The 288,358-nt window shown below is 45.4% G+C and overlaps 1 protein-coding gene and 2 pseudogenes across 2 annotated transcripts; all 3 read right to left on the reverse strand.

Moving 5' to 3' along the window:
• Nucleotides 1–20,461: 20,461 nt before the first annotated feature.
• On the reverse strand, nt 20,462–213,936 carry LOC146863820 (aldo-keto reductase family 1 member A1-A-like). 2 transcript variants are annotated; one of them, XM_085628243.1, is made up of 9 exons: nt 213,844–213,936; nt 151,725–151,857; nt 148,449–148,568; nt 139,356–139,507; nt 123,982–124,177; nt 110,118–110,317; nt 77,157–77,229; nt 39,456–39,542; nt 20,462–21,811 (listed from the first exon to the last, which is right to left on the reverse strand). In XM_085628243.1, the coding sequence occupies exons 2-9, from the start codon at nt 151,806–151,808 to the stop codon at nt 21,746–21,748; spliced, it is 978 nt and encodes a 325-aa protein (XP_085484369.1). In that variant the 5' UTR covers nt 151,809–151,857; nt 213,844–213,936; the 3' UTR covers nt 20,462–21,745. The 2 variants fall into 2 exon arrangements, with proteins under 2 accessions (XP_085484369.1, XP_085484362.1); XM_085628236.1 differs by lacking the exon at nt 213,844–213,936 and adding an exon at nt 196,865–197,125.
• On the reverse strand, nt 47,830–51,034 carry LOC146863821 (elongation factor 2 pseudogene; annotated as a pseudogene).
• On the reverse strand, nt 193,320–194,550 carry LOC146863822 (rRNA-processing protein UTP23 homolog pseudogene; annotated as a pseudogene).
• Nucleotides 213,937–288,358: the final 74,422 nt, after the last annotated feature.

The following is a 288,358-nucleotide window of genomic DNA, read 5'->3' on the forward strand; positions in this document are numbered from 1 at the left end:
TTCTCAATACATCATGTGTATTTTACATCATGTGTTCGTCACAGTATTTGCTTCGCAGTTATATGTATGGTTTTCCATAGACATCTGTACGTTACATCATACCAACAAAGTTCAGCACAACTATCTAGTCAATATTATTAAACCATCAAGGACATAGTCATGAGAAGCATGCATATTGTTTTGATTATGTCAGGACTGTTCTAATTTATCGCATAATATGGGATAAGTACCAAAGAGGAAGTCCCATTATATATAAACATTGTCAGTTAAGCGTTTCCCATTATAACCATTTCATATTCCTACAGTTTTACCAGCTACACGAGTCATAACTATATATTAGTTCATGTACATAACATTTATATATCTTGCATACCTCATGTATATACTGAATATGATCCTTATGTGATGGCGAATTCCTATGATATGGAGTTATGCGATCAATGCTTCTCAAAGCCACATGTTATTCTAAAAGAAAGATTTTCTTACATGTATATGCAGTCATAGTATGTGCCATGATATTTCCAATAACCAAATGCCATAACTGGACTAGAGTATAATCGCGCAGTTCGCCTACTGTTACTTCAATTATTCTAAAGTTAGTTGTCATTTTCACTTTATGTACCATATAATGTATTGCAGATCAACATTATTTATGTGATTTCACCTCTATTTAGCTCCTACGAACTCTAACATCATGACATCAGCACAAATACAATATAAAATTTAATCTGTATCAGTTACATGGAGCACATTCATTCATTTGTCTTCAGAGAACTACTCAGTTCTAACGATGTCCATTAATATTCCCTATTTTATTCTAAGTGAGTGGTTCTGAATATGATAATCAGGAATACCAACATATTTAACTCTTAGGACCGCCCTTTATCCGTTTAAGCACCGTTAATGCACATGCATGGATTGTCGATTTAAATGTAATCTTACAGCAAACCTCTGAAATATCGTTGACATTTTCTATGATAGGAAATTGCTAGACTTTGCTTCGTAATTATTAATAGAGTACAACTAATGGTGAAGACATTTATGACTCATAGTGTCACTCTTTATCTATCCTACCCCGCACTAACGAATATAAAAATTTCGGATTTTATAATGATCTTACGGTAAGGCAGTGGATTAATAGTTAGATTTTTTTATGATCCAAGATTGCTGGACCTGACTTCGCAGTAATAAATATAGACCAGTTGCTAGTCTATTAATCATTTAAATTGATCAACCCATTTTCTACCTGCTCTGTTACCACCCCGAGCCCGTCTCAAACACAGTTCGGGGTGACAACGTGCTTCTCCCTTCCGCACGGTCGTATTCAAAACCTTTGTAGTATGCAAGTTCCTATAGCTAGTTCCTTAGATCACTTACTTTTAGTCGACTGATAGCCAGCGTGTTCACATCGTAGTAGCGGCGAAGCCGTACAAGCATATTTCGCGGTTTCTTATATTACCGCCCCCGGAAGTGCCAAAATCATGTATCCAATTGGATACATCGGTATAGTTAACAGATATCGTAACGGGATAACGTGGCGGCCATCTTAGAGTGACCAAGTGTTCCTATATAACAATATCTATCTTAAAAGTATACGTTCAAAGACTCATCATTCTTTGTAATTTGAGGTAATTACACATCTCGAAATGATATAAGCAATATTAGCTGTTCGAGTTGGATATATATTATGCAAAGTTATGTCCATCGACTGCAACATGCTAACATTCTCACGACTTTTATCAATTGAGCGGCCATCTTTGAGTGGCCGAAAAAAGCTTTACAACTTCCCAGACTGAAAATGACAACAATACGATTTGAGCCGAAATTGTCTTACATAATTCAAGCTATGTTTCACATGATGATTTCCATATAATGTACTGTACATAGACTCGGCCAAATTTGACAGCTGTGTCGGCCACCATTAAATGGCCCATCAGTTTTTCATGACATTGCCAATTGGGTGATAATTGTACAGAATTCTAGTTGCGTGGCAACTAACCTAGTTCATCGTTAGTTGTACTGACATTATAATTATACCAAGGCTAGAAACCATATCATGATTTCCACATAATGTGTCTGTTTATAATCCTTGTATGTGTCCAATATCTATTGGAGATGTTTGTTCCCAAATTATTATATAGTTTCTAAGCCTTGTCCAATTATATAATTCAACTGAGATGTTCAATTATGTGACTGTTTGCCAAGTCCATCCTTGACTACATTGACATTTTAATTAGATTGTCAGCTACATGGACAAGACTATACACATGTCCACAGCTCCTCTCTGGTTAAAGATCATTCCTAAATGGTTACAGGAAATAATGCATTTCATCATTAGCGTTAAGACCAAACTGTACGGTCCTGAGACGGCATATCCATGACGCCTCCCGCTGTCTCAAAATCAGCTCTCTGTTGCCCCCTCGTTCTGGCATTTTAACATGATCGATGCCATAAAACTTGAAACTCTTTTCACTTGGATGTTCACTTTGGATGTGCACAGAGACAGGATATTTATCATTCCCATTTTTATGGCTCTGGCATGTTCTTGTATACGCAGCTTTAAACTGCGTATGCTGCTACCAATATATTTCTTTTGACATGCACATATAATCATGTATATCGTGAATTCCGTGTTGCAGTTAATAAAACAATTTGTGGTATATTCCCTAGAACCATTGCTGATTTTTTTGTTCTTATTAATACCGAATTGGCATATACAACAGTTTCCACAGGTGTAAAATCCGGGTGGTTTGTCTGGTAACCATGTTGGTCTCAAAATAGGGGAGTCCCTGATATAACTCGGGCTCAGTACCTCCTTAAATGTCTTACTTCTACGATATATTACTTTAGGTTTTTTTGATGTTAGCATGCTTATCGAGCCATCCCTTGAGAGATAATGCCAATTTTTCTTTAAGATGTTATATACATGACTATTAAGGGCATTATATTCAGTGATGAAATATATCCCAAATTCACCACTTTCTTTATTGGTTTTTTTCTTTCTTTTAGTTATTAATAGCTCTTTCCTCTTGAGGGACATGGCCCTTTTCTCGGCCTTATTCAGACATGCTTGATTATAGCCTCTCTGTGTGAATCTACTTTTGATTTTCTTGATGTTAGTTTTAAAGTCAGATTCTAGACTGCAATTCCGTCTAGCGCGAACCATTTCTCCAAATGGAATCGCTTCTATGGTAGAGCGTAGGTGTGCACTAGTGGCATGCAGATAACTGTTACATGCAGTCTTTTTCCTATACATGTCACTATGTATGTTGCCATTTAAAGTAAACAATTTCAAATCCAGAAACTCTATGTTGGTTTCAGAGTACTGTATGGTGAGTTTTACATTGAAATTGTTGGTATTCAAGTAACAGTGATATTCATTGAGTTGTTTAGTTGTGCCATGCCATATCATGATATATGAATCATAAGAAATCTGCGATCAAGACAAATAAAGAAGAAAATCTCTACAATTTGTGTCACATGTTCTGATTATATGAGAAGTGTATAGTGCATAGTGCTGAACCACTTGTGTCTACATATGTTGATGTAGGATTTTATCCTACACTTTTGGGAGTAAAGAGGGGAGTACTCTCTGGTTTCGTGCACCACTATTCACTGATTACGTGAACCACTGATATTTGCTGGGTGCGGATTCAATTAGCCTCTACCCTCATCTTTGTGCTTGTATTGTGTTTCTGGGCCGCCAGCACCAGCATATAAGGTTGTGATACTTCACTATGGATTATGATGATAAACGTGAGGAACTTTTAGAAGATCTGTTTAGCGATAGACCATCAAGCAATGCACCACAAAAAGGAAATAGCACAGACAAAAATGAAGGCCTAAACAGTAAATTCATGCGATTAGAGAAACTAAAAAAAGCAGAACTAGCCAAATGGTGGGACGGCGCTACTCTCAAAAAATACATTGAGAACAAGCGCATCCCCAGGGGACTCAGAATTCTTATTTTCCCCAATTTTGAGGATCTGGATCCCGATCTTCTTAAAGATTGGGAAGAAGGGCTATATGAAGCATCCTATAGAATGATGGGGACATTAATAACAAATGCTGAAAGAAAGGTCTCTAAAATTAAAGATGAAATTAAGATATTAGAACTAGAGATCAATGAGAGCAATCTAAAGGAGGCAATACAGAAAAACATGATAATTCTGAAAAAAGAGATAAGTAACTACCAAATGTACCTAAAGGAAAAGAAACATAGTAAGATCCTAAGAGATGAGGGGGATTATAGAAGGGGACGCATTTTCACGTATGCACGAAAATATGATGACTTGCCCCAAAAATCTCAACAGACTGAAGGTAATCTAGGTGAGAAGCCCAATAGTGCTTTTTCCAGCAGCACATCTATCTCTTCCATTGAAACTGACCCAGGGGAAGGAACTAGTAATACATCTAATACAGATCCCCCTTCGTTTTTTTTACAAGAAGTAAGGAGGTACAGATTGGGAAACCGAGCGAGAACACCAAACGAAGAGGCAGGCGGAGGGGTGGCAAGAAACACAAGATCAGGGGTGAAAGCCAGAGAACAAAATGTGGGCAACAAGAAATAGAAACTGACATAAGTTGTATGAATACTCAGAATGAAGTACACACTGAATCAGATACATTGTCAATTGTTAACTTATCCTCAAGAACATTGTCGTCTCAGGAAGAACTTGTCTTGAGTAAAGGACTAAACTACTGCCCCACTAGTAAATGTGATTTTGTAAATCTACACACTGATCTATTTAAATTCTTGCGCAAAATAAAAATTAAAAAGTATTTTGAAGATCATCCCTTTGTCCCTTGTGCTCCTTTAGCAGCAACTAATGATATGTCTGCACCATTCATACCATCTATAGCAGATTTACATACCACACATATACTTGCTACTCTGTATGATGAGGAGGAGGTTGGAGATGTTAGACAGCTAGCTGATCACCTTAACATTGTACAGGATTATTCCACGGATAGTGGCTTACATTGCAGCTCGAAATTTATACCTCCACAGATGAGGAACTCTGCCATTGATGATTTTTACAAGAGTGTAACAAAAGATCTGTATGAACTGGAAGATTCATATTACACTAAACGCAGATGTCTCCATCCTAATAATCTCAGTAAAATCGAGCATGAGACGTTACAATCCTTAAAAAATGATCAGGAATTGGTCATAAAAGAGGCAGACAAAGGCGGTAACATCGTCCTTATGAATCGAACGGATTATCTTCGAGAAATAGAGAGACAGTTGAATGATGTCAACTGCTATGACAAGCTTAAAACGAATCCTCTATCTAAAATAGAAGGAAATATCAATGCACATCTATGGGATTGGCATGAATCGAGCCTTTTGACTGACAAAGAATACCAATTTTTACAGGCACATCATTCTCGGTCACCATGCATTTATGTTTTACCTAAAATCCACAAAGGGGGCCCGTTTCCACCGGGGCGCCCCATCATCAGTGGCAATGGTGGGCCAACGGAAAACATCGCCAAATATGTTGATGGCTTCCTTCAGCCTATTGTAAAGAATCTCCCGTCCTATCTCAGGGATAGCTCTGACCTCTTACGCAAACTTGAGGATTTCAAATGGGATCAAGAAAATCTTTTCTTTGTTACTATGGATGTGGAGAGTCTCTACACTTGTATTCACATGAAGGAAGGAATGAGGGCTCTAAAATACTTTCTGTTTAGAAGGGGGGCGCAACATTTGGAACACACGGACATGCTACTTAACATGGCAGAGATTATTCTAACACAAAATGCCTTTCTGCATAATGGTGAGTGGTTCTTACAGCGACGCGGTACTGCGATGGGCTCCAGATTTGCTCCATCTTATGCGAACCTTTTTATGGGCCTGTATGAGGTGGAGCACGTCTGGGGTCCAGGAGCACAAGCCTGGGTTAACAACGTGATCTTTTATGCACGGTATATAGATGATATTATCATGATATGGCATGGCACAACTAAACAACTCAATGAATATCACTGTTACTTGAATACCAACAATTTCAATGTAAAACTCACCATACAGTACTCTGAAACCAACATAGAGTTTCTGGATTTGAAATTGTTTACTTTAAATGGCAACATACATAGTGACATGTACAGGAAAAAGACTGCATGTTACAGTTATCTGCATGCCACTAGTGCACACCCACGCTCTACCATAGAAGCGATTCCATTTGGAGAAATGGTTCGCGCTAGACGGAATTGCAGTCTAGAATCTGACTTTAAAACTAACATCAAGAAAATTAAAAGTAGATTCACACAGAGAGGCTATAATCAAGCATGTCTGAATAAGGCCGAGAAAAGGGCCATGTCCCTCAAGAGGAAAGAGCTATTAATAACTAAAAGAAAGAAAAAAACTGATAAAGAAAGTGGTGAATTTGGGATATATTTCATCACTGAATATAATGCCCTTAATAGTCATGTATATAACATCTTAAAGAAAAATTGGCATTATCTCTCAAGGGATGGCTCGATAAGCATGCTAACATCAAAAAAACCTAAAGTAATATATCGTAGAAGTAAGACATTTAAGGAGGTACTGAGCCCGAGTTATATCAGGGACTCCCCTATTTTGAGACCAACATGGTTACCAGACAAACCACCCGGATTTTACACCTGTGGAAACTGTTGTATATGCCAATTCGGTATTAATAAGAACAAAAAATTCAGCAATGGTTCTAGGGAATATACCACAAATTGTTTTATTAACTGCAACACGGAATTCACGATATACATGATTATATGTGCATGTCAAAAGAAATATATTGGTAGCAGCATACGCAGTTTAAAGCTGCGTATACAAGAACATGCCAGAGCCATAAAAAATGGGAATGATAAATATCCTGTCTCTGTGCACATCCAAAGTGAACATCCAAGTGAAAAGAGTTTCAAGTTTTATGTCATCGATCATGTTAAAATGCCAGAACGAGGGGGCAACAGAGAGCTGATTTTGAGACAGCGGGAGGCGTCATGGATATGCCGTCTCAGGACCGTACAGTTTGGTCTTAACGCTAATGATGAAATGCATTATTTCCTGTAACCATTTAGGAATGATCTTTAACCAGAGAGGAGCTGTGGACATGTGTATAGTCTTGTCCATGTAGCTGACAATCTAATTAAAATGTCAATGTAGTCAAGGATGGACTTGGCAAACAGTCACATAATTGAACATCTCAGTTGAATTATATAATTGGACAAGGCTTAGAAACTATATAATAATTTGGGAACAAACATCTCCAATAGATATTGGACACATACAAGGATTATAAACAGACACATTATGTGGTAATCATGATATGGTTTCTAGCCTTGGTATAATTATAATGTCAGTACAACTAACGATGAACTAGGTTAGTTGCCACGCAACTAGAATTCTGTACAATTATCACCCAATTGGCAATGTCATGAAAAACTGATGGGCCATTTAATGGTGGCCGACACAGCTGTCAAATTTGGCCGAGTCTATGTACAGTACATTATATGGATATCATCATGTGAAACATAGCTTGAATTATGTAAGACAATTTCGGCTCAAATCGTATTGTTGTCATTTTCAGTCTGGGAAGTTGTAAAGCTTTTTTCGGCCACTCAAAGATGGCCGCTCAATTGATAAAAGTCGTGAGAATGTTAGCATGTTGCAGTCGATGGACATAACTTTGCATAATATATATTCAACTCGAACAGCTAATATTGCTTATATCATTTCGAGATGTGTAATTACCTCAAATTACAAAGAATGATGAGTCTTTGAACGTATACTTTTAAGATAGATATTGTTATATAGGAACACTTGGTCACTCTAAGATGGCCGCCACGTTATCCCGTTACGATATCTGTTAACTATACCGATGTATCCAATTGGATACATGATTTTGGCACTTCCGGGGGCGGTACTATAAGAAACCGCGAAATATGCTTGTACGGCTTCGCCGCTACTACGATGTGAACACGCTGGCTATCAGTCGACTAAAAGTAAGTGATCTAAGGAACTAGCTATAGGAACTTGCATACTACAAAGGTTTTGAATACGACCGTGCGGAAGGGAGAAGCACGTTGTCACCCCGAACTGTGTTTGAGACGGGCTCGGGGTGGTAACAGAGCAGGTAGAAAATGGGTTGATCAATTTAAATGATTAATAGACTAGCAACTGGTCTATATTTATTACTGCGAAGTCAGGTCCAGCAATCTTGGATCATAAAAAAATCTAACTATTAATCCACTGCCTTACCGTAAGATCATTATAAAATCCGAAATTTTTATATTCGTTAGTGCGGGGTAGGATAGATAAAGAGTGACACTATGAGTCATAAATGTCTTCACCATTAGTTGGACTCTATTAATAATTACGAAGCAAAGTCTAGCAATTTCCTATCATAGAAAATGTCAACGATATTTCAGAGGTTTGCTGTAAGATTACATTTAAATCGACAATCCATGCATGTGCATTAACGGTGCTTAAACGGATAAAGGGCGGTCCTAAGAGTTAAATATGTTGGTATTCCTGATTATCATATTCAGAACCACTCACTTAGAATAAAATAGGGAATATTAATGGACATCGTTAGAACTGAGTAGTTCTCTGAAGACAAATGAATGAATGTGCTCCATGTAACTGATACAGATTAAATTTTATATTGTATTTGTGCTGATGTCATGATGTTAGAGTTCGTAGGAGCTAAATAGAGGTGAAATCACATAAATAATGTTGATCTGCAATACATTATATGGTACATAAAGTGAAAATGACAACTAACTTTAGAATAATTGAAGTAACAGTAGGCGAACTGCGCGATTATACTCTAGTCCAGTTATGGCATTTGGTTATTGGAAATATCATGGCACATACTATGACTGCATATACATGTAAGAAAATCTTTCTTTTAGAATAACATGTGGCTTTGAGAAGCATTCATCGCAGAACTCCATATCATAGGAATTCACCATCACATAAGGATCATATTCAGTATATACATGAGGTATGCAAGATATATAAATGTTATGTACATGAACTAATATATAGTTATGACTCGTGTAGCTGGTAAAACTGTAGGAATATGAAATGGTTATAATGGGAAACGCTTAACTGACAATGTTTATATATAATGGGACTTCCTCTTTGGTACTTATCCCATATTATGCGATAAATTAGAACAGTCCTGACATAATCAAAACAATATGCATGCTTCTCATGACTATGTCCTTGATGGTTTAATAATATTGACTAGATAGTTGTGCTGAACTTTGTTGGTATGATGTAACGTACAGATGTCTATGGAAAACCATACATATAACTGCGAAGCAAATACTGTGACGAACACATGATGTAAAATACACATGATGTATTGAGAATAAGGTTTCTTTCTATCATAGCATACCCTGGTCTTCTTGTCTGATTGTCAGTAAATGAACTGAACTGTTAGTGGTGCTTTGACTTTGGATTTTTAATGAAATGATATATATATTTTTATAATATGTTTGGATGAATTATTATAAAATGAGAGATTTGAGATTGTTTTTACATATTTTTTACATATGTTTTTTTGGTAGCCCTGAAGAAGTCTCGTGTGAGACGAAACGCGTTGGCTACAGTTATGTGAATATATGAATCATAAGAAATCTGCGATCAAGACAAATAAAGAAGAAAATCTCTACAATTTGTGTCACATGTTCTGATTATATGTCTTGGATACCTGTTTGCTGGATGTAGAGCTAATACACTTGAACCCTGTATGTTTTTTATCTCCTTCCCCTCTTTCGCTTCTCTTTTCTCCTACAGGTCAGAATCTAAGGGGAAAAATGACTTTCTTTCTAGGTACAGCCGCCACTGACTAGTAGTTTGTAGGCAGCGTTCCTCCCTCCCCCCCTATAGGTGTGATAGGTCTAATGTCACCCCATTCACACTAACACGTTCGTGCACTCACCCCACTCCACCTTCACTTCTGGTCCTGATGAAATGCCAGGGATCTATTAGACCAACATAGGCGTGAAACATGTCGACCTCAGCATAGTTACCTGGGCTCATTGCGCCCCTTTAGGTAACTCCTAAACCTACAGGTTTTTTTATTCTGCCAAGGGTACCTCCCTATTAAAACTTTCCTCCGGTAACCCTTAGGCAGTTTTAATAAGCACGGCACGCACGCATCACTCCCAATATAGGACCCTTACCCACACACCCACATGCACCGATCGGCAGTTCTCTAAAAAGATCTCCGTCAAAGAGACCCTTTGGGGGGACCCGTAGGGCATTGCACCGCCGGCCCGATGAGGAGCACATGCCCGATGATGAAGCATGACATCCCTCGGGGTGTTTGAGGGCAACAAGAGACAATATACGTCTCTCCCCATCCACACTATTAGGGCCCTGACCTCCACCTTTTTGTTCTCCCCTCCTTTAGTGCGTCATTGACTCTCCACAACACTCACTCTGGAACAGTGCCCACCTTTTTGACTTACCTATCATTCTTGTGGAGCACGGGCACTGGACCATTAACAGGCTCCTGGTCCCCCCCCCCCTCTTTTTATTTGACGCAATATGCCCCAAATGACCACCATTATACCAGGGCCACCGTTTATTCCAAGGCATGACACCTTAATGGTACACCAGTATGTCAGTCTTGGCCATTATCATGCAAGGGGGTGCATTATTATGTTAAAAAACAATACAGTTCAAGGTGGAGGATCCAAGGGAAAGAAGTTTAAAGACTACTAAGGATTATTTCCCCTGAGAGATACTAATGAATACAAAGAAATCCTAGGTTCTAAACATGTATCAAAAGTATACATAAATCAAACAATACTCCTTATATAAAGAATGTGTGTAAACAAACATATGAGTTTATGAAATCATCCGAGGGCAGATCCCTTGCTAGGACGTAATCCCATTATTATGTCACAGACGGCTAAAGATAGGCCAGTCATCTCTTAATATTTTAATGATGGATGCCGGTATTCCACAACTAGACCAAGAATACACAAAATATGACGAGGGTGACCATTACTATGCCACTGTTATGCCATAAACTGACTCAATTGTGCCAGAGATGAACACTTATGATGAGGGTGTCGGTGTGTGTGTGTGGGTGGGGTGCGAATACATTTGGTGGTCCTGGACACCAGGTACAGGTTCCAGGGAGAGACGCTGCTTTTTAGGGAGGGACATAATGCCAGACACACACAGAAATGTGCACACATGCGTACATAGAGAGATGTAGGTAAATGAGGCTCCTAATTGTTTCCCTCTGGATCCAGACCCTGCTCTCTTCAGCATCTGGGCCTATCCTGTACCAACCTCACACATTTTACTCTGGCTCCTGCGACCCCACACTTCAGCGTGCCTGTGCTGGCTACTACTCTGGCTACTGCTGGCACTCGTCTTTCCTGGCCAGTTGTTCACACAAATGGTGTGACAAATAGAGCAGGGCCTACTACATAACACTACTCCTTGCAACTTTGCTACATTGAAATTTAAGAAAGGTGGTCGTGGCAGGCCCTGTACGCCGACACAGCTTATGTCAGAGTGTTACTGTGAGGCCCTGTCATTGGATGACTGGCTGCTACGGAAAGGGTCCAGAGGTGAGCAGTGCTGCTTTCTTTGAGATGCGTAGAGCCTCTGAATTTGGTAATGCACTTTTGTACTGTGAGAAGCTGGCCTGGTATATGATGTCCACTTATCTAAGTGGGCACCCTACACCAGTCCAGACAAACCTTATGGTGATTTCAGTGGTCTTAGAAAACCTTAGAAAGCTCTCTAAGTGGTAGCTGTGGAGAGCGGCCTTCAGGCTTAGTCCAGAAGGAGTGTAAAGCAACTTTTTTTTTTTTTTACCAGAATGCAATCTTATAGCATTGATTAAGTGAAAAAAAAAACACACCAAGGGGCATATTATCAAGGGCGGCGTTAAAATTATTGCTGATTTAGTGGCAGAAAACTGCCGCTAAAGCGGCAATAATGGGCTTGATAATATGCCGCAGAGAATTCCAATAGAAGTCCATGTTCACACCAGAACAACTTCTATTGGAATTCTCAGTGGCATATTATCAAGCCCATTATCGCCGCTTTAGCGGCGGTTTTCTGCCACTAAACCGGCGATAATTTTTAACGCCTCCTTGATAATATGGCCCCAAGTATTTATAAAAATATGTATTTATTATATAATACTCTCTAGTACGTTCAAATATCTCCTACATGGAGATAAACTCAATGCACACAATACTTTTGAAAAGAAACACAGTAAATAGCATGGAATACACAGTTGACTCCAGGGGGGAACCAAACCATATACTAAGAAAGTGGTATAAGAACCACGACTCGAGTCAGGACGATGTCGAGAGGACGTAGTAATGCTGGGCCCCTCAGAACCACCCAAGGTAAGTAGATAGGGTTGCCACAGAGAGCGTGTGCAGTGTGGGAACACGACTGCGTGCTCCGTACAAGTCTATGTGCAAGTCTCAGTTGACTTTTTAAAGAACCTTCTCAGTGGACCATGAAGAAACCCCGTGTAAGACAGAAGGTGGGAGAGCCACCCTACCCGTCGATACCCACGTTAGCTACACTAGTGAAGTTGGGTGCATACGTGTAAGTGGTGTTGGAAACCGCAGTCGACCACAATGGAGGACTTCAGTAAAGTGCCGCTTTGAAAGAAGGAAGAAGTGTCCAGTGGAATCCGAGGATAGATTCTTGATGAGAAGTACCTGCAAGCAGAGGGGACAGAGTCTATGTTACTCAGGAGTGACCAGGAGACTTGGAAGACGAATGCCCTCTGATGTCGGGTGTTGCAGGATGGGTGACAATGACCTTGACTTTGCAGCTGTGAGGACCAGGCGACGCTGAGAAGGACCAGGAGCCGCCCCACGAAGGATGTCGAGTGCTAAGGGGTCGGTGTCCAGCGGTAGCACCAAAATGCCTTGACAAATGCAACCAACGCAGGAATCAAAAAAGGAGCAATGTCATCTGGTATGAGGACATATCTGTTTTGACCTGTATTATGCTTCTATGTGTATTTACTCTTTGCAAACACCGCTGACCAATGCATAATGTATCATGACACGACTCAATGTTGTTGTATTGTTATTATTGAAAAGCAATAAAAAAACAAAATGGAGCAACGTCGGGACCAGCAAGGTCCAGGGGTCTAACCAAAAGCAGGGGAGTCAGGGCAGACCCAGAGTAATCAGGGGAGCCCAAAAGAAACAAGTGTGACCCTCAGATGGACCCATAGGCCAGAGTCACTGGAGTGCGAGAGGACCTTAAGATTCTCACCAAAAGATGCAGGCCACGATGCACTCAGTGCGGTGTTGCTGAAAATTCTTGTCACAGGAGATGCTTGAGGTTGGGGCTACTTGGAGCCCGAAGATCTTCTTGGAAGGAAGCCAACAAGCCTTTGCAACTGCAAGTTGGACACTGTGCACAGGGGTTTGGTTATAGCAACCCCCCCACGAGGGATACTGGCCTCAAACTCGGTGATAGTGCAGGGCAGGCCTTAGGAGCTGTGGAAAACCACCACCTGTGTTGCAGAACCTTGCAGAGTCTGGAGGAGCTCAGGATCAGCAGACCGGTCGACTTAGTTGTGGTGCCTGCAAATGCAGAGGAGTGACTCCTTCACTCCAAGGGAGATTCCTTCAAGTGTAATTGATGCTTCACAGGCCTTGGAAGGTTCATGTGGGATGCACAGGCACATAAGATGCAGCAGACTGGAAGGGAGACGAAGTTAGGCCCAAAAGAAGTCCAGAGTTTAAAAGTAGAAGTGGTGTGATCTGAATCTTATCCCACGACTAATCTAGGGACCTAGACCCAGGTAAGCCCTGAAGTACTCTAAGGAAAGGGTTGGGACGATTCAGTAGACCGGGGGGGGGAGGTTACTCCCATGTCCTTTGTCCAGTTTCGTGCCAGAGCGGTAGCCAAAGGCTCCCAGGACTGGTTTGAACTGGACTATGCAGGGGGACACCAAATGTTCACCACATGCAGACTGAGTGGCACTGGCAAGGGCACCCACCCTACCCCAATACACTAAATCCTGTCTGGTAGGTGGTTACACCTCCCTGTGACAGGATGCCTATTATTCTGCCTTCCCCTGTTGGAGCTTGGCTCAGCAGCAGGAGGGCATAATCGTGTCTCTGGTCGACAGCAAGCATTTTGCGCTGTCTGGGTCAAGAAGGCTGGCACCAGGAACACTGAGAGCCTAACGGAGGGCTCTTCCAGTGCTTGGAATAGTACCCCACACTGTTTACGGTGTGGGGATATGATTCCAACATGTTTGATACCAAACTTGATGGGATTTGTTGCAGCCAGTTTCAAGATGGTCATCGCGTGATTATGCTGTGCGCCTCTATATAGTATATGGCTGCTTTACTGACAACCCGTGAGAATGGACTCCGTAGGATGTAGGGGTGTCTTGCTCATGCAGGGGCACCCTCTCACTGAGAACCAAGCACCCTTCCTTCAGGATTGTAAAGGCCTGTTATAGGGGTGACTTATAGGGTATAAGTGCAGTGACCCTAGATATAGGAAACCTATTTCTCTAGTAAGTGGTGCTAGCACCAGCTTACACAGGCTGCAATGGCAGGCCTGTAGTTCCACTTCGAACAGTCTCCAATGGGTGGCATAATGTATGCTTCAGCCCATGGGGGACCTCTGGGGTACCTATGCCCTGGGTACCTTAGTACCATATACTAGGGACTTCTAAGGGTACCCCAGTATCCAATCTGGGATGTACATAAGTACTTATCACAACAATTTAAGGGAGAAAGTAGAAAGGCTGGGGGCCTGGTTATCAGGATCCCAGTCAGACTAGTCAAAAATAGCTTAGCACCAGGCAAAAAGTGGGGATAGCCATGTGGAAGGATCCTACCTTCCTACAGCTAGACTTTAAGAGCTACTTCTAGGGCTCTCGAAAGCTACGGTAACTCCTGAGCTATGTGTTGGATACCCCTGGTTTACATTATGATAAAGAAATTTACCATGTGCAATATGTGTACATAGGGCAAGTAACTTATTTATGATGTCACCCCTTTTCATGACCCTCAAGCTCGCTTGGCATTTACTTGAGCTTAACATTGTAAATATGCAATCTGTACCTTTATTTACCTAATTTTGTCACCTCTTATTTTATTTTTACTCTTTCAATTATCCTGATTGTATTTGTAACTTATTAGTGTGTAAATCTCTTATGTAATGTACTTGGTTCTATTGTAAAGTGCTCTGACACCTGTGGGTAAAGTCAGCGCTATATAAAACTGCATTAAATAAATAAATAGAAGGTGCTAACAGTGTTTACAAATTGGCAGTAATGTACACAGGACAGTCAGATTGTTTACAGCATAGTATAAATATTTACATGGAAGTAATGTTTTGTAGTATGGTGCAAATTGTTACAGCTAGTTAGAAGTGTTAATATTGTGTTACGTATTTTCAGTTTGGTGAAGCTTACTACATGAAGATAAAGGTGTTTGTGATATAATTGTTCACATGGTAACACAAGTATTCACACGTTCTGTAGGGGATGTTGTTAGCAGTTTTGGGTGTTCACAGATCTCAGGTAAACCATCTGAGTTGTGAGTAGCTTATTTTCTCTATTTTGTAGTCATTTTACAAATGCAAGACCACAAGTATTCGAATGCACACAAAATGGTTTGACTGCATGAATAAACACACACACCGAGAGGGGTAATTTAGGATCTGTATATTCTTAGTAGCCTTATCATGTAAGACCTTGGAATATTTGTTGTGGGTGAAACACCCTATTCAAGCAACAACCACAATCCTTGTCATGGTGAACCACAAAAGTGGCTAAGTTACCCTGTGCTTAACCCTCCAGTAGCTTGGAACAATAGCAGTCCGTTTACCATGGAGACAATGTTTTGAGTATGTATGCAGCACGCAAACAGTAATAAAATGAAAATACAACACAAGAAAAGTCCCAAACTAATTTAGAAAGGTAGAAACGTTTAGTAGAGTATATTTTAATTAAAAAACACAAGACCGAAATAACATAAATCCAATCATTAGAACCAAAGATATGCAAGTTCAAATTCTTAGGTTAAAATAGTGCCTAAAAAGATAAAGCACCACTCGTGGCCATCTGGTCATGATAGACCAAGGGAAAGTCACAAGTTCAGGCTGGCCGCGATGGAGCGGGCTGGATACAAGGGCCAAGTTAGTCCAGCTGAAAACGTATCTTCTCAAAGTTTGGTGCAGAGTCTAGTTTGTGGTGGAGGAGGCTGCTACGAGCAGGGAGAGCATCACAGATGATCATCACTGTAGTCCCAAGATTAGGTCGGATGGCGCGTGCTGTCTTCGCTGTAGCGCGAACAGTTGGTTGACGTCTCATCTGGTTCTTGCTGGAGCTTCGCATTGGCAGTCACTGCGGGCTGGCGTTTCCGTCGCGTGAAGTGCAGATTTTCAGTTGCTGATAGTCACTATAGTACAAAGAGTCTGGTACACTGTAGCTTTGCATTGGCGATTGACGTGGGCAGCAGAATCCCAGCAGAAATGGGCGCTTTTGCGACTTAAGGATTTCTCCTTTTCTTTTTAAGAGGAGTGCACTCTGATGCCAGCCAAAGGTCCAGGACCTGGGAAGGCACTTCTTGTGGATCAGGGGCTCACTCTAGCAAAGTTTTGAAATTAGAGGTCAAAATTAAATTAGTATCCTCATATTCATTTGTAGGAGCAGTGCAAGTTCATCCAACAGAATATAGTGTTGGGCAATGACTGGCCTCAATTGAATTTAGAAAAGCTCCTTCCTTCCTATTAACATTTACATTCTGTTTTATATTTGTTTGCGAATTAAATAGAATGTTGCATCGTTTTTGTATTTGATGAATCCCTGTTTCTTTATTTGTCATTCAAATAATCAAAAATGTTTAGGTTCGGGTCTCCTGGGCTGGTTCCAGTATTAACTCAGTGGGGGCCCCACATTCCAATAACAATTAACTGGGGGTTCGCGGGTTCCAGTAATTATTAAGTGGAGGTCCACAGAAGTCAAAATGTTAAGTTCCACTGATCTAGATAGCTCGTCACAGCACTGTCCACAATGAAAATCTGCCTCCTACGACTTTGGCATACTGCTATCCTTCCATCCCATGATTCTTAGCTTCAGGAGATGCACAAAATAGCATCCTATGAACGCATCATCGCCCGGCTGAATGCGAGTGAATGGACAAGATCCTACAAAAGTGGAGTGCATTTATTAGGGACTGCGGATCTGGGCCAGCACAATACGGAGCCTTGGTGATCCAATGCGTACCTCGACCTTGGGGGCCAATCCGGGAAACCCATATTGAGACGTGTCACTTTGTCTGCACTCTGACACTCCGATCTCAGAGACGTCCCTCTGAACGGGAGACGTCCACCTGAGTGGCAAGAGAGCCTTCTTGGACTACCTCCCCCCCACTATATCACCTTCCCTTTTCTTTCCATTTACTTCTCCAACACCACTCCCCTCCCAATTTCTCATAGACGACCCCCTGATTCGCTCAATCTCAACATGGAGCCCAATTGCAGCACACTTTGATTTGATCCTCGTTCGATTCTTAGCGGGACTTTTTGTCCTTTGACTTTGATCAGTGTGGTAACTTGATCATGTGTTTTGGAATGTTAGTTTTATCCTGCTCTACTTTTTGTATGAGACGTAAAACCCAATAAAGAATGTAAAAAACAAAGAAACTACATATCTCCGGTTCTACTAATTGGATTAATTTTGTTGTTCTGATCTCATTTTATTTATCCAAATGTACACAATATTTCTAAATTGGTTTGGGATATTTTTTGTTTTGTGTTCACTTTATTACTGTTTGTGTGCTGTATAAATACCTTACACATGGCTTTTAAGTTAAAACTAACTGCTTTTGTGCTAAGCTACCAAAGGGTTAAGCTCAGGTTAACTTGATGACTTTTGTCGTTCCCCCTGACTTGGATTGTGGTTGTTTCATGAATTCAACCCCTCTCAACCAAAAATGACATTTTTTACAATGGTGGAGAAGAATTTCGGCACGTAAAAAATACAAAATGTAGTTGTGTAACGACAGTTTTTACAAAAGTGCAGGAAAGAATGGCGAAAGTAGGATGCTACATATCATCTTTAAAAACTCTTGTGATTTTGGTACTTTACCTAATTCTTTCATCAGAGATCAACTAGTTGGGTAAACCAACAGTCAAAAAGTGCAGAAGAAGCTACTAGCAAGAAACCTTGATCTAAATGAAGCTGTTGCCATAATTGAAGGGTTGGAGAACACTACCGATTGAGTGTGGGAAACGAGAGGTTATAGGAGTAAGGATTTACATGAAACCAGTGAATTTTTGAAAACAGTTGGACAAGTTAGTAGTGTACAGCTAGAGGTAACCTTAGGCTCTTCGGCTGTTTCTTATGCGGACGATACGCAGATTATCGTCTCTGTGTCAGGATCCCCCACTGACACTATGTAACAGTTCCACGCTTGTCTCCATCAGGTTGGGGAATGGATTACCGCCAATTGTTTAAAACTTAACTCTAGCAAGACGGAGGTCCTACTCTTCGGTGCACACACTAACTTCTGGTCACCTGATATATGGCCCCTGGAATTGGGGCCACTACCGACGCCAGTGACCAAGGTTTGGAACTTGGGTGTCACTTTTGACTGCAAACTTTCATTTGAAAACCATGTCAACCAGGTTACCTCCCTCTCTTTCTATACGTTAAAACTCCTACGAAAAATCCTCCCTTTCATCCCGGTTGAGCTTCGTAAATTAGTGGTCTCAGTGCTTGTCCTCTCCAGGGCCGACTACTGCAACAGGCTCTTTATCAACCTCTGGAAAAAAGGAAAACGAAACTGCAGGTTGTGCAGAATGCAGCGACTAGGCTCTTGCTGAATATCCCAAGACACAGATCCGCGTCAAAGACACTTAAGGACTTACATTGGCTGCCATTAAACAAACGTATTGAGTTTAAGGCTTTATGTATTGTCTTTAAGACCACACTGGGCATAGGACCAGGATTTTTAAAACGGAATTTGATACCCTACATCCCAGCACGTAATCTTCGCTCATCCTCTGCACATGATCTTATTGTTCCCAGGGTAATAAAATGCTCCTGGGGGGGAAGAAGCTTTGTATGGGGCGCAACTAAATTGTGGAACTCTCTACCGATAAAATTGAAACAGGAGACACATCTGTTAGCCTTTAGAAAAGCGTTAAATACTTGGTTATTTATTCATTAAAGTGCCTGCGAACCCTTTAGCCAAAATCTGGTCTCAATGAGTAAGCGCCTTGACACCTTCGGGTGATTGTTTCGCGCTCTATAAATCGCCATTTCATTTCATTTCAATAAATCCTTGGATAAGGATTCACTCAACCGATGCCCCAGATGTAGTCAAGGTAATTTTTGTAGCCATCCAGGATATTTTGTCAAAACTGAGACAAGTAAAAAATTTGGCAAGAACGGCTATTATTCAAGAGTATGCAAATATGTTATGGTACAATATGTAACCTCCACTGAAAATGAGAAAAAATGATTTTCCGAGCTACAGGTAATGGCAGAGTTGATAGTGAGCCACTAGTGTGCCGGAGTGTGAGATCGTGGTGGGTGGAAAGCAGGTGAAGGTGTTGGATGATTCCAGCTCATCTTACACCATAATTGGAGACAGCAACTGGGAAGGCTGATTTGGAGGTGCTACTATTGAATTATTGCCTCCTGACATCAACTCGTCCGTCGGAAATAGTGGTGTCAAGCGAGATGTGAGTCAGTTCTCTGTTAGAGACAGTGGGCAGGGCTTAAATTGCCAAGAAGGTGGAACAACCTAAAGGGGACGTCCCCAAGGTGATATGGAGATAACACTGAACTTAATGTTACGGAAAAAGTGCTCTTATTGGAGGGTACATTGAAAGTTCTAATCTTCCAAGATGTCAAACAAATAATTCCAGTGCTACAACATCCGAACACTACTGCATTGCACTTGAGATGTCCGGTCCAGCAGCAGAGCGTACGAATCAGAAGGACAGAGAACTTGATCAGGGCCGGACTGGGAACCAAAACTGGCCTTGGCAAAGTGCTCGGCCAGCCCCCCCGGATGGTTGGGGGTGCCGCCGAGTTCATTGTCAGTGCTGGTTTTCGGCCGATTTTGTTACAGGGCCGGTTTTGCAGCTATGCTGCAAAAACGGCCCTGTAACAAAAACAGCCCCCAGGGGCCTAAAGCCAGCCCCCACCAGGGGATTGCCCGGTGCCCGCTACAGCCAGTCCGGCCCTGAACTTGATACAGTTTTAAGTAAAATCTGGTATAGATTCACCTTCTACAGGTGGAGAAAAAATGTCTTCTTCACATAGAAATATGCATGTCTTTTTAAAGGACTTTAGACAAAGACATTCATACATCTCCCACGAGTGCATGGTCTCATGATATCTTCCAGTAGGGAATGAGCAAAAAGAAACATTTTACTACAGAACACATTTAAAGTTTCTGTCCTGTTAATAAACACATTGGGTTTGCAGATGTTCTCACAGTTTATTCAAGAAATTCAATTAATACATTTTATAGCAACCACCTGAAACGGCTGAAATCTCCTTTGTTGGGTACGGTGAGAGAAAATCTCTTAGAACATTGTTTGTAAGTGTGGATCCTAGCAATGCTTTATTTAGAAAAAAGGACACCAATAGTCATCATGTGATATGTTATGACGGTGCAAGATGGAGGACAGTGTAAACACAATCTACGTTAGCGTAAGCTCAATTTATGATGCGTTCAATAGGCTGAAAGAAAAACAAATCCCACAGTAGTGTGCTCCCTTACAGGCTCAAAGTTCTGGACTGGACCTGATTTTTTATTTTATTTTAATCCTTACGAACTCTCACTTAGACTGTGATATGCTCTGGGAAAGGCTTTCCCTGACATCCTTTACCTCACTATTTAATCGACATATCCATCAAAGGGATCGATGAACGATCCCAATTTATACAATTGGTTCAGTTTTCTGTCAAATAATTGTGCTTAGAACTATCTTAAGTAAAATGAAGAATCATCTTAGAACTATCCTAGGTGGAAGAAAGGCATATCTTGGGATGATCCTACGTGAAAGAAAGAACTATCTTAAAACTTTCTTAGGTGGAAGAAAGAAATATCTTGGGATGATCCTACGTGAAAGAAAGAACTATCTTAAAACTTTCTTAGGTGGAAGAAAGAAATATCTTGGGATGATCCTACATGGATGAAAGAACTATCTTAAAACTATCCCTGGTGGAACAAAGAACTCTCTTAGAAGTATCCTAGGTGGAATAGAGTGATCTCACATCGTAACTTTCAGTACTCTTAAAAGCGAGCCATAGAATTGCGAGGCTCTCAAGGGGATGTTGAATTTTGCAGACAAAGCCATTTCCTGAAAATGACTGTTTAAGTACTTGCAAGGCTGTTTATTATTTTAGAATGCATTCTTTTTCTTTTTTAATGGTTGAAGGTTTTTGGTCTTCTGTTCTTTACAATGAGAAAAAGCAATGTGCACACTTCCATGGTGCAAGATGTGGCCCACATTTTAATTAAATGCCAAGCCCTGGCAGACTTAAAAAAACAGGCATTTCTCTGGTTGATATTTCTGAGGATCAAAATATAAAGCAGAAGTAGGATTTTATATAAGCAATAATCACTGTTATAAATATAACTACATTTGCATGGTCTTCTGTGAAGAATAAAAAAACAAGTGGAGATTGGTCTGACATCTCTTGCTCTGCTGGACCTATTGCTGAGGAAGTACGTCTTCGTTTCCATCTATTGCCACTTAGTATGGGGCAAGGAACGGGAAGTGGGGGTGGCCCACGTCTCTCCAAAGTTGCTTGCCGTCCACCTGTGTGAAAATGAAAAATGAAGATTATCAGAAGAGGCGTTCTATAATCTTGACACAGTTGTGAAGTGTTATGTATTGCTACAGTTATATAATTGTTTTTTCATTGTAGGATTCCTGCGTAATTAGCAGGAACTCATTTTGTGAAAAGTCAAGAATGGACTCTTAATTCAACTTAAGGCTCAATGTGGAGCAGTGTAGTGTTAGGCTGGGTCTCCTTGGATGAGGAAAGTCATGGCAAATTAGGAAAATCTTGGATGAGCAAGGTAGTAGCCAGAAAAATTGAATTTCCCCACCTGAACCATACTTCTGATAACCCCAAGCACGAGAAGTGAGCAAACCGACCTTCCTTAGGAGAGTTTCCTTCACCCTTTTATCCCTCTATCCATCTATCCTATAGCTTTTCTATCTATTCATCTGCCCATCTCTTCACATTCCCATCCGTCCATTCACCTTTTCATATAAAAAGCACTTCTTTCACAGATCCACACATCAATATATCCATGTATGCAGCCATCCATCTGTCTAGCCTTCATCCTTTCACCTAGTTTTTTTTTCATCTATCAGTTCATTCAGTAATCTATCTATCTTTTTACCCTTCCATCTATTGATCCCTGCAACCCACCTTTTCTCTTTCTTCCTCCATCATTTTCCTGCTTCATTTTACCCTCCCTTCCTCCTCCCATTCTTTATTCTTTCTTCCTATCTACCCATCTTTTCTCTCTCAGCTTGACTTTTACTTTATTACGTTTTCTGTCATACCCACTTGTTCTATTTGTCCCTATGTTTGTCTTTCTCCTGTTCTCATAATCTGTATTTCTCTTTTTGTTTGCTGTTCATGTCAACCCACCTCCCTTGCTCGTCTGTCATGGTATTTCCGGCAGTATAATTGATTGGAACCACAGAGGTTCATAAACAACTCATTAACAATTTATGAGACCCTGTTGACCAGCCTATGGGGCCCAGTGTCAGTACTCCCTTAAGCTGCTTAAGTAGGAGGTTCACTACACCACTGGTAACAAATCTTCACAATAGTCTATTGCAAGTTCACTAAAATGTCAGGAAGCTTCCCTTTTAGCTTGGACTCGGAGGCAAGTGAGGGAGGGCAGCCTAGGTTTACTACTGGAGGGTGGGACCCGGTAAAAAAGATAAAAGCATTACAGCTGGAACCCTCTTGCATCTCTTAGGTTGCAACAGGAGAAATAGTGGGCATTTTAGGTGTTACAACATCTGGCGGGAGTGTGGTGTCTGGTCTGTGTGAGTGAGCTGGAGTCTTTACTGTGAAGGCTATATACTCTGTCAATCGGTTGCATGTGAATCAATGGAAAATGTTTTCCGCAAACTACTGTGCTAAGCCTTTTTTTGGCTATTTGGAGTAGTTCGCACTTAGGCCCCTGTAACTTTTCGTCCACATAAGGTATCTACCCCAAATTTGCGTCCTTCTCTTCCAACATCATGGGAATTTTAAAGGTACCCAGGATTTGTAGTTTCCCCTGGAGGGAACCCACAAATTAGCCGAAATATAGCAAACTTTTGTTGGAAAAATGTGCTGCAGAAGAAAGCGCGTGTTTTTTCCCCTGCAAATTGTATCAACAAAGGGTTTGTGGTGCTGAAATCACCATCTTCCCAGCTTTCAGGGACAGGTAGACTTTTGTCAGAAAACCAAAATTGTTTACACAGTTTTGGCATTTTACTTGGACATAGCCTATTTTTGCTACTTTTTGTGCTTTCAACCTCCTTCCAGTTAGAGGTAGAAATGGGTGTGAAAGCAAAAATGGATCCCAGAGAGCTATATACTTCTGAAAAGTAAACAAAATTCTGAATTCAGCAAGGTGTCATTTGTGTTGATCCTGTAAGTTTTTCTAATAGAAACTAACTGTTGAAAATAAGAAAAACTGAAAATGAGTTGAAAAAAACCTGCCGCTTTGGCCTACCCACACGAGTGCGGTACCATTTTCATCGGGAGACCTGGGGGAACGCTGGGTGGTGGGAAACTTGTGTCAGCCCAGTGATCCCACAACTTTCCCACACAGAAAGTTTTGAAATATTTGATTTTTTTCTGCTAAATTTGAGGTTTGCAAGAGATTCTAGAGAGGAAAACGTATGAAGGGGGGGGGGGTCCATGCAAGCCATATTCCCTTGACAACCCCAGCTGTCTAGTTTTCAGAAATGTGTGGGTTTGGTAGGTTTCCCTAGATGACCACAAAGCCAGGGGCCAAATACCCAGGTGACCAGGTCGTTTTATGATTGGCAATTTGGAAGTCTCCACAGTACGATTTGGGCCATTTCTTTTTGCGGCCACTATGCCTAACCACACAAGTGAGGTACCATTTTAATTGGGAGACCTGGGGGGATGCTGGGTGGTAGAAAATTTGGGGTGGCCTGGTGATCCCACAACATTCCCACACAGAAAACTAGGAAAATTAGATTTTTTTCAGCTAAATTTAAGTTTGCAGGAGATTCTGAGTAGGAAAATGTTGGGAGATCCACGCAAGCCACACCTCCCTTGACTTCCCAGGGTCTCTAGTTTTCAGAAATGTCTGGGTTTGGTAGTTTTCCCTAGATGGCAGCTGAGCCCGGGACCAAAAACGCAGGTGACCCCCTTGAAAAACCAGTCGGTTTGTGATAGGTGAGCACCTGTGTTTTTGGTCTCGGGTTTGCAGACATCTAGAGAAACCTAAAAAACCCAGACATTTCTGAAAACTAGACACCAATGGAAGTCAAAGGAGGGATGTCTTGTGTTGATCCCCAACATTTTCCTTTCAAGAATCCGCTGCAAACCTCAAATTTAGCTAAGCAGTCAAATTGTTTCTTGAATATCTGTTTGGGAAAGTTGTGGGATCACCGCAGCGCACAAATTTCCCACCATTCCGCGTACCCCTCAGTCGCCCAATAAAAATGATACCTTTCTTGTGTGGATGTGCCAAGTGCCTATGACATGGAAGGGCCAAAAACGTGTAGCGATGGAGGGGGGCCCAAAGCGGGTCCAAAAGGACAGTTTGTTTATAGGCTTTTAGGCTGACGCTACTTTGGGCACCCACACAAGTGAGGTATAATTTTTCTTGGGAGACCAAGGGGAATGCTGGGTAATAGGAAATGTGTGCCTGCGCGGGGATCCTACAACTTACCCACACAGAAATGTGAGTAGAATGTGACTTTGTAAGTAAATTTAAGGTTTGCGGGGGATTCTGGGTAAGAAAAAGCTGGGGGATCTATGCAAGCCACACTGCCAGCCAAGAGTTAGTACTTGCACACCACCATCTAAACACACCGCCGGCCAAGTGCCATCCACGCACACCGCAAGCCAAGCGCTATCCACGCACACTGCCGGCCAAGCGCCATCCATGCACACCGCCAGCCAAGTGCCATCCAGGTATGCAGCAAGCGAAATGACATCCATGCTCACAGTCAGCCAAACACTATCCATGCACACCGCCAGCCAAGCGACATCCCCGCAGTCTGCCAGCCAAGCACGGCGGACTGGTAACAGCAACCAGCCCTGGCAGATTGCTGCTCGACCAATCCTGTGAGGGGAGGGGGCATGCTAATAAAAAACACCACTACCGCTTTTGTTACTGTGGGACGATATTGCAGCACTGCTGCAAAACAGACCCCCAGTGACAAAACGGCCCCCATGGCCAGAAAACCGCCCCCTACCCCTCTGGACTATTGGGGAAATGCCCGGTGCCCGCTAATACTACTTCAGCCCTGCAGACAAGCACCATCCATGCACACAGCTTGCTAAGCACTGGCTCACGAACACTTCCAGCCAAGCACCATTCCACGCCACACCACCAGGCAAGCGCCAATCTACACACACTGTTATTAAGCACGAGTCCACCCACACAATTACCCAAGTGCAGGTCCACACACATTGCCAGCAAAATGCCAGCCTGAGGTCAGTACACGCAGACCGTCAGCTAAACTCCAGTTTACACACACACAAACTCTCCCTCATTGGTACAGGTTTTCTGCCCCCGCTTGGGTGCAGATGAGAATACAAATATCACTGAAACAGCCAAAATGTGTGCCTTAAAAAAGGGAGAGACCCTTGCCTATGGAGCTTCCTATTGGCATACCCATAAACATATTTCTGGTGCCTAGTGGGCTTTCTGCCCCCTCATGGGGGGGCAGATAAGGGGCTATTGCCCCGATCTGCTTTCCCGGAAGGTGGGGAGCGGCAGAAAGCCTTTTTTGACGGAGGGTGCAGTAGCTTGCCCATTCTCGGCAGCCAGACTATTGCCCAGGGGAGGGAGAAAGACTGTGGTTAATTTTTATGGGGGGGTGGTGGGGGCATTGGCATACCCATTTTTTGCAGCCTCCACCCCTACGTATAAAAGAAAAACAATCCCTGGCGCCTTGTGGGCTTTCTGCCCCCCAGGGGCAGATCAGGAGCTCTTGCCCCCATCTGCCTCCTGGGGGGGCAGAAAGACTGTGTTGTTTTGGGGGTGGGGGCATTGGCATGCCCATTTTGGGCAGCCACCCCTATATACTTAAAAAAATAAATCCCTGGTGCCTAGTGTGCTTTCTGCTCCCCTGGGTGGGGCAGAACGGGGGCTATTGCCCTCATCTGCCTCCCAGGGGAGGCAGAAAGGCTGTGGATTTTTTTGGGGGGGTGGGGGTGGGGGCATTGACATGCCCGTCTCGGGCAACCCCCACCCCAACATCTGGCAACAACAAAAAATCCCTGGTGGCTAGTGCGCTTTCTGCCCCCCATCTGCCTCCAAGGGGAGGGGGGGCAGAAAGACTGTTTATGCCCAAAATAATGAGGGGAGAAAAAGCCCTTGCCTAAGGTGCTGCTCCCTACTCCTTGTTGCTTAGTGGGTGGATCCCTGCTTGGGGCTCGCCCTCCTGAGGCGATCCCCAAGCAGGGATCTATCTACTAGGGAGATTCTCCCCTTTCTAAAGATGCCTCTCCCGTCTGCCTCGGTGCTCAGGGGGCTGAGATAGCCCCCTGATCACCAAGGCAGTGAAACTGAAACTGAGTTTCAGTTTCTCTGAAATTACGTCTGCTCGACGTGCGAGCTGACCGTCATTTCGGAGATGTGATCAGAACACCCTCAGGAGGTGGGGAACCTCTTCCCCAGCTCCCGAGGGTGTTTGCAAAAAGGAAATCCCTCTGGTGCCCGCACCAGAGGAATTTCCTGTGCCATGTGCTCTAAGTGTAGTGTTCCTTTTCCTTGCATTAAACAGAATAGACCATATGTATATATTTTGTGTTCTATTCCAATGCCAACAACTCTGAAAAGAAATGGAAGTAAAATATATTAACTCCCAGCAGTGGTAGACTGTTAACTACAGGAGGGTACATCTACAGCAGAGAGAAAAGTTACAAAGAGAAAGTTGACTGGAAATGCACCCAATATCAAAGGGCAAATTGTTGGGGATATGCCTGCACTGTCTTCCAAATTTGTAGGTGCTGCATGTGAACCTTAACCTTTGTGCCTGTTTTACAACAAATGGGTCTGGAGTTCTATCTCTAGTGCCCTTTTTTAAAAGTAAACATCTTACAACTGTTGCTTCGTTGTTTAAAATTCAATAAATTACTAATGACACTGAATAATAATTGTACTATGTTGTCGAGTAAACTGTGTTTTCATTTAAATGCACCTTTACATTTTCGATGCATTTCCATTAAAATATTTCCACCAGTTTTCAATGTTTTGGTGTTATGTTATAAATGACATTCCTAAGAAAGGTTTTCCATGACTTTGTTTCCTCCAATATGCTTTCTATGTTTTTGTTTTTCTATGAATTCACCTACTACCCTGTCAATCACATGCTCCTCCAGTGACTTGCAGTGGGAACCGGCTCTTGTTGGCAGCCGGGCCTGACCAGAGTGCAGCTCGCTTGGCTGCTGGGAGTACACGTGGCTGCTGCCCTTGATACGATGTCTCCTTTACAACGGATTTTGTTTACAACAACCTACCTTTACAGCAAATCTTTTGCAATGCATGAACCATTAGAACGCATGCCTTTAACAAATGATGCCTTTACAACGCATGTAAGCAGGAGAAGGTACGTATCTAGTAATAACGTAGTTTCTTTAGGGTACAGGGGTGGGTAGAGGTAAAGGGGATAAGATGTTTTTAGGTTTCAGGGGCAAGTGGCGGTATATGGTTTTTAGGGTTCACAGGCTGCTAGAGGTAGAGGGAGGTAAGTGGTTTTAGGGTTTAGGAGCAGATAGAGATAAAGGGAGGAAAGGGTTTTTTTAGGGTTCAGGGGCAGGTCTTGTCAGTTTAATGTAAGTTCTCGGAACTGTACGTCAAACTTCAAATGTTTTGTTCATTTTCAAAAAGAAAATTTCAAAGGGAGATTTTCTTTTTGAAAATACAAAACTATACCCTCCTCGCCATTTTGCCCTCCTCCCATATCAAGGGGGAGATTGTGCACACTTCAGTGCCCCAAAACGTTTTCTTCTGGCGGTAACAGCAACTCAAAACTGATGTATGTCCACCCATCAAAATTAGGTGGGCAGACATTCTGCCAAATCTCCGATGTTCCCCTACTCCATCAGGCTGTCAGTAGTTTGACCACTGTGGAGACGGAGTAGTGCACGCCGTCATCAAACCATGATCTGCCGGCATTTAAACTGGACGGGTAGAGCATTATGTTGGTGGGAAGGGAATTTCAATCGCCATTGCGACATAGTTCCCTCTCCACCAACATATAAATCAGGTCCTAAGGCATCCTTAGCTTACCAGTTTGTAAATGCATAGTACAATAGTATCAATACGAGTTGGACTTTCCGCCTATCCATGATCTAAATATTCAAATACAATTGAGTCAGTATCTAGATTTTGGCTATTAATGACATTCAATACATGTACACAAATTAATCGAAAAAACAGTGCCGTATAAAAACAAGATAAAAATTATACAGATGTATGAAACTTATGGCCCCTGTTCGTTAAGTGAGTGCTTCGATATATGGCTATCATTAGATAATGCACAGTATTAATGTATTTCTCAGACCTTCTTACGACACAATTTGAAGTATCAAGAAAGGGTCAGTTCAAAAACACTGTATGAAATAATAATATAAGGTTTTAGACCCTTATCACATATTTGCTCATTAAACTTTTTGTTGTTTGGTGGTACATGGGTTAATGTCTTGGCCCAGTGGCCTCATTCTCATACAATATAGTGATTATAGTGAGTATAAATCGTAATAATGTTTACATGGTTTTGTTAAAAAATGTGTGTTAGTGTCATACCCCTGAGTGTAAGTGAATAATGTGCTGGTACAACAATCATTGGTTTGTGTAATCTTCCAGATAGTTACATTTGTTGAAGAGGAAGTTGTAGCAATACTCACATGTGTTCGCAAGATCTAACTAGACCTAAGATCTGATAAATAAATCACCCAATTTGTACATATAGATCCTTGTTTGCATTCAATCCTTTTGGATATGTTGTGTCCAAACTTATAATGTACTTCGATTCCATCTATCTCAGTTTCTTCTCACAGTTTCAATGTCAGCTCTGTCAATACCAAAGAAGGACTATAGAATAGAATCGGGATTGACTACTCTCATTTAATGTGGCCTACCAGCACATCTGAGGTCACCAACAGTCAAGTATACCCGAAATAACAGAAAGCACACTTTCTGACTGAAGTTCTAACTTTCTGGCAAATATGATCTTATTCCATTCAGCTGTTTTTCTATATTGCCTCCCAAAATTTCCTATGGGGATTAACATGGCAAATCAATCATTGGGGGACCATCTCTTTTTTTTCTTGGCCCTCTTTCCAGGAAGGAGATGAAGTGGATGAACATTTTTATGGAAAATTTCATGAAGATTCATCAAATGTCAACAACATTATTTGCGCAACAAAAAAGGTTTTTTCTACGGAAATTCTGACTTAACTAGAACTGTATAAAAGAAAAAAATATATATATATATATATCACCAAAACATGTCCATGCATATAGACACGCACTCCTCCAGCTGGTGATTCAACAAAATCTTTAATTCATAGGAACAGGTATTGTTACTTTGATTATTTCTGTTCTGCTGCCTGACGCATTTCAGAGCTTACAAGCTCTTTCTTCAGAGGCAGTTTGCCTGCACAACCATTCCTCTGCACCCACAGTTCCTTGCGCTTTTTTAAACCTTTTATTCAGCTTCAGGTGTGCCTTTCAATGAATTACCTAGCGCAGTGCATGCCGGAACATGTAGTTAATTCAAATTGTCTTTTAGCCTCCGGTGGCTTTGTGTGTATTCCAAACCATTTCCGGGACCAATTATTTCCCAATTAATGGGAACAGGATTCTTGATATATATATTGGTGGATTACAGTAGGTAGTTTTAGTTAGGACCTAGTTTCCATCCGAAAAGCATTTATTTTACTTGCCTATAACGAATGTTCCAAAAAAGGTGTCAAAGTAGGTCCTGTGTGTCATGGAAGGTTTGGGGGGGGTCATCCGTGCAGTGGGGACCGAGAAATAGGGGCACGAAAAAAGGGTGTGCTTGTAATGTTAATTCCAATAGGAATGCGTTGTTGTACCTACAGTCCGAACCGCTGGACGGAATCACACCAAACTTGCCAGAAAGGTTGATGTTGTTACGCAGATTGTACTTTTTGTTATTTGGTGCAAATCCCTCTAGTTGTTTTTGAGCTATTTAAGCCGAAAATTAAAGATATATCTCTGGCCATGGAAATTTCGTGACAATTTAGCAATAAATCGCAAATTCAGTCACCAACAGTAATGCTCTGATTGGCTAGACGCAACCTGGATAGAAAGTTGTGGCTGCCATTTTACCATCCGGAAATGGTTCCCAGACTGAAAATTTGTGAGAAAGCTAACATAAGGGATCAGGGTGGAGAAACTCTGACCTCATGTTTGAGAAATGGGTATGTTAGTGACAGAAGTTGTGTCCTAAATTGATTTTTTTCATCACACGCGATATTCGCAATGACGCCGTGACCGCCAGCGTGTCCCCCGTGCACCGCCAGCGCATCCCCCGTGTACCATCGCTGGGACGTTGCGACTACCGAAGTCGTTGCGAATATTAGGAAAAATACAAAAACACATATATGTTTGTACACACTCATGGTCACTGTCCCAGACTCATGTTCAAACTCACAAACTCACTCAGACACTTATACATGCATTCACATATCCACTAACACACACATACATCCAGTCGCATATCCACTCAGATACTGATGCACCCACTCACATACCCATTCAGGTACTAATGCACCCACTTCCAGACTTACTCGTAGAGTGACGTACCCATGTAAAGACCCACTCAGAGACTCAAGCACCCAATTACAGACCAACTCACACCCTCACAAATGCTTTCACAGACACACTGAGACATTCATACACCCATTGATAGATCCACTGAGGCACTCATACACCCATTCAGACACCCACTTAGACACTCATGGATTCACTATCCGATCCAGTCAGATAGTCATATACTTACTGACAAATGTACAAAGGCACTCATTCACCTACTCACAGATTGAGTGAGAGACTTACGCAACCAATCACAGACCCATTGTGACACTGATGCACCCACTCATAGATGTACTGAGGCAGTACTCATAGATCCTGTCAAATACTTATACAGTGAATGAGACACTTAGTGACACAGTGATGCATGCATTCATAGATCACACTGAAAAAGTTATGCACTGTGTTATAGAGATATTAAGGGAGTTGTACATGCTATCATACAGTCCTTTAGATAGTTATATGTTTAGTGTGTTGGTCATAATCCATTTTGCAGTTGTAAGTTTTGAAAGTGGTGGTCATCGCGACTTCCAGCATCCGTCAGTTTAAATGGTTGGTTTTATGCACACTCCCTACAAAGATATGACTTTAAACAGTATCTCTGACATACCCATTCACAGAACAATATAACCTTTCATACACCCACTCCAACTTCCACACTACCATTCTCAAAACCATCAACACACCCATACTAGTACTTACACACCCACTCACTGATTCATAGGTCTACACACACATCCACTCAGTCATCCATACAGCCACCCATACACCAACTCACTCACTCATACACCCATCCAGCCACTCACACAGTAAGTCACCCATAGAGCTACTCGCACACCTACTCAGTCACCCATAGAGTCAATCACACAGCCACTTACTCACCTATGCAGTTATACACACATCCACTCACTTATTCACTCACTTATTCATACAGATACTAACACATACTCACCTATACTGTTAGTGGCACAAGCACACACTCACCCATACAGCCACTCTCACAATCACTTACTCACACATACACACATACAGCCACTCATATACTCCAACACCCACCTACACTGCCTTCCACATATGCAGTTACTCACCCATATACCACTGACATCCATTCCCTCACCGACACAGCCATACACACACTCAGTCACCCATACAGCCCCTCACAGTTGCACTCACAAACCCATACAGCCACTGACTCACCCACTCACTCATCCATGCAGGCAGTCACACACCCTCCTCACCCACGTACTCAGACCACCAATCAATCACCCATACAGCCATTCACATACCCACTCACCAACCCATACAGCAATTTAGACACCAACTGACAGGCTGGTACAGACATTCACACAACCTATTAACTCAATCATACATTCACTGAGACACCTAATCACAGTCAGTCATGCACCCACTGAATCATCCATACAGGCACTCATACACCCACTGATTCATCAATACACCTTGATATTTATATATTTAACCCGTTCCCCGCTCATGACGGAACCACTCCGTCATGAGCCACGGGTGCGCTGTGCTCATGACGGAGTGGTTCCGTCATGCTGCGGCCGTTGGCGGCCGCTCCTCCCACGCGGCGCTAATTCCCCGGCTGTGCGGGCGATTAGCGCAGTGGGTGGAGTCATGACGGAACCACGCCGTCATGAGCACAGCTCACCCGTGACTCATGACGGCGTGGTTCCGTCAGGAGCACAGCGGCGCCGTCAACCCCCCAAACCCCCCCAGCGCTGCGGCGGAATTTGCGCCGCAGCGAAGGGGTTAACACTCATTAACTTTTAAAAAACCATTCACAGTCACTGGATGATGTCATCAGTGATGTCATTTGAGATGTAAACAGTGATATCACTTACCATGTCATGAGTGATATAATATGTGAGGTCATAAGCAGTGCATTGAGGGGGCACAAGTTATAGTTAGCTCAGCTAACTATAATTGCTGAATTTCTCTGGTTTTCTACGAGTGAAGTGTCAGCCTTATTTTAACGTCCCTGTAACCTTTGTTTTTTTCCAGTGAATAAATATATATATATATATATATATGTTCACACATACCTACATATATATATATATGTCCTACAGGTGGTCACCAATAGGTAGTTATAGTTAGGACCTAGTTTTCATATGAAAAGTGTTTTTTGACTTGCCTGTATCTTTGGCGCAGTTTAACGAATCTTCAGGAAATTTTCTCAAAAAAGTGTGCTGGTGAGTTTTATTATGAATGTAAAGTTTTGGTGTTCTCTGTCAAGCAGTGGCTGAGGAACAGGAGGGCTACAAAAACGTGTGCTTCACATGTTAACTCCTATAGAAATTTTAGACAAGGCTACAGCACGAACCGTTGGACAGAATTTCACCATATTTGGCAGAAAGATAGATCTTGGTCCAGAAAGTGACCCTTTTGTTATGTAATTCCGTTCAATAAGTTGGGAGATATAAATAAAATCCAAATTTGTATATCGAGGTGCGAGAATAATTAGCGACTATTGCGCGACGAGTCAAAAATATATAATGGAGTTGGTCGTTGGTACACAAGCCGCCCCTTCTCCTTTTGATTACTACAACAGTAGTCCTTGTACTCAGCCCTCATATATGTTTTGAACTTGGTGGGAGGGCAGACAATTCACCTCCCTCTGGTACAGTCATTCTATAAACTGGTGAACAGTGCTTCCACTTGGAAGGTAAACTTGATATCTGACTCACAGGGCCAGCTTCGGTCCTCCAACCGTGGCAGTGCGGAGGGATCCAAACAAGTTCAAGCATATCTTCCTTTGTTGGAATGCAGTCCCATGTCAACGAAACATCCCATTATGAAGCATATCTTCCTTTGTTAGAATGCAGTCCATGTCAACAAAACATCCCATTATGAAGCATATCTTCCTTTGTTAGAATGCAGTCCATGTCAACAAAACATCCCATAGTGAAGCATATCTTCCTTTGTTAGAATGCAGTCCCATGTCAACGAAACATCCCATAGTGTCAAGGCTCCGATGACACTACCAAGGAACGTGTACTTGTTCCAGACAAGTGCAACCAGAGGCTACTGCTGGGGCTTCAGCTCTCTTGTCAGCACTGCCCACGGGATGCTGGCGGCAGGCAGCTGCACATACCTGATGTTCAAGTAATAAGTTACTATGATCCTGGCCGCAGCATTTTCTAAGTATTTGTATCTTGTTGACCCCAAGCTAACTTGTCCCATTTGGCATCATCCAGTAAGGTGACCACAAACTGCTCTTCCCTGTTCCATTGAAGGTGTTGTTGATTCAAACCAGGCCCACGGCATCCTGGCTGCTGGGGGAGAGTTACAAGGAGCAGCAGAGAGATATGCCAGAGGACTAAGGGAGATTACCTCCTAAAATCCTACAATGTCTGACATCACAACCTACATGTTATGTTAATTGGACTTGTAAAGTGCTGGTCCACCATTGGTTTGATGGTGGTGTAAGATTGTAAATAAGAATTGAAATTCATCGATGAAAGAAAAAGAGGCTTCTCTCAGATTTAGATTAACTGTGAAAACTGCCAGGTTTTTGACATACCTCTCCAGGTACTTAGACACACAAAAGCCTTAAAGCCAGCTGGCATGGACTTCTGCATTCAAGCAGATAGGGTGGTGAAACAACAACTAACTAAACCACTTGTTAAAGCCTCGGAGTGATCATAAGTTTGGTTGAGAAACACTGAAGGGACCTAGACAGGTGGCTAACGGTGATCCACTTATGTATAACATTTGCGTGTGAACCTGTCTCTGTTCAAAGGCAGGTTACTATCAGTTCTAACTAACTGTTCTTTTACCTGCACTCACAATGATGGAATTTTCAACTGTTCTTTTAGTTTTCTCCGCACTGCGTTTTAGCCAGTGGGTCTCCATCCTCTCCTAGATACATGTCCTATATTGTTGAAAGACTTGACCAGTTGTGGTGCGAGATGTGGACTAGGAAAGCTTCACAGATGCAGGTAGAGAGTTTCTGAGCTGCGGAAGCTGCCAGGTAACAAAAGTCTAAATGTAATTTGCTTAGATGCAGTCTGTACAGATGGTAAAGTGGAACCCTAAAAATGAAGTTTGAACAAACATGTTTTCAGTTTCCTCTTGAACTGAATTAAGCCTGAAGTGGGCTGCAGAGAGAGAGGGGTAACTCAGTCCAGGGCCTAGGGGCAAAAATGTAGATTCTGTCCCACTTTGTTCTGCAGAAACAGAACTAACACTTGGCATGCCAGCCATAAAGAGTGAAAAGGAAAACACTAGAGTTTTCTGAGTAACTTAGGCGTGACTCTTCAAATGAAGCTATTTCAGTACCTCTGTCTCCAGCGGCGTCTCCGCCACAATGGTGGAAGAGAGTTGCCCTACTAGCTCAGAGCCAGCAGCTGAAAAATAAAACAATATTTGATTATCGTTTTATTTTTCAGCTGCTGGTTGAGCCTGCCTGTAGGGAAGGGTGGAGCCAGGCCATGGCAGATGGGGTGGAATGATGTGCACTTCTGAGTGTGTATGTCGGTTTGGCCGACTGTCTTAGGCCGGCAAAAGACAGAGTGTAGTTACGTTTCTCCAACCCAGCTGTATTGCACAGCTGGGTCGTAAAAACAGTGCAGACTCCCTGTGCCTGAGCGAGCGTTAAACCAGCCCACTCAGACCAATCCCCGCGATGCTCTCATGATTGGTAATAGCATGAGAGCAGCCTGGGGATTGCACAGGGAGTCTCTGATGCTGTCCCAGGGACTGCTGGGAGCCGGAAGCGGAGGAGCACCGAGGCACGAGGCAGCCAGCAGCATCAGGTACATTTTATTTGTTTATTAGTAACCCCCAAGCATTTCCCCCCATGCTCCCCCCGTGCCGAGCCTTCCAGACGCACCGCTTTTTATTTGTGTCGGCCCCCACTGTCTGTCTCCCTTCCCCAGTTTTAAGGAAAGAGGTTCCTTGTGGACAACCCAGAAAGAGTGACAGTCCTAGATCCTGGCCCATCAAAAATCACTTTTTAAAATCAATTATTGAGTAAATTCATTTGGAAAAAATGTGAAAACTTTTTTACTTTTTTTTATAGCGCTGGCTAGACCTGGAGGTATCAGAGCGCTTTACATATTATAAGAAATTGCATCAGAACATTGTTACATAGTTACATCAGTTACAGTTGCAGTTATCAGTATATGCTTGGGAGAAAAGCGTGAGCTAACACAATAATATAAGATATTAGCATGTAGCATATCCAAGACACACGTCATATGGGGAATGGAAGGTAGTGGGGGAAAGGTAAACTGAGGAGAGGATAGCAGACACAGACAGATAGATCTGAAGGGGGAAAGTACTCCAGGGGGAATAAAGCAGTCAATGTAGTCGAAGAGAGAGACAACTTAAACCATGAAGAACCGTTAAAAACAACGTCTGATGTCCGGCTGGGTAGGTGACGGCCGATGGGATGACCCAGAACCAGACTCCGCTATAGCTGTATAGGACAGCTCCACCGGGCATCCGCCATAATTGCTCGGTCTCCGTGGTCAGTATAATGATCACGATTACTTTGAAAAATTTCGAATTCAAACGCGAGAGTCAGATCTGATCCCAGGTGAGAATAGGGGTCCAAGAAGGGGGGTATCTCCAAGGAGAATAAAGCCTAAAAGTCAGCCCCTGGCAGGGGGGCTCCTGGCCAGAGGTCATCATCTGTCGTCCATCTTAAAGAAATCCTTTGTGAGATACATTTAGGGATAAACTGGTTACCAGTTGACAGAATTGGCAGATTCCACTACAGCTTGGTGCCACAAGGAAGGGATTGAAATGAGCTCAGCGTCATTAAAGTACCAATCATTTTTGTGATAACCACCATGCTGTATCAGAGGTGTCATAAAGTGTAGGTAGTATTGTTGTACTGTACCTTGGCATGTACGACGTACTGAATTAGGATGTGTGCAGGGTGACATGTTTTGTGCAAGGTGGAGGGAGGTTGTTATCTGCTGTGTTCCTTTCCCCTTGGTATTCCTCTAACCTCTCCTTTGTTCCTCCTGTTGTTGCCCAGCTGTAGAATTCTTTGCCCTGAACATTCTACCCTGGTCAATTAGAAACCTGAGACAAAATCTTGACAGAAGATGACCTCTGCTATGGGTCTTGGTGTTTGTTGGTATTAATGAAGGACTTTACTGCATTTACTTCTTGGTGTCTGTGATTACGACATTATTCTTCTTCGGACGTGGTCTGGGACGCAAAGCCCGTGCTTTGGTTGCCAAGGCTCCATGGCAGCAGTTATCCTTCCTCTCTTTGGGCCTGAGCAGAGCTCTGCTGAGGGGGGCAGAGGACTATGCCACCATGGGTATAGAGTGGCGACCCAGCAAAAGGGGGGCGATTGACACTGCTCTCAAAATGGCAGCCGAAGGAGAAACGGCATCGTACTATGGCCTGTAATAGCCAGAACATTCTAGTTTTCTCATTCAGTGAGCACAGGCTAGTCTTTTACTGGTGTGTGTGTTCCCAGGTGGTGGGACTGTTTTGAAACATGTATTATGAGGACAGAAAGCTGGGCACCTTCCCACCTGAATTGAGACCAGCCACAATAGGCCTGATCCACAAAGGGTACAACGCCAGAGGAATGTGCCTCTTGCTGGCTGATATCACTGCTCAATGTAGAGACCAGCGGGCTAGCGAAGATCCTGGCGAATCGATTGATACAAGTAGTACATACACTAACAACCCCAGATCCATCAGGATTTATGTCTTACAGAGCAACAAGGCACAAACTCAGGAGATTGTTTGGGTGCCTGGTGCATAGAGGCCGTCTTGGGGAGCCTGCGGTACTGCTCTCCCTGGATGAGAGAAGGTGTTGGATTCTCTGGTATGGCTTTATATGATGGTAATCATGCGTAAGATGGGCTTTGAGCCATTGTTCTTGCAGTGGGTGAGTCTGCTTTATAGGGACATTGTGGCGTGTTTAAGAGTTAATGGATCGTCCTCAGTCGAGTTCAGTCTGGACAGGGACATGAGGCAGGCCCCCCTATTATTCGCTGTGGCCATTGAGCTGCTGACAGTGTGGCTGTGGGGAGACGCATCGGATCCATGACTGGGAAGAGGTCATATTTCACTACACAGATGATATTCTGCTCTACCGGGTGGCCCCGGACCATTGCATTACAAGGGTTTTGCAAATCATGGATGTCTTTGGCATGTTCTCTGGCCTGCGCAGGAATTTGTGAAAATCATTAGCAATTCCGTTAACAAAGCGAAACCTGGGAGTGCCCCCTTAAGTGGGAAGAAGTTGGTGTACATACCTCAGGATTTACATCACCACGGATCAGGTGCTGTTCTAAACAAAACTGTCTAACCAGGATACTCGAGAACTAAGAAGAGGTGCTTAAAGGACTGCAAGAATTGGAAGGCTAGTGGTACCTGCTGGGCATCTTCACGGTGGGTGACAAATGGACGGATAGGGCGATGATTCCATTCTCTGAACTTCAGGACCAATATGAGTTTGCAGGGAGTCAATATCTCAGTTACCAACACTCAAGGTTTCTCATGCGTAGATACACCATTCAGCTGAGTGACACAGAGGAGGAGACACCTCTGGAATACAGGTGCTGGAAGCCCCACTGGATAGGCAGCAATATCCCAAATGTGCAACATGCTCCTTAGGAGCAGCATCCCCGAGCTGGATAAGCAAAGAGATGGGTGGGAACAGGATCTGGGCCGACTGGGGGACTGCTTGTAGGTACCCCTGCGAGGTGGCCCTACGTGCTGGTTTCCGGTTGGTCCAGCTGAAGATGTTCCATAGGACAGTAATAAATACCTGAGGCACTGCAAACAGAGGACCCTCCTATTGCACACAATGTGGGGTTGCCCATGAAGGCAAGACTAGTGGGGTGGAGTAAGCCGTAAGATATGAGGGGTTATAGACTTCCAGATCAATCTTACTCCACAGTTGGTAATGCTTGGGGTCTAGGGGGAGCAGACATTAGACAAATACATACATATTTTCTGCAATGTACCGCTTATGGTGGCAATGCGCGGCATCTGCAGATACTGGGGGGCATCCGAGAGTGGGAATACAACATGGACTGGTGCATGAGGGCTGAGCGATTGATCTATAAGGCCAGGGGATGTCCAAGTAAATTTGATAAAATATGGGGGCCATGGAGTGGGGCTCGTAGTAAGTGAATCATAGCCATGGACCGAGTCAGGGAAGGGGATTTGAGGGGGGCCTCTTTGGGAGGGTGGTTTGTAATGCGTAAAGTATAAGTAATGTTTTCTCTGCTTCGGTTTATTTGTATGTGGATGGATCATGTACATGCAACCACCCTTGTAAGCCTCAACTTTTACATTGCCATTGTTATGACTCAGTAATGTTTGTACTGGAAACAATAAACAGATTTAAAATCAAAAACATTATCCTTCTATGTAACTCTTATGACACTGACCTCTACCTTTGGAACAATGAGCCTCTGTCCCCGGTGGAACTTCATCATGCTCTCCATATCTTCGTCTGAGAGCGTGAAGTCAAAGACCTGAAAACCAAGGGATAAAATCATTAAGGTGGAAAAGGATTTCCAACATTTAAGTTGCTGTTGAAACGGAAATAGGAGGCCTGTTGAGTTCTGATGGATAACATAACAAAATCTACATCACTTTCCTTTGTCCAGTTTTGCCCCTGGTGGAAATCCCTTAAAGTGTCCTACTGCAGAAGATCTGATCATTCGGATTCCTTTATGGTGCACAAGTACTGCTCTAACTCCTTAGATTAATAGTTGAAAGACTGGAATAAAGTTATCACATTTGAACATGATATGTTATCAATTGAATTTCTGAGACCTAAACCTATGAAAATATACATCTGATTCTTGAAGCTGCTGGTTAAAGGCAGTGAGATGATGTCAGAGTCATGGAGTGAGGCGCTGAGAGCCCAATGACTGAGGTATGTTTGAAGTGATCAACATGTAAGGTATTGAGGTGTGACTGACATGTGAGAATGAATATTTAGCATGTTTTTAGCTTTAGATGATTTCTTTTTGCTGCAGGCCATATTGATGAAATTGGGCTATTTGTATTGATTGTACTAACCATACACACTTATTACACTTTACCCTTTCTTCTAAGGGATTCCCCCAGCCAAGTTCCATTCTTGCACCTATCTGATTTGTTTTCTCACTAAGATTGCAAAATTCACCAGCTCCTTGAATTCCAGCTCTACAGTTTATTCTCCTTCAGTGGTGAAGCTGCCCTTCCAAGGCATTGCCTTTTAGTCCTGGTTGATTTAAGTTTTCATCAGCTACATTGGAGCAGGTTTCTGTTCTATTTCTTGCTCCTCGTGCTCTCCTTTAGATACTTGCCCAGTCAGTGGCTTAAAATCAGGTTGTAGTCTCCTCTTTTACCAACCTACGCAATTCTTCTCTATGAAAGGGAACTGTGGACAGCTGGACATCTTCCATGGTGACCCCATTGTTGAAAAAAACTGCTGGCTCTGTCCTGGCAACTCAAATTATAGACTGATTTCTTTGTTACCAACGGCAACAAAACTCACCAAGTCTGTTGATAATGGTCATTATATATATATATATTTTTAATAACTTTATTTAATGAGTTTAGGCAGGCAAATTGACATTGAAACAAGCTCAACCTCGCCCAGGCGAGACCCAACCAACCCTATGCCCCAAGGTCCCAGCTACCACAACCTACATTGAAGGGCAAAGGTTATACCAACACTTCAAAGAAATTTGCCCACGAGTCCTCCCCCCCTCCCTAACCCAACTCCCCCCAACAACCCCCTCCCTCCCCTGTACCGGTGTGCAACCATTCCCTATGGCCGAAAAGACAAGGCATCCCCTAGTCTGTGGCCGGGGAATGTGAGTCGTCAGTGAGTCGGAGTAAGCGGAGGTATTTGGGGCATGTGACTTCATTAAATTCGTGCGCCAGCAGTGCCAGGATGGGGCGCCAGAAAGTGCAGAAGGAATCCGATGAGTGAGTCAGGGTGGCGTGTATGCGTTCCATCCCAATAATGTACCACAGTTTGTGCAGCCACCCGGTGTGATTCGGCCGAGTGTGTGTGCCCCAAAGTGATAGGATATGATGTACCGCCGCGCCCAGTGCCAACCCCATTTGTTTCCCCCGAATAAACTTCAATGGGAAGGTGAGGGCATTTGGCAAACCTAACAGAGTATAAGCAGGGTAGCGAGGAATTTCAGTGTCAAAGTAAGTATCTATATCGTCAAGGACTGTTGTCCAGAACCCTGTCACCTCCCTTCAGTCCCAAAGGATATGCCTCAACGTGCCCTCCTCATCTCAGCCCCTCCAACAGGTAGGGCTTCGATATGGGTCAATCTTATGAAGGCGGGCCGGAGTTAGGTGCCAGTACAGGGCCACTTTGACGGCTGCTTCTCGACTGGCCTTGTTCCGAGCAGTATGATTCGCTCTGTAGTAGATCTGCTGCCACTCCTTTAGTGAGAAGCTTCTGCCCAACTCCACCTCCCACCGTCGCTGCCCAGCCGAACGCTCCGTAGAGGCCGGCGGCCGCAACATAAGATATAGTTCGGAAATCAAATGGCGGTCAGAGTGTTTCGATAACAGCCACCTCTCATAGGTCGTAAGGTGTCTATTCACCAACGGGCGCGTGTCCGGGTGAAGAAGCCAATGACGCAGTTGGAAATATTGGAATTTTTTGGGGCGCTGAATTCCATGCCAGTGAGTCAACTCCACGAAGGGGAGGAACCCATCCACATCAAAGAGGTGTCCTGCAGACTTACAGGCCGACTCCCGCCACTCCGGAAACGCCCCCGCGTCAAGTCCTGGGGGGAAAGCCGGGTTATCGAACAGTGGCGTCAGCGGCGAGGGGAAGGTCGTAAGCTGCCGCTGGGTCGCTACCGCATCCCACGTCCGCACCACGGAGCGCGTAATGGGAGATCGATTGAGGTACCTGGGCCTGTCTGCAGGGTTCAAGAAGGGTATCTTCCACAAGGAGAGACCTGCCATATCTCTGTCTTGAAACAGCCACCTCTTCTCCGACTCAGGTCTACTCCATTCCACCAGATAGCGAAGTTGGCCGCCCTAAAATACGTCAGTAAGTGAGGAATCCCCAACCCACCTTCATCCGGAGGGCGGCAGGCAATCTCTCTACGGACCTGCGGGCGCTTCCCCGCCCAGATGAAACGGAGTATCTCACCCTCCAGAGCGTGAATGTGCCCCATAGGGGGCACTACTGGTAGTGTCTGAAATATGTAAAGGATTTTAGGCTAGATGGACATTTTAACCGCTGCAACCCAGCCGAGCAACTATAGGGGGTGGAGGGCAGAGTAGTTCCGAGCAATGGTTTGGGCGGTGGATGGGGTCAAGATTATCCCCAGGTAAGGGATTTCGGATTGAGAACGCAATGCCCCAAATCCTGCAGCTATGTTATCCGGAGCAGTCGCATTAAGGCCCAGCGGCAGCAACATGGATTTACCCACATTAACTTTAAAGCCCGAGACTTTACCAAAGTCCGTCAGCTCCTGTAGAAACGCTGGGACAGAGCAACTGGGAGTATCAAGAGTTGCCAAGATATCATCGGCGTATAAATTAACCGTGTGACGCTCCCCCCCAAAGGGAATCCCAGAGATGTCAGGGTGATTCCTAATCCGTTGCGCCAGGGGTTCAATATATAACGCAAAGAGCAGGGGTGATAGAGGGCACCCCTGCCGTGTGCCCCTCTGGATGTCAAACGGTCGGGAGCGGACCCCATTGATCCGAATAGTCGCCGTGGGTTGATCGTAGCAGCTCGCGACCCAGGCCCTAAAACGCGTGCCTATGCCAAAATGTGCCAGCGTCTTATCCAAAAAGCCCCAATCCACCCTGTCAAACGCCTTCTCTGCATCAACTGAGATCAGGACAGCATTCAGGTCCATAAAGTGAGCCTTGTCTATTAAATGCATCAAGCGTTTGGTGTTATCGCTACTTTGCCTGCCGGGTATAAATCCCGATTGATCAGGCTCGATTACACACCGGGCAAGCGCGGGCACAACCTGGCAGCCAAGACACCCGTGAAGAGTTTGAGGTCAAGATTGAGAAGAGAGATTGGACGATACGCCGCGCACTGAGTGGGATCCTTCCCAGGTTTGGGGATGACCACCACCTCGGCTTCCAGCATATCCGCAGGGATGGAGCCCGGGCCCTCGAAGGAGTTGAACAGGCGAGTTAAAATCGGTGCCAGTGGCTGACAGAAGGCCTTATAAAAGCCCGCTGAGAACCCATCCGGCCCCAGGGACTTCAGAGGCTTGAGGCGAGATATCACACCTATAACCTCTTCCACCCGAATGGGAGCATCCAATGCCGCTGCGCCAGACGTATTCAGGGCCGTGACCGCTGCCTGGCGAAGATAGGCCTCTCCCAAACCCTCCAACATCAGATCCCTGCTATACAAAGTGGCATAGAATTCACGAAGGGCTTCCGCAATCCGCTCATCCTCCTCCACCCGCTCACTGGACGAAGTATGGAGGGCCATTATTTTAGATCGCTGAGCCCTGGCCTTAAGTTTACTCGCCAGGAGCTTCCCCGTCTTATCACCCCCGATATAGTAGGAATGTTTAAGTCGAAGGGCGGCGTATTCCGCCCTATCTAGGTCTAAGCTGGCCAGCTGTGCCCTGGCCGCTTTCAGCTGTCGCCACATTCTCGTGGCCCCGGTACGACTATGAACTCATTCGAGTTCCACCACCTTGGCCGTCAGCTCTTCTCTCTTCTCCCTGCGCACTTTGCTATCGGCTGCGGAGATAGCTATGAGCTCCCCGCGCACAACTGCTTTAAGGGCCCCCCATAAAGCTGTCAAAGAGATGTCAGGGAAGTCATTAGTCGTCAGATACTCCGTGATGCGTTTATGTACCTGCTGAACAACGTCGTGGCGCTGTAGTAGGGATTCCCGAAGACGCCATTTCCCCACTTGTCGATGTAGAGGACGAAGGTCAAGCGTGACAGACACGGCGTCATGGTCGGAAAGAGCCGCCGGGACAATATCAACGGCCTGGACCAATGCGTTGAGATCGGAGGATCCTAGAAAGTGATCCAGCTGGGAATAAGTGTGGTGTATGTGGGAATAGAAGGAGTAGTGCGTACTATGGGGGTGGGCCGCCCGCCAAAGATCTATCATACCTCTACTCCGCAACCAATCCCGCCCCGTGGCCGAGATAGCTCCTGCACATCCCTGGCGGTCACCAGATCGATCCCTCCCAGGGTCCATGACGAGATTGAGGTCGCCCCCAATTAAAATGTGTTGGTCGTGGTGCCGAAGGATTTCAGACAGGGAGTCAATAAGAAATGGCTCTTGGCAAGCGTTGGGAGCATAGAGGGAACTGACAATAATGGGGGAACCCCCCACCCAGAACCTGTAAGCCAAAGCCTACCCTTCACCTCCGCTAATTTGTCCCCCACTCTGCCCTGAAAATGTTGCGCCAACAATATCCCCAACCCCCCTTTCTTGTCCGGCATGGATGAGTAAAACTGGTGGGGGAATGCACGGGAACGCATTCTGTGCCAATCCTTAGAAAGCAGATGTGTCTCCTGCAACAGACAAATCGAAGCCCCGGAATTCTCTAGGCAGCTCAAAACTGCTCGTCTCTTGATGGGGTTGTTTAACCCCTTCACATTAAGAGTAAGAACCTAGGTTGCCAAGGGAGACATCAAGCCACAAGGATTGTATATCAGCTGAGGGACAACAAATGATGAGGAGAAAGCCGCGACTCAGTAATGCCGCGATAAGTGGGTACACATTCCCGTGCCTGTCCCTGGCTGCACACCGGTACCCCCCCTCACCACCCCTCCAAAGCTCCCTGCCCTCCCCCGCCCCCTCCCCTCCTCAAACTCCCCCCACAAACCGACACCCCCCTCCCCCTTCCAAAACACCCCTCTCTTCCCCACGCCCTCCCCCTCCCGCAATCCCCCCGAAACAGTTCAGAACATTAACAATTGTCCAGTGTCCGCAGGCCAAGGACCAATGGAAAATAAAGAGCAGGGTGATCATGTCGTCTGGGCGACCCGGGCTCCCAGCCCGCCACCCCAACCCCCCACGGGTGACAAAGTACGATGCTAAATAAGGCCCCCCATGGTAAAATTACGGAGAGACCGGCCTAGAAGTGTCTCTTGTGACGGCCGCCAGGGCCGAGGCCCGTTCAATGGTCATCGTGGCAGGGTCCGGCTTCCCGGCCGTCGTCGGTGATTGACGGCGACCCTTTCGCTGCCAGCCCTCCCTGGAAGAGTGCTGTGACTGCTTAGGCGACGAGTCGGGGCTATCCGGAGCGAGGCCAAGCAGATCCGAGACCTCTTGGAACAAGCGGAGTTGGTGCAGCTTACCATCCCATTGGAAGATTAAGCGAAAAGGATGGCCCCACGAGTAGGACACTCCTTTGGCCCTCAGGATGGTGGTCGCGTCCCTGAAGGCCCTCCGCTTCTGGAGAGTGATGGAGGCCAAGTCTTGATAAAGCGCTATTGCATGCCCCTGATACTTAAGTTGTTGTTTGAGGCGAGCCTCCCTTAAAAAGCGTTCCTTCAAGGGGAAGTCTGGCAAGAAAGCAAAGATGTCCGGTGGGGGGGCCGGTGCCTTCCGTCTCAGGCCCACCCTGTGGGCGTGATCGATGCGAATTTCGAAGTCTGGGCCTGCCCCCAGAATGTCCCGAAAGAGGCCCTGGAGGTATGCAGACACATTTGCCCCTTCCACTTGTAAGGGAACCCCCCTCACGCGGATGTTGTTGCGGCGGGATCTGTTTTCAAGGTCCACCGCGTGGGCCTGTAGGTCGACTTGCTGATCCCGAAGCCTTAGAATTTCTTGCTGTAGCTGCTCAACTTCCGCCGATGTAGACTGCTCTCTGTTCTCTATAGCCACCACACGCTCTCCCAGCTCGTCTACGTCGCGACGGATTTCAGGCACCTCCCCCGCCACCTCCTGCTTAAGAGACTGAAAGTCCTCCCGTAGGGTATTAAAAAGAGACTCCAGAAAGGCCCTGGTGATAGGGACCTCGCCCGCCTGCCGGTGGGTAGGCTGCGTCTGGGGAGGGGGGGGTGGATCACCCCCTGTCTCCAGCTGCCGACCCCCTCGCGAGCATATCCCTCACAGAGCGATCTCCCTTTTTCTTCACGTTAGCCATGATGACACGTCTGATGGGATGACAAAGCGGCTGTTCAGGGGGCGTAGGAAGGAAGCCTCAGGTGGGGTCCGCTCTCGGGCTCCGGGAAATGCGGTGCTGTCCACACCAAAGCGGCCCTCGAACTGCAATAGGGAGCGGGTCTACGCGAACCCAGCGGGACCCACCTCCGCCGCTCCCAACTGTAGGCCGGCCAACACCGATCTTCATGCATTAAGGAGGAGAGGCCGTGCGTGCATCCAAACCACAGGGTCGCTTCAAGAAGCTCCAGGAGGGCCCCGGGAACCATCACCCTCACGGCGAGCAAATCGGAGCACCACACCGCTCCACAGGAATGCCCCGAGTGAAATTGATTGGCGTATACCCCTTCAGCATCCCTCAGATGCAGACAGGAGGTTAAAACCACCACCAGGAAAGACACAGGCGCCGCCGTCAAAAGGGTTCACCGGGCACTCCACAACCCGTGACGTCAGTCCTGTAGAGGGGGCCCTCCCGCTCCTCGCGTGGGGAAGTTCAGCTGCCCAATGCCAAGTCCAGCCCCCGGCAACCAGAGACAGGCAGACGCACTAGGACCGGCACCACGGCCTCAATTTTCAAGCCGGCCGCCGAGCGCCGCCTCAGGCACTCCCACGGCAAGCAGGGGGGCCGCGCTCGTCTCCATCCAGCATCCGCCCCAAGCCACCAACAGCCACAACCTCCACCTGCGTAGCTGCCCCTCAGTCGAACCCATGTAGGGTAATCACGCTCTGAGGGTGACTGCCAATTCAAGGGAGGCAGAATAGTCCAGTGGGGGAGGTTTGCTACCCAATGCAGTTGCCAGTCCACAGCCACAAGAGGCAGCCGGTGGGCGCGCGACCGTGAGACAGCGCTCCAGCACCACTAGGCCCAGCGCTGCGGCCTCAATTTTCACGCTGGCCGCCCAACGCCACCTCCGCTCTCCCCAGGGCAATGGGGGGCCGCGCTCACCTCCTTCCGCCTTCAGCGACGATCTCTGCAAGGGGCACACTCTGGAATCCAACTCGCAGCCCCACGCTCCCGCCGAAGTCAGGTCTCAGAGGCAGCGTCAACTCCTGCAACCATCCGCCGCCGGGACCACAAACAGAGGGCCGGCGCCATTTTATCGCCAGTCACCGAGCCCTCCACCTCCAACAGCCACGGACTCCGCTCCCCACGGGCCCGGTAGCCCTCGATACCAAGGGTCGCCGTGCTCCTGCTCTCTGGTAGGGGGGTATCATTAATGTGGGGGGGCTGCAAGCGCATAGTAACCCAGGGCGAGGGGCCCCAGCGGGAAGCCCCCGAGCTCCACGTCTATTCAGGTCGCCATCTTGGCCAATGTCGGTCATTATATTTTTAACACCATCATCTTGATCCTTCTCGATCTAGTTATTGTGCCAGTGTCGTCAAACTAGTTTAGGATCGGACAAGGTGTCCAAGGTTACCGATTTGTCTAAAATGCTGCTACCACTTCCCCACCATCCGTTATCATACAGATATAATTCCTGAACTTCTTGAGCACCCTTTCAGTGCTCATATGACTTCTGCTCGATGCTTTTCAGTTCATATGTCTCTCTGCTGCTTAATCTCATTGACTGCTTTGGCCTTAGAAGCTTTGCATATGTGAATGATACTCAGATTATCCTTAGATCAGATGGGGACCTGCAGTTGCTCAGAGGCACTTTTTTTTCCTTTTTTTTTGAGAATTCAGATCAGATTTATTGGTTAAATGGCACTAACACATTTGATGTTCATGCTGACAACCACACTGCACAAGATCCTGCCTTCCAACTTTCTGCCCCCAACGAGCTCTCCCGCCCCAAAGAAACCAGGAGTCCCTGTACCTGCAAGCCTTTATAGCCAACTGGCATAGCATCTTGAGGGCCAACTGACAGAATTACTGCCTCATAGGCTTCATCCCTCCTCAAGGGTTCCTTCCTAAAAAGCACCTGTGTTTCTTTGAGTCGCAAATAAATATGAACCAAGCGACTTGGTCGTGTGGTTAAGTGGAAATGTTTTAGTTAACGGCACCGCGTGGAGCCCCCAAAAATAATGTGCAACACAGATAAACCTATAAGGCTGAATACGAATGTACTCTGGAGATCAAGTTGCTCTGCTTCAAGTGCAAGGCAAAGAGATGTCACTGCAGTCTAACAATGCGCCAGCTCCCCACGTTACCATGGCTACATCTTCAAGAGTCCAATGACAGTTGGTTTGTTTGGTGCTGGGAGGACCGCTGCTGTTCTACAATTTTTCCAGGAAGTTGTCCAGTGCTGGGATTCCCTCCTTAAGTCCCTTGCGTTTTCGTGTCTCAGCCACAACCTGGGCTGGGCGGGCAGCGGCATCAAACGGGTCACCAGGCAGAATCTGCCAGTGATCAAACACGCACTGGGGGAAAGCTTGACCGCCTGTGTTAGACCTCAAGTCTGCTGTAAAACCAAAAGACTCGTTTACAGGCAGGTACGCCTTGACTACGAAGATTGGGGTGCCCATCACCTGGGATTCCTCAAACACATGGCCACGCTTCCTGTTCAAGACACCGTAGATTCCGCCAACCACTTGCTCGGGACACTGAATTTCCACCAGATAAATGGGTTCCATGAGCCTGGGCTGCGCAGTAAGGACACAGGCGTAGAGGCACCTCCTGGCTGTGGGAATGATCTGGCCGCCACCTCTGTGGATAGCATCAGTGTGCAGGGTCACATCGTGGACATCGAAGCGAACAGCACGCATGTTCTCCTCACACAGAGCACCCTCCTTGGTGGCCCACTGGAATCCGGCCACAACGCTGTCCTTGATTTCGTTCAGGTACTGCACTCCTTTGGTGACGTCGGCGAGGATGTTGGGCCCGGTGCCGTCGGGACCGAAGCACCAGATCTTGCGGGCTTCGGTGACGTCCCACTCGTACTTCTCTGCCAAGTAGCGGGCACGGGTCTTCAGCTCCTGGCGGGCAGCCACGTCCCCCTTGTCGATGTCCTCGGCCAGCCCGTCTGGGAAGGGGCGTGCCTTCATGTACAGGCGGTTGTGCTTGTTGGGTGACTTGGAGAGGCAGAGCACGCTGGACTCTTCGGCCACCGTCTCGCGGTAGGACACCACGGGGCCGGATTTCTTGATGGGGATGCAGGCGTGATCCTCCTCCAGGTCCTTCAGGCAGATCTCCAGATGCAGCTCCCCGGCGCCGGCAATGATGTGCTCCCCGGACTCCTCAATGATGCACTGCACCATAGGGTCAGACTTGGCCAGGCGCTTCAGCCCTTCCACCAACTTGGGCAGGTCCGCAGGGTTCTTGGCCTCCACAGCCACGCGCACGACAGGGCTGACGCTGAACTTCATCACCCTCAGGTTGTGGGCGTGCTCGAAGGTGGTGATGGTGCCAGTCTTCACCAGGTACTGGTCCACGCCGACAAGACCCACGATGTTTCCGCAAGGCACGTCCTCGATGGGCTCCACGTAGCGCCCCATCATAAGAATGGTCCTCTGGATGGGCTTCAGGTACAAGTCTTCCTTCTTGCCGGGGTGTAGTTGGGCCCCATGATTCGGACCTTCAGGCCAGTGGACACCACACCAGAGAAGACTCGTCCGAAAGCATAGAAGCGACCCTTGTCCGTGGTGGGCACCATTTTGGAGATGTACATCATCAGGGGGCCTTTGGGGTCACAGGTCTTGATACCCATTGCAGCCTCGTCGTCGGGGGGGCCCTCGTACAGGAGCTCGCAGCGGTACTTCTGGGCAGTGACCGGGGAGGGCAGGTGGATGGTGATCATCTGGAGCAGGGCATCTCCGGCTGGCAGCCAGCGCCTCATGACCGCCTTCAGCAGCTGCTTGCCGTCCTTGTCCTTGTCTTCACTGTCCAGCTTGATCTCCAGTTTCTCGATGAGTTTGGCGGTCTCGTCTTTCTTGAAGTTCATGATGGCATCAAACACCTTGAAGATGGGGTCCAGCACCAGCTGGCAGAAGGTCCTCGGCAGTTTCTTTCCATCTGCGTTGGTTGCAGTCTTGCTGAACTTGCCGTTTGCAGGGTCAAAATACCTGTCTCCCCAAAGTTTCTTCATCATATCTTCGACCTTCTTGGCACGCTCTGGGGCACCAAGCTGGGCATCACCCTTCGCGGCGAACTTTGTGACATACATCTCTGCAAACTGTTTCAAGGTGAAGGCCCACCCGTGCAGGCCAGAACCGAAGCCGACAGTGCCAAGCACTGGATCAATCATGATGTTGCCCATAGGGCCTGCCTCCCCTTCGCCATAAGTGGAAATGATAACGTTGACGTTCTCCACAATGCGCTGGAAAGTCTGGTACAGCTCCTCAGCTTCCAGTTGCAGCTCGAGCAGAGCACGGTCCATTTTGTTCATCATCAACACTGGTCTAATCCTCTCGGCGATGGCCTGACGCAGGACAGTTTCAGTCTGTACACACACCCCAGACACACAGTCCACGACTACCAAAGCTCCGTCTGTGACACGAAGGGCAGCTGTGACTTCAGAGGAGAAATCAACGTGTCCTGGGGAGTCGATCAGGTTGATGAGAAACCCAGTACCGTCTTTAGACTGCTTGATGAAAGCCAAGTCATTTTCTGACAGGGCATAAAACAGAGAAATGGCGGTTGACTTGATTGTGATGCATCTTTCTTGCTCGTCCTTTCTGGTGTCTGTGAAACGAGTCTCTCCTGCCCTTGCAGAAGCGATGATTCCAGCTTTGCTGACAAGGGAGTCAGTGAGTGTGGATTTCCCATGGTCCACGTGTGCAATCACTGACATGTTTCGGATGTTAGCCTTCTTGTCCATGATGGCCCGGATCTGGTCTACGGTGAAGTTCATCATTTTGGCGGATGACGGTGGATTCTCCACAGATCGGGAACGGAGAAGGAAGGCGGGTTGGACTGCCTGCCTCGCTCGCGGGACAGACAGGCGGAAGAGTGCTCAGAGGCACTTTAACACCTGGTTAGGTGCATTGGCTACTCAGATGAAGTCTAACTCACTCACTCTGAACGACGACAAGCCTGAAGAACTAGTCTTTGGCAGTCCTACCTGGAGGACCGCAGATTGGTGGCTAGAAAGCTTAGGCACCACTCCTCTTCCTTCCCCTGGGAATGATCTTTGGTACGCAGTAGTCATTCGAGGCACCCACATTAACTTCCATTTACTTTCTGTTGATGAAATTTATCTGAAAGATCCTGCCTTTCTTTTTTTTTTTTTTTTTTTTTTTTTTTTTTAATCCGTTTATTACAGTTTATAAAAGTTACAGGTATGGGCCTACAACCACACGGCCGGCCGCTAGAGCATCAGAAGCATATTACATACATACAGCAAAAAGTCTCTCAGCGGTGCACAGTAGGAAAACAGGGGTAATCAATGGTGTAGGCCACATAGCTCCATGCCCACAATACGGTTCCATTTTCTTAAAACAAAACAACATCAACAAACCACAACCGCAAGGCAACCCGCGATCCAAAGTGACAACACGTGCTCCATAAGTGGGGGATCCAAACAGCAGCAAAACTCTGAAGAGGGGGACGGGAGTAGATCAGGGACTGGGGGACCGCGCGCCCGCGGCCGAGAGAGGGGGGCCATCTAGGGAGACGGAGCAGGCGAGGCAGCCGGTAGCAGTGGCGGCTCACAAATACCCCCGCGGTAGGCGTTCCAGGGGCCCCAGAGTTTCATCCACGCCCCAGGCTTACCCCTCGCCACATACACCACCTTTTCACGAAACATACACCAATCCATATGCTCTTTCCAGGCCGACACCGCAGGGGGCCTCTGGGATCCCCACAATTGAGCAATATCACGCTTAGCTATCATGTATCCCAGAGTCACCCACCGCGTCTGGGGGACCGAATAGTCATTAGGTTCCCAGACATTCAGCAAGCATCTCCTCGCTTCAGGCAGCAGCGCGACACGCGTAACCACTCGTAGAACCTCATGCACACCACGCCAGAATCGCTCCACCTTCGGGCACTCCCACAGTATATGCATGAAAGTCGCCAACGCACCACAGCCACGCTTACACATTCCATCACCGGCAAAACCCATACGTAGAAGCCTTGGCCCCGTCACGTAGACCCGGTGAAGGATCTTGAGCTGGACGAAACGAAGGCGAGCCGGGATGGCCACCTCTTTCGGAGAGGCCACCGCAGAAATCCAATCCTCGTCGTCCAGCTCCAGCCCGTCGGCAACCCAAGCCGCGCGGAGACTAGTCAGCAGGCACGATCTATCGTTGATCAATTTTTTGTATATGAGGGAGATCGTGCTGTCCGGGACATGGCCATCTAGCACTCTGTCCTCCAGGGGGGAAGACTCCGGAATGGATGCGACATCCGGGAAGACGGAGCCCAGCGCATGGCGGACCTGTAGGTACCGAAAGTACTCACTGCCCTGCAGCTGAAACTCCGCCTGCAGCATCTCAAAAGTTTTGAATCCCCCCCTCGTCCAGAGATCTCCCACCGTGCTGATTCCGATCGTGTCCCACTTCTCGAAGCCCTTCGACATCCACAGGGAGCCCAACCTCTCAGATGCATACAGCGGAGACGCTCGGGTCAAACGGTCCTTCCACCCCATAGCTGCATTAGCCGCGTGCCAGACACGCACCATGACACGCGTCGGTCCCGTCAAACGGGAGTCGGGCGCGCCAGAGTAGAGCGCTCGATTATAATCGCCACCGGGCAGAAGCATCCTGTCCATCCCAAATGCCGGGTTCAAGGCGGGCCCGTAAAGGCCATGATTAATTGCAGCTAGTTGGGAGGCCCAGTAATACCGTTTGATGTCCGGGAGGGCGACCCCTCCATCGTACCACGGGAGCGTCAATTTAGCCAGAGCAATACGCGGCCTCCCGTCCCAGAACAGGCGCCGCTGGAGGCCCTCCACCTCGCGAAAGTAGCGTGCCGGGACCAAGTCCATGGTATTCTGGAGGGCGTAGAGGAAGCGCGACAGGGACATCATTTTAAATAAGGCCGCTCGGCCGAGCGGCGAGAGCGGCAAACGCCGCCAGCGCACCACGTCCTCCCTCAAACGCTGGAGGGGGGGCAGCAAGTTCCGCTCATAGCGGGCCTCCGGGTCAAGAGTGATATATATACCCAGGTACCGGAAACCCTGGGAGGCAATCTGGATCGGACAGTCCCGTGGCAGGACCGGAGCCTCCCCGGAAAGCACATAGACACAGGATTTCGCCCAGTTGATGACCAGGCCTGAGTTGCGACCGAAGGAGCGCAAAACATCAACCAGGACGATCAGTGATTTGCGCGGGGAGGCGAGATACAAAAGGATATCGTCAGCATAGAGGGACACGCGGTCCTCATGCTCGGGGGTCCAGCGGAGACCACGGATAGAAGGGTGCCACCGCAGCCACTCCGCCAGGGGCTCCATGGCCAGGGCGAACAGGAGAGGCGACAGGGGACAACCCTGTCGCGTGCCCCGCCCCAGCGCGAATGGGGCCGATACTCGCCCATTCACCACCACCTGCGCCAACGGGCCCGAATATAGCAATTTGACCCAGCTGACGAAACCCGGACCGAACCCAAACTTCGCCAGCATCGCCCAGATATATGGCCATTCGAGCGTATCAAACGCCATGGTGGCGTCCAAGGACGCCAAGATGGCCGGCTCCCGCACAAATGGAACACGCGCGAGCACCCCATGTAAGCGCCGCAGATTAAGCGCCGTGTTGCGGTGTGGTATAAAGCCCGATTGGTCTTGGTGGACCAAATCGCCCACCACGCCAACCAACCGGTTGGCCAACACCTTGGCGAGGATTTTGGGCTCCGCGTTCAAAAGCGAAATCGGCCTATAGGATGTGACCCGTTCACGGGGCTTCCCCTCCTTATGGATCACCACAATTGTAGCCAGACGCTGGTCCGGCGGGAGGGAGCCCTGCGAGTGGGCCGCAAGGAACATCGCGCGCAGGTGGGGCGCCAACACATCCGGGCGTAGCTTGTATAGCTCAATGGGAATACCATTGGGGCCCATGGCCTTGCCGGATGCAACCGAGCGAATAGCCGAGGCAATTTCGTCCGAGGTGGGCGGGGCATCCAGCGAATCCCTGTCCTCCACCGTAAGGGAGGGCAGTGCGATGTCCCGAAGCAAGGCATGGGAATCTTCCTCCGAGCAGGGAGAAACCGGGGAGTAAACTTCGCGGAAATAGTCCGCGAAGCAGGAGACAATGGCTTCCGGCTCGGTGACACACACTCCATCCACGCTCTCAATCAAAGGCACCACGCGGCTCGCTCTCTCCCTCTTATCCAACCACGCAATCAGTTTGCCAGCCTTGTCACCCACATCATACAATCGCCCCTGCTGCTCTCTACTGAGGCCCCTGGCCGCCTCCGTGACGAGGGCCCGATAGGCCGCCTGCTTTAAATGCAACACATGCAACTTGGCGTCTGTTACCCCGCTCCCCAGGTCACCCTCCAGTTCTGCAATTTCGGCCTCAACCCTGGTCACCTCCTCCCGCTCGCGCCGCCGGGCATTGGAAATAACGGAGAGGGCCTCCCCTCTAAGAACCACCTTGAAAGCCTCCCACAGGGAGATGGCAGACGGAACCGACCCCACATTCTCATCAAAATAGCGCTGTAAGGATTTGATCTAGTCGGCACGAATGGTGGGGTCGCGCAAATACCATGCATTAATCGGGGCCACCCTGCCATCCCCCCTCGGGAAGACATCGAAATGCAACAACAATGGGGAGTGGTCTGAGATACCCCGTGCCAAATGGCGCACCTCCCCCACCCTCCCTGCATGGGCCGCCGGGACAAGGATGTAATCAAGCCGCGAGAGGCTACCATGGGCCCCCGAGTGGAAGGTGTACTGTAGCAATCCAGGATGCTTTAAGCGCCAGCAGTCCACCAGGCCCAGCGTGTCTAAAAGGCCGGGCAGCCATGCCTGTGCCCGGGGGAGGTCCCTAGGGGGATGGCGATCCACAGACCCGGAGGCAACCGCATTAAAGTCCCCTCCAACCACCAACAGGCCACTCGGAAGGTCCAGAAGGAGGCGCCCCAGGTCTGCAAATGTAGTGGCTTGTAACCCAGGCGGGACGTACACTGATATAAAGATAAACACTCTACCCTCCATTCGTCCCACCAGAACAGTGTAGCGTCCCCTCTCATCATGACGCACCTCGTCAATCTCCAACGGGAGCGAGTTCTTGACCATAATACCCACCCCCCGCGAGCCCGAAGTGAAGCCGGAGTGGGCCGCCAAACGATATCCCCGCCGATTCATTGCATGAAAGGTGTTACCTATAAGGTGCGTCTCCTGCAGGAAGACAACATCTGGTGAAATACGTTTTAAATACTGCAGGACCACACCACGCTTAATCCTATCCCCCAGGCCGTTAACATTCCATGACAACACAGTCAAATCCCTACCCCCCATCATACGTCGAAACAATCGGTCGTCCCCCACCGAGCATCTTAAAAACGACAAAACAGTTGCGGGTTTGCCTTGCGGTGCCAACAAACAACACACCCCCCCCACCCCCCGGTCCCAACAGAACTCCCCCCTCCCTGCACCCCTGCATGAGCCCAGACAGCCCCCCCAAAGTGCAGTGTGCCTGTTGCCCCATAGCTAAATACTAACTAGTCCCCCAGAGGAGGAGGGAAGCCCCCAGCAGACCCCACCCGACCTCCATGGGAGGGGAACATACGAAAGCAATATATGGTAAAGGAACAACATCCAGAGCAAGGCCTATACAGTCACCCCTCAATTCTGATCCGGCGGGCCCTCCCCGCCAGCCGCGCCCCCCCCGCCCCGATCCCCAGGCAAAGTGTCTAACCAGTCCCCAGCCGCCTCGGGCCGGTCGAAGAAGTGCGTACGGCCATCCACCTCCACCCTCAGCTTAGCCGGAAAGAGCATTGAGTACTTGAGGTTTAGGTCCCTTAGGCGACGTTTAACACCAAGAAAGCTCTGTCGCTGCTTCTGGACCGCCGGAGTAAAGTCTGGGTAGAAGTGTACGTCCATGTTGTCCAGCCTGACCGGTCCCTGTTGCCTGGAGGTCTGGAGGATGGCATCTCTGTCCCGAAAATTAAAAATCCGGGCAATAAGAGGCCGCGGCGGGGCACCGGTCTTAGGGCGGCCCCCGGGGACCCGGTGGGCACGCTCCACCGCAAAAAGCTTACTCAGCCCCCGGGGCTGGAGATGGGTCAGGATCAATTCTTCCACGAAGAGATCCGCCGCCTCCGCCTCTCGGCCCTCCGGCACACCAATAATACGGACATTATTCCTCCGGGCCCGACCCTCGGAATCCTCTAGTCGCCGGTCCATCAGGGCGCTCACCTGGCCAAGCCGGCGCACCTCCCTCTGGAGGGCCACCACGTCCGTCGTGAGGCTCGTTGTGGTGTGGGCCAGGGAGTCGACTCGGTCGTTCGTTTTTGACAAGTCTGCCCTCACAAGGCCCACATCCACCAGGACCGAGTCAATTTTTGCGCCAAGGTATCGAAACGCTGGTCCACTGAGGCCTTCATCTCCGCGATGGCGCCCATGACGTCCCGGAGGGTCAGATCTGCCGGATGGGCAGGTGCCTCCGTCGGGCCCACCGGGGATGTCCGCGATGTCTCCGGAGAACCCTTCTGGAGCGTGTAGCGATCCATACTATTGGCCTGGTGCGCCGTGCCACGGCGAGTTGTCTTCATCTTCGCCCGGTCGCCATCTTGTTTGGTGGACATGCTGGCTCTTCCACCGTCGTGCCAAGATCTCCAAACGGGCCGCCACACCAAATCACGGGTGTCAGGGGGGGGGCGGGGGCGACCACCGGGCCGCGGGTCAACCCACCGCCGGCGGGTCAGCCGGGCACCTGGACAAGGCCACACCACCGCACCCCGCTCCGCAGCCCGACCCCGCTTGAAGCAAGGAGGGCGCAAAAGCGAAAGTGAAAGTGCGGGGTACGCGAGCCGCCCAGCCCCGCTCGCCGCTGTTATTCACTTTGTCCCCGGATCGCCCCACTACTCCAATCCGGGGGGCCGGCGAGGAGTAGGCCGCAACCGTCGATCGATGCTCCCACCGGTGTTCGGGGTCCGATTCGAGCCCAAAAAACGGGCGGCGCCTCAGCTCGGGTTCCCCGACACAGTCCCCTCAACAAGGACAGGATATCGCTAGGATTAATTCAGGAGGTCGCGGAGGTCCTCGGGAGCCTCGCACCTACGCGGCCATCTTGGTTGCGCGCTAGGCTCCTCCAGATCCTGCCTTTCTTGCCTAATTCTGCTAGGAAGACTGTCATACTGGGGTTCGCCTTAATGTAATTAGCACCTTTGAAAGGGTAATGTGGAATGAAGTGAGGTTTATGACAAAGGGGGGTTCCAGGGTGGTTGGGAGTTGAGCTGTTGGTGTCTGGTTGTACAAACGCAGGTTTTCCGTACTGCCATTAAACTAGAAGATGAAACTATCACCAAGTATCCAGTGATTTATGAAAAGCGGTTACAACATTGACGACAGGACTGGACAGCCAGACATCTGCGTTCCTGTGTGGCAGTGGCATCTTGTGTTTTGTGGATTGACTAGTGCGGTAGGCCCTTTAGAATTTGTCTTTAATGATTACGGCGGTGCCTCTACCACGGGCTACCGTCACTCTTGTATTTGTATTATGGAGCAGTTTTGTGTTTTTCATCTCCATTAACAGAGGTTTGGCCACGTCAGAGCATCGAATGCTCATTGTGAGCCCCACGTGCTGCTGATTTGTGCTCGTGCGCCCGGAGCATCCATTGCTCATTATGAGCCCCACGTGCTGCCAACTCGTGCCCGTGCACACGCTTCAGCAAGGCCCCCGAGAGTGCCACATTACAACTTCCACCAGCGTTACTTTTGCTGCCCACATTTAATGTGTGTGGCTACGGCACGTAAACACGTACAAACAGCGAATATTACTCACCGTGAGTCTTCTTTGAGGCACTGCCACCCAGCTACCTTCCCGGTCACACCCTTGCAGTGAATCAGGATCATAGATACGGCCTCAGAGAACTAGGAATACTTACACTGCCATTCAGTCGTTTGCTGTGGACCTATCATAGAAAAGGCGGGGCCAGCATCGGACACGCCGATAATATGGCGGTCCTGCCGGCCCCCGACGACCGGGGAGGCGGGCCTGTCGCGCACAACAGTGACGCGACAGGTGCGCCTCCACCCTCACTGGTCAAGGGCTAGGGGTCCTGACCTGGAAGTGAAGTGAATCACTTCCGGGTCACGCAAGTGGCCAGCCCCCAGGACCGGTTTGGGGGCTAGTGGTAGCCATAAAAGGCTGGGGAGCAGAGGACTCTTCCTCTTTGCCTTCCGCGCTCCCCAGCCAGTACTGCAACCTCACTTGTAGGCTGCGATTTCATTTTCCCACCCACCATCCCCTAAAGCAGAGGTTGTGTAATGTATGATGTTTTCTTTTTTTGTTTTAGGTTGTGGTATGTTCAAGTAACTTGTTTTCCCCCTTTTTTAAGGTAAAAAATTGTCGTATTTTTAGTGCGATTCCGTGGTCAGGCGGGAAGATCATGATTGGTGAGCAGTAAATTTAAGATCCTTAGGGGGCGGCGCCATTCTTGAATTGGGTCGCCCAAGGGGGAGGGACAAGTCGTCCCTCCTAGAACTCCAGGGGCAGTTTCAGCCTTTATGGCTGGATGGGTGCGGGGGAGGGGGAAGTTACGCTTTTCCGAGGCTGGTTGGCCACCTTGCACGTGCACAATGGTGCCAGTAAAGGGCGCACAACTGCAAGGGCTCCTGATGGGGATAGTATACAGAGAGTACGTGGGTAACTGGGGGGGAAGTACCCTCACGGTGAAAGGGCCCCCTGCGCATGCGGACTACGGCGGGAGGGTGGGGGGCTTCATTGATAAGGATCTGACACCAGTTATTGACCTTGCCGTAGGCTCAAACATGAATACGCAGGAAATAATTGCCATTATGGATGATGTTATGCTTAGATTCGGATAGGAATAACTTGTATTAGAGTTATGTTAAGGATATATCTGTACATTTCAAATGTAATCAATGTCAATGATATGATTTTCTGCGTAATTTAGTAAATATTGTTATTTTTAAGTGTTAAATTGTTTTTTAATAAATACGGCCGGGGGTTATCTACGACCCCCTTTTCCAACTAAACTCTTGTTCTTGATATTGTGTGGGTCTGGACAAGGGAGGTGGGGGTATGAGTAGTACCAGGCCATATCCCAATTACGTCCCTGAACGTTCAATTAAGGTTGGCCATTTCTATTTTTTTTTTCCATAGGGAAAAGAACTCTTGACACTGCCATTCCCTATTGCAAACACCATGAGTATCAGTTAGTCTGTAGTAATTCCCCCTTCATTTTGAATGCACCAAGGTGAACCACCCATCAATAGTGAAGGCTGGGTGGAAACTTTAGAGAACTATTTGGTGGCATTAAGAGGATCACATTTTTCGCCACTCGGGAAGAGAGCTTTATTAATTGAATGTGTGGGCACTGAGGGCCAACACATGTGTGGGCACTGAGGGCCAACACATTTTCAAATTTTTACTATAGGTCTATGAGGAAAATGGTGATGTAATGGAGGATGTTTACAAAGAAGCAAAGTTGCATCTGCAAACGCGTTTTGCCAAGACTTAGAATATTGTCATGCAACGCCATAAACATTACACTCAGCCGCAGAGGCCCACTGATTCTGCACTAGTGCTGGCTTCAGTTGAGCTGTTTTGTAATTAGATGCGGAATACAGACAATCATAAGGCGGCTCGGCTCATGAAGAGCAGAAGCTTCACAAATGTATACAGGCGGCCTGTGTATACCTCCCACTCCACTCTAGTCTTGACTCGACGAGGCGAGTCTTGCTCCTCGTTGCCCTGGGCTGCTTCACTCTTCCAGCTCTCCCACTTCCCCAGAGTAGGACCCCACTCTGTTTGTAATTCCTTATAAATAACTGCAGGCAGTACAAGGCAGGCTGGGGCATCTGCACTACTGATAGCTACACCCATGACTGCATGTCAGTGCTGCCATACACATTCAGTGTCAAGAGTCAAGCTGGTTTCTATGGTCAATGCTACTGAAGGCCGCGGAGCGGTGAAGTATTCTGAAAAGACAGCGCTGTTGATCTGAAGAGTCATCAACCGCTTGGATCCTCACTGTCTTAAAGCCAGACTGGTAATGCTGCACAGAGCTGCTTTGTGACTGCCTTGCACTGATATTCCCAAGAAAGTGTGTCATTGGTCAGACGTGTGCTGGGTTGCCAGGATGTAGGTTAGATTTCCTAACGGATGCCAGGCTTTGTCCAGTCATCTCGGAAGGTGGTAAATAATTTAATTACCGGGACTTAATTTGATGCGGAAAATCTATAACAATAGCTCAGTAAAATAAGAGGCAGAATCCGTGGTATTAGAGGTTCGGAACGGGCTTTATTCCAGAATCAATTTAAATTGAGGAGCTCCATATTCCATCACCACGAAGGTTCAGGAAGTGAAGAACAACACTTTATTGACAAGTAACCATTTTTATACAATAGGCATTACAGTGAAACAGATGGAGGAGGCGTAACAATTGATAGTAAAGATAAAACATACATGCGTAGCAAAAGTGGGTGTAACTGGGTGTAACTAAAGAACGTCATCAGATATGATGTCATAATAGGGTGGTTCCATGAAAGAATTTCGCAATGTCAGCAGAAATACTTGGCAGAGATGCGCGCGCAGCAGCATGACGTGTGATTGACGTGCAACTAGGGGGTGAAGGGGACTTGACATTTAGCTCTATATGTGGCAACAGAAATCTGGAGGGTCAAGTCAACCTAATCCCGAATCATATCTAACATCCTATGTTTAAAGAACTGTGTTATCCAAAAAGAAAGGTCTCTTAGGATAGAATCTTATTCTATACTGACTATACTGACTGTTAGTGCGTGTACGAGCGTCTAAGTGTCTACACTAGAAGCGAGGACAGAAATCTTCCATAGTAACAGGGCTATGAATTACTTGCATAAAGACAGAGAAGCCGGGCCTTTTGCTCGGTAGCTGGAAGAATGTTTACTTAACTACTAGACAGGAATGCATTGGATAGGGAGCGGAGCAGATAATCACAAGGTGAAATACAGTTTTTGGCAGGCAACAGGCTGGAGTCAGGCACCGTTAGCCGCGCAGAGAGTAGGACAAAGTTCATGGATACAGATGCGAGCTCAGACTGAAGCTTTCAGAGGCAGAAGGCAGAAAAAGCTTGATGGCAGAATCAGGGCCTACTTGCCTGGACTGTAAAATGGCATAAGTGAACCATATAAAGGCGGTGGCCTTTCATACTTAGGAATGGAATATCCAGCCCATTCATGGCGGATCTGAAAGAGGACATGTTGGCAGTGGACGCACATGTGCTTGCGTCTTCATAACTGGAACTGGAGGGAACATACATGTACTTGTGATTTATACATGAAACCGTTGGGGTCCAAGATAGGGGACATAACTGACCAGAAAAATCCATATTTCCACATTCCCTCCTTGTCCCCTACTTGCCCGTCAAGAGATATCAATCTTCATTAATCCATCGATCTGTTCATATAGCATCATTTGTTCTTCTTTCTTCTTCCGTGATTAATGAAATCTTGGTGGTGGAATACACGATGTGGCACACAGACCACAGATCGCTGGTCCACATTGTAGACATAGACAGCAACTGAATAGTATGAGAAAGCCAATACCTAGGAAGGATAGGACCTTCCATCCAAAGGTAGATAATACACTCCAAAACCAACCGGACCAAGTCCAGGTGCCTGGATTCTGGTGTATCTGGCTTACAATCTTATGAAGGCGAGTTATGGCTTTATATACAGATGGCGAATTTTCTGGTATGAAAATGCAACAACTTGATCCGATGACCCTACAAGCTCCGCCCCTATCGGCCAGGATGACGTCAAGGACAAGACGATTTTGAAGCACAACAATCCGCATAGCAGACTGTTCTTCTGTTAAATTGCCTAAGGCGGAGATAGTTTCGTTCACTACTGCTTCAAGGGTTCTGGTTAATCTACGTATCAGCTTACTATTGGTAACTGTACCTATATAGGGAAAGAGACCTTTATTGAAATCTGTATATTTTTCCCATGCTGTCTCAGTGTAATCGACTATTGGGAGGTCTCTCCTTTCTCTATTATGTACTAAATGAGTATTTCTGTGATAATCAGGAGGAGCTAGGAAAACAGGTGGCAAAAGGAATCCGATGTAGCAGGTACCATCCCAATCTAGTGGCAAACGTATGTATGCCGTCTGACCACATATGAAGTAGGAATGGCGAGAAGCTCTAAATGTAGACTTGCCTTGATCACTAAATTCTATTACAGTGGTGCATCTACTATGGCCCATATGTATGGAACCATTCTTTCTTACACATAATTCACCTTTTACTGGAAATACTGACATGACGGGCAAAATTGGAGTAGCTTCGGATTCGACATTCAAGATCATGAGATTGAGCGTAAAATTACCTAATCCATATACTTCATTTTCTAGATCAGTTCCTGTTCTTTTGGGAAGTCCCTCCTTGTTGGGGTGGCAGACTTTGAGTAAAACTAAGTTCAGATTTCCCCATACCCAGTTACTCTGGTAAACTGCAGAATTCGAATCTAGGGAATTAATTAAACTAAACCATGCTCCACAGGAGCCGTTGTGTGTGAACGGGTATGGAAAGAGAGGTAGAATTCTTTTATAGTTCTGATAGGGAGGGAGTCGGCCACATATCCAACAATTTGTAGCATTGCTAACCTGATGGGAATGATGTAACATACTAATAAAAGTGTTATTGCGCAGCGCAAATCTATAAGACAATTCATGCGGAGGTAATTCACTAAAAGAATGTTCAGCAGTAATATTGTAAACATGTCTAGAAATAGGATAATATGTGTGCAACAATATACTTGCAGTAATTATTAAAAGACTTAGGAAAAACAAAATTAATAACGTCACTGTGCAATGACTACGCAGTGATTTACAGTATGCATGTCGTTTCAACTTTATCCTTCTGTTTCTTTCTCTATACAGGTCTAAGGGATACATGTCAGAGACAAATTCGACCGATTCACCTTGAAGAGGACTTAAACAATCAAATTGCCTGACTTGTTAGACCTAAGTTTTAGTTTGTATTGTTCATGGTTATTCAATTCAACCAAAGGAAGTTTAGAGTCACTCGGGGAAGACACACAAGGTGTGTCGTTTACGTCTGACGGTAGTCCATGAAATTTCTTGATATGACTTGAATGTATCCAGCCTTTTCGTCCTTCGATCTTTACGGCTGTCCTCGTCGTTAGCAATACGAGTTGAGGCGACTTCCACCTAGGATCCAGCTGAGACTTCCGATCAAAGTTCCTCACTAGAACTAAATCCCCTGGAATTACGTCATGGGGTTTCACCTCGGTGTTGTCGAGAAAGGCTGCAGCTACCTGTGAACGACAAGATTGTAGTGCAGACATCAAGGAAGCCAAGTAATCTGTCAGCATATTACAGTCAATATCAGTTATTTTGCGTGGTATAGGCGTCCCCCACATATTTGGTGGTCTACCGAAGATCACTTCATAAGGGGATAGCCCTGTTCGAGAGTGTGCTACCATTCTCATGTAAAAAAGTGCAACGGGTAAGGCTACTACCCAATCGACACCTTTCTCTCTGCATATTTTGGACAATCTAATTTTCAGGGTCTGGTTATGTCTTTCCACGAGACCTGCTGCCTCGGGGTGTCGGACACAGTGAAATTTCCACTGATAGCCTAACAAAAGTGAAACGTGTTTCATTAATTCGGATGCGAACGGCTGGTCGTTATCTGAGTAGACAACACGTGGTAAACCGTACCGTGGGAAGAATTCTCGAACTAACTGTTTGGCAGTAGTCGGGGCAGTGTAATCTGAAACCGGGTATGCCTCTGTCCAACGGGAAAGAGCACAGACAACTACGAGAACATATTTGAATCCTCGACATCGTTCCATTTGAATATAATCCATCTGGAGGACTTCAAAAGGGTGATCAGGAGGCTGAAATCCACCCTGTTCTACGGGAATGCTTTTACCTGGGTTAAACTGACAACAGATCATACAGGTACGGACTTTTTGTTTAGCTGCTGCTCGTAAATGTTTGTTGAACCAAATGTGTTGAATGCTGTCTAGCATAGCTTTTTCTCCTAGGTGCGCTGGACTATGTACAGTGTTAATGATAACTTGGACCATTGAATCAGGAAGGAACCACACAGATTTTTCCTTCGTCATCCATCCTTGATCCGTTTGGGTCCCTCCTAACTCAGTCCATTTCTTTATTTCTTCTGGTGTAGCATGTGTCTGTATGTCAATTACGTCAAGAGCGGGATCCTTAACCGTCATGCAATGTGTTGGTGTCGGAACTATTGTCTTTGTCATGTCAGATGTGTGAGTTTGAGCAGTCTGTTTAGCTGTTTTGTCAGCTAGATCATTGCCTTGGGAAATGATATCAGTAACTTTCGTATGAGCTTTACATTTCATAATTGATATTGCAGCGGGTAGATGTATTGCATCTAATAGAGCATGAATGAGGGGTCCGTGCTGAATGTGGGCACCGTGAGAAGTTAAATAACCTCTCTCTCGCCACAGCACGCCGAAGTCATGTACAACTCCGAATGCATAACGTGAATCAGTGTATATGTTGACTTTTTTATTTGTTGCTTGAATACAGGCTTGTGTCAGAGCGATGAGCTCTGCTGCTTGAGCGGACAAGGTATTTATGCGATTTGTTTCAATAACTTCAGTCTCTGTTGTGACTGCATACGCGGCCACTAACTCTCCTGTACTTGTTCTCATACATGACCCATCTACATACAACGTCAGGTCTGGATCTGACAATGGGACGTCTGTCAAGTCTTGTCTAGGTTTCGTCGTGATAGTGATAACTTCAATACAATCATGTGCAAGTGGGTCTGTTCCGTTTACTGGTAACAGTGTGGCAGGATTCAATGTACTACAACGTCTGATTTCTATATGTGGCTGAAACAATGTTAATTCGTAACCAGTGAGTCGTGCTATAGTCAAGTGTTGTGTCTGTGTGCGGTTCAAGAGAACCTCTACTGCATGTGGTACTTGTACTGTCAATTGGTGTCCTAACACTATGGCATCGCTTTGTCTAATTGCTAAAGCTGTTGCTGCCACTGATTTCAGGCATGCAGGCAGAGCCTGAGCTACGGGATCTAATGTACTAGAAAAATAAGCACACGGTTTGTGTGATCCTGCTTGTTCCTGAGTGAGTACTGACAAAGCAGTACCTTCGCGTTCTGTAACAAAGAGTGTAAAATGTTTATAGTAACATGGTGTTGCTAAAACGGGTGCTTGACATAAAGCTTTCTTTAGGCTTTCAAAAGCTTGTGTATGTTCCTGTGTCCAAGGGAGGATAGTCGATGTGGCTGCCTCCTGTGTTGTCAACTGAATGAGTGGTTTTGCTAGAAATGCATACTGAGGGATCCACTGCCTACAATATGAAGTGAGGCCTATAAAAGCCCGCACCTCCTTTTGTGTCTTGGGTATTGGCATGTTAGCAATTAACTGGATGCGATCTGGTGTAAGCTGCCTTCCCTCCTTGGACAGCGAGTGACCAAGGTAAACAACTCGCTGGACACAGAATTGCAGCTTAGAAGGGGACACCTTATGCCCCTTTTCGGCCAAAAATTGTAAAACCGTCAGTGAGGCTTTTTCACATTCAGGTTCGCTTCTAGCGGTGATCAGCAGATCATCGACATATTGAAGCAGGGCAGTGTTGACTGGCATGTGGATACTGTCGAGTTCTCGTTTCAATGCTTGGCTATAAATGCTGGGGCTTTCTGTAAATCCTTGAGGTGCGCGTGTGAATTTAAAGCTTCGTCCATTTAAACTAAATCCGAACAAGTATTGGCTTTCCGGATCTATTGGGACGCTGAAGAAGGCATTCTTGAGATCAATTACAGTAAAGAATGTTGCTTCGGAGTCAATGGCTGTCAGTAATGAAGAAATGTCTGGGACTACGGGGTATTGTGGTACTATGCATTTATTTAATTCGCGCAGATCAATAACCAATCGGTATACTGGCGGGGCTGTTGGATCAGTTCGTTTAAGAATCGGAATTATCGGCGAATTACATACATTGGAGTCGGTTTCCACAACCACTCCTTGGCCAATGAGCTCGTCAATGATTTGCAGTAAAGCCACTACAGCATCTGGTGGTAACTTGTATTGTCGCATTCGTGGAAGTACCACTCCTGCCTTTAGTGTGACTCGATATGGTGTAATGTTCATGCAACCAACATCTGTAGGGCCTTTTGCCCATAAATGTGTCGGTAAAGTCTGTAGTCGGTGATCCATGTCTCGGGACACGTAGTGCCCTTTGAAATCACGTAAAAATAATCTTACTCCTTCTGGAGAACAACATATTATAGCTCCGAGAGCTTTCAAAGTTTTTATGCCTAACAAGTTTTCTGGACATGATTTAGTAAGTAATAAATCTGTAGTTCGTGTCAAGGGACCGATCGTAAGGGGAAGAGGCTGTGATACTTCGTTAACGATAGGTTTTCCTGAAAAGCCAAGGGATGAGAGGGGTGCCCCTGGAACTTCACTATGTTTTATTGTTGTTCGGCTTGCCCCTGTATCGAGTAAGAATTTTCTATCTTGACCTAACAGTTCACTGTGTACATAAGGTCCTTCTTGATCTACAGGGACCTCAATAAGCGGTAAGCCAACTTCCCTCTCTAGGCTGTTTCATGAGTATCGTTGATAATCAGGATAGTCATACTGTGCGGTCTGATACATCTGTCGGGTCGTTGTTTGTGTGGCAGCAATAGGCTGCGGTGGTGGAGCTGGCATAGACTGTTGCGGAGCTGGCATGGACTGTGCATGCTGCGGGGCTCCTTGTTGGTTCTGATCCTGTCTAAGTGGCCGTGGTCTTTCTTTAGTATTACCTATGGCGATATTATGTTTTAAAACTGGACAATCGTGTACATAATGGCCTGGCTGTTTACGATAGTTGCATGTCCCTTTTACAGGACCTGTTGAAACACTGGGCTGTGTCATACCCTTTTTATGACCGTCAACTGGCACTGTCTGGGAAACTAGCATTTTCATTTTCGTGTCTTTCATGCGTCTATGTTCATGTTCTTGTTCTTCTCTAATTCTATTGTGATGGTACTGTAGCATTTGTAACATTTGTGACGGAGTGTTACCTTGCCAGGTACTCTCGAACTTCAATACTCTATTCTTAACTTGGGGCAAGGCATTTTCAACTAACTTTGTCACAAACAGATGTGGATACGACTCGCTACTTGCTTTTATTCCACTATTTATACCAAAACATTTCTCAAATCGGGAATAGAAATCACTAGTGTCTTCATCTGATTTTTGTTTACAGGCTGAGATTGCACCCCAGTCTTCCTTTTTCGTAGTTAATAAACGTGGCAGTACCTGTACTAGTAAACCTGGTAGTGCTTTGATCTTGTCCCCGAGCCCTGAACCTGGGCCTCGAGCTTTTTCTTCGTTTTCTAATGCTGTCCAATCTATCTTCTGGTCTCCCACCTCCCAATCCTTTTCCTTGAGTTTTTCGTAAATGCCCGCAGGCATTAATACCTTCAATATTGTCATAATGTCGGGGTAGGTATATTCTCCCATGAGCAACATGTCTTTAATTTCTCGGTGGAAACCCGCTGGGTCTTTGTCATGACTGGGTACCACTTTCTTCATTTCTAATAGTTCTATTTTGGATATGGGTGTGTATACAAACACACGTTTAAACTCATTGTCATCACCCTTTATCGGGTGCACTTCGCGTAAGGGATTCTGTCTATCCATGTAATACGTCGTTCTTTCCTTGATGGGCAATGAGACATGTTCAGGACATACAAAAAGGATGTACTGTTTTCTGGATTCTAGTATTTCTCTAATTAACTTAGTACCGGAACCTCTCCATTTATTCGTGAGTAATTCAGTCAATATATCAGGTAAGGGACCAGGATCGGAGTGTTGGCTCTTATATAATATAAGGAGTTGTTGAATCATATAGATACCAGCTAAACGCTGTTCATCTGGGGCGAGGTTCAAAAACGTATGTGCTAGTGTATCATCACCATATTTTCCAGGACTATCAACCCAGTGAACGGCTGACCTGGCTAATTCTTGTTCGTCCATAGAATCGAGTATATGATAACCCCTTCGTTCTCGGAGTAATTTGTCAGCGGCTTGGAATGAATGTTCGGGGGACCTTATATTTATTATAGGAGTTTGGAATTTTCTGTTATTATCTGGACGTATCGGACGTATCGGATCAGTAAAGCATCTAGTATTATTGCAAGATCTTCCCCTACCTACATAGGCCATGGTTTCTAACTGTCCTGTGGGCAGTTCTAATTCTTCCTCGTCTTCGGTTTGTTCAGGTTCGTCTACTGCTAATCTTTCTTCGTGTATTCGTTCTATTTCTTTGCGGATCTTTCGGCACATAGCTACTATACATGATCGTTTATCATGTCTCCCCTCTGATATATTCTGACTCCATGTGGTAAGAATTTGCATTTCTTTCGGATTTACCCCTGGTTGATCTTGATTTCTGATCACACAGTTTATGAGGAAACGTAACAGTTCCCCCTGTATTTCCACTTTTTGGTACTCCATGGCTCTGTTAATACTCTCAGGGTCTCGCCCTGACTGAACAAAATGATATATATTTTCTAAATGTGCAGTCATTCCTGGTAGCTTCCCTAAATATATTGCAGCTCGTCGGATACGTAATGATGCCAGCATCATTTCGTCCCCTTTTCCGGGCACAGGATCATATCTACAGTCTATTAGAAGTTCCTTGAGCGTGTTGGGAGTTACTAGTTTGGGCGTACGTTGGTGGGCTACTTCTTGAAAGGAAAGTTTATTTGTTCTGGGTGGCGTAGAAAAAATGCTTGATGTACCTCTGGTAGCACCACCTGGGGTGCTGGATGTGAAAGGATTCGTTGAACGTGATATAGCCACTATAGGTGTGGATACAGATGTCGAAGCAGATGTGCTTGCCTGAACTTGTGTCGGAGTTTGCTGTTGTGGAGGTACAGACGGAAGAGGGTCTTGGCGTTGAACCCCCTCGGCAGGCGGTCTATGTGGCGCAGCATTAGCATACTCGGGAGCTGCGTCGTCCAAATAAGAGGAAAGAAAAACATCTTCTGCGGTTCTGGGATGCCCTTTGGGATGTGCTTTTATCGGAAACAATGGGGGTGGCAAGTCTCTTGGTATCTCCGGAGTAGCCTTAGGTAGTCCTTCGGCCAGAAGAGGATACATACCATTCATAAGGGCATTTCGTTGTCTGTCTACTTGTTCTGATTTGACTCGAGTACCTTCTTCAATTAATATATTTTCTCGAACTTTATTTAAATTCTCCTTACTCTTCTCTTCCTGTCTACGTGCTTTTTCTGTACGTCTATACGATTCTTTACGCCATAATTCAATGGCGTCTTTCTGTGATTGTCTAGCTTTCTTTTTCCATAATTCTTCTTCTACTTTCATAATGCAACCTGCATCCCAGGTCCCAGCTGCGGGCCACCTCTGACTTTCTGGTAATTCCTTGGTGTAGTCTACCCATAGATCAAGAAATAATATGGCGTCTAGGCCATGTTTATGTTACATAAAGTACCCTGGAGTGTCCCTTTTCTAGTTTTGATCTGTCTTAATTTCGAAAAGAGCGGCATTTTGAGAACTGATCTGATCTGATACCTAATTTTGAACACGTTTAATACAACAAAACACAATAAAGAACAGTCATTCACACCACAATATGCAGAACGTATTTAAAACATTTAACATTTAACATTTAATGAACAACAATGATGGCCGTTCACTAAGCATAATACTCGATACTAACTAGATAATTCGGACTTCATATACTAGACATACTTGATATACTGCTAAACTGTACAGATACACTGCTGAAACAGTGCAGACCGGATTTGTGTACCCAAACCCGTCTTGACCGGCACAACCTATGTGCACGTCAGAACGCCTCCCCGATAATGGTACTCACCGGGTAGCTCGGAACGGAAGGCCTCGGAACTGAACTGAACTTGAACCGGACTGGACTTGACTCGGAACTTCGGAAACTTCGGAAAAACTGGTGGGCCTCTGTATACCTCGGATCTTGCTCTCTCAGCTAGGCTCTGGTCGGGATACTTCGCACTTCTCACCGCCTCGTCTGGGTGTTGATCGCAGCCTCAGTTACCCCCGCTCGGCAGGAGGGAGATACAGGAAATCCTGTGGGTACGCGTTGTTGTCCGTCCAGCTGTGACAGGAGACCGGGCCTGCAACGCACCTCCGGCGCGTGAGATGAGAAAGTGTCCCTGTTCGGGCGCCATTTATGTGGTAAATAATTTAATTACCGGGACTTAATTTGATGCGGAAAATCTATAACAATAGCTCAGTAAAATAAGAGGCAGAATCCGTGGTATTAGAGGTTCGGAACGGGCTTTATTCCAGAATCAATTTAAATTGAGGAGCTCCATATTCCATCACCACGAAGGTTCAGGAAGTGAAGAACAACACTTTATTGACAAGTAACCATTTTTATACAATAGGCATTACAGTGAAACAGATGGAGGAGGCGTAACAATTGATAGTAAAGATAAAACATACATGCGTAGCAAAAGTGGGTGTAACTGGGTGTAACTAAAGAACGTCATCAGATATGATGTCATAATAGGGTGGTTCCATGAAAGAATTTCGCAATGTCAGCAGAAATACTTGGCAGAGATGCGCGCGCAGCAGCATGACGTGTGATTGACGTGCAACTAGGGGGTGAAGGGGACTTGACATTTAGCTCTATATGTGGCGACAGAAATCTGGAGGGTCAAGTCAACCTAATCCCGAATCATATCTAACATCCTATGTTTAAAGAACTGTGTTATCCAAAAAGAAAGGTCTCTTAGGATAGAATCTTATTCTATACTGACTATACTGACTGTTAGTGCGTGTACGAGCGTCTAAGTGTCTACACTAGAAGCGAGGACAGAAATCTTCCATAGTAACAGGGCTATGAATTACTTGCATAAAGACAGAGAAGCCGGGCCTTTTGCTCGGTAGCTGGAAGAATGTTTACTTAACTACTAGACAGGAATGCATTGGATAGGGAGCGGAGCAGATAATCACAAGGTGAAATACAGTTTTTGGCAGGCAACAGGCTGGAGTCAGGCACCGTTAGCCGCGCAGAGAGTAGGACAAAGTTCATGGATACAGATGCGAGCTCAGACTGAAGCTTTCAGAGGCAGAAGGCAGAAAAAGCTTGATGGCAGAATCAGGGCCTACTTGCCTGGACTGTAAAATGGCATAAGTGAACCATATAAAGGCGGTGGCCTTTCATACTTAGGAATGGAATATCCAGCCCATTCATGGCGGATCTGAAAGAGGACATGTTGGCGGTGGACGCACATGTGTTTGCGTCTTCATAACTGGAACTGGAGGGAACATACATGTACTTGTGATTTATACATGAAACCGTTGGGGTCCAAGATAGGGGACATAACTGACCAGAAAAATCCATATTTCCACAGTCTGTTGCGGTTCTTCAGTAGTGGTCTCTGGCTTTCATTGGATAGCTCCTTCATGAGTCAAAATGAGGTGATATTTTCCTGATATGATGTGACCATCAAGGACACGAGTGAGCTTTGCAGCTCATCTGTGGAAAGGTTGTGCATGGTATGTTATTTTAACATGCTTTGTGTCGGAATCATTGTGGGGATATCTGGAGCGTGTAGGGTGCTGTGTTGTTAGATCTTGACTATATTGTCCATGATAACGTTGTTTTGAACTGAGCACTTCTTGGAATGGGTGACTGAGGGGCCCATTGCAGAAGTAATTCAGAGCTTGATGACCATGAAAAGTTCCCTGTGTCTTTTGGGGGTTTCAGTGATGAAATTCCTAAGGCAGGCAGCATTGCCCTCTTATGTGAGCTTTCTGCGTGTGGTGTAGTGGTTTCTAGGAGGTAAAGTCATCATGCGGCCACATGCACCCCCTATTCTATTCCTGGCATCTCCTTGTACATTGTTGCTCATGATTCATGCTAAACCAAGGTGTGGGCAGTGTCACTGTTATGGGTTGGCGTTTAGCATCTGCTTTTGTCTGAGGGTTGGCATTGAAGTGCTGTAACAGGGTCTCTGCGTCTGGACTAGGGTCAGATGAGGTTTCTAGAGTTATCAGGGCACCGTCTAAGAAGTTCCTGAATGCTCTGAGCGTCTTGTCATCTAACTTTGATTGGCTCCTTGAAGTTGGGGAGATGTAGGACTAGTCATCAGTGATGATGCCATGCTCACTGCAGTCAACATGCAGCAGGTGCCCAGCTGGGTGGGGCTTGGCCAACATGCATTGGTTACTGAAATCTAATGGGAGGGGACGGAGAGCAGAAGATGGCTGGTGGATAGATCTTGTGGGTGTGGAAGGCTTGTTTTCAAAGATATATAGATGTTTGCCGTGGCTGGGAACTTGTAAGGCTCAGTTTATGAGTTAGTTGGAATAAGGGGTCGTTTTTACTCCACCCAGCAAGTGCCACAGCATTGGGGTCAGATATCTACTGGATTAGCAGAACCTTCTATTTTGACGTTCATCCCTGAAGGAGCCATGACATGTTGGTTCAGTATTTCTCAAAATTAAATCTTCATTTGTTTCGTTCTTTTCAGATTTTTTTCCTGAAATAGTTTTTATGAGGAACTTGCTGAAATTTGTTACAGGAACTCAAATTACCGTAGGACTCAGAATTCCGATCACTAAGCGAATTTCTGTTAGTGCAGGAACTGGAATGTAATATGCTTTTCAGAATCAGAGCCCTAAGAGAGGATTGAGCATTTCCCGTCTATTAGCAGCTACAGCCCTTATGACCTAAAGCCCCAATGAGTGACCAAGCCACTATTCATTTGGGATAGCTGATGCATTTATTTCATTATTGCGCAACAACGTGCCTTACATTGATCATGTGTTTTGATAGCTTCGAGTTCATATATTTATGTATTATTTTGAGTCGATGATGTTTACGAAACGGCAGAAGAGTTGGTGTGAAATATAATTTCCACGCTAATTATCCCACATTATATCGGGGTCACGAGGTATGTTTTTCTCAAAATAAATAGTTTCGAGAGTATATTTTAGCTGTGGCTCCGGGCAGAGCCATACCAAGGTCAGCTGTGCTGTTTGTCTCCTGACAATTCTCCCACTGAGGCACAATGTTTCCTTTTCCTATAGAGGGGCCCACGAACAGGAAGTGCTACATCGAATGTGTGTTGATATTCGTCTGAACACTCATTGCTTCGTCAGGAATGGTGTTAGTTTTGTCTCATGGTGAGCCTGAGACTGCTCCTCTCCACACAGTCCTCATGGCTTTCCACAGCCATGGCAGCTTGGCACAAACGTTCATGGCTTCTCAGTCCTCAAGTCTCCCTCAGTACTGCTGATGAAGAGTGAGAACTTTGTGTCAATAACACAGGGGGAAATGGAGCACAGACTTCCTGGTTTTATGATATTTGTTTTTTCCATTTCTATTTATCCATATTTAAATTGTTTTCATTTTAATGATAGATATCTATGATACTATTTAGTTGCAACTTGTATATCTCCACATTTATTTAAGTAATAAATGTAAATACACTCTTCTTTGTGTTTAGGGTTTTTGTACTCTTTAAAGTCTTATGCAATAAAACAATAAACAATTAGAAACATTAGTGTGAGAAATTGGGTTATTGGTTGAAGGGGGGGGGGGGGGGGGAGGAATACTACTCAAGTAATGTCCACAGTCCCGGTCAGGGTGAACCAGAAAAAGTCACTAACCTGTGCTTAACCCTCTGGTAGTTTGGCACAAAAGCAGTCAGGCTTAACTTAGAGGAAATGTGTAAACTATTTATGCAGCACTTCAAACAGTAATAAAGTGAAAACACAACACAAGAAAGATTCCACTCTAGACTAAAAAAATAGATTACAATTTAATAAATTATTTTGGACCAAAACAACAAAAATCCAAGTAGTAGAACCGGAGATTTTGAGCTTCAAAGGTTTTGAAGGAAAGTAGCGCTTAGAAGCAAGATACACCAATTGCGGTTATCTGGTCATGGTAGACCGGTTCCAAGTCACAAACTCAGACAGACCGCGATGGAGCGAGAGCTGGATACAGGACTGAGAGCAATCAGCTGTTTAAAGTACCTCGTGTCCTGGGAGTCGGGATTCAAAGTCCTTGCAATGGCCTGCACGGCCCAGGTGTCAAGGAGCTGTCAATGGGAGTTTGCGGTGCGAGACCCTGCATCGAGATGCATCATATGGCATTGGTACTGGTGAATCAGCCGTCAGCAGCTGTGATGCAGTCATCGAGGTGCATTACGCTGTGTCGAGGCCGATCAAGTAGCTGGTACTGCGCGGACTTGCGTCGAGATGCACTACCCTAAGTTGAGACATGTTGATCTGGGCCGGTTCTCGGCCTTGAGATGCGTCGTGCTGGATCGGTGCTTGCAGGCTGCTGAATAGAAGCTGCATTTTGCAGTGCTGGGTCGAGGTGCTTTAAGCTGGACCAGTTGTCAGCGTTGAGATGAGTCGGTGCTTTGAAAGCTGCCGAATAGAAGCTTCAATTTGTGGTCCTGAATAGAGTTGTATCAGGGCAGAGAAGCCTTTAGTGTCCCTTTAGCTCATAACAGGAGGCCAGCCAATTAGCCCTTGAAGTCACTTAAGAGGTCCTAGGTTCAAAGTATGGGTTAATTCCTTCTTCTTCGGGCATCAGAGCAGTCCTTCCTGCAGGCAAAGCAGCTGGGCAATATAGCAGCTGGGCAGACCTTCTTGCAGCAGGGCAGCATGGCAGCAGAGCAGCTGGGCAGTCATTCTTGTGAGTCTTCCACAGGTCCAGTAGTGATCTGAAAAGATGAGTCTGAGGGTCCGCTAAATATACCTGGTGCAAGCTTTGAAATGGGTGAAGCTTTTGGAGTCTCCCCCCCCTGCACAGGTGTTTGGAATTTTCTGCCACCCTGCCCTAATCCCAATCTGCCTGCAGTCACAAAGGACTAGTGTGAGGTTCTCTGTGTGTGAGCTGAGGCAGTGTCTTTGAATTGCAAGTGTGGTAGGTGACAGCTCCGCCCCCATACTGCCAGGGATTGCTCACCTGGCCAACACCCAGACTCTCTATTGTGATGCTGTCTGGAAGGTATATCCAAAGGCCAACTGTCAGGTACACATACTCATAAGACCCAGGAACAGGCTGCAGGCCCCAAATGGTTAGGACAGGAAAATGCCAACTTTCAAAAAGTTTTTGTTTTGTTTTGTAAAAGTGGCATTTTCAGAATTGTGACTTAAAATCCGACTTTATCATTAAAGAGGAGTTTAAATTACAATTCCTCAGACACAAAACAAAACTTTCCTACTGTCTCCAAATCAAAAGTTGGAACATATTAAATGTAATAAAGTGACCTAATGTTATCCTATGAGCGAGGTAGGCCTTGCAGGAGTGATCAACAAAAGTAAGAGTTTTTCACTACCAAGACATGTAAAACTTTAAAGTACATGTCTCACTTTTTAAATACAATCCACCCAGCCCTATGGGCTATTTAGGGCCTACCCTAGGAGTGACATACGCATTAAAAGGTAAGGGTTAGGCCTGGCATAAGGTCTATTTTGACCAGAGTGGAATACAGTGCACTCTTGGTAGACAACTAAACACTATTAATCAAAGACACCTAGACTGTGTGTACTCCTGGAAGGGAACCTCGCTCTGTTCGTTAGAAATTGGTACAATAAGAAAACCTGAAGGTTGATTATTACCAGGAACCACAACAATGTGCCTGTGTGCTAAATATTTGTCCAAATTCTCCTAAATTATTAGTACCTATACAACAATTAAACAAAATCTGTTAGGAATGTTAATGCACACAATTTATTGCTGGCAATATGTCTATTACATCAATAAAAGAATGCATATACGTCAAATGTCATATAAATGTTGCTTCATAGTTGTACTTACAGTTTTTACATGACACAAATGAAGATGCAAGATTCTAACATGTACAAAGCGACAGCCTGCAGCCTTTATTCCAACTGGGGAGCCTGTGGCTGTTGCAAAGGAAGGCAGCGAAACTTTGGAAGTTGCTACAATGGACCCTGGAAAAAAATCGGTTGTCTACAGGAACAATGAGAGGAATCTGAAACCGCAGAAATTCCATAAAAAGAAAACTTACGACCAAGCTTTCTCGGGTATTGCCTGAGAATTTGGAACTCCCTGCCCCCTGAAATCAGGACAAACCCTCAACAACAAAGGAAGTTAAAGCGCTGTTGATGAAAAAATTCTTGCCCTAGAACCCCCACGCCCAACAAGCACTCTAAGACTCGCCTGCCTCTCGCTTGTTTATTACCAGACTTTTTATGATTGTAGTTTGATTTGGGTTTTCAGAGAGTTACTTCTTTTTGTACTCTTTCATGTTTATTTTGTTGTTAGATCCCCTAGCATCCTCCTATGTGACATTTGTAATTTGCTACGCTTATTCTCGATTCGCTACTCTCAAGGCCTGCTCTAACATATGTCCCTCACCCTTAGTATATTCTTCAACTGCTTATAATTATGCCTTGTGATGCCGGCCTAAAGTTTTCTTCCCCTGTACTTTTCGACTACCCTGTTGTCTGATCTATATGCCTCCTCTCTATCGCTGGAAGTGCTCTGATACCCTCATGGGTCTTGTTCGCGCTATATAAAACTTTTAAAGTAAATAAATAAACAAAGCACACCTGGCTGTAGTGATGTATCCAATTTTAACCATGGAAAATATTCTGGAAATGGTTTGCATTACCGCATGACCATGTTTCTTGCCACTTAGCAATGGCCACATAGAGTGCCTGGCCTTTTGCTAAAGATTCTAGGTGGTGGTATATATCAACAGTTTTTAGTGCAGTTGGCAAAATCCAACTGCACCCACGTTTTTATTTTGGGTCATCTGTAATTTTACTTATGTTTGAAATATCAAGGAGTCATCAGATGGTTGTATGAGAGATTTTATTTTCCTTGCATGTATGAAAAAGTTCATAAAATGAAGGTGCTTTTTTTGTTGATTGTACCCCAAATCATGCCTCAATATAGTCAATATATTTGTAATATAAAATATTGTTCTCTCACCTGAAAGTTTTCTTTAATCCTTGAGGGATTTGAACTCTTTGGAATGCACACAACCCCTCGCTGCAGCTGCCACCTGTAACAACCAGCAAATAAAGCATATACATTATTAAAGGGAAATTTAAAAAAGTACCTCGGCTCATGTGCATGACATCAAGTAAATGCTAAATAAAAAGTTCACCCCCTAATCTATTAATACAGTAAATGCGTTTCTTCCAAATATTATGTAGGAAAGTCCTGTCCTTTATTAAAGTGACTGTGGTGAGTATTATGCTATCCTGTTTGTCATTTAATTGAATGCAACCAAGATCTACAGGGAACTGAAAATGCACTCAAACTACAATACCCAGCAGGCTTAGGGACGGACTGCTAATAATACCATAGACGCACTTCCTCTTCCTTGATGCATGGAGCAGTATAAACACAATGACACAATGAAAACATAGATGGACACCGGAAAAAAAAGCCATCCATTCCCGATCATCCGAGGAATCCTCAGGATGATTGCTGCACAGTTGATTTTTGAACTGAAAAGCAGCAGAGCAAGTAGCATGCTTCCTAGTGGAACGGAAATACAAAGTATAATCTGAAACGGATGCAGGGATTGGCTAATGAACCTATACCAGCTCTAGATGAATGAGCTCCTGTGAGCAACTGGATTTGTTGGTTGTGGGGGTGTGAGCCCTTCTTAAGCAACAGCCACAATCTCTGGCGGGGTGAACCATAAACAGTAATTAAATTAACTTGTGCTTAACCATTTGTTTGCTTGTCACAAAAGCAGTCAGGCTTCACTTAGATGCAACGTGTAAAGTATTTATTCATAATTCATATAGTATTGAAGTGAAAACACATCACAATAAAATCCCACACCAATTTAGAAAATAGGGTAAATTGTATTAAATTATTTGAGAGCTAACCACAAAATTCCAATCTTTAGAACCGGAGTTATGCATTTTTAAAGTTTAAAGTGTTAAATAGTGCCTAAAAGATCAAAGCGCCAATTGCGGACATCTAGTAATGCGGGACCAGAGCAAAGTTGAAACTTATGACACAATGCGATGGAGTGCGGGTTAGATAAGATAAATGAGGTGAATTGGGCCCGGTCTCCGTTTACCTTTGAACTTAGATGAAACTGTGGAAGAAAATGTATGAGAAGGTAAAGTTCCGCGGGGCAAGGCAGCGGGCTGTGTCTGAGGAGGGGGTATCATTGTTGGGGAGCCACCGGGCGAAGTTGCAGTGCAGATTCCTTCATTCAGACTTAGTTTCTTTTTTGGAAGTTGAAGATCTCCAGTGGGACGAGCCTGCAGGCTGTAGTGGACAAGGCTCTATGAAGCCGGATACCCCTTCTGCGAGGAGCCGCTAAACAGGATTTGCTACTGTGGCGAAGAACTTAGAAAGAGCTGCCGACTGGTGATGCACCTTGGGAAGAGCAGATAGGTCGCGGTCTCCTCTCAGTTCTCAGAACACATTTTGGTTGAAAATTGTGTAAGTAAACAAGTTTTGGATTTGGTCTGTGTGGGCACCTTTAGCATCATTTTCAAGGGTCAAGGACTGAGAGGCAGCACTTGGAGGGTCAGAACTCTCTCAGTCAGGGTCCAGGTACTGATTTAAGATGGGTAGAGCTTTTTCTGTCCCTGAGACTCTGATCAAGAGGCCAGCCAACTAGCCCTTGGAGTCACTTTGGAAGTCCTGGGTTCAAGTAGAGGATCAGGTCTGAAGCAGCAGTACAGACATCCTTGGGCTCAGCTCAGGTTCCATGCAGTAGAGCAGTCCCTTGTGGTGCAGCAAAGCAGTCTTCTTAAGTACACCTCAGACCACAGCAGCAGGCAGTCCTTTGGGAGGCCTTCTGAAGGTCCAGAAAGTGAACTGAAGTGTGGGTCTGAGGGTCTCCTTTTTATACCTGGTGCCCACTTTGAAGTGCAAGAAACTTCTGTCAGGCTTTACAGAGCGATAGCCCATTCTGGGTTAAAACCGAGTCAGCTGTGTGGCAAACAGCACATCCCTGGGACCTGTTACTGGTGTAACTGTCGGAAATCCAATTAACAAATCACCATTACAAGATGGCTGCTGTAGTTATCTTTATTTTGGAAGCTGGAGAGGTCTCGCAAGATTTCATGAGGAGATACTGTGTCGGGCGCTATTTAATGATAAAGATCCTAGGGGGCTGGTGTCTGCTATTCTGGAGTCCGGATCCTGCTTTTCTTGTGGACCTCGTGTTTTTCTGCGTTTGCCTCCAAGTAATGGGTTCCTTGTGGAAAGCTTTTTTCCCTTATTTTTGTATACCAGTGCTTCTGGTCGGCAATTGGGTACGCGCTCTAGTTCTGGGCGACTTATTCCGGCGTTTTTTTCTTGTTCACCGTGTCCTGTTATGCCACTGTGTGCCGTATATTTGTCTGGCATCTCTTGCAAGTACCGCAAGCCTATGTCAGTGTGCCTCCTTTCTGTCGCTGTTTGTGCTGGCACCTTTCCTGCCTGCAGTCTGGAATTGAGCGGCGGCGTCTCCTGCAAATTTTTGCGTGCCTGCATATTTGCACCTCCTTCCGGCAGCTGTTGTGTTGGCACTCTTCCCGCCTACGTTCTGGTCTCGAGCAGCTGAGGCGTTTTCCTGTGCAGGTGTATTTTTCTGGTCCACTAGAGCCATGTTTCTCTCTGTGTGCCGGGAGTCATACACTATGATTTAATTTTTGCAGGGTGTGCATATTGCTGGTCAGCGAAAGTTCTATACACCTGTTCTTTGCTATTGAAAAGAATTGGATTGAGTTTTCTTTGGCCTCCTGAATGGAATTGATTATCTGGGCATCCTATCCTGTCTGAATTCATTGTTCTCAGCTTTCATACTTCTGTGTTAATATCACTGTACATTTCTTCTAAAAGTATCAACACTTAACTCATAATCAGGATTATTAACTATCATATTTTCCTTATCATGTATATTATAAGATTTTGTATTCACTCATTGGATTATTGTATCTATCTTGTTTGTGTTGTTCTGTAACTGTTATGGAACATTGAGATGATAGATACCCTTCAGTTATCATACTAATAAATGCCAGAACTTTGATGAAAACTGTCTTGTTGACACTGTTGAAGTTTGATTAACCCCTTTCATTGCAGGTCTCCATTCCTGGTGTACCTATCCTATGTTCCTTTCCGGGGGACCTATCCTACGTTCCTTCCCCCTGTCGGGCCACTCTCTGTTGCATTAATACCAGTGTCAGAGCTGCCGGAAAGGTGGCATCTATATGGGTACTGCTCCTGAAGAGCTCTACTAATGACAACTTTTGGAGTTTCCCCCCCACAGAAGTGCCTGGAATTTCCTGTCTTTCTGCCCTGGTCTCAGTCGTTCTGCAGGCCCAATAGACGAGCGTGTAGTTGTTTGTGTGTGTGTGTGTAAGGCAGAGTCTGTTGAAGTGCAAGTGGGGCTGCTCACATCTCCGCCTCACCTCCTGCCTGAGTTGGCCCATTCAGACACACTTAGTCCCTCTATTGTGTGCCTGTCTGGGGGGAATATACAAAGGCCAACTGTCACTCACACCTAGCCATGTGAACCAGGAACAGGCTGCAGGCACCAAATGGTTAAGACAAGAAAATGCCATCTTTCAAAGGTGGTATTTTCACAATTGTGACTTAAAACTGGACTTTATCATTGAATTACAATTCCTCACTCACAAAATATGACTTTCCTAGCTGCTCCCATTCAAAAGTTATCACTTATTAATTTTAATAAAGTATCCAACATTATCCTATGGAAGACGTAGGCCTCACAGTAGTGAAAAGTGAATTTGTGAGTTTTTCACTACAAGGATATGTAAAATTTTAAAGTACATGTATTTTTTTAAAAATTACAGTGAACCCTAACCTATGGGCAGTCTAGGGCCTTCTTTAGGGGTGACATATGTAATAAAAAAAGGGGGGTTAAAAACTTGGCAGTTGGGTTATTTTCACAAGTCGATTTGGCAGTTTAAAACTGCTGGCAGGCTGCAATGGCCGGCCTGAAACATGTTTTAGAGGGCTACTTATATAGTATACCACTTTACTTGGGAACTATAAGTACATTGAATATGCCAATCCCTTTCCATGTATTAGGGAGTGAGCACAAGCACTTTTGCACTGGTTAGCATCGGTAAAGTGCACAGAGATCTAAGGTCAACAAATTTGAATGCAGAAAAATAGGGGTGAAGGCAAACAGATTGTGGGGAGGCCACCCTAGGGCTGACAGGTCTAACAGCTCCAAAAATGTAAACATAGATTCCTGCTTGGGACATCACCCACTTAACCCATCTAGCTGGAATTGCTAAAGAGACAGGAGAATGTGGTTTGATTATGGAAATAAGAAGCAGATCACAAGATGTTCTGAGAAAATCCATTCTGGACTCCTATTCTTTTTAACATTGTAACACACAAAGTTTTGTGTGATCCAGAAAAGCAGGAAGCAAACACCTGGCGAACGAAAAGATCCAATGTTTTAACATAAGAAAATCTCTTAAATTATATCACTCATACTATTGTCAGTTTTTTTTTTTTTTTTTTTGAAACCGTTTATTACAAATCTCAAGAATATACAGGTATGGGCCTACAACCTTCCGGCCGGCCGCTAAGATGACAGGAGCATATGACATACGTTCATAAAACACTTGGTGTTGCAGAGGAGCATATTCAGGAGGTATCAATGCCGTAAGCCATATCAGTCAGACCCCACAATACGGTTTCATTTTATACAAACAACAAGAAAAAACCACACCCACAAGGCAACCCGCAATTGACAGTAGCAGCACGTGCTCCCCGAATGGGGGACCCCAAGTAGCCACAGGAGTCTAAAGAGGGGAATGGGAACAGAGCAAGGACTGGGGGAACCCTGTGCCCGGGGCTGGGGGAAGGAGTCAGCTAAGGGGACGGGGCTGGTGAGGCAGCAGGCAGCAGTGGTGGGGCGCAGATACCCCCACGATAGGCGTTCCAGGGGCCCCATACTTTCACCCATGTCCCAGGCTTACCCCTCGCCACATACACCACCTTTTCTCGAAACATGCACCAGTCCATGTGTTCTTTCCAGGCCGACACCGCCGGGGGGTTCTGGGATCCCCACAGTTGAGAAATATCACGCTTAGCTACCATATATCCCAGAGTCACCCACCACAGCTGCGGAGCCGAGTAGTCAGTTGGTTCCCACACATTCAACAGGCACCTCCTCGCTTCAGGCAGCAGCGCGACACGCGTAACCACTCGCAGGACCTCGTGCACACCACGCCAAAATCGCTCCACCTTCGGACATTCCCACAAAATATGCAGAAAGGTCGCCAAAGCACCACACCCACGCTTACACAGCCCATCATCAGCATAGCCCATACGCAGAAGCCTTGGCCCCGTCATGTAGACCCGGTGGAGTATCTTAAGCTGGACGAAGCGAAGGCGAGCCGGTATGGCCACCTCCTTCGGAGACTATTGTCAGTTTTGCTGATAAAGCTTGTAAAGTGAAGGAAGCTTTATACAACCAAACATAAACATTCTCAGACTCGAATCAATTAAGGAAGAATATTTATGAGTAGGAGGAATCATCATCTTAATCCAGCAGAGCAATCTGCATATCAAAGAATGTTCTCCTAAAGGGTTTCCTTCAGTGCACTGGTGATGTAAAGAAACTGCTAACCTATAAGTATTTACTGTTCTCTGTAACACTTCACTGAAGTTGCAAGATATCCTGAGAAATTTGCTATGGAAGCCACATTTGTCGAAAAAGGGATCTGTATTTGATTCCATGCACCAGCATGCGCAAGGATTCTTGATCTGTAAACCTTAGAGGCTCTTGAAGCCCAGGCTTTCCTGATGAATGCAAAATTATCTGACAAAGGTCCTGTGACAGACCAGCTGTGCTGATAGCTTCCAAGCCATGAGTTGAAGGCTGCCTATAACTGACCTGGTGAGTGGCGTAGGAGCTGTGGAAAATTGAGGAGGAGGGATGGAGCACCTATTGAAATTTGTAGTAGATCTAAAAAACTAGATCTGCAATGGCCAAAAGAAGTTATTAGGACTACAGAACTCCGTTCTCTCCTGATTTTTGGAGAGGTTACACAAGAGCACTGGGAAGTGGAGAAAGTATGAGGTAGATCCCAAATGACGAAGAAAGGCTCCTGATGCCAGAGCCAGTGAGTCCAGTCCAGTCTCTAGCTGAAAAATTGGAGGAACTTGGGTTTTCAGTATAGATGCGGAGAGGTATATTGAGAAGGGACCCCATGTATCCTGAAGGTACTGGAATACTGGCATGTGTAGTTGCCAGTCGTGCAAGAATACCATTCTGCTTCTGAATTTAGATAGCAATGGAGGTATTCTGTTCTTACTGACATGTGATGCTGGAAGCATTATTTCGAAAATTGCTTTCTAAATTTGTTAGAATGAGGGGCAGAGTACCTTTTAACTGGTTGATATACCTCACCGCTGTGAAGCTGTCCTTTCTGATTATAACCAAGCAACGACCATGGTTTTTGTGAAACGTTCATTTGCAAAAGACCCTGCAAGATATTCCTAATCATTTAGGTGCATGGAGGACACCTTCCTTGACCATGCACTGCAGTCGACGAAATAGCCGCATCGAGCACCCCACCCGGATGTACATGCATTGGATTTTAATAGAAGATCTAGGCTTGTATTGAAAAATGGCCTGCCGTTCTAATCCAACCACCAGGTTGCCTTCTATCTAGTCTCATGATCTATAGGAATTATGGGGCATATTATCAAGAAACGGCGTTAAAATTATATTGATAATATGCTCTTGAGAATTCCCATAGAAGCCCATGTTCTGGTGTCAACATGGGCTTCTATTGGAATTCTCTGCGGCGTATTATCAAGCCCATTATCGCCGCTTTAGCGACAGTTTTCTGCCACTAAAGCGGTGATAATTTTAACGCCGTGCTTGATAATATGCCCCTAGGTCTCTATAACCTATTCCCTTTGTTAGGTGTCAAATTTTCAGTCTCTGTAGGGCTCAATAGTGAAGTGGGCCTGGGAATACCGCCTGAATTGATGATGCTTGTAGACCCATGTTTTATGATTAATGCTGAAGGGATATGGAAGAAGGAGCTAAGAGAAGAGCTCACTCTTTTCCTGATAATCACTAGTTTTGCATCTGGAAGTTGAAGACTGGAGGGTAATGAGTTCACTAGAAACCAAGAAAGTCTTTGAATTGCAGAGGAGAGAATAAAGACTTTTCTTGATTTATGACAACCCACAAATTCTCCAAGAGGGTAATTGTTGTTTGTAACTGTGACATGATGACATTCTTATCTTAGGACATGATCAATATGTTGTCCAAATAAAGGATAAAACTAATACCCTGTGATCTGAGGTGTGTGATTATTGGTTTGAGCTGCTTGTTGAAACACCAGCCTGCATAATAGAGACTAAAAGGTAGTGTGATGAATTTGGAAAACCTCCTTTCCCATTGAAATTGAAGTTATTTCTGACATGAAAGAAAGATTAGAACTGAAAGATAAGCACCTTTTAGATCTAATCGCACCATCCAATCAAGGGGTTGCAGGCAGTCTCAAAGACAAGAGATTGTTTCCATCTTGACTGTAAAAGACAAATTGATTGAACTGTCTGAGATTTATTGCTGGTCTTACCGTTTTGTTCTTTTTTTCGAACCAGAAATATGTTGTTCAAAAACCTGACTGTTTGAAAACAGTTGGTTGTAACGATTGTTATAGCAAGAGGTCTTCTATTTCTTGATTGATCAAGATCGAAACTGTTTGATTAACTGAAGAATGTGTGGATAAGAAACCTGAAACGTTGTAGGGTAGAACTGTACCTGATGACTTTGTACAGTCTGAAGAACCCATGAATCAGTGGTTATTTGAATCCAAGTCTCAGAAACATTGCTATCTGATTTCCTCCCTGCCCCCTCGCATAAGCAACTGGAATTGGTTGCACACTTACCGTTGTCATTGCCATATCTGGTTTGGTCTCCAGAATGTACTCTGCCACGTCTTCGTCTTTGTGGATAAAATGTTGATCTTTGGTAAAAACGCCCAGATTGGCCTTGTAGGTTGAAGACTGGAGCCTGTTGTTGAATTCCCAGTCCTTGAGAAAACCTGTTGTCCAAACACCTTCCTCACAGAAAGTTGGGCTGTGCCGACGGAGATTTAGGTTATTCGCGTATTTAAAGATTTCTGTGATAAAGCTCTCCCCAAACAAAAGGCTGTTGAGTACCGGACCCCCCTCTGTAGATGCTGACTCAGTGAGCTTGAGTCCAATTTTATGAGCAAGCCTTCGAGTCGCTCTAGAGAAATTGCTGAATGGGCATTGCCAGTTGAATGCAATTTGACAATGCATTTTTGTCTCAGTGATCAGAGCTCCCTCTTTGGCCTGCTCTGCCATCTCAAAGATATTTGTTATTGGACCCATTGCATCCAAGAGTGGAGGCAGGTCACCGCCTTCATTCTTCCCGCCGCCATCACCACATACTGCCAGGTCAGGGCCACGGCGGGTTCCGCCAGTCCCTCCTTCCAGTGCTTTTGTATCGCTGCGCTCACCGCCGCGTGTAGGAGGTAACTCCCTTCGGGGAGACCAAACTGTTCTTGTAATACCTCAAAGGGGGCGAGCGCCCCGTCAACAAATAGGTCTCCCACCATCTGCAGCCCCAGCTCCTCCCACTCCGCCAGCGGGGACCAGTCACCGCCGTGCGGTAACGCTGTCAGCACTCCCAATGGGATCTCCGGCGCATAGGGCCGTGTGATTTTCCCTCTCTTCATGCTCCTGTGCCAGCACTGTCGGAGGGTTCTCTCCTCTATGGAGAGGTCTCTCACGTCTAGCTTCTGTTGCAGGACTATGTAAGACAAAATGTGTCTCTGGATACCAGTCTCCCTCTCATGCTCCGGGCCTCGAAATGCTCTTGCAATATTTTGCGTGAGGACCTGTAACTGTGCTGCCAGGTAGTATAATTCAAAGTCAGGGGCCGCTAAGCCACCATCGAGTTTAGGTCTCACCAGAGTGGCCAACGCCACCCGCCGCCGCCCCCCCCCCCATAGGAAGCCCACAATCATCGTCCTCAACTCTGCAAAAATCCGCTGGGGAATCCAGATTGGCAGGGTGCGGAAGTAGTAAAGCAGCCGCGGCAAGGCCACCATCTTCAAAAGTGCCACCCGGCCCAGCACCGACAGCGGTAGAGCGGCCCAAAAGGCCATACATCCCTTCAGGGCCCTCACACTACGCCCTATATTACCTTCTAGCAGGTCCCCGACGCTGCGGTAGATCCGGACTCCCAAGTAGGTGAAGCACGTGGCCTCCCAAACCACCTCCATCGTAAGCGGGGGGTACGGTACTTCCGCCCGTAGTGGGAAGACACAAGTTTTGTTCCAATTCACCTTGAGGCCTGAGACTCTTTTTGGGTTGTGTAGTGGATGAAGAATACTTACTGCCACAAGAAGGCTGAGTCCCAAAAAATATCTTTAACACTATTGTCAATGTATTTGACAGTTGCTTCAATTGAAGCATTAATTGCTGATTTTACTGGGGAGTTTATAAATTATTTTAGATGAGCTTTAAAGACTTCCTCACTTACAATAATTTCTTCCTTAGCCTGCATTTGCTCAGCCATTATATTAATTGGTAATTGCCAGTGATAATAAACATTTATAACATCTGTAAAAATCTGAAATAAAATCAGTGCAAATACACTGTTCATGAGTCGTAAAGCTTATTGATATACACGCTGAAAATCCCCATGCAGGAGCTAGAGCTTGTTTTATTCAAATTCAGAGTGGGCAAGTTCTTTGCTGACAGGAGAAGAAAAACGAAAACAAAAGGAGCAAAATGAGTTCCAAGCTCTAACTGGACATCCTCAGAGCCTCAGGGCATTCAGGAACTAAGAGGCACACTTGAGTATATGTGTGAACACTTGCATCTAAATACAGCGGCTCTCAGGGGACTCGATTCCTTAAAAAGCGCGTTGCGAATTGCAGAGGTTAATTCCATCATAAACCAGGGGCAGCTCCTCCGCTAAGGTGGAAGCACGTTCCCCCACTGCTCTGTGAGCAGTTGAAAAGGAAAAATAAAATGATATTAACGCAATTTATCATTTTATTTTTTCAGCTAGTTAGGGGCTGGGCGGGGCTGGACGTCACAGGAACAGGGGGAGGAGTGGTGGCACACTTTAAGTGCACATGACTGTTTGGTCAGCCGTCATGGGCCAAACAGACACGCACACTTTGCATGTTCTCCACATACTGTATTGCACAGCCTGGGTGGAGAACATGCCCAGGCTCATAGTCCCCGTCTGAGTCTCGAACCATGGCACTCAGACCAATCACAACACTGCTGTAACTTGGCGTTGTTATTGGCCACGGGAGTCTGGGAGCCAGGGGTCTTCCTGGTTCCTGCTTTCTTCCTGCTCCTGGAGTGAGGAAAAGGACCGAGAGGCGGCGGCCGGCGTGCAGATGAGTGGTAATTTTTTGCATTTCCCCCACACTCTCACCCCTCTGCCCCGCCACCCCCGTTAAGTAGCAGGCACCACTGTGATAAACTGAAAATAATTGCAAGGAAATAAATTCCCCTGACGAAGGTACCGAAGTCATATAAATATACAAAGCGGCCCCAGAGGAGCTTGTTGCAACTTCAAAGTGACACTTCTTGGGCTTAAATTGAAAGTGTGTTGAATTTACGAGCAACATAAAACTAAACAGCTCAAAATAACATTGAAAAAACTCAAGCTAGTGTATTTTATAACAAAGTAGTTAAATTAAAGTTGTAGGATTTGTAGGGTTTGATGGACTATTAGCAGTAAGAAAGACGAAGTGCAGGATGGCTTGAGGTCTATATATAAAGCACTAAATATGCGGCTGTGGGATCAGCGTTAGTAGTCCAGCACCTAAGCCTGCTGGGTTTTGTAGTTTCTGTAGTACATTCCTCAGTTTCACGTATTTCTTTGATACAACTTTCTGCTGCTAAATGGAAACAAAGACCGCATAATCTGAGTCTCCGGTCTTGACATAAAATCGCAATGCATCTAAACTATTGCTTAGGGCCCGATTTAGAGTTCAGCGGGCGGGTTATGCCGTCACCAACATGACGGATATTCCGTCCACCATATTACAAACGGCATTGGATATAATGCACTTGTAATACAGCGAACAGGATATCCGTCACATTAGTGATGGAGTAACCCGTCCCCCGAACTCTAAACCAGGCGGCAAACTGTCAATGCAGTTTAATACTATATAGATACCTACACTCTAACTGCAGATATGAACATCGAAGCGGACCATCCTAATATGGTCATACATAAACTGGAATTTGCAATATTGGATATTGACCTATTTTATAAGACGAATGCTAACTGATGTTATGATGCTATTGCGAGACCTGCCCTGTGGTTATTTTAAGCTTCACTACAGATATCTTCACTTGTCTGACAGACCTCATGTCATCAGTATTAAAAAAAACAGAGATAAGGTGCAGTCCCTTCAGCCTCTGTTAAGTCTTGAAACTGCCTACAGCATTTCGTGTCATCACTTCTGCTTACAAGAGGCTGTCAGGACATGCCATTATTGTCGACAAAATGCGGCGGGTGAGTGTCTTGCCAATTCCAATGTGGCATCTCTCTAGGTGCAGTCAGAATGCATTGCTCAATGCCCCAGACGTTAGCAGCTTAGCAGCACAAGAGCTGACATCCAAAGCACCTTCACTGCCCTCCTCTGCTCCTCTTCTGGGCTTGCACAATTTGTTTTGTTCCAATTCCCATAGATCACCAGGGCTTGCTCAGTTGGTAGGGACAGACATGTGACTGGCACCGATGGCAGATTTGGCCTTTATGGAACTAGAGCTGCAGCGACTGCTCGGCGAATATAAGATGGAAAGTTGGCAGCCCCTCTCAGGCCGTCTAATGGAGTAGTTGTAGAAGTTTCTTGGTCTTCTGCTCCCTAAAAATGACACAAGCTCTCCTGGTTCCACTAGGAAAGGTAGGTCCACATCAGCTGCCGGCTCCCTAAGTGATTGTACCTCATCTCCGATTTAAGGAGTGACCAAACAAACAAACCTGGTGCTTTTAAAAGATTAATGTATTGATAGCAAAATGGAACCCGCAGGCTTGCTCCTTTTTTCTGAACTCTGTTCCCGTTCCATCATGGCTGCCATGCTACCCGACCCCATCATAATTGTAGCACTCATTCCGCTCTCTTCTATTCTAGAATTGCTTTTTATACCCACTCGCTTTACTTTGGGTCCTGTATTGTTCCTGCTCACCAAAACCCTTGTGATATCCTGATTCTGTTCTGGCTACAGCAGTATCCCCCTTCTTACCACCTCTGTCACGGGTGTAGTGATATCATTCAGTCATGACCTATGGTATTACCTCTCCCTTTTAAAACTATTTTATTGGTTTTGATAGCTAGCATAGCACGTCATATCTTTTCGCAGGTATTGTTACATTCCATGAAGTGATCTTTCTTATGTTATGCTCACACTAGTACATTGTGGTACATCTCGGTCCCAGGTTATCGCCTCTTGATCACTGGAGGATACAAAAAAGGCAACTTGTTGACATCCAGTGTTGATTCCAGAGCTGAGCCACAACTATAACTGTTAGACCTTTACTGAACAACTAGTGTGCTAGTAGGCTGGGATGCAGCTGCTTACAAATAGCTGGAGAGCTACCGGTAGCTCACAAGCTACTCATTGGAGATGCCTGCTTTAAGACTTCAATCGCTGCACCGCAAGGTTGGGAGTTGCTGGTAGGCCCACTGGTATGCCTAAATCATTTATTGGCACTTCAGACCCTGGCAACTTGTGAGTTCTCTTCTTTACAGGTTGGTACCCAGTGACCCACACAATTAGGTGAACAGAGGTCTGCAGCAATTTCAGGACCTGGACATAATGCAGTTTGTGGAGCATGCTACATAACTGCCCTCCTTAGTATAGAATGGTCCTTGCATTAGAATCACTCCTAGCATAGATCTGTCAGAATTATGTTTAATGGGAAGCTGTTTGAGGAGATATGTCTCATGGTGCAATGTGTGGCAGTAGATAAACCACGGTCATTATTTGTATATCCACTACTGGTATTAGAAACAGTATACTTGGTTGTTCAGTTACATGAGAATCGGAAACCAAAGTGACTCTTCACTGATGTGATGGTGCGGTGAGCCATTGAGTGGTAGTGGTTGGCTGGCAGCGAACTCTGTCGTCTTCCCCCTCTCTCTGGTCTCCATAGAACTTAAGGAAATAGTGGTGTGGTGATAATCCAGACTCTGCCACATATTCTCATGGTTCTCCAGGGACAACGTAAATATGGGGTAACCAGTGGAATGGTGGCTGCTGTGGTGATGCCTCCGACCGTCACCACGGAGTACAGCAGATCGGGTCTGGGCTCAGCAGGATCTCAATTTGACAAAAGACACTGCCAAGAAAGGTGGCTGCACCCCACTACTTCAAGAGAATGTGGAGCAGCCTGCCCAGTGAGGTATGTGGAGCTAGAGAGAGGGGAGGGAATGTGTCCAAATCCCAAGTATTATTTTAATGTAATGAAAGTGAGAAGGAGCTGGAGAAGAGGTTGGAGAAAGCAGGTTTATTTATATATAAATGATGCCAGTCCAGAAAACGCCAACTTGAAAAACCATTAAGAAATACATTTTGCCTAAATAAAAACAGTGCTTTGTGGACCAGTCACCTGATTCTTGGGGCAAAAGTGCGGCCTTTTCAAGTTGAAGAAAGATCTTCTCTCGCTCGCAAGCTCAACACTTTTGCCTCAAGCAGAACCTCGTCTGATAGTCATATCCCCTCAACCTCCCCAAGCTATTCCTTTCGCCCACATCTTCACTCTAAACTTGTTACTTGTTAGTCTGCTGCTTGCAACCTCTATGTTCTGGTAAGAACCAGGGAACAAACATGGACATATAAAGTTCTTTTTCCATTGACCTTTAATGCAACATCGATTGAATTTATTTTCAGTGGGACAGTTTTACTTTTTGTATCACTGTTGAACCCCTTTTTCCGAATTTTTCTCATTACTTAAGATTGGTATCAACCTTTACCATGCAATGTGTATCCTTGCGTGTTCTACTTCTTATTGTTTGCGACAAAGCACCTTACATTCCTTCATAATATATTCACATCCATTGATATTTCCCTGGCTGTCTCCTTATCACACAGTTCCACTACATGCTTACCTGACCACTAAAGAACTAACTTAGCAACTGGCGCTTTCCCCTTTTCATCTGAAATGGTGAATATTGGATAATTATGAAATAAGAACTTCTATCCATCTCTCTATCACAGCCACCACCTAACGCTCATCCATGCCGTTCACCAGTGCCGACTGAATACTATACTTAATGACTCAATTGATCGGCTCAACCAATCCTTTGGATTGCGGATGAAATAATGATTTGCAAAACCACTGAAATACACCCTCTTCCCAAAAACCTGACATCTCTTGACAACATAAATGTACCCCATTATCAGTTATCAAATACAGTCATCAAAAGTGATAGTTTCAAACACTTTCTTAAAAAGCATAGTCTTCAGCGACCTTCTGAAAATATGGAGATCTTAGATTCCTTCCACAGTATTTTTCAGGAATGTTATTCCAAACCTCCTGGGACAATGTACTGCCCACTGCCTACACTTTATTATTGCAGTTACCACATTTGGGTTAATACTGGGGTTGGATCTCTGGGATGAAGTTACCTGAAATGGACCGTATAGATTGTGGTCCTGCATCTGACATAACCCAATGGGTCCAGCATAACGTGTTTAAGTCAATGGAGTTTCTGAAGCGTTCCGATAACATGATCCATTTGTTTCAATCCCAAGTTGGATGTGGCTGCATGGGGGTGGATAGAGTCAGTGCCAGGCAGAGACACAAGACCAGTGAAGAATGCATGAGCATTGTGAGTCTAGCCAAGATGACTGGGCTCACAAGATTTGATCTTTGCAAAGTATCTAAAAATGGCAGAGTTTTAGCTAAAAGTTGCAACTCTGAAGCAGTGGAGCAACTCTGACACTAGAGACCAGTGCACCTGGTCAACTTAACCACAGAGAGGAAATGAGACTGGCCAACAAAATGCAATACCAGATCTTCCACTTGAAATATCCTAGTATAATTTGTTGGCCGCATCACATAAAAACAACTGAAGCCACGTGAGGTCCATCCCAGTAATTCACAAGCTTCTGCAACCCCAAGCAACTGACGAGTATTCTGTGGAATTACATGTAGTGGATAAACCCCACAGTTCTCATGAGTGACCTTTAAATCACATTGTCAGTAGCTGTTCAAACTTCAGAACGCCACTTCAACCGGCCAAACAGAACAAAGATCTTACCTGTGCATCACCTAAAACATAGATTGTTCTTCCTGAATGGTGACATCACAGCTAATATTTTTTAAATAAACAGGAGACTAGAGATCAAACAGTAATTTGACAGCTCATTGGCATCAACTGACTCATTGTTTTAGGGAAACCGTGGGTTCGTCCTCCGTGCCGGTTGGACATCTGATCCCCCCCGGGTCCCTTCTCCATGGGGCTGTCTCTGGCTCCAGTTCTGAATCCATCCCCAGTGCCGAGATCCATGCCAGTATCTTGAATGTTGGTGCTGATGCAGGCTCCCTCGACACTGTAGGAAGAGGTACCTATTGTAGTTTCCATCTCCCAAACAGTGCCAGTTTGACCTTGACCGAGGACACTCCCAAACTCTGTCAAGGTACTACTTCCGCCACCTGAGGCTTCACAAGAGACACCACATACTCTGCATTCTCTGGCACAGATTCAGATAACTACTACGAAGCAGGTGATGAGATTAGCCAGCCATACCATGAAGAGAACTTATACGAGGAGTTGCAAGAGAATTGTGGCCTTAACACCTTCACTGAGTCTAGGATCCTCTCACCCCTGGTTTGGCCACTGAGAAGAGTACTTTCTACCATAGTCATGCGTAAGGCAGCCAAAGTCCTTGACCTCCAGCTCCCCACGTTGGAGTTCAAGATCAGGGATCTTATGGAGGTTCTTCAGCTGGAGCAAACCTCCACTGAGCCTCTCTTGCCTTTTAACGAGGTCCTTATGGACACTTTGTTGGGGCATGGGCCAAATCTTGCTGTGGGCTCTGGTCACCTGGCAGATTGCACAATGCCACCACCTGACCTCAGGGGACCCAGCATTTTTATTGCAGCGCCACTCCCCTGAAAGCTTGGTGGTGCAGGCATATACTAGCAAAACCAACCCAACACGATCCTGACTACTCCCCCGCACCCCCCAATAGGGAGTCAAAAGGGGTGTAGACATTCGGAAAAAGGGTCTTCTCGTCTTCCAGCTTGACGCTTCTCAGCTGTCTGTTATGGTGCTATTCCCACCCCCTTTGGGATTCGGTGGCTCTAGTCTTTCCAGGTGTTGCCGAAGAATTTTGGCCTGTCCTTCCCCAGGTTGTAGAGGACAACCGCGACAAAGCCAAGTTAACAATTTGTTGTGGCATGGACACCACCAAATCCTTAGAATGGGCCATTGCCACCAGTGTTGTAATTTGCTGCCGCGCTTGGCTGCTGTCCACCAGTTTTTAGGCGATGTCCATTCTTTCCTGATGGACATGCCAATCGACCGTTCCTTGGCCGTATTTGTCTCACCTCCCCAGCCTCATCAGTCCAAACCCTCCTTTCATGATTTTTGCAGAGGTACCCCATACTGCCAACCAATCCAGCTTCCAAAAGGGGCCCAGCAGGTTTGCAGTCGAGGCCATGGTGCCCATCAACCCGTGGTCAAGGTCAACGGGCTGCCTGCCTAGCCACCTCCTGCAGCCCCACCTGCCAAACCCCTTTGGCGTACACTTAGTGGAGCAAAGCCACGCGGTGAAAGGCAAGATCAACAAATTCTTGCTGGATTGGCCAGCCCTAACATCAGACAGGCGTGTCCTGCAATTGATTGGTGGAGATATGACCTACCTTTAATTTTCTCACTGCTGAACCTTCCACCCCCTCGCCAATGACTAACGGAGGACCATATCTCCATTTTGTATCAGAAAGTGAAAGTTTTTTTGGCCAAAGGGGCTATCTAGAGGGTGCCCGTGTCAGAAGTAGGGCATGGTTGATATTCCCACTACTTTCTGGTGTCTAAGAAAGACTGAGACTTTTGTCCTATTTTAGAACTACACCCTCTCAATGCCTTGCTCCGGAAGGAGAAATTCAGAATGCTCACACTGGCTCACACTTGTTTGCCCTCCATGGAGACTGGATGGTGGTGTTGCATCTGCAGGATGCCTATTTCTACATTCCCGTCCGGCAGGCCAATCAGTTCTTCTTGTGGATCGTGGTGGTACAGGAACAGTTTCAGTTTGCTATGGCCTCACCATTTCACCTCAAGCGTTCACGAAAGTGATGGCAGTTGTGGCAACACACCTTCCGAGGTCAGGGGTACCAGTCTTCCCTTACCTCGACAACTGGCGGATGAAGGTAGTCGTCAACCACCTCCAGACTACAGCGCACCTCCTGTTGGCCTTGAAGTTCACAATCAATGTGCCAAAGACACGCCTGCCTGCTTCTCAGACGCTCCGATTCATCTGAGCCACTCTTGACACAGTTCTGTTTGTGCCCCCCATACCCCAGGAAAGAGAGCCCCGGACATTCAGGCTATGATCCCTATCTTTCAGCCTCGTTGATGGATTTCAATGAGATTAACTGTGAAGCTCCAGGCACTGATGGCCTCCTGCGCATTCTGCCTAGAGTGTAACTTTGGACTCCTGTTTGCCTTTCTGCTTGTACCATTCCTGCCCGAGTTCTGAAGAACCCTCATTGTTTAGGTCCCCAGTAGTTGTGTTTTTAAAAAAAATGTTTTACAATATTTCTTTTTCCTCCTACTCCCTATGTCACGCCACAGTGGGACCTTAACTTGGTCCTTACATTTCTCATGTGCACTCCCTTTGATCTGCTTCACTGCTGCTCCTTGCGGCTTCTCTACCTCAAGACCGCGTTCCTCGGTGCCATACCATTGGTGCAGGGTATGAGGGAGCTTCGAGCTCTCTGTGTCAACCCAGCACAGATCTCCTTCTCAGATGAGCTGGTGTTGCAGACGCAGGTATCCTTTTTGCTTAAAGTTGTGATGACATTCGACGTCTGAGAGAACATAAGCTTGCCGGCGTTTTATGCTCCGCCTCACTCTCTAAGGAGGAGGAGAGACTCAATTGCTTGACTCTAAGAGAATGCTGAGCTCCTATCTTGATCATACCAAAGAACACTGGCTGGACGATCAGCTCCCTGCTGAGCTCTCTAGAGCAGAAAAGGCATGAATGCGCAGAAGAGGGCCATCTCCCGCTGGATTGTGCCCTGTATTAAGAGCTGCTATGCATTGGCCAAAAAGCAGCTTCTGGAAGGACTGCATGCTCATTCTACCTGGGGCAAAACTGCTACCACTGCCTTGGCATGCTGAGTCCCTGTTCTGGACATTTGCCAGGTGACTAGGTGGACATTCCTCAATAAGTTCATGAAGTACTGGTCTCTGGACAGTCTGGGCCACAAAGAGGGGCATTTTGCCTCCTTGGTCCTGCAGGACCTTCTGGTTTCAGACCGTCCACAGACCCACCTCCAAGTAGGAACTGCTTTGGCATCAATTCAAAAGTTAAGGAATCTAAAGCTAGAATCTCAATCAGACAAGTTACTTACTTTCTGTAACGCTGTTTTTGGTACAAGCTCTATCTAGCCACAGATTCCTCACCGACCCTCTCTTCGTGGTTAGACTTTGTCCATTAACAAGATACCAAGTCTAAGAATCCGAACACTGGTCACATCAATTTGCTTTTGGGTCTCTGCATCTAGAGGCATGAACACTCATCAATACAACTGACGTCTTTATAGGCTCCACAAGTAATTTTTGGAGCATCACCTACCAGCACACAGAGGTACTGCAGAAATGTTTCCTGATCCAGTCTAACACCTTGGGAAGTATATTCAGGTGAGGAATTTGCAGCTAGACTTAGTCTATACTAGAGAGAGTTTTACCCAATGTAAGTAACATTTTCATCAGGGTTCACCCCAGCAGGGCTTGAAGTGTGTCTCTTCATCCACCAGGGGCAGAGTGGCATATGACAGATCTTCTGTAACTTTCAAAAAGTGCATTTTGAGCTTTTTGTGGAAGGTAAGTAAGTTAGGGATGTTTCTATTTGATTCCAGAGTTTGAGTGCTGGGCACAATAAGGCCTGTCTGGTAGTTTTTTAGCTGCTGGAATCTTTTGGATTAGTTTTGTTTTCTCTTAGGCGTCCAAGTGAGTACAGTTTCTTTTAGGTATGAAGAAAGCACTTTGAACAGTTTTGTGTGACACAAGGCCAAGTTTGAAGGTGATATGTGCTTCTAATGTGATTAAGTGGAATTGTTTAAGAATTGGTCTAACATGGTCCAATGTCATGGTGTTTGCTATCAACCAAGCTGCTCTGTGGGGGTGTGATAGATGATTTATGGAGATTGCTAAGGATGGATTTCCTGCTGTCCGTATGCGAGATAACTAGTGCTAGTACCATGGGTTTAAAGTCTTCTGGCGTAATGGAGGTCTTTGGTTTCTTCCGAAGGTGCAGATGGTTCATTGCAGCTTTCGAAAAATATTTGTATGTGATTGGTGAAGTATAGAGAAGTATCGAGTGGAACCTGAACAGTTTTTACTATTGGTGAGGCATCAGGTGCTTTAGTCTGGGGGATTAATTTATTCAACCTCCTTTGTATTGATGAGAGAGAGGACTGTTTGAATATAAAGTATGAGATCGGTCTTGTGTGAGTTCAATTCCAGTGAGAAGGGAGATGTCCAATCAATGATCTGTTGAAGAGAGTTTTTCAGTTTGCTTATGTTTCAGGAGTTAGACACCCTAATGTAGAGTTTGGTATCCTCAGTGTAGTGATGTAGTGATAGGTTTTTCACTTGTAACATTTGTGACTGTGGCTCCATGCAGACGTTAAAGATTTGGGGATGACTGGCAATCCTTGCGGGACACTACACTTTAGATAATTCAATGGTGATTTGAATGGATCAAGTTTAATGAATGAAGTTGGGCTGGCAGGCAGCCCAGGATCGCATATGACATTCTCACTCTTCCGATGTCGCGCGGCGGTCTTGGCGCCCCAGACTTTAAACTCTACGCTTCAGGCCAGTTTTCTTAAGTTTTGGCTTCATCCCACTCCTTTCCAGCTGCATGTGGTGGTAGAGGCCGATCTTGCTGCCCCGTGGCTTCTTACCAACTTGTTCGCCCCAGCCAAACTCCTACGCACTGAGATTGACACGGTCGAGACCCTGCGCTGGGCCTGGGAGGGACCCCGCCGCTTCTCCGGTGCTAATATGCTTTGGGCGAATACGATGCCAATCGCTCACCATCCGGCTTTCCCTCCTCTCCAGACCTCTGGAATGGTTAAACACGACACTCGTTTAAGGTTGTCTACAGTGGCGGATCTCTACCCGGGGAACAATTTCTTCTCTCTCGCTGAAGATTCTGGTCCTATGGACACCTTACTCTATTATCAACTCAGGGGGATCTGCAGAGAGCTACATCCCACATTTCCCCAACCCCACCCCCCCTCTTTGGCCACTCTTGAATTCCTGTATTCGTCTACCTCCCCTCGGAAGTTGGTGACTAAAATTTACACCTTTACTCTGGCAGCCTCCTCCATCTCCACTGACCGGGCACGTGTGGCATGGGGTGTGGACCTTGGTGTGGAAATCTCCCAAGCTGATTGGCTTTACTGTTGCAATCAGATTAAGCGACTGTCCCCAAATTACCGACTGCGCCTCATTCATTTGAAATATCTGCATAGGCTCTACCGTACTCCCGTTCAACTGCACAAGTTGGGATTCGTCCCCAGTGATAGATGCCTGCGCTGCTCTGCTCCTGCGGTGGACTTCTACCATCTTGCTTGGCTGTGCCCCAAGGTCTCCGCTTATTGGCGTGAGGTCTGTGCTCCTATTTCTGAGATCACTTCATCGCCGGTCTGGCCCGACCCCCGCTCTGCCTCCTAGGCTTTGTTAAATTCTGCCCAGACGCCTCCCGCCTCTTGATTGCCATGCTGCTTGTCCTTGCGTGGCGTAGGGTCTCCATGTGCTGGGGCCGCAAACCTGCGCTTAAGTTTGCCCATTGGCTCATGGATGCATTGCGCTGCCAGACTCTACTGTCCGAATTCTGGGACCTTATCCCAGCTAGATCCCATTCACTTGACATATGGGGCCCTCTTGTGTCTTACCTCCTAGGTCGTAACTCCCAGAGTCCAGCGACTTCTCCCGCGCACCCCGCTGGCGCTCTGCCCGCGGCAGCCGCTGGTGTAGGTAAGTGATTAGCTCACCCCCTGTCCCTACTCGCTCCAGCTTGGCTCATCCCCTACCCGCATATTGGGTGCCTTTCACCAACACTTGCTCACTGTCCTGGTGCGCCTACATTATATCTGTCATGTTGTTGCTCTCCGACGATATGTACTGTTGGTCAACCTCGTCATATTCGATTGTATTCATGTATATGGTGCTCTGATTTGATGTAAGTATGTAACCTATCTATGCAATTTTGTCAATAAAGGTTTTTAAAAGCCTGTGGTAAATAATTTAATTACCGGGACTTAATTTGATACGGAAACATAATAAAACAGCTCAGTAAATAAGAGGCAGAATCCGTGGTATTAGAGGTTCGGAATGGGCTTTATTCCAATGATCGATTATAATCGGTTGCTCCAAGTTCCATCACCACGGAGGTTCAGGAAGTGAAGTACATACATTATTGACAAGAAATGACTTTTATAGAACATACATTACAATGAAATAGATGCGGTAGGCGTAACAATTGATAAGGAAAATGACGATTCACATGCGTAACCGAAAATAGGCGTAATGAGGAGTGAAAAGGAACATAATTGGTTATGATGTCATATATAGGTGGATCTATAAGATTATACTTGGCATAGATGCGTGCGCAGCAGCATGACGTGTGATTGACGTGCAACTAGGGGGTGAGGGGGACTTGACATTTAGCTCTACATGTGGAGACAAGAAGTCTGGGGGGTCAAGTCAACCTAATCCCAAATCATATCTAACATCCTATGTTTAAAGAACTATGTTATCCACAAAGGAAGGACTCTTGGACAAAATCTATTCTATACTGACTGTGTGTGCGTGCACAAGCGTCTAAGTGTCTACACTAGATGCGAGGGCAGGAATCTTCCATAGTAACAGGGCTATGAATTACTCGCATAAAGACAGAGAAGCCGAGCCTTTGCTCGGTAGCTGGAAGAATGTTTACTTAAACTACTAGACAGGAATGCATCGGGCAGGGAACGGAGCAGATAATTTCGAAGGTGAAATACAGTTTTTGGCAGAGAATAGGCTGATGTCAGGCTTCGTGAGCCGCGCAGAGAATGAGACAAAGTTCATGGTCACAGATGCAGGCTCAGACTGGAGCTTTCAGAGGCAGAAGGCAAGAAGAGTTTGATGACAGAATCAGGGCCTACTTGCCTGGACTGTAAAATGGCATAAGTGAACCATATAAAGCCGGTGGCCTTTCATACTTAGGAATGGAATATCCGGCCTATTCATGGCGGATCTGACAAAGGACATGTTGACGGTGGACGCACATGTGTTTGCGTCTTCAGAACTAGAACTGGAGGGAACATACATGTACTTGTGATACATTCATGAAACCGTTGGGGTCCAAGATAGGGGACATAACTGATCAGAAAAATCCATATTTCCACATTCCCTCCTTGTCCCCTACTTGCCCGTTAAGAGATATCAATCTTCATCAATCCATTAATCTGTTCATATAACATCATTTGTTCTTCTTTCTTCTTCCGTGATGAATGAAATCTTGGTGGTGGAATACACGATGTGGCACACAGACCACAGATCGCTGGTCCACATTGTAGACATAGACAGCAACTGAATAGTATGAGAAGGCCAATACCTAGGAAAGATAGGACCTTCCATCCAAAGGTAGATAATACACTCCAAAACCAACCGGACCAAGTCCAGGTGCCTGGGTTCTGGTGTATCTGGCTTACAATCTTATGAAGGCGAGTTATGGCCTTATATACAGATGGCGAATTTTCTGGTATGAAAATGCAACAGCTTGATCCGATGACCCTACAAGCTCCGCCCCTATCAGCCAGGATGACGTCAAGGACAAGACGATTTTGAAGCACAACAATCCGCATAGCAGACTGCTCTTCTGTTAAATTGCCTAAAGCGGAAATAGTTTCATTCACTACTGCTTCAAGGGTTCTAGTTAATCTACGTATCAGCTTACTATTAGTAACAGTACCTATATAGGGAAAGAGACCTTTATTGTGTATTTTTCCCATGCCGTTTCAGTGTAATCGACTATTGGGAGATCTCTCCTTACTCTATTATTTACTAAATGAGTGTTTCTGTAATAATCAGGGGGAGCTAGAAAAACAGGTGGCAAAAGGAATCCAATGTAGCAAGTACCATCCCAGTCTAGAGGCAAATGTACATATGCCGTCAGACCACATATGAAATAGGAATGGCGGGAAGCTCTAAATGTGGACTTGCCTTGATCACTAAATTCTACTACAGTGGTGCATTTACTATGGCCCATATGTATGGAACCATTTTTCCTTACACATAGTTCACCCTTTACTGGAAAAATTGACATAGCGGGCAAAATTGGAGTAGCTTCGGATTCGACATTTAGGATCATAAGATTAAGTGTAAAATTACCTAATCCATACACTTCATTTTCCAGATCAGTTCCTGTTCTCTGGGGAAGTCCCTCCTTGTTGGGGTAGCAGACCTTAAGTAAAATTAAGTTCAAATTTCCCCATACCCAGTTATCTTGATAAACTGCAGAATTCGAATCTAGAGAATTAATTAAACTAAACCATGCTCCACAGGAGCCGTTGTGTGTGAACGGGTATGGAAAGAGAGGTAAAATTCCTTTATAATTCTGATAGGGAGGGAGTCGGCCACATATCCAACAATTTGTAGCATTGCTAACCTGATGGGAATGATGTAACATACTAATAAAAGTGTTATTGCGCAGCGCAAATCTATAAGACAACTCAAGCGGAGGTAATTCACTAAAAGAATGTTCAGCAGTAACATTGTAAACATGTCTAGAAATAGGATAATATATGTGCAACAATATACTTGCAGTAATTATTAAAAGACTCAAGAAAAACAAAATTAATAACGTCATTATGCAATGGCTACGCAGTGATTTACAGTACGCCTGTCGTTTCAATATTTTTCGCGATTTTCCATGATTCAGGTCTAAGGGATACATGTCGGAGACAGATTCAACCGCTTCACCTTGGAGAGGACTTAAACAATCAAATCGTCCGACGGTTTAGGCCTGAGTTTCAGTTTATAAAGTTCCTGACTGTTGGCCTCAGTCAAAGATAGTTTTGAGTCAATGGGTGAAGACACACGAGGTGGGCTATTCACATCCGAAGGAAGTCCATGAAATTTCTTGATATGACTTGAATGCACCCATCCTTTTCTGCCTTCGATCTTCACGGCTGTCCTTGTGGTGAGCAGGACCAATTTGGGTGTCCTCCACCTGGGCTCCAGCTGAGTCTTTCGGTCGAAATTCCTCACAAGAACAAGGTCCCCGGGAACTACGTCAAGGGGTTTCACCTCAGTGTTGTCGGGAAAGGCTGCAGCTACCTGTGAACGACAAGATTGTAGTGCAGACATCAAGGAAGCCAAGTAATCTGTCAGCATATTACAGTCAATATCAGTTATTTTTCGTGGCATAGGCGTCCCCCACATATTTGGTGGTCTGCCGAAGATCACTTCATACGGGGATAGCCCTGTTCGAGAGTGTGCTACCATTCTCGTGTAAAAGAGTGCAACTGGTGGTGCTACTACCCAGTCGACCCCTTTCTCCCTGCATATTTTGGACAATCTAATTTTCAGGGTCTGATTATGTCTTTCTACGAGACCTGCTGCCTCAGGGTGTCGGACACAGTGGAATTTCCACTGATAACCTAACAAAAGTGAAACATGTTTCATTAATTCGGATGAGAACGGCTGGCCGTTATCTGAGTGAACAACACGTGGTAAACCGTATCGTGGGAAGAATTCTCGAACCAACTGTTTGGCAGTAGTCGGGGCAGTGTAATCTGAAACCGGGTATGCCTCCGTCCAACGGGAAAGAGCACACACAACTACGAGAACATATTTGAATCCTCGACATCGTTCCATCTGGATATAATCCATCTGGAGGACTTCAAAAGGGTGATCAGGAGGATGAAATCCACCCTGTTCTACGGGAACGCTTTTTCCTGGGTTGAACTGGCAACAGATCATACAGGTACGGACCTTTTGTTTGGCTGCTGCTCGTAAATGTTTATTGAACCAAATGTGTTGAATGCTGTCTAGCATAGCTTTTTCTCCTAGATGTGCTGGACTATGTATAGTGTTAATTATAACTTGGACCATTGAATCAGGAAGGAACCACACAGACTTTTCCTTCATCATCCATCCTTGATCCGTTTGGATCCCTCCTAATTCGGTCCATTTCTTTATTTCATCTGGTGTAGCATGTGTCTGGATGTCAATTACGTCAAAAGTAGGATCTTTAACTGTCATACAATGTGTCGGGACTATTGTCTTTGTCATGTCGGATGTTTGTGTTTGAGCAGTCTGTTTAGCTGTTCTGTCGGCTAGATCATTGCCTTGAGAAATGATATCAGTGACTTTCGTATGAGCTTTACATTTCATAATTGATATTGCAGTCGGTAGATGTATCGCATCTAATAGGGCATGAATGAGGGGTCCGTGCTGAATGTGGGCACCGTGGGAAGTTAAATAACCTCTCTCTCGCCACAGCACGCCGAAGTCATGTACAACTCCGAATGCATAACGTGAATCAGTGTATATGTTGACTTTTTTATTTGTGGCTTGAATACAGGCTTGTGTCAGAGCGATGAGCTCTGCGGCTTGAGCTGACAAAGTATTTATACGATTGGTTTCAATGACTTCAGTATCTGTTGTGACTGCGTAAGCAGCCACTAACTCTCCTGTATTTGTTCTCATACATGAACCATCTACATACAATGTCAGGTCTGGGTCTGACAATGGGACATCGGTTAAGTCTTGTCTGGGTTTCGTCGTTATTGTAATAACTTCAATACAGTCATGGGCTAGTGGGTCTGTTCCGATTACTGGCAAAAGTGTGGCAGGATTCAATGTGTTACAACGTCTGATTTCTATATGTGGCTGGAACAATGTAAGTTCGTACCCTGTAAGTCGCGCTATAGTCAAGTGTTGTGTCTGCGTTCTATTCACAAGAACCTCTACTGCGTGTGGTACTTGAACTGTCAATGGATGTCCTAACACTATGGCATCGCTTTGTCTGATTGCTAAAGCTGTCGCTGCCACTGATTTCAGGCATGCAGGCAAAGCCTGAGCTACGGGATCTAATGTACTAGAGAAATAAGCACATGGTTTGTGTGCTCCTGCTTGTTCCTGTGTGAGTACTGACAAGGCAGTACCTTCGCGTTCTGTAACAAAGAGTGTAAACTGTTTTCTGTAACATGGCGTTGCTAAAACAGGTGCTTGACATAAAGCTTTCTTTAGGCTTTCAAAAGCTTGTGTATGTTCCTGAGTCCAAGGGAGGACAGTCGATGTGGCTGCCTCCTGTGTTGTCAACTGAATGAGCGATTTTGCTAGAAATGCATACTGAGGGATCCACTGCCTACAGTATGAAGTGAGGCCTATGAAGGCTCGTACTTCCTTTTGTGTCTTGGGTATTGGCATGTTAGCTATTAACTGAATGCGGTCGGGTGTAAGCTGCCTTCCCTCCTTGGACAGCGAGTGTCCAAGATAAACGACTCGCTGGACACAGAATTGCAGCTTAGAAGGGGACACCTTGTGACCCTTTTCAGCTAGAAATTGTAAAACTGTCAGTGATGCTTTCTCACATTCGGGTTCGCTTCTAGCGGTGATCAACAGATCATCGACATATTGAAGCAAGGCAGTGTTAACTGGCATGTGGATACTGTCAAGTTCTCGCTTCAGTGCTTGGCTATAGATGCTGGGGCTTTCTGTAAATCCTTGAGGTGCGCGTGAGAATTTAAAGCTACGTCCATTTAAACTAAATCCGAACAAATATTGGCTTTCCGGATCTATTGGGACGCTGAAAAAGGCATTTTTAAGATCAATTACAGTAAAGAATGTTGCTTCGGAATCAATGGCTGCCAATAATGACGAGATATCAGGGACCACAGGGAATTGTGGCACAATGCACTTGTTTAATTCGCGCAGATCAATAACCAATCGATATACTGGCGGGGCCTTCGGATCTGTTCGTTTAAGAATCGGAATTATTGGTGAATTACATACATTGGAGTCTGTTTCCACAACTACTCCTTGGGCAATGAGCTCGTCAATGATTTGCAGCAAAGCCACTACAGCATCTGGTGGTAACTTGTATTGTCGCATTCGTGGTAGTACCACTCCTGCCTTTAATGTGACTCGATATGGTGTAATATTCATGCGACCAACATCAGTAGGGCCTTGTGCCCATAGATGTGTAGGTAAAGTCTGCAGTCGGGGATCCATGTCTCTAGATACATAGTGACCTTTAAAATCACGTAAAAACAATCTTACTCCTTCCGGAGAACAACATATTATAGCCCCTAGAGCTTTCAGTGTTTTTATTCCTAACAAATTTTCTGGACATGATTTAGTAAGCAATAAATCTGTAGTTCGGGTCAAAGGTCCTATCGTAAGTGGAAGAGGTTGTGACACTTCATTAACAATAGGTTTTCCTGAAAAACCAAGGGAAATATTCTGTGAGCCTGAGAGGGGTGCCCCTGGAACTTCACTACGTTTTATGGTTGTTCGACTTGCCCCGGTATCGAGTAAAAATTTTCTGTCTTGGCCTAATAATTCACTATGTACATAAGGTCCTTCTTGGTCTACCGGGATCTCGATAAGGGGTAAGTCAACTTCCCTCTCTAGGCTGGTTCATGCGTATCGTTGATAATCAGGATAGTCGTACTGTGCGGTCTGGTACAGTTGTCGTGTCGTGGTTTGTGTGGCAGCAACAGGCAGCGCTGGTGCAGCTGGCACAAACTGTACAGACTGTGGTGGAGCTGGCATGGACTGTGCATGTTGCGGGGCTCCTTGTTCATTCTGATCCTGTCTAGGTGGCCGTGGTCTTTCTTTTGTATTACCTATGGCGATATTATGTTTCAAAACTGGACAATCGTGTACGTAATGACCTGGCTTTTTACAATAATTGCATGTCCCTTTTACAGGTCCTGCTGAATCACCGGAATGTGTCATACCCTTTTTATGTCCTTCAGCTGGAACTGTCTGAGAAACTAGCATTTTCATTTTCGTGTCTTTCATGCGTCTGTGTTCATGTTCTTGTTCCTCTCTAATTCTATTGTGATGATACTGTAACATTTGTAACATTTGTGATGGGGTGTTACCTTGCCAAGTACTCTCGAATTTTAATACTCTGTTCTTCACTTGAGGCAGGGCATTTTCCACTAATTTTGTCACAAACAGATGTGGGTATGATTCGCTACTTGCTTTTATGCCACTATTTATACCAAAACATTTTTCAAATCGGGCATAGTAATCACTAGTGTCTTCATCTTGCTTTTGTTTACAGGCTGAAATTGTACCCCAATCTTCCTTTTTCGTAGTTAATAAACGTGGCAGTACCTGTACTAGTAGACCTGGTAGTGCTTTAGTTTTATCCCCAAGCCCTGCTCCTGCAGTTCGGGCCTTCTCTTCTGCTTCTAAAGCTGACCATTCTATCTTTTGGTCTCCTACCTCCCACTCTTTTTCCCTGAGTTTTTCGTAAATGCCAGCAGGCATCAATACCTTTAATATTGTCATAATGTCGGGATAGGTATACTCTCCCATGAGTAACATGTCTTTAATTTCTCGGTGGAAACCCGCTGGGTCTTTGTCATGACTGGGTACCACTTTCTTCATTTCTAACAATTCTATTTTCGATATGGGCGTGTATACAAATACGCGTTTAAACTCATTGTCCTCGCCCTTTATTGGATGTACTTCTCGTAAAGGATTCTGTCTGTCCATGTAATACGTGGTTCTTTCCTTAATGGGTAGTGGAACATGTTCTGAACATACAAAAAGAATGTATTGCTTTCTTGATTCCAGTATTTCTTTAATTAATTTAGTACCTGAACCTCTCCATCTATTCATGAGTAATTCAGTCAATGTATCAGGTAAGGAACCAGGGTCCGAATGTTGACTCTGATATAGTATAAGGAGTTGTTGAATCATATAAATCCCAGCTACACGCTGTTCATCTGGGGTGAGATTCAAAAACGTGCGTGCTACTGTATCATCACTGTACTTTCCGGGGCTGTCAACCCAATGGACAGCTGACCTGGCTAATTCTTGTTCATCCATAGAATCGAGAAAATGATAACCCCTTCGTTCTCGGAGTAATTTGTCAGCGGCTTGGAACGAATGCTCGTTAGACCTTATATGGACTATGGGTGTTGGGAAACTCCTGTTATTATCTGGACATATCGGACGTATCGGGTCAATAAGGCATCTATTATTATCACAAGATCTTCCTCTACCTACATAGGCTATAGTGTCTGACTGTCCTGTGGGCAGTCCTGATCCTTCTTCCTCGCTTTGTTCGAACTGGTCTACCGCTAATCTTTCTTCGTGTAGGCGTTCGATTTCTTTTCGGATCTTTCGGCACATGGCTATTATACAATTCTGCTTATCATGTCTTCCTTCTGATATATTCTGACTCCATCTGGTAAGAATTTGCATTGCTTCCGGGTCTACCCCTGGTCGGTCTTGATTTCTGATCACACAATTTATGAGAAAACGTAACAGTTCCCCCTGTATCTCCACTTTCTGATATTCCATAGCTCTGTTAATACATTCAGAATCTCGCCCTGTTTGTACAAAATGGTATATATTATCTAGATGCGCAGTCATTCCTGGTAACTTCCCTAAATACACCGCGGCTCGTCTGATACGTAATGATGCCAGGGTCATTTCGTCCTCTTTGCCGGGCACAGGGTCATATCTACAATCTACAAGAAGTTCCTTAAGCGTACGGGCATTTATGAGTTTGGGGGTACGTGAATGTGCTGACTCTTGAAAAGTAAGTTTATTTATTCTGGGTGGCGTAGAAAAAATGTTGGTAGCACCTCCCGTAGCCCCGTCTGGGGTGTCGGGCGTGAAAGGATTTGTTGAACGCGATACAGCAACTATAAGTGTGGACACAGCTATAGAAGTATCTGCAGGGACAGATGTAGAAACAGATGTGCTTGCCAGAACTCGTTGCTGTAGAGATACGGGTACTGGATCTTGGCGGTGAACCTCCCTGGCAGGCGGTCTATGTGGGGCGGAATTTGCATACTCGGGAGCTGCGTCATCTAAATATGAGGAAAGAAAAACATCTTCTGCGGTTCTAGGATGCCCCTTAGGATGTACCTTTATTGGGAACAATGGGGTTGGCAAGTCTTTTGGTATCCCTGGAGTAGCCTTAGGTAATCCTTCGGCCAGAAGGGGATACATACCATTCATAAGGGCATTTCTTTGTCTGTCTACTTGTTCTGATTTTACTCGGATACCTTCTTCAATTAATAGATTTTCTCGAACTTTATTTGAACTCTCTTTATTCTTCTCTTCCTGTCGGAGTGCTTTTTCTGTACGTCTATGAGATTCTTTACGCCATAACTCAACGGCATCTTTCTGTGACTGTCTGACTTTCCTTTTCCATAACTCTTCCTCTACTTTCATGATGCACTCTGCATCCCAGGTTCCCGCTGTGGGCCACCTCTGACTTTCTGGTAATTCCTTGGTGTAGTCTACCCATAAATCAAGAAATAATATAGCATCTAAGCCATGTTTATGATACATGAAGTACCCTGGAGTGTCCCTAGGAGGAATAGGAACGGCTTCTTCGAGTACCCCTTTTCTTGTTGTGATCTGTCTTAGTTTCGAAAAGAGCGGCATATTGAGAACTGATCTGATACTCAATTTTGAACAAACTTAATACAGTAAACACGATAATGAACAGTCATTCATACCACAATATGCAGAACGTACTTAAAACATTTAACATTTACCTGAACAATGAACAATGATGACGATCTAAGGAGAACTTAAATCACTAAACATAATACTCGACATTAACTGAATCATTCTGAATTATATACTTGATATACTGCTAAACAGTACAGATACACTGCTGAAACAGTGCAGACCGGATTTGTGTACCCAAACCCGTCTTGACCGGCACAACCTATGTGCACGTCAGAAAGCCTCCCCAGTAATGGTACTCACCGGGTAGCTCGGAAACGGAAGGCCTCGGAAACTGAACTGAACTTGAACCGGACTGGACTCGACTCGAACACTGCGGAGACTGGACTTGGCTTGGGACTTCGGAAACTGGTGGGCCTCCGTATACCTCGGATCTTGCTCTCTCAGCTAGGCTCTGGTTGGGATACTTCGCACTTCTCACCGCCTCGTCTGGGTGTTGATCGCAGCCTCAGTCGCCCCCGCTTGACCGGAGGGAGATACAGGAAATCCTGCTGGTACGCGTAATTGTCCGTCCAGCTGTGGCAGGAGACCGGGCCTGCAACTCACCGCCGGCGCGTGAGATGAGAAAGTGTCCCTGTTCGGGCGCCATTCATGTGGTAAATAATTTAATTACCGGGACTTAATTTGATACGGAAACATAATAAAACAGCTCAGTAAATAAGAGGCAGAATCCGTGGTATTAGAGGTTCGGAATGGGCTTTATTCCAATGATCGATTATAATCGGTTGCTCCAAGTTCCATCACCACGGAGGTTCAGGAAGTGAAGTACATACATTATTGACAAGAAATGACTTTTATAGAACATACATTACAATGAAATAGATGCGGTAGGCGTAACAATTGATAAGGAAAATGACGATTCACATGCGTAACCGAAAATAGGCGTAATGAGGAGTGAAAAGGAACATAATTGGTTATGATGTCATATATAGGTGGATCTATAAGATTATACTTGGCATAGATGCGTGCGCAGCAGCATGACGTGTGATTGACGTGCAACTAGGGGGTGAGGGGGACTTGACATTTAGCTCTACATGTGGAGACAAGAAGTCTGGGGGGTCAAGTCAACCTAATCCCAAATCATATCTAACATCCTATGTTTAAAGAACTATGTTATCCACAAAGGAAGGACTCTTGGACAAAATCTATTCTATACTGACTGTGTGTGCGTGCACAAGCGTCTAAGTGTCTACACTAGATGCGAGGGCAGGAATCTTCCATAGTAACAGGGCTATGAATTACTCGCATAAAGACAGAGAAGCCGAGCCTTTGCTCGGTAGCTGGAAGAATGTTTACTTAAACTACTAGACAGGAATGCATCGGGCAGGGAACAGAGCAGATAATTTCGAAGGTGAAATACAGTTTTTGGCAGAGAATAGGCTGATGTCAGGCTTCGTGAGCCGCGCAGAGAATGAGACAAAGTTCATGGTCACAGATGCAGGCTCAGACTGGAGCTTTCAGAGGCAGAAGGCAAGAAGAGTTTGATGACAGAATCAGGGCCTACTTGCCTGGACTGTAAAATGGCATAAGTGAACCATATAAAGCCGGTGGCCTTTCATACTTAGGAATGGAATATCCGGCCTATTCATGGCGGATCTGACAAAGGACATGTTGACGGTGGACGCACATGTGTTTGCGTCTTCAGAACTAGAACTGGAGGGAACATACATGTACTTGTGATACATTCATGAAACCGTTGGGGTCCAAGATAGGGGACATAACTGATCAGAAAAATCCATATTTCCACAAGCCGGGAAAATAAAAGTTTAATGAATGAAGTTCAGGCTGTCTGGGAGGAGTTGGATCATTTAAGTGCTGTGCCTTCAGTGCCCACTCTGGTGAGAAGATTAATCTCATCAGACTTAAATGGATAAACACGTGAGTCGACTCAACATGATTTGAGCCTGTAGCCTTAACGTTGCACCCAGATGCAGCTAGTTGATAAATGGAATTGTCTTACCGTAGAATCACTTGTGCCGCAGACTTGCCATACTTTTTGGCAATTCCTAGGAGTTCTGGGTCTTCCAAGAGTTGGGTATCACCCGGCTTGGCCCAGGGTCGATTTGCAGAACCCAGTGGACTGTAGGCGGTGAGAACGATCCTCCTTTGTCGGCAGTGTTCAAGTAGCTCCTTCTGGTTCAGGTATGGATGGCACTCCACCTGACAGGGCAAAATGAAAATGTGAAGCATGGGCGAGCAATGAAAATCCAGATGAATGCGATATGCCTTACCGCCTTTGATCCTCCAGGAATGACAACTTTACATTTTTTAGAACTTTATTTTGGTTTTGGCATAAACAATACATATATTGACTCAAATAGTCTCCTAATGTATCCACAAATCATTGATATATATGTGCATGCTATCCAGTCCCATCGTATAGACATTTCGTTGATTGCATTTGGCATACTTCAAATCAAATATTGTTCCAATATTCTAAGCACTTCAAAACATTATACTTCAAATCCTCTCATCCCTGTACTGCCATAGAAGCTCCCACATATCCCTGGGCCAAGACTTGCTTGGTAGTAACACTGCATCTACTTTGATTGAGTATTACACAGAACTAAATCGCAGACAACTGGGGGGCATATTTACAAGGGAATGGCAGGTCGTGGCATTAAGCACAAAATAAAAACGCTACTCTCTGCCATTCCGAAATCACTGGGATGCACCGTATTTAGAAAGATACAGTGCATCCCTGTGTTGCCCTTTCACTGTTGCTAAATTAAGCTGCCTAGCGCCAACGCAGGCACCCATTCACCATAGTGCAAGAGTGCCTGCGTTGAGTGAATTATTGTTTATGTGCAGGAAGGTATCCCTTCCTGCACATAAACAATCTCAAATGGCGATTTTTTTAAATAATTGTTATTATTCGTCAATAAACACATACATTGCCGGCCCCTGAAGTCCCAGAGGTACCGGCCCAAGCATTGCACCAATCATGACATTGACATTTTTATCGTAATAGGATACTTGAAATGCATTTCAGATGAAAACAAACCCCCCTACCTCTCCCCCCCCACCTCCCGGATCCCCCCCCCGACCGCACCGTACTGTATCCAACAAACGACAACTTGAATGAGCATAAGCCGGACAGATCCAACCCCAGTCCCTGCGCGCGCCCCCCCCTCCTCGGGGGAACTAGATGGACACCTCCTCCCGCTCCTCCGGAACCGGCTCCAGGGGGAGACCCCTATAGTCTGCCCAACGCTTCCATATCTTGTAATGTTTACGGGGGCACCCCCTAGCTGCAAATATCGGGAGCTCCAGGCCCATACTAAAGTCCAAACCCCTCTTCCACACATTCAGCGAGGGAGCCACCGGAGCCTTCCATGCCCGGGCGATATCCCTCTTGGCCAGTGTAAGGCCCAGCAGCAGTAAATGTCTCTTGTATACGTTGCCACCAATATCCTCCATAACGTGCAGGAGTGTCAGCTTGGGGTCTGCGGGAAGATCCCAACCCAGCACCTCGGATAAACAAGCCAACACCCCTCTCCAAAACCGGGACAATGACCCACAGAGCCACACTGTGTGGAAGAAGGAGCCCTCCTCCCGTCCACAGCGGAGACACTACGGAGAGATAATCCGGCCCGCTCGCCACAGCCTCCTCCGGGTAAAATAAGCCCTATGCAGGTATTTAAATTGTATGAGTCGTAGTCGGATAGCTATGGCCGCCCCCCGAGGCGAGGCCAGCGCATCCGTCCAGTCCGTCTCGTCGAGGGGCCCAACATCGTCCTCCCATTTCCCCTTGAGCTGCAGGAGCGAAGGGGCGCTGTGGATAACGAGCGTTCGATATATCTTGGAGATTTTCTTCTCTTGGAGGTCACCCATAAAGAGCTTCACCTCCACTGGGCTAAAGTCAGCTATGGAGTCTAAGCCCGCCAGGCTGGGGGAGAGTGCGTGACGAAACTGTAGGTACCTATAGAACTGGCATGCTGAATTCTTGTTGAAGATCCTGAAAGGACTTCAGAGCGCACCCCCGCACCACATCGCCTATGGTGGAGATGCCCATCCGATCCCACCCCTAAAACCCTGACAGGGCCGCCATCTGTGGTAGTCGCCCATTGTGCCACAGAGGGGTCTCCCGCGTGATCACGTTCCACCACTCAATGCGTGTCAGCGCCTGGCGCCAAATCTGAAAGACTACCTGCGTCACCGGTGGCAAACGCGCCTGATGCACGGCGGAGTAAAGCAGAGTATGAAGTGTGTGTGGGGCCATGAGCCGCCGCTGCACAGCGTATGCCGGGTCCCCCCCTTCCCCATACCACCACTCGTTCAGAACTAGCAGGTGGGAGGCATGATAATATGAGAGCAGATACGACGTTGCCAGACCCCCGGCATATGTCGAGAGGAAGCACGTCCGTAGGGCCACTCGCGCCACCCCACCCTCCCACAGGAACTGACCCAGGGTCGAGTTCACCCGACGGAACCAGTCCGGTGGAATCACATATGGATGATTCTGCACCTGGTACAGAAGGGGAGGAGGACGCCCCCACCACCCTGACCGAAGCCGTAATCTCCGTATTAAGAAGCCGCACATAGGACAGGAACCGCGGCACAAAGTTCAAGCGCTTCAGCTGCAGGAACATGTAGCGCCAGCTAAGGGAATCAAACGCCCTATCCATATCCGCCAACTACAGGGCTGCCGTGACCCCCAACCGCTGCACTTCAGCGATCGCCACATGGGCCCGCCGGATATTATGTCGCGTGGCACGTGAGGGCATGAACCCCGCCTGGTCCGGATGGACCAACGAGGCAATGTATGGTGGGAGACGATTGGCCAAGGCTTTCGCCAGAATTTTGGTCTCCACATTGAGGAGGGAGATTGGACGATACGAGGCGTGCTCCTCCGGGGGCCTGCCCGGCTTGTGGAACACTACAATCTCAGCATGCCTCCAGTCCCAGGGTAACAATCCACACTCTCGGGCCTCCTCCACCACCGCCGTATAATGCGGACCTAGTTGTAGGAAATACTTCTTAAAAAACTCACTCGGGAACCCATTCGGGCCTGGGGCCTTGCCCGGGTTCAGACCACCCAGCGCCTCCCCTAATTCTTCCACTGTTAGCGGAAGATCCAATGCCGTCCTTGCCGTCTCTGATAACGCCGTGACAGGGTGATCACTCAGGAATCGCTCCACGGCCGCTTCCGTGAGGCTTTCGCCGGGACTATATAGACCTGCATATTATGTAGCGACAAATGGCGATTTTGAACTTCTATGTGTGCTGCATTGTGCACATAAACAATCATTCAAGGCATTTTGCTGATTCTATGTGTGCTGCACAATGCAGCACACATAGAAACTGCAAAAACAAGGAGAAATTAAACATTTCTCCTCGTTTTTCCATGTTAAGACCAGGTTTTCCCTGGTCTTAATTTTGGCACTTCCTCCTGTTTACGTCACCCTTGTAAATAGGGGGCGTCGTCAAAATCGATGGGTGTTATGGTGAAACACCCACGCAACACCCATTGCCCATCCCTTTCACACTAAGTTTAGCGTGAAAGGGTGCCTTAATTACAAAGTGGCGTTAAGCCACGTTAAGTGGTTTTACACCGCCTTGTAAATAAGGCGAAACCCCTATCGCCACAGGTACGTCTTTTAAAAATGGCTTTCCTCTGGCGATAGGGGCTTGTAAATAGGCCCTTGGATCCCTTCCCTTGCACATAGCCACCTTATTTTACCCTTATATTTACCCAAAAGGATTTTTGGGGCATATTATCAAGAAAGGGCGTTAAAATTATCGTTGCTTTAGCGGCAGAAAATTGCTGCTAAAGCGGCGATAATGCCCCGGTTACTTACCGGTAATCTTCATTACTCCGTGTCCTTGTCTTCCTCGCCACAGTATTAACCAATGAGCTTTCGGCTCCCACAGAAACTCCAAATGCAAATTTCACATTCTTGTCTCCCTCTCCCTCCAATATGGCCCCCAGTTACGACAGCCAATCCCATAAAGGGATACAGAAAGCTCCAAAATGACCTGAGAAACCAAGCCGCAAGCATGAAGCCAAGAAGAGGGCCGGGAGGGAAAGGGAAACTATACTGTGGCGAGGAAGACAAGGACTCGGAGTAATGAAGATTACCGGTAAGTAACCGGGGCATTACCTCCTCGTCCGTCTTCCTTGCCACAGTATTAACCAATGAGCCGATACCAAAGCATATCAGCTTCATGTAACCAGTAAAGTCAGAAACAAAGCAAAACTTTATTACAACAACAGGAAAGAGACACATAGAATCTCCAACCTAAGGAACCCCAGAACCCAGCACAGAAGAGGCAAAGGCAACCGAAGCACCACCACCAACCTGAAGACGGTAGTGCGACATGAAGGTATGAGGGGAAGACCAAGTGGCAGCACAGCAAATAACCTCCATGGACACCCCCTTGAAAGCGGCCCAGGAGACAGCAACCGAACGAGTGGAACGCCCCTGAACCGGAAGAGACGGAACTAAGGAAGAAGAACCGTAAGCCAACAGAATAACGTCCTTAATCCAACGACTGAGAGTGGACAGGGAAGGACGCAAACCCCTACGGGACAAACCAAAATTCACAAATAAATTGTCCACCTTGCAAAAAGAAGTCCGATCCAGGTAAATCAACAAGGCGCGCCGAACATCCAGAAGATGCAGCAACGACTCATCCCCAGAGGAAGGATCAGGACAAAGAACTGGCAGAACCACCTCAGCAGAACTATGAAAAAAGGAATTCACCTTCGTAACAAAAGTGGGGTGAGGGCGCAGTACAACACGATCCTCCAGAACACACAAAAAAGGAGCAGACCTCAGGAAAGCTCCCAACTCCCCAATCCTCCTGGCAGAAGCAATAGCCACAAGAAAGACGACCTTAAGAGTCAAGAACTTCAGGTCAACCGACTCCAAAGGCTCAAAAGGAACCAACTGCAGCGCACGCAGAACCAGCGGAAGATCCCAAGGAGGAGAAGATAGAACAGGACGGGGACGCTGAAAAGCCAGAGATTTCAAAAGCCTGGACACCAAAGGCGACACAGAAACCAAAGGAAGAGCATGAAAGGCCCTAATGGCAGCCCACTGTGTACGAAGAGTAGAGATGGCCAAACCCAAAGCAAAACCCTCATGCAAAAAATCAAGAATGCGTGCAGGATCCAAGTCAGACACAGACAAACCGCGCTGAACGCACCAAGCAGCAAAGTTGTCCCAGTGTTTCGCATAGGAACGCAAAGTAGACGGGCGCCGGGACCGCTGAATAACATCAGCAACTACCACAGAACACCCACCCCGAATCAGGGAGTCCCTCTCAAGAGCCAGGCCCGCAGACCCAATGACCGGAACACCGGAAGAGGAAGCGGAGGCCCCATCAGAGGAAAAGGATCGAAGGGCAACAACCATCCCGTGCCCACCGCCAACTCCAACAAGAGAGGAAACCATGGGTGGCGACGCCAACCCGGCACAACCAGAAGAACAAGGGTCCCCTCCCTCTTGATCTTCTGCAACACAGCGGGGATCAGGGGAACAGGAGGGAATGCATACAACAGGTCCCTCGGTCACCGGAAGGACAGAGCATCTATCCTCCACGCCTCCAGACACGGCGTAATCGTGCAAAAGCAACGGATTTTCGCATTGGACCGGGAAGAAAACAGGTCCACAATCGGAGACCCAAACCTCCTCCTCAAAACCTGGAACATCAGGCGCGTCAGGGACAAGGACCCTATGGACGGAAATACCCAGCTCAGGCAATCTGCAACCACATTCTCCCGACCAGGGAGGTAAACAGCCGACAGAGACTCCAGGTGCATCTCCGCCCAAGAACAAATCCGGTAACTGAGGGCACTGAGGGAAGGAACCCGGAAGCCCCCCTGATGATTGATATACGCCATGACTACCTGATTGTCCGTCCTGACCTGAACATGATGACCCAAGAGAAGGTCAGAGAACGCCAACAGACCCAAATGGATAGCCTTCAGCTCTCTGTAATTCAATGAACAAGACACCACAGTCTGATCCCAAACACCCTGAGTCGAAGAGTCCCCAAGAGTAGCACCCCAGCCCAAAAGGCTGGCATCGGTAGTGAGGACCCGAGAAGGAACCACCAGAAAAGGACAACCCTGTGATAGATGAACCACGTCCAACCACCATCCCAGGGCCACCCGAACACCCACTGACACAGGAATCAAGAGATCGAGATCTTGAGAACAGGGGTCCCAATGCAACAAAATGTGGGACACCATGGGATACATGTGGAGGCGAGCCCAAGGAACCACTGACAGGGAAGCTGACATTAGACCCTGAACCCTCAACCAAAGTCTCACAGGCTGGGAATGACCCGACAGCAGGGACCGAACAGCAGACTGTAGAGTGGCCATCCGAGAAGGGGGCAGGAACACCGATTCCAACAGAGTCCTGAAACGAGCCCAATGAAAGTCAGATCCTGCGAAGGAACCAGGGAGGACTTCCCCACATTCACCAGGAAGCCATGTAATTCCAGGACCTGGCAAACACTCCGGACATGGACCACCGCCTTAGAAAGAGAAGAAGCAGAAATCAATAAATCGTCCAGGTAGGGAAATACCTGAATGCCCTCCCCATGTAAATGACCAATGACAGGCGCCAGAACCTTCGTAAACACCCTGGGTGCAGAGCAGAGACCAAAAGGCAATACCTGAAACTGGTAGTGCCGACCCAGGACACAGAACCTCAGAAAACGCTGACTGGCGGGGTGCACCGGCACATGGAGATAGGCGTCCTGCAGATCCACCGATGCCAGAAAGTCCACCCGAGAAATCAGAGGGAGGATCACCCTCAGAGACACCATCTTGAAAGTCTGAGGAGGAATGAACCCATTCAGCCACTTCAAGTCCAGGACAGGCCGGAGATCCCCCGTGCGCTTGGACACAAGGAACAGGATGGTGTACACTCCCACCCCCTGCTGATTCACCGGAACCGGAATCACAGCACCTTTTGCCAGAAGAGAGTCTATACCGGCCAAAAGCGCTGCCTTCTTGAGAGCCAACCTGGGGCAAGGAGTGAACCTGAAATAGTCTGGTGGATCCTGGCTGAACCCAAGGCGAAAACCCTCGGAAACCACCCGAAGGACCCACTGATCCGACACAGTCAACCTCCAGGACGGCAGGAAGAATCGCAGCCGACCCCCAACAGGAACCCTCCCCGGAGAAACAGAGTCACGATTTAGAGGGAGCAGCATCGGAGGAGCGAACGTTGGAGAACCGGGACTTATCTGTGGAAGGGGCACCCCGGCCATGCCCCCGACCACGAAAGGGCTGGTGAACACGGCCCCTACGAGAAGGACCAAAGGCACGGGTAGCACCAAAAGACCGGAAACGACCAGCCCGATCCGGAGCCGTCTTCTTCACCATATGCTCCAAAGGAGGACCAAAAAGTTTAACTCCAGTAAAAGGAATCTTCATAAGCAAAGATTTCTGGGCAGCATCAGCCTTCCAGGAGCGCAGCCACAACTGGCGCCGAGCCGCCACAGAAGAACCAGCCGCAGGAGCAGCCGCACCCAAGGCATCAAAAGAGACGTCCGAAAGGAGACAAACCTGTTGCTCCATCATGGCCAACGTAGAGGAGATATACTCGCCCTGGTCCAACAGCTCAGCCAAGGACTGAAAATCCTTCAGCAAGGATTGAATGGCATAAGAAGAATAAGTGGCAGCCCGGATGGAAAAATTAGCAGCAGAAAAAGTGCGCTTCACCGCCCCATCCACCTTCCTATCCACAGGATCTGCAGGAGAGGAATCCTCAGAAACCACTGACCCATGAGATGACATCGCCGCCATCAAGGAATCAACCTTCACCGACGACGGATACTTGGCAGCAAAATCCTGCAAAGGGTAACGCTTAGCCAAGTATCGTGGGAAAGCACCCCTGTCAACATCCCTCCATTCAGTCTCCAACACTTTCACAACAGAAGAATGTAAGGGGAGATTCTCAGGATCGGGACGCTGATATTGCGCAAAAAAATCCTCCTCCATCGGAACAACCGAATCAGGAAACAGCAAGTTGGCGCGAATGTGCCCCAGCCCATCCTTAAGGTCAGCACCCTGTACAAAGCGACCCTTAACCTCCACATCATCTTCAGCGTCAGAACCACCCAGGGAGGCAGGATCAGATCTGACCTTCTTAGAAGGAGGCGCAGCCATCTTGCCATGTAAAGCAGAAGCCACAGCTGAGTCTATCATTCGCTGTATCACAGCTAAGGAAGGTAACTCATCCCGAGACCCAGAAGCGACTTCCCCAAGGCCAGAAGCCACCACGTCATCAGCAACCTCCATAACCGCAGGAAAACGAAAGGCAGGAAGTGAACAAGCATACAGCACAGAATCGAAGAAAGCTGCGCTTTAAATGGCTATCAAGAACCAGGAAAAAACAACATGACATGTCCCCAACAAGTACATAAGGAACCATAAGCACGCCCCCCCCCTTTCACCGAGAAAGAAAACCGCAGCCGAGGAGACGCTGCAAAGGACTGCCGCCTCAGAAGAAACGAAACCAAGTCCCAAACGGTAAGACGGTAAAATCAACTCCCCGCGCTGGAAGCGCGATCATAAATAATAAAAGCGCCGACCGCATGAAGTCCGCTGAGCAGGACTTGCGGTCGGCAATCATCTGATTAACTCGCCGGTAAAGTCCGACTTTACAGCAGGACACCTCAGCGTGGAAACAGAGAGGAGGCGGGTCCCAAAACGAACCCGACCTCAGCCATGCCGGTACCGCAATAGCAGGAACCGGAGCAGCACGCAGGACCGAGGGTCCAATGTAAAACAAAGTACCCCCCAATACCAAACGTATACAGGGCACAAGAGTCCGCTAAAGCAGGACCGCCGCCCCACACTTACCTGACAAGCAGGAACAAAGCACTCGGAGTAGTGCAGAAACAAAAAAACAGGTCATTTTGGAGCTTTCTGTATCCCTTTATGGGATTGGCTGTCGTAACTGGGGGCCATATTGGAGGGAGAGGGAGACTAGAATGTAAAATTTGCATTTGGAGTTTCTGTGGGAGCCGAAGGCTCATTGGTTAATACTGTGGCGAGGAAGACGGACGAGGAGGTAATGGGCTTGATAATATGCCGCAGAGAATTCCAATAGAAGCCCATGTTCTGGTGAACATGGGCTTCATAATATGCCGCAGAGAATTCCCATAGAAGCCCATGTTCTGGTGAACATGGGCATCTATTGGAATTCTCTGCGGCATATTATCAAGCCCATTATCGCCGCTTTAGCAGCAGTTTTCTGCCGCTAAAGCAACGATAATTTTAACGCTGTTCTTGATAATATGCCCCTTTGTTTTTCATACTGTTACCCAGATCCTGAGGTTCACTGTGTCACCCCATTAGAAATTAATGCCCTTCTTTTACCCAGCAGGAGAGCCAATGCAGTGTGTTTCCTACATGTCCTTCGGACATCCTTAACATAGCCCAGCAGAGCAATGAGTGGATGGCTTTCATGAATCCTCTTGTCGAGACCCCACATGATTTGTGCCCAATATTCTCCAACGCCAGATGCTAAAACCCTGCATTGGGAGCAATACACCTCACAGACTCGGTGCCAGGCGCTAGCCTGAATTTGACAATATTCTCCGATGTGTAGTACACTGTGTATACATTTAGAATGTACGCGTCTGTGTTTTCCATTGGGAGATACTTCTTGAATCTGTTGACAGCAGAATGTCCTGAGGTCATCTGATATGTCCTGATTCAGATCTCGGGATCAAGTTTGTCCAGTGGGGTCATGGGGTTCTTGTTTCATATTCTGATAGTGTGATACATTTATTGTTAATGAATTAGTTTCCTAGGGTGAGTAGTTGCCACATCTTGAACCTTCCTATTGCTAGAGATTTGCACCTTACTTTAGTACGGGTATTTTTTGCTTAGTGGTAAATACAGTGAGTATAGGGGACGACATTTATGACTTTTTGCTGTAGGGCAGCGCTGCAGGCCTTTCTGCGGCGCTGCCCTGCGGCAAAAGAAAAGGGCAGGAATGCGCCGTATCTACCAGACACTGCGCATTCTTGTCCTTTTCCCCTGCGCTGGCGCACAATGGGCTGCCATGCACCAACACAGACACCTTTGAACCATGGAGCTTACTCAAAGGCCAGTAATCTTGGGGTCTGTTTTAAGACCAGGATCCTTTGTATTGGACGCGAACCATTAGGCACCAGAGGATCCTGGGTACTTAAATTGGCAGTAGACACTATATGAGCCTGACATTTGATAATAAACGGTCTTTGCCAGCAAAATGGGATTTGTTCGTATATATTCACCGGACATTTAACCAAATGGATCATGATCAGTGGTACTAAAATTTGGTTTCCAATGTATACATTCGATCTTGATGCAATTGAAACTCTAGTCTGGAAGGAAAAACTTGATCTGGAGGACTGGGTACACCTTGAGGGTACAGAATTAGAGCTCTCATCTAGATTGGCCTGGAGCTGCGCACTGGCTGGGAATTAAATTGCCTTATTGAGGGCTACTTTGCTGTCCCTAATGAAAATAGAACATATTACCTCGGCCATTTACACTGAAGCGACTAAGATATAAGAGGTTTAATATGTTGGGATTGTTGGGACAGAGGGAGACATTATGTAAACAGACACTTATCAAGGGCCAACTTAAAAACACTGTACATAGAAATATTAACATTTATTCCAGATACGCGAATATATCCTTGCTACAGAACCGAGGCGTCTATGCTACGTTTTCTCGCCGAAGAATTGACGCAGGTAAGATTTGACCATTCTTGGTGTTAGGGTTGACTCTCAAGTCTGTGTATAGATCTTTGTTGAATGGACATATTACTGCTCCTGGACATTACCGGTGCCTGGGCTGGTATCGACGGGGATAGAAGAACCAGGAGGTGGTGCAGGCAAGGAGGGTGGGTGGGGGGGGGGGGAGTTGGGGGGCTCCATCCACTGCATTAGTGTGGACTGCCCTTTCCTGAAAGACTTTAACAAGAAGCCCATCTTTCTGCTTTTGGAAAAGTGTGGTATGAATGTTAGTGGAATTTGGCAGAGGAGCTTCGACATACTATCTAAACCTGGGACACAGGGTTTGTCCCTAAGCAGTTCAATATTTATTTTATTACCTTTCACGCATGTAGAAGCGCTGCGGGCTAAAATGAGTGCCTTATTAAAGTAATGCGAAAGGCAGATATTTTGGTGGGGATGGATGTAGGATCACAATGTTACCAAAACTAAAACATTCATAAAGAATTATGAGTATGAAAAACTGTGGCATGATGATATATTTTAGATAAGTTCAGAACTGTAATATTATATTGTGAAAATCTATCTATCTATCTATCTATCTATCTATCTATCTATCTATCTATCTATCTATCTATCTATCTATCTATCTGTCTATCTGTCTGTCTATCTGTCTGTCTATCTGTCTATCTATCTATCTATCTATCTATCTATCTATCTGTCTATCTGTCTATCTATCTATCTATCTATCTATCTGTCTATCTGTCTATCTGTCTGTCTGTCTGTCTGTCTGTCTGTCTGTCTGTCTGTCTATCTGTCTGTCTATCTGTCTATCTGTCTATCTGTCTGTCTATCTGTCTGTCTATCTGTCTGTCTATCTGTCTATCTATCTATCTATCTATCTATCTATCTATCTATCTATCTATCTATCTATCTATCTATCTATCTGTCTATCTATCTTTCTGTGTATATGGTTGTAGTGTCTATTTAGACTGTTCGACACTAATAACAAAGGCATACCGCTTCAGCTGCAAGTATTTTTGTGCCACCAATTGTAGATACAAAGTAGGGTGCACCTGAAAAACTGAAAATGTTGGGATCTCTGAAAATGGAAGTAACATATATTATAGTGATAGGTGGATACCATGGCATAAAACACAAATAAATGAGGGGCAGGGATTACAGGGAAGGAAATAAGGTAACATGGGTGGGGAGAGGTGGAACAGGGAATTACATTTTTTGCCTCAAGACAGGAAATGAGGGAACTACTGTAAAGGTCTTGCAATGGCGGGACTCCTGTTAGTGGAGCTGAAGGCGCTCCTTAAGGCAGCCTCGACACTGCACTGAGCGGAAGAAGCGCACACGCCCCTATGGCCCCCCTTACTAGACTGACAGCTCTCTTCACAGCCTCCTTTGGTATGATGGGCCTGAAAACAGCACGAAAGAGACCCTGAATTATACGGAAGCGTAGGGGCATTTCTGAGACTGACAACCTGGCAGCACTAGCCCCCACTATGTTCAGATGGAGCGCTATAGAAAAGATCTTTCCCGTGAATAATTGTGTCTTACTCCTGCCTTAGATGTGTATTACTCCTGAATTTGTGTGTCTGGTTGACAAACCGTTTTCTGTAAGTAGTTGAGCCATACTTCGTCTTGGGTGTGAATTTACCCTGAATTTCCAGATAATATGTGAAAATCATTTTTGGGGAGCAGTTTGTCTTAGCCGAGATTTATTTGTGACTTACTCGTGTTTTCCCAGAGCAAGACCTGCTCAGGCACAAACATATAGATCCGTGAATAAACCTAGAATAGCCACCTCTTACTTCTGGAAATTAGTAAATAAATCTTAAGGACTGAGATTTGCATATTTTAGGACTGTTGTTGAACTATTCTTCTGTGTATCCGTGAAGCCAAGCTAAGTGTAACCTTTGCTAAGACTCTTGTACCACCAGTACTTGGTAAACTCGTAAAGGCTCATCCTGGGTCAGTGTACTTTGCATTTCTTGTTTACAGTGGCTACATTCACCCAACACAAATTATTTTCTTGTGATGGGTTCTAAGATGTTCTGGCCCAGGTTTCTGCCTGTTATAGTTGAATTCCACTGACCTTACTTTAAAATATTGAAATTTTGGGGTGAACTGCTTCCCTAAACAATTTCTGAAGCAGGAAATCCCTGTTGCCAGAGCATCCGGTTTTCTACTGGCTGCGATTACTTAAGACGGCGGCCAATCAGGAATGCAACAGGAGACCAACATCCTCTAGGAATGTCCATCATCCAGCAGGCTACTTTTGTGAGCTAAAGGTGAAGAATTAGAGTAGGTGATTGATTGTGCTTCTGTAGCTAACCCAAACATTTCTTAGAATACCATCCCAGTCCAGTCACGCCCGGCCCCGGGTCTATCACTTCTGTTACATAAGTAGCTCAGACTCTGTCTCTTCAAGAAACCAGGTGGTCCTTCAGCTGCCAGACCATCCCAGAAGAGTTCCCCTTGCCAGACAGCCCACCTACCAACAGCAGGGTGATAGTCCTTGGTGCCCCAGTCAATAAGTGTATGTGGATTCATTTTTACTGACTTGTCCCACATACATTTCCCCACTGGCATCAAGCTCTTTCTTCCGCCCGCCATGATCCGCTGGGGTGTCCTGGTTTAAACTTGAATGTCCTGTTAACTATGGGGCTGTGTTGTGGAGCATGCGTATCACTTGGAGCCACCGGCTGAGATCCTGCGCGAGTGCAATCTCTGTTCCACCTTCTCGGCCTGCCTCCAGAGGTGTTCTGTCAGGGACAGGATACTTTTCAGGTTTTACCTACCAGACGATTTAACTGACTGGAGAGAGCTCATGTCATCACACGGCACATCACACAATATACATTCATAACTACAGAAACATATGAACTGCCTCTTTCAGCCACTGGCAACAGTGGTTCACCTGAGATGTTGCTGTGCCCTTGGTTTCTAAACTGATTTGAACCTTAAACCTAGGGCTTTCCTGACTCATTAGGTAGTTGCTACAGAAGTCATTGGATGCTTACCACTTGTAGACACCACTGAACTGAACAACTGTCTGTAGAGTATCAGGAAGTGTTCGCTTCAAACTACTTTCCGGTCTGCAAGAGACAGCTCACCTGGTTGACCACCGGCTTGTGCTTTGCCACCTCCAGGATCTGATCGATTTGTTTTGAATTAAAGTTGGACAGCCCAATGGCTCTGACCAGGCCGAGGTCCACCAGATGCTCCATAGCTTTCCAAGTGTCGATGAAGTGAGTGTCGGCATACTGCATGCTTCCATCTTCGTTCTTTGGCATTAACTCCTCTCCCCGTCTGCGGGATACAAGAAAGAGTGAACATATAGGGTCACAAGTTCCATAACTCTCACATGGCTCTCTCAAGAAGTTTTGCTGTGAAGACCACCATCAAGCTGCTTGTTGACGCCAGTGTGGATCTGGTGGACTTACACTGTGGGCTGAAGGAGGGAAGCGGGCTGCATCCTCAGCCGGTGGGGCTGGCTAGCTGAGAGACTGGCTTCCTTGTGTTCACCAGTTCACTGCTGGTCTGGTCCACTCCACAGAGTGGATCGTGCAGCAGGCATGCCGCTGCTGACTGCGAGGCAACGGAGACTGACAGCCATCGGATAGCAGGGTAAAGCTGCTGCGTCTACAGTGATCGCGCAAGCATACGCTGTAGAAGCAGCACTTTCAGAAGCAGTGGTTATTCTATCTAGAACTGTACGCTGCTTCTAAAGCTGTGCTGCTGCGTCTACAATGCATGTCTGCGCGTGCGCTGTAGAAGCTGTTTCATTGCCACCCTTTTCTCTTATTTTAATTACAGGCAGTGGGACATACACACAGAGCCATCAAAAAGAGGAGTGTGGAGGGGCAATCAAGTGCCCTCTGCTCATTCAGCAACATTTATAGGTTTATGATTGAAATGAAGTCTGCGATTATCATTTGTAATGAGGCAATTTACATAGCATAGCAAAAGGACTGATGGCACCTGGCAAACACAGAAGACGCATTCAAAGGGCCCTGCTTTAAGTTTTCTCTTGCAAAACATTCGGACAAGCCTGCATACAAGTTGCACTCATACATGATGGCTCTTGATTTCTGGTGGACTTGCAATTCACCGTTCAGTAGTGTTGGTCCTTCAAATACCAGTCCCCGCCCCTTGCCTCGCGTAGAGGCAGAGAAAAATACAGAGAGAGGGAGAGAAATGCAAAGATTAGGAGGTAATGTGGAAACAGGTATGACAATATTGTTTTAACCTACTGGAGCAATGTGTGAACTGGTATCTTGGCATGATCTGACACGATGTAGAGGTCTGTTGTCTTCTGAGTTCTAGGCCTGTCACCTGGACCAGCCCTGGATCCTTAGCACCTTCTCCTATGGATCATGTGCCTTACTGGCCTGCTGTACCCTATTGCATCATGGGCTTTCCAGACTGGATCTGTCTTAGTGTGCCAGGTACCTTACAGACCTGCTCCATCAGAGTGTATCATATGCCTCACAGACCTGCTGTTCTCCAGTGCAGACCTGTTACATCACCGTGTATTATGAGCTTTAAAGATGTCTCACTGTATCATGCTCTCAGTCCTCTCTATCCCATAATGTAGAATGGGCTTTGCAGACCTGCTCTATTACCCTGTATCATGCGCATTCGAGGTTTTGTTATATCATGGGCGTTACACACTTCCTGTACCCCGGCACGGTGTACCCAGATCACAGCCTGCACTATTCCAATGCATCCTGGCCTGTCTGCCCTGCTGTATCCCAGTGCATAGTGGGCCTTACACACCTCTTATATTCCTAGTGTTTGAAGGGCCTCACAGACCTAAAGTATATGCCAAAGGCACCCTGGGACTTACAGGCCTACCCAACTGAATGTGGGGCATTACATGTTTACTGCAGTGTACAACTGCTCTGATTGGCCTACCCTACCTCGCTAAATCACTGGCCAGTCATACTTACTGTATCACGGTGTAAGGCGGGCCAAAAACATCTCTATTCTAGGGTATCATGGGCTTTACAAAACCTGCCCTATCAGTGTAAGACAGGCTTACATACCTGGCCTATCGGTGGAAGACGGCATTACATACCTGCCCTATCAGTGTAAGAGGGGCTTACATACCTGCTCTGTCAGAGTGTAAGATGAGCCTTACATACCTGCTCAATCACAGTGTAAGATGGGTCTTGCATACCTGCACTATCAGTGTAAAATGGAGCTTATATACCTGCTCTATCAGAGTGTAAGACACGACTTACATACCTGCTCTGTCAGAGTGTAAGATGAGGCTTACATACCTGCTTTTTCACTGTGTAAAACGGACCTTACATACCTGCTCTATCACAGTCTAAGACGGGCCTTACATACCTGCACTGTCAGTGTAAGATGGAGCTTACATACCTGCTCTGTCACAGTGTAAGATGAGCCTTACATACCTGCTCTTTCACAGTGTAAGACGAGCCTTACATACCTGCTATATCACTGTGTAAGACAAACCTTACATACCTGCTGTCACAATGTAAGACAAGCCTTACATACCTGCCCTATCACAGTGTAAGACGAGCCTAACATGTAAGAAAGTGCCCTCCTTTAGCATGGTTGCCCCCACTTTTTTTGAACTGCCTATGTGCTTTGACTGAGTGTGCCCTGGATTCCTGCCAAACAGGTACCTAGGACCTATGTTCTTTCCCTAAATTGCATTGCAAACAAAACCCAATTGGCATCTCTGGCCACGGGTCAGCCCCTGGTAAATGGTACCACAGGTACCCAGGGCACTGTGGCCAGAGAAGACCTCTAAGGGCTTCAGCACTCATTGTGCCACCGTTAGAGGCCCTGTACCTTTACACACACACACACACACACACACACACACTGCCTTCACAGGCTGCGTATTTTGGTGCAGAACAAAGTGAAGAGTCAACATGGCACACATCCCTGCGTGCCATGCCAACAACTCACTGCCCTGACATAGAACAGTCACCCCTCTAGCTGGGTGCCCTACGCCAGTGGTGAGGGTACAGGTGCATGAGCCCTGTACCCCTACAGTGTTTAAGTCTATTCTTAGACATTATAAGTGCAGTGCTGCCATTAAGAGTATATGGTGCTGGGAGTTTGTCATTACGAACTCCACAGCACCATAATGGCTACACTGAAAACTGGGAAGTTTGGTATCAAACTTCTCAGCACATTAAACCCACACTGATGCCAGTGTGGGATTTAATGAAAAATGCACACAGAGGGCATCTTAGAGATGCCCCCTGAAAACTAACCCACCACTAGTGTCCAGGCTGAGGGGCTGCTTTCAGCTGCGACCACCAGACATGTTTTTGGACTCCTGGGCTGGGAACCTGCTGCTCTCGGGGGCCTGAAACAATGCACATCCTGGGATGAGGTGCCAAGCCTCCTCCCCCAGGATGGGCAGGGTTAACAAAGGGGAAGCATCAAAGGCTTGCTGCCTTTCGGAGCTTCCCTAAGCCCTTTACTGCTTCCAGCAACTGCCCCCCACTGGTTCTGACCCCCTCTTTGGGTGGGAGAATTGGTGGGAAAACGAAGTGAGGAAGGGAGGTGTGCCCACCTTTGCCATCCCCACCCCTTAGGTGGGGGAGGGGAGGTGAAGCACAACTCTCAGTCCCTGCCTTCTTGCAGATGGGGGGGATCCAGCCAACCAGAGTGAGGCATATGCCCCCCTACCACTGGAGGGTGGAATAATAGGGGGTGTACACACCCCATGGAAGGGACCCATTGGTCCTAACCCTTACCTACCTGTAACGCCCCTACATTTAGTATTTAGGGGAAACCCTGAACCTTGCCTCTTCAGACAAGAACCGACCAAGAAGAAAAGAAGAAGAAGGACTGAAGCTAAGAAGAGGAGGACGCCCACTGACTTGGCTCCAGCCCTATGAGCCTGTTCCAACCTCGAACCTGCAGAAGCAAAATCCTGGTGTGTCCTGCAACCAGCAACCTCAAGAACCCCGAGGACCTGCCCTGCCTTCCACAGAAAAGACTCTGGCCAAATCTGCGAGTCTGCACCACTCTGCACCTGATGCCCACAGCCAGAGTTCGAGTGGCCCAACACCACGAGGAGGTCTCCTGACCTGAGATCTGGTGGTCTCTGACCTGCCTCGAATCTCCACGCGAAGCCTGCAGCCTCTTTCTGGAGGATCCCCCCGACCGCGACAGGAGCTGGTAAGAAAACTCGATGCCTAAAGACACCGCAGCACCCGAAGTCTCACGGCCTTGGGTGGCCCAACCGACAGTGTCCCAGCCTCCCCAGGCATCCCAACTTACCTCTCCAACCAGTGGTCACCTCAAGAAGATCTTCATCCCCGAGCCTGCAGTCTTTGTTGAAACCGGAGAATCCCTATTGAAATCAACAGGGCACCAGACGCCAAAATAGCACCCTGCACCCAGCCGCCCCTGTGCCGCTGCAGGTGTACTTTGGGTGCTAACTCGGATCCCTCTTTGCCCTGAGCCCGACACCAGGAGCTTTACTCCCACAACCTTGTGGCCTGTCCATGAGCAGCAACCAACTGGAGGCCCCCTATCCCCGATTGGATAATATTGGGCCTCAGCACTTTGCACCCGGCCACCCTAGTGCCGCTGAGGGTGTAACAAAAGTCATCATCGACCCTGGGGGAACCCTGGTTCGAACCCCAGAATACCAGCACCCACAACAAAGTACTTACCTGTTAACCAATAACTCTATTTTCCTCCATAGGATAACATTGACTGCTTTTTCCTAAAAATTGTTCTTACTGTGGAGTTGGTTTGTTTGGAACAATAACAAAACTACTAATGTACTGAGAGTGATTAACCTACCTTTTGTCTAAGAGATGTCTCAGTGTCATATCGCGGCATATTACAACGATTAGCAGAAGTAATCTGAAGAGTAATCCAATAAGTAAAGTGTAAAGCAATTTACAAAGTAACTGAAAAGTAATCTTAAAACTGTAATTTACCTGTAATTCAATAAACTGCTTTCGAACCTGCATTCAATTGTAAAAAATTGCATAAGAATTTTGCAAGGCATTTATTTCACTTACCTGCACCAGGCTTTGCTTGGTTCTAGAAATAAAATAACTAAATAATATTTTTATACTAACAAAATTGGTCTGAGTTCAGTCTTTGAGTGTGTGACATCGTTTTCTAATTAAGAGTGTACAACAAATGCTTAACACTACCCTCTGATAAAGCCTTACTGCTCGCCTACACTACCACAAATAGAGAGTAAGGTGCTATCTACTTTTACCTCTGCCAACCTTTGGGGTGCCACTGGACTCTGTGCACACTATACTTCATTTTGGTATAGTATATACAGAGCCAGCTTCCTACATTACATACCTGCTCTATCACAGTGCCAGATGGGCCTTACATACCTGCTCTGTCACAGTGTAAGACGGGCATTACAATCTGCTCTATCACTGTGTAAGACGAACCTTACATACTGTTAGAAAAGGTAGACGGACCGGGAGGGCCGGCCGGGGTCAGGAGGAGAGGTCTCCGGGGAGAACCGTCTCCAGCGATCGTACAGACAAGTAACTTCTCCCCCACAGACAGATACCACACACGGATAAGGTTCAGTGTTCTTTATAAGCACTTCTTAAGGTACGGTTGAATGGTACAAGGAGGTCTGGACTCAGGGGTCCCCTCGATTCGAGTCTCGCAAGGTAGGAAAGGGGGTAGCGGGACAGTCTGTTTACCAGTCAGGTAGTTCGGATGAGATGATGAGCTCACAATCCTCGAGCTTGGTGTTTAGGTGGTACGGGCCGCGGCAGCGCCAGCAGGTCCCGGTGATGATGATCGTTACAACGGGCCGCGGCAGCGCCAGCAGGTCCCAGGAAGATGGACAATGTACGGTCCGCGGCAGCGCCAGCAGGTCCCGGTGAAGATGGTTGTTACAACGGGCCGCGGCAGCGCCAGCAGGTCCCAGGAAGATGGTCGATGTACGGTCCGCGGCAGCGCCAGCAGGTCCCGGTGAAGATGGAGGTTGCAGAAGGCCGCGGCAGCGCCAGCAGGCAGGACGATGGGTCACAAGAGCGGGCTACGGCAGCGCCAGTAGACCGTCAAGGCTGAGTTCACTCGGTGTCTCTCGACTCCAGGATACAACTGCCTTCCTGCTCCGGAGCTGCCCCAGTTATAGGGCTGGTGCCCTTTGATGTCCGGACCCTCGCACTTGGAGGTCGGAGGGTCCGGGATGAAGGTGTCCAGACACCCAGCAGGGGGTGGAGCCAGTGCCTGGGGGAGCTGGGGGCGATCGGCACCTGGCGAGGGGGAGCCTTTGACACCTCGTTCTCCCATTGACCTGCCAAGTGATCCGCTCACCTCCTGGGTGGATGGTGGTGCCGGGATGTCGGGGCCGGCCAGGCCCGGGGTTGGGGTCGGGGTGAGGCCACGCGGCCGCGTGGTGCAGGGCCCAAGATGGAGGCTTGACCCGGCCGGGGAAGCCGGTGGGGCTGGACCCCGTGATGAGTAGTGGTCCGAGGGCAGAAGATCCGTCGGGAGACGGGGTACAGGTGCTTGTCGCGGGGGTATGCCTGGTGGGCCGGAGCTCGGGCCCTGTCGTGCGGGGAGGGAGCAAGCCCTCTGTGTGGCCTGTCCAACATGCGTCCCCCCCAGCTGAAGGCGGGGAGAGTCACCCATCTCCTTGGGGACTCTCTTCGTCGAGGCGGAAAAAGCGGGACAGGCCATCCGCGTTGGCGTGGTCTTGGCCTGGTCGGTGCTCCACGGTGAAGTCCATTCCCTGCAGGGAAATGGACCAGCGCAAGAGTTTTGGGTTCTCCCCCCGCATCTGCATCAGCCATTGCAGGGGTCGATGGTCGGTTTGTACCCGGAAGTGGGTACCGAAGAGATAGGGTCGGAGCTTTTTGAGGGCCCACATTACTGCAAAGGCCTCCCTCTCGATGGTGCTCCAACGCTGTTCTCGGGCCAGGAGACGCCGACTGATGAAGGCCACCGGCTGGTCATGACCTTCGGGGTTCAACTGAGAGAGGACGGCCCCGATGCCGTGGTCGGAGGCGTCGGTCTGCACCACAAATTCCCGACTGTAATCGGGGGCCTGGAGCACAGGGGCGGTGCACAGGGCGGCCTTCAGCTTCTCGAAGGCCGCTTGACAATCAGGAGTCCAGTCAACCCGCTTCGGTTGGTTCTTGGACGTGAGACCCGTGAGGGGCCCCACGATGCTGCCGTAGTCCTTCACGAACCGCCTGTAGTAGCCGGTGAGCCCCAAGAAGGCTCGGACCTCGGTCTGGGTGACGGGGGGCTGCCAGGACTGGATGGCCGCAATCTTAAGTTGTAGGGGGGCCACCAGCCCGCTCCCCACTTGGTGCCCAAGGTAGGTCACAGACCCTTGGCCAATTTGGCACTTGCCGGCCTTAATGGTGAGGCCGGCCCGCTGGAGGGCTTGTAGGACCTCTTGGAGGTGACGGAGGTGGTCGGACCAGTGGCGGCTGTATACAGCGATATCGTCCAGGTAGGCAGCACTGAACTCTTCGAGCCCCGCCAAGACCTGGTTCACAAGGCGTTGAAACGTGGCGGGGGCATTCTTCATGCCAAAGGGCATGACCTTGAATTGATAGTGGCCATCGGGGGTAGAGAAGGCTGACCGCTCCTGAGCCCTGGGTGTGAGGCCGATCTGCCAGTAGCCCGCTGTTAGGTCGAAGATACTAAGGTAGCGGGCGGCTCCCAGCCGGTCGATCAGCTCGTCTGCTCGGGGGATGGGATGAGCGTCGGTCCGGGTGACAGCGTTCAAGCCTCGGTAGTCGACGCAGAATCTCAGTTCAGGTGCGGTGCCGGGGGCAGCGGCTTTGGGAACCAATACAACCGGACTGGCCCAGGGACTGTCCGAGGGCTCGATGACCCCGATCGTGAGCATCTTGGCCACTTCCTCTTGGATGCAGGCCCGTACCCGATCTGGTACGCGGTAGGCCCGGTGTCGGACAGGGGGACTGTCCCCGGTGTCTACGTCGTGCAAACACCAAGGGGTGACCCCGGGGGTGAGGGAGAACAGGGCAGCGAACTGCAGCAGGAGGTTCCGGCAGTCCTGGCGTTGCTCCGAAGTGAGGGCGTCAGAGAGCCGGACCCCGTCCACGGAGCCGTCATTCTCCTGAGTCTTCAGAAGATCCGGGAGGGGTTCGGAGTCTTCCTCTGCCCCACTGTCCGTAGCCATCAGGAGGCTGAGTTCTGAGCGCACAAAGTGTGGTTTGAGTCGGTTGGTGTGGAGGACCCGCAGGGGGTTCCGGGAGGTCCCCATGTCGATGAGGTAAGTGACGGGGCTTTTGCGCTCGACCACTTTGAAGGGCCCCGTCCACTTATCTTGCAAGGCACATGGTTCGGTGGGGGACATCACCCATACCTGCTGACCAGGCTCGAATTCAACGGAGGAGGCGTTGTGATCATACCACCTCTTCATGTCCTCCTGGCTGGCCTCGAGGTTCGCCTTGGCCATCTCCCTGAAGCGCCGGGTCTGGTTTCGTAGGGCCAGGATGTATTTGAAGACGTCTGGAGGGGTTGTTAGGGGGGCCATCTCCCAACCTTCCTTGACTAGGCTGAGGGGCCCTCGCACAGGGTGCCCGTACAGGAGTTCGAAAGGGCTAAAGCCGAGGGACTTCTGGGGAACTTCCCGGTAGGCGAAGAGGAGGCACGGGAGTAGTACATCCCACTGGCGACGGAGGGGCTCTTCCAATCCCCCAATCATCCCCTTGAGAGTGCGGTTAAAACGCTCCACTAGTCCGTTCCCTTGGGGGTGATAGGGGGTCGTGAATCTGTAGGTGACCCCGCATTGTTGCCAGAGGGACTTCATGTATTTGGATATGAAATTTGTGCCTCGGTCGCTGACGACTTCTCTGGGGAAGCCTACCCGGGAGAAGATCCCCATTAGGGCCCGGCCAACCACCGGAGCTGTCACGGTCCGGAGGGGCACCGCCTCGGGGTAGCGGGTGGCATGGTCCACTAGCACTAAGATGAACCTGTGTCCTTGTGCCGTGCGGGGGTCCAGAGGCCCCACAATGTCTATCCCCACCCTCTCGAACGGGGTGGTGACCACAGGGAAGGGTTGCAGAGGGGCTTTCAGCTTCCGACCACTCTTCCCGCTGGCTTGGCATGTGGGGCAAGATCGGCAGTGGTTCAGGACGTCATTCCTCATTTTTGGCCAGAAAAAGTGAGTCACTAGGCGACTGTACGTTTTGTCCTGGCCCAGGTGTCAAGCCAGGGGGACATCGTGGGCTAAGTTGAGCAGAAAGTCTCTGAAGCGGAGAGGTACCACCAGAACTCGACCGGCCCCCAGCTCGGCGATTCTTTGCTCGCTGTAGAGCAGGTCGTTATCCCAGTAGACCCAGTGAGTTCCGGTGGCGTCCCCTGCGTTTTGGGCGCTGGCTTGTTGGCGGAGTCCCTCGAGGGAGGGACAGGTCTTTTGCTCCTGGCGGAACTGTTCTTGGGTGGGCCCCCCTTCCTGACGCCACTGAGCCAGATCCGGAAGGTCCTGGGGTTGCGCGTCCTCTTCGGTCGTCGGGTCCGGGAGGCCGGCCTCGCCGTTGCCTTCTACTGGGGCGACCGGGGGCGGAGGTGCTGGCCATTCGGGTTCTTCTGATCGGGGGGCGGCACGGGCGGCCATGGACCGGGTGGTTATGCAGGCCCAGTCCGGGAGGCCCAGCATCCCCAGGTGCTCTCTTCTCTCGACGGTGGCCCACGGGGAACTCTCGAGATCATTCCCCAGGAGGCAGTCCACGGGGGCATCGTCCCGGACCGTCACTTTCAGCAGGCCGGAGACCCCTCCCCATTCGAATGGGACGCAGGACATTTTACACATACTCTCAGAGTTGTCTGCCGAGCGGACGGGGCAGAGAATGTTCGGCAGGATCTGCTCGGGCTTCACCAGGTGACAGCGGACGGCCGTCACACTGGCGCCTGTGTCACGCAAGGCCTCGGCTCGCTGTCCATTAATGGTCACCCACTGACCGTATTTCCTGGTGTTAGCGGGTAGGGGAGCCCGCGGGACCATGTCTCTTCCCCCTAAGCACGCCAGGACCATGGCGGCCGGTTCCCACCCTTGCTGGGCCGGCTCATACTCTTCGGGTTCCTCCGATAATCGCTCTTCCCCCAGGGCGGCGGCCGCTACCTGGCGGGGCTTGGGTGTTTGGTTTAGCGGGCAGCTCGGGTCATTGGCGTAGTGGCCTAGTCGCTGGCACCGGTGGCACGTGACGTTGGCTCGGAACCCGGGCCGCAACGGGGGGTTGCCCCGGCCGGCCGGAGGCGGGGTGCTGGCCACGGGTGTTGCTGGCAAGGCGTCTCTCCCTCGACCCTGGCCCCCTCCTCCTCCCCGAGGACGGTGCTGGCCTTGGCTGCTTCTGTTCTGGTCGTGTGGCCCTTTCCGGCCCACTCGGGTGCTTTCCCATCGGTCAGCTTCGGCGGCGAGCTGCCGGGGGTCAGTCAGCTTACTGTCGAGGAGGTGCTGCCTGAGCTCGACGAAACAGTTGTTTGACAGGTGCTCCCATACCATAAGGTTGAAGAGTTGTTCGTAGGTGGTGACCTGACTCCCCTTGATCCAACCCTCGAAGGCACGGCTGAAATAGTTCACGTATTCTACCCAAGTTGTACCTGGGATCCGGGTGCAATCTCTGAACCTCTGGCGGTACATCTCGGGTGTGAGGCCGTAGCGGGTGAGGAGGGCAGCCTTCATGTGGTCGTAGGACGACATTTGGTGATCTGGGAGCTGCAGTAGGGCATCGCGACCCTCGTTGATAAACCTCCCCCAAAGCCCGGCTCCCCAATCACTCCGGTCGATCCGGTGGGAGGTCATGGCGATCTCATAGGCTTTAAACCATTGCTGTATGTCGTCTTCTCGGACATATTCGCGGACAACATCCTTGGGGATATGGACTTTTTTCTCAATTGGCCCCGGGGTGTGTGGTCGCTCAGGCACCCCCAGTTCCTTATTCTGTTTTCGCAGTTCTATCTCCGCTAGTCGGCGCTCGTGCTCGAGCGTTATTTTTTTCTCCTCCAGCTCTCTCTGTCTCTGCTTCTCTTCTCGTTCATCTCGGAGCCGCATGTGCTCGAGGTTGAGTTTCTGTTCAGCTAACTTGAGTTCCCCATCCATCTTGAGTCGTGCCATCTCCAACTCGTGTAATCTGATTCTGTCTCTTTCTCGGATCTCCTCCTGTGAGAGGCCCGTTCCCCGCTCCTCGGGAGCCGTGGCGTTCCCCTCTGGTGTGATGCTGTTTTGATCTGGTGTGACGCTGCTTTGGTCGGAGGATCCTGCGACCCCAGTTTCTGTCCATGACTCAAGGGCGCGCTTTAGATCATCCTTGGTACTTAGGCCGGTGGTAGCAATGCCAAGTTCTATGCAAAATTGTCTCAGTTCGCGGTGGTTGTATTCTTCTAATTTCTCCATTTGGAATTTCTCGGCGGGGCTGCTATCTTTGGTCGACATCGTGTTTTTTTCGTGGGGTGAGCTACTCTCTGTACGATTACGCGTTGATTCGGATCGCGCCGCTGGCCACCAATGTTAGAAAAGGTAGACGGACCGGGAGGGCCGGCCGGGGTCAGGAGGAGAGGTCTCCGGGGAGAACCGTCTCCAGCGATCGTACAGACAAGTAACTTCTCCCCCACAGACAGATACCACACACGGATAAGGTTCAGTGTTCTTTATAAGCACTTCTTAAGGTACGGTTGAATGGTACAAGGAGGTCTGGACTCAGGGGTCCCCTCGATTCGAGTCTCGCAAGGTAGGAAAGGGGGTAGCGGGACAGTCTGTTTACCAGTCAGGTAGTTCGGATGAGATGATGAGCTCACAATCCTCGAGCTTGGTGTTTAGGTGGTACGGGCCGCGGCAGCGCCAGCAGGTCCCGGTGATGATGATCGTTACAACGGGCCGCGGCAGCGCCAGCAGGTCCCAGGAAGATGGACGATGTACGGTCCGCGGCAGCGCCAGCAGGTCCCGGTGAAGATGGTTGTTACAACGGGCCGCGGCAGCGCCAGCAGGTCCCAGGAAGATGGTCGATGTACGGTCCGCGGCAGCAGGTCCCGGTGAAGATGGTTGTTACAACGGGCCGCGGCAGCGCCAGCAGGTCCCAGGAAGATGGTCGATGTACGGTCCGCGGCAGCGCCAGCAGGTCCCGGTGAGGATGGAGGTTGCAGAAGGCCGCGGCAGCGCCAGCAGGCAGGACGATGGGTCACAAGAGCGGGCTACGGCAGCGCCAGTAGACCGTCAAGGCTGAGTTCACTCGGTGTCTCTCGACTCCAGGATACAACTGCCTTCCTGCTCCGGAGCTGCCCCAGTTATAGGGCTGGTGCCCTTTGATGTCCGGACCCTCGCACTTGGAGGTCGGAGGGTCCGGGATGAAGGTGTCCAGACACCCAGCAGGGGGTGGAGCCAGTGCCTGGGGGAGCTGGGGGCGATCGGCACCTGGCGAGGGGGAGCCTTTGACACCTCGTTCTCCCATTGACCTGCCAAGTGATCCGCTCACCTCCTGGGTGGATGGTGGTGCCGGGATGTCGGGGCCGGCCAGGCCCGGGGTTGGGGTCGGGGTGAGGCCACGCGGCCGCGTGGTGCAGGGCCCAAGATGGAGGCTTGACCCGGCCGGGGAAGCCGGTGGGGCTGGACCCCGTGATGAGTAGTGGTCCGAGGGCAGAAGATCCGTCGGGAGACGGGGTACAGGTGCTTGTCGCGGGGGTATGCCTGGTGGGCCGGAGCTCGGGCCCTGTCGTGCGGGGAGGGAGCAAGCCCTCTGTGTGGCCTGTCCAACACATACCTGCTCTGCCACAGTGTAAGACGGGCCTTACATACCTGCTCTATCGCAGTGTAAGACGGGCCTTACACACAGTGGCAGCCGCCACAAACAAAGGGTGGTTCGGTGGAAGGGCAGAATGCGGAAGGAGGAGCACGCAGAGGGGGGGTTGTTAGAATATATAAAAATAAAAGAACTTACCTGAAGCTGCAGGTCGCCTGCTGCGTCGTGCTTCCTCTTCTCTTCCTGGTCCCGGTAGCCCCTGAGACAGACTCCCATCCAATCCCCGCGCTGCTCTCCTTCAAGGACAGCAGTGCGGAGATTGGCCTGAAAAGACGCTCCGCTCAGGCCAGGGAGTCTGTGGGGGGTTTCTCTAGCCAGCTGTTTAATGTAGCCGGGCTGGAGAAACTTAAGTGTGCATGTGTGTTTGGTCGGCCTGAGAAGGCTGGACAAACACATATGCGCACTTAGGGAGTAAACATAGCACTCCTCCTCCCGTGCCCCACCCTGCGTCTATCTGCACAAGCTGTCTCGGAGCCAGAAAATGAAAAATAAAACAATGCTAGAACATTGTTTTATTTTTCTTATGCTGGCTCTGAGCCAGGCAGTGGGGTGACGCTCCTCCGCCATTGTGGAAGAGCCACCACTGCTTACATACCCGCTCCATCACAGTGTAAGATGAACCTAACATACCTGCCCTATCAATGTATGATGAACCTTCCATACCTGCCCTATCAATGTAAGATGAACCTTACATACCTGCCCTATCAGTGTAAGACAGGATTACATATCTGCTTTAGTTCAGTATATGGTGGGCCGTACAAACCTGCTCTATCTCATCGTATGAAGAGGTTTACATACCTGTTCTATCTCGGTGTATGCTGGGCATTATACACCTGCCCTATGACAGTGTAAGACGGGCCTTACATACCTGCTCTGTCACAGTGTAAGATGAACCTTACATACCTGCTCTATTGCAGTGTAAGACAAGCCTTACATACCTGCTCTGTCACAGTGTAAGACGGGCCTTACATACCTGCTCTATTGCAGTGTAAGACAAGCCTTACATACCTGCTCTGTCACAGTGTAAGACGGGTCTTACATACCTGCTCTATTGCAGTGTAAGACAAGCCTTACATACCTGCTCTATCACAGTGTAAGACGGACTTTACATACCTGCTCTATCACAGTGGATCACATGCTTCACAGACTCGCTCTGTACCATATGATCATGCGTACTATTGGTCTTCCAGTCATCCTGGCGGATCCTGAAGGTATCTACGGTACAAGGCAATCAAACTACTTGTCAGTAGCACTGCTGGTCCAGTGAAGGCTTCAATGTGTACACGTCAGACCTTCCAGTATTTATATTGATCTGTAGGAAATCTATGTCCTCTCACTTCATCTGAAGGGATGCCATGTGCTTGGCCACTTCCAACAAAGAGGATATGTTGGTCTGGCGCTGCTTATCCAGCTTGGATCCCTGCAAGCCTGTCTTTGGGAATAATAAGAGATATCCCCACAGGGACAGCCCCCTCGGTACAAGCCATGCATACCCACAGCGGTGACTCCAAAAGCCAGGAAAGGCTTGCCTAGTCCAAAGAAAGCCGGTTGGCAGAAGGATGGTCCCCTGTGGCACAGAGCCCCACAGCCGTGCAGCAGCGACAGAGAGTGCCTTTTTTTTAGAATATTTGCTATGACTGTCTGTAAAAATATCAAACTGCTGCAACTCTATGCTGTGAGCCAATCTGGAGCCCTAAGTGCCTCTCAACCCCTCCACCAAATAATGCCCCACCAAGTTGTGCTGCAGCCTTGGAGTAATGCAGCATGTTTGAGATAGCATGGAAATGAAATGTGGAAGCCAGCTGAGTAAAAGCATAAAATAGATGAAGCGCTGCAGCGGAGGGACTGACACCACCCAGCAAAGCAAAGAAAGAGTCAAGGAAGGAAGACTATTTAAGAGACCCTTTTTACTTTAATCCTTGAATGGTGACCTCTAGACGGTATGGATGACAAAAAGTTCCCTTTTTTCTCTAAAGAGAAGGCTGGAATGGCACTGATGATGTTGAAAGTTAAGGCAATAGTTGGAAAAAAGCCAAAAGAAAGAACTGCAGGTAGAAAGATGGGGAAAGTCCCAAGTGAGCAAAGAAAGTCACAATTGAGCCCAAGATCCCAAAAAGGAGGAAATGAAGTAGAAAAGAAACTCTATATTATAAGGTTTCAGTATGAGTCACATAAGTGAATTCCAGTCCTTTAAGGCCTCAAGACCTATTCATGCTACAAATGTGGATTAGTGGCAGCACCCTCAGATTAAGGAGGAAGGTGACTGGTGTAAGGCGGTGTCAAACCCAACACCCCGTAGATGCTCAGCAGCAGAGGCGCTAGACCAGAATGAACCTATGGGAGCCCTATGGAGAACTGGAAAATGATCATCATATGTGAAGGGAGCACTTGAATGAACTGACTCTGCGGGAGAAGGACACTTGCATCTCATGGACCGAATTCAGACAACGTGTGGAGACTATGGGAAGGAGAGGCCCAAGGCAGACCGGGTCGAAGGTCACTGAGACATCAAGGAGCCCTAGTCGGCAGCTACCACCAGCAGCAAGCAGGCGTACGGCTTCGTCCACCACATTAATGGTTACCATCCTGGTCACCAACTATACGGCCATAGAAAATCTATAGGCAATTGGAAGTTAAAGTTCATGAGCAGTGAGAAGTCTTGAGGCAGTTCAAGTGATATGATAGAGTTGTTGAATTTTGTGACATGTGATACTTACTTGAAGGCAAGAGGCCAGTGCATGAGATACAGGTCCAGGTACTGCAGTTGGAGCTTCTGCAGGGAGACTCGACAGGATGGCTCAACATCCTCTGGGTGATGTTTGGTGTTCCACAACTTGGACACAATAAACACATCCTCTCGCTTCAATGACTGCAAGTGATAAAGATGCACAGACGCTATTAGGGAACAGTAGGAGACAATGTGATCAACCTTTCCAGACGTGGGAGAAGAAGAAAGATCACAATTAACTATCTTAATTATCTCTAACTTGTTTACGTCATGATGTAACAGAAATGCATCAAATGGTCGAAGCACTACTGAAATCAGTTTTACAATTCATGCTTCAACTCACCTTTGTTTAGAAACCCCCTGTGATATTGGTCTCACCATGAAACCATTGGAATCAAATATGCTTGGATCAGTCTACAATTATATTTTACATGATAGTTTATTGTCTTCATTAAATAACTGAGCAGAGTCTGACTGACTAGTTCATAATAATGTGTCTTAATCTTTACTTATATGTACAGTCTGAAAAAATTGGATATTTAGCAAACCAAGAAAAAGCATGCATGAAACTTTCAACCGATCACAAAATCCATTGAGTTCAAATGTGCAAAAGAAGATTTATTTTTCTTTCTACACAGAGAAAACTCCAACATCTCCATGACATATTTGCATTACTGTCTTGGAATGTTTATTTAAAACATAATAAATATTATAAAACTCACAAATTATCATGTTTGAAATTACTTCACCACCAATACATTACTATATAGTCAAGACCTGATCAGAGTTTCTAGTCCTAATATTGGTTCTCCTGGCTATGAACCCTCCCTCCTTCTGAGCATGAATACATTATGCAGAGTCTGCTATATAACGCAGCGAAGGATGAGGTGGAAGAGGTTAGCGGAGTGAGCTGAAGGTCCTAGGTGCTCTTATCTGAGGTCATTTAATGATGAAGGTGGACAGTGTGGTAACAAATCATGTAGAGATGTGTGGTATCCCAGGCACTGGCCTTTGGAGCAGGGAGTCTCCGTTGCATTCAGTCAGTCCAGGATTTCTTTTGGATGTGGACATTTCTTGCACTATTGCACAATATGGAGCTGCAGTTTTCTATAGATGACCGGCAGATATGAGGAGCTGAAGCTATGGATGCTTTGAATCGGGCTTGGTCAACTAGACGTAGAACTCGCTTTTCATGTGATCCTCCCTAACAAGTTTCAAGTTCCTGGAGTGATCTGTCTTGTGTCAGACATAATGTAGATAATAAACTCCTGCTTACAGGCCTTATTGTTGAAAAACAAACAAGTATTTGCCAAACATGTCAGAGAGATCCTCGCCTACATGGTGAGGATATCTAAGTGTGGCGACCAGGTTACGTCGGGAAGGTGGAGGTGATGGCCAACTCTCAATACTGAAAATGACTCCCTTAGTGTTGTCGGGGCAGTTTAGGTTTTTAGGCATCATGTAATGTACACAGACTTAAGTTTAAAAAAAAAAAAGCTTTTATCATTATCTGCAGCAGAATATTACACTGCTATTAGAACAAGCACTGGCAATGTCAATAGGTCTGACTTTAAAGCAATGTTGTATGGTAATGTGAAGCATTACAAGTAAATTGCATGTGTTTGTATTTGTATTTGTGTGGAAGCAAAGAACTGTAGGATAACATTGGTGTAGGCTGAAAGGTCCGGTGACAGTTGCACTTCTGGTCTACTGGTCTACGGGGCTAAGGGGATTGCCTACGCAGGTGACACCCAGCTGCTGTTCACCTGGAAAAGGAGGAGGACTCTGTTTTCCTTTGTTCAGCGCTGCTTGTCTTCGGTTTTTGAGTGTCTTGCTGCCGCGCATATCAAATATAACGAAGACAAGTCAGAGATTCTCCTCTACGGTAAATTCCCCCCTGGCTTCAGAGATTCGATCTGGCCTCCTGGGTTCCCCTTACCAACTTCCAATGGAAAATCCGAGAAGAACCTGGGAGAGTGGTTTGAGGATAGCCTTTCCTTTTCCACCCAGGTAAAGAAACTCTCAGGCAGCTGCTTTGGCCTCCTTAAAACATTAAGGAGCGTTCTTCCTCTTCTCCCTAGGCCTGCTAAAGAGTCAGTCATTCGTGCCTTGATCCTTTCCCGCTTGGATTACGCCACCGCCTTGTACGTGGGCATCCCGGGATTTTCTTTGACTAGACTCGAGGTCATCCAGAATGCGGCCGCCAGGCTTCTTCTCAAATCTCCTAGAGAAGTAGCGTGCGCGAATATTTTTGCTCACTCCACTGGCTTCCCGTGGCTAATCGGGTAAAATTCAAATCCCTTGTTATCGCCCATCGTGCCCTCCATGGTCATGGCCCCGCCTATTTGCAGAAGCGGTTTTCCTTCTATGTCCCATTGAGACAACTACATTCATCAGCACTTCTTTTAGTGAAAGTGCCCCGCTTCATTCGCAACAAGATGGGCGGCTGCTCCCTGGTCGTGAAGGCTGCCCAGGCATGGAATGCCCTTCCGTTTCCACTGCGCAACACCCAAGACCCGTTGGCCTTTAAGAAACTTTTAAAAACCTATCTCTTCCCCTCGTGACAGCTCGGTGACTCCTCTTGGACTCGCGCCGGAACACTGCTCCGAGTATCTATGCGAGTTATAAGAGTATATAACATAACATAACATAAAGTCAAATGTATTCTAGTAGCGAGGCCTCCATTGATGTGGTACAAGCAGGTCGAAAAGTCTAATTTCATTGATAACTTTTGTTGAAATATTATTTTATCTTGTATGTGGGAGTGACTAGGCCTCGCCACCAGCGGCGTAGTAGGGGGGGCGGTGGGGCCGGTCTGCCCCAGGTGGCACTATTTTGAGGGCGGCAGCTGCACAGCACTGGCCCGTGGCAGCGGCCTTTATAATTTATTTGGGTACACTGACTGACGCTACGGTCAGTCAGTGTACCCAAATAAACTATAAAGGCCGCCGCAACGGGTCAGTGCTGCGCGGCTGCTGTTTGAAGTGCAGGGGCTGCGCACCTGCTTGCCTAAAGCAAGAAATGCTGCCTGCAGCGCACACGCACCACCACCTAGCTTAGTGGTGGTGCGGTGCATGACGTTCCTTCGCGTTTGTGGTTGTCTGTGGATCCCGTGTCCGTGACGTCCGTCCCAGGGCCGTGAATCTTGTAGTGCGTGAGCGCTACCAATGACGGCCCTGGGCATCATTTTTGGCCAGCCCTCACGCCTGAGAACGTAGCGTTGTAGCAGTGACGCGTCATGGCCCGTGAGGGACTTTCACTTCTTGCCGCGCACGGGATGTTAACTTCACTTCAACTGTTGTCTAGTTACTCCTGTAGGAAATGTGTGGTAGTGTTTGGGGTGAATGAGCACTTGACATCCAAAGGAGCTAGTTCTCTTTTGTGAATAATGGCTGGTTAGATACAAAGCCTGAGGTGTGCGTGTGCCCAGGATGAAGGCGGTTTGGTATCACATTTTATAGGTGAAAGCTGTTTGGTGCCATGAAAAGGAACGGTTCGGTTTCCAGAGCAGCGGGTTTTCAAGTTGGAGTTTTTGTTTTTCCAGAAACAGTGTCCTTTTATAGTCGATAATGGGACAACATTTGGTGCCTGCGTCTGTTTGATACCGGATTGGAGGTTATTGTCTTCCAGGAGTGTATGGCTAGAGTTGTCTGTGGTAGGAGTCTGCGACCTTTCACACCCCGGAGTTGGAGCTGCTACACCTCTCAAAAAAGGCAGAGGAGGTTGTTCTCTTCCAGGACAGACTTCCAGAAGTGTGCTATTGTGACAACCAGCCCCAAGATCTCCAACCCAACCCTGGTGTGTGTCATGTTACCTATTGCTTCAATATTATGGAACTTGCTTGTAGCCATTGTGGCTTTTGGAGCAAAAGCTTCCGACTATAGTCTGTCCATCTTAATGCTACATGACTCTATGGTCTTGCTGTGCATGGTGTCACCTCCATCTTGGCCTGTGGCGCCAGATGTCTGAACCAATGCCAGGACAAAGATATGAAGTATCAGTCACCTTGTTATCAGCCAGCAACACCTGCTGTAAAGTGATATTTGGCTGCAGGTGTGTCAGGTTTAACTTATGCAATACCCTCTGCGTCAGCAGGCATCGAGCCAATGGCTAGCTCACAACCTGAAAATCTGCCATCGGGGACGGACTGGATTTATAGGAATTCTGCAGGTTTCACTCTTTATCCTGAGGCTCATAAGAGTTAACTGAGCTGAGGTGGTCTGGGTCCACAAAGGCATTCAATTGGCGGCTGCCTCCTCCTTTCTCCTTGTGTGATGAGTTAGTAGTTAGCGGGCAAAAATGGGCAGGTTCCTCACCCCGGTGTTAAGATCCATCTTTGAAATTAGAATTGCCTCCAATGGGAAAGAAGGAGGGCACATCCACCCTTCTACCAAAGCTGTCTCGACTAAAAAAAGGGGAAAATGACTGACCAGTCATCCCATCAACCAAGAAGCCTGACCCAATGGTGGACACTCTGGCAGCAAATGGAGGCGTGGGGCGGCTTCACATGCTCATGCCATATTGCTGCCTGGAAGAAGTGCGGAGGCCAGCTCTGACATACCAGTCTATTGCACAATTACCGTCCTATCAACTTCATAGCCGAGGCTGAGACTCTTCTCTTCAACGCTAAATGCCTATCTTAACTGGATCAGGGTGGAGGCAGATTTGAGGTGGTGACACCGGTGCCACTGCACTGGGCGCTGACTTAAGGGAGTGCTGTGTTTTCAAATACGTTGTGAATGTAAAAGTACCTGCTGCAGTTTCTTTGCCTCCAGTGATTTCCAGGCAACAATAAAAATGTCAAGATAACTCTGGTGATTAATGTGCCTGCTGGAGGGAGGTTGGAGCTTTGTCTACAGGCAGTTTTGACTCATAAGGTAGCTCAGAGGGTTAATATGCCTGCTATAAGCAATATGCACTATGCAGATCACAGAAGTGCATAGAATGTAAATAGTTCAGTAGGTTACTGATTTTGTCACAGAGATCCTTTTGTTACTTGCAGATTATAAAATAAAGTCCTAATATAGAAACATTACCTATTAACCACCATCAAAAGCAGCATGCCAGACTGCAAGGCATAGATTAGAACATTATGTTTTCGTATCCAGTCTTTTACTATTCTTATGTTGCAAAAAGGGTTCATTTGGGTAGCAATCAATTCTTATTAGTAAAGAACCCCCAACCATGGTGCTACGTTGTAAAGTTTGTGCTTCTCCAGACCAAGCACTCATAAACTATCCTGCCTTCCAGTTTGGATGACACGTGACTCCTACACCTGGTTGTCCGCTGTCTTATGTAACATTTCCTATGCATTGATTCACACATCAGTATGATTCATTGTGTAATATGTATGTGATGTAAAATGCTTTGATACCTTACACTAGCATGAGTGGCGCTATAAAGCAAAAATGCATGTGCGAGAGAGTGGTTAAGGAGACTTGAGGGGCACTGTTAAGGATTGTAATGAGGGAATCCGTAGCAAAGGAGATCATGGGGGTGGGAAGGGGGGGAGGGGGCGTCAACAAACTCTGTCGCACTGGGTGCCACCAGCATCAAAGCCGGCCCTGGAGGAATAGTCTTATTTTCATGTTTGTGATGAGACAACAGGACGACAAAAATGCATTTAACTTGTGACACCATTTTAGTCAGGCAGTTTTTCTGCCTCAAACTATTATACACAATATCTTAAGGGTATATTAAGCCGATACAAACTAAGTGCAGGAGTAGAAAAGTACTCTTTAGTTATGGAAAGATATGCATTTCATGATGATAATGTTGTTATTCACCACGTCTTATAATTAGTCTAGATTTGCTTTAGCCTTTCATTCAACTATTTGATAAATATTTATGCTTCATGGAGAAACAAGATACGCACCCTTTTGTTTGGCCGCTCTATTTGTCTTACAGAACCTCTTCTTTGATAAGACACATCCATGGAGTTTAAAAAGAGTTCAGACTTTGTTTGGTGATAGTGGGGCAATCAGTTTTTGCATACGACCCACAACCTTTATCTTGCACCAATTAGGTGTTGCGTTGAACGTGCAACTATTTATCTGAGAGCCTAATATCGGTGCAAGTATAGAAGTATCTCACCAACCAACAAGATGGTCAGGGTGACTTTTTTAGTGAGGTCTTGTAAATTTAACCAAATCAGCACACCCTAAAACCAGTTCTCTACAATCGCAGCTTATGCCTAGAGGAGTAGGTGTTCGTGCCACAGAAGCTGGGCACGTGATGTGGTAGGTGGCTTGATTATGACCAGAGGACAGAGGTCCTCCACCAGCTGTGATGTCATAAGTGAGATGTCATGGACGGGGCAGCTAGGGGACAGGGGTCATGCACAAGCTGTGATGTTATGAGTGAGATGTCACAAACAGAGTAGGTAGAACTGATGTAAGTTTCAGGTTTCCTTCTGCTTTTCCTTCAGCGGCGTAGCTGGGTGGGGGTGGTCCCTGGACCGTGTCATGTATGTGCATGCAACTTGCATGATCGAGGTAACTATTAGCGGCGATACTACGTGTCTCTCGGACCTCTTTCAACTGCTCGCCGTTCATTTTTCCCCAGCAAGCCCCCCCCACTCCCCGCCCCCCCCCTCCCCAGGGCAGCAATCTGAGGGATAGCACCAGGCGCCACAAGCTCTAGCTATGCCATTGCTCACCAGCAACCTAACTTTTGATGGTTTTCTCCGTTATGGGATGTTTGCTTTGCTTATTTAAAAGCATTATGTTTTATCCACTTTCCACGTCCAGATAAATGCCTGCCTCCAGCATACGGTCTTTAAAATGACTTTAATTGGTTTGCCTTCTGAAGGGTTTGGTCCTACTTGGGGTCATATATGGCAGAGCACTCTTGTTTTTGGATGCAGCTGTGAGTTGCTTACACAGTCCACATTTTGAGGTCTGGGCTGTGGTACAGGTTTAGCTGTCTCCCCAGAGTGGTTGTAAATAATAAACAGTACACATATTACACAAACAGGTGGCTCTTTGTCACAATCTCCATTTACTACGGTGGTCGGTATTATGCAGAGTGGAAAAGAAGATACAAACGTACATACCCACACACCACGATGTACCGCCATTACAACATATACACATGAAGTAGCACCGAACAGTTGGCTTAACCAATGCTTTTTTGACAATGTAAGTGTAACTTTTGGATGGGAAAGATCAATCGTAACCTTTGAGAATATTAAAGAAAATAATATAAAAGCTCGTGGAAATTCATTATCTTTCCAATAGAAACAGCCATGTCCCGCCCTGCCCTAATATTGTGTTTAGGACTGCAGTAACTCTAGTGTACTTACTTGCAGGTTTTCTGTAGTTGTAAATCCCATCTGCCTGTTCAGATGTCCACAAGCAGAGATTCTCTAAATTATGATCTGCCCTTTGGGCCAGTAGATGGCACAGTGTTCTTGGCTCCACTGAACTAGTTGCACAAAAGGTTTCGTGAATTGTATTCTTGCATCTCGCTGCAGTGCAATTCTCTTTAAAGTCTTGTCACCCCCCAGGATCGGCTTCCCCTCTCTAAAGAACATGTGTGACTCTTCCCTGGCTCTGACCAGGTCTCATACAGCAGCTCCACTGCCTCAAACGGGTCACACTGGCAAATGATGTGGTTTTGGTTCCTCTGGTCACCGTTGTTGTGAAAAAAAGCCCTGCCAGTGTTGAGATATGTTGAGCTTTTCTGGCAGATTATGTACCTTTCCCTCCATCTTTGAGGCTGCCGGAAGTGCTCCATGAAGGTTCGGCTTACGCACCAGCCTTTGCAGGGCTTGGATGAACCACACCCCTAGAAGAGGATGACTGCTGTCCCCTCTCCGAGCTCTGGGAGACTATTGGTTGCCAGCAAATTACAGGCAGGCAGGAGCCCAGGGTTTGACCTGTACCATTGAAGATGGTCAGCTTCCATGTTTTTGAACCCTGAGCAGAGTTCTGCTCTGCCCTCACTCCCTGCAGCTAACCAGGCGTTGAGGCAACAGAAGCCTGCTGGAACCACAAGAGCTGCTGGCTCCTGAAAGACCAAGCCGTGGAATGCCCAGGGATAGCCCACTACACTGGAGGAACCTCAGTGGATGGTGAAGGTGCACTGTGAAGGTGAGGCAGCTAAATGTTTGAAGGCTGCATGGGAATAGGGGCAGCTTTCTAGAGAGCCCTTGGAACTTTCTATTCACAATGAGAAGCGAGAGAAGAGGAATCCTAGGTACGTTCTACCAAATATGATCACAAACACGTAAGGGCAGCTGGGATAAACTTACCAGAAAGGACAGTCATGGGGGAATCCAAAGATTTTAGAGTAGAATCATCACCCACTTAAAAGTGGCATGCTCCATCATTGGCACCTACCCACACCCGGGTATGATGGTACCACCAGGGTGGACTCAACCAAAAAAAGGTTGGGAGATCTTATATAAATCATAGCTGGATATGTGGCAGTAATCCAGTAGGTAAGAGTACCCTTGAAACAGGACACTGGTGCTAGACTGAGGCTAGCTGCCCACATTACCACATGAACATTGTTTTCAGCTGCCTCCCTAGATACCCGTAGTAGGGCGCTTTGCAGTCAAGAAGTCGGTGTAATATCTGATGTCCCTATTCAACTGGCCTGGAGTAGAAGTTTTGAAGGACCCACCTGACTGGCCACAAGAGCCATACATCAGTCAATGTGTCTCCTTGTACTCTATCTGCCTTTCTCTCTTTCGCTCAGGCTCAAAGTCTGATGGTCTAAAATAAGTGCTGATACCCAACAGTGAGAGCCCATGCCCACCGCTTTGAAACCAAAATGCAAACTGAATACTGTCCTTTACTCCTATACCATCTGTCGCATTGACCTAGTTATCTTCACCTATAGCAAGCACTACCTATTATCCAACTAAAACAACCAGAGATCACACTCTGGTCTGTGATGGAATCGTCAAGACCATGGCACGGAGGTACCAGAACTCCACCCACACTGCAGGGCGTACTAATGCAAGACCATGTACTGTACAAATGTCTATAACATAAAATAACACAGCATAGAGACGTATGGATCCCACCAATCTGCAATAGTTCACCAGCTTCAGATTGACAGATGCACTATTTACCTTCGATGGTCCCACACTCTCCACCAAGGCGTCCCCCACTTCTTGCTCGTTACCGTAGGCAAATGCGCAGTCAATGTGGCGATAACCGACTTCCAAAGCATGGAGCACTGCAGCTTTCACCTGGAATGCACAGAGGAGGTGGTAAGCTGTGGAATGCAACTCTGCTCCAGGTAAATTGTCTTCAGATTGTGTGTCTTGGTTTTATAACTTGTTTGGATGGATGTTTCCACAAGAGAGCTTGACTTGTGCCAAATTACAGTTAAAGTTCGTTCACACTCATGGATTCCTCGATAGTGAATTAAAATCTCACAGGACGCATCTGCTGCAATCTGTGGACCATGAAATCCCAAGAAAGCCAACTGGGACACCTTTCAGAGGCTGGTATACTGAGCGCCATTACATTAGGGAATGAGACCATCTGTCTTACATTCTTCTTTATAGAGGACAAAACGCTACATAAAGAAGCTGTTGCAGGGCCATTGACAGTGTGTCACTCTTTCCGGTTCTGGGTGCTCTTCTAAGGTGACCTTTATTAATCCCACCAATGGATGCACTCATAGATGGCTTCCTTCTGATCTGGTTGTCTATAAGCCTCTTAAGCAATGGAAGGAAAGGGAAAGGATGAGAACCATGAGGACATAAAAGGCCTGCATCAATGTGAGGGTGTGGGAGGGAAAAGGCATGCAGATAGGAAGCACAATGCGTCAAGGATCTTGATGTGACGCGGTTTAAAGTGACAGTGCCACAGAGATGCAGGGATCAAGAGACATGGGGCAAAACAGATATGAGGGTGCAGAATGCAGGAGGGAAAGGTTTGAGACATTAGGGTGAATGAGGGTTCAGGGAAGGATACATAAGTTCTGTAACTTTCCCCCTGCTGCCTGTAGACTCCTTCAAACTATAGACCCCACCACCTGTGGTTCCCGTGCCCAGGAACCTCAGCCCACCACACACAGATCTGCTGCGGCTCTCCAGTTACCAACCCATGGCTCCTACAACTACTCCTTGGGAGTCAGATTGAAGCCCACATTTGCTGCATTCTCTTCCTGACACCGGTGACCTGCAGAGCGCTCCACTCACGATATTACCATGTAACGTCAGTGGAAGGCACCTCCATGCCAGGCCCACAGCCTGAGACTCGGCCCCTCTGTAACTGCCACCGCAGTGATGCCCACTGTTCTGACAATTTCGGATGCAGCGAGCCTTCAAGTGCCACTGGTCACTTTATCCCTTGTCCTTGCCGTCCCTCCGTATGCTTTCCAACCGTGACTGGCAGTGACCTGTGTTCGTCTCTGACCTTGACAAACCTGTTACTACAATCTCTATGTCCCAGTTTCTGACCAAACCTGACATGCAACATCCAGTGGCAGACGGTCTACGCACAGTCTAGCCACCCTCTTCCATTCATCACCACTACTACTGGACAACCAGGAATACTGACAAATTTCACGCCAGCCTCCAAGGGATCATCTTCTGCAGTGATTCTTGAAACTATGGTCATATGACCACTCTGCTTATCTACAACTACCCTACTTCAGTGACTATTAAACATAGGCTCACCATCAGGAGCCAGAACTGACCCTTATCTTTTTCCACCGATCCACAGCATATCCTATGGTGAAACCTCACACTCGCCACGTTCGTATTTAGAGACTTTTGGATTGCACAGGAGAGCTCTTCCTGGGTTCCTGCTAATGATATCAAATCCTACCGACTACGCGGAACATGGGCATCTTCCTCTATAATACCACTTGCCTCTTCAACTCTAAAACCCCCGAGTGACCTGCTGTGTGTACCAAGGGTCATCCCTATCCCTGGTCAACTGTGTGGTACCATGGGGTAAGCATTGTAGAGTGGTGTTGGGGCAGTTGTGCTGTGGTAATGCCAGTGTTGTTCTGTGGATTTTCTAATGAAGGCGGTACTATTCTGGTGCTGGAAGTGAGAGTGCCATACTGGCTGGCAATGCAACAGTGCAGAAGGGTTGCTGTACAGTGTTAGGGTGGTAGCGTAGACCTGGGGTTGTAGTGCAGTGCTGAAGAGTTAAACCAGTGTTCATATGGTTGTGTGGTGGAGCGAGTTGACTGGGTGGCAGTGCAGTGGTGTTGAGTGGTAGTATTGCGGTGGTGTTTGATAGGAAGTCCAAAGGAGCTGATAGGGCAGTAACTTTAGTGGTGGTAGTGCTGGGGTGATAGGTGGCAATAGAGTGCTATAAGGCGATAGTGACGGTTAGAGTGTTGTGCTAGAGTAGTAGTTGTGTGGGATGGTAATGCTGGTGGAAACCATACAGTAGTGTGTTGGCAGTGCGAGAGTGCCATTGCTGCACGGTATGCAGAAGGCCATGGTCAATGCTGTAGTTGGTGGTGCTCTCTTGGGTAACTTACACAATTGAATTGTGTGGTGTTGAGATTGACATTGAGATGTGATTGTGCTGTTGGATAGCAGTATGGTGCTTTGTGGGGAATGGTAGAATTTATATGATATTACAGATAATGTTGTGGTGATAGAGCTGTGTTGACAGCTGGTAGTGGGGGTGATAGCGCAGTGAAGGCAGTGCGTGTCGGAAGTAGATAATGGTTGCTATGTCCCTCCAGTACACTGTCCATGTCGAGGTCAGGCATGTGAACTACTAATATAGTAGCCAAAGCATCACAACAACCAGTACCTGCGCCTGACCTCTACATGGTCGCTGCAGTTGGTAGGGATGTCTGTCAATGGACACACACATGTTGCAAAATCCAATGCCAGCAGAGACCAAGGATGCATCCGAGGACAAACTCCAGATGGACCACCAAAGGCAACCAAACTGATTGACTTTATGAAAATAAGTCTAAGATCTACACCATATTTTTTTGCTTTTTAACCTTTTTTAGCCCACCCTTCTGCTGACAGATTGCAGTCTTCTCTTGTGTGTATTAAAAGAAAATAAATGGCAATTATCCACTTACACTATCCTAAAACACAGTCACACCCTCAATGAGGTCCTCGAAATGCTGTATCTTCTAGCGCAAAGTTAATCAATCTACGATCTTTGACATTGGACTCCACCAATAGGTGCTGACCCGACCTGTGAGATTTGTTCTATAAACAAATGTTTGACCAATGAAACGCTGTGTTACAGATGCCCTTGTTGGTCTTCCCACGCACATCATAGGCTCCCTTTCGCAGAGCCACCTCAATGGGCAGCGTTGAGGTCCACAGGAATCCGACCATGTACAGACCGTGGATTTATGCACTTAGCGATAAGTCAGCAGGGTTTAGTATCTGCAGCCATCCTACCTGTCCCGCTGGACTCTGCCAGGTGCCAAGCCCAAGCATGGGCATCTTCTGACCCGTAGACAGCGTCACTGTCCTCCTGGCCATTGTCGTGTGTGGGGCTGGGTCTCAGGGAGATGCTTCAAAAACTATTGGCCTGGAAAAACCAGAAGAGATGGAGTCCTCCTGTTGAGTCATTCTGCGCCATGCATCATTTTAGCAGTTTCTCTGTTACTCTGCCAAGCTGGACTTCACTAACAAGCATTATCAAAGCCAACGTGTCTTGGTTCTAAAAGGCAGAACTATTGGTTACAACAATGCGTTTTTGTATTGGCATTAACTAATGCCAAACTAGCTGCCAGTGCGTCATAAGACAAACAAAATACATACCCACCGATTCCCATGCGGATGTCTGGCCAGCCAGCTTAGGATAGGTTTTCCATTGAAGCATTTGGGCATTTTCATTCTGCCGTTTTAACACAGCTATTGCCGTTTTAGAACGAAAAATTAAACGTAAAAAAAGGTTAAAAGTAAAAAAAAAGGAAATAAGCTGCTTTGTAGCACTCTGCAGCTACCAGACCCTTGTCAAAAATAAAATAAATAAAATCATTTAAATTAAATAAACAAAAATATATATTAAAGACGTAGAGTGGGTGAGAGAGGAGTAAATCGAGAACGCACAGGGTGGTGGGGAAAAAAGTGACAACTGGAAATAGGACTGAGAGCACTAGAAAGTGTAGTGTAAAGAGAGAGTACTGGGCACTCGGAGGTTAGGCGGACAAGAGGGAAAAGAAATGCCACTGGAGTGCTGGAAGGCAAATAAAAAACAAGGAAGTTCCCCCAAGTCAGCAGTGGAAAAATACAACTCATCCAATCTGAATATTGCGAAACCAAGATGCCCCCGGCAGGAAAAACACAAGAATATGGAAGAAAGCCAGTAACGCAAGCAGGGATCTCAGGCAGACAGCAAAGACATCCAATCATGAGCAAGGGGCGGACCCCAAGCCCACTCTAAGTATATGTTATGTTTTGGAAACAGTAGGTCTGCCGAGCCCTAAAACAGAAAAGCAATGGGTCTTGCTTTAGTAAGATGCTTTGCTTTTGGCAGTTATAGGTCACAAAGGTAAAAATAAAAAATAAAACATTTAGCCATTTAAAAGTGGTGGCCATATGTTTGCAATAAAAATGTTCAATTTAAAAATTGTAACGATCACATATAATTTTGGCATCACAGTCTGGGTGCTTCCTAGCACGAGGGTGTACTTGGAACAGGTATAGAGAACCACTGTTTGTTTTAAAGCATAGCACAGAAAATATGATTCACATTAACACAAAGAGAAGGCACTATTGGCTTTCAATTACTTAAACCTCAAGACACCATTTAAGAACTAAGGGGCATATTATCAAGAAACTGCGTTAACATTATCGCCGCTTTAGCGGCAGAAAACTGACGCTAAAGCGGCGATAATGGGCTTGATAATATGCCCTGGAGAATTCCAATATAAGCCCATGTTCTAGTGTCAACATGGGCTTCTATTGGAATTCTCTGCGTCATATTATCAAGGCCATTATCGCTGCTTTAGCGGCAGTTTTCTGCTGCTAAAGCGGCTATAATTTTAACGCCGTGCTTGTTAATATGCCCCAAAAGGTGGACATAAAAGTAAGCATAAAGAATGGAAAGGAAAGCACATTGGCAAAGTACAGAACTGACCCACTAGCCCTGGCATTGGAATGTGCAAAAAAGTTTGTGACTCGAACAGTCACTGCTGACTTTAAGTTCGTGCACTGATAGTTACGGATTCACATGCATGCGGATGCAATGAACCAGATTTGCAAAATGTCTACTCTGCGAAGCAAACTAAAGAGCGATGATGGATTCACCCCAGATCTGTGACTGGGGGTGAGTGTCTGAAAAGTTTCAGCCCTCCGTCCATCATCTCCTTGTGCTTTCTCTGCTATCAACACCATCTCTGCTTCATAAACACGTATTTACCATATAGAGTGAGCTGCTGCCGCAGGTAGAGAGAAGGATTACTCACACCACAACTAAACCCTTTATCAGCATGTTGCAAAATGACAACATTGTCACTAATCTATGAAGCGTCCATCTGAAAAACCATTTCTAAATTGGTATAGTATATTAACTGGTTTAGTAAATCATTACTGGGCGAAATCAGCTAGTTGACCCAATGCCTACACACACTTAACCACCTGTAACCTCAATGGCCTTGTGATGCATTAAACAGTACCTTTTCTTGTAAGTCATTATCAAATGAAATTTCAAAGTCCAAGTCCTTTGTCTCCCCAGACAAGCCTGCCTCACGGACGTGCTGTGCACTTAATTGTCAACACCAGCGCTTAATACAGTCTCCCACATGATGGCGCTGTTTTATCTAATTTAGGGATGAACACAACAACAGTTGCACATTAATCAAATATACTGTATAATCCCTGATACCTGCTGCTCAAGCCATTGATATAGCTTTGTGGGCCTGGAATAGTCTGAGCTGTCACACTTGTAAGAGTGTGATGGCTAGTAGTTGTGTTGGTTTTGCCATTGGCAACACAGGCAGGGGCAATGGGTGGTAAAAGCTGCAGTGGCCTCCTGATGATGTCCCTGGCACTTATAAATATTATTTTATTTTTACAAATTTAGCACTGATCATATGTCCCCTGTGCTGATAGCCCTCCATTGGCTATGATGAAGGATTGACCTCTAGATGCTCTGCTTTGTACACAAGACTCTGGGCCCCCTGTAGCTCACCTAATTAAAGGTACATAATGAATTACCAATTGGCTACCCAACATAGACTGTGAACTCTCTTCTCCAACCCATGAACAGACCTGTGGAGGTCTGCATTGTGTTCATCCATAACCTTTCTGCCTCCTATCTAGGGGATGCTCATCTTTTATGGTTATTACGGTATCCTTTTAAGTAGCACTCTGCCCTGGGGCAGCGTCCCCTGGATGCACTGCTAAATTCTCACTAGGTAAGTAATCAATACTTGATACGGATTCATTAGGATCGTTCAAACTACAGGATTTGTCTAATGAGCTGATTTATTGATCCACACTTGGACACGCTTTTGTTCAGAAAGCGATATCTTGCTGCACGCCCAAAAATCTTACAAATCACCCTATTGCAGATATTATCATAGCTATACCGGAGTGCATGAACCATCCAAAGTCAATATTTTGGTATCCTCCCAGTCTATTGACTTCTGGGAAACAGGATAAAAACTAACAAGTTTGGTGTCACTGGTCCCGGATGATTATCATCCTTTGCAAGAAGTGGATCTTTACAAGATCTTGTTCATTTACAAGTGTCAACATTATCCTGAAAGATATTTAGGGTCTGGAAAATGCTAAAAACAGGTTTGAAGTGAAGTGTTTATCTCTGTGGGTAGAAGGCGACCCAAATACTACCATTAGAAGGAACGTCCTTTTGCCCTGGACTCAGGGTAAATGAGATTGATGTTGATAATTCAATGCACAGGTGTTGCTTAGATCCTTTTTATATGCACCGAAAAGCCACAATTAAAGTGACTTTGTGGTAAGAAACCAAACCTAAATACCACTGAAATTCATCAGTTGTGGTTAGGTACAGTAACCATAGCTCACACACTTGTCAAACACTGCTTCTGACCTTGCATATGACAACATTCAAAACATGCTAAGTGACATCAGTGATTACATCACTGATGACATTTAAAATTACATCATTGATATCTTACAACATGTCAAGTTCCGTGTAAATCTGTTTAGCCATTTTTTTTCCAAGCATCCTCTAAGAGGTAAAATGATAAATGTCATTTTTAGGAAACTCCCGCCCCTTCCCCTTTTTTCAAACACCTGCTTGACATATCTGCATGCTACTTGCCATGGAGAACCCAACTTGGATGTACTTGTTTTGGTAAATGTTTGTGCGATTTGTTGAACAACACCAAAGTCAATAGAGCAAACCACGCCTTTTCAGTGGAAACACCGGACTAGCCATCATTAGACAGGTGCAATAGACTCTCATCTCAAATATGTGTTTATTAATTAGCTATAACTTTAGTGCAGTTTCCTGAATTTGCATTAAATTTGTCCAACATAAAACAGGTTTATCTTACTCTTAGAATTGTCAGATTTGTGAAGATTCATCAAAGGGCTTCAGTTAAAATGAGTGGGGGTAACAAAGTGATCATTTACTACTAACTGGTACCTATTCATGAATATGTATGCAATTTGGCAAACCTTCAGTGTGTTTAGTTTTCTGTTGGTGTGATAAGTTTTATGCATATAAATCAAGGGGGCAGAGTTATATGGGATGGGTCAAAAAAGTGCACAGAGCGAGAATACATAACAGACGACTGTGCAATATGGTCCGATATTGCCAATGAGGAGTTCTGGTAACATCATATACCACTATACTATGTTTAGCTTGAAAATGCTCTTTTTTTCAGTGCAGCTACCAATGGGCACTTGTTGGAATTAGAATCTCTCGTTTTCTTTATCTTTCTTGAGTTAATTGTTTTAAAAAACAATATTGAGAGCTTATGGAGCTATAGGTTTCTGCGACAGCAGAATTTACTGTGTAATTATAGATTTATAGCATTTGCCAAATAATTTGCCACATAATTTCCATAGTTAATAAAAAATGTGTTTCTACACTAAGACCACATTTTCAGCAAGTGTTCTATCTCTTCTGAATCACCCAATTTCACCTCCGAAATCTCTTGATGAAGATTTAATTCCATATTAACAAACAGTTCTTCATCTTGATTTAAACCAAATGGCTTATTTGATCCTAGCCGGATTATAAAGCGCAATTCCAGCTGTATCAATTTCTTCTACCTGTTCCCTCCACATTCATTCTTTTCAATTATGTCAGTGCCATCAAATGTTATGTCTTTTCAATTGTTTGGATGTGTCGTGTTAAAATCTTTGTGGAACAATGGATCACTGAAACAATATCCTTTGAATGGTGTCTGTTTACTGCAAAAGGAAAAGGATATTTAGTTGAGAGCCATCCCTTGTGAGGTTTGCACCAACCGTGTAACAAAGGCTGAGTGCTACTATCTATTTGGACTGAACCAAGAGAAAACATAATAACAGACTACAGCAGCCCACAACCTAAGAGAGTGTTGCGAGGAAATAACTTCACCCAGCAGGAAAAGAGGAAAGAGATCTAACCAAATGGTTGACAAAGAGAGAAGATAAGTGGCGTTGAACTCCTGAGAGGTAAGACTCATCAACATATGCTGCTACAATGAGTTTAAATTGTTACGAACTACTGAGTTTATTGTAAAATGGGAAAAGAAAGTTCATACATTTCCAATGGGTCGTGCTTGAGGTGTCCGAGAAACAGTATTTAATCAGCAACAGGAACACTTGGGGCCATACATATGAACACATTTTCTCATAGACACAGAATGGGTAAAACCCTTTGATACATCTGGCCCTTGGTAATTAGCATTAGATAACTGGTATAAGTGTCCATTATGTATACATTTGGCTTCAAAGAAAAATAAAGGTGCTTGTGAGTGGAACATATGGCTGTGGAACTGCAATGAATAGTATACTGTGCCATAAGGAAAACACATGAATGCCTCGTGAAGCATTCAGAGTAAATAAGAAAATAGGATGATAAAGACAGTGTGGAACACGATCTGAATTGTGGTTGAATGGAATGTATGAACACGAGGGTGGGGTTAACGACTGCACTCCTGGAAAAACTCATTCATGTACACTGCTATAAATGGTTTGAAATGTTATGAACTGAGGAATATAAAGTTAAACAAAAAAATCAAAGTTTAAAATATTCTCGCTGGATCTGGGCTTGACGCAACACCTATTTAACAGAAATTCATTAGCAATGAGAATGGCACTTTACAATCCATGCTTGAAGACTGGTGAAACCAGCAATTGTGGACACATATGGTTGCAAATGCAGTGCTCGGGAGGTAAATTAATAATGGTGATACAAGACTGAATAAACCTGCATTAAGAAAAGAGAAGTAAAAGCGCTCAAAAAGCATGTATACTACTTAAAATAATTTAAAATATTATGAACTGTGGAATTCAAAGTTAAATAAAAAAGTCAAAATAAATATTTTCGCTGGGTCTGGGCTTGATGGGATACTTATTCAGAAATTAATTAGCCATCAGAATAGAACTTCATAATTAATTCTCGCTGATTGGTAAATGAAGCTATCGTGGACACATTTGGTTGCCAACAAAATGCAGCACTCGAGTTCAATTAATAACGGTGATACAAACCTACATTGTGAAAAGGGAAGTACAGGAGCATTCAAAACACTTTTATATGAGAAAAGACTAAACATTCACAAAGAACAGTAGAAACTATTGCAAAAACTCTGAAAGAGAAAGGAGAGGTTGGGGAGGCATAGCAGCATCATTTACTCTCCCTCAGGTATAAGTGTGATTTGAGAAATTATGGAAGCACGGGAGATACAAAGAACAGTCGCGGCAGATGAACTCTGCTGTGAAGCAAACATAATGGTACCCGTTTAAACATACAAGGGGAGTCACACAAGATAGAACCAAAACGGAAATTACAAGAATTGCAAGGATTACCAAAAAAGAAATCAATACATGGTGGGAAATCAAAATACTTAAAAGCAAGGAGAGGTCCAAGGGGACTAAGAATTGCATTGATGCCCAACCATTATGACACAAGCACAGAATTATTGTAGGAATAGGGAGATTACACATTGAAAGCTTCAGCTGAGCTGTTGGAAATTTTATTTAACATTGAACAAAAAGTTTTATTTCCTATCGGATGATCTGAAAGACCTTACGCAAAAGTGTGAAGAATGTACCAACATGAGTAGCAATTAAAGTTAAGAAAACAAAGAACATTCTTAAGAGATAAAGAAGACTATGAAGGGAAAATGTGTATATTTGCGAGACGATTCAGAACAGCAAAAGAAAGGGCACATTGGATAAAATAACAGTGAGAGCAAGATACAGTAGACTCCATGAGCACTTCTGATTTGGATTTTGAAGGGGAGAAATTAACACAACAAAGACATGAGCATCTTAAAAAGTGCACTTTTTACAACAAAATTAGACTGTTCTTTCAGGACCAACAGCAGCGGGTAGAGAAACAAAATGAGGAAGACCAAGAGTAAAACGAAAATCAGGAGGGGGAGCAAGTACAAAAGAGTCACAAGTGGGGAAAGAGAACTCGGGGAAAACAGGGGCACATATTTGATGATTGTAATACATTCATCTCAATACCTGCTAGGTATAACAGAGATGATAGTACCATGGACGTGCTTACATGTCTGCCCTAAAGTGCATTGTAATTATACTGAAATAAAAATATTGATACGTAAGAAAATTTAAATAATCAAAAATATATACTGAGAGAAATAGGACATAGAACAAGACAATTAGAAAATACTGAAAAGAAAAGTAATCTTAAAATGGATGACATTGAAATATAACACACTTCAAATTCATTGGAAATGGATGAAGAGGAACAGATGAAACAACAACAGTCTTATTACATAGGGCTGGTATGGAAATGATGGAAGCAGGGGAATGTAAATGTAAACTCAAATCAAAATACAGACCAACATTGGAAGCAGTAAGGTAGACCTATTTTATGAACTAGTGTGTCGAGAAGTGGTAAACGGAGAAATACAAACAGAAAGGTAATCTAACAAAAGAAGAAAAATATCCTTGGAGAACTTACAAAAAAATGGAGGATACTGACATACAAATAGTTCTACGTTTAACCATTTTTTTATCTCTACGATAGCAGCGTACATTGAGGAGGCGGTAAAACAACTCCATGATCAAGAATGTTCTGAGAGAGTAACACAAAACCAACAAGATCTGGAAGACTGGCGTGGAAAAACGTTACAAAGACGAAGATTTAATTAGGAAGATTAATTTATATTCTAAATAGAAAATGCAATTACTCCAATAATGTATTTTCTTCCAAAGATTCATAATAATCCTTGTATTCGTCAACGAAGACCGATTGTCACAGCCAATGAATCTCTGTTGGAAAATACGCCCATCATCTCTGTTGGACAATCTCCCATCTTCATTGATCATTTTAAGCACCTCTGGTGAGATTTGTTATTTGAGAGACACAATGGACTTATTGCTTCAGTTTCAACATACCCTTTGGAATATATATTACAAGTTAATTACAATTGATGTAGTGACATGAATATTAATCTTGTAAAGCGCGAACTTTGCCCAGAGGCGTCAAGGCGCCACATTATACGTTTCATCCTACATGAAATAGGATTAGCTGTCTGTGGATAGTTATTGAATCATAAAGACATAGAATATCGGTAGTATAACAAAATGCTACTTTAAAGGGTAGAGATATGTCTGAGATATAACATCTTTGTTTTCAATTGGGAAATATTACGCCAAAAGCAGGGAACTGCCATGGGAGTTTCTTTTTCATCAAGTTTTTTCCAACTTAACAATGGAATAGTGGGAATAAGAAATAGACTGGGCAAAAACTGAAGAAGATTTGAAAAAAAGAATCAAGTGGGTCAGATGTATTGATTATCTGTTTATAATCTGGGATAACACAGAAGAAGATTTTGTGAAATTTTTTCTGAAATAAAATTCTAATCAATACAACTTGGACTTCACATATACAATTAGTGACAAAGAAGTGGTGTTTTTTGGACACTTAGATATTTGTACAAGAGGAAAGGATACAGACTTCTTCACATCATAAAAGTGCGGCAGCCAACAGTCTCCTACATGTAAGTAGCTTCCATCAATAGAGCCTGATCAGGAGTATCCCATATGGAGACTTTTTAAGAGTAAAATAAAACTGCTCCACAGAAGAGCAGTTAAGACAAGCATTGGCATAGCCAATAGGTCTCGCCTTTGGGACCTTATAAGTGTTTAGCCATGCAACAGTTGCATAACTAAATACTTATAAGGTCCCAAAAGTGTGACCTATTGGCTATGCCAAGCGGGCCGTGAAAGTGATCGCGATCAAACATCAAAGCTTCCGTGTGGCCGCGAAAGTGAAAGTAATCGCGGCAAGCGGGGCGCGCGCGCCCGCGCACATGCACTGTAGCTCTAGGCTGGCCTGGTAGCACTTTTTGGAGCCCTCTCAATAAGTCTCGCCAGACCAGTGCATGCGCTGGGTCAGGCGAGACCTAAAAAAGGAATCAACAAACATATCAGATATTTCTACAGAGAGGCGATTCGGACACAATAACTGAAAGAGGATTAATCAGAGCTGAAGGCCAAAGAAGAGAAGATCTTCTCATTACAAAACGGATGAAAAAGAAAGAGACCTCAAAAGATACCTATATAAGAATGATAACCATGTACACAATGGAAGCCAATTTGGCTAGCAAGATAATGAGGCAACCTTGCAAAATTCTAAAGTGTGATCCAATAATATGATAATCTAAACGGTTTTCAAAAAATGCAGAACTTGTAAAGTATGTGAAATAAGCCTAGAAACAAAGCAATTTACTCTGAGAAATGGAGAATGTCAAACAATTGACAAGAACATTTCACGTAAAATCAGATATGCAATATATGTTTTAAAGTGTTCAAGCCATCTACTCTGTGAGATTTATCAAATGTCATTTGTAGAAATGAATTTTGGAACATACTAGAGCCATCACAAAGAAAGACAGAAATTATCCAGTTGCCTGGTATTTTAAAATAGTACATCAAAACAACTGAAAACACTCAACATTTTATGGAATCAACATCATTGGAAAGAATGAACATGGAGGCAACAGTGAAAAAGAAATTGAGACATTTGAAATCACGCTACAGAATCACACTAGGATCAATGACACCGTTTGGTTTGAATCAGGATGAAGAATTGTTTGTTCATTTAGAACAAAATCATTAACCAGAGATTTCTGAGGTCAAATTTAGTGATTCCGATTAGATGAAGAAAAAAACTTGCCCAAAATAGGCTTTTAAAAGAGAACAGTAATAAATGTCATGGAATAAACTGACAGGAGGAAAAACAATGTCCACTGGAGGGCTTGATTGAACAACACAAGATGTAGTATTGCAGTACTGATTACATAACAAACCTTTTCATGTTGCTAGATATAAGGACTGATGAAAGACTAAATTAGATAAATACCAAGAAAATATTATAACATGAGAGATAAAAATTGTATGCAGCTAGGAATTCTGCCCTCATTATAACTTTTAACAAAACACAAAAACATTATGAATTATCAGTACTTTGCACATTCAAAGCATTTAACACTACGTGTTCCACAATGCAATGGGTGAGAGGAGTGTCTAGAACAGTGTTTCCCAAACTGTGGTCCGCGGACCCCCAGGGGTCCCTGACACATTCCTAGGGGGTCCGCAGGCAGCAGTTTTGAAAGCACTGCAAAGTATCTTGTTTAAATAGCAGTTTTCAAAGAACAATAAAAGTGTCAAGAAAACACCAGTGATTAATGTCCCTGCTGGAGAAAGATGAGAGTTTTGTCCAGTGGCAGCTTTGACTTATCTAATGTAGCACAGAGGGTTAATATGCCTGCTGCAAAGAACGTGTACCATGTATTTTAAAAAACAGTATTTTATATGCATATTTGTTACTGTGCAGTTCATAAGTGACAATCGTAATCTAGCACAGTGACCTATAAACTGTCATCAAAGAGCTGCTTGCAAACTGCAAGGTACAAGTTAGTGACATGTTTTTCCCAGTCTTTCATTATCCTGATGCTGCTAAAAAGGTTAATCTGGGTAGAAATACATTTTTATTGTTAAAGTCAATGCTAACCACTGTGTTATGTTCTGAATCCTGAGTTTGGGCTTCTCCAGACCAAGCACTCTTTAAAAATGCCTACCAGTATGAATGACATGTGAATTCTACACCTTGTAGTCCTCTTTGCTTTATGTAACATTTTCTATACACTGATTTACACGTATGATTCACTGTCTCTATGTGTGTGTGATGTAAAGTGCTCTGACATCCTACAATGGTATGAGAGATGCTATAAAAAATGATATACAGGTGACAGAGGGGCTATGGAGAGATGAGAGACACTGTTGGAGGGTGATAGTGGGGGAATCATTGAAGACCTCCCAGAAAGATTGTCGTATTCTGGTGCATAGTAAGGTCCTAATTTACTATTCTTTAAAAGCTAATACAATTCAATATATAATGATAAATGTGTTGTAGACTGCACCATTGTTTCCTAAATGTTTTGGGGGGGAGAGCCTCCCAAAGACCCCTTTGTAGTGGTCAGGCTCACTCACTGCACTTGGTGTGCACAGTATGGGGACTGGTCTGAAATCATTTGCTAGGGCTGCTTGGATTTCCAGTCTGGCCCTGGCAGGAGCCTCATACTGCGAAATAAAACCAACCATTGAAAAGTTAGTCACGGAGATGCAGCACCAACCTTCCCATTAACTTTTTTTGTTTTCTTGCAAATTCTTTCAATATAAAATACAACAGAAGTGGCGGAGAGTGTCGTTAGCCTCCTTGGCTTAACAACACACTCCGCCACTTCAGAAACGCAAGGCTGCACCATATTTACAAGAATATGATGCAGCCCTGCGTTTCCCCTGCGCTGGCACTACACTTAACAGGGGAAGATTGTTTATGTACAGGAAGGTCCCCTTTCCTGCACATAAAAAAATCTTGAAATATCGTTTTGTCACTTCTATGTGTGCTGCTTAATGCAGCACATATGGAAGTTACAAAATGTCATTTTTTTTTTTTAAAGATTGTTGATGTGCAGAAAGCGTCACCTTCCTGAACAAAATCAATCCAAGGCGTTTTGCAAAAACGAGGAGAAATGAAGCATTTCTCCTTGTTTCGCCAATTTAAAACCTAGTTTTCCCTGGTCTTGATTTTGGCACTGCCTCCCATTTACGCTGCCCTTGTAAATAGGGGGCTGCATCAAAATCAATGGGTGTTGCAGGGGAAACGCCCACCGCAACACCCACTGCCCACCCATTTCACGCTAAGCATTGGGTGAAAGGGGGTCTTATTTACAAGCCAGCGTTAAGCCACGTTAAGTGGCTTAACGCTGCCTTGTAAATAAGGCGAAGCCCCTATCGCCATGGGAACGTCTTAAAAAGTGATGTTCCCATGGTTATAGAGGCTTGTAAATATGCACCTAAAATCATTAGTAATTTGAGTAATTGTTTTGTGTGCACACGTGTGTTCATTTTTTTCGAATTACTGTTTTAATGTTTGAAATGTATATCCTACAAATTGCTTGGGGGTCCCCGGCTTCCAGTGGTGAGTCAATGGGGGTCCTCAGGAGTCAAAAGTTTGGGAACCACTGGTCTAGAATGAGGACATGAGTGAAAAAGGACTGTTTTGAATCCAACCCTAATAGTGTCAAAGATCGAGAGTTCGAAATACAGCCTTTGCTTTCTGTACAGTCCATGAATAATACATCTTTGAAATGATCTCCTTTGAGTGGCAGCCATCTCCTGCAAAGGAAAAGGCTATTCATTAATTTTGGAGTGGTCCCCAGTGAGGACTGCACCAGCCCTGTAACACACACTGAGCACTGGTGACTATTTGGAGAATGTATGACGTTACAACGCCATCCATTACCCCGCAATAGGTTACAACGCAGACGTTACATCGTCTGCGTTGTTACCATGCATGGCTTTACATCGCAAGTCGTTTCTACGACTTGCGCTAGATGGCGCGCTGGACTTAGGAATAGTACAAATTACTATTCCTACTCCAGTTAGTGCAACAGCAGGGAATGTGTTGTATTTGAAATCCAACACATTCCCTGGTGTTGCGTGCCATCTAGTGCAAGTCGTTGAAACGATTTGCGATGTAATGCCATGTGTGGTAACAACGCGGACGATGTAACATCCGCGTTGTAACGTACCCGCGTGGTACTAACGCTGTTTCCCCTATTGGGACCGCGATGAGATGGAAAATCTATGTACATATATATATTCACTGAAAAAACCATAGGTTTCACACACGTTATAGTTAGGAATTAGCATTTAAAAAACCATAGAAATTCAGTGAAAAAACCATAGGTTTCACACATGTTATAGTTAGCTGGACATTTTACTCGTAAAAAACCAATGAAATTGCCCCGTTATAGTTAGTTCAGCTAACTATAACTCGCGCGCCCGCAATGCACTGCTGATGACGTCACATATTACATCACTCATGACATGGTCAGTGACATCACTCATGACATCACTGATGACATCTCAAATGACATCACTGATGACATCATCCAGTGAATGTGTGTTTTTCTGAAAATTAAATATGCTTTATATATGTATTTCTCAAGGTCAATGGAAGAATAAATGGGTATATAAGTGTCTAAATGGATGCTTTGTTTTTGAAAAATTTATTGTGTAATTGACTGATTAAGTGTATCTTAGTGAATACATGGCTTAGTGAGTAATGTTTAAATGTGTAAATATCTGTATCAGTCTCTCACTTTGTGTATAAGTGGTTGCATGGGTTGGTTAGTAGCTACATGGGTGTCTATATAGGTTATTAGTTGTTTTTTTGAGTATCAGTCTGAGTGTCTGTATGGTTCGGTGGGGGGTATTATGTAGTGCATAGGTGCATGAATGAATAATTCACTCTTTGTGTGTGTTGAACACAGCATGTGTGCAGGACTGTATGGGTGGATGAGTGTGTGTATGGGTGTGTTAGTGAGTGAATGACTGTCTCAATAGTGTCTTTATGAGTAACTACATATGTTTAAAACTAGTATATGTGACTATTGGTGTATATATGTGAGTATATGTGAGAGCTTGAAAGAGTTCCTGTATGAATAAGTATGTGTTTCTATAAGTGATTGTTTAAAAGACTAAGTATGTGTAAGTTTCCGTAGAAGTAAGTGTGGTGGTGTGTGTATAACTGTATATGCAGGTGAATGTATGTTTGATTCTTTATTAGCATGAGTGACTATGTGTGTGAGTAACTCTATGGATGAGTGGCATTATGTAACAGGATGTATAGGTGTATGAGTACATATGATGAGTGAGTACATGTATGAGTGACTGTATAGGACTGTTGGTGAATGAGTGTATGTGTATGTGGATCTTAGAATTACTGAAGAGGTTGTTGTAACTGGTATTGGTATGTCCATTGTTTTGAAAATTTTAGTCTCTATTTTTGAATGTGTGTATCAAAGCTTATATTAAGGTGAGAGGAGGTCTGCCACTCTATCACAAGGATGATGTCATCAGTGATGTCATCAGTGATGTCATTTGAGATGTCATCAGTGATGTCATGAGTGATGTCACTGACCATGTCATGAGTGATGTAATATGTGACGTCATCAGCAGTGCATTGCGGACGCGCGAGTTATAGTTAGCTGAACTAACTATAACGGGGCAATTTCATTGGTTTTTTACGAGTAAAATGTCCAGCTAACTATAACATGTGTGAAACCTATGGTTTTTTCACTGAATTTCTATGGTTTTTTAAATGCTAATTCCTAACTATAACGTGTGTGAAACCTATGGTTTTTTCAGTGAATTTCTAAGGTTTTTTAAATGCTAATTCCTAACTATAACGTGTGTGAAACCCATGGTTTTTTCAGTGAATTTGCAAGGTTTTTTAAATGCTAATTCCTAACTATAACGTGTGTGAAACCCATGGTTTTTTCAGTGAATTTGCAAGGTTTTTTAAATGCTAATTTTTTTTTTTTTTTTTCATTTTTTTCAAACATATTTTTAATTTAATTTTCTTTCCTTTTATAAAGACTATGCTTAAATTTTTAAAATCCTTAAATATTTTTTTTTAATATATTTTTTAAAATAAACATGTAAAATGTATTTCCAGATTTTTTTTTTTTTTTTTTTTTTTTTTTTTAGTACGCGTACCGTAAGCTCACGGTAAGCGTACGGTTTACGCAACGTCCGTAATCTATCTACGCTGCTTGCGTATAGTTACGCACTTTGCGTAGCCGCGCGTACTGCGCGTGGGACGCGTGCGCGCTTACGCCACACGCGCACGTTACGTGGAAGTGCTGGGGAGTGACTGTTATGCGCATGCGCGTGTCTTTTTTACGCGCACGCGTACTTTTTGCCGTAAGCGTACCGTAAGCGTACCGTAAGCGTACGGTAGGTCATGTGATCATGAAACACAACTTTTGATTGGTTGAAACTACTTTCAGTTCTAGAACTCTCCTACACCACACCCATTCCCCTCATTTCTGCTTGTGATCCCTTGGGAGAAGGAGCTGGTTTGTCTTTGGGATACGATGGCAGAACAGCAGAGCTCTTCTGAGAGTGAGGCTAGCACCAGCAGCACTGTCTTGAGGCAGAGATCGAGGAAACAAAAGCCTTCTTATGTTTGGGATTATTTTACTTTTCCAGAAGGCCAGCAAAAGGTGAATGCACCCTTAGTTACTTGCTGTCTGTGTAAGCGTGTACTTTCTAGAGGTAATCCTGACAGGAAGTATTCCTTTGGGAATCACACCATGAAGAGGCACCTCCAGGATGTACACGGAAGGACACATGGTCATCTTTTTGGAGGTAACTCTTCAGAAAGACGAGCCAGTACATCCACAGCAGCTCAGCCTGGACCATCATCTGCAGGGCTGACTCCTTCCTCTGCAGGTCAGGTGAGCCCTTCATCTGTGGGGGGAGCATCTCCTTCTGCTGGCCCTCTGGAAATTAACCCTCGGTTTGCGAGGGTTGAAGTACGGTGCGCCACTTGTCACGATCTAATTACTTATAGGGAGACCAGTGTTTCCCTAGTGAACAGTAAAATAGATCAGCACACTTGTCGTACCGTCTAATATTCCCAATCTTTCTTTCCTCTGTCCCTGCATGAACACAACGGCTCTTTTAAGAGCCAACCTTACCTTTCATCTATTTTTTACATATGTTTTTTAAAACCTTTTTTTTTTTTTTTTTTACCGTACGCGTACGGTGCGCGTACCTTTTTTTTATTTTTTAAAAAAAACACTAAAAATCAATTATTACATTACAAGGTCCTTGAGAGACTACAATTATTATTATTGACTTACCATACTCACTCAAAAAAATATTTATTCATTTGTTTTTTTTAAAAATTGTTTTAAAAATGGTTGTAGTTTTCGAAAATTTTCTATATCGATCTGAAAAAAATGAAAAAAGTATTAATATTTTTTTAACAATTTATAATACAGTATACATATTTACATTTTTTTCCAAAAAATATTTTTGCCTTATTTTTGCTGTTTTCAGAATATATTGCATTTCACTATAAATTGTGAAAGCAATTGCATTCATCATTTTACAGCGGGCAAAAAAAAATAACAATCTCAAAGATTGTATTAAAAAAGCCCAGAATCTCTTCTCACTTAAACTTATCATTACAGAAATGCATATTATTCTAAAAAAATATCATCTAAAAACAATACTTATTTCTTTAAAATACCGTCTGATATGTTTGTTTCAGAAGTATAATCACAATATTATATCTCAAATAACTCCAAAATACATCTGATTTCATTTCCTTTAGGCCAAATAGTATTTTTTTTTTTTTTTTGGAATAAATTTCCAAGGGAAATCCATTAAAATTCTAAAGTTTAATCTGTCCAGATCTCACCGATTCTCTGTAACATTTTGGTTCACGAAAATTTTTTGAATAATTTATTTAGTCCACAATAGAATTGCTTACTTTTCCACATGGCCAAATAGTAATTTTTTAAATCATTTTTGAAAAAATTTCCAATGGCAGTCCAATAGCATTCCAAAATTTAAAATGTGCAGAAGTTACCGATTATCTCTAAATTATTGGTTTTTCAAAATTGCATTAAAAATTAAAAAAGTCCACATTACAATTGGTTATCTTTCCTTTAGGCCAAATGATAATTTTAAAAATATTTTTTCTAAAAAATTGCAATGGTAATCCAGTAAAATGGTAAAATTATTTTGTCCAGATCTTGCCAAGTCTCTCTAAAATTTAGGTTTCAGGAAGATTAGATAGGAATTTGCTAAATCAAAAGGCAAACGTTGTTTGAAAATCAATTGGGAATCATTACACAGTGTCCAGCCTTTTTCACATTTTAGATAAACTGTGTAATGTCCAGAAGTAACAGTAGGTCCATCATGGAAAATTATTGCAACAGTTACAAAAGTTTTTCCTGAAATTGATAATTGCTGTCCTGTAAACTTCTTTATTAAAGTATCCAATTTTGAACCATCAGCTCTACATCGTTGCATCATTAAAATTACATACTGTCCGTATTCCCTTAAAATTAATGTTGAAAACATGTCAGAATTACACTCACCACATTTCATGCTATGATTAGCATCTTTAACTAATTTTGCAAAAGTGACTGTTTTACTCTCTGGCAATGTCAAATAAATAAACCTTTCATTATCAACAATAGAGCCACATATATTATAACAATTATCACAACTATGTTCCCATTTATAAGAGAGACCAAAAAAAATGTCAATGGGAACTCCTTCTTCTTCCACTACCTGAAGAAAATACATCAAAAATTCGTGTGCATCTTGCTGTTCATTTTGAGAAAACTGTGTTCGTCCTGAACATACATCTAAAAGTTTTCTAATATCAGTAGCACTTTCTATTTGAGTTTTATCTTTACTCAGCTTTTGAAAAAGGAGACTCAGCTCTGAACAGAATCTTTTTCCCTGATTTACTATTATCTGCTCTTGCAAACTTTCCAGATAAAATGCAACATTCAGCACTACATTAGCGTAGCAGTTGACACCAGAGCTATTTTCAAAATGACATCCTACAACCTGTTCTTCATTGTCCTTTTTCTTTTTGCTTGCAATTACATCACTCCTCTTTTTTTTCCTCTTCTCTATATCTTCATTAGAGATATTCTCATTTCTCCTTTTACGAGAAACTACACGTTTCTCCAACACAGGATACTGACCTAAATGAGGAGCATAGCTTCTTCTTAATCTATTATACTCCTTTACACAGTTTGTATCAGCACTAACTTTTGAGTCATCAAAGTCTATCATGAATAAACCTGATAATGTTTTCACTCGTGACAAAGCTACATATGCCATACCTTCTTTGAACACAGTTGAACCAATGTTCACAAATGCACAATCTACAGTCAATCCTTGAGACTTGTGGATAGTTACAGCATATGCTAGAGAAAACGGAAACTGCTTCCTACGTACATATAAGTCTTTCACAAGCATAAAACGAACTGTACAACGACAAATATCTTTAACTTCATCTATCTGATCAAATTTTATCTGTAAACATTCAATTCCTTCTTTTTTCTGATAATTAATAAAACCCACAACTCTTCCCATCGCTCCATTCACTAAGCCTTTCTCAACATCCAAATTTCTCCTTAAAAATACTCTACAGTTCATGCAAACATATAGATTTTTTTCTAATCCTGCTGTTTTGGAGATGTTCTTCTCTAGTGAGTCCAATTTATTTTTCAGTTTGCCTGTTACTGTGACAGTAATTCTTCCATCCTCAATTTTGTCCACTGCTTCCAATTTCCTGATCTCTTCCTTTTCCAATTTCAAAAGCTCCTCATTAAATATTGAGCATTCACGTAGAGTTGGCATTAAGCAGATGACACTTTTGTTTTCTGCAATATTCTTGTATATTTTCTCTGCAACTATTTCTTCCTTTGGAAATAAATTATGTAGCAGCCGACTCTGTAATGCTTTTTTCCCAACTTCTGTGAGTAGTCCAATTCTGATATCTTTCAGAATACTTCCATATTCTTCATCGTTTGCTTGCCTCATATTAGTTGTAAGTTCCTTGTACTCAAAGAAGGACCAAATATTTGTATTTCCAATGCTTCCCAATGACTTCTTCGTGTCTTCATGTGTCACAGTATTAAACACTGGTTGTCCTTTAACTGGAGTAAGTTGCAAAAGATCCCCAAAAACTATGACGTGTTTTCCACCAAATAACACGTCATAGTCTGTCTTCAAAATTTGCTGCATTCTTAAATGCACAAAGGCAAGCATTAAGTTTGATACCATGCTCACCTCATCAATAATGAGAACTTGCATCTTCTTCAATACTCTTGAAACTTCCAAGGATGCTTCTCCAGTTAGCTTGTTGAATTGTATTTTGTTCTCATGCTCCACTGGTAACATTAGCAAACGATGTAAGGTGATTCCTTTTATGTTATATGCTGCTAACCCAGTTGGAGCAGTAACCACACAAGACAAAGTAGAATCCGTTTTTTGCTTTAGGTAGCTTCTGATGACTTTAATTAGGAAACTTTTTCCAGTGCCAGCTTGTCCGCTTACATACATCCTGATTGGATGAAATGATGTGCATGAGCACTCTTTTTTTACATGTAGAAATCCGTGATCAATTTTGTTTTTGATCTCTTCATAAATTTGTTGCTGCTCTTGATTCAGTTGTCTTTCCAAATTTTCTAAGTCTATAAATTCTTCTTGAGCTTGATTCATAGCCGTTTCCACTTCATTCATGGCTATTGATGCTTCATTTTCAACGATTGGTTGTCCTAGGGGATCTTGACTGTGTGTTCCTGAACTTTGGCTGTCCTGAGAACTGTCTCTAGCTATTTCTGCTGCAATTGTAGTTTCCTGTTCAATTTCTTCATTTAACATTTGCAGATAAGTTGTGAATGTATTGCATTGTATGCTGTCTTTGCAAGCATTAAATGAATCCTCATAGCTTTGAAATTCTCCCAGTAGTTCATCCTCTGTACGCCATGGTTTAAACAACTGTAAAAGAGCCAAGTAGTAAAATTCTTTCTTGTCGGTAGTGTCGCAACTCAGCTTCCGGTGATTTATCAAACTTCCTTTGGTTTGCTTCACCAAACATCCTTCCTCACCAATGACTTTATATTTTCAATTGTTGATGTCTTCTGCAGCTTTCCGTGAATAAATGTAGTTCTGCAACACTTCATAGAGACACATGTTCTCCAGATGATGACTTCTCTTGGGATAATATGTGTCCAACATGTTTGTTTTCAATATATCTGTACTTTCTGGGTCATTCTCAGCCAAATATTCAATTTCTCCAACAGATTTCAGTACCCGATTTCTCATTGCTGCAAGGCCTAAACTTGCCCAAATTATTCTTCTTGACTTCGAGTAGAGACTTGCAGAAGATAACCTATCTGAACATTCGTAGGATCCAATTTCTCGATGCGATAACATCTTCAAACTGAAACTGTACAGCTTCTTACTGACAGTCTTCTCGTGAGAAATCTCTTCCCACATTTCCTTCAATTCTGTTTTTTCTGATTTCGTAATGTAAGACGTTACATATCGTGCAACAGCAATGGAATTGTCAGCTACATACTGTATATCCATGTTAGCGTTCCACATGGATAAAATGACTGGGTTGTAGTCATTTATATTTTTTGATTCTTCTTTTCTTTTAAGGTTGTAGGTATTCTTAGGTGATTTTCTTGTGATAGTATGTCTCACAGCTGACATAAAACTGTTGACTCTTCCATTTGAAAGAACAGGTCTAGGAAATCCAAATCGACATTTAGTGTAGTATTTTTCTTTGCTCTTGTATTTCCGTCGACAGTATTTTCCACACCGATGACTTTGGAAACGTAGAACTTGCTCCTTTAACTTGTTCTCTTCTGTGCTTTTTGGTATACCACATGTTGCATATTCTTCAATGTAAGATAACACTGCTTCATCAGTATCTGTTCCAAACTTTGGGGCATCCTTGATCCACAGCAGCATATGAATATGAGGAGCACCTCTTGCCTGGTACTCTTTTCTCCAAAAGAAATCCACTACTTCTCCAAGGGGTGGATTTTTTTTATTGCAGATGAAGGACATCATAGCCTCAAATCTATGATTGAAATATCTGCAAACATTAACCGGATCCAATGAGCACAGTTCTCCTGCTGTCTTGTATTCGATGTTTTTAATGTTTGAATTGGCCTCTCGTAGAAAATCCAGTAAATCATCCCAAGCGTACTCGGCACAGCTTAGGGTAAGGAACCATGTTGGTGTTCCTAAATTGCGTAACATGCATTTTAGTTCACCATGGCGTCGGTACCAATATTCATTTGTCCCACGCTGACAAGCCATCAGATTGATCAGTTGTGTTTCCAAATGATCATCTCGGTGCTGCACTTTCTCCATAAAATCCTTAGCAGACACATTTTGTAAATGTACTCCACTTTTTAAAATGTGATTTACTGCATAAGACAGTGCAGACAAGTCGCTTTCAAATAAAAGATGGAACAAATAAGGAATACTTTGTCGAAATCTGGGATCTTCAGCATATAGTCTTGTAGTCCGATACTCTGAAGCTGGAATCTGTTCTGGACGTTCATCGTATCGTCCTCCTTTTCCTTTAGGAAACAGCTGGGGAAAACATCGAGCTTCCAAGCTCTCCTCCCATACACTCACGGGATTTCCTTTTGCTTTCTTCATCTGAAAGAGATCAATATTGTCTCCCATAACTTCTTTCGAATGGAGAGGATGTATGCTAAAATGTTCATAAATTTCTTCTTCCTTTGACTTGTCCACTTTTTCAATTTGTCCAGTTGGTGTTTCAGTGTGTTCTTGAAAATCTTCTTCTTCTTCTTCTTCTTCTATATAAATTGATTCATACCATTTGTTATTTTTTTTCAAATACAAATTTGCTCTTTGTACTTTCCGCACATCTACCAGCTCCTGCCAAATCTTCTTATTCTTTGTAGGTACACCATTAACCAGAATAATTAATGGTTCAGTTTCCAAAGTATCCGCATCAATAGTTTCCATATTTTTTTTCAAATCCAAGGGCAAATACACCACTCTACCTTTTAAACCTCTCAGTAAATCTGAAGGAGGTAATTTACCAGTTTTGGGCTCCATACGTACTATGGTCTGGAACGGATGAACACATTGAATGAGTATAGACTCATATGTATTTAATTCAGAAAGTTCAGCAGGAATAGCATCCAATTCTAAATTATTATGTACAGCTCTGGTCGGCATTCTATTTTCCTCTAACTTGTTGTAACAGTATTTACAAATACGCTGATCTTCACCCAATTCAAAACAATTTTCAAGAAATATATATGTGGCAAAATCCATCCACTTATAATTATCTTCATTTTCACTCTTTCTGTAGAGATCAACATTCCTAGTTTGTTTTCTATAATGAGTTCTGCGGCAACAAATACAAGTAACATTTGGTCTTTCATTAGAGACTATTGCAAATTTTGTTATGTGATCATTAAATGTGTTACTTACAGAGGGTTCTACATTCTCTTCCACTTCTGCCTCATTTACTGTGTCCTTCTCTGCACTGTTTTGTTCAGGACCAAAGTAACAAAACTGAATTTCATCAACAACCTTCTCTACATCTGATACTGTTCCTCGGAACAGAGCCCTATTCAATTCATTTAACTTTATTGCTGGACTTTTGGCAAAATACAACCGTCTCACAAACTTTCTCATTTCAGTATGATGAACAGCCAGCATCCTAAAATGATGGAAAACACTATTGCACACTTTTCTAGATAGACAAGCAAGAGAATGACCCTGCAAACCAGTATTCTCTCTCACTCTGCATGGATCCAGACTTTGAAGCACCTTAATCTTTTGTTTTACACTTTTTTTACTATATTCTCTTAGAAACTCTCGAAATCTGTCAATAGATTCCTGACGCACAGTGCAAATACTACTACAATTCCAAGTGTACACTGGGGCTTTAGGACGTCTCCCCATTGCCTCATCTGCCATCACTTGTACCTCATCTCTTGGAACCATTATCTCCTTCTCCATTATGCAACCATTTTTTACTTCGTATGAACGACCTCTGGTGTCAACTGCATGCAGCAAACTATTACTTTGAAAATAGCTCTCTTCATTAAAAAAAGGTTCACTACTTGAACTATGCATCCACTTTCCTAAAAACACTTTACAAAAGTTTGTTCTGTTCACTACTCTTTTGCTTTTGCTTTGTGATTTCAGTACATTAACCATTTTATCTAATGTACGCATCCTATTCAAAATTAATATGAATAGTTTCCTTTTTAATTCTAATGCTTTTGCTGCAATGGCTTCAATTTCTTTTTTTCTCTTGTAATATTTTGCCTTTTGCTTATATTACTTTACATCCTTTATCAAATTGGACATAACTCTTCTCTGAAACATTTTTCTACGTATCTCTTTAAACGCTGTTTTTCTGTTTATGTTAAACTTTTCAATTGCAGAAGGTAAAACTACAACTAAACATTAACTAAATTCTCAATTTTTTGCTGTTCTCTATGTTTTGTTACATTTTTCCGAGGACAGACATTTTGTACATTTTTCTTTGTTTTGAATATTTTGTTAAGAAATTGTTTTTTCTGCTTACCAGAAGATTTTTTCTTTTTCCCAACATGAGCATCTTCTACTAACTTTGGTCCTCCAGTTGTCTTCAAATATAGTTTTTTTTTTAGCGTTTTTTGAACTCGAGATTTTGTAGGCATCTTAAATTTTGTTCACTGTTCTTCAGCAATACCTGAAAAAAACTAAAAAAAAAATCCTTTATTGTATTTAAATATATTACTACATTTGTTTTCACAATAGTCACAAAACAAAATTTCTTTGCCAATTTGAATGCACACAAACTGCTCTTTTTTTTGGGCAAGTGAAAATCTCTTTTACAAACTGTCACATTATGAAACCACTTTTCAGATTTTTTAAAAAGCTCATGTCCACAGTGCTACACTCCAGCAAGGGCAACCAGCCTTAGTGAAGCTCAATGTATTTGCATTACAGACTGAAACCTGAAAACCCCACTCGCTTGTAAATACTTTGCATGACTATACACGGCAAGCACATGGGTGTGTGCTAAGACTCTGCTTCTTCCCCCAAAAATTCGCTCCCCCTTTCCATCTAATGCAACTGTGAAATCACCAGAGCAAGACGCAATAAATCTCTGCCTATAATTCCTCTATGCACACAGAGTCATGTTTTCACATTAGTCCCAAAACGAAATTTCTTTGCCATTTTGAAAGCACACTTACTGCTCTTTTTTTTTTGGGCCGAGTGAAAATCACTTTTACAGACTGACACATTATGAAACCTTTTTTAAAAATTTATTTAATTGCACATGTCCAAGCTGTTTTTTTTTCAGACAACCACCATGTGTATTCTCTGTGTCTGCCTACACTCCAGCAAGGGCAACCAGCCTTAGTGATGCTGAATGTATTTGCATTACAGACTTAAACCTGAAAACCTCACTGGCTTCTAAATACTGTGCATGACTATACATGGCAAGCACATGGGTGTGTGCTAAGCCTCTGCTTCTTCCCCAAAAAATTCGCTCCCCCTTTCCATCTAATGCAACTGTGAAATCACCAGAGCAAGATGCAATAAATCTCTGCCTATAATTCCTCTATGCACACAGAGTCATGTTTTCACATTAGTCCCAAAACGAAATTTCTTTGCCATTTTGAAAGCACACTTACTGCTCTTTTTTTTTCGGGCCGAGTGAAAATCACTTTTACAGACTGACACATTATGAAACCTTTTTTAAAAATTTATTTAATTGCACATGTCCAAGCTGTTTTTTTTTCAGACCACCACCATGTGTATTCTCTGTGTCTGCCTACACTCCAGCAAGGGCAACCAGCCTTAGTGATGCTGAATGTATTTGCATTACAGACTTAAACCTGAAAACCCCACTGGCTTCTAAATACTGTGCATGACTATACACGGCAAGCACATGGGTGTGTGCTAAGCCTCTGCTTCTTCCCCCAAAAATTCGCTCCCCCTTTCCATCTAATGCAACTGTGAAATCACCAGAGCAAGACGCAATAAATCTCTGCCTATAATTCCTCTATGCACACAGAGTCATGTTTTCACATTAGTCCCAAAACGAAATTTCTTTGCCAATTTGAAAGCACACTTACTGCTCTTTTTTTTTCGGGCCAAGTGAAAATCTCTTTTTACAATTTGAAATCACTTTTACAGACTGACACATTATGAAACCACTTTTTTTTCTTTTATTTAAATGCACATGTCCAAGCTGTTTTTTCAGACCACCACCATGTGCATTCTCTGTGACTGCCTACACTCCACCAAGGGCAACCAGCCTTAGTGATGCTGAATGTATTTGCATTACAGACTTAAACCTGAAAACCCCACTGGCTTCTAAATACTGTGCATGACTATACATGGCAAGCACATGGGTGTGTGCTAAGCCTCTGCTTCTTCCCCCAAAAATTCGCTCCCCCTTTCCATCTAATGCAACTGTGAAATCACCACAGCAAGACGCAATAAATCTCTGCCTATAATTCCTCTATGCACACAGAGTCATGTTTTCACATTAGTCCCAAAACGAAATTTCTTTGCCAATTTGAAAGCACACTTACTGCTCTTTTTTTTTAGGGCCAAGTGAAAATCTCTTTTTACAATTTGAAATCACTTTTACAGACTGACACATTATGAAACCACTATTTTTGATTTATTTAATTGCACATGTACAAACTGTTTTTTTTTCAGACCACCACCATGTGCATTCTCTGTGACTGCCTACACTCCACCAAGGGCAACCAGCCTTAGTGATGCTGAATGTATTTGCATTACAGACTTAAACCTGAAAACCCCACTGGCTTCTAAATACTGTGCATGACTATACATGGCAAGCACATGGGTGTGTGCTAAGCCTCTGCTTCTTCCCCAAAAAATTCGCTCCCCCTTTCCATCTAATGCAACTGTGAAATCACCAGAGCAAGACGCAATAAATCTCTGCCTATAATTCCTCTATGCACACAGAGTCATGTTTTCACATTAGTCCTAAAACGAAATTTCTTTGCCAATTTTAAAGCACACTTACTGCTCTTTTTTTTTCGGGCCAAGTGAAAATCTCTTTTTACAATTTGAAATCACTTTTACAGACTGACACATTATGAAACCACTTTTTTTTCTTTTATTTAAATGCACATGTCCAAGCTGTTTTTTCAGACCACCACCATGTGCATTCTCTGTGACTGCCTACACTCCACCAAGGGCAACCAGCCTTAGTGATGCTGAATGTATTTGCATTACAGACTTAAACCTGAAAACCCCACTGGCTTCTAAATACTGTGCATGACTATACATGGCAAGCACATGAGTGTGTGCTAAGCCTCTGCTTCTTCCCCCAAAAATTCGCTCCCCCTTTCCATCTAATGCAACTGTGAAATCACCAGAGCAAGACGCAATAAATCTCTGCCTATAATTCCTCTATGCACACAGAGTCATGTTTTCACATTAGTCCCAAAACGAAATTTCTTTGCCAATTTGAAAGCACACTTACTGCTCTTTTTTTTTAGGGCCAAGTGAAAATCTCTTTTTACAATTTGAAATCACTTTTACAGACTGACACATTATGAAACCACTATTTTTGATTTATTTAATTGCACATGTACAAACTGTTTTTTTTTCAGACCACCACCATGTGCATTCTCTGTGACTGCCTACACTCCACCAAGGGCAACCAGCCTTAGTGATGCTGAATGTATTTGCATTACAGACTTAAACCTGAAAACCCCACTGGCTTCTAAATACTGTGCATGACTATACATGGCAAGCACATGGGTGTGTGCTAAGCCTCTGCTTCTTCCCCCAAAAATTCGCTCCCCCTTTCCATCTAATGCAACTGTGAAATCACCAGAGCAAGACGCAATAAATCTCTGCCTATAATTCCTCTATGCACACAGAGTCATGTTTTCACATTAGTCCTAAAACGAAATTTCTTTGCCAATTTGAAAGCACACTTACTGCTCTTTTTTTTTAGGGCCAAGTGAAAATCTCTTTTTACAATTTGAAATCACTTTTACAGACTGACACATTATGAAACCACTATTTTTGATTTATTTAATTGCACATGTACAAACTGTTTTTTTTTCAGACCACCACCATGTGCATTCTCTGTGACTGCCTACACTCCACCAAGGGCAACCAGCCTTAGTGATGCTGAATGTATTTGCATTACAGACTTAAACCTGAAAACCCCACTGGCTTCTAAATACTGTGCATGACTATACATGGCAAGCACATGGGTGTGTGCTAAGCCTCTGCTTCTTCCCCCAAAAATTCGCTCCCCCTTTCCATCTAATGCAACTGTGAAATCACCAGAGCAAGACGCAATAAATCTCTGCCTATAATTCTTCTATGCACACAGAGTCATGTTTTCACATTAGTCCCAAAACGAAATTTCTTTGCCAATTTGAAAGCACACTTACTGCTCTTTTTTTTTCGTGCCAAATGAAAATCTCTTTTTACAATTTGAAATCACTTTTACAGACTGACACATTATGAAACCACTATTTTTGATTTATTTAATTGCACGTGTCCAAGCTGTTTTTTTTTCAGACCACCACCATGTGTATTCTCTGTGTCTGCCTACACTCCAGCAAGGGCAACCAGCCTTAGTGATGCTGAATGTATTTGCATTACAGACTTAAACCTGAAAACCCCACTGGCTTCTTAATACTGTGCATGACTATACACGGCAAGCACATGGGTGTGTGCTAAGCCTCTGCTTCTTCCCCAAAAAATTCGCTCCCCCTTTCCATCTAATGCAACTGTGAAATCACCAGAGCAAGACGCAATAAATCTCTGCCTATAATTCTTCTATGCACACAGAGTCATGTTTTCACATTAGTCCCAAAACGAAATTTCTTTGCCAATTTGAAAGCACACTTACTGCTCTTTTTTTTTTCGGGGCAAGTGTAAATCACTTTTACACACTGACACATTATGAAACCACCATGTGTAACTACAACAAAAACAATTCCCATTTCTATTATTCATTTCTTAAGTTACCACATACATACCCTCTCAAACTGTAAACTCACCTTTAAAATTAGTTAGTTGTGAAAGAAATGTGACACTCAAACAGCAGATTATCAGAGCCAGGATCTCTGTTGTGTTCACCTCTCTCCTCTCAGCAGAACCAGATAATGGCAAACTTTCCCTCTATTTTTCCACACATATACATGTAAGTTTCAAATCTCAGTGCTTCCCCCTTTTTTTCACATGTAATCACACATTTCTATTGGTTGAAAACGAACCCTTTTCCAAAAGTACCCTGCCCCCAACTTGACTTCTGCCTAGTACCCTTCCCCCAACTTGACTTCTGCCTGCTACCATAGCAACAGCTCATGGAACACTGCTGTGTGCAGTTAGGTCAGAAGTTCGACACACAATGTTTCAATTCCACAGAGCAAGAGTGCTTGACTTTTCAAACCTAACAGCAAATCCATAGTACTGTTCTTTGGTTACACATTTTTTTGTACCAATACAAAACATGCTTCTATTAATTTTCACATACAGCCTAGTTTTTATTCTAGAATGGTATGAAACAGCCAATCAGTTCTTTTTGTTTTTAAAAAAATATGTATGCCTCCATTTCCAAACTGTCTTTCTTTTCATATTGCCATTCTACTGAAAGACACCTCCTGAGTGCATCCAGATCTCCTTTGAAGATGTTCACAGTGTGGATTGTAGGGCACAGCTATGTCTTCTGGAGTGAAAAGTTTGCAGAGAAAACAGATATGGTGAGAGACCTTGCTTTGCCAAATGTAGACATTAAATGGATTGGTCAGAGAGGGTGGCACCAATTGATGCCATTGGTGAAATCCTTCATGCAAATCCAACACCCTGACCTCATAATAGTGAACTGTGGTGGCAATGACCTAGGCACTTTGACTGGGGTAGGTCTGGAAATGCTTATGAAGGACACCTTTGCACAACTGTTTTCACTTTTCCCTAAAACTGCCTTTGTGTTTTCCAACATATGCCAAAGGCAAAAATGGAACTGGTCCAATCATTTCTGTCCGCAGATTGACAAAGCAAGAAAGCACGTCAACAAATCTGTTTCTGCTTTCCTCCGTGACTATGGTATGGGTGCCATTTACCACAACAACTTGCGTTATGACATGCAAGACATTTATAGAGGAGATGGTGTGCACTTCAATGATGAAGGGAACAGAGTCTTCCTCTTGAACCTTAGACTCTGCATCGGTACTTACTTGTAGGTACCACTAAAAAAATGACTTCATAAACACAACAGCTCTTTTTAGAGCTCCCTAATTTCTAAACTCTTAAATCTGCTTTTCATTTATTTTTTTTTTTTACCGTATGCTTACCGTAAGCTTACCGTACGCGTACCCCGTGATTTTTTTTAAAATCAATAAATGTTTTTTTTTGTACTTTTCTGTCCTTCTTTGACCCCCTTACAAATGTTAGGGGGTCTGTAACTCTCCTCATTGCCCCCTTTCCTTGTTTTCACTCTTTTTTTTCAGAGTGAAATACACAAAATGGCGGCCGCCGCTTCCTGGTTTCGGCCGATTCGAATGTTTACTAAGATCTAACAGCCAATCAGAATCGCGCTCGCGCACGCCGCCGTACGCTTACCGTAAGCGTACGGTAAGCGTACCGTAAGCGGGCTCAGATATATATATTGATTTAAAGGCTATTTTCTCAGAATCTACTGAACAGATTTACACCAAACCTACAAAAGGCACTTCCTTGACCTAGGGACTACCTCTCTGCCAAATTTTGAGTAATTCTGTTCAGCCGTTCGGGCTGTAGCTCGTTCTAAAGGTCCTATGGAAAAATGCATGGGAAAAACGCGTTTTGGGACCCCCCTTTTATCTCAGCCCCCGCTTGACGGATCCCCCCGAGACTTTCAGGGTAGGAGCGGAGCGTCCCACCTATTTTGAGAAATTCGCGAGGATTCGTCGACCGGCGCCAAAGTTATTCAAAATAGAATGTTGAGGTTTTCCTATGGAAACGTGGTCCTAACTATAACTACCTACTGGCAACCGCCAGTAGGTAATATATATGTATATATGCATATTTGTTTGGGTGTTTTTATTGCACAAAATGCGGTGGTATAAAACCAATATCACATTCATGTTTCATGTTTCCTGTGATATACGGGTTTCATCATCATAATGACAGCCCTAAAATAACTCTTCAGAGCTCTGCCATTGTCAGGTATAATAGGATTATACAGCAAAGTTATCTAAATTCATTTTTTAGAAACAGATTTTTATTACCTTTTCAGTTAAGCAATACAATCAAACAATAATGTGAAATCTTTCTCATCTTACTATTCCCAATATATTTGAGAAATTATGCTCTCCCCTTAATGATCTCACCAGAGAAAGTTATCTAAATTCATGCAGCAAAATTGTCAAAATTATGTGGAAAATTGGCAGTGCTATTTTCATCCGTTTGATCTAGGAACAAAATATTTATGACCTATGCAAATTATATGGCAAATGCTATTAATCCAGAATTGTGTGGTTAATTCTGCTGTGACATAATTTAATTTATGAAAGATAAAGAAAATTGAGAGACTCTAATTCCAATTAGTGCCGATTGTTAGCTGAGGTCTGACTAACACATTGGTTTTCAAGCTAAACCGGGCCTTCGTGGTTTGTGATGCTACCAGAACCTCTCAATGTCAATACTGGGTCATATTGCGGTTATCAGTTATATGTCAGTCATATTAGCTTTATTTCGATAAAAACATATCTTAAAAGCTGTGAAACACAGGTTAAAAATCTACATTATACAAGGTACAAAACATTTTATCAAATATTAAAAATATTAAAAATACCCTAAGTGACTGAGTAACATAATTCATCAGAGGATCCTTATGATGAGATAACTAGCAATAGCACTAAGGATAATATTTACAAGATAAAAATATATGAGAAATACATTCAAAAGGTGCAAATAGCTCTTAGCGGCAACAATATTTAAGGATTAGCTTTCAGGGTTCTCAGTCTGATCTTCCATGCCCAGCTCAAGAATGTAACCATGCCGCACGCGTGTAGGGCTCGTGCATCAGATCTTAGGATGCGCAATGCCACGAGGTGGCTGCGAGTACCCAACTCCCTGCAGAGCGGTTTAAGCCAACGTTTCCTTGGTGCATTATAGGCCTGGCACACGAACATGACATGAGCTATTGTCTCAAGGTTTGCTTCGCAATTCGGGCAAGAGGCTAATGTCTGGTGGGGAGCCTTCCATCGAGCGGTCATTGCACGGGTGAGGAGTGAACCAACCCTGAACTCAAAATACAGAGCTCTGTCATAAGGTTTTTGTATGACATCTAGGTATGGTTCATAATAGGGTGGTATATTTATGCTGCATAAACTCCTCAGATAGCCTACCTAGTTTGCAATCTATAAAACCCTTATTGCGGACCCAGGACCAATAAACTATCTTGAGTTCTGCCTTTGGTGGAGAAGTTTTATTTATCCACGCCTCTTTAAGGCCAAGATCGTACAGCAATGTTTTTAGGTCCTTAAGCCATTTGATTTTATACCAGCCATCCATGTTCATTATTTCACTTAACCCCGCTGCATACTTTGCTAATTCTGGGGTCTGCCACAAACGAGCCCACAGCAAAAGGGGGCGGAGTCTAGCCAGATCTCTAAATGAATGACACCCTAGATCTTGCAGTAGGGGCCTAGTGGGGGTCCTCGGGGGCAGCATCATGAGATCTTTTAAAAATTTGTTTTCTGACCTCACAATTTGATCTAGGTTAGAAAATCCACAGATTTCAGCATCATAAAGGGCTGAACTCACTCCTCTAGCCTTATATATATCAATTGCGGGAGCTATAGGCCTACTTGTTGAGGTGTGATGCTCTTTAAGTATTGCCCCCGCTACCCTTTTGTGGTTCAAAAGCATTTTTTGTATGTGGGTACTCCAAAGCATGGAGTCAGAAATACGGATACCCGGGTAATCGAACGGGGTGACCCTCTCTAGCGGGACAGAATTTAAAACAGGTGGAATTCTAAGATTCTTAGGAGGATTCAACACCAAGTACTTGGTTTTCTCAGAATTGATGATCAATCCTCTATTAGTACAAAATGACTGGAAACTGTCCAACAAACCCTGCAAGCCCCTCGGGGTCTTGGAGATAAGGAGGGTGTCATCGGCGAACAGGAGGGTAGGAATTTTTTCGTCTGCCAGGGCTGGTGCGTCAGATGGTATTTGCTGCAGATGCTCCACCACCCCATTCACATACAAGGAGACTAGGGTGGGAGCTAAAACACAGCCCTGGCGGACACCCCTGTTCACCGGTATTCTAACCGTCTTCTGCCCCTTGGAGCCCCATCTAACCTGGGCATAATTTCCTTCGTGGAGACGCACCAGCAGATTTAAAATATAGTTGGGAACCCCCTGGTCAGCTAGGACCTTCCACAGGCGCCCTCGAGGGACTAGGTCAAAGGCAGTCTTCAAGTCTATAAATGCGAGATAAAGACTGCCTTTGCCTATCTTGACCATCTTCCAGTAACAGGCGCGGTGCGTCCATTGGTGCGTTGGGGCGTTGCCCACCCACCCCCGCACCTGCCCGCGCCCGCAGCTCCCTCCTCGGTATCTCTGAACTTAGTTTACTTAAGTTCAGAGACGCCGAGGGTGGGGAGAACTGACAATGCATGTCAGTCAGCATGACGTTGGACCGTGGGCGGTCCGGCGTCATGTTGACTGACATGCATTGTCAGACAAGCCAGGGAAAGGCAGCAAGTGCGCATGAGTGGGCATGGAGAGTAATTTTTAGCCCGTGCCCAGTCATGCGTACTTGTGTTTTTACTGCCTTGCGCATGCCCATTAGGAGCCACTCGGTCTCCTAATGGGCAGGCGGCGGGCGTAGCGCAAGCTGTGCCCTCAGCCAATCCTGGCGCTGCAGCAGCGCCAGGATTGGCTGAGGGGTTGCCACTCCAGTGCTGGCGTGGTGTTCCGGTTTGAAGAGGTCATAGGCGCCAACAAGGACCAGGAGCAGAGGCGGTCAGGTAAGTTTTTGTTTTAATTTTATTCAGTTCTCCCGCTGCTGGTGGTAGGGTTGGGGTGGTGTTTAGGGTTAGGTGGTAGGGTTGGGGTGGTGTTTAGGGTTGAAATTTGCTAGGATTCCCGGAGTCTAGGGCTCAGGGCCTGATTCAGGTTCATGCATAATGGTGTTGGGAAGGTTTTAGGGTGGTTTTGCAAAATCCCATCCAGATTTGGCTGATTTTGTGGGTTTGCGGGGGGCTTGTGTTTGGGTGAAAAGTCGCACCCCTTCCAGTGTATGGATTTGTGTAATTCTTGCTGAGATTCTTGGGAATGGCTGGAACTAGTGTCCCAGTGAGTTTGAAGATGATCGAAGTAGTGGAAGTGCGAGAAAAGAGCATTTTTTGTGAAGGCCCGGATTGCAATGTTATCCAATGGGCGGTGTTGGGGTGCGTGGAGAAGTGTTTGTTAGGGGGTTCCACTGGATCGACAGGAACAGGGCTGCTGTGAGTGGCAGGGAGATGGAATTGATGGGTGTGCAGGAAGTTTGGGAGGAATCGATCGATGGGAAGGGTGTTTTTTGGCAAAGTCGAGGAAGGGAAAGAGCTGCCATAAGAGCCCATGTTAAATGTGAGTTTTGCATGTTTTTGGGGTTCGATTGTAGGGTGTTGCAGGTGGTTCCGAGTGGATTTGCTTAGCTGGGATCAGAGTTGGGAAGGTCTAATTTTGATTGCAAGTGTTTTGAAGAAAATCCATGAAGGGGAAGGTGTGTTTTGGGCCTAGTTTCAGAGTGCGTTTTGACGCAACTTTAGGCCTTTGGGAGCTGGCGGTAATGCACATGTTTGGGATGTTAATTTAGGGTGTTCTAGGTTTTTGGGAATGGGTTTAGGGGTGTGGGAGCAATGGTGGGAAGGTCTAGTTTGTGTGAAAAAGAGCAGTTTGGTTGTAGTTGAAGGGGAAAGGGTAATTTGGCCCTGTTTTCTAGGTGTATTTTGTGCCATTGGCGAAGATTGCCTGTACTGGGTAATTGCAGGTGTGCGGGATATGAATAAGCTAGAGCGATAGAAATAAACAGATAGCGGTTGGAGAGAGAGAGGTGAGGAGAGGTAGAGGCGAGGATAAACGGAAGCGTGTGCACCACACCAGGCTTGGCAGCTTTATCTCCCACCTTTGCGCCGAAGTGGTAAGCTAGCGTCCAGGTTATGTTACGGGGCACTCCTCCAGCACTTTTACGCCCCGCCATTCTCAAATGTCACCAGCCGCCCATGTCCAGTAAAGGAGAATTAACCTGAACACCTGCTCAATTGTCCCTGTACCTGCCCTAAAGCCTGCTTGGTAGTTGGAGAGGATCCTATTTTCTTCTGCCCATTCCAGGATTCTCTCCAACACCACCCTCCCAATGACCTTTTGCACAGAATCAATTAGGCTTATTGGGCGATAGTTAGCAGGGTCGTCCCTAGCGCCCTTTTTGTAAATAGGGACCACCTCTGCTCCTTTCCAGGAGTCTGGTATCGGAGAGCCGGTGTCAATGGCATTAATAAGAATGGTAATAAGTTTCGCCCATTTAACGGGATCTGCCCGAAGAAGATCTCTGGGAATGCCATCTGGGCCTGCTGCCTTAGCTGGAACTATATGCCGAATGGCGGTTTCCACTTCCAATTCAGAAAAGGGATAGCTGTTTAAGTCCCCTGTGGCTATTCTGGGATCTATTAATGTGTCTTTCAATGAAAGATCCTCAGAGACAGAATAAAGTTTCAGAAAGTGGTCAGTTATATATTCGCATTCATTCTCTGTCTCTTTGTGCACTTTTTTACCCATCACATTGAACTCTGTCCCTCTGTGGTTTATCTGCATAAAACTTAACATACCAACAGAAAATAAGACGTGCTAAAAGTTATCCAAATGACATGCACATTCATGAATTCGTAAAAGAAGTACATTACATTTTGTTCCCGCGCCCCCAACCCCCTTTGGACCGGGCTCTCTTGATGAATCCACACAAATTAGAAATTTGAAAGAGTCGGCTGAACACGCTAGATGTCTGCCAAATGTCATACAAATTCAGGGAACAGCACTAAAGTGATAAACAAATCAATGCACATATATATGCCACAGGCGCCATAGAGCCCGTGTAGTTATGGTGAGGTCAGTGTTTCCACTGAAATGCCCTTGTTTGTTTTCTTAACAACTTTGGTGTTTGATAAATTTGCAAAAAGGCTTTCCCGAAAAAGTGCATCCATGGTGGGTTCTTCATGGCACGTTGCATGCAGATCTGTCAAGGGGAGGGGGGGGGGGGAGAGAGGGGGGGGGAGCAGGGCTCCCAATAGCATGTTATTTAAAGTGCTTTAGCCATGAATGCTCATACACGTATGTATTACTCTATGGCAGATGTCCAGCTGCAGTTTACTACCACAGCACCTGCCAAGTCAGCATGAAGGAGGGAAGCCGTTTCCAGCCTCCCAGATCGCATGCTATAATGACTTTACATCGGGAGACAACTCTTGTAATACACACCAGGAGGGCTTCCTTTCCACGCCGCACTGCGCTCTATGCAGCTTGCTTATATGTACCGCATGTTATAATCTATTATCCCTTTGGATCTTGCTCTAATTTTGATGCAAATGTTCTGACGTTTGTTGAGATACATATGTGCAGGAAGAGCAGTGATTTTCCAGCCACAGTTATCACGCGCACGATGACGCAATGCTCCAGTCCAAACTCTTAAAACTGTTCAAATGGAATTAACCCGGGGACGTCGGCCTAGTTAATGATTGCCGCTGTGCCAACCTTCACCCTCTCTGGCGTGGGCACCGTGAGATCAACCATAACATTCACCCACTTACACATGAGTGAGCGCCTGCGGACCGTCGAGCAGTTTTAATTAACCACCAATCTATCGATTAACGCCAGGTGAGGATGAAGGCAGATAAAAAATGAATTCCCTGAACACACCTGAGCCCGCGAAAAGACTTGTTTTCAATAATCCAAAAACCTCTGCGTGGGAGAGTAAGGCTTATGATTGGAGTACATATCTCACTTTCAGGAGGTTCACAAACATGAATCAAAATGTAAGCAAACACAGGTGTAAGCGTCGTGAATATGGGCAGAAGTGCATCCCACGCGCTGTACTTTCTATTTCCTCCATCAGGAAACTCTTTTCCTTTTGGGAAGTCCCTTCTCCTTGAAATAAGGGGGTGTGTTAATGCTTTGCGCGGCTAATCTGCATATGGCATTTCTTTTGCTTTAAGGGATTGCGGGGAAGTTGGCAGGGAACCACTCTTGGGGACGTTAAACGATGCCTAAAAATGTTAATCTTTTAGGATGTTCGTCACCTATACACTAAACTTAGTACCACGCAAACTCCACAGTAATGCAAGATTTTACACAGCAGTAAGTAATCAGTGGCGCCCCCCCCCCCCCCCCCCCCCCCGCAATGGCGGAGGAGCGTTGATCCACTGTCAGGCTCAGAGCCAGCAAATGGAAAATTAAACGATGTTCTATTTCACATTTGCCGGCTCTTAGCCAGCGGTGTTGGGAGGGGCGGGCGAGGCATGGGAGGGGGGAGGAGGAGATCTAGTGCACTCCACTCCCTAAGTGCTCATGTTTGTTTGGCCGACCGTCTCAGGCAAATAAAAGTTGTGCAACACTTTTTCTAGTTTTTTAAAAGTACATGTTCTCATAATTTCGCAGGATGTGTAAATAAGAGAGGGTTAAATGAAAACATGCCCAAATGTCAAACATGGTGCCCAGCTTCAGGGGAACAAAATCTCATCAGTAAAGCAGCTTAAGTCTTTAAATCTCATACAATTTACATTCACCCATAAAACTACCAATTGTCAGAGAGGTGCACTCAGACGAGGACACCCAGCTCATTGTACCGAGGGAATCAGGTGCACATACCGATGAGTTTCAAGCCGGAAACTCTTTTTTATTGTAATTCAAGTACAGAAACAAGAGACAGTCGCATTCATATCGATCGACATGTATTTACAATGAACATGTCGTACCTCTATCAGGACATTCCTCTTCTTTTTAATATACTACCTTGTTTATCCCTCTGCCCTTTTGTATGGCTCTACCCAGTCGCTGTCATATTTCGCCCTTATATATCTCCAGGCAGGGGGTTGCTGTTGACCGGTAGGGAGAGCGCCCCTCTGCTCTCCTTGGGGGTGACTCTTGGTCCTATATGTGTGGGTGGATTACAGCCGAGCAAATCAAGCTGGGCTGGTCCCGCGGGGCAGGGTCAGGAACGGATGACATATTTAATCCCCTTTTACAATTTGGCAGATGAGCCAAAAACAATGAAGTGGAATTGGTTTCAAGAGGCACAAGCTTTGGATCAAATACTCCCATGAAACACCCTTTTCATGCTCTCACAGGTAATAGCAGCACCTGCATATTTTTTTTTTACTGTAGCAACAACGCTGGCAATTTCGGTGAAGAACACCAAATAAATATATTTTTTTTAAATACATGCGCTACAATAGCAGTTTTGTTTTCCATTTTCAATGTTTCTATTCCAGTCTACTTTACTGTACGATGAATAGGAATACTGTTCGTTGATAACAAAAATAATGTTCTTTTTACAATAAGCCTATATCTTTCTTTTTAGGTCGAGCTTGGGCAGCGCATGCGCTGCTCTGCGAGCCATGCTGTATTGTAGTATGTACTTGAAGCCCCGCCCACTGTCCGCCCATATTGGTCATTGGCTTGTGTCATTGTCCTTTGTAAATGCTGGCTTCTGATTCGTTTATTAGGTGTGTTAGTCCCTCCTTAGTACCGCCTTGTCTTCATACGTAAGCTACCATAAGGTACGGGCTTTTTAGGTCTCGACCTTGCTATCACGTAAGCGATCGCAAAGCGAGACTATAGAAAGCGGGTTTGAAAAGTGCTCCCAAAAAGCGGATGGCATGGCTAGCACGCGCACAATCACGCGCATCGTGCCGCCATGCAATCCGCCTTTTGGAAGCACTTCAAAGGGTCCGCTCTCCCGCCCCCAAGCGCGCGCGCGCCATGCTCCGCCGGGCTTGTCTTGTTTTTCTTTTTTTTTTTTTACTTTATGCGTGAGGCGCGCATGCGGCCAATGCTTTGTACTGCGCTCCATCACTGTTCCATTTGTTATTTCGGCTATTATGAATGCTACATATTGTGGGTGCATTTTTTCTTTTAAGCTCATTTTTATAGCTTTCCTTGTGTGCGCCTCCACGCTAATTAGAAACACATGGCCCCACAAGCTGCTGCCTTCCCGCAATGGCTAACGCTTGTTGCCCCAACGCTTTCACTTTAAGAACGGGCTGCGCCCACACAGCACTCGCGGGACATGAGCTTCGACGGCCACTTCTTCTAGATTTTGAAGGAGGGAAACATGAATAACCCAATACCAATGTTTTCACTTATACTGTGTTTGTACCGTGGTTGCCAGTTGGGGAGAGGCACGGAGTGATCCATTGTTAGAAATGCCTTTGAAACTCTCCGGCAGGGGAATCCCCAGCATCCACCCCAGCAGCATTGGCAGCTAGCAGCCCAGTCGTGGATTCCCAACGTTGCACTCTGCCTGGCCCGGCTACACCCATCCCGCCGCAGTCCTGCAACTCACGGCCCCTGCCCTGAGGTTGGGAAAGCCTCTGCAGTTGGAGCGACCAGAGGAGCAGCGAGGGGCGCGAGCGGAGGTGCTGCTGCCTCGTCTCACCGATCTGTGACTTGAGCCACTGGTTACTTCCTGGCTCTTACTCAGAGTTGGTTATCTGACATAATATAACGTCAGGCTACACGTCCAGCGTGCACCATCTGCAAAGGGGAGATTTGTCCGTTATGTGGGAAATGGTTCTTAAATTCTGGCTCGCATCCAACTATAAAATATAAAAAAAAATAGCAGCTTCCCGTTTCAAATCTCCGGAATTCACAAACCAATATAATGGTTTGAAAAGCTTTGTCAGATACACACCGACTGCTTAAAATGTCCGTCATCAACTATAGCAGGACTGGTTTAATAACGCAATTGATGCGGTGGGCTCCACCTCCACCACCTGACTGACTGACATAGCAGCCCAGGTACCTCTGAGCTAATAAGTTAGTTTCCCAAACCTCAATGGATAGACGTCGGCAGGATGAAATGCGGAGTTGCAGTTTGAGCCTGTGGCTGCAGGTAGCAGTCAGATTTCATCAGAGATTGATCAATTCACAATGTTTCCTCAAATACTATGTTGACATCGATTAACTCGATTTTCTGCAGAACATTTGAATGTTGTGCGTTTTAAAAAAAAAAAAAAAACTTTTTAAACAACAATCGTGGTCCACCATAATGATTTCTGTATCTTTAACCATAGCAGGAGTTATCGCAATTGAAGAACACCTTAATATTAATATGTGTTTCCTTGCGTGTATTGTTAAACGGGATCGAATTCTGTTGTGCATTTATTTACATTTTCTTTTTATTTTTACTGTGGTTGTTTTTAAATCAGAAATAAGTAGCATTTAAATATAAATGCATATAAACAATTAACCTCTGCTCTGCTTATCAAGCTCGGCAAACGGAGCCTCAGGAGTTACTGATTGCTAATCTCCCGACCCCCGGGGAATAGGGCGGGGAAGGGCATCAGGGAGGGGCTCGCATGGGTGTGTACATTGATCGCACTGTTAGATTGCACGATCAATGTCTTTATCCACACTGGCGGGGGGACTGCATTTGAGCACACGGCCCGGGCTACAAGAGCAACACAGGCCCAGCTGGTACCAAGCTAAACTCAAAGGGCGAGTCTAAGAAATGGGGCTTTAAATGCCCCCCTCCCCCAGCCCTCCACCTTCTCCAAACTAGCGACCAACAAACTTCCAGCAGTCTCACCCTCAATTTGCGTTTATATGGATCGCTGCTGTGTCTGTCTGGATGGACACTGTACCCAATATAATAGATTGTAATAGTTGTTTAGTTGAAACTAGCCTTATCCAATCAGAGCAGTTGTTGGGATAGCAGTTTAGCACATGCCGTAGAACTGACAACGACTTGATCCTATGAGGTTCAGGGGGTTTGTTCCACTGTAGACAGTGCGCGCCAAGCTGTCTCAGGAACAAGCATTTGCAATGAATAAGGTCTCGCATTTACGCCAAGCTGTCTCAGGAACAAGCATTTGCAATGCATAAGGTCTCGCATTTACGTGAGTTAAAGCTCTTTCCATTGTAAATGACAATGTCTTTTCTTTTTGTTTTAAAATCCAAAACCAAAATAAAAGCATTAGCCCTTTACAATGCCAATAGCTCAATCTTGCGTAACTGCGAGACCTATTGCATTGCAAATGCTTGTTACTTTGGTTGTTACACGGTAGGTCTTATTTAGTCTGTAAGCATTATTTTCTTAAATGCGTTTCACCTACTGCAGACACGACATGCTTTCCTACAACATTAGCACACCATGCGTGCTTTGACTTTACAAGCAGCCCAGACAATGGCGGTCGAGGTCTCGCATTTTCAATAATTTGAGCTATTGGCATTGTAAATGATAATGCCCTTTATTTATGTTTTAATTATAAAAACACATAAATAAAAGGCGTTTTCATTTACAATGCCAATAGCTGAAACTCTCGCAAATGCGAGACCTATTGCATTGCAAATGACTGTGTTTTTCAAGAAACTGGGAAGTGGTAGAAACCGCAAACTGACAGCGTGCGCAAACTGTCACACGCGCATGACTCATATGTACTAAGATAGTTTATACCGCTGCCTTCTGAAAAGGGCAAATCATGAATTCACCAGAGAAAAGGGGCATGTAAAGCTACTTGCACTTCTTGTATTTTTGTTTTTTAAACGCATAGTTTTTTAAGGTACAAGTTATTATTTTGTGTAGTGTTGCCTATCTTTTCCAGGGCGGGTGATTTGTTTTTCTAGCCAATAGCGGGACTTATTGGGCAGGGCAGGCAACCAGCAATGCCTTTTAGCCTGTCAATCAGCATAAACTAGTCTTCCAATTGCCTCTCCTTGCCTTCGCTTAGCCAGTCCTTCATATGTTGAAATCAGCGAAAGCCAAGCAGAAGCCCTTGGATTATTGTCGTGGGGTGGAAGGTAAGGGCTGTTTTCCTGAACCTCTTCGGAGGCGAGAGGATTGGCATTTACGCTTCACTCGTGTGGAGTAGATAGAAGCTGTTTACCGTACGGCAATGACTACTAGAAGGCGGAATCTGCCCTTCGTCTCTAGACCCTCTTCTCACCCCGAAAAGCTGTGTCCATGAATCCGGCAGACTGGCCCTTCACCAGTGACACCCCCAGAAAGGTCCTGCTTCCGTGACCCCCCCATAAAAAATTTCAGTGCTTCGCCTGACTTCGGTCTCGCATTTGCGAGAGTTTAAGCTATTTGCATTGTAAATGACAATGCCATTGCAACAAACTTTATTTCGGTCTGTAAGACCTTAAAAACTGAACAATACAAGTAATACATAAAACAGCCAATATACAGGCATGCATAAAAGCAAAGTTCAGTTAAAAACTCTATTAAAATCCAAAGATTTGTGTGGATTTATGGATTCTGCTAATCAGCAAACACCGATTCCCCCTTAGCAGATTAGCAGCTTCAAGTTTTAATAGTTCAGTAATTTCAAAATTCACAATATATCAAGTTGGAAACCGGTTGGAAATACATTTTTGGAAAATTAAAATAACAAAAGTAACAGAATAATATCTAGAAAAAGATTATTTTAAAATTACAAAGCTGAGTTTAGCAAAGACCTCCGATGGTGCCACATTGAGTTCAGGAAACGGGAAACTGCAAAAACGATGAGTGGATGGGAGTCCGTTCGCAGTAGTCTAAATGCCTCCGCAAACTGCCTAAACCCCAGATTCCTGCAAAGCGGAACTAGCCATCACCGTGTATTGATATTTTAAGAGCCAAAACATAAATAAAAAGCATTGTCATTTACAATACCGATAGCTCAAACTCTCGTAAATGGGAGACCTAATGCATTGCAAATGCTTGTTCTTTACAGTTTACACTTTTACAGTGGTGTTCGATAATTGTTTGGGTACAGGACTTCCAGTAGATTTAGAGTGTTTCCGTTTCCAGCAGGTGATGTTGCAGCGGGTTTTGGTGGCGTGGGTCCATTTTAGGTCGAGCCTGGACAGCGCATTCGCTGCTCTGTGAAGCATGCTGTATTGAGGTAGAGACTTGAAGCTCCGCCCACTCTCTGCCCACATTTTTCATTGGCTTGTGTCATTGTCCACTGTTAACTGTGGCTGTTCATTGGCCAAAAGGCTTAGTAGTCCCGCCTTGGTGCGGCCTTGTCTCATTTTGTAACCTCCCATGGTGACACCCCCACGTGTGTTGCAGCTCGGTAAGCTTTAGCTACAGCCTCCGAGCACTATTTTCTCAAATAGCATTGCCCAGGCTGCTGTTGCAGCAGAACACGCTCTCTCATAACGCGTTTTTAAAATTTTTATAACACGCACTTGCAATGCAATAGGTCTCACATTTGCGAGAGTTTGAGCTATTGGCATTGTAAATGACAATGACTTTATTTATCTGTTTTAAAAACAACACATAAATAAAAGGCATTGTCATTTACAATGCCAATAGCTCAAACTCTCATAAATGCGAGACCTATTGCATTGCAAATGCTTGTTCTTTTTCTTCAGGCAGCTAAAAGGATGAGGGCCACTTCTCCTCTTACGTTTATGACCTCTGCGGGCCGAGTCTTTTTATATCCCCTCTTGTTGTTTGAGAATGTCAATGCTTTGATGCTGGGGTACTGGGACGAGCTGGGTTACCTTCATTGACTGGACAAACGCAAAGGACTTTGGAGAGGATTTGTCCAGCACCATAGTGTTCTGGATGATGAAGAGGAGGGGAACCCAGGCCTTTTCTTTCCTTTTTCAGCCAACTCTTGATCCTGTGTTGCAATGAAGCAATGATGCGGGTGCCTCCTGCAATCGTAGACAAGAGGCATGCTTATCCGTCAACTGGACTCTCAAAATAAATACAGTGACATCGCTGTGCAATTACTTTTGCACCATACAACTCCATTAGAACACCGCCGGTGGTACAGAGGGTAACCTCGCCCAGTAGGTGTTTGGTAAGCTGTTCTTTGATCTGGATCTGGCCACGCAGCGCTGTCTGGCAGAAGGTCCCATCCAGTAACACCTGGAAAGGCTCCCTCAGCCCAAAGTTAGGCTTGTAGGAGGACAAAGTTTTCTTGGCGCGTCCCTGCCGCCAAGTCTTCATGTCGCAGGACTCCAAATTCTAGTTGCTCATAAAGCACAGGGGTGACACGGCAGTGGAAGCAGCACAGTACACTGTTTCCGGAGTAAACACAAAAGAAGGACAACCCATTCACATTGTTTAATTAATTGTACTGCCCACAGTGCGACTTGTGCTTTGTGTCTGAAGACTGGATTGTTAAACATTTTACACAGTTTAGCATTAAATAGAAAAGATTCAACACACAGTGTAGTGCAGTGTGTTTGTGTTGCACATAAGACAAAAAATTGTTAAGGTGGGGGGGGCAAAAATATGTCCTTTTCTACTCCCATTGAGAATTTTGTTTGCTGCTACTACACACACAGAGGAACAGATTTGCGCCAGACGTGGCATACAAGTAGCACTTTACTCAGGAACTGTGCTTTTTGGGGGTTGGTGTGAATCCATGGGTAATTCTTGATATATTCTCATTTGAAAGCAGACTTGAAAGGGTTAACACTCCTACATCTTGACCGCCTAAAAATGGAATTTCTAAAATTGTGATTTCTGTCAAATACATAAAAAAAATTTGAGAAACATGTTTGGTTGATGAAGTGAGGGGGGGGGTCAATTTTTTTCCAGAGAGCTATTGGAGGGACCTGACCCAGGAGAGTGCTTGGGGCCACTCAGAAGTGTGTACTGGTGGCGTATCTTACTGCTCCATATTTACAGGGGCAGGAAAAGCCACCCTGCATTCTACAGCAAGCATTGAAAGAGGAAAATGCCTGTAGTGATTGGTTTTTGTGCATGAAGGTGCCCTTTTCTGCACAAAAACAATCTCCCCATGACGCAGGCATCCTTGCACCATGGGTGCCTGCGCCGGCGCATGGCAGCAGTTTGTGCCCCAGCGCAGGGGGAAGCACAGAGATGCGACATATTATTGTAAATATGTCGCATCCCTGTGCTTTGAAAGTGACTCAGTGCGGCGCAACCAAATGGCTTGCGGAATGCACGGAGTCACTTTCATTGTAAATCTGCCCCAGAGTACTTACCTGTTCCACGTTTTCTGCGCTCCGATGTAAATTCTTAAGGCCTCTTCTGATTGCTGGAAATGTTGCTTATCTCTATCGTCAGCTTCTGGATACACCTAAGATTTGTTTCTTTGTTGAACACTTTTTGCTCGGGGGTTTTACGTACAGATCGTTAATACTGTCTTTTTTTTTACAACCTTGTATTTTAACGATATTTTATCTCTTAACACGACTGATTTGTTTTATATTTAATCTATCATGTTGATGTATTTAGGCAATCTATTTATATTGCTTTTTTATCTGCTTCCACTTTATGATGTACACTTGTATGATTTAAAAAAAAAATCGAATACAAGTTTATTGATTGATTGACTAGCACGCTTCACTTCTAGGCACTACCTCATGCCCGTACGCGTGAGGATTTACAGTTTATCTACATATGCCAGCACGTCTATTCTTGAATTTCTTACATCCATGTGTATGTGCAGCTAAGTGCCATCCGCGACACAGTTTGAGCATTTGTGGACATAAGAGCAGGACTAGGGTCGCCTTCTCACTCATCACATTAAGGACACCGTTTCCAGTCCTGGATGGTTCACCTACAATTGATTCCTATGGGGTTTGTTGTTCTAAATAGGTTAATGGAAGCAAAGCAAGACTACAATACCCAGAATGCACTAGGGTTGTCACAGACAAGCCCAAGTCTGAAAACAGTATTTATATAATGACATGGAGTGAGGTGCCCACCCTGCAGCTTGAACCAAAAGCCATCCCAGTAGGGCCACACTACTCTAACACAGTTTTTGTTCATTCATACATTAGAAGATAATGTTTTTTGCCTCAAATTCACGTTGGGGGGCATCAAAAAACAACAATAAGGTACAACTCTGGTCCTTGAGCACAACATGAGTGCCAGCTCCGGGGTCATGTTTCTTTCTTTGCCTCCATTAGACTTCCACCTGGAGATTTCTAAGACCAGGGTCGGACAGAGAACAGGAGCAAACCCGTTGTAATGCCGGCCTCGGAGGGCTCCAGAGGAGTGAGTCCGAGCCGCGCAGGATTCCGCTCACAAGCAAAACAGCATTCGACACAGCAGGGGTGTCCCGCGACTACAGCTCCCAGAATGCATTCGGCTGATAATGAATGCCAGGGCTAGAACCTGGTGTACCTGGTCATAGCGAGTGAATAGGTAAGCTTAAACGTGGAAGCGTTCCTGCGGAACCTAAAGTCCCTTAACCTAAAATGTACGGGCTAGAGTGAGCCTATTTCTACACAGAAGACACCGCACAGGCCCTGCCGTGAACCCGGTGCCGGAGACGGCCTCTTACCTGCAGGAACAGCACAGCCTCTGCCCGGATCTTGCCGCTCGATGGAGTCCGCCTCCGTCTGCACGCGCAGCGGCGGGCACGGCTCAGGTCAGCCCGGAGTTAGGTATTATCCAAACAGGTAAATAATTATGTGTTGAAATTAAACTGAGCGCCTCCTCTGGGAACACAAATCCGCGTATTCAGAGACTGCGTCGCCCCTCCGTGCCAGCTGCCACATCAGCAACCCTCGGTGCCAATCACTGCAGAGCCGCCCCCCCCCCCCCCCCCCGCCCCCTTCACCTGGCTCAGCACGTGAAACCTTTATGTGCAAACCCTTTCATTATTGCAGCTCTCTGCACCTTTACATTTTTCTGTCTCTGTTTGCCCCCAGTTATTTTTTGGCATTTTATTTGTTGAAAGGTTTATGTTAAAAGGTGTGGGTAACTCACTTTTGGGCGCAGGATTTTAGTGCTGTAAGTAGACCTTTATCAAAGAACCATGCTCATCACAAAATGATAGCCTAGTTCCACAAACAACCAACTAAAGAGCTTTAACTTCTAGTAATTTAAGACGTAGTAGGAAACATTCTGCCTTTTTGGGATTGACCATAACGGCAGCAGCACTTCCATTGAGAGTAAGTGATTTATAGATATGCCAGAAGCATCCTTCTGCTTACACTTAACAAAGTTCCACTGTGGCCTTCCAGCATGAATGAAAAGAAAACACGAAGCATCCCCCAGAGTTGTATCAGCAAAACAAAAGAAGTCCACAGCAGCCTCCTTACACAGAGCTCACCCCTAAACACCCCCCCCCCCCTTCAACACACCCGAGCCCCAAAGCCCACCAGCAAACAGACCAGCTCCCCCCTCCTGCTCCATTCCGGCAATGCAGGCGGAGCCCAAGAGGTCACTCAGGTCAGTGGTGTGTCCTGCCTCCCAGCCCCAGTTGTGTTACCGCGAGCAGCGGCATTCACCCTGGATCCAGGCCACCTCTACCTGGCTCAGTGTGGCGGCCATCGAGGCCCACTTCATGCTACGTGACATAGGGAGGCTCCAAGTGTCCAGCGTAGCCTGCACTAGGCTGAGGCGAAGGGGCACTGCCCACCTCAAGCATCGCTGCAGCAGTGGCACCCGTTGTTGCATTGTGTATCATCTGCTCTTCCTCCTAGGGCCACCTGGAGTATTCAGCTTGCCTCATAGTGAGGCGGCCGCGCAGTAGACTGCTCACCATGTAGGTCATGGAGTGACTGAGTGTAGGTACTTCTTTATTCGCTATGATACACAGTGAGCAAGGCTGGGGGTCCATTCAGGGAACAGAAAATTTTCTAGCATTCGCAACATGAATTTTTGATTTTATTAAGGACGCGGAGGGCAGGATTATGCTTCTCAATATTTATTACTCCCAAAATAGCAGCCAATGAAAAAAACAGTAAACACATCATAACACTACATATCCCATGGGGCTTTGAACCACGCCTCCTATAAAGCCACCAATAGTCTCTCGGTATCATGTACAAAATAGAGAGGCACCATCCTTTCCTCCTTCTTTGCGAACACCCCGTCCATCAAATAAGAACTATGTCCATAAAATGAATGAGAAAACAGTTCCAAAGACTCAACGGAGAGTTACTCAGTCCAGAATGCCACAACCTAATGGACAAAAATCCTCGCCTCCGTGTCCTTAATAGAATCTAAAATTCTTGTCTCAAATGCTAGAGCATTTCCTATTCTATGGCAGGACCAGCGGCTCCGATTATGCCGGTTCAAATCTCACCAACAATAACAGAAGAAACAAGTACAATAGGTTCATTATAAAACATCTTAAACATAGATTCAGATGACAATCAACAGCACAAAGAATATCTTCTAATCCAGACCCAAGAGCAAAAGCCTTAAACACTATAGCTCGTCTAGCTGAATGAGCACCATACATGGAAATATCAATCCCAGCTTCCGACATGACCCAACGAACCAATGGGACAAGGCCGCTGCTGCAACTGGACAAAAACGTTTCTGTATAGCCAGTAACAAAAGACTTAGAGGATCAGCCCTATGTGCCAAAGTACCTTCTTCATAAACATTTAGACATTTTATAACATAACTTTGCATTGTTGGGAAAAGCAGGAAAATTAATGGACCGGGATATAGTCTTTGTCCTCCTTGAACAAAGAAACGAAACACCTTCAGGAGAAAATAACCTACTTGCAAGGTCCAGAGCCCTCACATCCGACACTTGTCGGCATGAAATCAAGCATAATAGTTAGCTTGGCATAACGTTGTTTCAATGGTAAATCAGAATTATAAGGCCATGACTCCAATAATGATAAATCACATCCCATAACAGAGTGTATCTAGGTCTCGGAGGGCAAGCCACCCTAATACCTTTTAATAACTTACATACCATAGGATGAATACCAACTGGCTTGCCATCAATGAGATTGTGTCCAGCGGACAAAGCTGACCTTAAGTCATTTATTGACATGGAGCATAATAATGATTCAGCACATTCAGAAAGGGTATTCAAGATATCTTTATTTAATTTCTTTTTATTGAAGAAAAGACTTACAGGCACATGCATCAAATGAAAAACCGGTCGCAAACGGGCAGATTCTCAGAATCTGCCCCTTTGCGACCGGTATTTTTGCATTTGGGATGCATCATCCCAAATGCAAAAATCGCAATTTAAGTAATCTCTAAATTGCGATTACTTAAATTGCAATTGCATTTAAGGAATACCAAATTGAGATTAAAGTAAAATAAATTAGCGATTTCGCTAATAGGGTGCGCAAATTACCATGAAGTTGCACTTCATGGTAATTTGCAAAACCTTTGAAAAATAGCACTTTTGTGTATTTTTCAAAGTTTCATGTTGCGCACAAACATGCCCTTAGGGCATGTGTGTACGCAACATATGTGCACATGTCAATTCCAGGGGTGCAACAGGTTGTCCTTTTTGACACCCTTGCACCCTGAAATTGCATGCGCAATTTGCGAGTACCTATTGCAATTTCCCATTCATTCCTATGGGTGAGTCACAAATAAGGAATGTGTAGTAATCGCTATTATTATAGCGATTCCTACATGCATAGGATTTTGCGAGTCCTTAATTGCGAATCCTTCATATTCGCAATTAAGGACTCGAAAAATCCTAGCTTGATGATGTGCCAGAAAATATCCCAAATCAAGCAAAGTGGGGACTTATGTCCCTGCAGAAAAAACATCAAAAGGAGCCCACAGTCCATGATGCATGACGTAACAGCTGAGGAAAAACATACATATCAAATCCAGTTCAAGCAAAACACTATCAGGCTGTTCACAATCACTTTATACCGCAATAGAAAGGGACAGGGCTCGCAAGATGTCTTGTAACTCGAATCCAACGGGATCCACCTCCCGTTGAAGGCATCAAACCACCCGTCGCTTCCATGCAGAAGAATATTGTCTGCGGGTGGAAGGAGCACAAGCCTGCTGTATAAATTCGGCAGCTGCTGACGAAAGGCCTGCAACCTGGACATGTCTCCCGATACCTTCCAGGCAATGAGAGTCAACTGGTTTTGAAGAATCAGAGGGCGGATCCCACTGGCTCCAAGACAAGATGCCTGAAGAAAGGCAGAATAATGGAAAGGGCTATTGAGAGTTCCAGAAGCATTCGGCAACCAAGACTGTGTTTTGTACAGAGGAGTAATTAGAACAAGGGTTCCCAATTGACTGCTGACCAGAGCCGCAACCCTCGGAATCATGGTGAAGGGCAGGAAGGCCTAATTCACCGGACCTGTCCATGTCTTTACAGGAAAAAACTCTGGGAATCCAGAAAAGGAAAGGAGGATAAACAATGGATTATGCTGCATGAGGCTGCCACACATAAAGACGGCAGGACATTTTGGTCCTTAGTCAATCAGTCTCTCTGCCATCAAAAGCAATCTCTCGTTCCTAACATCTCTCCTGCTACCTGGATTTCGTATCTTGGAGCACTGTATGTGGATAGTACCATCGCTTCTACTACTAAAGATATATCACATACACAATCCCCTCAAGCTCAAGTCCTCGCTGCAGGTCAATTTACTACCATACTGGAAGTGGAAGGAGTCCTTAAATCCATACGCTGCAAAGACACCAGAAGCCCTAAGGCATTCCCGTGCTTGTCTTTAAACAGGTACAGCCTCCAAGGGCTATGTTGTTGCCGCTCTATAAGCATTGTTCTTCAGCAAACGTAATCTTTGGCGCCTGGCAGGGCTCGATGCCGGTTCAAATCTATGAAAAAGGATCTAAAGAATCTCCAGAAAATAAATGATAGGCTAATTGCCCTTTTGGATGTGGGAGGAAAATGTTGTTCAAACTTCCTGTTGAAAGCGTTGCTGCTATGGATGATGATAACACACTGGGCATAGCCAGCCACAGAGGAACTCCAACATTCCCAGGGAGACCTCCTCTGACAGAAAGTTCAAGATGCTCCAGTATGAGGAAGCTAGGCTTGCCCTCAGAACCAAGCAATTGGCCTTAGATAGGGAAGCCTTCGAGCTCCAAAGAGCTTCAAAGAAGGAGGGGTTAGATGCCCCTGGTGGCTGCAACAGTGTCCCTAGAGGCAGAGATTACATGCCAGATCATAGGAGCCTGTCCAAGGTTGTTCCTCCCTACCAGAGTGGGGATGATATCCACAAATGGATAACTGCTAAGGAGAGGGCCTGTAAAGTTCAACAGGTCCCCCAGAAACAGTGGGCAGCAATCTTGTGGCTCTCCTTTTCAGACAAAGGGAGAGACAAGCTCCTCACTGTTAGAGAAGAGGATGCTAATGATTATGAATCCCTGAAGAGTGCATTAATAGATGGGTTTGGCTTACCCACTGAACAGTACAGGTTCAAGTTCAGAGACACCCAGAAAGCACAGATTTAGGATTGGGTGGACTTTGTAGATTGTGCTACCAAGGCTCTGGAGGGTTGGATAGTTGGCAGTAGAGTCACTGACTTTAAAGGATTGTATAATTTGATTATGAGAGAGCAGATCCTTAATAATTGTCAAAACCAACTCTTACACCAGTACCTGGTGGACTCTGATCTGACCTCTCCCCAAGAATTGGGAAAGAAGGCAGACAAATGGGTCAGAAACAGGGTTAGGCCCAAGAACCAAGGTGGTGACCAGAAGAAAGATTCCACTAAGCCCAAAGAGAAAGGTGGGGATGATAAAACAGAAAAGTCCTCTGAAGGGTCCCAAAATCCTTCCTCTTCCACTAAGAAACCATATTGCCATGTGTGCAAGCAACCTGGACACTGGAAAACTGACTCCAGCTGTCCCAAGAATGGCAATAAAGAGAATGTTCCTCCCAAAGCAGCTCCAACACCTCCTGTTACTACCAGTAGCAATCCCCCAGGTGGTGGGAGTGCACCCAAAAACTTAGTTGGGTTTTCTTGGGGAACTCAGGGGGACTCTGGCCTAACCAGGTCCCCTACACAAGCAACTCTAGTCTGTGATGGTGGCATGGGGTTTGCCAACTTTACCATGAGTCCCAATATTTTGGGCGGGTACAGACAAGAGCCCATGATCAATGGTCAGAAGGCTGTGGCCTACAGGGACACAGGGGCTAGTGTCACCATGGTGACAAAGAGACTAGTGCCCCTAGAACAGCTTTTACCTGAGTTTAGCTACCAGGTGACCAATATTGATGGAATTAGGACAGACCATCCCATGGCAGTAGTAAATCTCAGCTGGGGAGGGGTCACTGGCCCAAAGAGAGTGGCAGTGTCCCCAACCTTGCCTGTGGATTGTCTACTGGGGAATGATCTGGAAATCTCAGCCTGGGCTGAGGTAGACCACAATGCCCATTTAAGAATGTTAGGCATCCCTGAGAGAGTGGATGAGAACCCGAGGGCCTCCCCTCCACCCAGGAGAAATTAAGGGGAGTGAAGCCTGAAACTATGGATCACTCCACACAAACAGAGAGCATAGGGGGTGAGGAACAGTCCTCCCCCCACCAGACTAAAGGTAAGGGTCAGCTTTCTAAGGGAACTGCCCCTGCCCCTTGTGAAGTAACTGCCCCAGAAGTGGTCAGGCCTGTCCTGGCCACAACTCTGATGGCAGAGGATCCTTCCAAGGTGGCACCCAGTCTGGAGCAGGTATCCTGCCCCTCTCTACCCTGCCTCAGTCAGTCCAGGGCTGCAGAGGACAGGGAGGTCAGTGGACCCTTAATGGGCCCCTGTCCAGAGGAACCCCCTCATCAGCAGATTAGGGACACCCAGCAGAGTAATTCTAGCCAGGTGATTATTCCTCTACAAACTGAGGGATCCCCCTTACCCCTAGGTACAGGTACCCCCCAGATGGACTCTGTTGGGCACAGGGAAACCTGGGGCATAGTTGCCCCAAACATTCCAGTGCCCTCCACTATTCCAACCAGAGGGACCCAACCCCCAGCTGTAGGCAGCCAGAGGTTGACCCTTAGGGCCAGATATGACACAGTCATGGACAGAAAGGCTTCCATGGTGACCAGTGTGCTGAGGAAGTTGAGACCACCCCAAATAGGGCCTCACTTCCAGACTCAGACACCCCACCAGCCTACTTCTGTACCAGAAAACAATACAGGTAATTTCCCTAGACGTTGGAGAAACTCCAAAACCCCTTGGGGTAGGATTTCCCAAGTGGACCATGAGACAGGGAGCAACCATGCTAGTGCAGGTTCTTCCTTATATGGCCACTCAGGAAATAAAGGCTTAACTGGGCAAGGTTAGCCTTATCTCCTTTCGTTTGGGGGGGGGGGGGTTATGTAGGAAGGTGGAATCTGACTATATGGTTGCCCCCACTTTTTCCTGGTGTTTGAATGGTTTTTGACTAGTCTGGCTGGGATCCTGCTATCCAGGACCCCAGCCTATCTGCTTACTCCCTTAAATGATAGGTGTGCATATTAGATGCACTAGTGATTGGATACTGTGGTGCCTTGTGAGCCCCTAGTATATGGTACCTTAGGTACTTAGGGCATTGGTACTTCACAGGCCTACCAGGGGCTGCAGCATGTATTATGCCACCCCTGGGAAGCATTCACAATCTGACACCACAGGCCTGCTACTGCAGCCTGTGTGAGGTAGTGTTAGCACTCCTCACTGAGGTATAGGTTCCTATATCTCACCATACACACACATATAAACCTATCAGTCACCCCTATGGTAGGCCCTATCAATCCCAAGGGCAGGGTGCTTGGTTTACTATGTGAGGGGGTGCCTCTGCCTGAGCAGGGCCCCTCTGCAGCTGGCAGAGTCTATTCTCTGCTGCTGTTTGTGGATGCGGTTAAACCATATACTCTTAAGTGCATTATAACCTCGCGGTAAATGCTAACTTTGGAATGACTGCATCAAAACATGTCGTGTTTGGTGTCAAACAACTTGGAATCCTACCCCCACACCAGTAACTGGTGTGGGAGTAGGATCCCACCCTTCTAGAGGGGACGACATGTACACACTGTACTACACGGTAGAAATCTTCAAGAGCCCTGGCATCACAAAATGGATGCCACCAGCACAGACACCGGGCTGCCCTCCTGCTGCTGACCGAAACTCGCAGTGGAGGGAGCCCAACAAAAGGTTTCCTGTCCCAGGGAGGTGTCACCACCTCCCAGACAGGAGTTAGTGTATTGGGGCTGGGTGGGTGCACTCTTAGAGTGCTTTGAAGTCCTGCACTGGGGGAGCAGTAGGCTCCTCTGTGCATATGCCAGCTCAAACCGGTTCAGGGGCTGCCTGCCCCTGTCCTGGCGCGAAACTGGACAAAGGGAAGTGGGTGTAACCACCCACTACCCTGGCCCTCCTAGAGGAGTGGCCCTAGAGCTAGTCCCTCCCATCTTTTCACTATAAGATACCAAAGCTTGCCAATGCAGATTAGATTACACCTGGACGATGCTCTACGAAGAAGAATCCTGGCCCTTCAACGTTCTACTATCTCTAGAAGACCGAAGGATCTCCCTTGGAGTCAAGGAGTGACTCCCCTGCTTGGCAGGCACCAAAACTACTGAACTACGGTTGCAAACTTTACCGCTCCCGCCGGAGCCCGAAGTCCCTGCGTCCCCTGAAGCAGATTTCCTGACCTCTCGTTGGCCATTTTGAGTCCCCAGCGAAGCTGTGGCATCTGGACCCCACGAGTGACGAGGAACAGCAATACCAGGGAACGGTGCACTGATTTCAAGTGCAAGCCCTAAACTACGTCCAATGAAATTGTGCTTTGGACCACTTATTGTCCAAGTCCTGAGCAGGTCTGGTGCCGAATTTCAGTAGCCTACCCTGTCCCGAGTGACCGTGGGCTGTTGTTAACCTTTTCCTGCAAAGGCGTCTTTGCGGTTGTTGCCCGTTGGCTAGCAGCCCTCCAGAAGATTTCCACATCCACTTCAAGGGCTCGCCTGGTTGCTCTGGGCCTGCCCTCACTTACCCTTGCTGGGTAAGTCCATCGGACCTTGCTGGTCTGATCCATCGACAATCTTCCATCCACACGAGACTTGCAGTTGCCAAGGTTTGTTGTCTCCAATCCATGTACTGACACCGCCAACAGCTGCAAACGTTGTGGGACCTCCAGAATCCAGCTGCTGGTCTTCATCGATCCCTCCTGGTCCACGTGAGTGAAGAGACAAAATGACATCAGCGACCTGAAGAGACGCGACAGCTGTGGTCATCTATCCTGCTGGCCACCAGTCACTGGCAAGTGACTTTGAACTCTGTCCCCTTAATTTCTAGGTCTCCTGCAACTCCAATCCATCGTCGGATTCCAGCGGACACTTCTCTCGACGACACAAGCAGCAAGACTGCCCCGATCTCCTTTGAAAACAGCATCGCGACCCGACACCAAAGGACACCTATGCACCCGGATTCCCTGGGTGAGGTAACTCTGGCATTACGGTGCCCAAGTGTACATTGGCTATCGAAGTACTTACCCTGTAAGTTGTTTGCTTGTTGTCCACTCCGAAGTGCCCTAGAACTGTAAATTACAAACCGCGACATTTTGCCATTGAAACCAATGAGAATCCCGCGTGTGTGTTTAGACACTGCACGCGTCTCCTGTGGGCTGATTGCTTACCTGCTAACACTGCAGAAGTGAAGCCCCAGCGATTCCCAAGGCCCTAGCCTCGTACTTTTGCAAGTCGAGTTTGTTAACCCACTATTTTAGTATATGGTCTGGTACGCCCCTAGGGCTACAGCCAGATTTATGCTTAATTTATTGAGAACTGTTGATCTTTTGAATGTTTACCTGACTCTAATCTCATAAAGAGATTAGTAGAGTATATTTAGAAATAAATACATATATATTTGATATATATACCTGTGTGGTGTCTTTTCATTTGGTAATTCAAGAGATTATAAGGTAAAACAAGCTGCTTTACATTCCTCAGAGACTTAGCCTTCAGGCTGCTCTCCACAGCTACCACTAGGATAGCTTTCTTTAAAAGGTTGTCTTTAAACCTATCTACCAAGAGTCGAATTGGACTGGTGCAAGGTGGCCACTATAACTAGTGACCAGCATATGCCAGGCCAACTTCTCACACATATTAAAATAAATCCATTTATTATTTATTTATTTATATGTGTTTGCAAATTAAGTAAAATGTGTAATTTGTGTATTTGTTTGAATTTTGTTTTTTTTAGCTTTTGTGTATTGTTTTGTGGTTCAAACCATGGACAATGCTTAGGCTGGGGCCCTCGGCTAGCAGTCATGACTCAGTTGGGGGTCCCTGGATACCAATAATGATTCGGGGGGGGGGGGGGGGGGGTCAGTGTCCCCAGGTTCTAGTAATGATTAATTGGGAGTCCCCAGAAGTCAATAGGTTGAGAACCACTGCCTTAAACAATCCATGTCATTTGAGACTAAAAGACACTTGATGAGATACAGATAGGTTCTGATTCCACTCCGAGCCAATTGGTACGGAAGAACTGACAGTGGTTCCGAGCGAGCATGCGCACTTCGCACAACTGCAGCGGAGACTGCGTCACATGTTGCGTGCAACTGCCCTAAACTCCTGGGGGCAGATTTATGAGCCCCTTGCGCCACTTTTGCGTCACTTTTAACATGGGAAAAGTGACGCAAAAGTGGCGCAAGGGGCTCATAAATCTGCCCCCTGGTGTTGAGGATATTCTGGCTGAAACCCCTTTCAGCGCCTTGAGCTTTCAAACCTGTAATGCAGCGGTGGAAATGGTCAAGACATTGAGGACACATTGCATTTAAACTGTCCGCCTTGGAAAGGGCTCAGCCATGGATTTTTCTGTAAGGTTCTCCTTTTTTTCACCTTGTTTAATGAGGTAACACATGTATGACGAGCTCATTTTAATGGCTGTGGGGCAGTTCAAGGTAGTTACGAAGCACTGGTGTATTTTAAAAGTTGATTTTACTAATTGGTTTTATGTCCTACACATTTTACTCCACTTTTATTTTATAGGAATTATAACAATTTAAATTAATGATACAATAAAAATAATCTGTAATCTAATCTCGAATCTGCAGCAGTAGTGGAGTTTACAAGGGGATCAGAAGGAAGGCATAAAACAGACAATGTAGCTAAAGCAAAGTCTGATCATCCACTCCACAAGCCACAGGAGCAGACAAGCATTGGCAAAGCTTCTGCGAGAGCTATTGGTTTAGTTTACTTTAGCTCTGTTGTGCAGCACTGTGGTTGTACAGTATGTTTAAAGTGTTATTCTAAATTGCTATGAAACATAAATTATTCTTTTGTTATTAATTAACACATGAGGGATGGTATGAGCTTTGAATTAAAATGTGAAATGGTAGGCAAGAATCAACACAAACATTGGCTGTCTTAGAAACGTATTATGATATAGTAACACTGCACTTTTTTTGTGGGTGGGCGGTGCTTAATATAGAGAAAGAGATGGCTAATGGTAGGTAATAAGTAAGGTGGATAATTGGTAGTGTGTTAGTAAATATACATCGTGTTTAGTGGAGAGGGCTGTTCAATGTTAATTTGGTTTAGATGGATGGAAATGGTGCAAATTAATTAACATACAGATGTAAAAAAGATGAATGAAATTTCCACTGTAACATTGCAAGTGAGGAGAGGTGGGAATCACATTTTCTTATCTCAAAAGAAACGGAATACGACAAAGTGTGTGTATAACAGGCAAGCCGTTCGGCCATTGTGTGATAACATGCTCTTAAGTTGAGAATCAGTGCTACTTGTTTTTAAAAGCAATGCAAAAGTGTGTGCTTGAAGCTTGATGTTTGGCTCAGTAAAGTTTATAAGAAAACTTAGGTTGTGGGTGATCTAAAGCTGTCTAACTTTACAAATGAAAGGCCGCATTGTCCATGGTGGGGTAAAGGTAAATTTAAAGCTGAAAGTAAATGTTGCCCTCTATCTATGCTTTTTGGACCCTCCTACGCTGAAATAAGTGAAGGGTAACATTTTCTGATGTGCCTTGTACACATCCTATGTTTTTTCTGTCACAACTATTGCTTAAAACTATCTAACAAAAGAATTGAAAGGTAGCATTGTTCGTGGAGAGTAAAACTTAGTGGTTGAGGTGCAGGGTTAAATATTGTTTCAAGCTGTCTAACATACCAAATGAAAAGCAGCGTTGTCCTTGGTGGAATTCAGGTAAATTGAAAACTGAATGTAAATGTTGCCCTCTTGTTTGCTCTTTGGACACCCATACGCTTAAATAGGTGAAGGGTAACATTTTCCCATGTACCTTGCACAAGTCCTGTGTTTTTGCAGTCACAACTATTGTTTAAAACTAGCAAAATAATTGAAAGGCAGCATTTTTTGAGGGAAATAAAACTTAGTTTGTGGTTGAGGTACAATCGCAAATATTGTTTACACCCATCGCTGCGAGGCCCCCCCCCCCCCCCCGTGCTGGCTATTTGGGGTAGTTCACGCTTAGGTCCTGTAACTTTTTGACCACATAAGGTATCCACGGCAAATTTGCGTTCATTTCTTCCAACATCATGGGGATTTTAAAGGTACCCAGGGTTTGCTGATTCCCCTGGAGGGAAACCCAGAAATTAGCCAAAATAAAGCAAACATATTTTTTTGTGTAAAAATGGGGAAAAAGTGCTACAAATAAAAGCATCTGGTTTAATCCCTGCAAATGGGATCAACATACGGTTTGTGGTACTGAAATCACCATCTTCCCAGATTTCAGGGACTGACAGACTTTTGTCAGAAAACCAAACTTTTTTACACAGTTTTAGCATTTTAATGGGACATAGCCTATTTTTGCTATTTTTTTGTGCTTTCAAGCTTCTTTCATTTAATTGTAGAAACGGTTATGAAAGCAATAATGCATCCTGGAAAGCTATGCATTTCAGAAAATTAGACAAAATTCTGAATTCAGCAAGGGGTTCTTTGTGTAGATCCTTTAATGTTTTTTTATATAAACTAACAGTTGAAAATAGAAGAAATTGAAAATGAGTTGAAAAACAACAGCCATTCGTGCCAACGTTTTCACCTGTAACTTCTTCTAAGTATGACAAATGTTTGGAAGTGATATACTGTTATATCCGCTGGACCTTTGTGGTGTGGGGATATATAGCACTTGTAGGTTCACCAAGAACCCGACGAACCCAGAGCCAATAACTGAGCAGCGTCTTGCAATGGTTTTTTATTGTATACCGGATATATAGCAATTCATTTGGGAAAAAATAAACAGTGAAAAATCGGTATGAAAGACACCTATGTATTTATGAAATTGAAACAAAATATAGAGTTTAGAAACAGTAGATATTTGCACATCTCTGAAATTATGAATACCCATACTAGCATGAGAATTATAGGACATTTTTCAATGTGACTTATTTTTTACACATTGTCTTTCATTTGGAAGGCAGAAATGCATCAGAAGTCATGATCTACCACAGGGACAGGAGTTTTTTTTGTTTAAATTTGGTGACCAGAAATTTTACAAGAAAGTCCGTTTGAAGATCCTGCAGGCTGCCCTCAGGAACTGGGTATTTGTCCGGAGGGCTCTGGGTATCCCATATTACCATGCTAATGCTCCAGTCTGGGACTCCCCGGGCACCCCGGAGTGCCTTCAGGACCAGTTGTCCCAACCTTTAAAAACAGCCGGAGTGAGGAGATGGGGAGATCTTTGGGGCAACTTGGGCCTTTTGGACTGGGATTTCTTAGCTTCACTCACAAATGGATCTCTGACAAGATTTAAGTTTTACCAACTCTTCGCATGGTGGTCAAGACAGACGGTACAGCGACCGAGTGATCTCGAGATACTTGAATCTGTCTCCAGGGGAGGAGGGTGGAAACGTGAGGTTTCATTTTGGTATAAGGCTTTACTGGGGGCAACTGAAATGTTAAACAGTGAGTTGGCTAGTCTCTGGGGTAATCCGATATCAGATAGTCCTGAAGTGATAAGTAAGATCTGGATGGACTCTTTTTCTCTGTCTCAGAGTTTAATAAAACCAGCTAGTCTAAGGAGAAATCATTTGTTCACGGTCTATCGGGTGTATTGGACCCCCGCTAGATTGTCCAGGGTCACACGTGTGAGTTATTGCTGCCTGCGCTGCAAACTCTTGTTAGCCGATGACATACATATATTTTTAGAATGTCCAAAGATTCTCGAATATTGGCAAGAGATTTTTGACTTCCTGCAGAAGGTTTTAACAATTACCATTATATGTTCCCCTAGGGTAGTCTTTTTTGGCTTACCTCCTGGTTATAACGTGAACAATTATTCCACACAATTTATATTCTATGTGATGGTTATAGCCAGGAGAGAGATTTGCAAAGAATGGAAGTCAACTGTCCCTCCCAGGTTTACTGACTGCTTACGAACTATTATAGAAGTTAGCAAGATGGATATGGCGTGCCATAACGAGAATTCAGACAACGTGTGGTCGGCTTTGGTGGCCTGGTTGTCGACATAACGGTCCGATGATTACGCCAGAGGTTTGTCATGATCCGGTCCTCCCCAGCCTGAGATATTCTATCGTAGGACAGGGGAGTGGGACAAGGAAACAGCCTACCTCTGGGCGACCTTTAATGCCACACATTGAGTCCAGGGCGGTTCCAACAGACAATGTGAAAGGCATATGGGGTTTCCATCTAGAGTATAGATTGGCGGCATATATGAGGACACAAAAAAAAAAAAAAAAAAAAAAGTCAATAGGTAATAACAGTTGCTCTACAGTTCTGTGTTACCCTAAGTCTCCCAATAAAAATGGTACCTCACTTGTGTGGGTAGATCTAGTGCCGGCGACAGGAAACCGCCCAAAACGCAATGTGGACATACCACATTTTTATAGTGAAAACTGACCCTTTTCTTCAAAGTGCCTAGCTGTGGATTTTTAACCCTAGCTCTGCGGCACCTAGGGAAACCTAGCAAACCTATACATTTTTTTAAACCTAGACACCCAAGGGAATCCTGAATGGGGTGACTTGTCTGGCTCTCAACAGGTTCCGTTACCCAGAATCCCTTGCAAACCTCAAACTTTGTTAAAAAAAACAATTTTCCTCACATTTCTGTGATGGAAAGTTCTCGAATCTGCGTGGATCCACAAAATTCCACCCACTCCGCCTTCCCCAAAGTCTTCCTATAAAAAAGGTACCTCACTTGAGTGGGTAGGCCTAGTGCCCGCGACAGGAAACAGCCCAAAAAGCAATGTGGACACACCACATTTTTACATTAAAAACTGGCCCTTTTTATTCAAAGTTCCTAGCTGTGGATTTTGAACCCTAGCTCTGCCGGCACCTAGGGAAACCTATCACACCTATACATTTAACTAGACACCCTGGGGAATCCAGGATGGGGTGACTTGTCTGGCTCTCAACAGGTTCCGTTACCCAGAATCCCTTGCAAACCTCAAACTTTGTTAAAAAAAACAATTTTCCTCACATTTCTGTGATGGAAAGTTCTCGAATCTGCGTGGATCCACAAAATTCCCCCACCCCGCATTCCCCAAAATCTTCCAAGAAAAATGGTACCTCACTTATGTGGGTAGGTCTAGTGCCCGCAACAGGACATGACCCAAAACGCAACGTCAGCACACCACATTTTTACAGTAAAAACGGACCCCTTTTTTGCAAAATACCTGGCTGTAGATTTTGAACCCAAGCTCTGCCGGCACCCAGGGAAGCCTAGCAAACCTTTACATTTTTGAAAACTTGACACCCAGGGGAATCTATGATGGGATGACTTGTCTGGCTCTCAACAGGTTATGTTACCCAGAATCCCTTGCAATCCTCAAACTGTCCAAAAAACAAAACATTTTCCTCACATTTCTGTGATGGAAAGTTATAGAATCTGCGTGGATCCACAACATTTCACCCACCCTGCATTTCCCAAAGACTCCTGATAAAAATGGTACCTCACTCGTGTGGGTGGACCAAGTGTCCACGGAAGGGAAGGGCCCAAATGGTATTGTGGAGACATCACAATTACCTATCTCAAAATGACCTGGTTTTGCAAGTGGGGTCACCTGGGGTTTTGACCCCGGGCTCGGTGGCCATCTAGGGAAACCTACCAAACCCACACATTTCTGAAAACTAGACACCCGGGTGAGTCTAGGGAGATATGGCTTGCATGGACCCCCAATGTTTTCCTACCCAGAATCCCATGCAAACCTCAAACTTAGCTGAAAAAAATCCCTTTTTTTCTCAAATTTCTGTGTGGGAAAGTTGTGGGATCACGGGGCAGACCGAAATTTCCTACCACCCAGAGTTCCCCCAGGTCTTCCAATAAAAATGGTACCTCACTCATGTGGGTGGCCCAAGTACCTGCAACAGGCAAGGGCCCAAAACGTATTGAGAAGAATTAAAAATTACCCATCACAAAACGACCAGGTTTTGCAAGGGGGGCACCTGGGTTTTTGGCCCCAGGCTAGGGTTAGGGTAACTTACCAAACCCATACATTTCTGAAAACTGCACACTTGGGGGAGTCCAAGGAGGTATGGCTTGCATGGATCCCCAATGTTTTCCTACCTAAAATCCCCTGCAAACGTCAAATTTAGCTGAAAAAACCCACATTTTCCACATTTTTTTGTGTGGAATCACACAAATGTCCTACCTCACAGCATTCCCTCAGTCTCTGGCAGCCCACGGAGGAGCGCCAGTGCTTCCCCCGTGGGTGCGTGCTAGGACGGCCGGGAGCCGTCCAACGCAGACGCTTACTGTGACGTCGGATGGCTCCCGGCCGTCCGACGCATGGAAAGGGTTAAAGCTGTCTAACATAAAAAATGAAAGGCAGCATTGTCCGAGGTGGAATAAAGGTAAATAAACAAGCCCTGACATGCAAGGTCCCTTTCAATTGAGATAGCAAAATGTCACCCCCCCACTGCTTTCAATTGCAATGTTAAGGTGGGTGGGGGACTAGATTATTATGTTTTTTACATGTCCACATTAGCTAATATGCACTATAGTCACAAGAAGTTGTGGCACTGCTTAGACTTGAACGGGGTTCCCCAGCTTCAAAGGCCACAGCTCTGCACATGACAAGTCCTGTACAAAAAAGATGAGTAAGAAATTTCCCTGCAACATTGCTAGTGAAGAGAGTGTTGGAAGCACATTTTTGTATCTCAAATGAATGGAATGAGACAGAGTGTGTGCATAACAGGCAAGCAGTCCCCTTAATGTAATAGCATGAGTGCTTGAGCTAAGAATAAACAAACACTCATGTGGAAGGCCCCCTCAAAGTCACACCTTAAACACATAAACTCAAGTAAATTAACATTGTTTAAAAAAACACAGTAAGGATGTGGCTGAGATGAAGTTGCAAACAGTGTTAAAAGCTAAATAAACAAGGGTGGGAGCACAGCAATAGGACGGAGGGAGAAGGAACAAACAAACACAGACAGACAACGGGTTGGAGCAGACGACAGAGCCAGTTGGGAAAGATGCACTCTGTAGAGTGGCTCAACAAAAAGAAAAAATGGGTCCCAAAAGTACGAGCAGTGTAGGGGCACGATTACTTGTGCCATGCTCTAGGGCAGAGTTCTTCAATCTGTGGGGCGCGCCCCCCCAGGGGAGCACGACACCATCTCGGGGGGCGGGGGGGGGCGCGCACTCCACTCTAAGATCTTACCTTTGTTGGTGTTTTACTGTCCCGCATCGCAAGTCAAGTCACAGTAACAGAGGGTTGGATGGGAGGGGGAGGGTAAATGGATAAGGCAGGACGTGCGCTTTTGTCATGTAAAGAGCTAACAGTTAACCTTCCCAGGAGGGGGCTAATTTGTAGAGTTGAAATGCTTCAGCTGCAGTGGGAGGCAGGGGCTCCTCTGCTAAAACCGAAAGCAAACGAACAGGACGAAAGCAAATGAACAGACAGTCCTGTTCCTTCGCATTGGATTTCATAGCAGAGGAGACTCCCTGCCTCCCACTGCAGCTATGACTGCCTGTTCCTTTCTTTCAGTTTTAGCAGAGGAAACATCCTGCCTCCCACTGCAGCTGAAGCGTTTCAGCCCTACGAGTTTAACCCCGTCCTGGGAGGGTTAGCTCTTAGCAGAAAGGAGACAAAGTTTCTTTTAAATTTACACAGGCAGGCGCCTGCAACGCCCACAGGACTTCAAGTTACCAAAAAAACAATGCCAGCCAGCCATGTGTTTTTTAAACAGCCTGCAAATTGCTTGTCTTGACACTAAATATGCTTATACATAAAGAAGTATGTATACATTTGTAATGTGACTTTTCTGTCTTTGTTCCATTTTATTATCAGTCATTGATCATCCGGGCAGCCCTAGAACACAATTAAAAGTGCATTCTATTTATATTTGCTATTTGAAGTAGGCACAGAGAAGTGCTGACAATACAGCTCTAGGTGACTGTTTATTTTTGTACTGCCTGGGACATCAAAATAATGAGCTGGCAACCCTAATCATAAAACTGGAAGTTTGTTGCAAGATCAGCACATTTATTTCCTCCACCCTGATCCCTGGTTAATGCCATAACAGCAATAGTTTAACATATCTGAAACCCTACGCTGCCGTCAATAACCTGCTGAGTTACTTCAAGTGTCTGGGAATGCACCCTGCATTCAGACAACTCGCTCCTCATTCTCACCCTTCACTTTCACGCTCACACTGCACTCACAGCGATCACAATGCCCTCACACTGATCCCGATGCACTCACACCATTCACCCGCTCACCCTGAATTCACAGTGATCACTCCACACTCACAATGCACTTGTGCTGTTCACCCTGTACCTCATCCTGCAGTCACACGAGCACACTACCCAACCCGCACTCGTGTGTCACTTCACTCACCTGTCTCCCTAACTGCTTACGCTGCAATCTCACTCAAATAAGCGCATCTCTAACCATACATTCATTCGTCTCACTCTGCACTTACATCCGCACTGAAATTCATATGGTCACCTCACTCACCCTGCAGTCACTCCTCTTACCCTACTTACCCTGGCTCACCGAGCCATCACATGGGTACTCCTCCTGCCACCCACACAGCGCAGAGGGTTAATGTGCCCGCTACAAAGAACATGTACCAAGCAGATCACTGAACTAAGTGTGAGTAAACAATGAGCAGTGCTATAAAAAAACGAAATATTTGCCAGAAAGGTGCTACAGAGAGATGGGGTGCATTGTTGGTGAGTGGTAGTGAGGAAATTCATGGAGAAGGAGGAAATGGGGGAGGGGTGCCAAAACAGACCGTTGCACTGTGTGCGACCAGTGCTAGGGCCAGCCCTGGATGGGAGTGTTAGCCCCCACCCGAAGTTTTGGTCTAGTTGCGCCCCTGTACACAAGTATGGGCATGTCGTGCCCCATCAAGGTTTTCGTCTTAAATTACAAAAGGACATATTTACATGCACTGCAGTCCAGCCTTTCAGGGGCCCCCCTGATAGAGGCAGCTCTGTTTTTGCCCTGGTGGCCTGGAATAATTCCTAAACTGATTCTTGTGAATACTGTTTTGTTTCATTTCTTTTTAATGTGATTGATGTGAGAGAATCTATTACTATTTGCAGAGAAATGTTTTCGTTTCATGCAACAACCATAAAAAAGTTTATTTTAGATCAAAACGGGTCTTCACATATGAGAAATTGGAGCATATCCCAGATATTATTCGCTGTAAAATTAGTGGGCTGCTGTTTTGTTACAACAGTGAAAACACTCATCACTATCTCTGAATATGAGATGTAAACACTTTTAGAATTTCGACCATAGTGCCTTTGCACCGTTAGTAGCCTGGATAAAGAGGGTATGGCAGAGCTGAAAGTAAATCATTTAAACTCAAAGCTGTACTAAAAAGGAGCCCCCAAAATAGTTTTGGCCCAGGGCACCCAAAATCCTTAACATGTCCCTGCCACCACAAAGTCTGTCGGACAACATTGCTCTGAAGTAAAACAGGCAACATAATTAATTTATTATCAGTTCTATTTTTTTTAAACATAAGCCCGACATGTCCTAAACCCCCACTGCTTCAAGCAAGCAACTTATGGTACCACTAAGGAGTTCTCAATTAGGTGTTCGCTCAGCGCCCTCTCTGTGGACTTTCACCTGTCTCTTCGGATCCATAACTGGTTGGTGGTCAATTATACCATTATAATGCTGCCTAAAACATTTGTTAATGGTTTCTAGAGAAGAATTGTTTCTCGTGTACCAACTGTGAGCTAGGGGGTGCTCGAAAAATCTGCTAACACTGTCTCCCCTACAGTCACTGTTTTGGCTGAAAATGTCTGTAGAATATTCAGCTTTGAGAGAAACTGCTATCAAAACTCTCTTGCCTTTCAGCTCATCCTATTTATGTGAGATCGGGTTCTCAGCACTTGCGGTATTAAAGACTAAGTACCGTTCAAGACTGGATGTGGAGCACAACCTGAGGATGGCTGTAGCAAAAATCCATCCACAGATTGACCGTCTATGTGGCTAAGAACCGGCACACCCGTCACATTTATGTTGGCAGTGTTATTATTAATCTATGTCATGTGTAAAACAAAGCATCCTAATAAAAACAATGTGCGCACATTTATCTTGGAAAATTGTGTTTTGAGCTGTGTAATAAGCCTCTGTCATTTCACACACCCACTCACAAACCTACAGTTTACTAAACACTCTTATTGTGTTGAACATTATTTGCCGGATATGGCCCGTGATATGCGTGTGGCGGTCGATTATGTAGTGTACCAGATTCTGGAAATTTCTGTCAGGTGGTGGCGAGGCCCAACATCTAAAAAAATTCAGCTGGGGGGACTCAGCCTACAAAAGTTTGAAGACCTCTGCTCTAGGGGATGGTCACATGCAAGAAGAGGGAAGAGCTGCCTGCAGAACTGACCAGCAGGAAGCAAGACTAAAGGTAAGTAATGGGAGGGCTTCAAGCCCATTGACAGCAGACAAAATATTTCGAAGAGACAGCGCATGCACTGTCTACATGGGACCTTAAAGATGAGAACAAAACCTGTGAAGTTGAGCATTCTCTGGAGAGGCTATCAGGTGTACAGGTGGTCTCTCAATTCTTGGACGAAGAGTTTTGAAAATGACAGGGTACAGAGAACTTTGAAAGAAGGGAATGCTCTGCTTAACCTGTCTGACTGGATATTGCTGAAACGCATGATGTGAGAAGCCTTTTAGGAAAACAGATGTATTTTCCACCAGGGCACCAACTGTAGTGCAAATATTCACAAAGAGAAGGATCGAGTCTACCTTTGTCGGTTGATATGTACCACTGTCACAGTGTTGTGTGTGTGAACCAATGCGTGATGTGCTTTGAGATGTTGTTGAAATGACAATGGGCTCAAAGAATTGCAATAAGTTTCCTCTAATTTAAGGAGTGATGACAGAAGAATCCAGCAGCCTTGCCACGAATGAGCTTCCAGGGTTACTTCCCATCAGTAGGCCTAGCTAAGGAGGAATACCCTTTGCTAGAGACTGATGGTTAGCCACCACCAAAGCTGAAATTGGTATCAATTCTTGTATCAATAAGTTGAGGCAGTGGTGGCCCAATAGTATGAGCGTTGGGGTCGTCACTGATAATTAAGCCTAGGCAAAGCACTACGCTACGCTCGCGTAGTTTGCAAAGTTTGCGCTACTTCGCACTACGTGAATTGCACGTAGCACAGTGCAAACATGCGTAGCTTAGCGTTGCGTAGCGCAGCGGTCATTTTTTGCTTGCTCGCAGTCCTCAACATCAAGTTGGCGACCGCGAGCAAGCAAAATGACATCCCGGCGAGACTTTTTCCTTGTTCGCCATGAGCAACATCAAGTTGCTGATCGCGAGCATGGAAAATAAATATCCCGGCGAGATTCTCAACGTGGGGAGGTCAGGTTTCTCATTGTGAGTGGTCGCGTATGCTCGCGACCGCTCGCGATGAGAAACTACCAGTCTGCATTGAGAAAGCTGCCGCTTGAGTAAAAATCTACTCGAGCAGCAGAAAACTACAGCTTGCACTGTGCAAGATGCCGTTTTCAATGATTGCACAGTGCCGGATGCTTGTCCGCACTGTGCAATCATTGAAAACGGCATCTTGCACAGTGCGAACAGGGTACCACGCAGTTCGCGAAGCTCAACGCGTAGCTCGCGTAGTGTGAAGTGCACTTTGCGTAGCTTCGCGTAGTGCTACTTCGCGAACTACGCCCAGGTTACTGATAATCAAACTTGGGCTCTTTAAATGTAAGCCCTGAAGTGCCCAGGACTGACTATCATTGACACCTCACATCTCAAAAGTAGGGTGGGATCAGGAATTCTCAGTGACCCCTCCCCACTCAGGGGCGAGTTAGGGAAGATCCTTATGCTATGGTTAGACAATAGGAGTAGGTGGTGGGAATCTGCTGTTTTTATACCCTCCCAGATGCTTCAGGCTCCCTCTTGAGCCAATATGAATTTCACTCCCACCACCCGCTGCTCCTGCCTTGACCGCTGCAGCCCTGTAAACACTTTATGAATGGTTGGTTTGGTGTATGCATGTATGCATATACTTGTAAATTTGTGCTGAAAATGGGTGTCTCCCAATATGTCTGCCTGTTCTTGTGAATGGATGGGTGTGAGTGTACGTCTGTGCTTATTACTGGATGAGTGTAAGTATGTGCACAAGTGTGTGCTTGTGAACTAATGGGTGTGAGTGTCTGCTTGTGGATGATTGAAAGTGCCAGCCACCACTGAGTTGAGGTCCTGAGAATTAACTTGGCTTCTTGCAGTGAAGGAGATGAGAGGAACTAGGCTGCGCAGACTGTGCAAGGCGAATGCAGAATGGCTACGGAAGATTGGAAGGGGATGAAAGTAGGCTATGCAGACTGTGCGAGGTGGATGTAGAATCGTTACGGAAGATCAGAGAGGATGAAAGTAAGTTACGTAGACTGTGCAAAGTGTGCAAATTGGATATAGAATCACTACGGAAGATCAGAAGATGATGAAAGTAGGCTGTGCAGAGTGTGCAAGGCAGATGTAGAATCGCTACAGAAGATCAGAAGAGGATGAAGGTAGGCTGCGCAGACTGTGCGAGGTGGATGTAGAATCACTACGGAAGATTGGAAAGGGATGAAAGTAGGCTATGCAGAGTGTGCTCAGGGCCACGCAAAGTGTCCTTTCGTGGCTTGATAAATTGCAATTTGGAGTTGCGTCACTCATGCGTGATGCAAAAGCGACTCAACCCCTTTAATAAATAGGTCCATGTACAACCCAATAGAAACCCTGTTCATGTATTTTATAGAAACACACTGAATCATTTGCATCATACATGAAAACAAGCATTGGCAATAACATCTGTTTTGAATTTCACACAGTGGGAATGTTTCTTCCAAGCTTCACTAGCCGTGAAGTCAGATCTAGCAGAAGCAGCAACAGCTCAAGCAGTGCACAGTGTCGCTGCTGTGAAGCATGCTGCTGCTGTGTCAGGCCAGTTCCGCTGCTGTGCCTGCCATAACACATTATATTGTCCTTCTTTTCTGGACCAACTTAATTCCTATTGCTCGCCGTAAATGATTCGTTGGAACCTACAAGCGCCAAGGGTGGCAGGTGGAGGTTTGCTCCTTAGAGCCTCTGATGGCAGTTTAACTTAAAGGGGACACAACAAGTGTCTCTCTGCCGCAGCCTCAGTTAGGAATGGCATGGGGAGCAAAACAACTATGGATTTATTCCCAGATCTCTGTACTGGGGTGAATGTATGACATTGCTCTGCATTCTGTCCATCAATTGTTCTTTTTGCATTTCTCACCCCAAGTGGGATGGGTATGTCCAGACATGGGTCCCGTGCTCTCCACGCCACTGGAATCAAGCTAGCCTGGCTGATATGAGGTGATACCCTGAAACCAGTCCCAGGATGCTTGTCTCCAGTCCAGGCAGGGCAGTTCGGGCTGGACTGTTCCCATGGGGCACAGTGCCAAGACTGATTTGCATTCGGCTGGGTTTAAACTGGAATGGCATAGGTGTTAAATGGTAGCGGCAGTTTCAGTCGATAACCTTTCAAGTATTGCCCGGCGGTAATCGCCTCTCATACCACTCGATAATTTACCAATGAAAGAGGCAGGCGCCGGAGACTGGAAGGCAGGAAACAAAGTTTTATTCAGTCGGAGCAGAACACATCAGATCAGACAGCAAGGTATCGTCACGAGGTGCTCTAACCGCATCTCTGAGACCTGGTCTCTTATACACCGGTTTATTGCTTTATTACACATAGTACATTCTTGAGATTCTCTTGATGCATGAAAGAACATCCCCTGAAGCCCCGGCTCAGATCCGATCCCACACATAGTTACAGTAGAGGTTCCCACCTTACCCGCAGTAGGAGATGGCTATCGCGCAGCAGGGAATTCCGCCAATTCCTGGGGGTGTGTGCGACCGGCCGGGTCTCAGGGGGTAGGGCTTTGATCCACTGTAATCCCTTTGATGTGGGGTGTTTCCCTTACAGTAGGGGCAATAAACTGCATCCGCAGGGCTAGGTGGTGGCCTGGGACCAGTTCGGACAATGGGGCGCAGAGGAAGGGGGTTATCAAAGGAGCGGCATGACCATGTATGGGATGTCGGTCGGATGTGGTTCCGTAGCAGGGTCGCGCAGAAGGAGAGGGTTTATGGCCCGTGTATGAGAGAGCGGGGGCGGCCGGCGCGCGGGGGGATGCTTGCAGTGCCAGGGGAAAGCGCCGGCGATCGAGAATGAGCGGGGAGAGAGTGGGGTGCCAAAAATGGCGGCCGTGCATTCGCTGTGCGTGGCGCTGGGGAGAGGCAAGATGGCGCAGATAATGTTCAGTTTGCAAGCTAAATTTCCACAGTCCTCCCTTTTAACATATCTCGCCAGCTTGCCTGGCTGATATTTTATACATTACTTAAGGCCCAGACATTGTGGATCGAAAATAGTCAGTATAGTCGTGTACAGGGCTGGTGTTGTATGAATGTTACTATACAAAGTTACATTTTCTTAACTTCTCAGTGTACAGTCGGAAGTGATTGATGCAACATCATGAAAACTTGATAAGAAGATAGTTAATATAAAAAGGTGGTTGGGAGAGGATTTTCAACTTTGACATAGGTTCTTCTTTCCAGTGTCCTTTTTTATAAAGAGCCATCACTGGTAAGCTCTTATTGTTGTTCTTCTTTCGTTGGCACTGTTGAGCACCGGCGGTGGAGCTAAGGTCCAGCTCAAATCCAATTTCTCACGGTGCAGGGTGTGATCATTCATTGTTCTCCGATCACAGCCCTGTTCCTTAACACAGTTCACCATAGGTACTTTGAGACAGGGTACCTGCTTTTTGTTCTTCTGTGGGTAGGTCAGATTCATAATCCATATAAAAGAGGGTGAGAGAGAGAAGGGTGTGACGTGCTTCGGGACGCCGAGGGAAGAGGGGGTGGAGTGGGATCAGATAAAAATGTGGACCAAGGGGAGCAGAATCTTCCAGCACTGGGCCCATCAATCGGGCCCGACGGGTTGAGACTTCAGGCACGCTGGTCGGTGAGCAGGGGGCCTCGATGTAGCCCTTCGCGCTTATCATCCTGAAAAGGGTGTCTCGTCTCACGCCCTTTTTGCTTCGTAGCTTCCCCCTTGGTCGATGTCATAGATGTTCCATGGTCTGCAGCCAGGCTGTGCGTCACGTCCGACCCCTCTCTTCCGATGGCCGCAGGTTATCTTTGAATGGGTACAAGAAACAAAAGTCTTAGAGAGTTGGCAGGGAAGGCATTTACATACTTCATCCTCTCTCCCAACCACCGAGTAGTTGCGGACATGTTTTTATCGGTTGCTGCATGATTGGTGTCTTTTAACTCTGATGTTAGTGTGTGCGTTACTAATCTATTAATTATTGTTGTTGTGCAAGTTTCTGTGGGTGTCCCTGTCCATCGTCTGGCCCTCTAGGTGCCGATTCCTGCACCCGATACTGGTTGCAGGAAGCCTGACATCTGTCAACCTTCTAGTCTATTAAAAAGTCGAACCGGCTTCTCCGGTAGAGACTCGTTCATCTCAACACAAGTTTTGTTATTACATATTTCCTTCCGAGGACTGCTAAGTCTATAAAAAGTAAGTGCGAGGTACTACTGTCACGTGTTCACGAGTATCCATTTCGGGGAGGAACATAAGCTAAGCATTATTTTTGCGGGCGACAATAGATAACCCTTTATCAGTTTAGGCGATGCATTATTAGTGAATGAGGTCATCTGCTGTTTCGTTCGAAATACTCTGAGGCGGCTAGTATAGGGCTGGGGTTATCTTGGGAGAACGGGGTGTTTTAGACATTCTATTCCGGGATAATTGGGCGGGGGTAATGGTGTTGTTAAAGCTCTGAAAGACGGAAACCACTGACATATAGTCCCCGTGATGAGGGCCAAATTGGGAGACATCAGTCGTCTTACCTGTCCTTTCTTTTCTCAGCCAATTAAGCTCAATATTTGTAGAAAGGAGAGGTAGTAACGTGGCAAAGTACGGTCGTTTTGTTTCAGTCAATTTGTTCGAACACCACCGTGCTCCAGGCCAATTATACACTTACCGAGGAGGTATGTGTCGTTAATTTATTTAAACAGAAAAGAGGGTAAGAAGGCTTTTTAGTGAGGGAGGGAGAGAGAGAGGGAGAGAGGGAGAGAGGGAGAGAGGGAGAGAGGGAGAGAGAGAGAGAGAGAGAGAGAGAGAGAGAGAGAGAGAGAGAGAGAGAGAGAGAGAGAGAGAGAGAGAGAGAGAGAGAGAGAGAGAGAGAGAGAGAGAGAGAGAGAGAGAGAGAGAGAGAGAGAGAGAGAGAGAGAGAGAGAGAGAGAGAGAGAGAGAGAGAGAGAGAGAGAGATGCGTCAAGTAGGCTATTTGGCATACATACGATACAAAACGAGAGAGACATGGGTAAGATAATAGGCCACTTGGTGCACACACAACATGGAGTAGCATGGGTCTGTTCCATGTAAGAAAACACAAGCGGGGAAAAGACATAAATTCGGTGATCACGTACACACAAATGCCGGATAGGGTGTGACAGTACATGCATCAAGCGCAGAAACTTAAGATGGAGACTCAGGGCTACGTTGAGCATCGGGACCTCTCCTTTCCTGTCCTCCTTTCCTATGCATGCTGCGTACTTTCAGTATTTTGTAGTTTATCCTAGGGGGTGTCGGACCCTGTATTCTCCTCCCTTTGATCGATGGTGAGCATTTCAATCATACAGTGACGCTCTCTCCAAGTGACCTAAGCATGAGATGCACACACATTCATACCGTGTAATTATAGCACACACGCACAATCATGCCATACAGTTTCTTATGTTCTCAATGGTGGTCTGCACTTCACGCACTATCTCACAACGTTTGTCTAAATTCTCCCTGATATTGAACTCGGTGTGGTCCATGTCCACTTCATTCTTCAGTCGGAGCTTCGTTGTGACCTATAGAGGGGAAAAAGAGGGGAGGGGATGTGCAGTATTCAAAGTACCCCAGCGCGCGCAGACACGAAAAAGTTCTACTTACCACGTACCAAGCTAGTCGCAGGAATGGGTGATACCACAGACCTATTATTCTCTTTGTCCGAGACAAAGATGCTCTAATTTATTTCATTTCCTAAATTCGGGTTCTCTTGTCATACATGCATTTCTCAATCGGTCGTGTATTAAGGTGCAAGATGCCATACCTTGCGTTCGGCATATACCCTGAGCTATGGTTGACCATTGTTTAACAACTCTTGGAAAAGATAGATGTGATGGGTACAAATTCCGTTAATCAAAAAGATTCAGGCAAATGGGGACTGCATTATCTGTTTTCTATTGCTTGGGAGTAACAATCATTTATTCAAATGAAGAAATCTTTATCAACCGATGAGATAACTCCCGATCCAACGGACACCGACAGGGATCCTTCAGACTTTTATTCAATATCGGAAGGAATGGAAGACGCGAGATGGTCAGACGACTCTGAACTGGACATGGAAACTAACACTGGCTCAGATACGGAGAGCGACCAAGACGCGCGAATAGCAGAATCCCGGGAAAATAAAAGAGCTACCATACGGAAGAAGAGGGCCCAGGGACTAACTTGGGATTATTCCCCTGCTACCGCACTGGGGTCTCAAGAACAAGCCACCGGCTCTCAACCGACGCAGCGGTGCTCTCCAAATCAACAGGATGCTACGCTCTCCACGGTGATGGATACAGTCCTCCTGGCTATCGCCTCTCATCGAGAAGAGACATCAAGGGATGGACGCAAAGCACAACTTGCTTTGCATAAGGTCCAGGGCGTAGTGCGTAAACTGTCAAGATCTGTTACTGCGTTTAACACCCGAATGACAGAAATGGAAGACCGTATAGTTACTAATGAGGTAGAGGCTGCAGCTACACAGAAACAAGTGGGATTACACGAAGCAGAATTGAGTGATGTAAGATGGAAGCTCGAGGACATGGAGAATCGCTCACGACGTAACAACCTACGCGTTCTCGGAATACCTGAAAATATTGAAGGTACTGATATTCGAGCCTTCATCATTCAACTCTTCAAAGATACACTTCCTGAGCTTTCTTCATGGAATTGGGAGAATGAGGTGCAACGGGTCCATAGAACTCCAATCACTATGCGACCCACGCGGAAGCAAGACAATTATCCACGGGCAGTTCTTGTGTTTTTTGGAAACTTTCTTCTTCGACAAGCCATCTCGGATAGAGCCAGGCCAGAAGCTCGACGGACTAGGGACTCCATTTCCTATTTTGTAAGACCGGACTTTTGCCACACGACGGTGGAGAGGAGATGGCGTCTGCGACAACTTATTAAACCCTTTATGGAGAAGAAAGCCTTAGTTTATCTTAATAACCCTGCTAAGTTGAAAGTTATATACAATGGCCAGACCAAATTTTTTACTTCGGAAGTAAAAGCCAAAGAGTTTTTAGACAGTATCACTTAATGGTCTATCAGTGATATTGAGAATGGGAAGAAACCTGTTATACTGAAACACTGATATATACAGAATAGAGAATCGAGAATTTTGGAAATAAGAGCTGACGAAAAGGGAGAGAATTGAGAGTGGATTGGACATCATTCGGAGTTTATAAAGATAGATTGATAGAATGATAGAATGATATAAAGATATGTAAGAATTACTAGTCTTTATATGCTTCTATAAGCCTCTCTATATCTTCCTTATTATTTTTTTTGGGCTTTCTTTTTCCCTTCTTTTTTTTTTTTTTTTTTTTTTTTTTTTGGGTGGCTTGGGAGCATCTCTCCATCAGTAAAGACTCTTATAGAGTCTAATTGCCTCACATCATGGGTGGGGGAGGGTGGAGGGTCGGGTGCAGGGGTCTGCTGGGAGGGGGGGTGGGAGGGGATACTGGGGGGGAAAAATGTAGAAAAGAGCTTGATCTGTAGTATAGGAACCTTTAAAGTCTTTTTTGTTATTATAATCTTCGTAAGTGACTGGAGTTTTACATCAACTATTTTGATTGATCGGAACGGAGTAAATATCGAATGCAAAGTTGGCTGGTGGTGGCGCAAATTATTTAGCATTGATGGTATCGGTCTAATGGGGAATAGTTTTGAATGGGGAGAGTAAAACTGCATTGTTGGAATGTAGCGGGTCTCAATGATGGGAGAAAGCGGGCCCAACTGTTTCAACTGCTACGTCAGGACCCAGCTGACATTCTGTGTATTCAGGAGACTCACATAGCTGGATGCGATAAAAATTTGTTAAAATTTCCTGGATATAACCTGATGGCAGCAACATCTCAAACATCTAAAACGCGTGGGGTTGCTATTTTGGCAAAACCCGGTTTGGGGAGTCCTAGACGTCGACTCGTCGACAAATATGGTAGGTGGGTTGTGGTTCAACTGGAATTGGATATAACCATTTGCTCACTTTACGGTTCTAATCTGGATGACCCACAACTCTTTATTGAACTTGAACTAGAATTGGCTTCTTGGGCTGGTCCACTTATCCTGTGTGGTGATTTTAACATAAATATAGAAAAATTAGTAAACAATAGACTCCCACGGAACTACAGTGGCCGGAAACCTAAAGTCTATAGGGCAATATCTTGTCTGATGGATAGTCATGATTTAAGGGATACTTGGGACACTCTGAGGCAGAATGATAATGGCTTTACCTATTACTCCTATCCCCATAATAAGTATGCTCGATTAGATTATATTATGACATCAATACATAGGACAGCCTTAATTGATATAATTAAAGATCCCAAAACTATTTCTGATCACAATGCACTTACATTAATTTTTGAATTGGATAGTTTTAATAGATCTAATATCCAATGGTCGTTTGACCGGAAGCTTTTTTTGAACCCAGATTATATCAACTATATTACATCAGTTTCTCAATCTTTTTTTGACTGTAATCAATATAGTGCATCCAGATTTAGTGTATGGGACTGTTTTAAGGCAGTTATCAGAGGAGAGACTATAGCGTATGTTGCTAAATGTAAGAAAACTCAGGACAATATTAATAAGCAACATAAGGCGGCACTTATCAACTTGGAAATAGTACACGCCAAACAAATCCAGCAAGGAACATCAACTTCTGACATACTACAAAAATTATTGATTTTAAAAACCGAAATTAATAGCTCGTTAACGCAAAAAGCAGCGGAAATATATCAAGCCAATAGAAACAGAATTTATGAAGCAGGGGAAAAAGTAGGGAGGCAACTAGCTCTCAAAACTAGACAAAAAGAGACATACAACAAAATAAAGAATATTGAATATGAGGGCCAACAGTATACCTCCCCTCAAGATATAGTAGATGTCTTTCGAAAATACTACCAAAAACTATATCAAAATGATAACGAGCATCTATCTACAAGAGATACGAAAACCTTTCTTAGCGAGTGGTTGCCGGAATCAGAGCTATCTAGAGTACTTGATCAAGGAGATAGAGAAGAACTAGATAAAGAAATCACAATGGTAGAGTTAGAAATTGCTTTGTCGGATCTAGCTAATGGGAAAGCGGCTGGTCCTGACAAGATCCCTTTAGAGTTATATAAGGTGCTGGGCAAACAGATACTCCCCTATTTACTAGACCTGTTTCTAGGAATACAATATCACTCAGCTACACCAGAGTCTTGGAAACATACTAACATAGCAATATTTCCAAAAAAGGGGAAACCCCCCCAGCTTCCATCTTCATATCGACCTATCTCACTTATAAACTCTGACTCAAAGCTATATTCCAAGATACTCGCAAACCGAATGAGGGGGATCATTGAACATCTTGTATCCCCATGGCAACACGGTTTTATCCCGGGGAGAGGAACAACTGACCATACCCGTAGAGTCATTGCCTTATTTGACATCATGGGCGTCATGGGGGGAGAGATGTCAATGGTCCTACTCGATGCCGAAAAGGCATTTGATCGAGTGTCTTGGCGGTTCCTATGGGAAATAATGGAATACAATAACTTCGGCCCAGGCTTTATCAAAGCTTTAAAAGCTCTGTATGTCAGCCCTAGAGCTAAACTATTTATTGATGGCTTTGAGTCAGAGTTTATAGAGGTAAAAAGAGGCACTAGGCAGGGCTGTCCTTGTTCCCCGATATTATTTGCCCTAGTGATTAATCCTTTAATTGTAAAGCTCCTTAACTCCTCCCAAATACAACCAGTTATGGTGGGCTCATACTCTACAAAAATATTGGCATATGCCGATGACATTGCTGTGCTTACAACGAATCCAGACGAAGCAGTAGCAGAAATAGAACAAATAACCCAGGATTTTGGTGTTTATTCCGGCTACTCACTTAATAGAGACAAAACCATGGTGTTATGTACAAATAATACTATATTTGAAAGTCCGTACAAAGTTAGAAATGCAACTTATCTTGGTGTAATTATCTCTCCTGAGGTAAAAGAGATTAACCGGCTTAACTATGATCCTTTGATTAAGGTAGTAAAAACAGATCTGAAGAGGGTAGATAATCTACATCTCTCAATAATCGGGAGAGCGAATTATATTAAAATGAGTATATTTCCCAGAATACTTTATCTGTTCCGGGCTATTCCATTGATTGCCGACGGTAGTATTATCAAAATTTTTGACTCCACGATATCTAAATTTATATGGAACTATGGTAAAATAAGGAGAGCATTACCATTATTAACTCTCTCCGTACATAGAGGTGGCCTTGGTATCCCGAACCTGACATTTTATCTCTGGGCGACATTACTCCAACAAATGGGCCCTCTCTTTAAAGTTAAACCGGCCAATCTACCTAACATACACTCCTATATTCCCTCTATTTTTGAACTGGGATTGGGTGAAAAATGTCAAGGGCTATTTTTGAGACAACTGGAAGCGTCTTATTACAAAAAGACCAAGTTTAAGGTGATTGGAGACGCATGGAAAACCTGGAAACTTGCCTCAAAACAATTAGGTATACCCAAAATAACAAGATATACATCTTTGTGGCATAGCAAGATCATTTCATCATCTATGATAGATAATGTCTCTAGGAGATGGGAGAATTTAGGCATATATACACTTGGTCATCTTCTTGGACAAAATTTTATTCCATCTTTTGAGGGACTACAGCAGAGATTTGATATTCCATCTACAGATTATTTAAAATATTTTCAAGTCTTTACTAATATACGGAAATCAAAACTTAATATTAACTTAGATAGTTTTCCTTTTTTTTCTATTATTGAGAAACGAGCCACTAGGATAGGCACTTTATATGATATATTCTCTCAATCCTCTAAAGACGATTTAGATCGTGTGGAGAGATCCTGGGCACAAAAACTTGGAAACCCAGATGTAGATATTGACTACTCCCTAACTCTCTACACAACATTATTTTTAGCGCCCAATCTCAAAGCACAATATTTTAAAACTATTTACAACCTTTATTTTACCCCGGCCAAACTTTTTACCTGGGGAATGCGACTAGATGATTGCTGCCCTAGATGTAGACAGGGACAGGCAAATTTAATTCACATGTTTGCTGAATGTCCAAAATTGGATAATTTGCAAACATTGATTGGAGGATTTTGGACTCAAATATTCGGGCGGATTCTTAGATCCTCCGCTACCCTATTTCTTTTAGGTTTTGACGAATCTTTGGGGTACAGCTTGGAGGAACAGAGGATTGTCTTCCTGGGCACAGCCGTTTTTCGTATCATTTTGGCTGCTTGTTGGAAAGATCCCAATGTACCTACTTTTCAGATGTGGCTTAGCCGATTTCTTGCCATTTATAAGCAGGAGACAGCTATATATAGTACAAGAGGCAGGAAAACTAGACTCCGGGGTACCCAGATCTGGGCCCCAATTTCCAACTGGTATTCCAATGTATGATCACCCCCCTGTAGAGAGAAGGGTTGATATGATTGGATGATGTAAAACATGTAGAGATTTACTTTGCATTTTCTATATTTTATATTAATTGTGCATTCGTATTGTGCTGTAATGATTTTGTTTTTCTTATCTGATGTACTTCTTGTTGTATTAAGAATATATATATTTTGTTTGTTTGAATGAAACAGATCAAGCTCAATAAAAACAAATTTAAAAAAAAAAAAAAAGAAATCTTTATCAACCTATGTGATTAGTCATGGCACTGATTCCGTAATTCTTTCAAGAGACCCTTTATTTAAAACAATGTCAGCATACAAGATACGGGCCTACAACCGTTCAGGCCGGCCACGTGGTGGGAGGCGTCGAGTGTCATGAGCAACGCTACTACGGCATAAAATCGGTTCCCTTCCCGCCCCTCCCCGACCATCATGTGTGGAAGCATCGCATATATATATATATATATATATATATATATATATATATATATATATATATATATATATATATATCTTTTTAACACAAATGTCACGTGACTGGGACGCCACAAGGGTTTGTAGGCCTCTCCTACATCGGCGCCATCTTGGGGCGAGGTCGGGCCAGAGTACAGTCTAAGTCTTTCCATGAATTAGCTGTTGGACCAGAATCCCTTTCAGTAGTTCGAGAACTTTCGTTAGCGTCAACTTTGCGTCAGCATGGCGTCACTGCGACCTCGTAGCAATGCCATGGTTCGTTCTTGGGGCGGGGCAGCAGGCGGGTTCTTCCGCCGACGCTTCGAACCAGTCTTTCTCACTGCACCAAGCGGAGGCAAGGTGGCTGCTGTCCGGGGCAAAGAGCAGTGGCAGCGGTTTGTCCTTACCGGAAGTCCGCGGGAGTCGAGTGTCAAATGACTCCAGCCGATTCTGCAAGGCTGAGGGGAGCATCTTGTCAAGGGTGGGGCCCATGCCCAAGCAGACAAGCTTTCGAGTCCAGAATTGTCTCACGGTGGGCTTTAGGCCTGGATCCGGAGGAGCCGACCGCCGGAGTTCAAGGGCAGCAGTAGCAGCAGCTCTTCGGTACAGCCACCGGAGAGGAGCCAACAGCAGTAACAACGGCAGTTCGGATGGTACTGCCACCGGGGTGATTCCAGTAGCAGCGACGACAGCAGTTTGGATGGTATCACCACCGGGGTGGGTCCCCGATTACTTGGCTGCGGGGGCCCACTCCCCGCGTCGGGAGCTAGTGGCGATCCTGGTGAACCCGTGCTTGGGCTGTTGTCCGGTGGTCGCGTGCAGCGGCAGGGTGCAGCTCAGCTGGCCGGTGAGTCAAAGACTGTTGGGTGCAGCTTAGCTGGCCGGCGAGTCAAAGACGGTTGGGGTGCCCTCATCTGCTGGCGAGCCTCCACCTGGGGAGGTGGGGGAGGCCCGTCCGCGTCGCTTCCCCCCGTCAGGGCATCAGCCCTTATTAAAGAAAGAAGAAGAGAAAACGGAAAGGCCCGCACAGTGTGGCGGGCTCCGCCTTGGGGTTGCCAGAACTTCGGCGCTTCGTATAGCCTCCGGCCTATTCGCACAGTTGTCCGCCACTGATGTCAATGGATTTTTGCATGGCTTTTATAGCCCAAAGCCGACTAAAAGAACCGCCCAAAACAGGCCAATGTTGCAATTTCGAGGAAGGAGAGGCGAGGACGGTGTCACGTGGACGTTAAGGCTTTGGGATGGAGGTTGCAGCAGACTGTCATGTAAATAGTTGTTTTAAAACGTGTTTTAACCTGGTTACCCTGTTGGTGTGTTCGTTATATCTTATAAGTTATTAAAATGTTATAACTATACTACTTCGTTGGAGTGTTTGTACCTATTTGCAATTTGATGACGAGCACAAGGAGGTTACTGTGCAATCGGAAAAATAACATAGACCAATTGTGCGCGATCTAGCCCTAGTTTGGTGACGTCGATGGTGGGTGTCAGCAGGCTTCAGTTTGTGCGAGATTTTGTCATGCTTATTGGGCGGGGTGGGCAGTAGGGCAGACAGGTTTAGGTAGGCGAGAGTAATGGAGTCGGGCTACCTCGTGGCCGTTTCGACCGTGAGCTTGGCTCCTTCCCTTGGTTTCATACGTCCCACAAGGGGCTAACTCCTAGCGTTACTTTAGTTTTTGTAAGGTCAAAAAGGATCCTACCAGTGCCTTTACTATCTTGTCGATTCCTGTTCGTTCATCCTTCGCTAGCCGATTCATTCTGGTGGACTCTTTCTTTCTCATCTCTGGGTCGTCTAACGTTATAGCCGACATTGTGTTCAGCACAGGAGGCTCGGCCGGCGCGGAGGCCGTGAGGACCGAGGCCCCTGTACTGCTTTCGCTCGTGTTCGGGGGTTGTGGGTGTTGCACTACTGACTGGGAGGGTGCATATGGAGGGGGCATGTAAATGATCGGGGGACCTAACAGTAATTCGTCATTCGTTCGCTGCTTGGAGGACAACTCAGGGTAGAGCAAAGAAGGGGTCCTAACAGCGTACTGTCCTGATGTTTCGGGCTCCTGTCTTAGTTTAGTTTCCCTCCTCTCCTTTATTTCTTCTTCTAACTTTCTAGCGGCAAGGTGAGCTGCCTTTCGTAATTCCTTTTCTGCTTTTACTTCTTCCCTCTTTTTCCGTTGCGTTGCTTCTTTGCGCCACATGCCAATACTGTCAAGCATAGTAGGCGTGGTCTTATTGCTACGCAGGGCTATTTCTAGCACTTCTATCTTATGGTCGTCGAAGGATCCCATCAGTGGCCACTGACTCTCGGGGTCCTTCTTTGTATATTTATGCCATAGCTTAGTATAAGCTACGGCGACTAGTCCATATTTAGTGAACATGTCCTTATTAGGGGTGCCCTCCAGTGGAGCCGGATGGTTCACCTCTAATAAGCGGTCCGGGCAGAACCAACTACCAATCAGTGGGGAGAAGATAGGCATGACGGGTTTCAACGGGGACAAAAGTCAGCACTACCTATCTTTTCACTGCTTGCAAAGACTAGACAGAATATCTCTATTCTTCGTTATTTTTAAGCAGAGAATACCTCCAAAGAACCAATATCGAACAACTAGTGTTCGGACAATCAATCAATCAATCAATCAATGGGAGATAAAGATAGGCATGACGGGTTTCAACGGGGACAAAAGTCAGCATTACCTACCCTTCACTATTTGCAAAGACTAGACAGAATATTTCTATTCTACGTTATTTGCAAACAGAGAATATCTCAAAGAGCACTATTCTTCAAAACAATCAATGTTCGGACAATCAATCAGTGGGGAGATAAAGATAGGCACGACGGGTTTCAACGGGGACAAAAGTCTGCGTTACCTACCCTTCACTATCTGCAAAGGGAGAGAGAGAGAGTATTTCTACTCCTCCCCGTTTGTAGACAGCGAATATCTCAAAGAGAACAATCAATGAGCACAATCAATGAGCAATACTAGTATTCAAAAAGCTTCGGACAATCAATCAATTATTTCGCAATTTGTCGTGTATCACGACCTTACCCGGACCGCGTGGACAGTTTCTCGTCTTCCGCCTCCAGCGCCCGATCGTCCTCTACTCTCCGTATTTGCCGCGGCACTCCTGATGGTTCCCAGTCAGGACCGTAGATCACTCGAGAGAGGTCTGCTCGGAACCAGTGAAGTTCGGATGATCGGCTGCCAGACGAGGGTCTATTGGGCAGGAGCTCTCCCGATCGTTGCAGTCGTTCACTTTGTCGTCGGGACCTCTCCCACTGGATCCACGTGTCGCTGATGGGCCCCACGTTTGGGACGCCAATTGTTAAATGGTAGCGGCAGTTTCAGTCGATAACCTTTCAAGTATTGCCCGGCGGTAATCGCCTCTCATACCACTCGATAATTTACCAATGAAAGAGGCAGGCGCCGGAGACTGGAAGGCAGGAAACAAAGTTTTATTCCGTCGGAGCAGAACACATCAGATCAGACAGCAAGGTATCGTCACGAGGTGCTCTAACCGCATCTCTGAGACCTGGTCTCTTATACACCGGTTTATTGCTTTATTACACATAGTACATTCTTGAGATTCTCTTGATGCATGAAAGAACATCCCCTGAAGCCCCGGCTCAGATCCGATCCCACACATAGTTACAGTAGAGGTTCCCACCTTACCCGCAGTAGGAGATGGCTATCGCGCAGCAGGGAATTCCGCCAATTCCTGGGGGTGTGTGCGACCGGCCGGGTCTCAGGGGGTAGGGGCTTTGATCCACTGTAATCCCTTTGATGTGGGGTGTTTCCCTTACAGTAGGGGCAATAAACTGCATCCGCAGGGCTAGGTGGTGGCCTGGGACCAGTTCGGACAATGGGGCGCAGAGGAAGGGGGTTATCAAAGGAGCGGCATGACCATGTATGGGATGTCGGTCGGATGTGGTTCCGTAGCAGGGTCGCGCAGAAGGAGAGGGTTTATGGCCCGTGTATGAGAGAGCGGGGGCGGCCGGCGCGCGGGGGGATGCATGCAGCGCCAGGGGAAAGCGCCGGCGATCGAGAATGAGCGGGGAGAGAGTGGGGTGCCAAAAATGGCGGCCGTGCATTCGCTGTGCGTGGCGCTGGGGAGAGGCAAGATGGCGCAGATAATGTTCAGTTTGCAAGCTAAATTTCCACATAGGGAGCAAAGAAATGATGGATTTAGGCCCAGATCCTTGTACTGAGGTGAACGTTTGACATTGGTCAGCATTCTGTCCATCAATTTTTCTTTTCGAAGCCTCAGTTAGGGCATGCATCAATAATAGTACGGTAGGGCTTGAGCTGCTCTGCACCCACGATTGTAGAGTGGTGGCACAGATTTGTGGGGCTCCCGCAATGCTCTGCATGCGCAGAAAGGCTCTGTGCCATCACCTATGCTGCTGGTACATGCTTTCATCTTCGTGAGAGAGAAATGCAGTGTCTCTGCGGCTACGGGAGCCGGAGCAGTGCACTCCGTCTCCACCATCTAGGGCCAGCTGAAGGATTTTTGCTAACTTAGATCAAGGGACAGTTCACTACTTGTTAGGGGTAATATGACATCTTCTGCAGGTGGCTGTATATACAAGGGCACAATTCGAGGGTACACACGTGTAGACAGTGTCTACCCACTATTTTCACTATTGGACGCTCGTATACCCTGTAGTGAGGTTCAGCCACATAGAAATATGCTAAACTTGTCCCTGTGTCATTTTCTGACACTGGGACACATTCAGCAGCACCTGCACATTGTCTATTTTGGCTCCTAGCAAAAGCATGCAGACGGGGAGGGGCTTATCAGATTCCAGCTGGGCCCATAACAAAGACTGAAGTTAAATGGCCATCAGGCCTCCTTTTGGTGGAGTATCCTGGCTGGGAGCCATCGGGAGCCTCACATGCAAATGCAATGGAAGGAAAACAAAGGATCAATTCTTATCACTTCATAGGTCCTAACTACAGGCGTGCCTTTGACTTTGTTCAGTCCCTGTATACAAGACATATGCATGCATTGCAAGCATGTCAGTTAGGTTGACCAGTCTCAATATTTACAAAAACAACAATTTAGATACCACTATTTTGTTTTATTTCTTTTATAGCTCTATAGCGCTACCCATCCCAATGCAGGGTTCCAGAGTGCTTTACATCACACATATACATTGACAATAAATCATATGTGCGTAAATCGATGTGCAGTATGTGTTACATAAGACAGTGAGGGTTACAAGGTGCAGGAGTCGCATGTTCTTGATAACATTCTGTGCTATATTAGAAGGATTACACATTACGGACTGACAAGTAACAAATGGATATATGTGTTAAAAGCAGAAACCCACGTACCCAGCTACATAAAATAACAATCTGCCATCTGCGTGTTACATAATGTGCTTTGCAGGAGACATATTAACCATCTTATTCAAAACTAGGACTCGACAAAACACAGATCTCTCCAGCAAATACATTAACCTCCAGAGTTATTTTGCCATTATTATTATTCTTCCCTGAAATTTAGCTGCCACACAAAAATCTCTGCAGCAGGTGCCTTAACCCCATAAGATATTTTCAAATGCAGACTTTGCAACCAATTAATCAGAACCAATTTACTGCCACGTTTCCCCTTGTTGCCAATTTCTTTGTGGCAGGGTCGTAAAAAATAAATGTTACACTTGAGGCCCAGATTTTGATTCAGTGCAGCATCACTTTTTTGGCACAACCCTGATACAAAATCGTATTTTTAAAATATTGTAATGCACTCAGATTTACTGCTAAACATATTTGTGAGGTCTTAAGAGCTAGCGTCACTTCTTGTGATTTGACTTCTCATGGGCTGTGATGCCACTTCCTGTGATGCCATGCAATATGATGTCACGCACCATGATGTCACTTGCATACCTCCTAACTTGGTTAGTCCCCCCACTTCTGTTTTTTAAGACTCTTGCCATGGGTATATATACAGACACACATACACCTAACATTATATCACTTAAAACAATTTTCAAAAATGACTTACCTACTTGGTAAAGTACTGCACGCTAAAATACCAAAAACTAGCCCTTGTGGCACTTCCCTGGATTGTAAAGACTTGTGTGGTACTTACTTGCATGGTAACAACTGCATAAGTTACCCACATCTCTCCCACACACTCTCCATGTCAAACTTCCTCGCAGTGCCTTCTCTCACAAATCTTCACCCAGTACCTAATTTGAGCTGGTGGCTGCTGGTGCGGTTGTACCTACACTCATTTTCGGGGACTGGCACTTACTTTTCCACTTCAGACATCTGTGATAGCAAGAGACGAAAAAACATGCGAAACAGAAAAACAATCACAAAGGGAGAAAGCAAAAAATCTGCAAGAGTGAGATAAAGGTACAGGGGATGTCTGGCAATGGATTAAAGTGGCTTGAGGTGGATTCAGGACTACGCAGCCTTGGTAGTCAGCGTGCCATAATTCAATTCCACTGGTCACGGGCTTCTGAGTAGAGGTTTGGGCACCATCACTCCTTCTCTTACAGGTTAAGCACCGCCCTCACCTTTCATACACCCCTTTACCTCCAAAAACTTCCTTGTACCGCACTTCTCTTGCACTTTCTTTTGCTCCTTCCTCTGATGTCCCATTTTCTCTCTTGCCCAGTCCTGTCTTTTTCACATTGAGGGTCATATTTACAAGCACCTATTGCCACTGGAATGTCAGTTTTTGTGACGCTCCAGTGGCATAGTGTGATTTCCCATATAAACAAGGTGGCGCGAAGCCAAGCAACGCAGCTTAACGCCACCTTGTAAATATACCGCTTTCCGCCGCAGTCCTCCAAAGGGGCGTGCAATAGGTGTTCCACTGCGACACCCATTGGTTTTTGATGCTGCCCAGATTTACCAGGCTGGGGCAGCGCCAAAAACTAAGACCAGGGAATACCTGGATTTAGACTGGTGATATGAGGAGAAATTAATAATTTCTCCTTGTTTTTTGCTCTTTCCATGTGCGTTGGATTCTGCAGTACACTTAGAGAGAGCAAATAGCGATGAATGGTTGTTAATAGGCAGGAAGGTGTTCCTTCCTGCACATAAACAATTGCCCCTGCAGTGAAGGCACCTTGTAACATGGCTCAAGGGTGCCTGTACTAGTGCTAGGCAGTTTTTTTCCCGTGCCAGCACTAAGGGAAACACATTGGTGCACTGTATTCTTGTGAATACGGTGCAGGAGGGGCAGGGTGGAGGTTAGTAAACTCCGGCTCAGGGCTTACCGGAGTAATGTAAATAAATAAAACGAATTTCATTGCGCACGATGAAACGCCAAATGCGTTTCAGCGCGCGCAATGAAATTCGTAGTATTTATTTATTTATTCACATTAATCCAGTCAGCCCTGAGCCGGAGTTTACTACCTCCAACCCTGCCCCTCCCCCACCCCGCGGCACTCCCTCCACAAGCCGCTACTGCTGACACCTCGCACTCTCACAAACACACATGAGCAGGTGCACTCTTGCTAACAATAGATGTGTTCCTTACAGCTCCCCTCCCTAGTGCAAGTGTACAACGATCATTTAGAAAACTTGCACTGTTGAAAAGAAAGCTGTATATGACAGAGCAGCCAAAAAGACTAGAGTTGTTTGTAGTGCAAACCCTGTGCAGGATCATGTAGATGTAAACCAACGCATTGATGATTTCAAGACAAATTGTGACCTTTAGTTCTCATTCAGTTGTGCAGAAGAAGCAAAATAAAGTTTAGTGATCCTTACAAAACTGCTAAACTTTGTGTTGATTATTTAGTTTTAACCCCTTGAGTGCCCCGCCCTTTCCCCCTCCTGTGCCAGACCTTTCATTAGCGGGCGGGGTCCATGACGAGATACTCTCGTCATGGGCACAGCGCAACCGCGCTCCATGACGAGACTATCTCGTCATGGGCATAGAAGAGGCCAGTGCTTTATTTATAAAACAAGCATTAAAAATGCAACAGGTCTCGGCTTTATAAAAGTTAAAGCAATTCTGTTTGTAATTAGGTGGCTTTTTAGCTTTGGTTTTATTAGTGTTTTTTCAAACTTTCATGTACATAACAGAGTAGAAGAGAGTAGTAGAGAGTAGTAGAGAGTGAGTAGTAGAGAGTAGTAGAGAGAGTAGTAGTGAGTAGAGAGAGTGAGTAGTAGAGAGTAGTAGAGAGTAGTAGAGAGTAGAGAGTGAGTAGTAGAGAGTAGTAGAGGGTAGTAGAGAGTAGTAGAGAGTGAGTAGTAGAGAGTAGTAGAGAGTAGTGGAGAGTAGTATAGAGTAGTAGAAAGTAGTAGAGGGTAGTAGAGAGTAGTAGAGAGTGAGTAGTAGAGAGTAGTACAGTGAGTACTAGTGAGTAGTAGAGAGTAGTAGTGAGTAGAAAGTAGGAGAGTAGTAGAGAGAGAGTAGGAGAGAGCGACTAGTGTAGAGAGAGTAGTAGAGAGCGTAGTAGAGTGTGGAGTAAAGAGTGTAGTAGAGTAGTAGAGAGAGAGCGTATTAGAGAATAGGAGAGTGAGTAGTTGAGAGTAGTAGAGAGAGTAGTAGAGAGGAGTAGAGAGTAGTGAGTAGTAGAGAGTTTTGCTGCAGATATCCCTCTGAAGCCACGTGTTGTGTGTGCGTACGGTACACGCTAATTCACAATAAACACGCCAGAAGCTGCCGTGCACGAACCTCGTATTTAGTATAACGTTTGGAAGTTACGAGCTCCGAGCGGAGTGAGTTACCTCTGCACTGAAGTTGTTGTGTGTACCCGCCTGCGATTTTGATACCCTCCGAGGGTGCAGAGGGACAATCTACTGAAATAAGTGAAAATTCAAAGTAAGAACGAAACATTTGGAAGTAATTCGGCGCAGTCTGTAGGCATGAATGAACGAGGGCCCGGCGTCCTTTCAACAAAGCGCAGACACACACACATCTGCCCAAGTGTCACTTGACAACGAACAGAGGCTTTCTGCAATAATGGTAAATATTTTTCTCTGTGAATGTGGTTCAACACAGTACTGTGTGGCTGGTAAACAACAAACAATACCCCTTTAAGACATCTGCTAAAACCAGAAATCAGTAGCCTAAGAAATACAGTAAAAGAACATTCATTTTGTGGCCTCTTTGCTGTATCCTTTTGAATGGCTCCCACAGAACGAACAACTCGATGGTTGGGAGAACCAGTCCCACATTGTTGCTGCCTGGATGATAATTTGCTGACAAAAACTTATTTTTTTGTAAAAACAGGCCAATGTTTTGCTCAATAAGAAACAACATTCTTCAGTACAGAGAAGAGGAACACCATAAGAGTAATTTCGAGCTGTGAAAACAACTGACTTTAATCTACTACAGCAATGAGAGAGGTGGAAGGCGTGTGCACAACATGGACTGAAAAGAACGCGCACCAATTCTTACTCAGTTCCCAAGCCCCGCCTCTTTTATAATATCAAAAATGAAGCGAGTAAGCAAGCAGTCGGTTTCTATTTAGAAGTGCAGCCTCCACGTCCTCCGTGGGAGAAATCCCCCTCTGTCTGTTCCCAAAAAGGTGCTGTTGGTGCCCTGCGTGATAGTATTCCACCCCCTCCACCTCCATCCCACGCGAACGCAGCATCAGTGAGCGCCAACTGCCAGTGTTGTGTTCTTACCTTAGTAAAAACAGGGGAAGAGAACAGCTGACGAACCGCAACCAGAGACGCTGTGCAAGCAGACAGCATGGGCACTGGGTCAGCCCACTTCACCCATTGGCTGACTTCATTGTGAGTGACTGCATTCTATCCTTTCGTAAGCAGCACATCTGAACACTAAGAATTTCCCTTCAGTGCCAGGGACTCTGTGAGCTTTTTGAATCCAAAAATGTTTTTCCTTTTAGCCAATTTGTTTTTATTTTGGTGAGGGCTCAGAAGCAGCTCCATCAATATAGTTTTACAAAAGAAATTACAACATAAGCGTAAATGCCTTTTGGCTTTGTCAATGCTTGTTTGTAAGTGTACCAACTGTCTCTCTTTGCGACAAGTGCCCGGTTCTTTCTCTGGTATGCGATATTAACCTCACTAACTTAGTTTATTATCGGCCTATCCCGGGCACTCCACAGTGATCAAATGTACCTTGCTCATAACCGCTGTCCTTGCTCTCATAGTAAGCGTCCACACGTCTTTCTGCAATAATGGTAAACATTTTTGTGAATGTGGTTCAACACAGTACTGTGTGGCTGGTAAACAACAAATAATACCCCTTTAAGACATCTGCTTAAACCAGAAATCAGTAGCCTAAGAAATACAGTGAAAGAACATTCATTTTGTGGCCTCTTAGCTGTATCCCTTTGGATGGCTCCCACAGAACGAACAACTCGATGGTTGGGAGAACCAGAGACGCTGTGCAATATGATGCCAATGCTCAGGGGGCTGGCAGAGGGGGGAGAGAGCGAAAGGAAGAGGCAAAGAAGGGGAGGGAGAGACTGCGCCGGAGCTTGTCTTTATGGAGCCATGTGTTTAAACACATGGCCCCATAAGGATAAGAAAGCTTTTGCGACAGGAGGAAGTCAGACGAGCCCGTCCAAGTGGGCCGTCTGAAAAATGGAAATGTCTAGTCACAAAGTGCTCTTTCCCAATGGCTGGCCACCATTTAGCATAAACGGTGACACCAGCCAATGGGAAAGAGGGGCAGGGCTTGAAGCCCTTTACAGAATTCCCTCAGTATCATTAATTCTCGCTGAGCGAGTTGCGCATGTGCGCAGCCACGCTAGCCGAGACCTTAGAAACCATAGATGCCGGGTACTTCGTCAGCAGTTCACTGCATCGTGCATCGTGCACCGCGCATTGCCCCTGCCTTAGCTCCCAGTGAGACACCAAGACAGCTACTGTCCACCACACTCCTACTAGCGTGATAATTCAGACTATTCAAGGCCCCCAAAGCTATAAGAATGGTTTGGGCAGCAGGTGTTAGTAATTTCTTATGTATATTTATTTAATAAACACATGTTGTTGTGCTCGTCTCAAAATTTGACAAACAGCGCCACCATGTGGCAGACTGTGATAGAGGCTGGTGTTGACAAGTGCATTGTAATCATTTCTTTATGTATAGATTCTCCATGGGTTGTTGGTTGGCACATGGGACCGTGGTTCATTGTGTCACTTTAACTTCGTTGCTTATGCTGTCATGAAGGAACTGAGCTTGATTGCTTAAATTGCTGGGGGATTTGAAGTAAAAATTACTGTGAGTTGGGGTACTCTGGGATTTTATGGTGGTTGCTCACAACTATCACTGAGACACTGAATCCGTGAAACAAACACAATATGTGAGACATGATTTTCACATATTTTATTAGTTACGTTTGACTATGTGCGCTCTGCAAAAAAAAAAAAAAAAGATTCCCTGATAATACCAGCGGATCAAGTTTCATGGTTTTTCACTCTTGGATTTATGTGTTTCACGATGTCTCAAATAATTTGTTTTTTTGGGGGGTCCTTTGCACACTTATCCCCCCTTTTTAAAAAAATAATCCAACACATATATAAGCCCCATCGCCCTATAATACAAAGTCACAACAGTGTTTGCAGAAATAATTGTTGCTGGGTCGTTTTTACTCCTTCCAGGTCTGGCTTTAGGACGGTGCGAACGGTGGGACTGCACTGAGCGATGACTTCGGGGGGGAGGAGGGGCGCTGTATTTATACAATAATTTGAGAAATAAAAGCACCGGCTGCAGTGTTCTTTGTGGGTTCAGCTTTCAGGCATCAATAAGAATGTCAAGATAACTCTTGTGATTAATGTTCCTGCAAGAGAGAGAAATCGGGGTTTTGTCTAGTGGTAGTTTTGACTCGCCATAAAGTAGTGCAAAGAGTTAATATACCAGCAGCAAAGTACAGCTCTGTATTTTATGTGGATAGCTGGGTGGATTAGTAAAGCCAGCCTTTACCAGTGCTTTAATATACATGAAATGCATGTGAGAGAGGGGCTATGGAGAGATGAAGGGCACTTTTGCCGGGTGGTAGTGAGGGCAGAAGAGGAGGAGGTCGTGGGAGTGTGAGGCCGCCAAAAAAGATTTCCGTACCAGGCGCCACCAGTGCTAAAGCCGGCCCTGGCTCCTTCCACCATCTTTCTCTCCTTCTCGGTATTTCTTCCGCTACTGTTTCTTCACTGACGGTCTTGTAGTTAGAAATTACAGTTTGAGTGTTTTCACTATGTGTGTTTCGATTACCCCCTTTGGGTTTTCACTATGCGTTATTTCTGGGTTTCCCCTCTTTTCTCACTATGACTTTCTCTCCTATGCTGGACGTGTGGCCTATTCCAAATTGGTTTATATATTTTTTATATATATGTTTTATTTTATTAAAAACTCCTTTTTGTTCAAGATAAATTTTGCTCAAAGCGTTTTGGTCTGTTGTTATTTTTCTTTACAAACTCTTGTTTGTTTCAAACTGTCGTATGAAAGCAGATTTTTTTTTTTAAACATATTGTATTTGCGAGTCATTTGGAACACAAATGAGTATGGTCTTAACAATTTCATTTTATGTTAAAAAACTGCTTTCTAAAGGCTGAATTTAATGAGGAGTTTTAAGATTGTATTTTATGTTCTTTTTTTGAATAGTTTTATATATGTGTATCGAGATTTGTCATATGTATGTTCTTTATGGTTACAGCCCTGATGAAGCCTTTTTAAGGTGAAGCAAGTTTGCTGCACTGTTTGAAAACCATAATAAATAAAGTGCTACATCCACAACAAAGATCTACGAGTTATATCTAATATTGATTGCATTTGCACTTAAACATGTCTGTGCCTCTCTAATTTGTGTAAAAACATTGTGGTACGAGCTAAGAAGCTTACAACTGATAAAAGGTAAAAAAAAAATACACACACCGTCAAACAAATACATCAATATATAAAACTTTACTTACCTTTCACTCCAGTTGCTGCACTGCTCCACTCCCGATCCTCTACTCCAGGGCTGGTGCACATTGTGCAGGCTCCCAGATGCCAATACTGACACTACCCTCATGCTGGGAATAATATTCCCAGCACTAAAGAAGTGCTAGGATTGGTCTGAGTGGCCTGCTTTGCTGCTAAGACAGTGCCTGGGAGCCTGTGGCTTTTTTCCACCCAGCTGTACAACACAGCTGGGTGGACAAATGCTAAGTTCGCATAACGGTTTGGCCGGCCTAAGATGGCTGTCTAAACAGTCATGCGCACTTAGTAGTGCCTATCACCCCTCCTCCCCACTGTTGTCACAGATTGCATGGTCCCACCCTGCCCTATAAAGTGGCACACTGGAAAAATGCAAGTAAGAAGAAAAATAAAATGATAATAAAATTGGTTTAGAGATCATTTTATTAGGTCGAGCCTGGGTGCGAGCATGCGCTGTCTGCAAGACTTGCTGTATTCACTAAAAAGAGTTAAGTCTCTCTACTGTTTCCCATAGGTTGACTATGCCGTTGCTCTACTTTACTGCCTTCTAATTGGTTGCCGACCTGATACGTCACTTCCGTTTTGTTGCTGTGGAGCACCTCTCAACTACACACTAATTCCCCTTTATTTAATTGCCTTCCGCTGTGATGCAGGTACTACTTCTTCAACCCTCCTTTCATTTCCCCTGCCTTCTTCACCTGTCTCTGCTTGCTGAAACGGGGGAGATCCCTGTGTGTCAGTAATGCCGGCTGCTGTGCTTTATGTTTCATGAATCCATGAGGCGGGCACTGTGTTAATAAAAGTAATGCGCACGCCCGCTTCCTCCGACTTCAGAACCACTGTTTGGCTTTGGTGGTGACCCCGCTCCCGAGCCAGTTTTCCAAACTTAACTGTATTTCTGTGAGAGACAGCAGCGCCCCATTTCTGTGCGCAATAGAGGTATCACCAGTTCTACCAATGCAACGACCCCGTCCACGACCCCATTACTCCTTGAGACAGAGAGAATACAGATGTATATGTCTTTTCTGTGCCGCTTGCTCTCCCGGTGTTTCCACAGCCGTAACACCAGGAAACCACAGCAACTATGACATAAAGAGCGGACTGCAAACAATAAATTCCCCACACCCCTCTTCTCAAGCACACAGCTGCAACTTTTCAAAAGGAGAGCGCCGTCTTTAGGAGGTTATATAACGCAAGAGTTCAAGAAAAATGCTCACTTCGTGTTGCAGTACATTGACTCAAATGCATCAAAACATAAAGTGACGATTTGCAGACCACTGACCGTGGCCTCTTGGTTGGCGGAAATGACAAACACACAGAGATTCTCTTGTGATTGGTGGAAGTTCATAAGGTGCTGGTGAATGGTGAAATAAATTGATAGCGGAAGTTGTCGTTGTTGGAGAGTGGTCACTTCCTGTTTATGTTTTGACTCGCCCCTGTCATTAGGTTGCAATCTAGGGCTCCTATTGCGGTGATCTATCGGGCTAATACCGAGGAACAGAAGTTATTTCTCCAAACACCAGTCACAATCTGCGACAAATGTGAGTGTGAGTATGACTTAGGATGAAAGTCCTGTTGACACCATGGCAAAGATATTTCTTCAACTACCGGGGTCGGGAGTATCGTTACCGAGCTATTATTTGTTATGGTGTGGATTGAAAAAAACCACCAACACACTAATATTTCCTATAGAATGGTTTGAAAAAAAGTACCCGTGTAATAATTTAGTTTTGCAATAATATGAAAGCTAGAACAGAACCCCCACTAATTACTTTATTTTCATCAGGTGATTGTAAAACAAACTCCAAGCATGGCTAGTTTATAAGCACCAAGTCAACACTCTATTGTTGAGGCAGACCCTCCCAAACAATCTCTTTTCATACCACCTACCTTCCGCCCTCCACCTTTTGTACCCACTATCCCTACCACCACGCCTATTACCCGCCTGATGCATGCCCAAAGCTCTACACGATCCTCCCCGGGATCCATATGTGAAGGTTTATTACTTGTCCTGAATGCTATTTCATCCCGGAATACATCAGTTATTCTAATAGGAGGCAACCCCCCGAGACACGGTTGCACATTGGAGCAAAATGTGCCACCCTTGGCCAGTGTTTCCCCCATGTGAGCGCTGCCAGTTGTCCGGGCGCTCAACTTAAGAATAATTTCACCTCTCAGTTTGGGCCCGATCCTACCCAACCCACCACCCCCAATAACCATGTCCCAAGGATGCAACTCCTCAGCTATGGATGCCGCATCCTTTAGTGCCAGGCACCGCTACCCTCACCACACCAGATGTGTAGGAATGCCCAAGGGATCCTTGGGAGACCCAGCCTGTTATCCTTATCTTAAATCATCCTGGATATCCCCGTTCCCCCCTTTAACTTTCCAATTCTACTCTAGTCTGCCCCTGACCAAGGGTGCCGAAATGCGACCCTATCCACCCCCCACTCCTGTGTGCTGCCCCACTCATGCGCGTCTTCCCCTACCTCATCGCTTTTGCTTAGGACCCCAAACCCTGTGTTCGCTGATCATCTTTCCCTTGTTCAGGTTAACCTTTCTGCCTTCCAGTAAGGTTTTCCATTGCACTTACTTTACACAGGAGCCATGTGAACAGCCCCTACCATATCCTTCCGGTTCCGATTCATTTTGATGTATGCTTTTTCTATCCATCACCTTCAGTTTGATGTGCTTCCGTTCCAGCAACCTACTCGCCGAACCAATCCTTGGCTACTTCCATATTTAATTCAAGGGTTGAGGTTATGATTGTTTTCTTGACAAAACGCTTTAATAGCTGCATAGTTTCCCGTGTGAATGAGTAACTAGCAGTTCTAGTACACATTTTTCACTTTCTGGGGCTTGGCGTCCTGGCTTTTTAATAAGATAAACACGACTACTAGTCCCAGAATGCAACAAGAATTTGCAATGCAATAGGTCTTGCATTTGCGAGAGTTTAACCTATTGGCATTGTAAATGACAATGCCTTTTATTTATCTGTTTTGATAATGAACACATAAATAAAAGGGATTGCCATCTACAATGCCAATAACTGAAACTCTTGTAAATGTGAGACCTATTTAATTTTAAAGAAGCGGCCGACATTGTCCCTGGCTGCTTGGAGAGGGAAAGCACGCTTGGCACGCTGAATGCTCCAGGAAAGCATGTTGTGCCTGCAGTAGGAGAAACTCACCAAAGAAAATAGTGCTTACAGACATAGCGTGTAACAACAGAAGTAAAAAGGCCAGTCCTCAAGGGAGGTTGCAAATGAAGACAAGGTCGTACTAAGGAGGGACTAACAAGCCTATTAATGAATCAGAAGCCAGCATTTACAAAGCACAATGGCACAAGCCAATGAAAAATATGGGCGTAGCTTCACCGCCATACTGCAATACAGCATGCCTCGCAGAGCAGCGCATGCGGTGCCCAGGCTCGACCTAATAAAAAAACTGAACTGTAGCAGTTAACTACGAATGGATTTGAAAATTTTTGGCAGATCTGCTAATTCCTCATTTTTACCTTAGTGAAAACTGCAGAAAGGGTATAATCAACACTCACTATAATCTATTTTTGCCTACATAGAACAAAAATTTCTAAACATATTAAGCTTGATGCTAAGATAAATGTCCTCTATGATTGTCTTTAAATTATGCAGGGAATGCACAGAAATCCTAAAGTTTTTGCAGAATTCTTCATTTTTACATGTTTTTTTTTCTTTTACCTAGTTAATGGTTTTATGGTATTGAATGTTTCTCTTTTGAATTCCCTTTCTCTTTCATTGTACACTACAGACCCACTCTGGTTCACACAAAGCTTGGCATCCTTTCCAATTACCCACTACACAGCTTCTTCCCACTTTGTTACTTTCCGGCACAGCTTTCTATTTACTACACAACTCATTCATGTATTTCCCGCTTTCAGTCCGTATCTCTTGTTTTGTTCATCCTGTTAATCTCTACCACACCTGACATGCTTAGTGTTTCTCTCTTTACCCAGAGTAATTTTTCTCTTTCTTTCTCTCCCTTTCACTAACTACTCCCTTTCTCCCTGCCTTTGTGAATTTAACTCTTTCTTACTTCCTCTCTGCACCTCTTTCGTCTTCTCATTCCATGCAAGTATCCCTCTCTCAAATCAATACCTGCGTACCTTCCCTACCTGATTTCGTCTCTACTGTATTTCTAACTAGTCTATCTTTTTCCTCTTTCTTCAAATCTCTAATTTTCCTGCCGAATTCTTCTTTCACTTTCCCATTTGATAAATACCTATCTCTCTTCTTATCCCTTTTCTTCATATTTCTCTGTAAATAATCCTGTTTACTCTCTAACCTTTTCTTGCCCCCTCCTTCTCTCTTCTCTTTTACCAGTTTATTTTCTGTTCTTCTTTCGATTCCGTCATTTATAAAAATATAGTAACCTTTTTGGGTGTATTCTACCAGCTAATAAGACATTTGCAGATGTAAACGGGTGATAGTATTACCCAATCTCTCTAATATTCCTTTTCCCCTGCCGCATTCTTCTCTAACCATCCCTTTCTCCTGCAAAACTCAAGCACACTTCTCTCTAACCCCTCTTTCGCGCTCTCTGTCTCTCACACACATATCCTGCTGTGGTATCACACTCTCTCCTGTCATGCATTATCCCCGACCCCTTACAACAACTCCTTCCCTAGTTTTTAAATCCTTTTTTTGATTAGTGTAATTTATTTACCACCTCCGCTCCCTCGTAACCCGTTTCCTATTTTCTAGTTCTCCTGCACCGCAAGGGCATACGGCAATAGCGCTAGGAAAATATAATCACTTCACTGCAAAGAAAAAACATTGTCATTTACAACGGCAATAGCTCTAACTTTCACAAATGCAGGACCGATTGCTTTATAAATGCTTGTTTTTCATATGTTTACATCTGCTGCCACCTAGTGTGGCGACGCTCGTCCGCCATAATGAAGGAGCCGTTCCAGTTAGAAACTTTTCATTTTGTTCGCCAACACGTTTCGTCCTGTATTTAGCCTGTGAGGCTGTTTTTTTTTTTTAAAGCTGAAGAAATCAAAGTATGCTCTTTTAGGTTTATGCATCATTTGAAACCCCAAAAGGATCACACCTAATGTGGTAGCCAAATTTCTGTCTTGGGGTCATGCTCAAAGTGCAGGGAAAAAAGGAAAAAAACCTTCCTTTCCTACTCTTCATCCCACCCTGAATTTGATCACATGTTTTACCAAATAAAAAGAACATCTCTTCCTGAGGGTTTAAGGGCTGCCAGAATCACAATAAATGGCTCTCTACTTTCTCTTCCTTTTCTCCTATTTTTTAAACACTAGCCCTCACAGGTTCCTGCAGCTTCCTTTCATGGTGGCAGATCTGGCTGTATGTACAAACACATGTCTCAGGGAACCATCAAATAGTGGAAAAGGAGAGAAGTGGGAAGACTGGTTTCAGAAAGGCGGTAGACACAGTAGGGGACAGTATTACCAGCGAGTTGCATTATGGGTTAAGGCACCATCTGCATAGATCCCTGTGTATCCAGCGAGCCTCCGGCTGCAAGACAACTAAGATGGCTAATGCACCTGCAACAGGGCTGTGTAATTCACGGGTCACACTTTTGATTAAGAATAAAGTAGCCTAGAGGGTTAATGTGCTTACCCTAGATCACTGTTGGAAGCACAGGTCACTAGTATTTTTGCTAGTAAGGCTTTTCAGTGAGTTCATGTGCCTTTGTTGGGTTTCCCTTCGTGTCCTAATTTTCTGTGAGATCATAAATATGGTAAGTAGTTTTAAAATAAAAACTCCTACCTCTTTTGGTCATAGAATGTTGGCAGGTATGCACATTCCTGCAGTGGATATATTAGTCTACAGACCCACTGACATATTGAGCCAGTCCTGCCTTTTTAGCAATCCATCCTTTCCGTTCTTGACCTGTTACTGTTGTGCAAACCCATGACGAGCAAGCCAGGATTGGCTGTTGTTAGACCTGGCATCATTGGCATGAGTCTCTCCTCCATTTTTTTCTGTTTGCCTCCTCCGTTTACGATGTTTTTGCTGGATTATTGCTTTGGGCACTGTGCCACTGCTGATCAGTGCCACAGTGCAAGTGCTCCCTATGTTAAATTGTTACGTTGATTGGTGTTACCATGATTGGCTTGGTTGACTTACTGTTCAGACCCTAGTCTAGTGCACTGCGCGTGCCAAGGGCGTGTAAGTTAACTGCTGCTGGTGGGCTTGCAGCACTGGTTGTGCCACCCACAGAAGCAGCGTGCAAAATGTGTCTCAGGCCTGCCACCGCGGCGCCTGCGTGCAGTCCCTGACTGCCATGTCGACTTGGTAAGGAAACCTACCTACCAGTCTCTAAACCTTCCCTTTGCCACATTTCAGACACCTCTATGGTAGGCCCTAGGGCAGGGTGCATTGTTGGTAAAAGGTAGGTCATGCCCTGATGTGTGTGGCATGACCTAATAGTGAATTACAGCCATTTTCGTTTTTCACTATTGAAGGGCTACCTGCCTCCAATAGGCCAGACTGGGCAGACAGATTATTAACTCCATTATGATCTATCTGACTCAGGGAGCATGGTAGCAAGTCGAGTTTAGTATCCCTGAACTCAGAATTTAATAACACACCCTTTAGGATGGATGGTTTTTAAATTCTATGTTTGAAAATAGCACTTTTAGAAAGTGGCTATTTTCTTGTCCAACTATCTACCGGTCTCTGCTGGTTTGGTGTGTGTGTCAGGGGCTGGGTGGCTCCAGAGGTCTGAGTGAGTCAGTGTGGGGTGAATGGGGCGTTTACACGTAGAGTGAGGGAAGAGTAGCCTGCCCTGCCTGACACAATACTGGCCCCGCCTCCTGCTGGGCGACTGATAGCCCTGCTCCTACCAGTGACAATACTGGCTCCGCCTCCTGCTGGGCGGCTGAGGACTCTGCCCTGCTCAGTGAATAGGCCAGGTGCCTCTGCCTGGCAACACCCACAACAAACCTGAGATGGTGGGAATCGCCCTGCTTGGACAAAGGGAACACAGGGAAAAAGGGGTATAAGAGAAGGACCCCTGAACCAAGAACTCAGATCACTTCTGACAAGGAAACCTGTACCAAGGACAAGAAGCCTGCTGATCTAAGGACTTGCCTCCCCTTGCTGCCAGAGTGCTGTTTTGCTGTGGAGGAACCTGAAAGCTGCTTCTTTATTTTTGCCAAGGAACAAGGAGAGAGGAACTTGGTGTGTACTCTCTGAACACTTGCTAGGAAATCTCCAAGGACTGGAAGAGTGCCAGTCTCCTGTTGAAGTCACAGGGCCAAAGGACTTCACCATCTACTGAATTGCTGAATTGCTGGAAAGTGTTGTTTCCAGTACACAAGGGAAAATCTGCAGTCTCGACGCCAGCAGCAACGCCAGTGAGCAGTGGGTAGCGGCCCCGGCTCCAAGTGACCCCGTCTCGACGCCGGTATCGACGCCAGTGAGGAGTGAGTATCGGCTCTGCCTCCAAGCGACCCCGTCCCGACGCCGCTGCTGATCGCATCGACTCGACGCCCGTCTCGACGCCGTGAGCGCTGCTCCGGCCCGACATCCCTCGACGCCGCTGCGGATTGACCCGACTCCGAGGCACGATCGACGCCGACCTCGACGCCGACATCTCGACGCCGTGGATCATCGTTTTCTTCGTTTCTCAAGGTACTGTACTTGTGGGGTCTGTTGCGACTCCAGGCTCGACGTAGCGCTCCTCGCGGTCGACGCCGAACCTTGGGAATCTTGTAGACTCGACGTCGTGTGACTCCCGTGGGGGTTACATTGTTGCCAAAGAACTGTGCTCAGAAGAATACTTTGCTAAAGAACTATTTGCCAAGAAGAAACCTTACTTGAACTATTATTTTTCCTTCCAAAGAGTATTTATTAAGACTGTGGTATATTTTTGTCGTTATTTGGTCTTGTGCTAAACCTTATATAAAGATCCTATTTTTATAATAACTTCGGTGTCGTGTCCATCTGTAGTGTATTCACTTTATTACTGTATGTGGTCATAAATGCTTAACACACTGCCTCTGAGATAAGCCTGTCTGCTCTGCCAAGCTACCAAGGGGGTAGCAGGGGTTATCTGAGTGTGTAATCCCCTTTCCCTGACTAGAGTTGGTAGGTCCCTATTTGTCAGAAGTGTATACCTCTGCCAACTAGAGACCGCCGGTTCTAACAGCTGTTGACGTCACACTGCTGTGGTAAACCAGAGGCATCCAAAATGGATCCCACTGGTTTCAGTACTCACACTCAAACTCACACAGAGTAGTAGTACTGCTACACAGGAGCTACTCGCATACTACACATATACACTCCAAATGCACCCAGGATGTCAGCGCTATGTTCTGGATTTTCAACTATCAGTAGAACTTTACAAGAGGTTCCAGAAGGTCCCACTCTCACTGGTTGCATGGCATTACCACGCCTTACTTCACCACACACGTCTTTACATCACCGATTATACAACGCATTCCACTACCACGCATACTTTTACAAGGCTTACTCTTTTTGAAAAATCCTGTCACAGTCTAACACTGCCACCAACTGTTCAAAAAATTATACATTCATTCTTACTATATTTAATGAATTGCATTTGTCGTTTACAGGTTTGGCACAATTTAAAAATTTTAGATTTTAGGGGAGTGTAGAACCAAGAAAAGCCCACCTCAAGGAGGAGTGGGGGCTTGGCGGTGCAGGAATCACCCGAGTCTACTCTTACCCTCCTTATGTAATAAAGTGGACCCGGAAACCTTCGTCTGCAGAGAGAACCACCTTTATTACAATAGCCCGGGCTATGGAACAGAGTCCCAAGCTAGTCAGAGACAAAACCCAGGAGGCTGCTGCTTTACTCCACAGCGAACAAGCCTTATATACATTTTTACTCCACTCTTTTGGCATTCAGTCCATTGTTCAATCAGGGCGGTGTTTGCAGTTGATAACCTGATCAAGGCGATGTTTGTAGTTGACAACCTGATCAAGGCGATGTTTGTAGTTGATGACCTGATCAAGGCGGTGTTTGTAGTTGATGACCTGATCAAGGCTTGGCATTCAGACCATTGTTCAATCAGCTTGATCAAGGCTCGGCATTCAGATCATTGTTCAATCAGCTTGATCAAGGCTCGGTCAGTCAGACCATTGTCCAGATAACCCGATCAAGGTGTCAAGGATGTTTACCAAGCAGGAAGCAGAAGATGAAAAACAAGCTTGTTTACACAGGGTGTCAGTGTCTCATGGCTTTCTGTTGATGAATTGGCTAACTGCAAAGAACAGGGGACATGGGTATGCGATAGTTTTGAGCGTCAGCAGAAATAGAGGCTGTACGCAGGGTTTTGTCACGAGATGGCAAGGAAATGGAGGAATGTAAGGAAATTAATAGAACCTAGTAAAAACTCATTTTCTTCAGGAGACCCCCCTAAATACCCTTTTTTAATTCCCCTCAAATGTGTGGTTTTTCCTGCGTTGTAAAGACTTGCGTGCTAACAGTCTTTACAATGTAAACAAGCATTGAAAATGCAATAGGTCTCGCCTTTGATTAAGTTAAAGCCATTTGATTTGCTAATGATATTGTATAGCAAAGCAAATGGCTTTAACTTAACAAAAGGCAAGACCTATTGCATTTTTAATGCTTGTTTATTCTTTGTTGACTTGTGCTCTTCTTGCTTGAGGCATTACTAAGTGCTGTTCACTTTCAATAAACTCAAACTTTAAAACGAGATGAGAGTGGAAGCAGGCAGAGCTGTGGAGATGGACGAGAGGAGAGCAGAAGCAGGCAGAGCTGTGGAGATGGGCGAGAGGAGAGCGGAAGCAGGCAGAGCTGTGGAGAGAGGGGCGAGAGGAGAGCGGAAGCAGGTAGAGCTGTGGAGATGGGCGAGAGGAGAGTGGAAGCAGGGAGAGCTGTGGAGAGAGGGGTGAGGGGAGAGTGGAAGCAGGGAGAGCTGTGGAGAGAGGGGCGAGAGGAGAACGGAAGCAGGTAGAGCTGTGGAGATGGGCGAGAGGAGAGTGGAAGCAGGGAGAGCTGTGGAGAGAGGGGTGAGAGGAGAGTGGAAGCATGGAGAGCTGTGGAGAGACGGGTGAGAGTAGAGTGGAAGCAGGAAGAGCTGTGGAGAGAGGAACAAAGGAGGAAATGCTGAGCAGGAACACCTGTAGAGTGGGACCATAGCTGCGAGGGAGAGCTGAGAAGGCAGAGAAGAGTGGGATGATAAAGGTCAGGGAGAGCAGGAAGAGCTGTGGACAGAGGGACTATCATCCGAACCACTGTAATAGTGCAATTCTGTGGTTTTGGTGTTTCCCATATAAATATGGATGTGCCGCATTTGCACCAAAATCTATCATCTACAGCATAATCAGCCGATTTTAATAAAAAAATAGCTTTTAGCTCAAGTGGATGTAAAGTTGCTAAAAACGCAGTGACCGGTGTTGCACAGCGGAATGCCATTCGCAAAGCCTAACCGCCAGCATTCTATTGCTTAGTGCTGTGTTTGGGTGCCATACTGACAATGAGGTGAAACATCATGTGTAAAACTGACAAACCAAAATAAATAAAGAAACAAAGAAACAAACAAAGTCTTCTAGGCTGAGACCAGGGCTTGGTAGGCCTTTGGTCCCATGGGTTGGTAGGAGGCCCTGAGATCCAACCACAATTGAAAAAACAAACAAACAGTTGAGTAGGTGAGGGGAGGAGGGGGCTGGCTGACAAAGACATTAGGAGACAAACAGATGGAGGCGTGCACAAAGAGTGGACTTCTGAGGGAGAGAGAGGAGAGCCAAACAGATGGACAGAAAGGCTGAGTTGAGGCGAGATTCCAAAATGGAGGAGGGTGACGTCGAAACATAATTAGAGTTGATCAGATGATGGCAGACTCGATTAGTCCGATATTATGATTGGCAACTTCTGTCACGCGTTGGCTTTCAAGGGGGAACAAAGGCCAGGAAGGGCAAGGAAGCCGCAGGGGAGACACCCGGGGAGAAAAGCAGAGAAACAAAGGGGGTGTGGCGCACTTGCCAACCGGAGGGGCTCCGTGCGAAATCTGTCCGCAGAGGCAGTGACAGATTGCCTTGCTGTCGAGCACGGGGCCCTTCTGTCACCTAATACACACAAAACCAGGACTCCATAAAAGAGGACGGGACGAGGGGACGGGAGGAACGAGGCCGTCTGGTTGACGCGCACAAAGCGAACATCGGCATGGCGACCGGTAGGGTGACCGGAGGGCGGGTGAGGAGAAGGGGAAGGGCCGGGGGTTCCACACAACCAGGGAACGTATACAGATCAGTAACAGGGATATGGGAGGCTAATGTAGACAGACAGCGATGGGGGGACTTTAAGGCGCACAGGAACAGGCACACACACATGCGCACCTGTAATGGTAGGGAAAGTGAAAGCGGGGGATGCGCGCGCTGTGTAACGCCAGCCTCCGGGGACAGGAGATGTGCACGCATACGGAGTGCACATCTCCTGTCCGCATGCGTACACATCTCCTGTCCGCACGTGCCATCTCCTGTCTCCCTTCGGCACAGAAAGCAGCAACAATAGATCTCGCCAAGGCGAGCAGTGCGCATGCACTGCGTCGCTAGGCGAGACCTAAAAATGAGTGGAAAATGTAATACGAAGTAAAAACTGCGGAGTAAAGGCGGTTTCCCCTCTCACTCACAGATTTAAAGGTATGGGCAAATATAAAAGGTCATAAAAATTATATGCTGCTTCCTCCACCTTATGTGCTAAACGCAAGGCAGTTAGAGTACTTCTCTGTCCGCTCTGAGATTGTGTGGCGCGCCCTACAGGTCACAGGACAGGGCCTGGTCCTTACATGGCCAGGGATAGGCCCAGGCCTCTGTGCGCAGGCTAAGTTAGCATGAAGCCAGGGCCAAAATAAAGTCCGGATATCAGATACACATGCAGTCAGGGCAGGGTTATACTCCTGTATACCAGCAGTCCGTCCCAGCAGAAACCAGTCTTAGCAGCAGACAGACCACCTGATTCAAAATAGTCAACAACTCACATACAAATAACACTGATTTCTTTCTATAGTTTTTCTACAATTATACAACCTCAGCTCGTATGCTACCCTTGAACAGCCTCCACCCTTTATATTCTTAAACCCTGGTGCAAGGGAATATAACCTTGATTTTCAATTATTCCATTTCCTTTCTTTCTTGTGATTAACCCCCACCACTTCTTGCCTCCACCTCTGCATGCTTCCTCTCTGAGTATGGCTACCAGTGGCGGCTCCTCAGCTATGGCATGGGAGCGTCGCCCCACTGATTTTGAGTAGTGCAACATAAAGGAAACATAAAATGATGATAACTTTAAGTTATTATCATTTTATGGTTCTGTGCTGCTTTGCGGGAGGGCGGGTGGGTTTTCGCTGCTCTGCTCTCGGAGCAGGGCAGGGGAGTAGTGGTGTGCCCAATCCTAAGTGGACATGACTGTTTGGCCGGCCCTCTCGGGCTGCCTAAAACAGTCATGTGCACTTTCCCTCTTTCCATGCAGGCTGCATTACAGCCTACGTGGAGAACAAGCCCAGACCCCCATTCCCTGCCTGAGCGTCGAACCAAGATGCTCAGACCAATCGCAACGCTACAATGCTGTGTTGTGATTGGTCAGAGGAGCCTGGGTGCTTGCCAATCACAACTCTGTATTGAAAAGTTGTGATTGGTCAGGGGGCATGACTGTTCTTCCTGTTCCTCGAGTCAAGACGAGGGGAGCAGGAGCAGAGACGTGGGACCCGGAGGCAAGGTCTGTTTATTTTATTTTTTTATATTGCGCAGAATTCCCCCCGTGTGCCCTCCATCTCCCCTCCCGCGCCTGTCGCCACCCCGAGCCATGCCGGCCACCACTGTGGCCTACTCCAAGTCTATCTCATGCTGTCTTCCCTAATCTCCTTTTCTGTTTTTCTGCAACTTATCTACACCTCGTGATCAGATTGCAAACATATTCCTGCATCCTAACAATACCTAATTTCCTCCAGCCCATCCACTCACCCCAGCCCACTGTGTGCAGAACTCACATGAATGATGACACCTAACCCCTATTCACCCAATCTGCCACTAGGAAACTAGAGCGGATGCAGGGAGCATAAAACTAATCGCAGGAACCAACCTTTGAATCCAGGGTGACGCGCCATTCACTGTAAAGCGATTCAGTGCCTTGTCAGGGGCAGTAAGCGCTATAAAACCAATTACAGTACAATACAATGTGGCATGCATGTGGCCTGTTGAATGTAAGCGATACCTACCGGCCCATGTGTTTTATTTGAAGGTTCTGTGTACTCTTTCTTACTGATAATGTTACTTGTTGTTTACATGTTATTTGTGACACCTCCAGCCAGGTCTGGCTCTGTGAGCTAACACATCTTCCATGCTTCAAATGCTAAAATAGAAAACTACAAGTCCCAACAAGCATTTGCAATGCAATAGGTCTCGCATTCACGCGAGTTTGAGCTATTGGCATTGTAATTGACAATTACTTTTATTTATGTTTAGGTTTTTAAAACATAAATAAAAGGCCTTGTCATTTACAATGCCAATAGCTCTAAATCTCGCAATTGCGAGACCTATTTCATTGCAAATGCGTGTTACAAAATGTGACGTTTACTGAACACATTTTAAACATTCTGCCTCCACCAAATGACGCTGCAGGACGCCCGGGATATAACGTATGATGTCTGCAGAGATAAAGACATGTGGTTTGTGTGATATGCAACTCAACCCAAGCCTAGCTGAATACAGTGTGGTTTATCAGAGCCATATATTTTAGCGTGCGCGGTTCTGCTGCAGTCCGTAATTTGAAGCGGAGGGATGTGCCACTCAAAAATGAACGCAGATGGAAACAAACGTATACACTGCCGAAGAGCGACACAGACAAAATCGCAAACACTCTGGTACTATGTAAAGCTGAAACCAAAGGCATGCGCCTCGCCACAAAGAGAATGCCCATATGCCGTTCACGGCAAAACTACAAAGAATGCAGAACCCCAGGCTCGACAAGCGGCTCACATCTCCTCGCCTATGCAAAAAAAAAAAAAAAAAAAAAAAAAAAAACACAGTAAGAAGAGCAAGTTGGGCGCGAAGAGACTTACTCAAGTTCGGCAGAAAGGATCGGCGATAAGTTTGATGATGTCTGAAAATTAAAAGACTGCATGTCATGGCTCAATACGTGTTTTAGTTTTTTTAAATCTTAATTTATACTTGTTTTCCATCCAATATAAATATGCCAAAGCTGGTTTAAGATAGTGAGTCGATAACATAGGCTTCAATTTAAGAAACAAATATTTTATCAAAGTGATGACACCCTACTATACATAGATACTAGTAGCCACTGGGGAATACAAGTCCCTGCAGTTGTTTAACAAAGGGGGATTTCTTCTTCAGCGGCTGTGTTGTGAAAAGCTAAATGCAGTTTCTCAAATTGAAGGTATCCAATGTCTGGAGTTGGACGACCCAATATCTTGTACTGTGTGGAGGGAGCACCATTATTTTTTGGGAAAAGCAAAGACCAGCAAGACAGCTAAAGCTATCTTTAGGCCAGATATAAAAAGCAATCATAAGAGTGAACAGTTATTTTCTCTTTTAGCCTGCAATTGTACTTTCGTTGATGACATTTCTAGAAAAAAAACACTCACTTCATTGCACAGTGTGTTTTGCCATTCTATGAGAAACAAAATACAGTTTTTGCTTTTTTTTCAGACAGCCCTCAAATAAGAAATATTCTATATTTTTAAAAGAGCAACAATTTGGTCCCAGGGTGACAGGTGTGGTAAGATGAAGGCAAACTCTTTAAGCTTTCTCTGAGTTTTAAGTAGATTTCGTATTTCACAACTAACTCAAGCCACATCTAGGAGTATTTTTGGGCTAAAAGATGCTGATGGATTTACCCCCTTATCCCTAACAGAAAACATCCTGGTGAGTCTAAAACCCGGACCAGCTCGTCTGTAAGCAGATATTGCTTCTAGTTGAAATAGTCCAACCATATGTCCTCATTTTCCAAAGTAGTTTTTAGGTCTCGCCTTGCTATCGCGTAAGCGATCGCAAAGCAAGACTATTGTAAGGGGCTCCCAAAAGTGCTCCGAAAAGCGGATTGCATGGCGAGCACGCGCACGATCACGCGCATCGTGCCGCCATGCAATCTGTTTGGCATCGCACTTCAAAGTGTCCGCTCCCCCGCCTGGAATGCGCTCCCCCGCCCCCGCCAAGCGCGCGCGCCACACTCCGCCAGGCTTGTCTTGTTTGACTTCAGTCTTTGTATTTACTTGGACGGTGCCCTTTCACACGTTACCATGCTTAGTCATACCCATCCTCACACTTCTGCAGCTGGGCAGGCAATACCAGCATCACTTTAAAAGTCTGCATTAATTGCACGTGGATGAGTAAAGGGGATTTATGTTTTCACAAGGCTTCAAACTGCTGGAAAAAGTCTATATTCATTAGTAGTTATCTCTCAGAACCAGGTAAAGCAAAGTTTATGTGCATGTGTCCGTGAAAAATACAAAATGCTGTTTAGTGCCATTCGTGGCACATTCGGTGTCGTGATCACCAACAGAGATCATGCGATCCACTTCTGGTGGATAAAAAAAGATACTGGAGGCTCGTTCAAGTAAAACAATAGATCCTTTAATTAAAAGGACCCACAAACGACTCAACCACCGATCAGTCCCAAGAACGGCAGGCAACTGACCAATGCCTCGTGTTCTAGAACTAAACCAACACTTTGTCATTGTGGTTCCACAGAGGAATGCACATGACACAACTTGAGAAATGTAAGCAGTACAAATAGCAAAGCACAATGAAGTTGAATAAGAAATAGTAAATGGCACATGCTACACTAGGCTCCTCCCTATGTGTATTGCTGCTACTGTTTATAGCAGTGCATTGATGCACTTTGCAGTCTCCAAAGGGGCAGGTGATGGAAGGAAACTGACCATTGCCCTGTGCCAGGCCTTTGTGTAGTGCTGAGAATGCACATCTTGTTACTCTATGAAGATTGCTTCCAGAATATGGACTTCTACACTTGTTTTTATATATGTAACTTTTATTGAATGTGAGCATTTTTGTAGTACTTGCCTATCTCTTATTGCGGCCCCTTTGCATTTTCTGTACAGTCAGGTGAATAAATAATGCTATTGTAATTTATAGATTGGATAAGGGTATGGGTTGGAGTGCATTTATTAGTGTTGGATTTTAGTGTTTTGAATAGGCTGGTGAGTGTGCTCCAGACCTGTTGCAGCAGTGTGCACATGTTTCGTATGCATGTGATTGTAGATGTAAGAAATATGAACATAGGGTAGTTAGCTAAATGTATTTGCCTGGCAGGATTATGGCATATGTCAGCCTGGTGCTGATGTTGGAAAAGGCCACATTTTTATTTCTGGTTTGATTTTGCAATAGTTGTTGATACTTCTACTCGTTGGGTGTATATTCTAAAGCTTGCTTGTTTGCACCTGTTGGGCTCTTTTTTTCTTTGAAATATATTATGGAAAGAGGAAATTATCAGATGTGGCACCATTCACAATCTGAGGTTTCACCTTCGATTGTTTGACCTGAATTTCTACAGAAGTTTGGTTTTCCATTTAGTGGGATCGCTCATCATCCGGGCAGATGAGTGAAGCAGGTGTCATCTTGCTGATCACAGGTGGCAACTGCACCCAGATGTGGTATAAGGTTCTTTTCTCAGTGGAGCTGGCCCTTGGTAGACCTTTTTTCAACCTCTGAAAACAATGTTTGCTCAGTGTTTTGTATTCTGGAATCTACCTTTTGAAGGTCTCTAGGAAACGTTCTCCTTTCAGTGGGACATTGGCCTCCTTCCTGTGCGCCGTCTCGCCTGTGATCCCATGAGTGCTGAGGAAAGTCAAGACGAGACTGAGCACAGGCCTGGGATGTGTGCCCAGGGTACGGTACTCCAAACTCCTGATTCTGAGCATATGCTCACTACTTCAGCTGTTTTTTGGGAGGGGCTGCTGTCCCAGAAGCAGAGCAGAGTTTTAAACCGAAACATCCACAACCTACACCCTATTATCTGGAAATTTGAGCAGAACAAAGCTATAGCTTTTGCTTTTCCATCAGAAGTGGTTGTAATTTTGGCTGACCCGCCGCTAAGTCCGTTAATTCAAGTCATTGGGCGATATTTCTCACCTGGGTTGAAGAGGGAGAAGTCGACCACCTGTAAGTGAAACTGACATTCTTGTGTGCGGCCCAGTAAGGCAATGATGTGGGCACAGCTAAGGATTAGTTATCAGCCCTTTCGTCCTTTCTTCGTTTGCCCCATCATGTCTCCCTATTAAAGTCATCCGTTGTGATGCATTTCTTAATATGGCTTTCACATAAATTCCCTTCTGCTTCATTCATTGTGCAGCAGTATTACCTAAATTTTCTCTTAACTTTCTAGATGCATGCTCACCTCCATCCTCTTCACAGCTGTAGTCCCAGTCTCTTGCCCGTGGTAACTTTGTTTACGATTGCCTTCACTTCTGCCTGTTTCATCAAACTGCAGCCCTTGTCATTTCAGTATAATATGCCACCTTTTTAGGTCGAGCCTGGCCAACGCATGCACTGCTCTGCAAGGCATGCTGTATTCAGGTATGGACTTGAAGCTCCGTGTTCTGCTCGATTTTCCCGGTCTTCTTGCATTAACAGGTGATTGAATGTGACTTCAGTCTCTTACCATTCAAGCCTAAGGGTTAGAGTAGTGGATGGAGCCTATTTACTAGGCACTTCGACGTGATTCTGTGCTCTTCCCCATAGATCAGGGCTTGCACATATAGCCTAGGGGATAGATTCGTTAGTATTAGGGATAACCTGTCCTGTAGTGAGGGTATTTCATGGAGCCGTGCTGAATTCAGGCCTGGTAGGCCTCAAACGGGAGAGACTCCATCTTTCTTTCTGCTCCGGCAGCTTGGGATGCTTCTAGGTCAAATGTGGTGTTTTAGTTATGAGGTGTTATTCGCTTGGAGAGAACCGGTTCAGGCCGGCCCTTATCGAAGGATTGTATTTTTCTTCATGCCGAAGACACTACATCAGGCCGGCCGGCTGGGAACGTGTCCTTGGTACTGGGAGGTACAAGAATTTGGTGGGCGGCAGGTTACGGGACGGAATTTTCCATGAGGAAATGCACCTCTATATTAGTGAAAGTCTGAGGCAGTAACAGGTTCAGTCCGTAGGCGGCATCTAGCCGTTAGCAGTAAAGCTACTACTTATTCCAGGGAAGACAGACGCCATCTTGAAGGCGGAGAAGAACTGAGAGACAGATGCTTTCCTAACAGAATAACCAGAGAGGAGAGAGTAGCCGATAAGGAAGAGGTCCCAGTGACTCGGAGAAGGGTGATTCCAGGCGAGCCGAGGCACAGACGAGAAGGGAGCCTAGATGACCACTGAGTGCAGGCTACATACTACTAAGGTGATGTCGACCCTTTCTTATTAGAGTGTACAACTTAATCTTTCACTTTTCTTTGCAGGTTATGTGTTATATCGTAATGTTATGTGATTGTATGTGCAATGAGTAATAAAGTATCCAGTTTGTAGTGAACCAACATGTGCTGTGTGTTCTTGTATAAGAGGGTAGCCTATTCTTCTAGTCAGCTGCGGCTACATGAACAGATGTTAACCCTGATCAGGTAAGTGGTAACTGAATAAGGGAAAGAGGAGCCCCTCAAACCTGAGAACAGGCTATGCCCGAACTGGCAATCCTTGTGTGATCTGATGAATAGTGAGACTGATTCCCTTTTTGTATGTTATGGTGATCATAGGATGAACTGTCGTATGAGACTGCCGTCTAGGTAGAGAGGTCTGGATTCGTAGGGGATCGCGAGGCCGCCAATTGTGCTGAGACTGCCGTCTGGGTAGAGAGGTCTGGGTTCGTATGGGACCGCGAGGCCGCCACTTGTGATACTGTCGTATGGGCAGAGAGGTCTGGATTCGTAGGGGATCGCGAGGCCGCCGATTGTGCTGATACTGTCGTATGGGCAGAGAGGTCTGGGTTCGTATGGGACCGCGAGGCCGCCACTTGTGATACTGTCGTATGGGCAGAGAGGTCTGGATTCGTAGGGGATCGCGAGGCCGCCGATTGTGCTGATACTGTCGTATGGGCAGAGAGGTCTGGGTTCGTATGGGACCGCGAGGCCGCCACTTGTGATACTGTCGTATAGGGCAGAGAGGTCTGGATTCGTAGGGGATCGCGAGGCCGCCGATTGTGCTGATACTGTCGTATGGGCAGAGAGGTCTGGGTTCGTATGGGACCGCGAGGCCGCCACTTGTGATACTGTCGTATAGGGCAGAGAGGTCTGGATTCGTAGGGGATCGCGAGGCCGCCGATTGTGCTGATACTGTCGGATGGGCAGAGAGGTCTGGGTTCGTATGGGACCGCGAGGCCGCCACTTGTGATACTGTCGTATGGGCAGAGAGGTCTGGGTTCGTATGGGACCGCGAGGCCGCCACTTATGAGATCTTGGTATGCATAGTAGGAATCCCCTGTCCTTAGGTGATAGATATATGTGGTTGTGTAGGATTGTAAATAGGTTCTAGGGAGGGGGTAACGTTCTGGCTGGGTTAGTGAGGCTCTGATGAGCGGGTTCTATCTGATCCGAAAACCCAAGCAGAACATTTGGCGTCACGAACCGTTTACGAAACCTGTGTGCGTTGTGGTTGTATTGTGTTTGTCTTCGGCGTGTGCGTGGTTTTGTTTCTATATTATTTGTATATACCTGCGTGTAGTTTTCTTTTCTCTTTCTTCTTTTTCTTTTTCTCCTTTTCTTTCTTTTCAAAGATGTTTTCTAGAAAGTCGAAATCTACTTTTAAGTTGCCCATTGATATTCCCGGCTGGGATTCAACGCCTTATGAAGCCTTAGCCCGTGAGTGGGCTGATTCTACTGGTTTGAGTGAGAATTGGAATTCTTTTTTGGAGCTGGCGGAGCCGGCTAATGTGATTACTTGCTTACAGAAGGCGCCGGTATCTAAGGGTGATGAGCTTCCCGTTTTAGGGCGCAGAGGTTGGATTGTTCTGTCTGCGTACAGGATTCTCCATGAGAGGTTGTTGAAGTTGCAGGACTTGCATAAGGATTTGGAAGCGAACTTTGTTGAAATTCAGAATGCTCATACTTTGTTGCGGTGTCAAAATAAGTTGCTTGCTGACAAACTTGAGACGTACCAAACTATTGCCGAGAGAGCGGCTGTGCGAATTGCTCGTTATAAATACAATAATTGGCGTGGTCGAGTTTCGACGCGGAAGGTGCGTCTGGTCGTGGCGAAAGGCGGACTGGATTGGAATCCTGATGAATGGGATGGTAATATCTGGAACTCGAGTGATTCTCCTTCCTCGGGTGAGGAGTCTGCCAAGCGCGAATCCTCTCGCTCCGGCCGTGCTTGTAAATCTGCTTCTTGCGCCTCTGATGGTGCACCCCGTGATTGCGCTCGTCCTTCGAGCGGGGTCGATGCTTCTTCCACTGATTGTTCCTCTACGTGTACTGGTCGAGCTCCTTGTGATGCTCATCCCGCGGTCTCGGCGCATCCAGTTTTTCGACGGAAGGTGCAGCAGGCTCCCGGTGCTCCGAATGGTATTGCTTTAGACTCTTTGGAGGATTTTACTCAACAAGAAATTAGTGATATTTTGCAGCGATTTCGGCAGCGAGTTGGTGAGCCCTTGCTCACATGGATGGTGCGCCTTTATGAACTGGGCGCTGCTGGCATTATGTTGGATGCTGGCGATTGTTTGAAGTTTTGTTCCTTGAGTTCGGATTCTACTGTACAGGATCATTTTCGTAACTTTAATGGTGGTGGTCAAATTTCTTTGCTTCAATTGGCGACTGAGGGTTGTAATCAAAAATATCCTACTGAGTCTGACTGGCCTGTGAATGACAAACCGTGGTATACTTTGCGCGATGCTGCGCAACGTCTCAAAGAGGAGGTGATGAAAACGGCAATTTTTCTGAATACTGCTGACCGGTTGCTTGATGCTTTCTTGACATCTTCTGTGCGGAATCGTATTATTCGTTCTTCCCCTGTTGCTTATAAGCAGGTCATGTTGACTTTATTGATTAATCAGACTGGTAACATGTTATCTGTGGTGCTGGAATCGGTACGCCAACTCGGTGAGTTGGGTGAGTGGTTTAAACCTGAACGGCAGTCCCGGCCTGACACTCGTACTCCTGGTGAAAATAAATTTACTAGACGTGATATGTTTCTTACTCTTCTGGCTGATGGTGTGCGTAAGGAGGACATTGATGGTGAGACTACTTCTCGTTTGTGGGAGATGTTTCGCAAACGTGGCTTGGATCGAAAGGAGGGTGCCCGGCGTGTTCGGACAACTGAGTGTGATCGTGGTTTTTCTGACGGTAGCGGTGATGACGACCGCCGTGGGCGCTCTGATCGTCGTGATGATCGCCGTTATGCGCGTTATTTGTCCCCCCGTCGTGAGAGAGACAGGGAGAGAGAGGGGGAAAGAGAGAGGGGGAGAGATGATTATGTTAACAGCAGACGTAGAGATGATAGGGATCAATCCCCTGAGTTGAGAAGGAGAGAGGATCGACACATATTGGCCGATCGAAACCCGCAGTACAATGCAGGGAACAGTAATCCATTTCGTAATGGAGATGGATATGAACAGGAGGTATCGATACCTAGGAACCGTGAGAGTCTTTATCCTGATTTATCCTGGTACACAGAACACAATAAAAAGGACTAGGAAATAGGTCAAGCTCCAGTACACAGATGGGCTCACAGAGATAATAGACCCTATGTAGATATTGATATTCATTGGAGACATCGTAATATCCAAAGGGCCCGAGCATTGGTAGATACAGGAGCGGAGGCCACTCTTATTCATGGAAAATCAAAGAAGTTTAAAGGTCAGCCTTTTACAATTACCGGATTAGGTGGAAAGGAAACTCCCGCAGTTCAAACCTTACTTGAAATGAGAATAGGTAGAATTCCTAGAAAAGAATACTCTGTATTAGTGGTGCCACTCTTAGAATTCATAATTGGAATTGATATTTTGAAAGGAATGACTTTGCACTTAGATGATGGATGTTACCAATTTGGAACTAAACATTATATATCGTCCAGGCCTGTACGGGTTGGTCGTTTAAGAATGCCCCCCATAAAAGTTCCTCAGGCGACAAAAGTGGTTCGTCAGAAGCAGTATCGTATTCCAGGTGGTCATGAAGAGATTAGTACCACTATTCAGGAGTTGGTGGATGCAGGAGTTATAACCCCAGTTACTTCTGCTTGGAATAATCCTGTTTGGCCTGTACGTAAGAGTGATAATTCTTGGCGCATGACTGTTGATTATCGAGAATTGAATAGACACACACCCTCTTTGACTGTTGCAGTACCGGATGTTATTACCCTAATTGAAAGAATCCAGAAACATCCAGGTACATGGTATGCATCCATTGATATTGCTAATGCTTTCTTTTTGATTCCGATTGCCCCTGAGTGTCAGGAACAATTCAGTTTTACGTGGAACGGGCGTCAGATGACGTTTAGAAGTCTTCCTCAGGGCTATGTGCATAGTCCTACGATATGTCACCGGCTGGTGGCAGAGCATCTGGCTGAGGTACCAGTTCATCCACAAATTCAGATATGTCACTATATTGATGATATTTTGATCCAAGGTGAATCACAAGAAGAAGTTCAGACCCAATTGGATAGAGTCATTGAGTGCTTGCGTGAGAAAGGTTGGGAAATCAACCCGGATAAATTACAAGGTCCATCCCAGGCTGTGAAATTTTTGGGTATTAATTGGCATGAAGGGCACCGAGAAGTGATCCCTCAGGTTAAACAGAAAATTCTTGATTTTGCAGTTCCGAGAAATAGGAAAGAAGCCCAAAGCTTAATTGGTTTGTTTGGATTTTGGCGCCAGCATATTCCTCATTTGAGTCAAATATTGGCCCCTTTGTACCAGGTCACTCGTAAAAAGAATGCATTTGAATGGGGTAAACCACAGCAAGATGCGTTCAGTCTGGCAAAAGAAGCAATTCAGCATGCTCTGGATTTATGGCCTGTATGTGATGGTGATGTGGATTTGAATGTGTCTGTACAAGGCCTTTATGCGAATTGGAGTTTGTGGCAGAAACAAGGTAAGGGTAGAGTACCGTTAGGTTTCTGGACCAAAAAGTTACCTGATGCTGGTGAGCGTTATACACCTTTTGAGAAACAGCTACTTGCATGTTATTGGGCTCTGGTGGATACCGAGCAATTGACTTTGGGACATGATATAGTTTTGCGACCTGAAATTCCTATCATGCAGTGGGTTATGAGTTCGCCGAAAACTCACCGAATTGGACACGCTCAAGAGGCGAGTGTGATTAAATGGAAATGGTATATACAAGACAGGGCACGTGTGGGACAAAAAGGAGTTGCATCTTTGCATGAGCAGGTGGCACGGGCGCCATCAACTGAAACTGAGAGTGAATGTTCCGTACCCTTAGTACAGGAGTCTCCTGTTAAGTGGGGTAAACCTTTTGATGATTTGTCTGCAGAGGACAGAAACCATGTCTGGTTTACGGATGGTTCAGCAAGGTTCATAGGGACGAAACGGTATTGGAAGGCAGTGTCCTATAATCCGATCACACAAAAATTGCTGAGTACAACTGGTGAGGGTAAGAGCAGTCAATTTGCTGAACTCTATGCTGTTTATCAAGTTCTGAAACAAGAGTTACCTGGCACATGTCATATTTTTACCGATTCTTGGTCTACTGCCAATGGACTGGCAGTTTGGTTACCGACTTGGCATTCCCATAGTTGGAAAATCCATTCCAAGGAATTGTGGGGAAAAGAATTATGGCAGGAGATTTGGGAAATGCTCCCACAGAGTACTGTTACAATCTTCCATGTGGATGCTCATACCCCGATAGACTCTCTTGACAAATTCTTTCATAATATTGCAGATGAAAAATCTAAAATTGCTGAGGCAGTGGTGGACACGCAAGATTCTGATATTGCGGGATTGGCGAAATGGGCCCACCAGAAAGCAGGACACTTTGGAGAGAAAGCCACTAGCAGGTGGGCTGCTGATCGAGGAATTTATATTCCCCTAGATTTAATTAAAAATGTTATTCTACATTGTCCCATTTGTCAGCATATCAGGCAGCGCAAAGTGCCCCAAATTGTTAAAGGTCATTTACATCGCGGGAAATTGCCCGCTCAAATTTGGCAGATTGATTACATTGGTCCACTTCCTATGAGTAGGAATTGTCAATATGTTTGCACCATTGTTGATACATACAGTGGCCTGTTGGTGGCCCTTCCGTGTAAGCAAGCTACCCAATTGAATACTATTAAAACATTGGAATTGATTATGATGTATTATGGTGTGCCATTCCAAATTCAATCTGATAATGCATCCCATTTTCGTGGAAGATTGGTACAGGAATTCTGTGTGGAAAACAATATTGAATGGGTATTTCATATACCATATTATCCACAGGCCTCGGGTCTTGTGGAGAGGTTGAATGGCCTGCTAAAAGACCAACTTCGCAAATTAACAGATGACAAGTATAAGAATTGGCGAGATTTTTTGCCTCAAGCGCTATTGATTTTGAATAACCGTCCTTTTCTAAATGCTGAATCCCCACTTATGCGTTTGTTTCCTCCGAATGTTGATGCTAAACCTAACGAGATCAGAGAGACTGTGATGTACTGGGAGATTACTCCCGGAGCTTTGGCTCCATGCAGAGCGACCCCAGGATCGGCAGGTTTAGACTTGCATGCCGTGGATGACACCATTATAAAAAGTAAAGATCGAGTCATCATTGAGACAGGTGTTGGTGTTCAGATACGACCTGGAAATTTCGGATTAATTGCCCCTAGATCGGGGCTGGCTGTAAAAGGCATTCAGGTGCTTGGAGGAATCATTGATAGTGATTATCAGGGAGAGATTAAGGTGCTCCTGCTGAATAGCAGTGAGGTTGACTTACTGATACATAAAACTGACCGAGTGGCTCAATTGCTAATAATGCCTGTCTTCAGTGGTGAGATGGTAAAAGGCACTGCCCCAACGTTGCTAACTGTACGAGGCCAGAAAGGTTTTGGCTCTACAGATAATCCTGGGGCCAGAGTTTGGGTGCAGTCGCCTAAGAATCCCCCTGAACAAGCAGAGGTCATTGCAACCGGTCAAGATAACACCATTTTAGTTATGAGACCAGGGAAAGATAGCTGGGAAGCAGTCCCGGCTGACAAATGTTATTTACGAGAATGAATAATGCCTGTATTTGATTCTCTTTCAGATCATTCTTTGGACTGTTGCTGCAGGATGTGTCGGGGTCGGACTGTTTTCGGGCTGGTGCGACGAGAGAGGAGGGATCCCATCAACCCGGGATGAGTTGAAAGCCCGAGTGTCGCGTTCCTTCGCTGCGTGGGATTCGTCGCCAAACTTTTGGGTTACATTGGCCAAGCAAGTGACGAAGACCCCTCATTTCTGCTTGACACCGATGAGATCGGTAACTGATATATTAGCAACCTGTTTGGTTGCTGTCCCTGCTTCATTGGAGACCCTGACTCATATTTTTAATATAACAAATGCTCGTCCCAATGTTCTTCTGGGCGATTTCGCTGCCCATGAGTATTGCCCCTTGTGTACTGTACTGTCAGACCCGATACCGCCTGTCCAGTCCCAAATAGTTACCTATAATATCACACAAGGCGATTTATGTTTTTTCCTTACTTGTGATCCTAGTGCGATTTCTGAATGTATGCGTTTAAAATTGAAAGGTGCCACCTCATTCACCGCTCATGAACGAACTTTGTGCTTTCAAAGGACACCGAAAACATGTACTTCTGTTCAGAACAACATGACTTGCAAGAGTATGGTAGTTACCCCCAGTCACTATCGCACGATGTTACTACCTGCCGGATGGCTTTTCTCATGTGGTAATACTTCCTGGCCATATATCCCCGCAAATATTTCTGGAGGCCCTTGTGCCATTACTAGACTGAGCTTGCTCATGTTTTCCTCACATCCGAATGCCAACTCTCGTGTGATCCGAGATACAGTGAGGTTACAGGAGGATTGTGACTCATCTTTGCATTTATATTCCAAGTCTGAATACCTTAGCCTGGCTGTTTCAATTGTTGGTGTTCCTGCTTTGGCAGTTTATAATGCCAAATCTATTGGGAAAATGGCCTGCTGGATGGTAAAATCCATCAATCATACTTCTACAATCCTGTCTGACATGCTATTAGATGCCCAGGGTGAACGAAGGGCTATCTTACAAAATCGAGCGGCTATTGATTATCTTTTGCTTAAACATGGACACGATTGTTCTGATTTTGAGGGTCTTTGTTGTTTTAACCTGTCGGATCATACAAAATCCATTCAGGTTCACATTGACAAATTACATGACTTGACAGAAGAAGTTAGAAAACACATAGACCAGGGCTGGTTTGACTGGCTCTTTAATTGGTTACCTGATTTGCATATGTTACGTCAAATATTAGGAGGTATTCTGATTGCTATCGGCATTTTGATTTCTATCTGTTGCTTTATTCAGTGTATTCCTTCATTACTTCAATTCTGCACACCTGGTACTAGACATAGATCAGTTAGTCTTGTTTCATATTATTCTTCCACAGATGTTAGTTCTGTTTAATGAATGTATAATAGACTGAAGTCAAGGGTGAAATGTTCTGCTCGATTTTCCCGGTCTTCTTGTATTAACAGGTGATTGAATGTGACTTCAGTCTCTTACCATTCAAGCCTAAGGGTTAGAGTAGTGGATGGAGCCTATTTACTAGGCACTTCGACGTGATTCTGTGCTCTTCCCCATAGATCAGGGCTTGCACATATAGCCTAGGGGATAGATTCGTTAGTATTAGGGATAACCTGTCCTGTAGTGAGGGTATTTCATGGAGCCGTGCTGAATGCAGGCCTGGTAGGCCTCAAACGGGAGAGACTCCATCTTTCTTTCTGCTCCGGCAGCTTGGGATGCTTCTAGGTCAAATGTGGTGTTTTAGTTATGAGGTGTTATTCGCTTGGAGAGAACTGGTTCAGGCCGGCCCTTATCGAAGGATTGTATTTTTCTTCATGCCGAAGACACTACATCAGGCCAGCCGGCTGGGAACGTGTCCTTGGTACTGGGAGGTACAAGAATTTGGTGGGCGGCAGGTTACGGGCCGGAATTTTCCATGAGGAAATGCACCTCTATATTAGTGAAAGTCTGAGGCAGTAACAGGTTCAGTCCGTAGGCGGCATCTAGCCGTTAGCAGTAAAGCTACTACTTATTCCAGGGAAGACAGACGCCATCTTGAAGGCGGAGAAGAACTGAGAGACAGATGCTTTCCTAACAGAATAACCAGAGAGGAGAGAGTAGCCGATAAGGAAGAGGTCCCAGTGACTCGGAGAAGGGTGATTCCAGGCGAGCCGAGGCACAGACGAGAAGGGAGCCTAGATGACCACTGAGTGCAGGCTACATACTACTAAGGTGATGTCGACCCTTTCTTATTAGAGTGTACAACTTAATCTTTCACTTTTCTTTGCAGGTTATGTGTTATATCGTAATGTTATGTGATTGTATGTGCAATGAGTAATAAAGTATCCAGTTTGTAGTGAACCAACATGTGCTGTGTGTTCTTGTATAAGAGGGTAGCCTATTCTTCTAGTCAGCTGCGGCTACATGAACAGATGTTAACCCTGATCAGGTAAGTGGTAACTGAATAAGGGAAAGAGGAGCCCCTCAAACCTGAGAACAGGCTATGCCCGAACTGGCAATCCTTGTGTGATCTGATGAATAGTGAGACTGATTCCCTTTTTGTATGTTATGGTGACCATAGGATGAACTGTCGTATGAGACTGCCGTCTAGGTAGAGAGGTCTGGATTCGTAGGGGATCGCGAGGCCGCCGATTGTGCTGATACTGTCGTATGGGCAGAGAGGTCTGGGTTCGTATGGGACCGCGAGGCCGCCACTTGTGATACTGTCGTATGGGCAGAGAGGTCTGGATTCGTAGGGGATCGCGAGGCCGCCGATTGTGCTGATACTGTCGTATGGGCAGAGAGGTCTGGGTTCGTATGGGACTGCGAGGCCGCCACTTGTGATACTGTCGTATAGGGCAGAGAGGTCTGGATTCGTAGGGGATCGCGAGGCCGCCGATTGTGCTGATACTGTCGTATGGGCAGAGAGGTCTGGGTTCGTATGGGACCGCGAGGCCGCCACTTGTGATACTGTCGTATAGGGCAGAGAGGTCTGGATTCGTAGGGGATCGCGAGGCCGCCGATTGTGCTGATACTGTCGTATGGGCAGAGAGGTCTGGGTTCGTATGGGACCGCGAGGCCGCCACTTGTGATACTGTCGTATGGGCAGAGAGGTCTGGGTTTGTATGGGACCGCGAGGCCGCCACTTATGAGATCTTGGTATGCATAGTAGGAATCCCCTGTCCTTAGGTGATAGATATATGTGGTTGTGTAGGATTGTAAATAGGTTCTAGGGAGGGGGTAACGTTCTGGCTGGGTTAGTGAGGCTCTGATGAGCGGGTTCTATCTGATCCGAAAACCCAAGCAGAACACTCCGCCCACTCTCTGCCCATATTTTTAATTAGCTTCTGTCATTGTCCTCTGGAATCTGTGGCTTTTCATTGCTCAATAGGCTTAGAAGTCCCTCCTTAGTACCGCCTTTTCTCATTTTGTATTCTCCCATGAGGACACCCCCTGTTACAGGTGTTGTTACTCGGTAGGCTTTAATTACAGCCTCCGAGCACTATTTGCTTAAATGGTTTTCTCCTGCCTCTGCTCCCCCATTGCTTAAATTTTTTTAATTTTTCATAGCACGGCATGGGCCTTTGGTTTATTTGCGGCCCAGTGCGGGTGCATGTTTTTTTTTGTGTTTTTCCATTTTTATTTTATTTAACTGCCCCATTCCGCACTTTCACTTTAATGACGGCTGCGCCCCTTTCCTTAGACGAGCCACGTCTAAGGAAAGGGGCGCGGCTGCCGTTAGAGTAAAACCGTGGCATGGGGCACTTTCGCAACAAGAAAAAGCATTTGTTTGTCAAGTTGACAAACAAATGCTATTTTGGTAAAAGCGCCCCCATATCGTGCTTTCACTTTAATGGCGGGTGCGCCCCTTTCTTTAGACAAGGCTCGTCTAAGGAAAGGGGTACGGCCGACATTAAAGTGAAAGAACTGCATAGGTGCTTTTACAAACAAGCATTTGCTATGCAATAGGTCTCATATTTACAAGAATTTGATTTTGGGGAGAGGATGTGGCCTAATGGCTAGGGCGGTTGATCTCAAATCTGGGGAACCGGATTCGAGTCTTTGCAATGATGCTCAACATCCTGTGATTCTGGGCAAATCACTTAATCTCCCCGTGCCCAACATAAATGAAGGTGTCCTTGTGTAACGCAACTGGTACTCATGTAAAGCGCTCTGATACCTCAGGTTCAAGTTCGCTCTATATAAAACTCCGAAGAAAAAATAAATGCGAGACCTATTGCATTGCAAATGCTTGTTTATTGTAGCGTATCACTCTTGCTTTATCTTTCTAAAACGGGAGAGGAGTTGGCCTAACGGCTAGGGCGGTCGACCTCGAATCGGGGAACCGAGTTCGAGTCTCGGCAATGACGCTGAACATCCTGTGATTTTGGGCAAATCACTTAATCTCTCTGTGCCAAACAAAAATGAATGTGTCCTCATGTAACGCAACTGGTGCTATGTAAAGCGCTCTGATACCAGATACCGGGTCAAGTTCGCGCTATATAAAAGTACTAAAAAGTTATCTTTTCAAGAGTTTGCAAGATGTTGTGCTGTTGTGTTTACATCTATGCCAACGTTGTTTTGCAGAGTTAAACATTGTTCGTTACTAAGTTATATGTTGTCTTTGGGGCTAAATATGAAAGTGTATTGAGTGGCGAAGAGGCTTGCAGGGCCTTGCTGATGCTCCGATACTTTCTGATATCGAAAATATCCTGGTGAGGATGCAACATGCAACAAGGCGCTATCTATCTCGAAGGCAACCTGGAATCTGTATTTTAGTCGCTTGTTCTCTTCCCTGGAAAGGCTGGCTCCCCTTTGACCCTGGTGACCTATCGCGTCCTTAGTGTCTGTAGGGGCTTATCTGATCCCCTACCCCCTTGTACAGATGGAGGGAGAGGGGCCGGTAGAGCAGGGGGTGCGGGGAAAGCGGAAACACACAATGGAGAAGAGGGAGCTAAATAAGACGGAGAGAGAGAGGTGGACAGCGAGACAGAGACAGAGACAGCACATAGAAGAAAGAACAATATACACAGAAGAAGAAATATGTGCAGACAGACAGCTGGGGAGGAAATGGAAAGAATGAGTAAAAGAAAAAAAGAAGAAGAATTAATAGACAGTGGTTGGGAGAAACAGAGAGATTGAGACAGAAAGATTGAGAGAGAAAGAAATGGAGGGAAATATGAAAAAAAAGCTGCGAGAGATAGAGAGGCCAGAGAACGAGGCAGGGGAGAGCGAATGGTACAAACAAACAGAAAGTGGAACGAGAGGAAGAAGAGGGCAATGCATGTAATGGAATACGTGGCAGGAGGGAGAGAATGGGAGAGGATGTGGTCCGTCGGCTGCGCTCACGCCTCCTGAATGTGTAATGTAAATACGATGCTATGTAAAGCGCTCCAATACCTTCGGGTCGAGTTGGCGCAATATAAATATGCAACAAAAAAAACAAGACAAGCCCGGCGGAGTGTGGCGAGCGCGCTTGGCGGGGGCGGAGGAGCGCATTCCAGGCGGGGGAGCGGACCCTTTGAAGTTAGATTGCCAAACGGATTGCATGGCGGCACGATGCACGTGATTGTGCGCGTGCTCGCCATGCAATCCGCTTTTGGGAGCACTTTTGGGAGCCCCTTACTACAGTCTCGCTTACGCGATCGCTTACGCGATAGCCAGCGAGACCTAAAAACGAATATGACGGCTGGAATGTCACACTGGACCACTTGCAATAGCAAAGCTGGTTAATGTTGCATGTGGGGTTTGATGGCAGTATGTTTGTGGGTGTGGGGCATGTGGTGCAAGGACTCTAGGAGGTGATAGGTTTAATTTAGAGGACTGAACTGCTCCCGAGATGCTTTGCAACCGGGTAATCGGGTGGTGGATCAAAAGCTGTCATTTACCGTTTTACTTCGGATATGAACATTTAGGGAGATGGTGGCATCTAGCGGTGGAGAGGTGCAATTTGTGCTGGAACTGAACCTTTTTGTTGTTCTTCGTGCGTTTATTGAGTTAAGAGAGAATTTGCCTCTCCCCGTTTGTCAAAAACACACCCTGGGGACATCAGTCTGGAGAAGGGAGTTGCGTGGAGGTGTTCAAACATAGAAACTGCAGATACAGGAGGGATGCCTCTGTGACTGGTTTAAAATAAATAAATACATCGAATTAGGGAAACGGTGAGCAAATCTCGGGGTGGGGCATGGCAATAATAGAAATTGACATGGCAGACGGCACGAGGGGGCATTTATAGAGAGGGGGTAGATGGAGGCAGCGCAGTGCATGGGAGATATCGGGGTAGCATGGTGCACATCACTGTTTATGACAGATGCACTGGGGACAGGTTTAGGTGGAAGGAATTTCTAAGTCCCAAAGACAATGTCTCCCTCCTCAGAGCAAGGATACCATGGCCCCTGGGTCCTGGCACCGGTGTGGAATGGAGATATAGCTGGTGAACAGTCACCAGTGTACTGAGTGCACTGCTATGGAAAGAAACAAATGAGATAATTTTGTACAACTCAACTGGGTTACCATAAAATCTTGATGTATTTAAACTCTAGTGAAATAACCAGCAGTCTGGTAAACAATCAATTAAACAAACAGCACTTAATTTGTTGCTTACTATTGTATTGAGAACGAAAAATGCAGTTACTGTTCAAGCTGTAACCAGTGAAACAATTGAAAAATAATAGTACACACAGTAATAAACTGCCCTAGAGCAGCGGATTGTATCATCAATTCTAAAGAAAATCAAGAACAAGCCCAATGCATTTCGGGATGAATCTCATCCCTTCTTCAGGGGCAGCTGAAAAAAATGAGAACAAAACAACATTGAGAACCGTAGCTATCTACATGCAAGAAATCTTTTTTGTCATCAAACATATACAATTGTGTGCAAAATGCAGCGTATCAAGGCACAAAGGATTCACGACTGGCCTGTGTTAGAGCATTAGCAATTCAATGGAGAAGAGGTTATAGAGATGCAGAAAAGAGTGAATTACTCTAAATTTGTGATTGAAGAATATACGCAAATGTGCCCAAGAATACTGTTTTTGAAAACATTTTGAATGAAAGACACCCGTGAAAATGTAACTGTGAAAAGAATGGGAAGAAATCTAGAAACTCTTACTGATGTGCGAAGTGACGATTCAATGCAAAACTAACCAATAGCGCCGAAGGCTGCCAAACTCTGGGGTAAGTAATGAAAAAATAAGCGTCAACTCGTGGTGAAGAGAAAGGATGAATGAAGTGTAAACGAGACTAAACACAACTTACTCTCGTGCCGTGATGGTAAAATGCTGTGTCGCTTATGTGTAGCTGAGTCAATAACTGTTCTGCTTTGTGTTAAAGTTTGGCTGTAGAATGAGAGAGAAAAAAACAACCAAGATTTTGACGGGGAAACGAAAACAACTGATGTTGAAATGGGAAACAAAAAAAAAGAAGAAAGAAGCGGAAGGATGGGAACAGGAACCTACCCATGGGCTGGATGGGACCCTGCATGAAATGTAATCAATCCTCGGGTACTCAGTGCGAACGGGAATGAATCTGCCAACGGGCTGCTGAACGCGTGGACCTCCGGGAGGACCGGTGGTCAGAGACTGACTGGCTGGATTTTTAATTGGAACGAGCTGCGTGAACGCGTCCAGACGGACGTGATGGAAATGAAAAGAGGACTGGACAGACTGTGAATGCTGAAATGTGGAATAAAGTTATGCTGAAAGGAAGGGAAAGAAAGAAATAAGGGGATGCACACGTGTGGGTGTGTGTAGCCGAACTGAATGGTTGATGTGGGAACGAACAAACGCTGAAAATAAAAATAAAAAAGAAGGGAAAAATTCTTGAAACTGACTAATGATGGTATGATGGTGGAAGAGTGAGTTGGTGATAGGTGAAGAAACGCTGATGTGAAAGGAGGTGAACTCAGACTAGGAAAAAGCTGAATGAAGATAGGAATTTAGACGGAGGAGAAAAAAATAGTGGTAAGATAGTGTCTGATAAGACAATATTGCTAAGTAAAGCAGAAAAGGACTGTGGAACGGCTGATAAAAAAGATACAATGAAACATAGTAAAATGCCCAAACGAACCAAATATAAAGCGTACATAGCTGAGACACATATTGAATTGCTTAGTCTCTACAGACGTACAATCTGAAGGAAATTACTAAGGTATGATACTCTTTGGAAAACGGGACTGGAGAGATGGTGAGTCCGAATGAACACAAGATTCCCATATCATGTAATAAGTATGAATGACCAGAACCCTGGTGCTGGGGATGTCGTTTTATAGAAAACATTGCATCTCAAATCTGTCATTAAGACCAAAAGGTGTAAGGGTTTGTAAATACTTGATCCACCACGCTTCTCTCTGTGAGAGTAATTTGTCTGTGTTGATCTGAGTGTTGCGAGGCATCATCTCAAGTATGGTAAATCTGAGTTGTGCGATAGTGTGATGATGTTCTGACCAATGTGAAAACAACGGAGATTTGAGGTTGTTAGTGCGGATTGAGCTTTTGTGTTCTGAAATTCTGGTTTTGATCTTTCGGGAAGTTTTACCAACGTACATTGAACCGCAGGGACACTTGATAGTATAGATGACATTGGTACTGTCACAAGTGCCAGTGTATCGAAGTTTAATGGCTTTGCCTGAACGCGGATGGTGGATGACGCTGCCAGTGATTGCATTGTGGCAATTGACACAGTTGTAGCATTTTTGCATGCCCTTGAACTCATCACAATCAATTGTGGAAGGTGTTGATAAAATGTCTCTGATATTTTTGCTCCGAGTGAAGGCGAAGATGGGTTCAGTAGAGAAAAGATCTTTGAAATCCGGTTCCTGTTTTAACACTTCCCATCTTCTTCTGATGATCTGGCGAATACGCCGTGAACTTGTGGAAAATGTAGAAACAAAAACATGTCTGGCATGGGTATTTTTCTCTGTGGGTGCAAGAAGTTCCGCTCGTGTTTTGTTTGAAGTTCTAGACATGGCTGCCTCTAGAACTGGTGCTGGATAACCCCGCTGTCGGAATTTCTCTACTTGTCTTTGGAGTGATGGTCCTAGAAGATGGCTGTCTGAAATGATTCTTTTGGTTCTGATCAGCTGTGAATACGGAAGATTGCGAATCAATGATGGAGGATGGAAGCTGGAGTAAAGAAGGAGATTATTTCTATCTGTGGGTTTTGAGTAGATAGTTGTGACCAGAGAATTGAATTGTTTCTTGATTAGTACATCCAGAAAAGATATTTGTTCCGGACTGATGTTGTAAGTGAATTGAATGCGTGGATTCTTTTGATTTAATTGACTGATTTGTTCAATCAACAAATCTTCAGAATTCTTCCAAATTAAAAAGATGTCATCAATGAACCTGGCAAAAAACGCCAAGTTGTCAGTCCAAGTGTTGTCAGAAAAGATATGGTCTTCTTCAAATTTGGCCATGAACGTGTTGGCGTAAGCAGGAGCGCCAGAAAAACCCATAGATGTTCCACTTATCTGTAGATAAAAATCACTGTTCCACTCGAGATAACTGTGTTGGAGGCAAAAGGTAAGTAACTCCATGATGAAAACTTTGTCTATGGCGGTTTCTTCAAGCTGGAGTAGCGCCCATTCACTGGCTTCAAGGCCTTCCAACAATGGTATGGATGTGTATAGGGCTGTGACATCTATTGTACAAAGAAGCCATGATTCTGAGACATTGTTAACTTGATCAAGAAGAGTTAAAAAATGAGTGGTGTCCTTGATGTAGCTTTTCCATGACTGCACAAACTTCTGTAGGAAATGATCCACTAGTTGACCTGCTGGCATGAAAATTGAGTCGCATCCAGACACAATGGGTCTGAACGGTGGATTTTGTGAATTTTTGTGTATCTTGGGCAACATGTAAAATTTAGGTCGTCTGGGGAATGGAACCGTGAGAAAAGTGCGGATTTTGTTGGTTATCCAAGACATTTCTTCTGCGTGATTCAAGATCTGTGTCAGAACTGCTTGAAATGATGATGTTGGATCCTCTTGAAGTTTGATGTAGGTGTTGGTGTCTTGTAGATGAAGGACTACATTGCGTTCATAAAATGCTCGATCCATAATCACCAAGGCGCCACCTTTGTCCGCTGGCTTCATTGTCAATCTGTTGTCATCCCGAAATGCATTGGGCTTGTTCTTGATTTTCTTTAGAATTGATGATACAATCCGCTGCTCTAGGGCAGTTTATTACTGTGTGTACTATTATTTTTCAATTGTTTCACTGGTTACAGCTTGAACAGTAACTGCATTTTTCGTTCTCAATACAATAGTAAGCAACAAATTAAGTGCTGTTTGTTTAATTGATTGTTTACCAGACTGCTGGTTATTTCACTAGAGTTTAAATACATCAAGATTTTATGGTAACCCAGTTGAGTTGTACAAAATTATCTCATTTGTTTCTTTCCATAGCAGTGCACTCAGTACACTGGTGACTGTTCACCAGCTATATCTCAGTTTAGTTCAGCGAGGTGGGCTTCCTCGTTTCTGAGTAGCACGCCACAATTTTTTCATTAGAGCAATATATGATTCGTTTGTCTATCCCCTGTGTGCGCTAACTTCGAAATATTCCTCATTGAACCGGTGTGGAATGGTCCATTCGACTGCTGCAGGAGTCGTGCAATGCAGCAATTATCAGGGTTCAGTGGGCCTCTCAAGCCTCTGGGCTTTGGTACCACTGCACCTGCTGCACCAATGTAGCTGCGCTCTTGGCTCTCCTATCTTACCAACTAGGCCATTTTAGGGCTTTTATTCCATTCTGATTCTGGTGCCCACTGTCGGAGCGCCTAGTACTGCCTCATACCGTCACCTTAATGTAGCGCCAACCATGAGCATTTATAGGACGGTGCATCTCCGACAGACACACGTGCCACAAGAAAGGGCAGGTAATGACAAGACTTGTTGCTCTTTAGATGGAGCGACAGTTTACTGCCCCTTTACCTAGGACATAGGCAATGTTGGAACCTCTTGCTGGTGATGCCTCAGGTGACTGCGTAAAATGGCTCACCGCCAAGAAGGCCTCAGTGAGTTAAACACTCCTCGCTGACATGTCATGCATCTGCAGGTCACAGGTTCAACCCCTGGCAAGGCCAGTGCAACCTTACATCTTTCCAACGCTGGGACATTGGCCACCATTAGATTGGGTAATAACAGCAGTTACAATTTATATACAGTAGGCAAAGCTGCGGTTCAGGGCCTTGGCCTCAATGTTGTTATGTCGCGCCCTCTCCCTCTGTACAGTGACGAGTTCCCAATTCCATTCGGGGAGGAGGCGTAGTTTGGGTTGCCACATGGCCAGTTTTATACCGGCATGACCGGTATTTTGATGTGCTGGCTGGGGTCAGTATTTTTCCCTTGTTAGTATTTACTTTAAACAGTAAATGTAATTGGAAAACACCGTGGGGCTTATTTACAAAAAATGAATTCAGCCCAGTGCAGCAAGCCATTTGGCTGTCACGCTGCGTTAATTCCGAAGCACAGAGATGCATCATATCTATAAGGATGTGACGGAGGCCTTTGCTGTTCCCTGCGTTGGTGCAAAATTAACTGCCATGTGCCGATGCAGGCACCCTTGCACCATGGTGCAACGATGCCTGTGTGACAGGGATGATTGCTTATGTGCAGGAAGGGACACCTTCCTGCACATAAACAATCATAAGAGGTGATTTCCACGTTCTATGTGTGCTGCAGAATGCAACACGCATAGAAAGAGGAATAAAACAAAGAGATATTAATACATTTCAACTCGTTGCGACTCCCTACACCTCCCCTTGGGACGCATTGCATTCAGACGCATTTCCAGGTTTACGATTCCTCGTGAATCTGGAAATGTGCCTGGTTCCATGGGGTGTTGCTTAGCAACACCCATGAAACCCCCTTTCACGCAAAGTGCTGCGTGTAAAGGGTCCGTATTTACAAGGACAGGAAAAGCTACGCAGGGTGGCTCTTCGTGTACTTGTAAATATGGGGCTGGAAAATGCACCAACGGTGCATCACAAAAAGTGAGGCACAGGCGGTGCAAGGGGCTTGTAAATAAGCCCCTGTGTTCTATAGCTGCCCTAACGAACCCATATTAATTAACATAAACAAAGGCAGAAAGGCCAACTTAAAAATCATTACAGATGATTTATTTAAAGTTCTACTTGACAATCATGTCTGGTCTTTACAGAATGTTAAAATGTGAACAGGTGGCCGGTATTTTTCTCTAGGAAATGTTCGGAGGAAGTACAGGTCAGGGGCAGTCAGAGCAGAGAGAGAGGAGGCTGTCCCCATGACAGCCTACTGTAAAGGATAGGAATTATTGTTTTAATTAAAACATTTGCTGCATTGATAATAGCTACAGTTGAGTAACGAGAATACCGGGCAATATATATATCATTAACGTTTTGTGACTGCTGCACAACAAGGCTTAACTCTGGCGACGAGGCAATCCGGGCCACGGGTGCAGCTATCTGCACGCACAGGCCACCGACTGGAAAACCTCAAAGCAGCCTTGGCAAAAACAATCTCTAACCAGCCCCACTCCCTTCATCTCCTCCAGCAATCTCTCGCTTTCCATCTATTCTCACTATTTGTTTTATCTCTCATTCTCTCCTCTCTTTCTTCCTCTCTGATCGCTGTCTCTATCTGTCTCTCTCTCTCTCTCTCTCTCTCTCTCTCTCTCTCTCTCTCTCTCTCTCTCTCTCTCTCGAAGCCTCCCTATCCCTGCAGAAATTAACCTGAGACTCGGGAGAGTGAAAGAGGCAACAGATGCAGTCGTGGGCTGTCAAAACCCAGCTACCAAGGGCTCCAGCCCACTGGGGATTTACATAGTGGAATAAAAGGCCCGTCCGGCCCTGTACACATCGTCTACACACATATCCGCAACAGAGATATGCATCATGCCTGCATCGACGCCTGGAGATGATAGGCCCTTTACAAGTAGTGAACTAAGTACCTCCAAGTTGTTAGTTATCTGCACCTACAACCCCGGCCGTTCCTGAACCATGCTCTCTGACACTTTCTCACCCATTCGGTCTGGCTGACACAGATGATCTTGCCCTAGGTCGTGCCATTTGATAAAGGAGGGAAATGTATACCCACGCTATAGGCATGGATCATGTGAAGTGTCTCACCTGTCTTTGGGTGCACTGCACTGGATTTGACAATCGCAATATTATTTATGGGTTTGAATAACATCCTGATGGTGTATTTCCTCCAAAATAAGATTATCTATATTATGTTAATTTAATTTATAATGCGCACAAACCACCCTAGGAGGGGTATCTCGGCGCAACGCAGCTCATAAACAGATGCTCCGACTAATTACAAAACTACAACGCTTTTGGTTCCACACATCACTGCTGACACCTGGTGAGAGTTTCACTCTTTGGTCATGATTCTCAAGGAACCTGTCTAACATTATGACTTTAACAGCTACAATTATGAGAAAGTTTTCATATCATAAATCATTGCTGGGTGTGAGTCTGCAGCTTTTTTGACAAAAGCGACTGCGGTACTCCAGAATCCTGCACCCTTGATTACCAGGCGGAAGGAACCAGTTGCTACAAGTCCAAAAGCAAACTTGTACTTGGCCTTAATGTCAACTGAACTTCGATTCCTTATCTAGTTGACACAGGTGCCACCATGAACATAATGAGTGATATTGACTTTGCTAATGCACTGCACAATCCTGTTCTTCAAACCCTTATATGCTCGGGTGTATTTCATCCTTAACGCGCCCATGGACCTCACTCCATCGGCGTTGCTATCTATGTACATGTGTACTGGGTGCCTTCTGCATTTCAAGTCGGCGATCAATCTAGGACTCCTGAAAGAATAAGGCTTTGTTTAGGGATGAGAACCATGTATAGAAGGTTAGCCCAGATCTGTTCTCAGGTGTTGACAAGCTGAAGGACTGATGGATCCGGCTGCTCATAAGTGAGACCATTAAGCCTGGAGCCCAACACGTGTGTTGTATTCCATTCAGCATCCAGAAACAGGCTGATGAAGAGATCCACACCCTCCTCAAGCAAGACATTATGGACCCGTAGCAGGGCCGACACCATGGATTCCACCCATTGTCCCTGTACCCAAGTAACAAGCGGAAGGCAAGATCCGTATCTGCGTGGACATGCATCAACCAAACCTAGCCATTCAACGTAAGAGATTCTTAGCATCGAGAATCCAAGACACCATCCCCCAACTGAATGATGCTTGCATATGCTCCAATTTAGACATAACAAAGGATACTGCCAGTTGGAACTGGAAGAAGGGGCTCACTATAGAATAACATTTGCTACCCACTGTAGTGTTTTTTGATGTAAGTATATTAGATATGATGCTCCATCAGCTGCTGAAGTGTTTCAGGAAGAAATCAGGCGTGCTATACAAGTCATACCCAACTTCCTAAATTACAGTGACAACATCCCTGGGAAATCAAAAAACGAACACGATAAAACACAAACGAAAGTCTGTCAAGTACTTCACAATGCTCACATCACTCTTAACAAAGCAAAATCTCACTTTAGAATGTCCTCACTTAAATTCTATGGTCCTATGGTTTCACACAAAGGCATGTGTCCTGATTCGGACAAAACATCTTTCCTGGCACTGGCTCCTCGGCCAGAAAACGTCTCAGCCCGTTATTAGCTTCCGGGAATAGTAAACTAGCAAGCTACTGTTCATGGTATATACCCGCCTTTGCATTAGTCAGTGCCCCATTGATGTATTTCACAAAAAAATGCTCTAACTTCCAATGGTCTCAGAAATGCCTGACATGATTTCAAAACATTTGTGCAAGGATTACGGAAGCATAGAATCTTGCATATTTGTATCTATGTCTACAAATAGAACTAGTAGTCGATGCCAGTCCCCTTGGCCAAGAAGCCATGCTGGTTCTAAGAGATGCTTATCCCGTAGCCCCACGATGAGTAGTTCCTTATGCGAGTAGTAGCCTCACAACTCTGGAAATGGCTTACAAGCAAGCTGTAAAATAGAGCATTCCTGTAGTTTGGGCCTGCAAATATTTTAATCTCTTCACATATGGCAAGTCTTTTGGTGCAGTAACAGATCATTGTAAAAGGAACAAATGATGGACGGAATGCTGAACAATACAAACATTCACCCCCAGTTACAAAGATCTGGGTTTAATCCATCATTCTTTTGCTACCCACACCACCCCAGTCTGAACCCAGCCGTATGCAAATCAGTCTTGACCCTGTTCCTCATGGGAACAGTTCAGCCCAAACTACCAAGCCAGGTCATCCCTGGACCCGAAACAAGCATCCTGGGACTGGTTTCGGGGAATCACCCCACATCAGCCAGGCTAACTTGAATCCAGTGGCGCAGTGAGCACTGGACCCACATCTGGGCATATACTTCCTACTTAGGGCTGCAAATGCAAAAGGAACAAATGATGGATGGAATGCTGAACAATGCAAAGATTCAGTTGGCTGGGTATGCCCAGATGTGGGTCCCTTGCTCACTTTGCCACTGGATTCAAGTTAGCCTGGCTGATGAGAGGTCTTACCCCAAAACCCGTCCCTGGATACTTGTTTCCAGTCCAAGGAAGACCTGGTTTGGCAGTTCTGGCTGGACTGTTCCCATGAGGAACAGTGTCAAGACTCATTTGCATACTGCTGGGTCGGGTCTCAACTGGGGTGGAGAAGTGAGCTAAAGAACAATGATGGATTCAACCCAGATTTGTGCCTGGGGGTGAGTGTCTGAAAAGTTTCAGTGCTCTGTTCATCATCTCTTTGTGTTTGCTTTGTTCATCCCAAGTTGGCAGGGTATGCCCAGACGTGGGTCCCTTGCTAACTTTGTCACTGGATTCGAGCTAACCTGGCTGATAAGGGGTGTTACCCTGAAACCAGTCCCAGGATGCTAGTTTCCGTTCCAGTGAAGACCTTGTTTGGCAGGCTAGCTTGAATCCAGTGGCGCAGTCAGCACGGAACCACGTCTGGGCATATCCTTCCTACTTAGGGTGGCAAATGCAAAAGGAACAAATGACGGATAGAATGCTGAACAATGCAAAGATTCAGTTGGTTGGGTATGCGCAGATGTGGGTCCCTTGCTCACTTTGCCACTGGATTCAAGTTAGCCTGGCTGATGAGGGGTGTTACCCTGAAACCAGTCCCAGGAAGCTTGCTACAAGTCCAGGGAAGACCTGGTTTGGCAGTTCGGGCCGGACTGTTGCCATGAGGAACAGGGTTGAGACTGATATGCATATGGCTGGGTGTGAACTGGGGTAGCGAAGTGAGCTAAAGAATGATGATGGATTCAACCCAGATCTGTAACTATGGGTGACTGTCTGAAAAGTTTCAGTGATCTGTCTGTGTTTGCTTTGTTCGCCTAAATTGGCAGGGTATGCCCAGACGGAGTCCCTTTCTCACTTTGCTACTGGCTTCTAGCTAGCCTGGCTGATGAGGGGTGTTACCCCGAAACCAGTCTCAGGATGCTTCTTTCCAGTCCAGGGAAGACCTGGCTTGGTTGTTCTGGCTGGACTGTTCCCATGAGGAACAGGGTCAAGACTGATATGCATACGGCTGGGTCTGAACTGGGGTGGTAAAGTGAGCTAAAGAACGATGATGGATTCAACCCAGATCTGTGACTGGGGTGAGTGTCTGAAAAGTTTCAGTGCTCCGTCCATCATCTGCTTGTGTTTGCTTTGTTCGCCCTAAGTTGCCAGGGTATGTCCGGATGGGGGTCCCTTGCTCACTTTACCACTGGATTCAAGCTAGCCTGGCTGAGGAGGGGTGTTACCCTGAAACTGGTCCCAGGATGCTTGTTTCCAGTCCAGGGAAGACCTGGCTTGGCAGTTCTTGCTGGACTGTTCCCATGAGTAACAGGGTCAAGACTGATTTGCATATGGCTGTGTCTGAACTGGAGTGGCGAAGTGAGCTTAAGAACGATGATGGATTCAACCCAGATTTGTGACAGGGGTTGAGTGTCTGAAACATTTCAGTGCTCCGTCCATCATTTGCTTTTGTTTGTCCTAAGTTGGCAGGGTATGCCCAGATGTGGGCCCCTTGCTCACTTTGCCACTGGATTTAAACTAGCCTGGCTGATGAGGGGTGTTACCCCAAAACCGGACCCAGGATGCTTGTTTCTGGCCCAGAGAAAAACTGGTTTGGCAGTTCGGGCTGGACTGTTCCAATGAGGAACAGGGTCAAGACTGATTTGCATGTGGCTGGGTCCAAACTGGGCCGGCATCATGCGCTAAAGAACAGTTGAAGTGCTACCTCGAGCTAATGCCAGTGGATAATCTTATTGCAAGCAGCCAGCACCTTTTTCTGTGTTTCAAATGACAAGTGTGCCATAGGTTGCATAAAGACAGCTTCCTAGAACCTAGACAAATGTTGCAAATCCCCACCAACGTGTGGAAAGAAGTTGCAATAGACTTCTTTGGATCAGTCGCAATGGATAATGCCTGATTGTGGCAACTGATGAAAGTTCATGATTTCAGAGGTCATGGTTCTTCCAAGCACTGCATGTGACGTGGACATACTAGTAATCAACTATATCTTCTGCTCTATTGGCATTCCAGCAGTGGTGAAGTAAGATAATGGTACCTCCTCCTCTGATGTAGAGTTCAGAGAACTTGCTGCCAGTTTGGGCTTTAGGCATGGAAAAATACCACCTCATTTGCCCCACGCTAACTGCATTGTTGAATGCTTCATGACTACCCTTAAAAATGTTGTTGGAAGGAAGGAAACTCTATAAAAGTTTGTTGAAATTATTCAAGGTGTAGTACAGATGACAAAAAAGAATAGTTTGTCAAAGTGAATAGTAAATCATAATAGGGACTTTGCATAAGGCTCAATCAAATGAAGCAAGAGAATGACGATTTCATTAAAGAAAACCGAGGCTGACATTATCCCTCCCACCACTCCCTGGTGGATGATTTATCAAATGTTCTTTATATGGAATTTGTCTCTGTTGTCATATTGTTTTCCTTATTCTATGTATGTGGAAATAGTTTCTACCAGTATTCCCTTTTCTCTTTTAGACTCTACATCTTTGTAAAAAACTCTTAATGACGTTTACCCTGGAAGAAGTTGTCAAACCTTTCGCAGCTCTAAGAGGAAGATAGTTGATTGCCATGGTGCTTTGTTATGTTATTTGGAATCTTTTATTTGTGATGTATTTGTTACACTTCAACCCCTTCCCCGCTCGTGACGGAACCGCTCCGTCATGAGCCACGGTTGCCGTGTGCTCATGACGGAGCAGTTCCGTCATGCCACGACCGTTGGCGGCCGCTCCGCCCACGCGGCGCTGTTTCCCTGCCTGTGCGGGGGGACAACGCAACTGGGCGGAGTCATGACGGAACCGCTCCGTCATGAGCACAGCTCAACCGAGGCTCATGACGGAGTGGCTCTGTCATGAGCACAGCGCCACCGCGCTGCCCCCCGCACCCCCCAGCGCTGCGGCGGAATTCCCGCCGCAGCGAAAGGGTTAAATGGCTGCATGTCTGGGCAGCAATAAAAGTTATTACATAATGTCAGCCTCCGTTGTCTTTAATGAAATCAAGATTCTCTCTGTGTGATAATTGGAGAATCGTCATTTCATTACAAGACCGGAGGCTACATTATGCAAGTTTAAAGCTCTCCAATGCTACATTGCTTACATGTTCTAAAGGTTTAAGATAAAATTTAACAAAAGTAGAAGCATTTGACCAGTCTGCTGCTTTAAGGATATCTGAAAGGGAACCTCCACCCCAGAAACCCTTACTGACCATAGTCCCCCGGGCAGAATGAGCACCAAACTTGGATAAGTCTATACCTGCTTCCAACTTCACCGTTCTAACCCATCTTGAGATAGTAGCAGAAAAAACTGCCTTGTAGGGTTTAACAAAGGAAATCAGTAGCTGGTTTTCATTCATAGGTCTTAAAACACTCAGTTTTTGTTCATACACTTTCATACAACTTACCACACAAAGTTTGGGACAGTCAAAAAAGAAAGGGTAGAAAATGTTTTCAGACATTGTCTTGGTCCTTTTCCATATCTCGAATAATACACCATCAGGGGAATAAATCCTATTAGATATTTCTAACGCTTTAACGTCCAACACTCTTCTAAAAGATATTAGGCATAGAAGTGTAGCTAACTTAATGGAAAGTTGTTTCCTTGTAAGGAGACAGTTATCAGGCCAGGATGTAAAAAGGTCGAAGATAAGATTTACGTTCCATAATGAATCATATTTAGCCTTAGGCGGACGTTTAAGTCTTATTCCTTTAATCACTCTGTGTATTAAGGGGTCAGTACCGATCTAGAAGTCAAAGTCAAAACAAGCTTTATTCGGTATATAAAAAATATCCATAAAAGCATTCTACATAATAAAACATTTCTTCATTTTACGTTCCCCTTTTTCCCCCCTCATAAGAAGATTTATTAAAAAAGGATACCTATTTCATTTTTGATGTATAACCACCATATTAGTCAGTAACATTTCATGGGGTACATAGAATACAATGATCTTAAAAAGGTACTTGAAATAAAACCCAAACATTTGATCAACTAATCAGTCTCATAGACAAGTGATTCCAAATATGAGAGCATTTTCCTTCGCTTGATTGCTAATTGAATGAAGGAAATTACCGCATTACACATCGTAACATGATCTAATTTACATATAAAATAAAAAGCGGTTTAATAGGAGTACAACTTATTGGAAAGAAAAAGTGGGCGCAGAATTGATTTCCTAAGATCCCTGTAAAAGTTACAAAACAGTATAAAGTGCAATGTGCTTTGGGCAGATTTACCATCGCAAGGGCACATTGGAAGGTTTGCACTCCAGTTGCCCATCTTAGGAAATGCTATCTGAAAATGCAATGTTCGTAGCCTTAGTCTAGTCAGGTAAAATCTGTGTTGGGTATTCCTAATAAATATAAGATAGGGTTGGGTGCCAAATGAAAAAGAACCTTCACAGTATAATTTGACAATAGATTTAGTACATAGCCCTGCTTCCCTTTTTATCTTCCTAGACCCGAGGAGTCTCTTTTCAAGCTCCCCCTTACTAAAATTCTCAATAATCAATGGGTCTTTAAAAACAGGATTCACGTTACACTCAATCAGTAGATCATGGACGTATTTTAACCATGGTATCTTCTTCGAGTAATCTAGACTAAGACAATCATATATTATTTCCTTGGTAAAATGGGTTTCTTCCTTCGTCCAAATACGATGCCACAAATTAATGGTGGATACGCTAATCAAATCACTTAAAAAGGGAACATCTGTTTCTCTATGGACAATATAAGTAGCAGTGGAATTAGGGACTGCTAACACCCTACGCAAAAATGTATTTTCCATTATTTGCAATACAGAGGTATCTGCCATTCCCCAGAGGGCACCACCATAGCATACCCCAATACACATTTACTCCCATAAAGTTTTATAATCTCTCTCACAGGCTTATTACCTATTTTTTGTGAGAATCTAAAAATAGCCTCACTTGTCCTTAAAAATTTCAACTTGCTTAGATTAATATGT

Source organism: Triturus cristatus, chromosome 2_1, assembly GCF_964204655.1.
Source record: "Triturus cristatus chromosome 2_1, aTriCri1.1, whole genome shotgun sequence".
Taxonomy (NCBI): Eukaryota; Metazoa; Chordata; class Amphibia; order Caudata; family Salamandridae; genus Triturus; species Triturus cristatus.

Excerpts from the sequence above, each read along its gene's own strand:
- LOC146863820 (XM_085628243.1), bottom strand. The coding sequence starts at position 151,808 with ATGGCCAGGAGGACAGTGACGCTGTCTACGGGTCAGAAGATGCCCATG. Across the intron at positions 139,508-148,448 it reads AGAGTGTGGGACCATCGAAG|TCATTGAAGCGAGAGGATGT; the intron begins GTAAATAGTGCA and ends TATCACTTGCAG. Across the intron at positions 77,230-110,117 it reads GCGGCACAAGTGATTCTACG|GTGGCAGCTGCAGCGAGGGG; the intron begins GTAAGACAATTC and ends TGGTTGTTACAG.